Below are 288358 nucleotides of genomic sequence, written 5' to 3'. Positions count from 1 at the left end.
TGTACCTAAACAGTAGAAATCCCCCACAAGTGACACCATTTTGGAAAGTAGACCCCCTAAGGAACTTATCTAGATGTGTGGTGAGCACTTTGACCCACCAAGGGCTTCACAGAAGTTTATAATGCAGAGCCGTAAAAATAAAACAAAAATTTTTTCCCACAAAAATTATTTTTAGCCCCCAGTTTTGTATTTTCCCGAGGGTAACAGGAGAAATTGGACCCCAAAAGTTGTTGTCCAATTTATCCTGAGTACGCTGATACCCCATATGTGGGGGGGAACCACCGTTTGGGCGCATGGGAGGGCTCGGAAGGGAAGGAGCGATATTTGGAATGCAGACTTAGATGGAATGGTCTGCAGGAGTCACACTGCGTTTGCAGAGCCCCTAATGTACCTAAACAGTAGAAACCCCCCACAAGTGACACCATTTTGGAAAGTAAACTCCCTAAGGAACTCATCTAGGTGTGCTGTGAGAGCTTTGAACCCCCAAGTGTTTCACTACAGTTTATAACGCAGAGCCGTGCAAATAAAAAATATTTTTTTTTTCCACAAAAAATATTTTTTAGCCCCCAGTTTTGTATTTTTCCAAGGGTAACAGGAGAAATTGGACCCTAAATGTTGTTGTCCAATTTGTCCTGAGTACGCTGATACGCGATATGTGGGGGGGAACCACCATTTGATCGCATGGCAGAGCTCGGAAGGGAAGGAGTATCATTTGGAATGCAGACTTAGATGGATTGGTCTGCAGGCGTCACATTGCATTTGCAGAGCCCCTAATGTACCTAAACAGTGGAAACCCCCCAATTATAACTGAAACCCTAATCCAAACACACCCCTAACCCTAATCCCAACCCTATTCCCAACCGTAAATGTAATCCAAACCCTAACCCTAACTTTAGCCCCAACCCTAACCCTAACTTTAGCCCCAACCCTAACCCTAACTTTAGCCCCAACCCTAACTGTAGCCTTAACCCTAGCCCCAACCCTAACCCTAGCCCTAACCCTAGCCCTAACCCTAGCCCTAACCCTAACCCTAGCCCTAGCCCTAACCCTAGCCCTAACCCTAACCCTAGCCCTAACCCTAACCCTAATGGGAAAATGGAAATAAATACATTTTTTTTAATAATGTCACAGCCAGACTTGCAGACTGCCCCTGTGCGGCGAGTGCGGCCACCCACCTTGGTAATCCCAGCCCCGCAGTGTGTTATGCATTATGCAGAGTGCGGGGCTGGGATTCATAAGCAGGGCGGCCGCACAGGCTGCAAGCCTGGCTGTGACGTCAGACGGCCAGAGCTCTCTGCGCCTGCACCAAACAGCGATACACAGCGCAGGCGCCGGATTTCATGGGTAAACAGCGCTGAGGGGGCGGTGCCCGGCACCCCTGAACATTTGAGTGACGTCAATGTGGCGTTACAAGCAGGGGGATGAGTGTTGTGAATTTGCTTTTTGGCTCCCTCTAGTGGTTACTAGTGATTTGATTCTGGGTATGTCAGTCATCCCTTGTATGCTCACCTGGGCCGTTAGTTCAGGGGTGTTGCTATATAAGCTCCCTGGACCTTCAGTTCAATGCCTGGCAACGTTGTAATCAGAGCTAATCTGTTGTGCTCTTGTCTACTGATCCTGGTTCCTGCTAGATTAAGCTAAGTCTGCTTTCTTGCTTTTTGCTATTTGTTTTTGTTTGCATTTTTGTCCAGCTTGTACATAATCTGTATCCTAACCTTGCTGGAAGCTCTAGGGAGGCTGGAGTTCTCCCCCCGGGCCGTTAGACGGTTCGGGGGTTCTTGAATTTCCAGTGTGGAATTTTGATAGGGTTTTCGTTGACCATATAAGTTATCTTACTACATTCTGCTATTAGTAAGTGGGCCTCTCTTTGCTAAACCTAGTTCATCTCTGTGTTTGTCATTTCCTCTTACCTCACCGTTATTATTTGTGGGGGCTTGTATCCAACTTTTGGGGTCTATTATCTGGAGGCAAGAGAGGTCTTTGTTTTCCTCTTCTAGGGGTAGTTAGTCCTCCGGCTGGCGCGAGACATCTAGCGACCAACGTAGGCATGTTCCCCGGCTACTTCTAGTGTTGGCGTTAGGAGTAGATATATGGTCAACCCAGTTACCACTGCCCTATGAGCTGGATTTTTGTACTTTGCAGACTTACTTGTTCCTCTGAGACCCTCGCCATTGGGGTCATAACAGTTTGCCAGGCCAGTATTAAATGTTAAATGCATTGCAGAAGCGGGATTATAAGAAAGAAAATTCTGAGTTTTTTTTTTTTCTTTTTCTCATTTTTTTTTTCTTTTCCCCTTTACCTCTGAGTGGCTTGTGTTTGCTGCAGACATGAATGTCCAGACCTTGATTACAGGTGTGGACCAGCTTACTGCTCGTGTGCAGGGCATACAAGATTATGTTATCAGAAATCCTATGTCAGAACCTAAGATACCGATTCCTGAACTGTTTTCCGGAGACCGATTTAAATTTAGAAATTTCAGGAATAATTGTAAATTGTTTTTGTCCCTGAGACCCTGTTCATCTGGAGACTCCGCTCAGCAAGTGAAAATTGTTATTTCTTTTTTACGGGGCGACCCTCAGGATTGGGCCTTCTCGCTGGCGCCAGGAGATCCGGCATTGGCTGATATTGATGCGTTTTTTCTGGCGCTCGGTTTGCTTTATGAGGAACCCAATCTTGAGATTCAGGCAGAAAAAGCCTTGCTGGCTATGTCTCAGGGCCAAGACGAGATTGAAGTGTATTGCCAAAAATTTCTGAAATGGTCCGTGCTGACCCAGTGGAACGAGTGTGCATTGGCTGCAAATTTCAGAAAAGGTCTATCTGAAGCCATTAAGAATGTGATGGTGGGTTTTCCCATTCCCACAGGTCTGAATGATTCCATGGCCCTGGCTATTCAGATCGACCGGCGGTTGCGGGAGCGCAGAACCGCAAATTCCCTCATGGTGTTGTCTGAACAGGCACCTGATTTAATGCAATGTGATAGAATCCTGACTAGAAATGAGCGGAAAATTCATAGACGCCAGAATGGCTTGTGTTACTACTGTGGTGATTCTACACATGTTATCTCAGCATGCTCTAAACGTCTTACTAGGGTTGTTAGTCCTGTCGCCATTGGTAATTTGCAACCTAAATTTATTCTATCTGTAACTTTGATTTGCTCACTGTCATCGTATCCTGTCATGGCGTTTGTAGACTCAGGTGCTGCCCTGAGTCTGATGGATCTGTCATTTGCCAAGCGCTGCGGTTTTGTTCTGGAGCCATTAGAAAATCCTATCCCTCTTAGGGGTATTGATGCTACGCCTTTGGCAAAAAATAAACCGCAGTTTTGGACACAGGTTACCATGTGCATGACTCTCGAACATCGGGAGGTGATACGTTTTCTTGTTCTGCATAAGATGCATGATTTGGTTGTTTTGGGTTTGCCATGGTTACAGACCCATAATCCAGTCTTGGACTGGAAGGCAATGTCGGTGTCAAGTTGGGGCTGCCATGGAATTCATGGAGATTCCCTGCCCTTGTCTATTGCTTCTTCTACGCCTTCGGAAGTTCCGGCGTATTTGTCTGATTATCAGGATGTCTTCAGCGAGTCTAAGTCCAGTGCACTGCCTCCTCATAGGGAATGTGACTGTGCAATAGATTTGATTCCTGGCAGTAAGTTTCCTAAGGGGAGACTGTTTAATTTGTCGGTACCTGAACATGCCGCGATGCGTTCATATATCAAGGAGTCTCTTGAGAAGGGGCATATCCGTCCTTCTTCTTCCCCTCTTGGTGCGGGATTCTTTTTTGTGGCCAAAAAGGACGGATCTTTGAGGCCTTGTATTGACTATCGGCTTTTAAACAAGATCACTGTCAAATTTCAGTATCCTTTGCCGCTGTTGTCAGACTTGTTTGCCCGGATTAAAGGTGCCAAGTGGTTCACCAAGATAGACCTTCGTGGTGTGTACAACCTTGTGCGCATTAAGCAAGGCGATGAATGGAAAACCGCATTCAATACGCCCGAAGGTCATTTTGAGTACTTGGTGATGCCATTTGGGCTCTCTAATGCACCTTCAGTTTTTCAGTCCTTCATGCATGACATTTTCCGGAAGTATCTGGATAAATTTTTGATTGTTTATCTGGATGATATTCTGTTTTTTTCTGATGATTGGGACTCGCATGTGGAGCAGGTCAGGATGGTTTTTAAGATTTTGCGTGAAAATTCTTTATTTGTTAAAGGCTCAAAGTGTCTCTTTGGTGTACAGAGGGTTCCCTTTTTGGGGTTCATTTTTTCCCCTTCTGCTGTGGAGATGGACCCAGTCAAGGTCCGAGCTATTCATGATTGGACTCAACCCTCATCAGTTAAGAGTCTTCAGAAGTTCTTGGGTTTTGCTAACTTCTACCGTCGTTTTATCGCAAATTTTTCTAGCGTTGTTAAACCATTGACGGATATGACCAAGAAAGGCTCTGATGTAGCTAACTGGGCTCCTGCTGCCGTGGAGGCTTTCCAGGAGTTGAAACGCCGGTTTACTTCGGCGCCTGTTTTGTGCCAACCTGACACCTCACTTCCCTTTCAGGTGGAGGTGGATGCTTCGGAGATTGGGGCAGGGGCCGTTTTGTCGCAGAGAGGCCCTGGTTGCTCTACTATGAGACCTTGTGCCTTTTTCTCCAGGAAGTTTTCGCCGGCAGAGCGAAATTATGATGTGGGCAATCGGGAGTTGTTGGCCATGAAGTGGGCATTTGAGGAGTGGCGTCATTGGCTCGAGGGTGCTAAGCATCGTGTGGTGGTCTTGACTGATCACAAAAATCTGATGTATCTCGAGTCTGCTAAACGCCTGAATCCTAGACAGGCCCGCTGGTCATTGTTTTTCTCCCGTTTTGACTTTGTGGTCTCGTATTTACCAGGGTCTAAGAATGTGAAGGCCGATGCTCTGTCTAGGAGCTTTGTGCCTGATGCTCCTGGAGTCACTGAACCTGTGGGTATTCTTAAGGAAGGAGTTATCGTGTCAGCTATTTCTCCTGATCTGCGGCGTGTGTTGCAGAGATTTCAGGCTGGTAGGCCTGACTCTTGTCCATCTGACAGATTGTTTGTGCCTGCTAAATGGACCAGCAGAGTCATTTCCGAGGTTCATTCCTCAGTGTTGGCAGGGCACCCGGGAATTTTTGGCACCAGAGATCTGGTGGCCAGGTCCTTTTGGTGGCCTTCCTTGTCAAAGGATGTGCGGTCATTTGTGCAGTCCTGTGGAACTTGTGCTCGAGCTAAGCCTTGCTGTTCTCGTGCCAGCGGGTTGCTCTTGCCCTTGCCTGTCCCGAAGAGACCTTGGACACACATCTCTATGGATTTCATTTCTGATCTTCCGGTGTCTCAGGGCATGTCTGTCATCTGGGTGATATGTGATCGTTTCTCCAAGATGGTCCATTTGGTTCCTTTACCTAAGCTGCCCTCCTCTTCTGATCTGGTTCCTGTGTTCTTCCAGAACGTGGTTCGTTTGCACGGCATTCCTGAGAATATTGTGTCGGACAGAGGATCCCAGTTTGTTTCCAGGTTCTGGCGATCCTTTTGTGGTAGGATGGGCATTGATTTGTCGTTTTCGTCCGCTTTTCATCCCCAGACTAACGGACAGACGGAGCGAACTAATCAGACTCTGGAGGCTTATTTGAGGTGTTTTGTCTCTTCTGATCAGGATGATTGGGTGACCTTCTTGCCGTTGGCTGAATTTGCCCTTAATAATCGGGCTAGTTCCGCCACCTTGGTTTCGCCATTTTTCTGCAACTTTGGTTTCCATCCTCGTTTTTCCTCGGGACATGTGGAGCCTTCTGACTGTCCTGGGGTGGATTCTGTGGTGGATAGGTTGCAGCGGATCTGGAGTCATGTGGTGGACAACTTGAAGTTGTCACAGGAGAAGGCTCAGCGTTTTGCCAACCGCCGCCGCGGTGTGGGTCCCCGACTTCGCGTTGGGGATTTGGTATGGCTGTCTTCTCGATTTGTTCCTATGAAGGTCTCCTCTCCCAAATTTAAGCCTCGCTTCATTGGTCCTTACAAGATATTGGAAATCCTTAATCCTGTATCCTTTCGCCTGGATCTTCCGGTGTCGTTTACCATTCACAACGTATTTCATAGGTCCTTGTTGCGGCGGTACGTTGTGCCTGTGGTCCCTTCTGCAGAGCCTCCTGCTCCGGTGTTGGTTGAGGGCGAGTTGGAGTACGTGGTGGAGAAGATCTTAGATTCTCGTCTCTCCAGGCGGAGGCTTCAGTACCTGGTCAAGTGGAAGGGCTATGGTCAGGAGGATAATTCCTGGGTGGTCGCCTCTGATGTGCATGTGGCCGATTTGGTTCGTGCCTTTCACGCCGCTCATCCTGATCGCCCTGGTGGTCTTGGTGAGGGTTCGGTGACCCCTCACTAAGGGGGGGGTACTGTTGTGAATTTGCTTTTTGGCTCCCTCTAGTGGTTACTAGTGATTTGACTCTGGGTATGTCAGTCATCCCTTGTATGCTCACCTGGGCCGTTAGTTCAGGGGTGTTGCTATATAAGCTCCCTGGACCTTCAGTTCAATGCCTGGCAACGTTGTAATCAGAGCTAATCTGTTGTGCTCTTGTCTACTGATCCTGGTTCCTGCTAGATTAAGCTAAGTCTGCTTTCTTGCTTTTTGCTATTTGTTTTTGTTTGCATTTTTGTCCAGCTTGTACATAATCTGTATCCTAACCTTGCTGGAAGCTCTAGGGAGGCTGGCGTTCTCCCCCCGGGCCGTTAGACGGTTCGGGGGTTCTTGAATTTCCAGTGTGGAATTTTGATAGGGTTTTCGTTGACCATATAAGTTATCTTACTACATTCTGCTATTAGTAAGTGGGCCTCTCTTTGCTAAACCTAGTTCATCTCTGTGTTTGTCATTTCCTCTTACCTCACCGTTATTATTTGTGGGGGCTTGTATCCAACTTTTGGGGTCTATTATCTGGAGGCAAGAGAGGTCTTTGTTTTCCTCTTCTAGGGGTAGTTAGTCCTCCGGCTGGCGCGAGACATCTAGCGACCAACGTAGGCATGTTCCCCGGCTACTTCTAGTGTTGGCGTTAGGAGTAGATATATGGTCAACCCAGTTACCACTGCCCTATGAGCTGGATTTTTGTACTTTGCAGACTTACTTGTTCCTCTGAGACCCTCGCCATTGGGGTCATAACAGATGAGGACCTGCCTCCCTGGCTAAAGAAAGGTATTTTGGCGAAAAAATAATCCCTTTATTTTGGTAATACATGCATCTAAAACTAAAAGAGCCACCTTGTTAGAATGCAGCATTACTGCTGCACAAGGTGGCTCTTTTAGTTTACTGTATAACGGCTGGAGGGGGTGACAGTGGCCCTTTACGACTGATTTTTGACGAACCAGACTGGGTCGGGTTGGCAGAGGACACTATCATAGGTCTCTTCCAGGGTAAACTCACCAACAAATAGTATTGCTCTGAGTTCAGGCGGTGGGTTACCAAAGTGACCTGGAATGATTCTGCACTTAGATGTCAGTTCAGGAGAGGACTGTCGGATCATCTTAAGGATGCTCTGGCTCTCCATCCGCCACCCAGCTCCTTGGAGGAGGCTATGACTCAGGCCATTTATATGGATTGGAGGTTGCGGGAGAGAGGCGCAATTCAACAAGAGACTCCTTTACATCCAGCTAATTCTGATGTGGCACCATATACTGAACCTATGGAGGTAGGGGCCACCAACCTGAAGGAAAAGGAGAGGAGGCAATGACGAGAGAGGAAATTGTGTTTTTACTGTGGAGATCCTGGACATTGGAAAAAGGACTGCCCCTCTTGCCCGGCGACTAACAAGTTGCTGGGAAACACCTAAGTCTGGGTGATTGCCGAGGAGTTCACCCAGACTCTAAGGTTCCTTTTTCCTCATGTCAAAAAATATTGTTGGAGGTGGAACTTTGTTATGGGGATTGTTTCACACCCATTTCAGCTTTTGTGGACTGTGGGTCATCCATGAACTTCATTGACTCATACTTGGTGTCTAAGTGTCAGATAGGGACAGTTAAGGTACCTTCACACGAAACGACTTTGTAACGATATCGCTAGCGATCCGTGACGTTGCAGCATCCTGGCTAGCGATATCATTTAGTTTGACACGCAGCAGTGATCAGGATCCTGCTGTGATGTCGCTGGTCGCTGAATAAAGTTCAGAACTTTATTTGGTCGTCCGATCGCCGTGTATCGTTGTGTTTGACAGCAAAAGCAACGATACCAGCGATATTTTACACTGGTAACCAGGGTAAACATCGGGTTACTAAGCGCAGGGCCGCACTTAGTAACCCGATGTTTACCCTAGTTACCAGCGTAAAATGTAAAAAAACCAAACAGTACATACTTACATGCGTCCCCCGGCGTCCGCCTCCCACACTGACTGAGCGCCGCAAAGTGAAAGTGAAAGCACAGCGGTGACGTCACCGCTGTGCCCTGCTACTGCCGGCGCTCAGTCAGTGCAGGAAGCGGACGCCGGGGGACGCATGTAAGTATGTACTGTTTGTTTTTTTTACATTTTACGCTGGTAACCAGGGTAAACATCGGGTTACTAAGCGCGGCCCTGCGCTTAGCAACCCGATGTTTACCCTGGTTACCCGGGGACCTCGGCATCGTTGGTCGCTGGAGAGCGGTCTGTGTGACAGCTCTCCAGCGATCAAACAGCGACGCTGCAGCGATCAGCATCATTGTCGCTATCGCTGCAGCGTCGCTTCATGTGAAGGTACCTTTAGGCTTGAAACAACAATTCATATCAATGCTATTGATAAGACTCCGCTGGTTAAGAACATTATTAATTTTGTCTTGGAGGAGTTCCTCCTCAAGGTGGGTTCCTTGCATTAAGAACGAATCTCATGTTATGTTCTGAACAATCTTCCAGCGGGACTGGTGTTGGGATTCCCCTGGTTATGGTTACATAATCCTGTTATTAACTGGGAATCCCAGGATATTGTAAAATGGGGGCCTAATTGTTCTAAAGGTTGTCTTTCTACTGTACTGGTGTTGTCCGTTGATCTGGAGGGTATGCTGGAGTACCTGATGGATTTTAAGGACGTATTTTCCGAAAAAGAGGCTGAGGTTTTACCACCACATCGCTCCTATGATTGCGCTATCAATCTCATTCCAGGTGCTAAATTGCACAAGGCCCATCTGTACAATCTTTCTGACCTTGAACATTCCGCTATGAAGAAGTATGTCTCTGAAAGTTTACATAAAGGACACATCCGTCCCTGTCTCTCCTGTGGCTGCTGGATTTTTTTTTGTTAAGAAAAAAGATGGTGGTTTATGCCCTTGCCTCGATTTTTGTGAACTTAATAAGATTACGGTGAGAAATACTTACCCTCTCCCGCTAATCCCAGATCTTTTCAAACAATTGTCTGGGGCTAAGTGGTTTTCCAAAATAGACCTCTGGGGAGCATATAATCTTATTCATATTCAGAAGGGGGATGAGTGGAAAACAGCTTTTCTCACCTCTGAGAGTTTGTTTGAAAACTTGGTTAGCCCTTTGGTCTCACCAATGTGCCAGCGGTCTTTCAGGATTTCATTAATAATGTTTTTTCCGACTTCATCAGGCGCTTTGTGGTGATATATTTAGATGACATCCTGGTATTTTCATCTCACAAGGAATCTCACTTGGTTCATCTGTGTGCAGTTCTTCAGAGGTTACTTGAGAATTTGTTGTTCGCTAAACCTGAGAAGTGTGTATTTTTTGTCCAAGAGTTGTCTTTTCTTGGGGTCATTCTGTCTGCTGAAGGGCTTCACATGGACCGTGGAAAGGTACAGGCCATTGTTGATTGGGTGCAACCCAAAGATCTGAGAGGTCTTCAGCGCTTTTTGGGGTTTGCTAATTATTATCGAAGATTTATTAAAGGGTTTTCTCAGGTGGTCAAGCCTCTCACTGATCTCACTCGTAAGGGGGTCGATCTTAGAAACCGGTCAGTCTCGGCAGTTACAGCATTTTCTTTATTGAAAAAATGTTTTATGTCTGCTCCTGTGTTGGTCCAGCCAAATCCGTCTGAACCATTCATTGTTGAGGTAGACACATCAGAGGTGGGAGTGGGGGCAGTGTTGTCTCAGGGACCTGCCACTTTGACTAACTTGAGACCTTGTGCATTTTTCTCCAAAAAGTTTTCTCCTGCTGAGAGAAATTATGATGTCAGGAATTGGGAGTTATTAGCCATAAAACTGGCTTTTGAAGAAAGGAAGCACTTTTTGGAGGGGGTTGTTCACTGGATTACAGTGTTTACAGACCACAGGAACCTGTCCTACATTGAGTCGGCTAAATTCTTAACTCCTAGGCAGGTGAGGTTCCATTTTTCCATTACCTTTCAGCTTGGTTCCAAGAAAGTCAAGGCCGATGCCTTGTCTCACAGTTTGGATCCAGTATCACCTCCCGAACATCGTTCCTCCATTCTTCAGAATGTTCATTGCTGGGGTGTCCTTCAAGTTGGAGCTGGAGATTCGTGAGGCTGAGTCTCTTGCTCCTCTGTCATTGCCTGAGAATAAGCTCTTCGTCCCTGTTCAGTTTAGGGTTCTCCGGGAGTTTCATGACTCTGCTTTCAGTGGGCATCCAGGGGTCTCGGCTAACCGGAGAGGTATGGTTAGACTGTTCTGGTGGACCTCCATGTTTTCTGACATCACCAGGTTTGTGTCTGCTTGTGATACAGTATGTGTGCCCCTGCTAAAAGCTCCCATAACCAGCCGGCCAGGGAATTGGTGCCATTGCCATTTCCAGATAGACCTTGGACTCACTTGTCATGGATTTTATCACTGATCTCCCTCCTTCCAATGGTCTGGGTAGTGGTTGACAGATGTAGTAAACAGGTGCATTTTGTACCGTTGGCAGGACTACCTAACCCTGAAACTTTATCCAAGTTATTAATTGAGCATGTTGTGCGGTTGCATGGTGTGCCTCTGAATTTGGTGTCTGATAGAGGGGTACAATTTGTGTCCAAGTTCTGGAGGGCTTTCTGTAAGAGACTGGGTATTGATTTGACCTTCTTCCCAGCCTACCATACTGAAACCAACGGACAGACGGAGAGAACCAACCAGTCACTTGAACAATTTTGCGGTGTCTTGCCACGTCTCAGCAAGATGATTGGTGCTCCTCACTGCCAGTAGCTGAATTCCCATTCAATTATTGGGTTAATCAGTCCACTGGTACTTCTCCGTTTTTCTGTAATTAGTTTTCACCTCTATTTTGGTGAATTTTCCAGGCTGGATTCGGGGTGTCCAGGGGCTGATTTGGCAGTTCACCGGTTGGAGGAGGTGTGGAGGGAGGTTCAGAGGAACATTGGGGTGGCTCAGGGCAAATAAAAACATGTTGCTGATAAGCGACGAACTGTGGGACCTAAGTTGCTGGTGGGAGACAAGGTGTGGTTGTCTACCAGGAACGTACATCTGAAGGTTACTTCCGTTAAGCTGGGTCCTAAGTTTATTGGTACTTACGAAGTAATTGAGGATGTCAACCCAGTTGCCTTCTGTTTACGCTTACCTTTGTCACTTTGGATCCCCAATGTATTCCATAAGTCCCATCTTAAGCCATGTGTACCTTCCTCTGCTGGGTCGTCATCCCCTTCACCTCCTGTCTCGGTGGATAGTCAGACTGAGTATGAAGTTGAATGGATTGTCGATTCTCGGAGGGTTCGCAGTTCACTTCAGTACTTGGTCCATTGGAGGGGTTACAGTCCTGAGGAGTGATCTTGGGTTCCGGCGCGTTCCATCCATGCTGATCATCTGATTCGGGCATTTCATGCACGTTATTCTGGAAAATCTGGAGGTCCGTGGCCCCCCTTGAGAGGAGGGTACTGTCATGATCATCTGGGTTTTGAGTCCTGTCATCCCTTTTCCCGGGCTGATCATGTCAGGGGTTAACTTTGCTCTGCCTCATTCTAGGTTTAGGTTTGCTATTTAGCTCTGCTGCATCTTGCAAGCAGTGTCAGTCATATTTTCTGCCTTCGGTGTGAGTATCTGACTCTGGCAGTACCCTAATTGTTCCTGCTGTGCTTTCTGACCTTGCCCGTGTCTATTCCTCCTCCTCCCCTGCCCATCCTGTCTTAGTGTTTCCTGACTGCTTTTGGATTTCCTGGTGTTTGACTCGGCTTTGACTCTGACTTGACTTTGCCTCTGGTCCCTGGTACTTCTGCTTTTGTCTGGTATTGACCCTTTGGCTCTCCACTCACTCTGTGCTTGTTTTTTCCCTTTGTACTGCGTGACGGTCTAGGTTTTGACTTGACTTGTTTGACTATTCTGCTGCCACCTGATAGCTTCCCTGCAGCACTGCAGGTCTGCCCTTGAAGACTTGATACTTTCCTTCCACTCTATTGCGATCTTGTGGAAGTTGTGGTTACCTGTATAGCAGCAGCGTGACAGTTTTTCTATTACGTTCAGGCCTGGGTATAAGAATCTGAAAGCTGATGCTTTATCTCATAGTCTAGTTTCCATTTCTCCTCCGGAACCCCCATCCTCCATTATTCCTCAGGGTATTGTGGTATCTATGGTAACCTCGGAATTGTAAGAGGAGATTCGTAAAGTCCTGTCATTGGCTCCTTCCACTTCCCCGCAGTCAAAATTATTTGTGCCTGTGTACCTAAGATTGTGGGTGTTACAGGAATTTCATGATTCTGTTTTATGTGGTCATCCTGGGGTTACTGCCATAAAGAAATCCGTTTCTAGACTTTTTTGGTGGCCGTCCATGCATAATGTTATTAAAGATTTTGTATCTGCTTGTGAAGTCTGTACAGGCACCAAAGTCAGTCATAGCCGGCTGGCTGGGGAATTGGTTCCATTGCCTATTCCTGAAAGACCATGGACTCATGTGTCCATGGATTTCTTTACAGATTTGCCTCTGTCTGATGGGAAACTGCTATTTGGGTGGTAGTTGATCGATTCAGCAAACAAGTTCATTTTGTTCCTTTGTCAGGATTAACTAATGCAGAGACACTCTCCAGGTTGTTTATCTCTCATATGGATCCCTCTGAACATTGAGTCTGATAGGGGAGTGCAATTTGTCTCTAAATTTTGGAGAGCTTTTTGCAGTAAACTAGGGATTGACTTGTCATTTTCAGTGGAAGCGCGGGTGTGCGTGAAACAGCTGTCATCCTACATGGACACGTTCTCCCTGATTTTACTGCATATGTTCTAATAAAGATTATTACTGTTCATTGGGTCTGGTGAGTGCAAGCCGTTTTTCTTTTCTTTTTTCATTGACTTGTCATTTTCACCTGCTTATCACCCTGAAACCAACGGTCAGAGAGGACAAATCAATCTTTGGAACAAATTTTAAGGCGCTTTATGGCAGCGCGACAGGAGTACTGGTCTTCGGTTTTACCTTTACCTTCCTATCTGGTACAGGGGCATGCTGAGCTGTCAGTGTGTGCTGATTGACAGCTCGACTAGCCAATCCGTGACTGGGAGGCATCAGCTGTCTCAGGTGCTCACTATCCCGGGTAATTATAATGCCTACTTAGAAGAGAAGCTTCTCCCAGACCACTGCCAGACGTGCATTCCTCTTGTGAGGTTTGTGCTCTGTGCTCTCCTGTGCCTTGTGTTCTGTTTGCTTGATCGGTTGCCTTACTTTGGACTTCGTTCTGACCACCTGCCTGTTTAACCCCTTCAGTGCTGATCCATTAACCTCCCAGTACTCTGACCTCGGAACGTTACCTGACTATGCTTTTGGCTCTTCCTTCTGTTTATGATGTACCCTTCTGGCTTCTGGCCTTGGACTCCTTGACCACTCTGACTCCCGGCTTGGCCGTGTGAAGTGACTAGCTTCACAGTAATCCTATGTTTATATTTATATAATGCCTGGTGACATTTCTAGTTATCCTGTAGGTCTGCCATCCCATGAGGGGCCTGTTTCTATGTAGTCTTATTATACACATTTATGTTTGTTCACATTGTGGGTGATCTTTTGCTGGGTCAATGTACCTGTACTGTATTTACTCTGTGCAGTTACCCACTTTATACCTTTTGTGATACTCTACTACCCCCCATGGAGATTTGTGCTCCACATCCCCTAAACAGCATTTCTGCTTTCTTTTCTTATTACCGTATATACTCAAGTATAGCAAATAGATAATGGCTGCACTCAAGTTTATTGTGCTAAAGCAAGGAAATGTGCAATACATGAAATGTGAACAGCATAATGGCTTGTGAAGTTTATGAAAAAACACATGAGATTTTTAGCACAAATTTTGGCCAAAAGTTGTGAGCCCATTCACCAAACGTCAAGGTAATCTCAGATCGAATGGGTAACTAACCTGTCTGCCTAGTGTGAACACTTACCTATGGCTAATAAAATGGTAAAGCCTGCATTTATAGAGGAGGTTAGAACCAACTGTGTTTGGATGTAATTAAAATCACAGCATGGTGAAGGGCGGGGCGTTCAAGTCAGAAAAAGCAATACATAGTAAATATAGAAAAACTGACTGAACAGCCATCTAGTCTGAACTGGTGCATAACCAAAAAGTCTTACATAGCAAATAGATAATGGCTGCACTCAAGTTTATTGTGCTAAAGCAAGGAAATGTGCAATACATGAAATGTGAACAGCATAATGGCTTGTGAAGTTTATGAAAAAAACACATGAGATTTTTAGCACAACTTTTGGCCAAAATTTGTGCTAAAAATCTCATGTGTTTTTTCATAAACTTCACAAGCCATTATGCTGTTCACATTTCATGTATTGCACATTTCCTTGCTTTAGCACAATAAACTTGAGTGCAGCCATTATCTATTTGCTATGTAAGACTTTTTGGTTATGCACCAGTTCAGACTAGATGGCTGTTCAGTCAGTTTTTCTATATTTACTATATACTCAAGTATAAGCCGACCCGAGTATAAGCCGACCCCCCTAATTTTGCCACAAAAAACTGGGAAAACTTAATGACTCGAGTATAAGCCTAGGGTGGAAAATGCAGCAGCTACTGGTAAATTTCAAAAATAAAAATAGGTATCAATAAAAGTAAAATTAATTGAGACATCAGTAGTTTAAGTGTTTTTGAATATCCATATTGAATCAGGAGCCCCATATAATGCTCCATACAATTCATGATGGGCTCCATAAGATGCTCCATATTAAAATATGCCCCATATATTGCTGCACAAATGTTGATTATGACCCCATAAGATGCTCCATACAGACATTTGCCCCATACAGTGCTGCACAAATGCTGATTATGGCCCCATAAGATGCTCCATAGACACATTTGCCCCGCATAATGCTCCACAAATGTGGATTATGGCCCCTGTTGTGAATTCTGCTTTTGGGCTCCCTCCGGTGGTTGTAGGTGGTAATGCAGTTGCCCCTGAGTTGCAATCCTGGTCAGGTGTATCTGCTGATTGCAGTTCTGACTGGGGTATTTAGGCGTGCAGGATTCATTAGTCCTTGCCAGTTGTCAATTGTTGTTGGGAGGTGTTGGACCTCTGCTTGGTTCCTCCTGCCTTTCTGCCAAATCAGCAAAGATAAGTGTCTGTTTTTTTTTTCCCTGTGGCACACATGCTATGTGCTTCACAATTCAGTGCTATTCTTTGTGTTTTCTTGTCCAGCTTAGATTGTGTCAGTATTTTCTCAGTCTTGTTGGATTCTCTGGAGTGGCAGATATACATTCCATGTCTTTAGTTAGATTGTGGAACTTTTTGTATTATCTGCTGTGGATATTTTTGGAAGGGTTTTAATACTGACCGCCTAGTAATCTGTCCTATCCTTTCCTATTTAGCTAGAGTGGCCTCTTTTGCTAAATCCTGTTTTCTACCTGCGTGTGTCTATTCTTCTCCTACTCACAGTCATTATTCGTGGGGGGCTGCCTATCCTTTGGGGGTCTGCTCTGAGGCAAGGTAGCATTTCTATTTCCATCTATAGGGGTATTTAGTCCTCCGGCTGTGTCGAGGTGTCTAGGGTATGTTAGGCACACCCCACGGCTACTTCTAGTTGCGGGGTTAGTTCAGGATTTGCGGTCAGTACAGGTTCCACCGACTCCAGAGAAAGTTTCATGCAGCTCCAAGGTCACCAGATCATAACAGGTCCCATAAGATGCTCCATAGAGATATTTGCCCCATATAATGCTGCACATGGCCCCATACAGATATTTGCCCCATATAATGCTGCACATGGCCCCATAAGATCCTCCATACAGATATTTGCCCCATATAATGCTGCACATGGCCCCATAAGATGCTCCATACAGATATTTGCCCCATATAATGCTGCACATGGCCCCATACAGGTATTTGTCCCATATAATACTGCACATGGCCCCATAAGATGCTCCAGATATTTGCCCCATATAATGCTGCACATGGCCCCATACAGATATTTGCCCCATATAATGCTGCACATGGCCCCATACAGATATTTGCCCCATATATTGCTGCACATGGCCCCATAAGATGCTCCATACAGATATTTGCCCCATATAATGCTGCACATGGCCCCATAAGATGCTCCATACAGATATTTGCCCCATATAATGCTGCACATGGCCCCATGAGATGCTCCATACAGATATTTCCCCCATATAATGCTGCACATGGCCCCATAAGATGCTCCATACAGATATTTGCCCCAAATGCTGTTGCAGCCATTAAAAAAAAAAAAAAATCACATACTCACCTCTCAGGCCCCGGGACTTGCTATACTCACCTTTCCCTTTCCACCGACGGCCTCTGCTGTGTCTTCCCCGTACTCTGCACTGACTGTTCAGGCAGAGAGCGGCACGCACTCATCGCGCCGTCTGACCAGAGCGTCACTGCAGAGGACGCAGAAGACACAGCGGCGCCGACAGTGGAACGGGGAGCAGGTGAATATCCCTCACTGCGTTCTACTCACCTGCTCCTGGTGCGGTCCCTGCACGTCTGTTCCCGGGCTCCGGCAGCTTCTTCCTGTAGTGAGCGGTCACACGGTACTGCTCATTACAGTAATGAATATGTGGCTCCACCCCTATGGGAGTGGAGTCCATATTCATTACTGTAATGAGCGGTACCATGTGACCGCTCACTACAGGAAGAAGCTGCCGGTGTCCGGGAACCAGGGACATGCAGGGACCACGCCAGGAGCAAGTGAGTATTATTAGACAGCTGCCGGTCCCCCTCCCCTGCCGACCCCTGGGTATCACTCGAGTATAAGCCGAGAGGGGCAATTTCAGCCTAAAAAATGGGCTGAAATTCTCGACTTATACTCGAGTATATACAGTATGTGAGAGGTTTTTAATTATTGTTTAATAAAATTGATGTTTTTATCTCTCTACTTTTTGGGATCTCTTCTTATTCCTTAATTTACTCTTTATTGGAAACCTATTGCTTCATTGTATACAAAGTGCCCTTTCTATGTTAGATTTTTGTTGATCTAAACATCTGTGTGTATTAAGTCCAGAAGCTGTTCTGAGTTTGTAGTACTATTCTTCGGAAAAAAATGTGACATTTCCCCTTTAAGACAACTAGTACATATCATTGTCTGATTACACAGATCAATTGTAATATAATGAGCAAGTTGTTTTTAACTAAATTTCTTATTGCTTCTGGGTCTCTATGTGTAAGATGCCTGTGACATGGATACAATTCTTGTGCTGTTTATGTTAAGCAGGGTATACACTTTCCGTGCTTTTTAGATGGTACAACTCATCTTTGATTTTTCCTTCTGAATTCATATACTAACCATTAGCCAAGACCACTTTCTCTGACTTACTTTGGTCAAGGTTATAGAAGAAGCTTCTGTCATTAGTCATATGACTAGTTGTCTCGGAGTCTATACACCATGCAGGCTTTGATGTACTTGTATTAACAGTAGTGTTGAGCATTCCGATACCGCAAGTATTGGGTATCGGCCGATATTTGCTGTATCGGAATTCCGATACCGAGATCCGATACTTTTGTGGTATCGGGTATCGGTATCGAAACAACATTAATGTGTAAAATAAAGAATTAAAATAAAAAATATTGCTATACTCACCTCTCTGACGCAGCCTGGACCTCACCGAGGGAACCGGCAGCGTTGTTTGCTTAAAATTCGCGCTTTTCCTTCCTTACGTGAAGTCCCGGCTTGTGATTGGTCGCGTGCCGCCCATGTGGCCGCGACGCGACCAATCACAGCAAGCCGTGATGTAATTTCAGGTCCTTCAGGATTTTAAAATTACGTTCCGGCTTTGTGATTGGTCGCGTCGCGGTCACATGGGCGACGCGACCAATCACAAGCCGTGACGTCACGGGAGGCTGGACACGCGCGCATTTTAAAATGCGCGCGTGTCCTGCCTCCCGTGACGTCCCGGCTTGTGATTGGTCGCGTCGCCCATGTGGCCGCGACGCGACCAATCACAGCAAGCCGTGACGTAATTTTAGGTCCTTCAGGATTTTAAAATTACGTTCCGGCTTGTGATTGGTCGCGTCGTGGTCACATGGGCGACGCGACCAATCACAAGCCGTGACGTCACGGGAGGCTGGACACGCGAGCATTTTAAAATGCGCGCGTGTCCTGCCTCCCGTGACGTCCCGGCTTGTGATTGGTCGCGTCGCCCATGTGGCCGCGACGCGACCAATCACAGCAAGCCGTGACGTAATTTTAGGTCCTTCAGGATTTTAAAATTACGTTCCGGCTTGTGATTGGTCGCGTCGCGGTCACATGGGCGACGCGACCAATCAGCAACATGGAAATCCATTAGATTTTCCCAAATGCCCTGCAATGAGTGAAAAGGAAGAAGTGGAGAAAATCCACGCTGCAGGTAGATTGTAATAAATCCAGGTCCACACTAGAATAATGTGCACTTTTTAATTGTCTACTACACGATTAAAGCTCCATACTTCTTCTTGAGGACAAAAAAAAACAACTTTATCAGGTTAGCATACCCTTTAATTATATTATTTATTTTAACCAGATAAGACTCTTTCCTTTTTAGTTTCCCAATGCCCCGCAGGCACTCCACAATTTCTAGAGTATTAGACTGAAACAAATTTCTCACTAAATAGAGTGTATTGCAGAAGTTTATCCTTTTATGCACTTTCTGCATCTGTTCCCACATTTCTTTTGCAGTTTCACATATACATACATTCATTATCTATACTTTTGGAGACAGTGCTTTGTGTTTTTTGAACTGGGAGCGTTTATAGGGATATGTGCAAATCTTTTCCACATGTGATACCCTGTGAAATGGGATACAGGGCTGATATTACGCATGCTATCTACATGTAGTGCATTTGAATTGAGGGAACTTTTTGTTTACTGCCTAGGGGATATGTGCAATATTCTGCCATAGGTGGTAATGGGATATTTATACTATAAATATCAGTGGAATCTTACCACTATTATAGCTAGAAATTTGTATCTCTGGTGTTATATGCTATCTAAAATCCTGTAAACTGTGCCACAAACCTATATATATTGGAGCTGTTTATGAGCAGTAAATTTAAACTGGGATACATTGCTGTTTGTGGAAATATATATAGTCAACAAAAAAGAAGATGGGTATCCGGCTGAGCTGGTCATGGCCCCCCCTCCTCCATACGATTATACTTGATGGGGAGATTTAATGAAAGGATTAATGAAAACATATACTTTTTAGTATGTGAGAGTACCCCCAGTACCACAGGAACCCTGTTAAATATATTGTAGGGGATTTTTTTGAAGTTTGGGGAGACCTGCATATGCTATCCCTATTATTATCTGATGAATAGATATAACCCCCTTCACAAAAGTCTTTATTCCCCTAGAAATTTTGGAATGTGTGTAGAATCTGCCTATATTTTAATCTCCATTGAATTTGAGATGTTTTTTGCTTTATTGGCTAAAAACCCTCTTGATATGCTTCACATACCATATAGTGTATCAGAATTGGAATATCTATTGATCTAATCACATATGGTACCTTACAGATAACTTTTTCACCCTGTGTATCTTACAGGGTTGTCTAGGGAGAGGGAGGGATATCCACCGAGGAGTGGGGGCACCACTGCATAGGACCTAGGGTACCAACCACCACTGGTAGGAAGGGAGACAATAGCTGTGTAGTAAGGATTGCTTCTGCCTCTTCCTTCGTTTCGTAAATGGTTAAACCAGATATCTTTTTTTTTCTTTTTTTTATGTTATTATACAGATTTTATGAATCTATTAAAAGATAAGCTTTATTAAGAGATATAATTTGGTGCTTTCGGTGAATAGACTTTTTCTTGGTATTTAACAATTGATATACGGTGACTTCAGAGTCAAGTATGTCTAGAGATATACAGAGAAAACATGCAATGCAAAGGAAGGAGTATTCGGTGTTAGATTAAGAAGAGGTAACATTTTGGCATTGTGAATGGTGTGGCAAATACAGTAAATGCTGGGGTCTGAGTTTAACATTGAGGTCTATATTCACTTTGTGGGATTACTTTAAATTTGACTTTAATGTTGAGTCAGGTCAGAGTGTGGGCGCAGTTTATTTTAGGAATGTAAAGTCTATCTTAGACTTTCAGCTCAAAACGGCTATCACAGACAGACTTGCTACTAGCTACTCCATCAAGCAGATGGTAGAGGAACTGCAGTCTTCACTCCTTACCCCATACAGGGATCTGTACTACAGCATGGAGTTCTGTAGTAGCTGCTGACCGGAAAAGTGAGCCAGAGGCAAGGATAATCCACTAGCTGAGTTAGTAACAGAGGGGACAGAACCGGAATTCGTATCAGATTGCAGTACTGTAGTCAGTGGAATAGCCACAGTCAGATACCAGGAGGTCAGTCAAAAGCAATATCAAACAAGCTAAGGTCAGATCGGTTGGTGGGACGTAGGGTCAGGGTAAAGACAGAGGCATACATAGTTGGGGCCACGAGTCAGCGTACAGGGAGTAACCAAGTACAACTACCATCAGTATGAGAGAATATGGGGACCGTGTCTAAGGATCTACCCCGGTGTGCGCCACCTTGGGATTCAGCAGCGGTAAGAGCAATTTTGACCATTATTTGTTTTCGTGCCAGTTTGGCTTATGTACCCATGTGCTACTATAGCAGAGGTCTCCCACTTGCATTGGTATGCATGCTGATCCCATAGGTGATGCACACCTGGTGATCCCTATCCACTCTTATCACCATCCTGGTTTTTATCATGTCTTCTCTTTTTGATATGAAGTAACTATTATGTATATGTAACAATAAAGTATTTATTAGCCTTATACTCCTGAGTTTCTCCTATTTTCATGTGGCTTTCATGGAGTTGGTTTTCTATGGTGAGGGGTTGCTTGGCACTATTTAGTGCTATCTTTCCTCCAAGTATCGAGTATGTTGCCTGGTTTTGGTATTACATCAGTATGAGAGAATATATAGGGTGTGGTCCTGCTCCATTGTCCACAGTGAGGAGCTGATTATATCTGCTAAGATGCTGGATATCATACACACTTTATGTCTTGCCAGCACCACAGATCCCAGTCACAGTAATTTCCCTAGCTAGACGGTGTCTGTGCCATCCAATGGTATTAGCTATGAGGGCTCCTGCATCATAGCGCCAGAAGCAAAGATCACTGGAGTAGGACCAGGTTTGGATTTAACAGGGATCAAGTGTGAGGTTAGTATTTATTTTGATGTCTGCTTTGTCCTTTGTATGGAGTTCAGTCTGGGGTATGCATTCTTTGGGGGATCTATTCATAAAGTACATCTCAGTGGCACATGTGTCAGCACAGTATAGCTCTGGAGCACATATACACAGTATATCTCGGCAGCTCATAATATTTGTGAGGAACATATGACTGTACAATATCTCTGGGGTACAATACTGGTGGCACTATAATAACCAGGCAGCTTATACAGTATATCTATAGCACATTATTGGCACTCTAACGCTCATGCATAGTATATAACTGTGGAGCACAAAATTGGTGCCACTACAATGCTCTAGGAGACTATGTATCTCTGGACCACAGTACGCTCAGAATTGTATAGATGGCTCTCTCTGTAGCACAGTATACATTTCTGGAGTGCAGTAATACCATCAGCTTGAAGTATTTGTATGCTATAGAGGATAGGCATCCAATGGAAAAGTGATCAGGTTTTGATTGGCAAGCTTTTCAGAAGAAGACAGTCCTTGACGAACGAAAAATAAAGAATTACAGATTACAATCAGAGAAGATGTTTTCTGAGCTTAAGGGTTTGTGCACACGTAGCAGATTTGGTGCGTTTTTTTGTGTGTTTTTACCATGCAAATTTGCTAGCAAAACCTGAAGCAATCCTGATGCCAGCAAACTGAATGAAAAACCTGAAGTGTCATGCATATTGCTTATTTGTGACTTGCAGATTTGGTGCAGAAAATAATGTGCAGCATGTCAATTCTCTGTTTTTTGCCCTGCGTTTTTCACCATTGACTTCACACAAATCAGTAAAAAAATGCAGGCAAAAACGCACCAAAGATGCGGCAAAAACGTGCCAAAAAGGCACTTTAATTGTAGCTGCATTATTCCTGCCAAGAGATGCAGAAATGGAGGAGAAATTTGTGCATCCATTTACTTGACGTGCGCACATAGCCTAAAGAGCACCTATAACTTGCTATACCGTAAATATATATTTGCTTAACCTGTTTTAAATACCACTGTTCACCTAAATATGAAGTTGTTATTCTTTTCTTTCAAACCTTGTATGTAAATATAGTCTTGCTAGTCAAGAGGCTGTAATCCTAAAAAAAACAATCACTAAGATTTGATAAGAATTGGTTGTTGGATGCACAATAAATGGAACCTTCTTTATTCACGTCAAATTGCTCCTTGAGTGCCAAGTCTTTTGATATGACAGGCTGGATGTCCTACTTGAACACCATAAACTGTTTATTGTTTGATTGCGGTGTTTTCTTGTTTGCTTTTCTTTTTCAAGTTGCCTGTCAGGATTCGAACCCAGCAGCTCCTGTGCACCAGCTCTTCCCTCTGAGCTATTCAGCTGGCTGGACAGTTCTATGTACCTATGTATCTATGTTGTTGCTGATGTCTGCACCCTGAGTTCCTGTTGGTCAGCACCCTGAGTTTCTGATTGGCTTCATCATGATTGAACACCTTATTAAAAACTGGCCTTGCTCTCCTTTCCTTGTGTGATTATTGAGCTACCAGCCTCTAGTCAAGCGTCCTTCCACCTACTGCTTCATCAAATGACATTGCTGCTCCTGGTAACGCCCTCTGGCTTCCTTGACTATGATTCCTGCTTATTCCTTCAAACTACATTGCTGTTCCTGTGTACCGACTCCTTGGCTATCCATGACTATGCTACCTGCTGATGCCGCCCCTTGTGGTTGCAATATCACTACTACCAACCAGGTCAGTCAATAACACTTCCTCAATTGGAAATTAAATTAATAGCAGTTAAAAGGAACAGCGGAAGTCAAGATAAGTTCAGTAAGACCAAGCAAAGATTCAGGGAGAGATGCTCATAAGATTGCTAAAGGCAGATGTGAACCCCCGCATGACTAAAAAAGACCTTCAGAAAGATTTAGCAGACTCTGGAATTGTGGTACATTGTTCTTCTGTTCAAAGACACCTGCACAAATATGGCCTTCATGGAAGAATCATCAGAAGAAAACTTCTCCTGCGTACTCGCCATAAAATTCAATGTCAGAAGTATACAAAAGAACATCTAAACAAGTCTGACGCATTTTGGAAACAAGTCATGCGGTCCGATGAGGTTAAAACAGAACTCTTTGGCTACATTGATCAAAGGTATGTGTGGAGAAAAAAAGACAGAATTTCAGGAAAAGAACATCTCACCAACCATTGAGCATGGGGTAGATCAGTCATGCTTTGGGGTTTTGTTGCAGCCAACAGCAGATGGAACATTTCACGGATAGAGGGAGGAATGGATTCAATTAGGGTTGAGCGACTTTTCATTTTTTGAGATCGAGTCGGGTTTCACAAAACCCGACTTTCTCAAAAGTCGGGGTCAGGGATCGGCCAAAACACGAAACCCAATGCATTTCAATGGGGAAGCATACTTTTTTAATATTTGCTTCAGCGCGATAATGTTGAAAAGCCGGTAATTCAATTGCCGGCTTTTCATTTCTCCTGCCTAAACCCGACATGATATGAGACATGGTTTACATACAGTAAACCATCTCATATCCCCCTTTTTTTTGCATATTCCACACTACTAATGTTAGTAGTGTGTATGTGCAAAATTTCGGTGCTGTAGCTATTAAATTTAAGGGTTAAATCGTGGAAAAAATTGGCGTGGGCTCCCGCGCAATTTTCTCCGCCAGAGCGGTAAAGCCAGTGACTGACGGCAGATATTAATAGCCAGGAGAGGGTCCATGGTTATTGGCCCCCCCTGGCTAAAAACATCTGCCCCCAGCCACCCCAGAAAAGGCACATCTGGAAGATGCGCCTATTCTGGCACTTGGCCACTCTCTTCCCACTCCCGTGTAGCGGTGGGATATGGGGTAATGAAGGGTTAATGCCACCTTGCTATTGTAAGGTGACATTAAGCCAGATTAATAATGGAGAGGCGTCAATTATGACACCTATCCATTATTAATCCAATTGTTTGAAAGGGTTAAAAAACACACACACATGATTAAAAAGTATTTTAATGAAATAAACACACCGGTTGTTTTAATATTTTATTGCTCTCTCAATCCATTTGAAGACCCTCGCTTGGAAAAATAATAAACCCACAATATACATACCCTCTGATGAACTGTCAGGTCCCACGAGGTAATCCATCTGAAAGGGTTAAAATATTTTACAGGCAGGAGCCCTGCTAATGCAGCTGTGCTCGTGCCTGTAAGCCCCGGCGAATGAAGGAAATGTAGGTCAATGACTAATTAATTAAGTTAATGGCTAACTGAAAAGATGGTAACAAATTGCAAGCTTTTGAGACAACACAGGTCTCTTCATCAGGCAAAGACTAAAAGAAATTCTGAAGAATCACATATTTATGCACAACATAGCACAGAAAAAAAAGGAAAAACAAAAAAGGAAAAACCATGGATAAGACAGGTGACATGAAGCAGAATTACCATGAGTGATAAACAGTTATGTCCATAAATATTGGACCAGTGCTTAGATAAGGAATGTTTTATTGTCCTCTGATTGGGGTTGGTTCTGTTGTGATGACCCCTCATAGTCTGAGGGGCAAGTTCCTTAGTTGATGTAAAAAGACATAAATCCATGCGACACATTCATTCCTTCAGTGAGACTGTCAAAGGTCGTCATTAGGGTTGAGCGAAACGGGTCGTTCATTTTCAAAAGTCGCCGACTTTTGGCAAAGTCGGCGTCTCATGAAACCGAGCCGATCCCAGCGTTGCATCGGCCATGCGGTACGCGACTTTCGCGCCAAAGTCGCGTTTCAATGACGCGAAAAGCGCCATTTCTCAGCCAATGAAGGTGAACGCAGAGTGTGGGCAGCGTGATGACATAGATCTCAGTCCCCACCATCTTAGAGAAGGGCATTGCAGTGATTGGCTTGCTTTCTGCGGCGTCACAGGGGCTATAAAGGGGCGTTCCCGCCGACCGCCATCTTACTGCTGCTGATCTGAGCGTAGGGAGAGGTTGCTGCCGCTTCTTCAGAAGCAGGGACAGTGATAGGCAGGGTACATAAAGCTGCAAACCGCTTGTGCTGTAGCGATTTCCACTGTCCAACACCACCTTTTGTTTGCAGGAACAGTGGAAGCTAAATTTTTTTTTCCTCAGCGCTGTCGCTCATTGGGCTGCCCTAGAAGTCTCCCTGACCCTGATAGCTGCGTTGCTGTGCCTGTGTGTGTACGACGCTGTGCAAACCAACTGCTTTTTTCAAAGCACAAATCCTCTTGTTCCTTCCTTTCTGCACAGCTATCTTTTTTGTTTGTCCACACTTTTTATTTAATTTGTGCATCAGTCCACTCCTTATTGCTGCCTGCCATACCTGGCTGAGATTACTGCAGGGAGATAGTAATTGTAGGACAGTCCCTGTTTTTTTTTGTTTTTTTTGTGGGAGATTAAGATTGGCATTTCTGCTAGAGTGCCATCCTTGTGTGTGCCATCTCTCACTCAGTGGGCCATAGAAAGCCTATTTATTTTTATTATTTGGTTTCTAAAGTCTCCCTGAAAAAAAAAAAAATTCAAACAGTGGGAGATTAATATTGCCCTTTCTGCTTGTGTGCCACTCCTGACTCCTGTGTGTGCCATCTCTCACTCAGTGGGCCATAGAAAGCCTATTTATTTTTATTATTTGGTTTCTAAAGTCTCCCTGAAAAAAAAAAAAAAAAATCAAACAGTGGGAGATTAATATTGCCCTTTCTGCTTGTGTGCCACTCCTGACTCCTGTGTGTGCCGTCTCTCACTCAGTGGGCCATAGAAAGCCTATTTATTTTTTTGCTTGATTTGGGTTCTAAAATCTACCTGACAAAAAATCACTACATCAATCAGTGGGAGAAAAATATTGGCCTCAGGGCTTGTGTGCCACTCCTGACTCCTGTGTGTGCCGTCTCTCACTCAGTGGGCCATAGAAAGCCTATTTATTTTTATTATTTGGTTTCTAAAGTCTCCCTGAAAAAAAAAAAATTCAAACAGTGGGAGATTAATATTGTCCTTTCTGCTTGTGTGCCACTCCTGACTCCTGTGTGTGCCGTCTCTCACTCAGTGGGCCATAGAAAGCCTATTTATTTTTATTATTTGGTTTCTAAAGTCTCCCTGAAAAAAAAAAAAAAAATTCAAACAGTGGTAGATTAATATTGCCCTTTCTGCTTGTGTGCCACTCCTGACTCCTGTGTGTGCCGTCTCTCACTCAGTGGGCCATAGAAAGCCTATTTATTTTTTTGCTTGATTTGGGTTCTAAAATCTACCTGACAAAAAATCACTACATCAATCAGTGGGAGAAAAATATTGGCCTCAGGGCTTGTGTGCCACTCCTGACTCCTGTGTGTGCCGTCTCTCACTCAGTGGGCCATAGAAAGCCTATTTATTTTTATTATTTGGTTTCTAAAGTCTCCCTGAAAAAAAAAAAAAAAATTCAAACAGTGGGAGATTAATATTGCCCTTTCTGCTTGTGTGCCACTCCTGACTCCTGTGTGTGCCGTCTCTCACTCAGTGGGCCATAGAAAGCCTATTTATTTTTATTATTTGGTTTCTAAAGTCTCCCTGAAAAAAAAAAAAAAAATTCAAACAGTGGGAGATTAATATTGCCCTTTCTGCTTGTGTGCCACTCCTGACTCCTGTGTGTGCCGTCTCTCACTCAGTGGGCCATAGAAAGCCTATTTATTTTTTTGCTTGATTTTGGTTCTAAAATCTACCTGACAAAAAATCACTACATCAATCAGTGGGAGAAAAATATTGGCCTCAGGGCTTGTGTGCCACTCCTGACTCCTGTGTGTACCGTCTCTCAGTGGGCCATAGAAAGCCTATTTATTTTTATTATTTGGTTTCTAAAGTCTCCCTGAAAAAAAAAAAAATTCAAACAGTGGGAGATTAATATTGCCCTTTCTGCTTGTGTGCCACTCCTGACTCCTGTGTGTGCCGTCTCTCACTCAGTGGGCCATAGAAAGCCTATTTATTTTTATTATTTGGTTTCTAAAGTCTCCCTGAAAAAAAAAAAAAAAATTCAAACAGTGGGAGATTAATATTGCCCTTTCTGCTTGTGTGCCACTCCTGACTCCTGTGTGTGCCGTCTCTCACTCAGTGGGCCATAGAAAGCCTATTTATTTTTTTGCTTGATTTGGGTTCTAAAATCTACCTGACAAAAAATCACTACATCAATCAGTGGGAGAAAAATATTGGCCTCAGGGCTTGTGTGCCACTCCTGACTCCTGTGTGTGCCGTCTCTCACTCAGTGGGCCATAGAAAGCCTATTTATTTTTATTATTTGGTTTCTAAAGTCTCCCTGAAAAAAAAAAAAAAATTCAAACAGTGGGAGATTAATATTGCCCTTTCTGCTTGTGTGCCACTCCTGACTCCTGTGTGTGCCGTCTCTCACTCAGTGGGCCATAGAAAGCCTATTTATTTTTATTATTTGGTTTCTAAAGTCTCCCTGAAAAAAAAAAAAAAATTCAAACAGTGGGAGATTAATATTGCCCTTTCTGCTTGTGTGCCACTCCTGACTCCTGTGTGTGCCGTCTCTCACTCAGTGGGCCATAGAAAGCCTATTTATTTTTATTATTTGGTTTCTAAAGTCTCCCTGAAAAAGAAAAAAAAAAAAAAACAGTGGGAGATTAATATTGCCCTTTCTGCTTGTGTGCCACTCCTGACTCCTGTGTGTGCCGTCTCTCACTCAGTGGGCCATAGAAAGCCTATTTATTTTTATTATTTGGTTTCTAAAGTCTCCCTGAAAAAAAAAAAAAAAATTCAAACAGTGGGAGATTAATATTGCCCTTTCTGCTTGTGTGCCACTCCTGACTCCTGTGTGTGCCGTCTCTCACTCAGTGGGCCATAGAAAGCCTATTTATTTTTTTGCTTGATTTGGGTTCTAAAATCTACCTGACAAAAAATCACTACATCAATCAGTGGGAGAAAAATATTGGCCTCAGGGCTTGTGTGCCACTTCTGACTCCTGTGTGTGCCGTCTCTCACTCCGTGGGCCATAGAAAGCCTATTTATTTTTATTATTTGGTTTCTAAAGTCTCCCTGAAAAAAAAAAAAAATTCAAACAGTGGGAGATTAATATTGCCCTTTCTGCTTGTGTGCCACTCCTGACTCCTGTGTGTGCCGTCTCTCACTCAGTGGGCCATAGAAAGCCTATTTATTTTTTTGTTTGATTTGGGTTCTAAAATCTACCTGACAAAAAATCACTACATCAATCAGTGGGAGAAAAATATTGGCCTCAGGGCTTGTGTGCCACTCCTGACTCCTGTGTGTGCCGTCTCTCACTCAGTGGGCCATAGAAAGCCTATTTATTTTTATTATTTGGTTTCTAAAGTCTCCCTGAAAAAAAAAAAAATTTCAAACAGTGGGAGATTAATATTGCCCTTTCTGCTTGTGTGCCACTCCTGACTCCTGTGTGTGCCGTCTCTCACTCAGTGGGCCATAGAAAGCCTATTTATTTTTATTATTTGGTTTCTAAAGTCTCCCTGAAAAAAAAAAAAAAATTCAAACAGTGGGAGATTAATATTGCCCTTTCTGCTTGTGTGCCACTCCTGACTCCTGTGTGTGCCGTCTCTCACTCAGTGGGCCATAGAAAGCCTATTTATTTTTATTATTTGGTTTCTAAAGTCTCCCTGAAAAAGAAAAAAAAAAAAAAACAGTGGGAGATTAATATTGACATTTGTGCTTGAGTGACAGTCCTGCGTGTGTGGCATCTCTGTGATTTGGTGCCACAGAAAACAGAGTGTGTAACATTGTGCCTGATTTTCCTTGTGGTCTCACCAACCTGTTAAGGGATATTGAAATCATACTGAAGTTATAGCTCACCGTGTAAGTTGTTTGACAGCAACAAATAAAGTTACTTTGGTTAAGTTTGTAAAACAATGAGGAAGTCTGGTGCAAGAGGTCGTCGTGGCCGTGGGCGTTCATTGTCAGCTGGTAATGATGGTAGTGGTAGTGGAGCATCAGGTGGTCGTGGGGATAAAAATATTCCACCTAAGTCTGGAGCTGTGGAGCCAGTTTCGTCGTCTGGCTACACAAGGCCTCGAACGCTCTCTTTTCTGGGAGTAGGAAAACCGCTTTTAAAGGCGGAGCAGCAACAGCAAGTTTTGGCTTACATTGCAGACTCAGCCTCTAGCTCTTTTGCCTCCTCTTCTGAAACTGGTAAATGTAAAAGCAGCGCGTCGCTTGTGGATGTTCACGGTCAGGGACAAGTCGCTTCCTTGTCCTCTTCAGCAAAAACTACAACAAGAGAGAAGGATGCAGCAGGCGACACAACGGGTTACTCCATGGAGCTCTTTACACATACCGTCCCTGGCTTAGAAAGTGAAACACTTAACAGGCCATGCCCATTACAAGTAGATTCTGACATGGAGTGCACTGATGCACAGCCACAGCCAGAGTACTATGCTGCTCCTTTGACTCAGACCACCACATTGCCCTCTCAGGGTACTGATCCACAATCAGACCCTGATGAGACTATGTTGCCCCGCCACGAACGCTATACCACCGACCGACACAGTGACACAGACAAAGTTGCACACGAGCTCGAAGAGGAGGTAATAGATGACCCAGTTGTTGACCCCGATTGGCAGCCATTGGGGGAACAGGGTGCAGGCGGCAGTAGTTCAGAAGCGGAGGTGGAGGAGGGGCCGCAGCAGGCATCAACATCGCAACAGGTTCCATCTGCCGGGCCCGTATCTGGCCCAAAACGCGTGTCAAAGCCAAAACCTGTTGGAGGACAGCGTGGCCATCCGGTTAAAGCTCAGTCTGCAATCCCTGAAAAGGGATCCGATGCTAGGAAGAGTGCAGTCTGGCATTTTTTTAAACAACATCCAATTGATCAGCGCAAAGTCATCTGTCAAAAATGTTCAACTAGCTTAAGCAGAGGTCAGAATCTGAAAAGTCTCAATACTAGTTGCATGCATAGACACTTAACCACCATGCATTTTCAAGCCTGGACTAACTACCAAACGTCCCTTAAGGTTGTAGCACCCTCGGCCAATGAAGCTAGTCAGCAACGCAACATCCCTTCCGTCACTGTAAGGCCACCATTTTCCGCACCACCGGCAGTATCTGTGCAGGTTTCTTTGCCAGCCAAAAGCAGTCAGGGTCAGGGAATCACCAGTTTTGTAGGAGGAAATATTGCATCTAGGTCACCGGCGGAAACAATACCGTCTCCAACCGTCTCTCAGTCTGCCATGTACACCGGCACACCCGAAAGTTCCTTGATCTCCAGCTCTCCAGTCCAGCTCACCCTACATGAGACTCTGGTTAGAAAAAGGAAGTACTTATCCTCGCATCCGCGTACACAGGGTTTTAACGCCCACATAGCTAGACTAATCTCGTTAGAGATGATGCCCTACCGGTTAGTTGAAAGCGAAGCTTTCAAAGCCCTGATGGAGTACGCTGAACCACGATACCAGCTACCCAGTCGACACTTTTTTTACAGAAAAGCCATCCCAGCCCTGCACCAGCACGTTAAACAGCGCATCGTCCATGCACTCAGGCAATCTGTGAGTACAAAGGTGCACCTGACTACAGATGCATGGACCAGTAGGCATGGCCAGGGACGTTATGTGTCCATCACGGCACACTGGGTGAATGTGGTGGATGCAGGGTCCACAGGGGACATAAATTTCGGGACAGTTGTGCCTAGCCCACGGTCTAGGAAACAGTTGGCTGTAGGCGTTCGCACCCCCTCCTCCTCCTCCTCATCCTCCTGCAGAAGCTACAGCTCTTCCACAGACCGCAGTCGGCCAACCACTCCATCGGCAGATGACACTGTTGCACACCAGTTGTCCCATTATGGGCCAGCTACTGGCAAGCGTCAGCAGGCTGTATTGGCTATGAAGTGTTTGGGCGACAACAGACACACCGCGGAAGTTCTGTCCGAGTTCTTGCAACAAGAAACGCAGTCGTGGCTGGGCACAGTAGATCTTGAGGCAGGCAAGGTAGTGAGTGATAACGGAAGGAATTTCATGGCTGCCATCTCCCTTTCCCAACTGAAACACATTCCTTGCCTGGCTCACACCTTAAACCTGGTGGTGCAGTGCTTATTGAAAACTTATCCTGGGTTCTCCGACCTGCTCCTCAAAGTGCGTGGACTTTGCTCACATATCCGACGTTCGCCTGTACACTCCAGCCGTATGCAGACCTATCAGCGGTCTTTGAACCTTTCCCAGCATCGCCTAATCATAGACGTTGCAACAAGGTGGAACTCAACACTGCACATGCTTCAGAGACTGTGCCAACAGAGGCGGGCTGTTATGTTTTTGTGGGAGGATACACATACACGGGCAGGCAGTAGGATGGCAGACATGGAGTTGTGCAGTGGTCGAAGATACAAGACATGTGTCAAGTCCTTCAGTGTTTTGAGGAATGCACACGGCTGGTTAGTGCAGACAACGCCATAATAAGCATGAGCATCCCCCTAATGCGTCTGCTGATGCAAAGTTTGATGCACATAAAGGATCAGGCATCTGCACCAGAGGAAGAGGAAAGCCTTGATGACAGTCAGCCATTGTCTGGTCAGGGCAGTGTACAGGACGAGGTAGCGGGCGAAGAGGAGGTGGAGGACGAGGAGGATGATGGGGATGAGTATATTTTTAATGCGGAAGCTTTCCCGGGGGCACTGGAAATTGGTTGCGTGGCAAGGCCGGGTTCTGGTTTTTTGAGGGACACAAGTGACATAGATTTGCCTGAAACTGCCCCTCAACCAATCACAACCGGAGATTTGACAACTGGAACTTTGGCCCACATGGCGGATTATGCCTTACGTATCCTAAAAAAGGACACACGCATTACGAAAATGATGAACGATGACGATTACTGGTTGGCCTGCCTCCTTGATCCACGCTATAAAGGCAAATTGCAAAATATTATGCCACATGAGAACTTGGAACTAATATTAGCAACCAAACAATCAACTCTTGTTGACCGTTTGCTTCAGGCATTCCCAGCACACAGCGCACGTGATCGTTCTCACACGAGCTCCAGGGGGCAGCAGACTAGGAGTGTTAGGGGTGCTCACATCAGAAGTGGCGTTGGACAGAGGGGTTTTCTGACCAGGTTGTGGAGTGATTTTGCTATGACCGCAGACAGGACAGGTACTGCTGCATCAATTGAAAGTGACAGGAGACAACATTTGTCCAGTATGGTTACTATTTTTCATCCCTTATCGATGTTCTCCCTCAACCGTCATTCCCATTTGATTACTGGGCATCAAAATTAGACAGCTGGCCAGAATTGGCAGAATATGCATTGCAGGAGCTTGCTTGCCCGGCAGCAAGTGTCCTATCAGAAAGAGTATTCAGTGCTGCAGGTTCAATATTAACCGAAAAAAAGGACTCGTCTGGCTACCCAAAATGTTGATGATCTAACATTCATTAAAATGAACCACAACTGGATTTCGAAATCTTTTGCCCCACCTTGCCCGGCCGACACCTAGCTTTCCTATGAAAAGCTCTTGCCTGTGGACTACTGTGAATTACTTTTCTAATGTCTAATTTGCTGCAGCTGATTGTCCAGCATACGACATGTTTACACCTCCCTAAATGGCCAAACTCCCCACACGGGGCCGTGGTATCGCGACTTGGCGCAAGCACCCGTGAGACTTGCTGTTTGTCTGAAGAGGTGGGTGTGCTCGCTTTTGGTCGACGGCATTGCTACTGGGTCCCTCATAGTACAATAAAGTGTCTCTGGCAGTGGTGGTGTGCACCCAACGTCAGACACACTGTTGTAACATGAGGGGCCCTGGGACTGTACCGCCGGCCACAAGAGAGTTCACCCACCCCCAGGTCAAACATTGCTCTACCACTTCCACAGTTATCTCTCACACTTCCACCAATGTTTAGTCTATGCGCTGACATCCTTCCATACCTGCCACTGACAATACCATTGTGTTGACATGTATGATGGTACTTAACATAGTCAGGGGCAGTGTCCTCTATTTACCACAGTAAATACTTTGCGCTAAATTAGTAGGTCTGAAACAACGCAGAGGATCCCACCCCTGAACCTAACGATTGCACCCTTTAGTGTTTTTGTTTTGTTTTAATGCGAGACCTTCACATTTATTTTTTGTTTTTGACTACTAACTGGCAGACACTCATTACAATCGGCCTCCACTGACCTGACCACTGCTGCCCGTGTACCCCTGTAACCAATTATAAAGTGCCTACAGCCAGCCCATTTTATTGTGTTAGGCCTTCGAAGCCTGTCTGCGGTCCCTCCTTCCACTAGGCCTCCACTGACCAGACCACTGCTGCCCGTGTACCCCTGGAACCTATGTTACAGTGCCTACAGCCAGCCCATTTTATTGTGTTAGGCCTTCGAAGCCTGTCTGCGGTCCCTCCTTCCACTAGGCCTCCACTGACCAGACCACTGCTGCCCGTGTACCCCTGGAACCTATGTTACAGTGCCTACAGCCAGCCCATTTTATTGTGTTAGGCCTTCGAAGCCTGTCTGCGGTCCCTCCTTCCACTAGGCCTCCACTGACCTGACCACTGCTGCCCGTGTACCCCTGGAACCAATTATAAAGTGCCTACAGCCAGCCCATTTTATTGTGTTAGGCCTTCGAAGCCTGTCTGCGGTCCCTCCTTCCACTAGGCCTCCACTGACCAGACCACTGCTGCCCGTGTACCCCTGGAACCTATTTTACAGTGCCTACAGCCAGCCCATTTTATTGTGTTAGGCCTTCGAGGCCTGTCTGCGGTCCCTCCTTCCACTAGGCCTCCACTGACCAGACCACTGCTGCCCGTGTACCCCTGGAACCTATGTTACAGTGCCTACAGCCAGCCCATTTTATTGTGTTAGGCCTTCGAAGCCTGTCTGCGGTCCGGTCCCTCCTTCCACTAGGCCTCCACTGACCTGACCACTGCTGCCCGTGTACCCCTGTAACCAATTATAAAGTGCCTACAGCCAGCCCATTTTATTGTGTTAGGCCTTCGAAGCCTGTCTGCGGTCCCTCCTTCCACTAGGCCTCCACTGACCAGACCACTGCTGCCCGTGTACCCCTGGAACCTATTTTACAGTGCCTACAGCCAGCCCATTTTATTGTGTTAGGCCTTCGAAGCCTGTCTGCGGTCCCTCCTTCCACTAGGCCTCCACTGACCAGACCACTGCTGCCCGTGTACCCCTGGAACCTATGTTACAGTGCCTACAGCCAGCCCATTTTATTGTGTTAGGCCTTCGAAGCCTGTCTGCGGTCCCTCCTTCCACTAGGCCTCCACTGACCTGACCACTGCTGCCCGTGTACTCCTGTAACCAATTATAAAGTGCCTACAGCCAGCCCATTTTATTGTGTTAGGCCTTCGAAGCCTGTCTGCGGTCCCTCCTTCCACTAGGCCTCCACTGACCAGACCACTGCTGCCCGTGTACCCCTGTAACCTATTTTACAGTGCATAGAGCCTATTGTTTTATTTTATTTAATATTAATAAAGCCATGATGGACTACGCTGTACCACGCTATGAGCTACCCAGTTGACAATTCTTTTGCGAGAAAAGCCATCCCACCCCTCCACCAGCATGTTAAAGACCACATTGTCCTTTCATTCTGTCAATCTGTGAGTCCAAAGGTACACCTGACAACAGACACATGGAGCGGAAGGCATGGCCACGGAAGGTTACGTGTCCTTTGTGGCGCAATGGGTTAATGTATTGCATGCATGGTCCACACAGGGGACAGCCTGGTAAGTCTGTCTGCAGTCCCTAATTCAAATTGTCCTCAACTGAATAAAGCTGAGCTTCTACCTTCTGGCTCTGATTAACTGCTGTTTTTAAAAAAATTGGTGGTTTCCGGCCTACTAACGGTGTCTGCCCCTGCCTGGTGTTGTCCTCAACTGAATAAAGCTGAGCTTCTACCTTCTGGCTCTGATTAACTGCTGTTTTTAAAAAAATTGGTGGTTTCAGGCCTACTAACGGTGTCTGCCCCTGCCTGGTGTTGTTCTCAACTGAATAAAGCTGAGCTTCTACCTTCTGGCTCTGATTAACTGCTGTTTTTAAAAAAATTGGTGGTTCCGGCCTACTAACGGTGTCTGCCCCTGCCTGGTGTTGTCCTCAACTGAATAAAGCTGAGCTTCTACCTTCTGGCTCTGATTAACTGCTGTTTTTAAAAAAATTGGTGGTTTCCGGCCTACTAACGGTGTCTGCCCCTGCCTGGTGTTGTCCTCAACTGAATAAAGCTGAGCGTCTACCTTCTGGCTCTGATTAACTGCTGTTTTTAAAAAAATTGATGGTTTCCGGCCTACTAACGGTGTCTGCCCCTGCCTGGTGTTGTCCTCAACTGAATAAAGCTGAGCTTCTACCTTCTGGCTCTGATTAACTGCTGTTTTTAAAAAAATTGGTGGTTTCCGCCCTACTAACGGTGTCTGCCCCTGCCTGGTGTTGTCCTCAACTGAATAAAGCTGAGCTTCTACCTTCTGGCTCTGATTAACTGCTGTTTTTAAAAAAATTGGTGGTTCCGGCCTACTAACGGTGTCTGCCCCTGCCTGGTGTTGTCCTCAACTGAATAAAGCTGAGCTTCTACCTTCTGGCTCTGATTAACTGCTGTTTTTAAAAAAATTGGTGGTTTCCGGCCTACTAACGGTGTCTGCCCCTGCCTGGTGTTGTCCTCAACTGAATAAAGCTGAGCTTCTACCTTCTGGCTCTGATTATTTGCTGTTTTTAAAAAATTGGTGGTTCCGGCCTACTACCGGTGTCTGCCCCTGCCTGGTGTTGTCCTCAACTGAATAAAGCTGAGCTTCTACCTTCTGGCTCTGATTAAGTGCTGTGTTTTTAAAAATTGGCGGTTAGGGCCTACTAACGGTGTCTGCCCCTCCCTGGTGTTTGCCCTCAACTGAATAAAGCTGAGCTTCAGTCTTAGGCTTTTGGCCTAAAGTATCAGATATTAAACTGCATTTGGCCTATTAGTGTGTTTGGGCCCTTAAAACAGTGTCTGCAGTGTTTGCTACTCCACTGAACAAAGCAATGCCGCCTGTTTAGTCCTGTTACCAATTTTGAACTGCATTTAGCCTACTTTATTCTATGGCCCTATATCTGTTTCCTCCTCATCCTGCCCATTGCCCAGCCACTGCTAGATGAGTCTGCTGGTACATTGACCTAGACCACTACATTCCCCTTGCACTCTACACAGCCAGAATCTGACCCTGCTGAAAGTAAGGTTCCCCATCCCGCATGTTATACCACCTTACACAGGGACAAAGAGGAAGGTGCAGATGAAAGTGCAGGTTCCTTCATCAGGTGGGGGGGGCATACTCGTTGGCGATGTCACTGGCACAGGGCCCCTCAGAGTACACAAAAGTGTCGCTGCCGGTGGGAGGCGCCCCCATCGTGCAAACACACCGCTGTACTTTGAGGGGCCCTGTGCCAGTGCCAATGCCAACGAGTGGGCCCCCCCTGCTTGCTTAGGATCACAGCACTTGCAAACTTGACATACTTACCTCTCACTGCTCCACCGCCGTGACGTAGTCCACGTTTCCTGTGCCCACTAAAACCTTGAACCAGCCCTACCCCCCACAACTTTTGCCAAATGACCCCAATTTCTAATGCCCAACTATTATTATAAAGTTAATTAAGATTGATAAGCTTCAGAAACAAGAATGGATGTTTTTGCCATTAAAATGGGCACTGTAGGTGTTTTCCTGGCCTCCACTCACTGCCGACTATTCTTCCCCATTGACTTGCATTGGGTTTCGTGTTTCGGTCGATCCCCGACTTTTACCGATAATCGGCCGACTGCACTCGACTCGACTCTGGACAAAGTCTGGTTTCACAAAACCCGACTCGACCGTAAAAAAATGAAAGTCGCTCAACCCTAGTCGTCATCAGTTTATATTCCCATACTCTACTGTCTCTCTTAGACTTGAAGCTACCTTTTAACACAAGTAATTTCATGTCCATAATGTTATGATTTGGGAGACAAAAATGTATTGCCACAGGTAGATCCATTCTTTTTTCTCTTATTGTGTGGCGGTGAGAATTCATTCTTGTTCTAAGCTTTTGCCCTGTCTCCCCCACATACAGACCCCCAGTTGGACATTTAGTACAAATAATTAGGTACACCACATTAGAAGTGTTGCAGCTGAAATTACCTGGTATCTTGTAGTCCTGATGTGAATTGGGGATCTGTATCTTGTCTGTGGTCATTATAAATGGACAGGTTTTACATTTTTTCTGATTGCAAGGAAAGGTACCTGCAGCTGTTGGAGAGGACAGGGAGCTCTTGACAATGATGCTTCTTAGATTTGGGGGCTGCCTAAAACACAGTAGTGGGGGGTCTGGAAAAATAGATTGTAATCGGACATCTTTTTGTTCCATGCAGCTCCCCTTAGCACCTCCAGATTTGGATTGTAGGTAACTACTAGAGGCACCCGGTTATTTTCTTCTTTAGCTTTGTAATGTAGCAGGTGATTCCTTGATATTCTGGTGGCTCTTGTAATCTGGTTTTCAATTGTTCTTGGAAGGTATCCCTGATTCAAAAAGGTCTGAGGCGACCAAGGTGTTCATCCCTGTCCATTGGGTTGGAACATATACGATTGTATCTGATGGCTTGGCTGTAGACAATGGAGTTTTTTATGTGTTTTGGATGGAAACTGTCCCATTTAAGGTATGTTGGATGGTTGATTGGCTTCTGATACAGGGATGTCTCTATTTTATTGTTCTGCAGCTTAATGATGGTGGTCCAAAAAGTTAATTTCAGTACAGGAGTAGTTGAGTGTCAAGTTGGTAATTGGATGAAATTGATTAAACTGTTCATGGAATGTCTTTAGCTGTGGCTCAGACTCCATCCAGATGGTTAAAATGTCATCAATGTAGCGGTAGTAGGCCAGAGGCCTGATGGGACATGAGGACAAAAAGTCGCTTTCAAGCTTGGCCATGAAAAGATTTGCATACTGCGGGGCCATTTTACTTCCCATTGCTGTGCCAATCTCCTGTAAATAGATCTTCTTGTCAAATTCAAAGTAATTGTGGGTGAGGATGAATTTTATAAGTTTCACCACAGAATTAGCTTCAGTCCCTGTGTTTCAGGAAGAATTTGCAGGCATTTAATCCATCCTGGTATGGGATATTGGAGTACAAAGATTCCATATCCATGGTGGCCAGGATGGTTCCTTCTGGTAGAGGACCTATTGCTGATAGTTTATTCAATAGGTCAGTTGTGTCCTGAATGAAGCTGGGTGTATCCTTTACCAGGGGTTTAAGAATACCCTCTACCCATCCAGATACCTGCTCAGTAAGGGTGCCCACACATGAAATAGTTGGTTTTCCTGGATTTCCAGATTTGTGGATTTTGGGAAGCATGTAGAATATCCCTGTTCTTGGACTTTCTGGTATCAGGTCATTGGCTCTTATAGATTCATTGGGCAGACAAGATACCAACGTGTTTAGTTCCCTATAATAGTCCTGTGTAGGATCCGACTCCAAATTTTTTGTAGTATCGTGTGTCCATAAGCTGTCTGTTTGCTTCCTTCATATAGTCTGATGTGTTCATCATGACTATTGCACCACCCTTGTCAGCAGGTTTGATGATGATTTCTTTGTTGGTTTTCAGAGACTGTATGGCCTTTCTCTCCTGGGCACTGATGTTGGATGCTTGTGTCCTGTTAGTATCTATGATGGTGGATTTTATCAAATGTCTGAAGGAGTCTATAAATTTATCCAAATGAGGGTTGCGGCCAGGTGGAGGTGTCCAGTCTGACCTCTTCTTTGTTGTTAGGATCCCTTTTACTTCAGTCCAGGTGGGTTCTGAATCTTCTGTATCATTGAAATATTCCCTCAGGCGCAGTCTCCTGAAAAAATGTTCCATATCACTGCAGAGTTCAGTTTTATCCAGGGCCTTAGTAGGACAAAATGAGAGTCCTCTGGAAAGCACGGCCAGCTCCACTTTGTTGGGTTTATAATTTGAGAGATTAATGACATAGTTAGATGCCTTTGTGCCTGGAATGGAGTGGTTGTCCAAGCTGTCAGGTTTTGGCTTTGCTTTGTATCTGTTTGCATAGAGTCCTGAATTGAGGCGCAATCCGTGCAGTTTCTTTTCCTTGTTATTAATCAGAAGGGCCCGTAGTTTGTTGTAATATTGTTGTAATTTTTGCTCTGTGTCTTCTGTAAGTGTCTTCCTCAAAGTTTCAAATTGCCCTTGGACTTTACTCTTTATGCTGTAGCAGACATGAAAAAGATGATTCCTTAATCTCTCAGAAGTCCTGTGACACAGGTTTTGTGCATAATGGGTATTGTAGGTATGAAGAATTCGGTTTGCAATCCAGAGTCCTTTGGGAATTAGATTCTCCTTTTTGCATTTAGATAGAAAAAAATGTCGCTGTCCATTTGTGCACGTTTCTTCAGAAGTGGTTTTAGTTCCATAAAGATGCGGTACATTCTGGTATCCTCCATTTTGATACATGAAAGATATATATCTTGGCACCGTGTTAGCCAGTAGATAGAAAAATAATTAGAATTGAGAGTCCTCAGTGGTTAAAATGTGTTAAAATAGTTAAAATAGAGACATCCCTGTATCAGAAGCCAATCGACTGTCCAACATACCTTAAATGGGACAGTTTCCATCCAAAACACATAAAAAACTCCATTGTCTACAGCCAAGCCATCAGATACAATCGTATATGTTCCAACCCAATGGACAGGGATGAACACCTTGGTCGCCTCAGACCTTTTTGAATCAGGGCTACCATCCAAGAACAATTGAAAACCAGATTACAAGAGCCACCAGAATATCAAGGAATCACCTGCTACATTACAAAGCTAAAGAAGAAAATAACCGGGTGCCTCTAGTAGTTACCTACAATCCAAATCTGGAGGTGCTAAGGGGAGCTGCACGGAAATTACAACCTTTACTACAAAAAGATGTCCGATTACAATCTATTTTTCCAGACCCCCCACTACTGTGTTTTAGGCAGCCCCCAAATCTAAGAAGCATCATTGTCAAGAGCTCCCTGTCCTCTCCAACAGCTGCAGGTACCTTTCCTTGCAATCAGAAAAAATGTAAAACCTGTCCATTTATAATGACCACAGACAAGATACAGATCCCCAATTCACATCAGGACTACAAGATACCAGGTACTTTCAGCTGCGACACTTCTAATGTGGTGTACCTAATTATTTGTACTAAATGTCCAACTGGGGGTCTGTATGTGGGGGAGACAGGGCAAAAGCTTAGAACAAGAATGAATTCTCACCGCCACACAATAAGAGAAAAAAGAATGGATCTACCTGTGGCAATACATTTTTGTCTCCCAAATCATAACATTATGGACATGAAATTACTTGTGTTAAAAGGTAGCTTCAAGTCTAAGAGAGACAGTAGAGTATGGGAATATAAACTGATGACGACCTTTGACAGTCTCACTGCAGGAATGAATGTGTCGCATGGATTTATGTCTTTTTACATCAACTAAGGAACTTTTCCCTCAGACTATGAGGGGTCATCACAACAGAACCAACCCCAATCAGAGGACAATAAAACATTCCTTATCTAAGCACTGGTCCAATATTTATGGACATAACTGTTTATCACTCATGGTAATTCTGCTTCATGTCAACCTGTCTTATCCATGGTTTTTCCTTTTTTTTTTTTCTTTGCTATGTTGTGCATAAATATGTGATTCTTCAGAATTTCTTTTAGTCTTTGCCCGATGAAGAGACCTGTGTAGTCTCGAAAGCTTGCAATTTGTTACCATTCTTTTCAGTTAGCCATTAAAAGGTATCAACCACTGAGGACTCTCAATCTAATATATAAAGCTGAATGTGTGTGTGTGTGTATGTATGTATGTCCGGGATTGGCATCTGAACCGTAGCAGCTACAGCCACAAAATTTTGCACAGTCACACGTCTGGACCCCGAGAGCGTCATAGGCTATGTTGTGAGGTGAAATTTTAACCCCGCGCTTTCCAATTCACCAAACAATTTTGCCCCTATCTACATAATGGGGAAAAAGTGAAAGGAAAAGTGTTGGAGGCGTCGCAGCTACAGGCACAAAATTTTGCACAGTCACACGTCTGGACCCTGAGAGCGTCAAAGCTATATTGTGAGGTGAAATTTTAACCCCGCGCTTTCCAAGTCACCAAACAATTTTGCCCCTATCTACATAATGGGGAAAAAATGAAAGGAAAAGTGTTGGAGGCAAATTAACAGCTGCCAGATGTGAACAAGGGGGACTTAAAGAATGACAGCGATGGCACCAAAGAGTATATACTGTACAGTTGCTAAGGTGGGGCCCCAACATGGGATAATCACACCACCACGGGGATATGAACACACACACAAAATGCGCCACACACTACCACGTGCTCGAACACATATACCACCCTCAGTGCACATTTCACCACACATACACCAACCTCGCCACATAAAAGTAGAAACACAAAAGTCGCCGCTCAAAACTCGCCACGCGCAAAACTCTCCACATGCAAAACTCGCCACACGTGCAAAACTCGCCACACGCAAAACTTGCACACGCAGAAAAATTGCCACACGCAGAAAAATTGCCACATGCACAAAAGTTGCAACACATGCAAAAGTTGCCTCACACAAAACTTGCACATACTCAAAAGGCACCACACATAAAACTCGCCACGCGCAAAACTCGCCATGCGCAAAACTTGCTGCACACAACTTGCTACACTAACCTGTCACATGCAACTCGACACACAAAAAGTTGCTACACGCATGTCGCCACACAAAACTCATCTCACAAAAGTCCCTACATGCATGTCGCCACACGCAACTCAACACACACAACTTGACACACGAAACTCGCCCTAAAACACACACAAGTCTGGTATCCTTCAAAAATAAAAATCTGATTAATAAGCAGACAAACTACAAGAGCAACAAATGTACCATATAGGAATCCGGCAGCTGTCAGTCACATGACCAGTCTATTATGTGTATGTGTGAGCTAATATATACTGCCAGGGGGTGGGCTTACTGTTGGCTGGGGATTTATCAGGCTGCCATTTTAGCTTACAAATACTGAGGTAAAAATACTGACCAAATAACGTGTGAACGAGGGCTAATACAGGAGGAGATGGCATACAGCTATATACTATATACAGGAGATGACACACAGGTATATACTATTTACAGGGGAGATGACACACAGGTATATACTATATACAGGAGGAGATGACACACAGATATATACTATATACAGGAGAGATGACACACAGGTATATACTATATAGAGGAGGAGATGACATACAGGTACATACTACATACAGGAGGAGATGACATACAGGTATATACTATATACAGGAGGAGATGACACACAGGTATATACTATATACAGGAGCAGATTACCTACAGGTATATAGTATATACAGGAGGAGATGACACAGGTATATGCTATGTATAGGAGGAGATGACATACAGGTATATACTATATACAGGAGATGACACACAGATATATACTATATATAGGTGACATGACACACAGGTATATACTATATACAGGAGATTACATACAGGTATATCTAATATATAAAGCTGAATGTGTGTATGTATGTATGTGTGTATGTCCGGGATTGGCATCTGTACCGTCGCAGCTACAGCCACAAAATTTTGCACAGTCACACGTCTGGACCCCGAGAGCGTCATAGGCTATGTTGTGAGGTGAAATTTTAACCCCGCGCGTTCCAATTCACCAAACAATTTTGCTCCTATCTACATAATGGGGAAAAAGTGAAGGGAAAAGTGTTGGAGGAAAATTGACAGCTGCCAGATGTGAACAATGAGGACTTAAAGAATGAGAGCGATGGCGACAAAGAGTATATACCGTACAGTTGCTAAGGTGGGGCCCCGACATGGGATACTCACCACACACGGGGATATGAACACAAACACAAAATGCGCCACACACTACCACGTGCTTGAACACATATACCACCCTCAGCACACATTTCACCACACACACACACCAACCTCGCCACATAAAAGTCGAAACACAAAAGTCACCACTCAAAACTCGCTACATGCAAAACTCGCCATATGCAAAACTAGGCTCACGCAAAACTCGCCACACGTGCAAAACTCACCTCATGGAAAACTCACCTCATGCAAAACTTGCACACACAGAAAAATTGCCACATGTACAAAAGTTGCACCACATGCAAAAGTTGCCTCACACAAAACTTGCACATACTCAAAATGCACCACACATAAAACTCGCCACGCGCAAAACTCGCCATGCACAAATCTTGCTGCACACAACTTGCTACACTAACCTGTCACATGCAACTCAACACACAAAATGTTGCTACACGCATGTCGCCACACAAAACTCATCTCACAAAAGTCGCTACATGCATGTCGCCACACGCAACTCAACACACACAACTTGACACATAAAACTCGCCCTAAAACACACACAAGTCTGGTATTGTCCTTCAAAAATAAAAATCTGATTAATAAGCAAACTACAAGAGCAACAAATGTACCATATAGGAAATACGGCAGCTGTCAGTCACATGACCTGTCTATTATGTGTATGTGTGAGCTAATATATACTGCCAGGGGGGAGGGCTTCCTGTTGGCTGGGGATTTATCAGGCTGCCAATAGCAACCAATCACAGCTCAGCTTCTATTTTGCTACAGTTAATTAACCTGAGCTCTGATTGGTTAATATAGGCAACAAAGACATTCTCAGTATAACAAAGCTAATATATGTTGTGAAATGCTTCTATTTGCTTAGTTTTTGCCTTTTAATAATTACATTTCTATCTATTTGTTTTGTGGTTTTTGTGTGCAGAATAAATTTTTGTTAACACATTCTATTTTGCTAACAGCAGTCATTAACCCGGGCGAAGCCGGGTAGTACAGCTAGTTCTAAATATTTTTCTATCTACTGGCTAACACGGTATCAAGATATATATCTTTCCTATGACCAGCATCAGAACCACACGATCAAGATCTCAGGGTACCAATGGGGTTAAAGAGGAAACCCCCCACACTCTGTTGACCATCTAGATGCCGTAGTCACTATTGACAACAACATTTAAGGGGTTAAATGACCAAAGTCACTGCCAACACTGATTGTGGCTGATGCAGCAAGTTGTCAGTTACAGTGTACAGCTGATAACCAAAAGGATTGGATTGTCACCCGTCGGGGGACACTAGTAAAAAGACGTATTGGTGGTCACTAAGAGGTTAAGGTGCTCACCAAACCTCTAGATAAGTTTCTTCAGGGGTGTAGTTTCTAAAATGGTGTCACTTGTGGGGGCTTTCCATTGTTTAGGCACATCAGAGGCTCTGCAAACACGACATAGCGTGCTATATCTGTTCCAGTCGATTTTACACTCCAACTGGTGCTCCTTCCCAGCACTGCTGTGTTCCCAAACAGTAGTTTTCTATCACATATGGGGTATTGTTGTACTTAGGTGAAATTGCACAACAAATTGTGTAGTCTAGTTTCTTCTGTTACCCCTTTGAAAATGAACAATTTGTGGCTGAAGTAACATTTTTGCAGCAAGCATACATTTTTCCATTTTTACAGCTCATTGTTAGAAAATTCTGTGACATCCCTGTAGGTTTAAGGTGCTCACCACACCTCTAGATAAGTTACTTGATATGAGCAGTTTATAAAATTACCTAATTTGTGGGGGTTTACGGTCAACTTTCTCCTGTTACCCTTGTGCAAATGCCAAATTTGGGACTAATGCCACATTTTTGTGGGGAAATTTAAAATTTACATTTTTTTCGTCAACATTAGGTTACATGAAGCACTTGAAGGGTTAATAAGCTTCATGAATGTGGTTTTGAGCACCTTGTGGTTTTTAGAATGGTGTCATGTTAGGGTATTTTCTGTGAAATAGGCCCCTCAAAGTCACTTCAGATATGATATGGTGCCTAAAAAGAATGGTTTTGTAAATTTTGTTGGAAAAATGTGAAATTGCTGATAATTTTTAACCCTTCTAATTCCTAACAAAAAACTAATTATATTTCTAAAATAATGCTGATCTAATTTAGACATGTGGGAAATGTTATTTATTAACTATTTTGTGTGACATAACTTTAGTTTAAAGGACATAAAAATTAAAAGTGTGAAAATTGTGAAATTTTCAAACTTTTTGCCAAAATTCCGATATTTTCACAATTAATTGCAAAAAATATTGACCTAAATTTACCACTAACATGAAGTTAAATGCGTCATGAAAAACCAGTCTCAGGATCACTGGGACACGTTGAAGCGTTCCAGAGTTATTACCACATAAAGTGACACTGGTCAGAATTGTAAAATGGGTCCTGGTCAGGAAGATGAAAACAGGCTTGGGGGTGAAGGGGTTGATGTGCCATTTGGGCTCGCTCATGCACCAGGGCATTTGCTACAACAACTCCATCCAGGCTCAGATTGGCCCACAGGGAAACAGGTGGATTCCTGGCTGGGCCCCTGTGCAGGCGTAGGCCCGTTAGCAGTAGTTGGCACAATACACCTGATTCATCATGCTCTTCTCATATGGTCCTAAGAGACCTTTTGTGTCCACACCTGGACTGTAGAGCCTTGGTACAAATACAACTCTTGCCCCACTAGCCCCTGGGCATAGTTCTGTAGTATCCACTAAATCTATCAGAATATTTTTCAGTTGGCTTCATAAGGAAAAAAAACTGCGTGTCCCCTATGGAATTAAAAGTGTAAGGCCCATGACCTTCTGTGGTGTGCCCTCACACCCAGAACTGGTGACCCCTTGCAATGTTTTCTGTCTGCTCAGAGTGCACGCTGCCTGACAGGGTTGTGCTCCCTGACAGGGCTGTGCCACCTGACAGGATTCTGCTGCCTTACAGAGTTGTGCCGCCTGACAGGGTTCTGCTGCCTGAGAGGGTTCTGCTGCCTGACAGGGTTCTGCTGCCTGACATGGTCCTGCTGCCTGACAGGGTTCTGGAGTCTGATAGGGTCGTTCTGCCTGAGAGGGATCTGCTGCCTGACAGGGTTGTGCTACCTTATAGGGATCTGCTGCCTGACAGGGTTCTACTGCCTGATGGGGTCGTTCTGCCTGACAGGGATCTGCTGCCAAACAGGGTTGTGCCACCTGACATGGTTGTGCCCCTGACACGGATCTGCTGCCTGACAGGGTTGTGCCATCTGACAGGGTTGTGCCATCTGACAGGGTTGAGCCACCTGACAGGGATCTGCTGCATGACAAAAATCTGCTGCCTGACAAGGCTCTACTGCCTGACAGGGTCGTGCCCTCTGACAGGGTTGTGCCGCCTGACAGAGTCCTGCTGCCTGACAAGAGTTCTGCAGTCTGATAGGGTTGTTCTGCCTGAGAGGGATCTGCTGCCTAACAGGGTTATGCTGCCAGACAGGGTTGTGTCGCCTGACTGGGTTGTGCCACCTGACAGGGATCTGCTGCCTGACAGGGTTCTGTTGCTTGACAGGGTTCTACTGCCTGATAGGGTCGTTCTGCCTGACAGGCATCTGCTGCCAAACAGGGTTGTGCCATCTGACAGGGTTGAGCCACCTGACAGGGATCTGCTGCATGACAAAGATCTGCTGCCTGACAAGGAATACTGCCTGACAGGGTCATGCCCTCTGACAGGATTGTGCCACCTGACAGGGTCCTGCTGCCTAACAGAGTTCTGCAGTCTGATAGGGTTGTTCTGCCTGAGAGGGATCTGCTGCCTAACAGGGTTATGCTGCCAGACAGGGTTGTGTCGCCTGACTGGGTTGTGCCACCTGACAGGGATCTGCTGCCTGACAGGGTTCTGTTGCTTGACAGGGTTCTACTGCCTGATAGGGTCGTTCTGCCTGACAGGCATCTGCTGCCAAACAGGGTTGTGCCATCTGACAGGGTTGAGCCACCTGACAGGGATCTGCTGCATGACAAAGATCTGCTGCCTGACAAGGAATACTGCCTGACAGTGTCATGCCCTCTGACAGGATTGTGCCACCTGACAGGGTCCTGCTGCCTAACAGAGTTCTGCAGTCTGATAGGGTCGTTCTGCCTGAGAGGGATCTGCTGCCTTACAGGGTTGTGCTGGTGGACTGGGTCCTGCTGCCTGACAGAGTTCTGCAGTCTAATAGTGTTGTTCTGCCTGAGAGGGATCTGCTGCCTAACAGGGTTATGCTGCCTGACAAGGGTTGTGTCGCCTGACCGAGTTGTGCCACCTGACAGGGATCTGCTGCCTGACAGGGTTCTGTTGCTTGACAGGGTTCTACTGCCTGATAGGGTCGTTCTGTCTTACAGGGATCTGCTGCCAAACAGGGTTGTGAAGTCTGACAGGGTTGAGCCACCTGACAGGGTTGAGCCACCTGATAGGGATCTGCTGCATGACAAAGATCTGCTGCCTGACAAGGCTCTGCTACTGGACAGGGTTGTGCCGTCTGACAGGGTTGTGCCATCTGACAGGGTTGAGCCACCTGATAGGGATCTGCTGCATGACAAAGATCTGCTGCCTGACAAGGCTCTACTGCCTGACAGGGTCATGCCCTCTGACAGGGTTGTGCCGCCTGACAGGGTCCTGCTGCCTGACAGAGTTCTGCAGTCTGATAGGGTTGTTCTGCCTGAGAGGGATCTGCTACTTAACAGGGTTATGCTGCCAGACAGGGTTGTGTCACCTGACTGGGTTGTGCCACCTGACAGGGATCTGCTGCCTGACAGGGTTCTGTTGCTTGACAGGGTTCTACTGCCTGATAGGGTCGTTCTGCCTGACAGCGATCTGCTGCCAAACAGGGTTGTGCCATCTGACAGGGTTGAGCCACCTGACAGGGATCTGCTGCATGACAAAGATCTGCTGCCTGACAAGGAATACTGCCTGACAGGGTCGTGCCCTCTGACAGGATTGTGCCACCTGACAGGGTCCTGCTGCCTAACAGAGTTCTGCAGTCTGATAGGGTCGTTCTGCCTGAGAGGGATCTGCTGCCTGACAGGGTTCTGTTGCTTGACAGGGTCCTACTGCCTGATAGGGTCGTTCTGCCTGACAGGGATCTGTTGCCTTACAGGGTTGTGCTGGTTGACAGGGTCCTGCTGCCTGACAGAGTTCTGCAGTCTAATAGGGTTGTTCTGCCTGAGAGGGATCTGCTGCCTGACAGGGTTCTGTTGCTTGACAGGGTCCTACTGCCTGATAGGGTCGTTCTGCCTGACAGGGATCTGCTGCCAAACAGGATTGTGAAGTCTGACAGGGTTGAGCCACCTGACAGGGATCTGCTGCCTGACAAGGTTCTGCTGCTGGACAGGGTCGTGCCCTCTGACAGGGTTCTGTTGCCTGACAGGATCGTGCTGTCTGACAGGGTTCTGCAGTCTGACAGGGTCGTGCCCTCTGACAGGGTTCTGCTGCCTGACAGGGTACTGCGGTCTGACAGGGTCACGCCCTCTGACAGGGTTCTACTGCCTGACAGGATCGTGCTGTCTGACAGGGTTCTGCAGTCTGACAGGGTCGTGCTGTCTGACCGGGTTCTGCGGTCTGACAGGGTCATGCCCTCTGACAGGGTTCTGCGGTCTGACAGGGTCATGCCCTCTGACAGGGTTCTGCAGTCTGACAGGATCGTGCTGTCTGACAGGGTTCTGCAGTCTGACAGGGTCATGCCCTCTGACAGGGTTCTGCGGTCTGACAGGGTCATGCCCTCTAATATAATAAACAGGTGACCGACAGCACTCACTCATTCGGGCGCTTGTTCCATATCCAGGGAACCCTCCTGGGTAAAACATCAATATCTGCACAGAAAAACAGCGCTCCACCGGGTGTAATGGTCCAAAGAATTCTTTATTTAGCCATATAGCATCAGCGACGTTTCGACCATTTGCTGGTCTTTTTCAAGCATACAAACATGGCAGCAAGGCGGTCTTAAATAGTGTGGACACCACGCAGGGAGCCAATCAGTACCGCCCACTCTACATCATAGTACATTATTTTACTAAAAAAATATATATAAATAGACATCAGACATTTGTGTACACATATACATAATAATAATAATAATAATTTTATTTATATAGCGCCAACATATTCCGCAGCGCTTTACAACTTATAGAGGGGACTTATACAGACAATAGACATTACAGCATAACAGAAATCACAGTTCAAAACAGATACCAGTAGGAATGAGGGCCCTGCTCGCAAGCTTACAATCTATGAGGAAAAGGGGAGACACGAGAGGTGGATGGTAACAATTGCTTTAGTTATTTGGACCAGCCATAGTGTAAGGCTCGGGTGTTCATGTAAAGCTGCATGAACCAGTTAACTGCCTAAGTATGTAGCAGTACAGACACAGAGTGCTATTAACTGCATAAAGTGTATGAGAACACGATGCAAGGAACCTGATTATGTGTTTTGTTTTTTTTTTCTATTTTTAATAGGCCACACAGGGATAGTTAGGTTAATGCGTTGAGGCGGTAGGCCAATCTGAACAAATGAGTTTTTAGGGCACGCTTAAAACTGTGGGGATTGGGGATTAATTGTATTAACCTAGGTAGTGCATTCCAAAGAATCGGCGCCGCACGTGTAAAGTCTTGGAGACGGGAGTGGGAGGTTCTGATTATTGAGGATGCTAACCTGAGGTCATTAGCAGAGCGGAGGGCACGGGTAGGTTGGTAGACTGAGACCAGAGAGGAGATGTAGGGTGGTGCTGAGCCATGGAGTGCTTTGTGGATGAGGGTAGTAGTTTTGTACTGGATTCTGGATTGGATGGGTAGCCAGTGTAATGACTGGCACAAGGTAGAGGCATCGGTGTAACGGTTGGCGAGGAATATGATCCTGGCAGCAGCATTCAGGACAGATTGGAGCGGGGAGAGTCTGGTAAAAGGTAGGCCAATTAGTAGAGAGTTACAATAGTCCAGACGAGAATGAATAAGTGAGACAGTAAGAGTTTTTGCAGAGTCGAAAGTAAGAATACATGATATTTAAACATCATCACCACTTCATTAATTATACTAATCTATATAGAAAAACATATAATAGAGCTTTGTTTTCATTTCTCCTCCATAGGTATATTTTCGCGTCCCTGTTGCCATAGTGACCAGCAACCAATGGGGTCTTATCTTTTATAAACTTCCTGTGTAACGGTTTGTCATATGACAAACTGGCGCCAAGAACTTCACACAGCCAATCTGTTTAATCCTTATATCAGGGCTACTGTTGTGAATTCTGTTCTCGAGCTCCCTCCTGTGGTTGTGAATGGTTCTTCGGCGAGTTCTGTTCATGGACTCCCTCTGGTGGCTGTGAGTGGAGCTGCTGGTTCTGAGATTCATTCTCCAGCTGATCTCGTTGAGGCCTTGGCTGGCTGCTCTATTTAACTCCACTCAGATCGTTACTTGATGCCAGCTGTCAATGTCCTAGTACTGGTTCAGTTCTCTTGGATCTTTCAGATGACCTGTCTACTTCAGCAAAAGCTAAGTCTCTGTTAGCTTATTTGTTACCACTGTGTTTTTGTCCAGCTTCCTATTATGAGTTCATCTTGTTAGCTGGAAGCTCTGGGATGCAGAGTGGCACCACCGCGCCGTGTGTCGGTGCGGTGGTTTCTTTTGCACACTCTGCGTGGTTTTTGTTAGTTTTTTATGCTGACCGCAAAGATACCTTTTCTATCCTCAGTCTGTTTAGTTAAGTCTGGCCTCCTATGCTGAAACTTGATTCATTCCTGTGTTTGTGACTTCCATCTTAACTCACAGTCAATATATGTGGGGGCTGCCTATTTCTTTGGGGAATTTCTCTGAGGAAAGGTAGGCTGTATTTTCTATCTTTAGGGGTAGTTAGCTCTTAGGCTGTGAAGAGGCGTCTAGGCAGAGTCAGGAACGCTCCACGGCTATTTCTAGTTGTTGTGATAGGATTAGGGGCTGCGGTCAGCAGAGCTCCCACTTCCCAGAGCTCGTCCTGTAATACTAGTTTGCTCATCTGGTCATTTCTAGTGCTCCTAACCACCAGTTCAATCATAACAGTACAGCTGGCCCGCAAAGTGTTAATTCATCTCAATAGAGGGATAAGAGAAGTTCTGAGACCATTTTTTTTTTCTTCTGTAGTGTGTTTTGTTTCTCTTTTCCCCTAAATCTCTGGGTGGTTCAGGACACAGGTGTAGATATGGACATTCAAGGTCTGTCCTCTTGTGTGGATCAACTCACTGCAAGGGTACAAGGCATTCAATATTATGTAGTTCAGAACCCAATGTTAGAACCCAGAATTCCAATTCCTGATTTGTTTTCTGGGGATAGATCTAAGTTCCTGAATTTCAAAAATAATTGTAGACTATTTTTTGCTTTGAAACCCCGCTCCTCTGGTGACCCCATTCAGCAAGTAAAAATCATTATTTCTTTGCTGCGTGGCGACCCTCAAGACTGGGCATTTTCCCTTGCGCCAGGAGATCCTGCATTGCGTAATGTAGATGCGTTTTTTCTGGCGCTTGGGTTGCTTTATGATGAACCAGATTCAGTGGATCAGGCAGAGAAAATCTTGCTGGCTTTGTGTCAGGGTCAGGATGAAGCGGAGGTATATTGTCAGAAGTTTAGAAAGTGGTCTGTGCTTACTCAGTGGAATGAATGTGCCCTGGCGGCAATTTTCTGAAACGGTCTTTCTGAAGCCCTTAAGGATGTTATGGTGGGATTCCCCACGCCTGCTGGTCTGAATGAGTCTATGTCCTTGGCCATTCAGATCGATCGACGCTTACGTGAGCGCAAAAATGTGCACCATTTGGCGGTGTTTTCTGAGCAGAGGCCTGAGCCTATGCAATGTGACAGGACCTTGACCAGAGCTGAACGGCAAGAATACAGACGTCAGAATGGGCTGTGTTTTTACTGTGGTGACTCCACTCATGCTATCTCTGATTGTCCTAAGCGCACTAAACGGTTCGCTAGGTCTGCCACCATTGGTACTGTACAGCCAAAATTTCTTTTGTCCGTTACTCTGATTTGCTCTTTGTCGTCCTATTCTGTTATGGCATTTGTGGATTCAGGCGCTGCCCTGAATTTGATGGACTTGGAGTTTGCCAGGCGCTGTGGTTTTTTCTTGGAGCCCTTACAGTATCCTATTCCATTGAGAGGAATTGATGCTACACCTTTGGCCAAGAATAAGCCTCAGTACTGGACTCAATTGACCATGTGCATGGCTCCTGCACATCAGGAGGATATTCGCTTTTTGGTGTTGCATAATCTGCATGATGTGGTCGTTTTGGGTTTGCCATGGCTACAGGTCCATAATCCAGTATTGGATTGGAAATCAATGTCTGTATCCAGCTGGGGTTGTCAAGGGGTACATGGGGATGTCCCATTGTTGTCTATTTCGTCTTCCCATCCTTCTGAAGTCCCTGAGTTCTTGTCAGATTACCGGGATGTATTTGATGAGCCCAAATCCAGTGCCCTACCTCCTCATAGGGATTGCGATTGTGCTATTAATTTGATTCCTGGTAGTAAGTTTCCTAAGGGCCGACTGTTCAATTTATCTGTGCCAGAACACGCTGCAATGCGGAGTTATATAAAGGAGTCCTTGGAGAAAGGGCATATTCGCCCGTCGTCATCACCGTTGGGAGCAGGGTTCTTTTTTGTGGCCAAGAAGGATGGTTCTCTGAGACCTTGTATAGATTACCGCCTTCTCAATAAAATCACCATCAAATTTCAGTACCCTTTGCCGCTACTGTCTGATTTGTTTGCTCGGATTAAGGGGGCTAGCTGGTTCACCAAGATAGATCTTCGAGGGGCGTATAATCTTGTGCGTATTAAACGGGGCGACGAATGGAAAACAGCATTTAATACGCCCGAGGGCCATTTTGAGTACTTGGTGATGCCATTCGGGCTTTCTAATGCTCCATCTGTATTTCAGTCCTTTATGCATGACATCTTCCGAAGGTACCTGGATAGATTCATGATTGTATATTTGGATGATATTTTGGTCTTTTCGGACGATTGGGAGTCTCATGTGAAGCAGGTCAGAATGGTGTTCCAGGTCCTTCGTGCTAATTCCTTGTTTGTGAAGGGGTCTAAATGTCTCTTTGGAGTTCAGAAGGTTTCATTTTTGGGTTTCATTTTTTCCCCTTCTACTATCGAGATGGACCCTGTTAAAGTTCAGGCCATTTATGATTGGACTCAGCCTACTTCTGTGAAGAGCCTTCAGAAATTCCTGGGCTTTGCTAATTTTTACCGTCGCTTCATCGCTAATTTTTCTAGTGTTGTTAAACCATTGACTAATTTGACCAAGAAAGGTGTTGATGTGGTCAATTGGTCCTCTGCGGCCGTTGAGGCTTTTCAGGAGCTGAAGCGTCGTTTTTCTTCTGCCCCTGTGTTGTGTCAGCCAGATGTTTCGCTCCCGTTTCAGGTCGAGGTGGATGCTTCTGAGATTGGAGCAGGCGCTGTTTTGTCTCAAAGGGGTTCTGATGGCTCTGTGATGAAACCATGTGCTTTCTTTTCTAGAAAGTTTTCGCCTGCTGAGCGCAATTATGATGTGGGCAATCGAGAGTTGTTGGCTATGAAGTGGGCGTTTGAGGAGTGGCGACATTGGCTTGAAGGAGCCAAGCATCTCGTGGTGGTCTTGACGGATCACAAGAATCTGACTTATCTCGAGTCTGCCAAGCGGTTGAATCCTAGACAGGCTCGATGGTCGCTGTTTTTCTCCCGCTTCAATTTTGTGGTTTCGTACCTTCCGGGTTCTAAGAATGTGAAGGCTGATGCCCTTTCAAGGAGTTTTGTGCCTGATTCTCCGGGAGTTCCTGAGCCGGCTGGTATTCTCAAAGAGGGGGTAATTTTGTCTGCCATCTCCCCTGATTTGCGGCGGGTGCTGCAGGAGTTTCAGGCTGATAGACCTGACCGTTGTCCAGCGGAGAAGCTGTTTGTCCCTGATAGATGGACTAGTAGAGTTATCTCTGAGGTTCATTGTTCGGTGTTGGCTGGTCATCCTGGAATCTTTGGTACCAGAGATTTGGTGGCTAGATCCTTTTGGTGGCCTTTCTTGTCACGAGATGTGCGTTCTTTTGTGCAGTCCTGTGGGACTTGTGCTCGGGCTAAGCCCTGCTGTTCTCGTGCCAGTGGGTTGCTTTTGCCCTTGCCGGTCCCGAAAAGGCCCTGGACGCATATTTCCATAGATTTTATTTCAGATCTCCCTGTCTCTCAGAGGATGTCAGTTATCTGGGTGGTTTGTGATCGCTTCTCTAAGATGGTCCATTTGGTACCTTTGCCTAAATTGCCTTCCTCCTCTGATTTGGTTCCATTGTTTTTCCAGCATGTGGTTCGTTTACTTGGCATTCCGGAGAACATCGTGTCGGACAGAGGTTCCCAGTTTGTTTCAAGATTTTGGCGGTCCTTTTGTGCTAAGATGGGCATTGATTTGTCTTTTTCTTCAGCTTTCCATCCTCAGACAAATGGCCAAACCGAACGAACCAATCAGACTTTGGAAACATATCTGAGATGCTTTGTTTCTGCTGATCAGGATGATTGGGTGTCCTTCTTGCCTTTGGCTGAGTTCGCCCTTAATAATCGGGCCAGCTTGGCCACTTTGGTTTCGCCTTTTTTCTGTAATTCTGGTTTCCACCCTCATTTTTCTTCATGGCAGGTTGAGCCTTCGGACTGTCCTGGTGTGGATTCTGTGGTGGACAGGTTGCAGCGAATTTGGACTCACGTAGTGGACAATTTGACATTGTCCCAGGAGAAGGCTCAACGTTTCGCTAACCGCCGTCGCTGTGTTGGTCCCCGACTTCGTGTTGGGGATTTGGTTTGGTTGTCGTCTCGTTTTGTTCCTATGAAGGTTTCGTCTCCTAAGTTTAAGCCTTGTTTCATTGGTCCTTATAAGATTTCTGAAATTCTTAATCCTGTGTCATTTCGTTTGGACCTTCCAGCTTCTTTCACCATCCATAATGTGTTCCATAGGTCGTTATTGCGGAGATATGTGGTTCCTATGGTTCCCTCCGTTGATCCTCCTGCCCCGGTGTTGGTTGAGGGGGAGTTGGAGTATGTGGTGGAGAAGATTTTGGATTCACGTATTTCGAGATGGAAACTTCAGTACCTAGTCAAGTGGAAAGGTTATGGTCAGGAGGATAATTCCTGGGTGGTTGCCTCTGATGTTCATGCTGCCGATCTTGTTCGTGCCTTTCATTTGGCTCGTCCGGATCGGCCTGGAGGCTCTGGTGAGGGTTCGGTGACCCCTCCTCAAGGGGGGGGTACTGTTGTGAATTCTGTTCTCGAGCTCCCTCCTGTGGTTGTGAATGGTACTTCGGCGAGTTCTGTTCATGGACTCCCTCTGGTGCCTGTGAGTGGAGCTGCTGGTTCTGAGATTCATTCTCCAGCTGATCTCGTTGAGGCCTTGGCTGGCTGCTCTATTTAACTCCACTCAGATCGTTACTTTATGCCAGCTGTCAATGTCCTAGTACTGGTTCAGTTCTCTTGGATCTTTCAGATGACCTGTCTACTTCAGCAAAAGCTAAGTCCCTGTTAGCTTATTTGTTACCACTGTGTTTTTGTCCAGCTTCCTATTATGAGTTCATCTTGTTAGCTGGAAGCTCTGGGATGCAGAGTGGCACCACCGCGCCGTGAGTCGGTGCGGTGGTTTCTTTTGCACACTCTGCGTGGTTTTTGTTAGTTTTTTATGCTGACCGCAAAGATACCTTTTCTATCCTCAGTCTGTTTAGTTAAGTCTGGCCTCCTATGCTGAAACTTGTTTCATTCCTGTGTTTGTGACTTCCATCTTAACTCACAGTCAATATATGTGGGGGCTGCCTATTTCTTTGGGGAATTTCTCTGAGGCAAGGTAGGCTGTATTTTCTATCTTTAGGGGTAGTTAGCTCTTAGGCTGTGAAGAGGCATCTTGGCAGAGTCAGGAACGCTCCACGGCTATTTCTAGTTGTTGTGATAGGATTAGGGGCTGCGGTCAGCAGAGCTCCTACTTCCCAGAGCTCGTCCTGTAATACTAGTTTGCTCATCTGGTCATTTCTAGTGCTCCTAACCACCAGTTCAATCATAACAGGCTACTAAACTTACCCCAATCAAGTTCCCCCTTACATCCTGTGCGCTCCCGCATCATCGTCGGACTCCACCGGCATCCACACTAAACAGCAGGCACAGGGACAGTGGAGCGCAAGTGCACCAGCGCCACCCCGGGATCGCGCCTCGTCACGTGACCCGATTAGAGACACGCCCAGAGGTGACGCGAACTTCCACCGCACAGCAACTCCCCCATGCATCTGTTAAACCAATAGGCTGCCCGGGGAACATGGATAAACAGTGACGCGTCTCCCAACCAACATGAGCGACAGACCGGGCCATGGAGCAAGGGCGTACGCGCAACGCGTCAGGGCCGTGTCTCGTCATAAGTACTCATCAGAGACACGTCCAGACGCGACACAACCCCGCGTCACCCAGCAACCACTTCCAGTATCTGCCAAGCAGGCAGGTCACCCGGGAGACGTATCTAGACAATGGAGCTCTTCCCAGAAGACATCAATAGGCGCACAGCCGCACCTCTCTCAAGAGATACCCCTGATAATAACCCATATATAGTAGGAAACAAGAGAAGACCAACAAAGGAGTATCCCTCGATAGTCCCCTGGATTTCAATATAGCACAGGGTAATGCGCATCATAGGCACGTATTAGTTCCTATATAGCAAATTTATACAAAAATTATACAGCACAATCTACATATAAAAACCCACGTGAAAAAAGCAAACAAATAAAAACCAACAAATACGAGCCGACCACATAGGGGCAGTCGGGAATCTGGTGAAGAATCATATCCAGAGGTAAAAGACTTTCCTTCTACGCAAATGATCCACATTTTAGTATATATTAATATCTTCATCCATATCCATCCACTGACTGTCCCATGTGTGGCTGATCTAAAAAACATACAAAAAAATTAAAAAAAATGTCAAGTTGTCTAGAACAGTAAAAACACATGACGATTGCACATATAGCATCAAGGGGCAGTAGGTTCAGTGGGTACACATCTGAAGATTGAAATCTATATTTAAACCCCCTGGTTGTAATGAACCCAGGGTATAGATCCACTTCATTTCTTTTGTTTTAAGCATCTGTAGTCTATCCCCTCCCCTTCTTAAAACAGGAACATTGTCTATGACCCTAAATCTAAGTTGATTTACTGAATGTTTTCTCTCAATAAAGTGTTTTGGCACCGGCAACTCCATAAGCCCTGTTCTAATTGTGCTTTTGTGTTTAGTGATACGGGCCTTCACCTCCATAGTGGTCTCCCCTATGTAGGCGAGTCCACATGGACAGGTGATCATATAGATGACGAAAGTTGATGTACAGGTATATCGTTCTTTTAAGAAAAACTTCTTCCCTGTATGGGGATGACAAAAAAACTCTCCTTTGAGCATGTTGTTACAGCAAGTGCAACCAAGGCACGGGAAATTCCCGTATCTTGGTGCACTTAATGTTCTTTGTCCCGTTAACTTTGAGGTACCAAAATCGGACTTAACCAATTTATCGCCTAGATTTTTACCCCTCCTATATGACATAATTGGAAATGATTTAAAGCCTGTCACTTGAGGTAACCCTCGTTGTAAGAGGGTCCAGTGTTTTTTTATGACACCACTAATCCGGTTACTTATTGAACTATATGTAAAGACAAAAGGGATGCGATCACATACGTTTCTTGAGGAGGTTTTCTTGCGGACACTTTCTCTTGAAGAATTTAAGGCCTTGATTTTGAAGGCTTCAACTCCTTTTTTAGGGTAACCTCTTGCTACAAATTTGGAGCACATGTCCTCTAGACGTTGGTCCACCAAATTTTCATCGGACATTATTCTCCGTACCCTTAATAACTGACTCCACGGGAGTGAATCAACCATCTTTCTCGGATGGTTACTATCGAAAGACAGAAAACTATTCCTATCCGTTTCTTTAATGAAAATGTCCGTTTTCAGTCTACCTCCATCTTTGTAAACCAAGGTATCTAAAAATTGGATCTGAACTGCCGAATACACTAATGTAAATTGTAATTCTGAATAAATTTAATTAAGACAAGTAAGGAAATTTTCTAACTCTAGCACACTACCCTCCCAGATCACAAAAATATCGTCAATGTAGCGTCACCAAGCTCTGACGTGGCGCCAAAGGATGGAATGGTACACAAACCCGTCCTCAAATACCGCCATATAAATGTTGGCATAAGTGGGGGCCACATTTGACCCCATGGCGGTACCTCTCAACTGAAGGAAATACTCATCCCCAAAGAGGAAATAATTCCTCCTGAGGATGAGCTCCAGCAGTGTGAGGACAAGCTGTGCACACTCCAGGGCCACGTCAGAGCTCGATAGCGCACACTGAACGGCCTCAAGACTTTTATCATGTTCGAATGACGTATACAGCGATGTCACATCGAATGATGCCAAGATAGACGCATCGGATACTGACAATCCTTCGATTTTATCCAAAAAATAACTAGTATCTCTCACAAAAGATCGTGCTGCCACAGCAAAAGGACGTAACACTTTGTCCAGGAAAATAGCGGTTTTGCTGAATAGTGAACCTCTCCCTGAGACTATTGGTTTACCCGGGGGGTTAAGCAAGTCCTTGTGGATCTTTGGTAACACATACAGCACGGCTATAACACTATTGGTCTACCCGGGGGGTTAAGCAAGTCCTTGTGGATCTTTGGTAACACATACAGCACGGGTATAACCCATTCTTGGCACCAGTTTGCCATATGACAAACTGTTACACAGGAAGTTTATAAAAGATAAGATCCCATTGGTTGCTGGTCACTATGGTAACAGGGACGCGAAAATATACCTATGGAGGAGAAATGAAAACAAAGCTCTATTATATGTTTTTCTATATAGATTAGTATAATTAATGAAGTGGTGATGATGTTTAAATATCATGTATATGTGTACACAAATGTCTGATGTCTATTTATATATATTTTTTTAGTAAAATAATGTTCTATGATGTTGAGTGGGCGGTACTGATTGGTGATTGGCTCCCTGCGTGGTGTCCACACTATTTAAGACCGCCTTGCTGCCATGTTTGTATGCTTGAAAAAGACCAGCATATGTGTTATGATTTTCCCAATGGCAGGGAAATCAAAATAACAACGGACTAGCTCTCGGGTGATGGGAACTAAAGTGACCGTGACCTGAACCTGACACGACACTGGAAGTAGCCGGGGAGTGTTTCCTACGATGCCCTAGACACCACGCGCCAGCCGGAGATCTAACTACCCCTATCAGAGGAATATACAGGCCTGCCTTACCTCCAGAGATGAACCCCAAAAGGAGATAGCAGCCCCCCACAGATATTGACGGTGAGTCAAGAGGAAAAGACATACGTAGGATGAACAGCAGATTTAGCACAGTGAGGTCCGCTTACTAGATAGCAGAAGTACAGGAAAGAGTCACTTCACGGTCAACTTCAAAACACTACTCAAAAACACCATCCTGAAATTACTTTAAAACTCCAGTGACAACTCATGCCACTGGAGTGGCAATTCCAGTCCACGAGAGCTTCCAGCTACAGAGAGTCACATTGCAAATAGCTGGACAAAAATAGAATAAACTAGAAACAAAATTCAACTTAGCTGAACAGGATCTTGAGGCAGGAGAATGCAACAGAATGCTACTGATACATTGTTGGCCGGCATCAGACCAGCAGCCAAGCAGCCTTAAATAGGAAACTCCCCTAATGGGTGTCAACAGGTGATCAAGGATAGAAGAAGGCAAATAAGTGGCACTACCATAAAACACCACCGGGGGAGCCCACAAACAGAATTCACAACAGTACCCCCCCCTTAAGGAGGGGGCACCGAACCCTCACCAGAACCACCAGGGCGATCTGGATGAGCACTATGAAATGCACGAACCAAATCAGGAGCATGAACATCAGATGCTGTCACCCAAGAATTATCCTCCTGACCATAGCCTTTCCACTTAACCAGATACTGAAGTTTCCGTCTGGAAACACGGGAGTCCAAGATCTTTTCCACCACATACTCCAACTCACCCTCAACCAGCACAGGAGCAGGAGGATCAGCAGACGGAACAACCGGCACCTCATACCTCCGCAACAATGACCGATGAAAAACATTATGAATAGTAAAAGATGCTGGGAGGTCCAAACGAAAGGACACAGGATTAAGAACCTCCAGGATCCTATAAGGGCCGATAAACCGAGGCTTAAACTTAGGAGACGAGACCTTCATAGGAACAAATCGAGAAGACAACCAAACCAGGTCCCCAACACAAAGACGAGGACCGACACGCCGATGACGATTAGTGAACTGTTGAGTCTTCTCCTGGGACAACTTCAGATTGTCCACAACCTGTCCCCAAATCTGATGCATTCTATCAACCACAGCATCTACTCCAGGACAATCCGAAGACTCCAATTGACCGGACGAAAAGCGAGGGTGAAACCCTGAATTACAAAAAAATGGAGAAACCAAAGTGGCAGAACTGGCCCGATTGTTAAGGGCAAACTCTGCCAATGGCAAAAAATCAAGCCAATCGTCCTGATCAGCGGACACAAAACACCTCAAGTAAGTCTCCAAGGTCTGATTAGTACGCTCAGTCTGGCCATTAGTCTGAGGATGGAATGCAGACGAAAAAGACAAGTCGATGCCCATCCTGGCACAGAACGCCCGCCAAAATCTAGACACAAACTGAGTACCCCTGTCAGACACTATATTCTCAGGAATACCATGCAAACGCACAACATTCTGAAAAAATAGAGGGACCAGCTCAGAGGAGGAGGGCAATTTGGGCAAAGGTACCAAGTGAACCATCTTGGAAAAACGGTCACACACCACCCAGATGACGGACATCCTACGAGAAACAGGAAGGTCAGAAATAAAGTCCATAGAGATGTGCGTCCAAGGCCTCTTAGGAATAGGCAAGGGCAACAACAACCCGCTGGCCCGGGAACAGCAGGGCTTAGCCCGAGCACAAACATCACAAGACTGCACAAAAATACGTACATCTCGAGACAAGGAAGGCCACCAGAAGGACCTAGACACCAGATCCCTGGTGCCAAAAATTCCAGGATGACCTGCCAACGCGGAAGAGTGAACCTCCGAAATAACTCTACTGGTCCAGTCATCAGGGACAAACAATCTACCAGGCGGACAGCGATCAGGCCTATCCACCTGAAACTCCTGCAAAGAGCGCCGCAGGTCTGGGGAGACAGCTGACAATATCACCCCATCCTTCAGGATGCCAGTAGGTTCGGAATCACCAGGCGAGTCAGGCTCAAAACTCCTAGAGAGGGCATCCGCCCTCACATTCTTAGACCCAGGCAGATATGAAACCACAAAGTTAAATCGAGAGAAAAACAACGACCAGCGCGCCTGTCTAGGATTCAGACGCCTGGCTGACTCAAGATAAATTAGATTTTTGTGGTCAGTCAAGACCACCACCTGGTGTCTAGCACCCTCAAGCCAATGACGCCACTCCTCAAATGCCCACTTCATGGCCAAGAGCTCCCGATTTCCAACATCATAATTTCGCTCAGCGGGCGAAAACTTTCGAGAGAAAAACGCATATGGTCTCATCACTGAGCAGTCAGGACCTTTCTGCGACAAAACTGCACCTGCTCCGATCTCGGAAGCATCTACTTCAACCTGGAACGGGAGCGAAACATCAGGCTGGCGCAACACAGGAGCAGAAGAAAAGCGGCGCTTAAGCTCCCGAAAGGCCTCCACAGCCGCAGAGGACCAATTAGCAACATCAGCACCCTTCTTGGTCAAATCAGTCAAAGGTTTAGCAATGGCAGAAAAACCCGCTATGAATCGGCGATAGAAATTAGCAAATCCCAAGAATTTCTGAAGACTCTTTAGAGAAGTAGGTTGTACCCAATCACAAATAGCCTGAACCTTAACAGGGTCCCTCTCCATAGATGAAGGGGAAAAAATATATCCCAAAAAGGAAATTCTCTGAACCCCAAAAATACACTTTGAGCCCTTCACAAATCGAGAATTAGCTCGTAAAACCTGAAAAACTCTCCTGACCTGTTGAACATGAGATTCCCAGTCCTCCGAAAAAATCAAAATATCATCCAAATACACAATCATAAATTTATCCAGATATTCACGGAAAATATCGTGCATAAAGGACTGAAAAACGGAAGGGGCATTCGCGAGACCGAAAGGCATTACCAAATACTCAAAATGGCCTTCAGGCGTATTAAATGCGGTCTTCCACTCATCCCCCTGTATGCGAGCAAAAAGATCAGTCAGTAAAGGTAACGGATACTGGTATTTAACTGTAATCTTATTCAGAAGTCGATAGTCGATACAAGGTCTCAGCCCCCCACAGATATTGACGGTGAGTCAAGAGGAAAAGACATACGTAGGATGAACAGCAGATTTAGCACAGTGAGGTCCGCTTACTAGATAGCAGAAGTACAGGAAAGAGTCACTTCACGGTCAACTTCAAAACACTACTCAAAAACACCATCCTGAAATTACTTTAAAACTCCAGTGACAACTCATGCCACTGGAGTGGCAATTCCAGTCCACGAGAGCTTCCAGCTACAGAGAGTCACATTGCAAATAGCTGGACAAAAATAGAATAAACTAGAAACAAAATTCAACTTAGCTGAACAGGATCTTGAGGCAGGAGAATGCAACAGAATGCTACTGATACATTGTTGGCCGGCATCAGACCAGCAGCCAAGCAGCCTTAAATAGGAAACTCCCCTAATGGGTGTCAACAGGTGATCAAGGATAGAAGAAGGCAAATAAGTGGCACTACCATAAAACACCACCGGGGGAGCCCACAAACAGAATTCACAACACATATGGTCGAAACGTCGCTGATGCTATATGGCTAAATAAAGAATTCTTTGGACCATTACACCCGGTGGAGCGCTGTTCTTCTGTGCAGATATTGAGGGTCATGCCCTCTGACAGGGTTCTGCAGTCTGACAGGGTCATGCCCTCTGACAGGGTTCTGCGGTCTGACAGGGTCGTGCCCTCTGACAGGGTTCTGCTGCCTGACAGGACCGTGCCGTCTGACAGGGTTCTGCGGTCTGACAGGGTCGTGCCCTCTGACAGGGTTCTGCTGCCTGACAGGATCGTGCCGTCTGACAGGGTTCTGCGGTCTGACAGGGTCGTGCCCTCTGACAGGGTTCTGCTGCCTGACAGGATAGTGCTGTCTGACGGGGTTCTGCAGTCTAACAGGGTCGTGCCCTCTGACAGGGTTCTGCTGCCTGACAGGATCGTGCTGTCTGACTGGGTTCTGCAGTCTGACAGGATCGTGCTGTCTGACAGGGTTCTGCGGTCTGACAGGGTCATGCCCTCTGACAGGGTTCTGCAGTCTGACAGGATCGTGCTATCTAGTAAATATAAGAAAACTGACTGAACAACCATGTAGTCTGAACTGGTGCAAAACCAAAAAAGTCATATAGCAAATAGATCAATGGCTGCACTCAAAATTTACTGTGCTAAGGCAAGGAAATGTGTAATACATGAAATGTGAATAGCATAATGGCTTGTGAAATTTATGAAAAAACACATGAGATTCTTAGCACAAGATTTGGCCAAAAGTTGTGAGCCCATCCACCAAACGTCAAGGTAATCTCAAAACGGATGGGTACCTGAGCTGACTGCCTAGTGTGAACACTTACCTATGGCTAATGACATGGTAAAGCCTGCTTTTATAGGAAGCTCAGAACCAACTGTTTGGATGTAATTAAAATCACAGCATGGTGAAGGGCGGGGCGTTCAAGTCAGAAAAAATAGTACATAGTAAATATAAGAAAACTGACTGAACAACCATATAGTCTGAACTGGTGCAAAACCAAAAAAGTCATATAGCAAATAGATCAATGGCTGCACTCAAAATTTACTGTGCTAAGGCAAGGAAATGTGTAATACATGAAATGTGAATAGCATAATGGCTTGCGAAATTTATGAAAAAACACATGAGATTCTTAGCACAAGATTTGGCCTCGTGCTATCTGACAGGGTTCTGCTGCCTGACAGGATCGTGCTGACAGGGTTCTGCAGTCTGACAGGGTCATGCCCTCTGACAGGGTTCTGCGGTCTGACAGGGTCGTGCCCTCTGACAGGGTTCTGCTGCCTGACAGGATCGTGCTGTCTGACAGGGTTCTGCTGTCTGACAGGGTCGTGACCTCTGACAGGGTTCTGCTGCCTGACAGGATCGTGCTGTCTGACGGGGTTCTGCGGTCTGACAGGGTCGTGCCCCCTGACAGGGTTCTGCGGTCTGACAGGGTCATGCCCTCTGACAGGGTTCTGCGGTCTGACAGGATCGTGCTGTCTGACAGGGTTCTGCTGCCTGACAGGATCGTGCTGTCTGACAGGGTTCTGCAGTCTGACAGGGTCATGCCCTCTGACAGGGTTCTGTGGTCTGACAGGGTTGTGCCCTCTGACAGGGTTCTGCAGTCTGACAGGGTCATGCCCTCTGACAGGGTTCTGCAGTCTGACAGGGTCATGCCCTCTGACAGGGTTCTGCGGTCTGACAGGGTCGTACCCTCTGACAGGGTTCTGCGGTCTGACAGGGTCGTGCCCTCTGACAGGATCGTGTTGTGTGACAGGGTCGTGCCCTCTGACAGGGTTCTGCGGTCTGACAGGGTCGTACCCTCTGACAGGTTTCTGCGGTCTGACAGGGTCGTGCCCTCTGACAGGATCGTGTTGTGTGACAGGCCTCTGCTGTACAATGCCACACACGTTAGCAGCCTATGAGAGAGGATGAATACTCAAAAATCCAACAGTCTGGTGCTAATGTTCCCACCTTTACCTGTGCGTGGGAGGAAGGGCAGGACTTTTCAGAAGCCGCTATGCCCACCAGTGCCAAGCTATGTAGACTAGCTGCTGGCACGACGGCTGTGTTCACCGCTGTATGGAAAGCCGCTCCCGTGCACAAGGATGGGATCGGGAGTGGTTAGAAGGAGTGAAGGGGAAAACCTGGGAGAGGCAGGGAAGTGATGCAGACGCCGCCGCTAGTCATGGCAGCTGCGGTAACTGTGGCAGTGTCAGGGGAACATTCCAGAGGAGGGCCGGGCACTGCCATCTGCCCGGTGCATTGCTGCTTGTGAGGACACTTCTGTAACAAGTAAGAAGTTGCTGCTGCACCGGGTGAGTGTCTCCTGCCATGTACCGTGTAGACAGGGGAATGCTAACGTTAGCTGTGACTCTGAGGTACAGAGCAGTCTCATCATCTGCAGGAAGTAGCTGGCAGGGAAGTAGTCCGGAGTGCAGTGCTTAGGGTCGCCCCCACTGATCCCCTGGGTGCCGGACATTGTGCTCTTACCTTCTCCCCACCGCTGTCTTCTTGTCTTCTGACGTCCTGGTTTCCTTCAAGGTTGGGCAAGTGACAGCAGAAGAGAGCGATCTCCCAAGTGTCCCATTTTAGGCTATGTTCCCACCACGAGTATTTGCTGAGCTTTTCATGTTGCAGATTTGCTTTTTTTTCCCATTATTTTTGTGTGTGTTTTGAACTTGCATTTTTGTCTGGTTTTTAATGCTCACACTTTCAGTATTCAGTATTTGTAACCCAAAACCAGGAGTGGGTGACAAATACAGAAGTGGTGACACGTTTCCATTATACTTGTCCTCTTATTGTTCTCCTGATTCTGGCTTATAAATACTGATGTAAAATACTGACCAAATACTGAACGTGTGAACGTGGCCTAATTATGACACCCCTTTGGAGCAAAAGGTGAAACTTTTTTTTTTAGCGCTTTTTTATTTAAATTTGCAATTCATAAAGCAGGCTTATACCAATTAACATAGCTAACAGTGCCCACTTTAGCAGCAACATGTCAAAAGCAATGAGAACAGTGTAAAACAACAAGGTTGCACATTTTGGGGCAAAAACAGCTTGGAACAAAACATGCCATTTTGATGAGCAAAAAGTGGTTGGTGCAAAAGCAATGAAGAGGTTTAAATCATAAAGTCCATTGCTGCAAAAAAAAAAATATTGGGAACAAGATTTTCCTGAGAGGTATAAAAAGCATTTCATGTGTCATACCTAGAAATGCATGAATTAAGCTCTGCACAAAGACAGTCCTGGCTGTGCCTTCAGGTTGCTTAACAGCTCAGGTTGTTGACAGCACATATTGTTATAGCTGACATTTGGAATTTGTTTTAGCTGTTGAAATGTTGTGATTGGCCATGCCGATATACCCTTAGTTCAGTTCAGATAATACCATAATGCATTTACATTTGGCATGCGTATTACATCTATTGTATCTCACAACCCCTCAAACTTGAAATTGGAAAAAAGAGCTAATTGTGTGCTTAAAGTTGTCTTTTTCATCTTTTCCTGGATGAAAATACTTTTAACATTTACATAAGTTAACAGTTGTACTGGGTTGGCTGTTTATGCTCTACTCATAAAACCATCATCGCTTGACTTAGTACTTTTACTTCTGCAGATGGATTTGCAAATGATTGGGAAGTTATATTACATTTAGCGTTGTAAAAGTAAACCATCTTGCCTGTGAAATTATATCTTAGGCTTATATAGGAATATGGCAATTTTTCCAATAACCAGGTATACAGTTGTGTGAAAAAGTGTCTGCCCCCTTCCTGATTTCCTATTCTTTTGCATGTCTGTCACAGATCACCAAACAGATTTAAATATCATACACAGATAACACAGGTAAACATAAAATGCAGTTTTTAAATGAAGGTCTTTATTATTAAGGGAAAAAGAAATCCAAACCTAGAGGGCCCTGTGTGAAAAAATGATTGCCCCCTCCCCCTTAGGCCTGTTTCACACGTCAGTGGCTCCGGTACGTGTGGTGACAGTTTCCTCACGTATCGGAGACACTGACACACGTAGACACATTAAAATCAATGTGTCTCTGCATATGTCAGTGATTTTTCGCGGACCGTGTGTCCGTGTGCAAAACACAGAGACATGTCTACGTTTCTCTGGCAGCACGGTCCGCAAAGCGTCCCGCACACGTGCACACAGAGAACAGTGTGTACTCTCCTCCGTGTGCACGTACCGCCGCAGGAGAAACAGCGCTAGAGTTAAGCGCTGTCCCCTGCTTTTGGTGCTGAAGCCGGCATTCATTCCTTCTCCCCAGCAGCATTCGCTGGAGAGAAGGAATGAAAAATCAAGGTTTTGTTATTTTTTTTATGTTTAAAATAAAGTTTGTGATCACCTCCCGCCTCCCACCCCCTGTGCGCCCGCCCGCTTGCATTAATATACTCACCCAGCTCCCGCGATGCCTCCTCCGCCGGCAGCTTGTCCTGTGTGAGTGGTCACGTGGTACCGCTCATTACAGTGATGAATATGCGGCTCCACCCCTATGGGAGCACACGGACATGGATAACTCCAGTACCGATTTTATCTGGACGTTTGAGACTGGCCTTAAATTAACTGTGGTTTATCACATCTTTGGGAAGCTGAGTTCAAAATCCCAAGCCACACCCAAGCCTATTTACTACCACACATATTCTCAATCATGAAATCACTTAAATAGGACCTGCATTACAAAGTGAAGTAGGCCAAAAGGGATCCAAAAGCTAGACATCATGTCACGATCCAAAATAATTCTGGAACAAATGAGAAACTAAGTAATTGAGATATATCAGTCTGGAAAAGGTTATACAGCCATTTCTAAAGCTTTGGGACTCCAGTGAACCACAGTGAGACCCATTATCCACAAATGGCGAAAACATGGAACAGTAGTGAACCGTCCCAGGATTGGCCGGCCAGCCAAAATTACCTGAAGAGCGTAGCGATGACTCATCCAAGACGTCAAAAGACCCCATAACAACATGTCAATAACTGCAGACCTCACTTGCCTCAGTTAAGATCAGTGTTTGTGTATCTTTACTAATGATGAGCGAATATACTCGTTACTCGAGATTTCTCGAGCATGCTCGGGGGTCCTCCGAGTATTTTTTAGTACTAGGAGATTTAGCTTTTCTTGCCGCAGCTGAATGATTTACATCTCGTAGCCAGCTTGATTACATGTGGGGATTCCCTAGCAACCAGGCAACCCCCACATGTACTTATGCTGGCTAACAGATGTAAATCATTCAGCTGCGGCAAGAAAAACTAAATCTCTGAGTACTAAAAAATACTCGGAGGACCCCCGAGCATGCTCGAGAAATCTCCAGTAACGAGTATATTCGCTCATCGCTAATCTTTACCATAAAGAGACTGGGTAAAAATGGCCTGCATGGCAGAGTTCGAAGACGAAAACCCCTGTTGGACAATAAGAACATAAAGGCTCATCTCAATTTTGCCAGAAAATATTTTGATAATCCCCATGACTTTTGTGAGAATACTCGTGAGACTGACGAGACAAAAGTTGAACTTTATGGAGGGTGTATGTAACCATTACATCTAGTGTAGAAGTAACAGAGCATTTTAGAAAAGGAACATCAAACCAACAGTAAAATATGGCGGTGGTAGTGTGATGAGCTAGGGCTATTTTGCTGCTTCTGGACCTGGAAGACTTGCTGTGGTAAATGGAACCATGAATTCTCCTTTATACCAAAAAATCCTGCAGGAGAATGTCTGGCCTTCTGTTTGTGACCTCAAGCTTAACTCCTTTATGACATCTGACGTCCAGGTGACATGGGTCCGTATGACCATCGAAGGGATAGTACATCATATGCGATCAACCGCTCTCACGGGGGGAGCGCGGCCGGGTGTCAGCTGATTATCACAGCTTACATCCAGCACTATGTGCCAGGAGCGGTCACGGACCGCTCCCAGCACATTAACCCCCGGAACACTGCGATCAAACATGATCGCAGCGTTCCGTTGGCATAGAGAAGCATCGCGCAGGGAGGGGTCTGCGTGCTTCCCTGAGACCCTCAGAACAACGCGATGTGATCGCGCTATTCCAAGCATCTCCTCCCTGCAGGCCCCTGGATCCAAGATGGCTGCCGGGTCCTTCCGGGTCCTGCAGAGAGGTGGCTTGTCAGTGCCTGCTGAGAGCAGGTGCCGACAAGCCTCCTGCACTGCCTGTCAGATCGCTGATATGACACAGTGCTCTGCAAAGTGTCAGATCAGCGATCTGACACTATATAGTGATGTCCCACCCTGGGACAATGTAAAAAAAGTAACAAAAAATAAAATTAACATATGTAAAAATTATGTAAAAAAAAATCCAAAATAAAGGAAAAAAAATATTGTTCCAATAAATACATTTCTCTATGTAAATAAAAAGAAAAAACAATAAGTACACACATTTAGTTTTGCCGCGTCCATAACGACCCAACCTATAAAATGATCCCACTAGTTAACCCCTTCAGTGAACACCGTAAAAAAAAAAAAAGCGAGGCTAAAAACAATGCTTTATCATGATACCGCCTAACAAAAAGTGGTATAAGACGCGATCAAAAAGACGGATATAAATAAAAATGGTACCGCTGAAAACGCCATCTTGTCCTGCAAAAAACAAGCTGCCACACAGCATCATCAGCAAAAAAGTAAAGTTATAGCCCTCAGAATAATGCAATGCAAAAATAATTCTTTGTTATATAAAATAGTTTTTATTGTATAAAAGCACCAAACCATAAAAAGATTATATAAATGAGGTATCGCTGTTAATCGTACTGACCCAAAGAATAAAACTGCCTTCTCAATTTTACCAAACGCAGAACGGTATAAACGCCCCCCCAAAAGAAATTCATCAATTGCTAGTTTTTGTTCATTCTGCCTAACAAAAATCGGAATAAAAAGCGATCAAAAATGTCATGTGCCCGAAAATTGTACCAATAAAAACGTCAACTCATCCCGCAAAAAACAAGACCCCACATGACTCTGTTGACCAAAATATGGAAACATTATAGCTCTCAAAATGTGGTGATGCAAAAACTTTTTTATGCAATAAAAGGCGTCTTTTAGTGTGTGACAGCTGCCAAACATAAAAACCTACTATAAATAATAAATCAACCCCCCCATTATCACCGCCTTAGTTAGGGAGAAATAATAAAATAAAAAAAATGTATTTCCATTTTCCCGTTAGGGTTGGGGCTAGGGTTTGGATTACGTTTACGGTTGGGTTAGGGGTGTGGTTAGGGTTGGGATTAGGGTTAGGGGTGTGTTGGGGTTAGGGGTGTGTTGGGGTTGGGATTAGGGTTAGGGGTGGGTTTAGGGGTGTGATTAGGGTTATGGTTAGGGTTAAGGGTGTGGTTAGGGTTGGGATTAGGGTTTGGGGTGTGTTGGAGTTAGGGTTAGAGTTTCCACTGTTTAGGCATATCAGGGGCTCTGCAAATGCAACGTGACGCCCGCAGACGATTCCATCAAAGTCTGCATTCCAAACGCCACTTCTTCCCTTTCGAGCCCCAACGTGTGCCCAAACAGTGGTTTACCCCAACATATGGGGTATCAGCATACTCAGGACAAATTGGACAACAACTCTTGTGGACCAATTTCTCCTGCTACCCTTGGGAAAATAAAAATTTGGGGGCTGCAAAAATCATTTTTGTGGGAAAGAAATGATTTATTATTTTCACGGCTCTGCGTTATAAACTTTAGTGAAAAACTTGGGAGTTCAAAGTTCTCACAACACATCTAGATAAGTTCCTTTGGGGTCTAGTTTCCAATATGAGGTCACTTGTGGGAGGGTTTCCACTGTTTAGGCACATCAGGGGCTCTCCAAACACGACATGGCGTCTGATCTCAATTCCAGCCAATTCTGCGTTGAAAAAGTCAAACGGTGCTCCTTCCCTTCCGAGCTCTGCCATGCACCCAAACAGTGGTTTACCCCCACATATGGGGTATCAGCATACTCAGGACAAATTGCACAACTTTTGAAGTCCAATTTCTCCTGTTCCCTTGGGAAAATAATAAATTAGGGGTGAAAAGATCATTTTTGTGAAAAAATATGATTTTTTATTTTTACAGCTCTACATTATAAACCTCTGTGAAGCACTTGGGGATTCAAAGTGCTCACCACACATTTGGATAAGTTCCTTAGGGGGTCTACTTTCCAAAATGGTGTCATTTCTGGGGAGTTTCCACTGTTTAGATACATCAGGGGCTCTCCAAATGTGACATGGTGTCCCATCTCAATTCCAGCCAATTTTGCATTGAAAAGTCAAATGACGCTCCTTCCCTTCCAAGCGCCCAAACAGTGTTTTACACCCACATATGGGGTATCGGCGTACTCAGGACAAATTGAACAACTGCTGGGGTCCAATTTCTGCTATTACCCTTGGTGAAATAAAACAAATTGGATCTGAAGTAAGTTTTTTGTGAAAGAAAGTTAAGTGTTGATTTTTTTTTAAACATTCCAAAAATTCATGTGAAGCACCTGAAGGGTTAATAAACTTGTTAAATGTGGTTTTGAGCACCTTAAGGGGTGCAGTTTTTAGAATGGTGTCACTTTTTGGTATTTTCTATCATATAGAACCCTCAAAGTGACTTCAAATGTGATGTGGTCCCTAAAAAAAAAATGATGTTGTAAAAATGAGAAATCGCTGGTCAAATTTTAACCCTTATGACTCCCTAACAAAAAAAAATTTTAGTTCCCAAATCGTGCTGGTGTAAAGTGTTATGGTTTCCAATGGCAAGGAAACATCAGAAGCATAGAATAAACGGACAAGCTCTCGGGTGATGGAAACTAGAGCTGACCACGATGCTAAACCTACACACCACACTAGAAGTAGCCAGGGGGCATTCCTGCGTTGTCTCTAGATGCCGCGCGCCAGCCGGAGAACTAACTACCCCTGGTAGAAGAAAACACAGTCCTGGCTTGCCTCCAGAGAATGTCCCCACAGGAGATAGCAGCCCCCCACATATAATAACGGTGAGAGCAGATGAAAAGACACATGTAGTATGAAAGCAGATTTAGCACAGAGAGGCCCGCTAACTAAATAGCAGAAAGATACAACAGAGGACTTCGTGGTCAGCTGCAAAACCCTTCAAAACACCATCCTGAAATTACCTTAACTCATGTGACAACTCATGCCACTGGAGTGGTAATTTCAGCCCAACAAGAGCTTCCAGCTGCAGAGATTCACATAAGTGCAAACTGGACAAAACATACAAAAATAGACTTAAGGACTAAGTGTCCAACTTAGCTGAGCAGAAAACTGGGAGCAGGAACATGCAACAGAATCACTCTGGATACATTGATGGCCAGCATTAGAATGACTGAGGAGCAAGGTTAAATAGGATACTCCCACATCCTGATAGGAACAGGTGAACTGAAGGCAAAGCTTGCAGGACACCAGTACCACAAGAGACCACCGGGGGAGCCCACGAACCGAATCACAACAGTACCCCCCCCTTAAGGAGGGGGCACCGAACCCTCACAAGAACCACCAGGGCGATCTGGATGAGCCCTATGAAAGGCACGGACCAAATCAGAAGCATGAACATCAGAAGCTGTAACCCAAGAATTATCCTCTTGACCGTAGCCCTTCCATTTCACCAGATATTGAAGTCTCCGTCTGGAAACACGGGAGTCCAAGATTTTCTCCACAACGTACTCCAATTCACCCTCAACCAGCACAGGAGCAGGAGGCTCAACAGAAGGCACAAGTGGTACCTCATACCTCTGCAATAATGACCGATGGAAGACATTATGGATAGCAAAGGATGCTGGGAGGTCCAAACGAAAAGACACAGGGTTAAGAATTTCCAAAATCTTATAAGGACCGATGAACCGAGGCTTAAACTTAGGAGAAGAGACCCTCATAGGGACAAAACGGGAGGACAACCACACCAAGTCCCCAACACGAAGACGAGGACCAACACGACGATGGCGATTATCAAAACGTTGAGTCTTCTCCTGAGACAACTCCAAATTGTCCACCACCTGCCCCCAAATACGATGCAACCTATCCACCATGGTATCCACTCCAGGACAATCCGAAGACTCCACCTGACCAGATGAAAAACGAGGATGGAACCTGTCATGAATCCCAATGGCTAGGGATAGCAAGGGACAAGCAAAGTAATACAAAATATCGGACGAGCTCTAGGGTGATGGAACCTGGGCTGACCGCTGCTTTACGCCTGACAAACGCAACAAGAGATAGCCAGGGAGCGTGCCTACGTTGGTTCTAGACGCCACGCACCAGCCTAAGAGCTAACTAGTACTGCAGAGAAAATAAAGACCTCACTTGCCTCCAGAGGAATGAACCCCAAAAGGTATAGTTGCCCCCCACATGTATTGACGGTGAAATGAGAGGAAGGCACACACATAGAGATGATATATATAGGTTCAGCAAATTGAGGCCCGCTGTAAACTAGAAAGCAGAACGATACAAAAGGGGTCTGAGCGGTCAGCAAAAAACCCTAATAAAAAAAAACATCCTGAGATTACAAGAACCCATGTGCCAACTCATGGCACATGGGGAGAACCTCAGCCCACTAGAGCTACCAGCTAGCATAGAGACATAATAAGCAAGCTGGACAAAAAAACCAACAACTGAAAATCAGCACTTAGCTTATCCTGAAAGATCTGGGAGCAGGTAGGCAGGAACCAAACAGAGCACATCTGAATACATTGATAGCCGGCAAGGGAATGACAGAAAGGCCAGGTAAAATAGGAACCACCCAGCCTCTGATGGACAGGTGGAAACCAAAGGCCGCAACCCACCAAAGTCACCCAGTACCAGCAGTAACCACCAGAGGGAGCCCACAAAGAGAATCCACAACAGTACCCCCCCCTTGAGGAGGGGTCACCGAACCCTCTCGAGAACCCCCAGGGCGATCAGGGTGAGCTCTATGGAAGGCGCGGACCAAATCAGTCGCATGAACATCGGAGGCGACCACCCAGGAATTATCCTCCTGACCATAACCCTTCCACTTAACCAAATACTGGAGTTTGCGTCTGGAAACACGAGAATCCAAGATCTTCTCAACAACATACTCCAATTCTCCCTCCACCAGCACCGGAGCAGGAGGCTCAACCGAAGGAACAACGGGCACCTCATACCTCCGCAACAACGACCGATGGAACACATTATGAATAGCAAACGATGCTGGGAGATCCAAACGAAAAGATACAGGGTTAAGAATCTCCGAGATCCTATAAGGACCGATGAACCGAGGCTTGAACTTAGGAGAAGAGACCTTCATAGGGACAAAACGAGAAGACAACCACACCAAATCCCCAACAAGAAGTCGGGGACCCACGCGGCGACGGCGATTAGCAAACTGCTGAGTCTTCTCCTGAGATAACTTCAAATTGTCCACCACCTGATTCCAAATCTGATGTAGCCTGTCCACCACCACGTCCACTCCAGGACAATCCGAAGACTCCACCTGACCAGAGGAAAAACGAGGATGAAACCCCGAATTACAAAAAAAAGGAGAGACCAACGTGGCAGAACTAGCCCGATTATTAAGAGCAAATTCGGCCAGTGGCAAAAAAGCAACCCAGTCATCTTGATCAGCAGAAACAAAACACCTCAAATAAGTTTCCAAGGTCTGATTAGTTCGCTCCGTCTGGCCATTCGTCTGAGGATGGAATGCAGACGAGAAAGACAAATCAATGCCCATCTTGGCACAAAACGTCCGCCAAAATCTAGACACAAACTGGGATCCCCTGTCAGAAACGATATTCTCCGGAATCCCATGCAAACGAACCACGTTCTGAAAAAATAAAGGGACCAACTCAAAGGAGGAAGGCAACTTAGGCAAGGGCACCAAATGAACCATCTTAGAAAAGCGGTCACACACAACCCAGATAACGGACATTTTCTGTGAAACCGGGAGATCAGAAATAAAATCCATGGAAATGTGCGTCCAAGGCCTCTTCGGGATGGGCAAGGATAACAACAACCCACTGGCCCGAGAACAGCAAGGCTTAGCTCGAGCACACACTTCACAAGACTGCACAAAGGTACGCACATCCCTAGACAAGGAAGGCCACCAAAAAGACCTGGCCACCAAGTCTCTAGTACCAAATATTCCAGGATGACCAGCCAACACAGAAGAATGGACCTCGGAGATGACTCTACTGGTCCAATCATCCGGAACAAACAGTCTTTCTGGCGGACAACGATCCGGTTTATCCACCTGAAACTCCTGCAATGCACGTCGCAAGTCTGGGGATACGGCGGACAATATTACCCCATCCCTAAGGATACCAGTAGGCCCAGAGTCTCCAGGAGAGTCAGGCACAAAACTCCTGGAAAGAGCATCTGCCTTCACATTCTTAGAACCTGGCAGGTATGAAACCACGAAATTGAAACGAGAAAAAAACAACGACCAACGAGCCTGTCTAGGATTCAAACGCCTGGCAGACTCAAGGTAAATGAGATTCTTGTGATCAGTCAAGACCACCACACGATGTTTAGCACCCTCAAGCCAATGACGCCACTCCTCAAATGCCCACTTCATGGCCAAAAGCTCCCGATTACCCACATCATAATTGCGCTCGGCGGGCGAGAATTTTCTAGAGAAGAATGCACATGGCTTCATCACCGAGCCATTAGAACTTCTCTGTGACAAAACCGCCCCCGCTCCAATCTCAGAAGCATCAACCTCAACCTGAAAAGGAAGTGAAACATCTGGTTGACACAACACAGGAGCAGAAGAAAACCGGCGCTTAAGTTCCCGAAAGGCCTCCACGGCCGCAGGAGACCAATCAGCAACATCAGCACCCTTTTTAGTCAAATCAGTCAAAGGTTTAACAATACTGGAAAAATTAGCAATGAACCGACGATAAAAATTAGCAAACCCCAAGAACTTCTGAAGGCTCTTAACAGATGTAGGTTGTGTCCAGTCACAAATCGCCTGAACCTTGACGGGATCCATCTCAATAGTAGAAGGAGAAAAAATGTACCCCAAAAAAGAAATCTTCTGGACTCCGAAGAGACACTTTGAGCCCTTCACAAACAGAGAATTGGCCCGCAGAACCTGAAACACCTTCCTGACCTGTAAAACATGAGACTCCCAGTCATCAGAAAACACCAAAATATCATCCAAATACACAATCATAAACTTATCCAGATATTCACGGAAAATATTGTGCATAAAGGACTGAAAGACTGACGGAGCATTGGAGAGTCCAAAAGGCATTACCAAATACTCAAAATGGCCCTCAGGCGTATTAAATGCGGTTTTCCACTCGTCACCCTGTTTTATCCGCACCAGATTATACGCACCGCGAAGATCTATCTTAGTGAACCACCTAGCCCCCTTAATGCGAGCAAACAAATCAGTCAATAATGGCAGTGGATACTGATATTTGACTGTAATCTTATTCAGAAGGCGATAATCTATACAAGGCCTCAGGGAACCATCTTTTTTGGCCATGAAAAAAAAACCTGCTCCCAGAGGGGACGAAGATGGACGAATATGTCCCTTTTCCAAGGACTCCTTAATATAATTCCACATAGCAGTATGCTCTGGCAGTGACAGATTAAATAAACGACCCTTAGGGAACTTACTGCCAGGAATCAATTCTATAGCACAGTCACACTCTCTATGAGGAGGGAGCGAATTGAGCTTAGGCTCCTCAAAAACATCCCTATAGTCAGACAAAAACGCAGGGATCTCAGAAGGAGTAGATGAAGCGATTGAAATCGGAGGTGCATCATCATGAACCCCCTGACATCCCCAGCTTAACACAGACATTGTTTTCCAGTCCAGGACAGGATTCTGAGTTTGTAACCATGGCAGACCAAGCACTAGTACATCATGTAAATTATACAGTACAAGGAAGCGAATCACCTCCTGATGAACGGGAGTCATGCGCATGGTCACTTGTGTCCAATACTGCGGCTTATTCATAGCCAATGGTGTAGAGTCAATTCCCTTCAGAGGGATAGGAACTTCCAGAGGCTCCAGACTAAAACCGCAGCGTTTAGCAAATGACCAATCCAAAAGACTCAGGGCAGCGCCTGAATCCACATAGGCATCGACGGAAATGGAAGACAGTGAAAAAATCAGAGTCACAGACAAAATGAACTTAGGCTGCAGAGTACCAATGGCAAAAGATTTATCAACCCTTTTTGTGCGTTTAGAGCATGCTGATATAACATGAGCTGAATCACCACAATAAAAACACAATCCATTTTTCCGCCTATAATTTTGCCGTTCACTTCTGGACTGAATTCTTTCACATTGCATAGTCTCAGGTGCCTGTTCAGAAGACACCGCCAAGTGGTGCACGGGTTTGCGCTCCCGTAAACGCCGATCAATCTGAATGGCCATAGCCATCGACTCATTCAGACCTGTAGGCGTAGGGAACCCCACCATAATATCCTTAATGGCCTCGGAAAGACCATTTCTGAAGTTTGCAGCCAGGGCGCACTCATTCCACTGAGTAAGCACCGACCATTTCCGAAATTTTTGACAATATATTTCCGCTTCATCATGCCCCTGAGAGAGGGCTAATAAAGCCTTTTCAGCCTGAATCTCCAGGTTGGGTTCCTCATAGAGCAATCCCAATGCCAGAAAAAACGCATCCACATTGAGCAATGCAGGATCCCCTGGTGCCAATGCAAATGCCCAATTCTGAGGGTCGCCCCGCAGGAAAGATATTACAATCTTAACCTGTTGAGCAGGGTCTCCAGAGGAGCGAGATTTTAAAGAAAGAAACAATTTACAATTGTTCCTGAAATTCAGGAAGGTAGATCTATCTCCAGAAAAGAACTCTGGAATAAGAATTCTAGGTTCAGACATGGAAGTGTGAACAACAAAATCCTGTATGTTTTGAACTTTTGCTGCGAGATTACTCAGGCTGGGAGCCAAACTCTGGACATCCATGTTAAACAGCTAATATCAGAGCCATTCAAGGGTTAAGAGGAGGTAAGAAGCAGCTAGACAGCAATTAAGGGCTAGGCAGCAAAACTCTGAAGGAAAAAAAAAAAATAAAATTTTTCCCTTAAACGCTTCTTTTTCTCCTGCTTCAGCCCAAACAATTAACACTTTGTGGGCCGGCTATACTGTCATGAATCCCAATGGCTAGGGATAGCAAGGGACAAGCAAAGTAATACAAAATATCGGACGAGCTCTAGGGTGATGGAACCTGGGCTGACCGCTGCCCTACGCCTGACAAACGCAACTAGAGATAGCCAGGGAGCGTGCCTACGTTGGTTCTAGACGCCACGCACCAGCCTAAGAGCTAACTAGTACTGCAGAGAAAATAAAGACCTCACTTGCCTCCAGAGGAATGAACCCCAAAAGGTATAGTTGCCCCCCACATGTATTGACGGTGAAATGAGAGGAAGGCACACACATAGAGATGATATATATAGGTTCAGCAAATTGAGGCCCGCTGTAAACTAGAAAGCAGAACGATACAAAAGGGGTCTGAGCGGTCAGCAAAAAACCCTAATCAAAAAAACCATCCTGAGATTACAAGAACCCATGTGCCAACTCATGGCACATGGGGAGAACCTCAGCCCACTAGAGCTACCAGCTAGCATAGAGACATAATAAGCAAGCTGGACAAAAAAAACAACAACTGAAAATCAGCACTTAGCTTATCCTGAAAGATCTGGGAGCAGGTAGGCAGGAACCAAACAGAGCACATCTGAATACATTGATAGCCGGCAAGGGAATGACAGAAAGGCCAGGTAAAATAGGAACCACCCAGCCTCTGATGGACAGGTGGAAACCAAAGGCCGCAACCCACCAAAATCACCCAGTACCAGCAGTAACCACCAGAGGGAGCCCACAAACAGAATCCACAACAGGAACCCTGAATTGCAAAAGAAAGGGGAGACCAAAGTGGCAGAACTGGCCCGATTATTAAGGGCAAACTCAGCCAACGGCAAAAAGGAGACCCAGTCATCCTGATCAGCAGACACGAAACACCTCAAATAAGTCTCCAAGGTCTGATTAGTACGTTCTGTCTGGCCATTTGTCTGGGGATGAAATGCAGACGAAAAAGACAAATCAATGCCCATCCTGGCACAAAACGCCCACCAAAATCTGGACACAAACTGGGATCCCCTGTCGGAAACGATATTCTCCGGAATACCATGCAGCCGAACCACATTCTGAAAAAACAGGGGCACCAACTCAGATGAGGAAGGCAGCTTGGGCAAGGGCACCAAATGAACCATCTTAGAAAAGCGGTCACACACCACCCAAATGACGGACATCTTCTGAGAAACAGGGAGATCAGAAATAAAATCCATAGAGATGTGTGTCCAAGGCCTCTTAGGAACAGGCAAGGGCAACAACAACCCACTAGCCCGAGAACAACAAGGCTTGGCCCGAGCACAAACATCGCAAGACTGCACAAAAGTACGCACGTCCCGAGACAGGGAAGGCCACCAGAAGGACCTAGCCACCAAATCTCTGGTACCAAAAATTCCCGGATGACCTGCCAATGCAGAAGAATGAACCTCCGAGATGACTCTATTGGTCCACTCATCCGGCACAAACAATCTACCAGGCGGACAACGATCAGGCCGATCCGCCTGAAACTCTTGTAAAGCACGTCGCAGGTCTGGGAAGACAGCAGACAATATCACCCCATCCTTAAGTATACCCGTAGGTTTAGAATCACCAGGGGAATCAGGTTCAAAACTCCTAGAAAGGGCATCCGCCTTCACATTCTTAGTACCTGGCAGATACGAAACCACAAAATTAAACCGGGAGAAAAACAACGACCAGCGCGCCTGTCTAGGATTCAGACGTCTGGCCGACTCAAGATAAATCAAATTTTTGTGATCAGTCAAGACCACCACCTGATGTTTAGCACCCTCAAGCCAATGACGCCACTCCTCGAATGCCCACTTCATCGCCAAAAGCTCCCGATTACCGACGTCATAATTTCGCTCGGCGGGCGAAAATTTTCGAGAAAAGAACGCACAAGGTCTCATCACTGAACAATCTGAACTTTTCTGCGACAAAACCGCCCCCGCTCCGATCTCGGAAGCATCAACTTCCACCTGAAAAGGAAGAGAAACATCAGGCTGGCACAAAACCGGAGCAGAAGAAAAACGGCGCTTAAGCTCCCGAAAGGCCTCCACAGCAGCAGGAGACCAATCTGCAACATCAGCACCCTTTTTAGTCAAATCAGTCAAAGGCCTGACAACGCTAGAAAAACCAGTTATGAATCGACGATAAAAGTTAGCAAAGCCCAAAAATTTCTGAAGGCCCTTAAGAGAAGTCGGTTGCGTCCAGTCACAAATAGCCCGAACCTTCACAGGATCCATCTCAATAGAAGAGGGGGAAAAAATGTACCCCAAAAAAGAAATCTTCTGAACCCCAAAAACACACTTTGAACCTTTAACAAACAGAGAATTGGTCCGCAAAACCTGAAAAACCCTCCTAACTTGTTGAACATGAGATTCCCAGTCATCCGAAAAAATCAAGATATCGTCCAAATACACAATCATAAATTTATCCAGATATTCACGGAAAATATTGTGCATAAAAGACTGAAAGACCGAAGGGGCATTTGACAGACCAAAAGGCATCACCAAATACTCAAAATGGCCCTCGGGCGTATTAAATGCGGTTTTCCACTCATCCCCCTGCTTAATTCGCACCAAATTATACGCACCGCGAAGATCAATCTTAGAGAACCACTTCGCCCCCTCAATGCGAGCAAATAAATCTGTCAGCAATGGCAAAGGATATTGATACTTGACTGTGATCTTATTCAAGAGTCTATAATCAATACAAGGTCTCAAAGAACCATCACTTTTAGCTACGAAAAAGAACCCCGCTCCAAGAGGAGACGAAGAAGGACGAATATGTCCCTTTTCCAAGGACTCCCTAATATACTCTCGCATGGCAGCATGTTCAGGTACAGACAGATTGAATAGACGACCCTTAGGAAATTTACTGCCAGGGATCAAATCTATGGCGCAATCGCAATCTCTGTGAGGAGGAAGAGAATTAAGAGTAGATTCCTCAAAAACCTCACGATAATCAGACAAAAACTCAGGAATTTCAGAGGGAATAGATGAAGCAATGGAGACCAAAGGTGTGTCCCCATGATTTCCCTGACATCCCCAGCTTAGTACAGACATTGCTTTCCAGTCAAGGACTGGGTTATGAGTTTGCAACCATGGCAATCCCAGCACCAACACATCATGTAGATTATACAGTACAAGGAAGCGAATCACCTCTTGATGGTCTGGAGTCATACGCATAGTCACTTGTGTCCAGTATTGTGGTTTATTACTAGCCAATGGTGTAGAATCAATACCCTTTAAAGGTATAGGAACTTCCAGAGGCTCTAGATCAAACCCACAGTGCCTGGCAAAGGACCAATCCATAAGACTCAAAGCGGCGCCAGAATCCACATAAGCATCCGCAACAATAGAAGATAACGAACAAATTAGAGTTACAGACAAAATAAACTTGGACTGCAAAGTGCCAATAGCAGAGGATTTATCAACTTTCTTTGTTCGTTTAGAGCATGCTGATATAACATGAGTAGAATTTCCACAATAGAAGCACAAATGATTTTTGCGCCTGTAAATCTGTCGTTCGCTTCTGGACAGAAAGCTATCACATTGCATACTCTGTGGTGCCTCTTCAGAAGACACCGCCAACTGGTGCACAGGTTTGCGTTCCCGTAAACGCCGATCAATCTGAATTGCCATTGTCATGGACTCATTCAGACCAGTAGGCGCAGGAAACCCCACCATGACGTCTTTTACAGCATCAGAGAGACCTTCTCTGAAAATTGCCGCCAGAGCGCACTCATTCCACTGAGTAAGCACAGACCATTTTCGAAATTTTTGGCAATATATTTCGGCTTCATCTTGCCCCTGAGAGAGGGCTATTAGGGCTTTCTCAGCCTGAATCTCCAAATTTGGTTCCTCATAAAGCAACCCCAAAGCCAGAAAAAACGCATCCACATTGAGCAACGCAGGATCCCCTGGTGCCAATGAAAATGCCCAATTTTGGGGGTCACCCCGCAGTAAAGAAATAACAATTTTTACTTGCTGGGCAGGATCTCCAGCAGAATGAGATCTCAGCGAAAGAAACAATTTACAATTGTATTTAAAATTTAGAAAACCAGATCGATCTCCAGAAAAAAACTCCGGTATAGGAATTTTAGGTTCAGACCGAGGAGCATGTAACAAAAAATCTTGTATATTCTGAACTTTAGAGGCAAGATTATTCAAATTGGTAGCCAGACTCTGGGGATCCATATTTCAACAGATAAAGTCTGAGCCATTCAGGGGTTAAGAGGAGAGGAAAACAGGAGACTGCAATTAGAGCTGGAGTGCAACTTCAGAGGAAGGAAAAAAAAAAAAAAAAAAAAAAAAAAGGTTTCACACAGTTCCTTTTCTCTCCTGCTTCAGCCTATAGATTAAACATTTGGGCTGGCCATACTGTTATGGTTTCCAATGGCAAGGAAGCATCAGAAGCATAGAATAAACGGACAAGCTCTCGGGTGATGGAAACTAGAGCTGACCACGATGCTAAACCTACACACCACACTAGAAGTAGCCAGGGGGCATTCCTGCGTTGTCTCTAGATGCCGCGCGCCAGCCGGAGAACTAACTACCCCTGGTAGAAGAAAACACAGTCCTGGCTTGCCTCCAGAGAATGTCCCCACAGGAGATAGCAGCCCCCCACATATAATAACGGTGAGAGCAGATGAAAAGACACACGTAGTATGAAAGCAGATTTAGCACAGAGAGGCCCGCTAACTAAATAGCAGAAAGATACAACAGAGGACTTCGCGGTCAGCTGCAAAACCCTTCAAAACACCATCCTGAAATTACCTTAACTCATGTGACAACTCATGCCACTGGAGTGGTAATTTCAGCCCAACAAGAGCTTCCAGCTGCAGAGATTCACATAAGTGCAAACTGGACAAAACATACAAAAATAGACTTAAGGACTAAGTGTCCAACTTAGCTGAGCAGAAAACTGGGAGCAGGAACATGCAACAGAATCACTCTGGATACATTGATGGCCAGCATTAGAATGACTGAGGAGCAAGGTTAAATAGGATACTCCCACATCCTGATAGGAACAGGTGAACTGAAGGCAAAGCTTGCAGGACACCAGTACCACAAGAGACCACCGGGGGAGCCCACGAACCGAATCACAACAGTAAAGTAGGCATGCGGGAAATGTTAGTTATTAAGTATTTTGTGTAACATATCTCTGTGACTTAAGGGCATGAAAATTCAAAGTTGGAAAATTGCAAAATTTTCGCAAAATTTCCATTTTTTTCACAATTAAGTAATATCAAAGAACTTTTACCACTATCATGAAATACAATATGTCACGAGAAAACAATGTCATCACCAGGATCCATTCAAGCGTTCCAGAGTTATAACCTCATAACAGGACAGTGGTCAGAATTGTAAAAATTGGCCCGGTCATTAACGTGCAAAAAAAAAACACCCTTGGGGGTAAAAGGGTTAACCACACTTCAGTTATGCAGCAGGACAATTATCTAAAACACTCCAGCAAGTCCACCTCTGAATGGCTTAAGAAAAACAAAATTAAGACTTTGGAGTGGCCTAGTGAAAGTCCTGACCTTAATTCGATTGTGATGCTGTCACTTGACCTTAAAAAGGTGGTTCATGCTCGGAAACCCTCCAATGTAGCTGAATTACAACAATTCTGCAAAGATGAGTGGGCCAAAACTTCTCCAGAGTGTTGTAAAAGACTCACTGCCAGTTGTCGCAAACGCTTATTTGCAGTTGTTTATTGTTTAGAGGGTAATCACTTTTTCACACATGGCCCTGTAGGTTTGTATTTCTTTTTCCCTTAATAATAAAGACTTCATTTAAAATTGAAAATTTACATTTTGTATTTACTTGTGATATCTTTGTCTAATATTTAAATTTGGTGTTCTGAAACATTTGAGAGTGACAAACATTCAAAAGAATAGGAAATTAGGAAGTGGGCAAAGACTTTTTCGCACAACTTTATATCCAAATCACTCTTCACATAATATAAATCACGCCACCAGTCAAACCTGAAAAATTAGATTTGAATACAGAGTCCTAATTTCCATTTCTACCTCCATGTCATCTACTGCAATGGTTAGTCTTTTGCAGAAATGTAATGCTCCAGATTGAAAAATCTTTGTTTCCCATTTATATCCATAGAGATATGAAGTAGCTTAGCCTTAAGCCATGATTTAGTCTTTAGTAGAGATGAGTGAACCTGAACGGTAAAGTTCGGGGTCCGCACCGAACACCTAGTGTCCGAGCATGGATCCTGAACATGGACTTCTCCCGGAAGTCCACGTTACTGTTCGGGTTCGGCAACCCCAGCAAAGCTTGTTGAAAGGCTGCAGCCCAGCTAATCAACATGCTTTACTGTGTGGGCACTTCCGGCTAAATCACAGCCATGTTAAAGTATTGACTTAGCTGTTATTGGCCGGTACACTCTGTAAAAAAAAAAAAAAAAAGACATGGGATCTTGTGTAATTTTGATTAACAGCGCCGGCAAAAGCGACAGCTGCAGGCTGCAGACCCTAGCTGTCAGCTTTATCTTGGCTGGTTATTAGTGATAAGCGAGTGTACTCATTGCTGGGTGACCTCCGAGTATTTGTTAGTGTTCAGAGGTTTAGTTTTCATCACAGCAGCTGAATGATTTACAGCTATTAGCCAGGCTGAGTACATGTGGGGGTTGCCTGGTTGCTAGGTAATTCCCACATGTAATCAAGCTGGCTAATAGCTGTAAATCATGCTGCTGAGGCGAAGAAAACGTAATCACCGAGCAGTCATAAATACTTGGAGACCACCCGAGCGTGATCAGAAAACCCGAGCAATGAGTACACTCGCTCATCACTACTGGTTATCAAAAATAGAGAGGTCCCTATATCATTTAAAAAGATTATTTAAGTAAATAATAAAAAAACGGCGTGGGGTCCTCCTCATTTCTGATAATCAGCCAAGCTACAACAGACAGCTGAGAGCTGGTATTCTCAGACAAAATAGCAGCCCCTAAAAATAGATACGCCAATTCTGGCTCTTCCCACTTGCTCTGGTGTGTTGGCAAGTGGAGTAATAGTTATGTTGTTGATGTCAGCTATTTTTAAACAGATAAGTCTATAAGACACCTCAAGTACTAGCCCACAGTCAAATGTAATAAAGACACAAACAGAGTAAAGTCCTTTAATTGAAATAAACAATGTCCTTTATTTGAAACAAAAACTCACTGACCCTCTTTTACCCATGTATTCAATCAAAATAAAAAAGCAGTTATACTCACCTTGCTGCTGATAATCCATTAAGCTCATGTCCCACGACAATCTGGTTGGTTTGGTGAGCAGTGACATCACTGATACAACTGCCCACCATGGCAGCCGGCTGACACTGAGCTGTCTTGTTTAGCCTTTGCTGGTTAGTAAATAACCAGGTCATTTTTTGGTGGGAGGGCAGGCGCTGGGAAATGTCAGAGAGGCCCGGTGCCAGCGCACTGCAGTGCTTTGCTCTGTCCTCAACAGGGCAGATAAAGTACGCTTGCGCAGGAGCCGCGACAGGAAGCAAAGAAGACGACATCGCATGAAGATGGGCATGTGAGGGCTTATTTTTTGTGAAACAAGTTGTACTTTTGAACGACATCATTGGTTTTAGCATGTTGTGTACTAGAAAACGGGAAAAAAATTCCAAGTGCGGTGAAATTGCAAAAAAAGTGCAATCCCACACTTGTTTTTTGTTTGGCTTTTTTGCTAGGTTCACTAAATGCTAAAATTGACCTGCCATTATGATTCTCCAGATCATTACGAGTTCATAGATACCTATCATGACTAGGTTATTTTTTATCTAAGTGGTGAAAAAAAATTCCAAACTTTGCTAAAAAAAAAAAAAAAAATTGCGCTATTTTCCGATACCATTCCGTCTCCATTTTTCGTGATCTGGGGTCGGGTGAGGGCTTATTTTTTGCATGCTGAGCTGACGTTTTTAATGATACCATTTTGGTGCAGATACATTCTTTTGAACGCCAGTTATTGCATTTTAACGCAATATCGCGATGACCAAAAAAACGTAATTCTGATGTTTCAAATTTTTTTATCGCTACGCTGTTTAGCGGTCAGGTTAATGCATTTTTTTACGCGGCAATACCAAATATGTGTAGGTTTGATTTTTTTTATTGATTTATTTTGAATGGGGCGAAAGGGGGGTGATTTAAACTTTTATATATTTTTTTTCACATTTTTTTTAACTTTTTTTTTTACCTTTGCCGTGCTTCAATAGCCTCCATGGGAGGCTATAAGCTGGCACAATGCGATCGGCTCTGCTACATAGCAGCGATCATCAGATCGCTGCTATGCAGCAGATATGCAGGCTTGCTATGAGCGCCGACCACAGGGTGGCGCTCACAGCTATCCGGGATCAGGAACCATAGAGGTCTCAAGGACCTCTATGGTTACTTTGCAGAAACATCATGTGACGGGGGTCAGCGATGCGCTCATTTCCGGTCCCCCAGCTGGAAGCGCCGGTTAAATGCCGCTGTCAGCGTTTGACAGCGGCATTTAACTAGTTAACCCCTTAATGACAGCCAATACGTCTTTTAACTGACCTGAGATATAAGAGAATAGCCTCCCCACACAGGTGACAATCCAGTAGCTGTCGGCTGTACACTATAGCTGACAACTTGCTGCATCAGCCACAATCAGTGTTTGCACCGTAAAAATCTGTTTAACCCCTTAGATGCTGCTGTCAATAAAGACTACATCATTATAAATGGTTAACAGAGTGTGGGGACTTCCTCTGTATCCCAATTGGTGCTCTCGGATCATGATTGTGTAGTCCTGATGCTTGCCATGGCTATTCATGACCAAATAGCGGCCTTAGAGTCTGACGGCTGTTGTAACCTGTTCAGAAGTTAGGCTACTTTCACACTAGCGTTAACTGCAATACGTCGCAATGCGTCATTTTGCTGAAAAAACGCATCCTGCAAAAGTGCTTGCAGGATGCGTTTTTTCTGCATTGACTAACATTAGCGACGCATTTGCGAAGCATTGACACACATCGCAACCGTCGTGCGACGGTTGCGCCGTGTTGTGGCGGACCGTCGGGAGCAAAAAACGTTACATGTAACGTTTTTTGCTCACGACGGTCCGCTTTTTCCGACCGTGCATGCACGGCCGGAACTCCGCCCACACCTCCCCGCACTTCCCCGCACCTCACAATGGGGCAGCGGATACGCTGGAAAAATGCATCCGCTGCCCCCGTTGTGCGGCGGAGACAACGCTAGCGTCGGTGACGTCGGCCCGACGCACCGCGACGGGCCGAGCCCGACGCTAGTGTGAAAGTAGCCTAAGAGATATTTAGGTGGTAAAAATACACATTTTCATTTCTGTTATGTCACTTTGCATTAATTCCTGAAAAGCAACTGAAGGGTTAATAAACAACCTGACAGCAGTTTTCAATATGTCAGTTGGTGCTGTTTTTAAAATGGTATCACTATTGGGGGTTTCCAATATATAGGACCCCTAAAGTCACTTCAAACATGGATAGGTCCCTAAAAAAATTAATTTTGTACATTTCCTTGAAAAAATGGAAAATTACTGCTACATTTTTAAACCTCCTAAAATACTAACAAAATAAAAGAACACTTTACAAATGGTGCAGATGTAGAGCCGACATGTGGGAAATGTTATTTATTAATGTTTTTCTATGGTATGACTATCTGGATTAAAGGGATAATCATTCAAAGATAGAAAATTGCTAATTCTTTAACATTTTTCTCAAATTTCTGATATTTTTTATAAATAAACACAAAACATATTGACCTAAATTTACCATTATCATAAAGTATAATGTGTCATGAAAAAATAATCTCAAAACCACTGGGATATGTTGAATCGTTCCAGAGTTATTACTACATAAAGTGACATTGATCAGATTTCAAAAATTTGGCTCCGTCACTAAGGGGTTAATAGCGGCGGGTGAATTGCGATTTCACCCGCCGCTATTGCGGGCACATGTCAGCTGTTCAAAACAGACATGTCCTGGCTTTGATGCGGGCTCACCGCTGGAGCCCTGCATCAAAGCGGGGGATCTGACCTCGGACGTACTATCCCGTCCGAGGTCAGAAAGGGGTTAAAATTACATGGGATCCGTACCAATATTGTTTCTGACTGGAGCTGCAGTTTATTTCTAAATTTTGGAGGGCATTTTGCATTCGTTTCGGGATCCAACTGTTGTTCTCTTCAGCATTTCACTCGCAGTCTAATGGGCAAAGTAAACGCGTTAACCAGAATCTTGAGACTTATCTTAGGTGTTTTGTGTCAGAGAATCAGCAGGATTGGGTTACTTCTAGCTCAATTCACGGTAAATAATTATTGTCATGAGTCTACTGGTAAGTCCCCGTTTTTCGGGACATAAGGGTTTCATTCTCAATTGAGCTCATTTAATAGGAATCGTTCTTCTGGAATATCTGAAGAATGATTTTCATCATCACTTATGTCTGTGTGGCAAGGGGTTCTCGATCATTTGAGGAAGATGGGTTCCACATATATGAGTGTGGCTGATTGGAGATGTTTGGTGTGTCCGGTCCTGTGTGTTGGTGACTTGGTGTGGTTGTCCTCAAGGAACATAAAGTTTAAGGTTCCCTCTGGGTCCCAGGTTCATCGGTCCTTATTAGATTTTATCCCTCGTCAATCCTGTAGCATTCCACCTCGCCCACTTTTAGGATCCATAATGTGTTTCATAGATCTCCGCTCAAAAAATATGTTGCGTCCTCCGTACCATCACCGCTTCTGCCATTTCCAGTCATTGTGGATGGAAATTTGGAATTTCAAATAGCCAAGATTGTTGATTCTCTCTTAATTCGTCGGTCGCTTCAGTATCTGGAACACTGGAAGGGATATGGTCCTGAAGAAAGGATGGGGGTATCAGCATGTGATGTCTATGCGGCCAGGCTGATCCAGTCTTTTCACGTGGCACACCCTGATAAACCTGATTTTGAGGTCTCGGAGGTCCCTTATAGAAGGGGGGTACTGTCACAGGTTTACTGCGACAGAGAGGAGCCAGAAGACCACATTTCTAATCTCTAATAAGACCTGATTTCTAATACTTAACTTATTAGAAGCACTTCACCTTAATATTAAATGGTGTAAGCTTCTTTTAGCAGTGCAAGGGTTAATATGCTCAATTGAGAGCTCCTCAAAGCTTTCCTGCCTTAAGGCTCTCAGCAGTGCACCTTAGTCACTCCCATTTCCTATATAATCTGAGACCTGGCTAACATTGTCAGAGAAGCTTATGCTGCATGGCTGGAGGTTGTTGGTGGTTGTTATTTGAGAAGTGGATTTATCTGTGACTGTTGCTTGGTTTTCATTGTGTGATAATTACCTTGCTTCTCCTTCTTTGGTTAAACCCCATCATCCACTCCCCACTGTTTACCTCTGTTGTTTATGTGTATATTTATATGATTGGTATTTTCGTTTATCCCTGTTCGTATTACCTTCTTAGTCTGGTTGGTGTATTACGGTACACTACTACACCCCTCAGCCCTGGGTGGGGGAAGGGTACAGACTGAGACTATCTAGCTATCTAGTCTATTTCTGTATATTAGATTGCTTTATTAGTTTGTAAACTAGCTTTAAATTACATAGAGATTACAGTATGTAAAAAAAACCAGATTGTAATGACAGAAAAACGACTGGCACATCCAAACTAGTGTGAATAGGTGCATACCAAGAGCAGCTACCTCCATACACAATATACAAAAAAAGGTTGCACTCTATCATGCCACAGCATGTCGAATATGAAATACATGAAATATGAATAGCAAAATGGCTTTAGAACATTATGAAAAATATTTATGAGACGCTTTGCACAAAATTTGGCCAAATAGTGTGAGCCCATCAACCATTGTCAAGGTGGCCTCATTAATCTGAAGGGTCCCTGACCTCCCTGTCCAAATGTGAACGCTTACCTAAGGCTAATGTCTGTATGCATGGGTGAATGTGGACACCTCTCTCTCAGTAAAGCCTACATATATGGGTTGGCCGGAACCAAATGTGATTAGATGTAATTAAAAACCACATGGTGAAGGGAGGAGTGCTCAGTCAGTAAGCTAACATAGAAATGACAGAAAAACGACTGGCACATCCAAACTAGTGTGAATAGGTGCATACCAGGAGCAGCTACTGGAGCGCCCCGTCAGGGCTGTGGGGTACTTGGTACCGGGTCCTGCGGTTCACAGGGGGATGTCACGGTGGCTGACCCGGTCCGTGGCCCTGGGACGTCCATATAAAAGGGAAAGGTCTTTAAAGGGATAGAGTTTATGTTCGTGACTCCACCTGTGGTATTCGGTCAGGGTGACCGATGCTGCTTTAAGGGGTCCTTTGGGGTGATGTTATGGCAGCTAGATGGTATGCCTTCCCACAGGTGAAGTATATCCCCAGGGCTTCCCAGTATGTGGATGGTGAATGGCGCAGTGAAGAACGAGGACACAAGGTTGCAGTCTCTTTACTTTTACTGAAGACTTCAGCATTCACAGTCCAGGGCACCAGACCACAGGGTAGGCAGAGTCCGGCCGGTTTGGAGGCAAGTCCAGAGTCCCCTTGTCCAGGTGGGAATCAATAGCCTTCCCTTGCGCTGTAGTGGTGTAGTCCCTTACCGCCTATGGCTTCACACAAGGGTCTCACAGATGCAATGTTTCGCTCTCTGTTTCCCCATATAGGATAGGACAAAACCCGTATGACTGGTGACTTGAGCCTGTTTATAGGGTCTCTTAGATAACCCGACTCTGTGGGTGTCACCGTGCCTCCTGGGTGTAGGTGCAGACAGGTAACCTGCAATTAGCTGTCCTGCCGGTCTCTGAAATAAGGCGTAGAGGTCCTTACTCCCTCGGAGTTCCGGCTACCGGGATTCTGTGCCTCAGAAGGAGGCAGCCTGTTTGGGGCTGTCCCCTTGTGGTATCCTCTCCTTTGCTTCGACTTCCTTCACGCTCGCTGCAAAACAATTCTGCCTTTCAATGTCTCTTTCTGGGAGCTGCAGCTCTGAGGGCATGCACAGCTCCGTTGACCCTCTGTCCTCTTCAGACTACTGTCTGGAACTTTCTAACTTTCCCTACAGTCTACCAGTTATATATATGTGGGGAGTGACCTAATAAATAGGAGCAGAAGCTCCCCCTTGTGGCCTGGAGTGTGAATGTGTTGCATGTTTGTGATACCTTGATGCAGTTATCCTTTCTTGCCTCCAAACGTAGCATCACTCTCCCCAAGAGGAAAGCAATACCACTGCGACGACCGGGACCCATATACAATATACAAAAACAGATTGCATACGCATTTCATATGGATGTCATACAGATGCTAGGTGAGGAATAATCCCACACTTGCATAGCACTCACATGACATAAGTCGAAATATATGGATTCCACTTGTGCAACTATTCAAGAGCAAAATCAAAGCTACTTTTTATACGCTAATGTGAGTGAGCCCTTATACAATACTCCATTCTAATTTAAAGTCAGTTGCTTCATTGAGGCATATCTGAATTCTTTTTTTGGAGTGGATCAGACATGTTTTAAACCTAGCCTTATTATTTGTTGCCTCCTAAAATAATGGTTAGTGTTCCCCAATGTTTCTAAAAACACCGAAATGTAATAAACTTTTAGATGCTAAAAATACGAAAATATTTACATCAGTTAATTAAGGAACAATGTTTGCAAAATAATGAAGCATTGTAAACTGTATCAGAGTGGAAACTACATAACCTATGAACCAATATCTGTATTCTCCATGTGCAGTATGTTCCTCCCTAATTTTTTATGTGTTTAGTTATACAAATCAATACATATCTTAAATGAACAACCATTCAGCGTTCATTTGCATGAACATCGAACAGAGCAAGGTGGTGTACTCATTGTGCTGTGTTTGCCTGGATTTTCATAGTATGCAAAAATGCAAAAAGGAAATGGTAAAAATAAATATACGGTAGGTATTTCCCTGATTCTGTATTCAGCCCTTTTCTGTTATTATATTGCTGTCATTTTATAGTTCATGGTACAATATTATTTAAAGAAATTCTGTCTGCACAGAATGACTTCTTAAGTAGGTATATAAATTATAGTTCCTGCTGTGAAAACTTGGTCATTCTGTGCTGTCAGAGTCCCTTTAATTATGTAAATAGCACTAACTTAAAAAAAATGTAAATCCCCAAATATAGATACACAAATAATTTTTACATACTAGTTGTAATATACGTAGATAGAACTACTGCAGTAAAGCAGTTTACTGTGTAAAGACCTGAGCCATGCATATCCTGTTTATCCCCTGAATCTTGTTTGACACAGTCTACTACATCTGAGTGTCCAACACCTGTAGGCGTGAAAAAAGTGCTATGTCTATGGCCCCAACGGTGCATATGTCCAGACCCCGTGTTGCGGGGAATTTCGGACATATACCCCGACGGGGGCACATAGCGCAATGTGAAAGCACCCTTAAATATTCATATCTGCGTATTGAATGCATTCATAAATTAACACATGAATCACTAACACTAGCTAGTGCATACCACTCTCATTCGTGGGTCACATCCTCCTGGGAGATCTGGGGTTATAAAATCACGACGTATTGTGAATCGCAGATCTTCCATATACCCTGTGTGTTTGTGTTTCATATTAAATGGATTTTGTTTTCTTTGGTGCTGAACAGGTTAACAACCCTTTCTATTCTGGTTAGAAACTTGAAACTCCATCTCGCAGCTGTTCCTGACCTGCTCATTTCCTCTCTATGTAAAATCTGGCCAGACCTTCTCTTCCTCGCCAGTGAAAGTCTTACTTCTTAGCTCCTTGGAGTTTCTTTGCTGAGTTGGAGAGCGTTGTTGCTGTTGGAGATTGTTGCATGCCACTTTTGGGTGTATGCTTTCCTCATAGTCCTATTCCCATTTGGTTTGTACAACCCTACCCTTCCCTATATAACTCTCTACCTTTGGTGAGTGTTTTTTATATTAGTTGCTTTTTGTTGTCCTTGTTTGTTTTACGTGTTTATAAACTAGCATTTCTGTCGCAGGCCTTCTGTGGAGGAGGAGGGAATAGCTTAGGGTATAGGAGGAGAACAGTAAGGCTGGTGGCCCACACCTCCTTACCTTTAGAGGTATCTTTGGGAGCAGGGATAGGGACAGTGCAGGGCCCCTTTTTCTATTTACATACAGTCACAGCGTGATAACCGCTTCCATATCATGTTGTCAAAACACAATCAGGAAAGATTTCAATATCTTGGGTTTATGAAATGATATATGCTTCAAAAGACATGTTAATTTTTTTTTAATTGGTAAATGCATATAAAATCTGCAAAGAATAAAATAAGCAGGTGAACCTACAGCTATCAAAGCTATGTTGGGCAATATACATATATTGATATAAATGGCTGAAACAAGTTTGCTAAACCAAGTTCTCAGTTCGGAATCGGGCTAAAGTGCAAGTGTCAGGGTATTCAAAAGATTAATAAGTATATTAGCCATCAGTAACACACGATTGTGAAACCTGTCAAGATTCATAGTACGCATATGTGTGTGTGTGCATTTCTTGCATGTTTACATTTGTATTTGCATGTCTGTGTACTGTATGTGTGCATGTCTGTATGTGTGTGCATGTCTGTATGTGTGTGCATGTCTGCATTCTGCAAGTGTGTACGTCTGAGTATTGTGTGTTGCAGTGCAGCAATGTTCAAACAGTGTGACGGATAGGCAGAGACCCAAGTAAGTTCAACATAAAAGGTCATTATTCCAGAAAACTCACAAAAACAGGTAAGCGATGTTCTCCGGGTCGCAGACATGTCCTCAAAATAGTCTGTGTCCAAATCCATTGCCGTGGCTAACTGTACCGCCATATATATCTTGGATGCGTCAGCAGCTTTGAAGTCCTTGGCTCTGTGTTCAACTTCACACAGGCGTAGGTTGCACAGAGCCCCCTGCTCTGCAGCTGGCAAAACAAAACACTGACAACTAAGACAAAACTGAGAGTTTAAATGGGACTCGTGTACATAGAGCCACTCCCAAAACCCGGAGTGGAGGGATTCCCCCACTGCCAAACCTGCAAATCCCTCCAAAAATAAATGCCAAGCCATGTTGGGTTCTCCTAAAATCTGACTTGGTCAACTACTTTAACTCTATCCACACTCACTTTTACTATGCCTTGTAATCACAGATGTTTTGCTGTAATCCCAATGCACTCTAGCAAGTGTAATATGTCTCTGTATGCATACCGGCCCTAGTATATGATTCCCCTCACTGCCTTACATATCCCCCTCCCCTCTGTTCAAACTTGTGGGGTTGAATACCTTTCACCATAAAGGTGCCTGTGACAGGGTATCCGCATTTCCTTGCTCCTTCCCCGCTCAATATTCCACCATGAAGCTAAAATTTTGCAGTCACAGGAACCATCTGGTGACTCGAGCATTCCTCTCCTTGGTGTTTCTCATCTATGCCAAGGATGAATGGTCTGTCACCAAGTGAAACTGTCACCCCTGCAAATAATAACATAGGACCTACAAGTCCCACTTAATGGCCAAGCACTCCTCCACTACGCTATAATTTTTTTTGGCTAGGGTAAGTTTCCTACTCAAGTAGGTGATGTTCTTCTCCGTTCAACTCCTCTGAAAGAACCACTCCTAGGCCTACCTCAGAGGCATCCGTTTGTACGATGAAGTCTTGCTTGAGGTTGGGGCTAGTGAGAACAGGCTGTCCGCACAATGCAAACTTTATAGATTGGAACACTTCCTCCACCTGAGGGTTCCACCGAACCATGACTGGCTTCTTTCCCTTTAAGAGATTGGTCCTAGGGTGCCAATCTCCTTGCAAAATTAGGTATGAACCATCTGTTATATCCAATGATAATGGGGAACCAGCAAGTAGGACTAAAATGTTACTTTTAAATAATAAACTTAAAAAGGTCTAAAAAGAGACTACACGAGAAAAATCTTGACGCTATAAAAACAGATCAGGAAATTCACTCGTCAGTTAGTCAAAAGGTGAAATATGCAGTAAATCCAGTTATCTCAATGCCAGTCACAGTCCATCAATCAGTTGTCACACTAAGTTCACACTGTGCATTTGCTGCATATTTTTATCCATTTTTTTAATACTAATTTTCAGTTGCATTTGACAGTACCAGCGAAGTCTATGAGATTTCAGAAATCTCATGCTGTCAGTATTTTTTGCTTTGCTTGTTTTTTTGGACATAGAGCATGTCACTTCTTTCAGTGTTTTTTCAGCGTTTTTCACCCATTGAATTAAATGGAAAAAACGCATGAAAAAGAGCGCAACAAAAACTAAGCAAAACCTGCGTTTTTGCCACAGTTTCATTCCTGCCTAACATTTAGGTTTTGCTGCAGAAAAAAAACCCAACTAAAGCGCCCAGTGTGAACTTAGCCTAAGTATTAGGCCATGTGCACATGTTCTGTATTTTTCGCGTTTTTTTCGCTATAAAAACGTGATAAAAACGCGAAAAAAACACTAACATATGCCTCCTATTATTTACAGTGTATTCTGCATTTTTTGTGCAAATGTTGCATTTTCTTCCGCGAAAAAATCGCATCGCGGAAAAAAAAGCAACATGTTCATTAAAAATGCGGAATTGCGGGGATTCCGCACACCTAGGAGTGCATTGATCTGCTTACTTCCCGCACGGGGCTGTGCACACCATGCGGGAAGTAAGCAGATTATGTGCGGTTGGTACCCAGGGTGGAGGAGAGGAGACTCTCCTGCACGGACTGGGCACCATATAATTGGTAAAAAAAAAATAATTAAAATAAAAAATAGTCATATACTCACCTTCGATGGCCTCCGGAGTCTTCCCGCCTCTCCGGTGCATGCTGCCGCTTCGGTTCCTATAGCTGGTGTGCGGAGAAGGACCTGCGATGACGTCGCGGTCTTGTGATTGGTCGCGAGACCGGTCATGTGACCGCTCACATGACCGCGACGTCATGGAAGGTCCTGCACACACACAGCATCTATAGGAACGGACGCAGCTGAGGAGATCCGCTGTCTGCAGGTGAGTATAACCATTTTTTTTATTTTTTTTTATTATTTTTAAACATTCTATCTTTTACTATAGATGCTGCATAGGCAGCATCTATAGTAAAAAGTTGGTCACACTTGTCAAACACTATGTTTGACAAGTGTGACCAACCTGTCAGTTTAGCATTCTGCAAGCTAATTTCGCTTGCAAAATGCTAAAAAAACGCGAAAAAAACGGAAAAAAAAACGCAAAAAAAAAAATGCGGATTTCTTGCAGAAAATTTTCAGTTTTCTTCAGGAAATTTCTGCAAGAAATCCTGACGTGTGCACATACCCTCAGTGCTGTGTACATTTGTACTCATTAACGAGTGATAAGGTGAGACAATAAATGCATCTAATTATCTCAAAAGTCAATCACAGTTCCTTTGTATACAATCTCAAATGGAACTGATACTGTACCTTCCAAAAATACAACCCAATTTATATTCAGTGTATTGGGCATTTATATCCACAGTATAGATGTATTCAATTCACATCATAAAATCAATCCATTTTGTGTATACAATGAAAGAAAAAAGGATTGGTCTCGCCCAAATAGATGGCCGACCACTGCGAAAAATTCATCAGGGTATTAAAATGTGAACCATGGGGGTTAAGTCATAGGCTCTGAGTATTCATCCAACGCATTTCTACCCAATAGGGTTCATCAGAGGATCAGGAATAATTCTTTGAAAAAATAGCCAGTTACTTGAAAAAAGTCCTGCCGCTATCTGTGGTTAACAGGACATAGTGTTGAGCGATACCGTCCGATACTTGAAAGTATCGGTATCGGAAAGTATTGGCCGATACCGGCAAAGTATCAGATCTGATCTGATACCGATACCCGATACCAATACAAGTCAATGGGACTCAAGTATCGGAAGGTATCCCTGATGGTTCCCAGGGTCTGAAGGAGAGGAAACTCTCCTTCAGGCCCTGGGATCCATATTAATGTGTAAAATAAAGAATTAAAATAAAAAATATTGATATACTCACCTCTTCGACGCAGCCTGGACCTTACCGCTGTGAACCGGCAGCCTTCTTTGCTTAAAATGAGCGCGCTCAGCACCTTCCATGACGTCACGGCTTCTGATTGGTCGCGTGCCGCTCATGTGACCGCCACGCGACCAATCAGAAGCCATGACGTCATCCCTCAGGTCCTAAATTCCTAGAAGGGAATTTAGGACCTGAGGGATGACGTCGCGGCTTGTGATTGGTCGCGTGGCGGTCACATGAGCGGCACGCGACCAATCAGAAGCCGTGACATCATGGAAGGTGCTGAACGCGCTCATTTTAAACAAAGAAGGCTGCCGGTTACCAGCGGTGATGTCCAGGGGCCTCCGGACAGGTGAGTATATCAATATTTTTTATTTTAATTCTTTATTTTATACATTCATATTGATCCCAGGGCCTGAAGGAGAGTTTCCTCTCCTTCAGACCCTGGGAACCATACACTGGAAACTTCCGATTCCGATTCCCGATACCACAAAAGTATCGGATCTCGGTATCGGAATTCCGATACCGCAAGTATCGGCCGATACCCGATACTTGCGGTATCGGAATGCTCAACACTAGACATAGTGGATCCAGCAGGACTTTTTTATATTCACAAAATGGATTGATTGATAGTGGCAGGGTTTTATTGTATACACAAAGTGGATTGATTTTATGATGTGAATTGGATACATCTATACTGTTGATCTACAGTAAATACCCAATGCACTGAATATAAATTGGGTTGTATTTGTGGAAGGTACAGTATCAGTTCCATTTGTGATTGTATATAAGGGAACTGTGACTGACCTTTGAGATAACTAGATGCATTTATTGTCTCACCTTATCACTGGTTAATGAGTACAATGTACACAGCCCTATACTTAGTGTGACAACTGATTGATGGACCTTGACTGGCATTGAGATAACTGGATTTACTGTATAGCTCACCTTTTGACTGATTGATGAGTGGAATTAATGATCTGTTTTTATAGCGTCAGGTTTTTTCTCGTTTGGTCTTTCTTTTTAGACCTCTCTAAATGTATTAATGAAAAGCTAAATTTTAGTTCTACTTGCTAGTTCCCATTGTCATTATAGGTGGACTCCTTTTGTTATATAAGGAATATTGGCTGTTTTTTTTTAATATCCAATGATACCGAGGAACACTCTTACCTGTTTAATATTAAAGGGAACCTGTCACCCCCCCCCCCCAGGCTTTCTAAATAAAAGAGCCACCTTGTGCAGCACTAATGCTGCATTCTGTCAAGGTGGCTCTTTTAGCTGGGGTCCCTGCCAACACTGAAATATTCATTTTTATAATTTGCCCCTCATACCTGTAGTTTGTCCGGGGGGCATGTCTTTTCCCCCCGGACACAAACGCCTCCCAGCCATCATTCAGGCCCGCCGCACGCCGGGCGCCACCTCCACTTCCTTCATTAACGTCCCTGGAGCCTGCGCTGTAAGTTTTTTTTTTTTTCAAGCATGCGCAGTCTGCCCTTCGACTCCCATCACATGATGGGAACTTACAGTGCAGGCGCCGGGGACGTTAACCCTTGGTCAAATCGTGCATACTAAAGTAGTGGCCTGCCCCAGTCGCTCAATCAGCTCGTCCACCCAAGGCATTGGATAAAGGTCAAATTTTGACACTTCATTCAATTTTAGGAACTCATTACAAAATTGTAACAATCCTCCCGACTTTGGAATCAGTACAATTGGTCAGGCCCACTCACTCCTGAATTCCTCAATAACTCCTAGCTGAAGCATTTGTTTTACCTCACCCGTGATGGCTTGCCTCCGGGCTTCTGACACACAGTACGGTTTCATTCGTACCTGTACCTGAGGCTTGGTGACAATATCATGTTGGATCACAGAAGTACAGTGGGCAGTTTCAAGAATACATCTGTATTCTGTTGCACTAATTTCCAAGCCTCCCGTTGTTGCTGTTTAGAGAGAGCATCACTAATCTTGACCTTTCTCTTGACCTCCTTCCTAGCTGGTGTTGGAGGGTCCCCAGATGATGAGACCGGAGTCACATCTGAAATCATAGATTCCCAGTCCTTCCACGCTTTTAGCAGATTTATAAGATATAGTTGTTCTGGTTTTCTCTTCCTGGGCTGGCATACTAATTACTTCACCTCCCCAACCTTTTCCTGGACTTCATACAGCCCTTGCCTCTTAGATATAAGCTTACTTTCTGTGGTGGGCACTAAGACCAATACCCAATCCCTTTCTTTAAAGGGTCTCACCATGGCCTTTCTGTTAAATGCTCAGCTCTGCACTGCCTTAGCATCCACTAGATGTTCTTTCACTATAGGCATGACCTCCACAATCTGGCCCTGCATACTTGCCACGTGCTCTATTACACTCTTATGCAGAGTAGGCTGCTGTTCCCACATCTGATTGGCTAAGTCCAGCAGACCCCTAGGATGCCTGTCAGACAATAGCTCAAAGGGTAAGAACCACATTGAAGTCTGTGATACCTCACAGATGGCAAGCATTAAATAGGGCAGTAAAAAGTACCATATTTTTCGGACTATAGGACGCACTGGAGTATAAGGCGCACCCAGGTTTTAGAGGTGGAAAATAGGGAAAAAAATATTTGAAGCAAAAAAAATGTGGTAAAATATTTAATAACATAAATAACATACGATTATATGTGGTGTTATTATATATAATAGTATGTTATTATGTTGGAAGCTGCCGGACCAGTGTGGTGTCTGTACAGTATTATATGAAGATGCTAGAGGGTGAGTATAAGAATGGGGGCACAGGGCTGATATTGAAAGCACCACTCCAGCACTGCAAAATAACACTGGAGTGCTGCTTTAAAATCCCATGGGAGAACTATAACTCCCAGCATGTCCTGCAGATCCTATGACATGCTGGGAGTTATAGTTCACCAAAGGAGTGGCAGAGTGCTTTATTGTGTTTTGTAAAGACTAACCTCTTAATTGTGGGAGCCAGCCTGTGGTGAGGTAAAAGCATCCCATGACTGCACACACAGAGCACTCCCTCTTGTTGCCTTTCCACAGAGCACGCGCAGGACATAAGAGGAAGCTGCAGATTCTAGGTGGGAGTCTGAAGGACCTATGATGATGTCAGAAGAGGGATGGCTCTGTGCTGCCATGTGATGCTCCAGCCCACCCACTTCTGACATCATCACAGGTCCTCCTGCACAGCACTCGTCCAGCACAGGCAGGTGTGCAGCGATCTCCTGGCCCCTGCTGCTGCTGCCTCCTCCCCTGGACACACAGATTCTCCCCAGAATCAGCGCTGGGGAAACTGTGTGTCGCTGCTTAAGTGCAGTATTCATTTGCTGCTCACCGCTCAGCTGATCGGTGGGCGGGGAGCCGCTAATGAATATTCACTGCACTTAATCAGCGGGGCCATGTGGTTTCCCCAGCAGCTGATTCCGGTAGCGGGGACATCCTGAAGTGGGATATCATTGCGATCCCACTCGCTGCTGCCCCCCTCCCCACATGCTATATCCGTACTATAAGACGCACCCACACTTTCCTCCCAAATTTGGAGGAAAAAAAGTGCGTCTTATAGTCGGAAAAATACGGTACCAATCGCTTCAATCCTTGGGAACCACTCTTTTTAAAATTGATTAAGAGTTTTCTTTAACCGTTCAACTAATCCGTTGCTCTGTGGGTGGTACACCAACATGCGCAATTGTTTCATTTATCGAACCTTGCATAGTTCCTTTGTCACCTTGGACATAAAAGGAGTCCCCTAATCCATGAGGATCTCCTTAGGTAGCCCAAGGCGACAGAACATGGCAAACAGCTCCCGGGCAATAAGTTTAGCCAAGGTGTGATGAAGCGGAATTGCCTCCAGATAATGGGTGGCAAAATCTACTACCACTAAAATGTGTTGGTGGCCACGGGCAGATTTTACTATTGGCCCTACCAGATCCATAGCAATCAGCTCAAAAGGTACCGCTATAATGGGTAAAGGTACCAATGCACCCTGTAAGTTTGCGGTGGGTGTAGTAATTTGACAATCTGGACAAGTCTCACAAAACCTCTGTACCTCAGCGTAGATCCCAGGTCAAAAGACCCATTGTAAAATACATTTTGCGTCTTTTTTTTTTTAAATACTTCTATATTTAACAGTGTAATTGGACAATTGAGATAAAGGAAGAATACATATATCAGTGGGCTTCCATTTTTGTAAAATACAGTGTAACTTCCTGAAGAAAGAAACATAACAGAGCAAAACATAATAAACAACAGGAGGAGGCGAAATAAGAAAATATTAGGACATCTGAAACTCTTTAATTTAAAGACTCAGTGCTTCATTGAAAAATTTGGAAAGTAGTCTTAGACTCAACATTGGATCTAGTATCGCAAATTTGTGATGTGAGGTGGTCACGATGGCTTCAGAAGAACACCAAAGAAGGTATCAAATGGTCCAGAGAAAAAAGACAGATTAGAGACTTCCTACTAGCCTAACCTCTTCCATATTTACTTATCCATGGGGCCCATGTCTTTAGGAAAGTAAGATGGGAATGCATTTCCCAAATGGATAGTTCCTCTAGTCTATAGATCAAGTGAACTTTATCCATCTATTCGTCAATAGTTGGCAGAATGGATTGTTCCAGTGAATTACTATCGAGTGTTTAGCTGCTCCAACTAACAAAGGAAGTAGGCCATGTTTACGTGTTTTGTAGTTAGAGGAGGAACATGACAGAATCACCTCCTGGGCTGTCAGTTCCACAGCCAGGATGCCTAGTGATTTCAGCATTTTATTTATATCTTTCCAAAATTTATTCAGATTGGGACAGAACCAAAAAACATGAGCCACGTTTCCTACATGAGTCTTACATCTCCAACATACAGTGGGGAAAAAAAGTATTTAGGCTAGTTTCACATTAGCGTTTAAATCTGCAGCGTTTAAAACGCATCCGCAAGTGCTGGAAAAAACGCATATAAACGCGTACAAACGCAGCGTTTTTTTAGACGCATGCGTTGTCGCATGCGGTTAAAAAAACGCCACGTTTGTACGCGTTTATATGCGTTTTTTCCTGCGTTTGTGTTTTTGGTGCGCATGATGAGAAATTTCACAAGAGAAAAATCAAGATAACCAGACACAGCCAATGGGACTACAGAGGGCGTGTACTATGGGATCTCTATATATAGACCCTAGGGCTACTGAAATTTTAACAGTTTGCTACTGTATCCTGTGTCATGATGGATCTTCGCATGGAGAGCTTTTATTTCAACCTGGATTTCAGCTTCAAAATGTTTCTTGCCTGTGCTTTTGCTTGGGAGCAAGACAGAAATCGCGAAAGAGGGAGAAGGAGACAACGTAGGCGTTTTTGGAGGCACCCCATTATCGAACTACGTGAGAGCCGTGGAGCCTATCACACGCTCTATGCCGAGCTTAATGCCAACCCGGAGAAATTCCAGGAATACACCAGGATGTCGCAAGACTCGTTCCGGGATTTGCTTTCTCGTGTCCAAGGAGCCATACAGCGACAGGACACCCAGCTCCGTAGAGCGATTCCTCCGGAGGAACGTCTGCTGGTTACATTAAGGTACGTTCAAAATCTAAACCAATGACAGTCCAAATTTAGTGTTTTCTGACATGTATTTATTGGCTATTTTCCTTTCTTTCTTTAGCGTAACCACTAACCACACCATAAAAAGAATAGATTGTAATGTTTTTTGTTTGTTTTTCTTCCAGATTTCTGGCAACCGGAGAGAGTTGATCATCCCTCCACTTCCAATACCGGCTTGGAATATCCACACTGTCTGGAATAGTTGTGGACACCTGCCGGACTTTGTGGAATGTACTCCGGGATGAGTTTATACCCCTACCCACCTTGGACATGTGGCTTGAAATTGCGGAAAAATTCTGGAGTGTGTGTGATTTCCCCAACTGTTTAGGAGCGGTGGATGGAAAGCACATTCGCATTATCAAACCAGCCAGAACAGGATCAGAGTAATTCAATTACAAAAAATATTTTTCTGTTGTGCTCATGGCAATAGCCAATGCGAACTGTCGCTTCATCGCCGTGGACATTGGAGCTTTTGGCCGTGGCAACGATTCCCAGACTTTCAAGAACTCGGATATGGGACGCCATGTGTATGGCAAAAATTTCAATTTTCCCCCGCCACAACCTCTCTCCAACACTCAAGGTCCACCGATGCCATTTGTTATGGTTGGGGATGAGGCCTTTCAGATGTGTGAAAACCTACTGAAGCCCTATTCCAGTCGGGACTTGAACCACACTAGAAGGATCTTTAACTACAGACTGACCAGGGCCCGAAGAACAGTAGAGTGTACCTTTGGCATTCTGGTCGCTAAATGGCGCATTCTTGCATAAGCCATTAATCTAAAAGTGGAAACAGTCGACGAGGTGGTCAAAGCCTGTGTGGTTCTGCACAATTATATAATGGTTAAGGAGCAACCCAACATTGAACTGGATAAACCAGTTGCACACCCACTGCCGGATTTCCAGCATCACCCGCTGCGGTCAACTGCAGCCGTTGGTCACATGCGGGACCAATTTGCTGCCTTTTTTGATTCAGATATTGGACGTGTGTCATGGCAGGACAATGTTGTGTAAATGTCCTGTTGTAATTACATCTGTACCAGTAATTTTCTACAATGATAATAATATTTCTCATTAATAAACTTTAGTTTTGGTTGTGTTGACCGTGTCTCCTATCTTTTTCCTTTCCAAACCAAGGCTGTCCTAAAACTGGCAGTATTTGATCTGTATTTAATATCAGTTTTTGTAATCCAAAACCAGGAGTGGGTGATAAAAGTAGAGGTGCTAGTTATTATGTTAATATCATAATTTACCTCTAATTGTTCCACTCCTTGTTTTGGCTTACAAATACTGATATAAAACACTGGCCACATACTGCTAGTAATGGCAGCCATGTTGCTTTATTGGTAAGCTTTTTGACGTCATTGCGTCATGATTCTCTTCTCCTGTATCCATTGGACACAAACTGAAGAGACAATCACTGTCACACTATCTATACTCATCAAGTCAGGTGTCAGAAATAATGAATTCATGATAAATATATACAGGCTCATGAATTCACTATTTCTGACACCTGTGCAGGTGAGCATAGATATGCAGTGTGTGACCACCATTGTCCCTCAATTTGTGTGTAATAGATTATGTATAAAGAAGAGAAAATGGTGGTTATACAAGGCAGTTCTCTACTCACCAGGTCAGGTGTCATAACTAATGAGTTTTTTGACACCTGATCTGTTCAGTAGAGGTCTGCACTGTATTTCCACCATTTTCTCTTCAGACTGCCACACTAGGCACAGACAAAAAGAGATTATGGAGATACATGTAATATTTTTTGGCCCACCTCATATCTGTATACTAAAGACACACAAAGCTACAGTCTTTTTATTTGTAACTACTGGAGATATGATGTGGCCCAAAAAGTAAGTGTGTGACGAGGTTTCTTGGCGCATGGTGTGTGTTGCCGGCGGCGGAAGACACAATAAACCAAACATAATTGTGGCAAATCCACATGTAGCATTCCACCTTGCCTTGCCGCCCACTTTTAGGATCCATAATGTGTTTCATCGATCTCCGCTCAAAAAATATGTTGCGTCCTCTGTACCATCACCGCTTCTGCCATTTCCAGTCATTGTGGATGGAAATTTGGAATTTCAAATAGCCAAGATTGTTGATTCTCTCTTAATTCGTCGGTCGCTTCAGTATCTGGAACACTGGAAGGGATATGGTCCTGAAGAAAGGATGTGGGTATCAGCATGTGATGTCTATGCGGCCAGGCTGATCCAGTCTTTTCACGTGGCACACCCTGATAAACCTGATTTTGAGGTCTCGGAGGTCCCTTATAGAAGGGGGGGTACTGTCACAGGTTTACTGCGACAGAGAGGAGCCAGAAGACCACATTTCTAATCTCTAATAAGACCTGATTTCTGATACTTATTAGAAGCACTTCACCTTAATATTAAATGGTGTAAGCTTCTTTTAGCAGTGCAAGGGTTAATATGCTCAATTGAGAGCTCCTCAAAGCTTTCCTGCCTTAAGGCTCTCAGCAGTGCACCTTAGTCACTCCCATTTCCTATATAATCTGAGACCTGGCTAACATTGTCAGAGAAGCTTATGCTGCATGGCTGGAGGTTGTTGGTGGTTGTTATTTGAGAAGTGGATTTATCTGTGACTGTTGCTTGGTTTTCATTGTGTGATAATTACCTTGCTTCTCCTTCTTTGGTTAAACCCCATCATCCACTCCCCACTGTTTACCTCTGTTGTTTATGTGTATATTTGTATGATTGGTATTTTTGTTTATCCCTGTTCGTATTACCTTCTTAGTCTGGTTGGTGTATTACGGTACACTACTACACCCCTCAGCCCTGGGTGGGGGAAGGGTACAGACTGAGACTATCTAGCTATCTAGTCTATTTCTGTATATTAGATTGCTTTATTAGTTTGTAAACTAGCTTTAAATTACATAGAGATTACAGTATGTAAAAAAAACAGATTGCAATGACAGAAAAACGACTGGCACCTCCAAACTAGTGTGAATAGGTGCATACCAAGAGCAGCTACCTCCATACACAATATACAAAAAAAGGTTGCCCTCTATCATGCCAAAGCATGTCGAATATGAAATACATGAAATATGAATAGCAAAATGGCTTTAGAACATTATGAAAAATATTTATGAGACGCTTTGCACAAAATTTGGCCAAATAGTGTGAGCCCATCAACCATTGTCAAGGTGGCCTCATTAATCTGAAGGGTCCCTGACCTCCCTGTCCAAATGTGAACACTTACCTAAGGCTAATGTCTGTATGCATGGGTGAATGTGGACACCTCTCTCTCAGTAAAGCCTACATATATGGGTTGGCCGGAACCAAATGTGATTAGATGTAATTAAAAACCACATGGTGAAGGGAGGAGTGCTCAGTCAGTAAGCTAACATAGAAATGACAGAAAAACGACTGGCACATCCAAACTAGTGTGAATAGGTGCATACCAGGAGCAGCTACTGGAGCGCCCCGTCAGGGCTGTGGGGTACTTGGTACCGGGTCCTGCGGTTCACAGGGGGATGTCATGGTGGCTGACCCGGTCCGTGGCCCTGGGACATCCGTATAAAAGGGAAAGGTCTTTAAAGGGATAGAGTTTATGTTCGTGACTCCACCTGTGGTATTCGGTCAGGGTGACCGATGCTTTAAGGGGTCCTTTGGGGTGATGTTATGGCAGCTAGATGGTATGCCTTCCCACAGGTGAAGTATATCCCCAGGGCTTCCCAGTATGTAGATGGTGAATGGCGCAGTGAAGAACGAGGACACAAGGTTGCAGTCTCTTTACCTTTACTGAAGACTTCAGCATTCACAGTCCAGGGCACCAGACCACAGGGTAGGCAGAGTCCGGCCGGTTTGGAGGCAAGTCCAGAGTCCCCTTGTCCAGGTGGGAATCAATAGCCTTCCCTTGCGCTGCAGTGGTGTAGTCCCTTACCGCCTATGGCTTCACGCAAGGGTCTCACAGATGCAATGTTTCGCTCTCTGTTTCCCCATATAGGATAGGACAAAACCCGTATGACTGGTGACTTGAGCCTGTTTATAGGGTCTCTTAGATAACCCGACTCTGTGGGTGTCACCGTGCCTCCTGGGTGTAGGTGCAGACAGGTAACCTGCAATTAGCTGTCCTGCCGGTCTCTGAAATAAGGCGTATAGGTCCTTACTCCCTCGGAGTTCCGGCTACCGGGATTCTGTGCCTCAGAAGGAGGCAGCCTGTTTGGGGCTGTCCCCTTGTGGTATCCTCTCCTTTGCTTCGACTTCCTTCACACTCGCTGCAATACAATTCTGCCTTTCAATGTCTCTTTCTGGGAGCTGCAGCTCTGAGGGCATGCACAGCTCCGTTGACCCTCTGTCCTCTTCAGACTACTGTCTGGAACTTTCTAACTTTCCCTACAGACTACCAGTTATATATATGTGGGGAGTGACCTAATAAATAGGAGCAGAAGCTCCCCCTTGTGGCCTGGAGTGTGAATGTGTTGCATGTTTGTGATACCTTGATGCAGTTATCCTTTCTTGCCTCCAAACGTAGCATCACTCTCCCCAAGAGGAAAGCAATACCACTGTGACGACCGGGACCCATATACAATATACAAAAACAGATTGCATACGCATTTCATATGGATGTCATACAGATGCTAGGTGAGGAAAAATCCCACACTTGCATAGCACTCACATGACATAAGTCGAAATATATGGATTCCACTTGTGCAACTTTTTAAGAGCAAAATCAAAGCTACTTTTTATACGGTAATGTGAGTGAGCCCTTATACAATACTCCATTCTAATTTAAAGTCAGTTGCTTCATTGAGGCATATCTGAATTCTTTTTTTGGAGTGAATCAGACATGTTTTAAACCTAGCCTTATTATTTGTTGCCTCCTAAAATAATGGTTAGTGTTCCCCAATGTTTCTAAAAACACCGAAATGTAATAAACTTTTAGATGCTAAAAATACGAAAATATTTACATCAGTTAATTAAGGAACAATGTTTGCAAAATAATGAAGCATTGTAAACTGTATCAGAGTGGAAACTACATAACCTATGAACCAATATCTGTATTCTCCATGTGCAGTATGTTCCTCCCTAATTTTTTATGTGTTTAGTTATACAAATCAATACATATCTTAAATGAACAACCATTCAGCGTTCATTTGCATGAACATCGAACAGAGCAAGGTGGTGTACTCATTGTGCTGTGTTTGCCTGGATTTTCATAGTATGCAAAAATGCAAAAAGGAAATGGTAAAAATAAATATACGGTAGGTATTTCCCTGATTCTGTATTCAGCCCTTTTCTGTTATTATATTGCTGTCATTTTATAGTTCATGGTACAATATTATTTAAAGAAATTCTGTCTGCACAGAATGACTTCTTAAGTAGGTATATAAATTATAGTTCCTGCTGTGAAAACTTGGTCATTCTGTGCTGTCAGAGTCCCTTTAATTATGTAAATAGCACTAACTTAAAAAAAAATGTAAATCCCCAAATATAGATACACAAATAATTTTTACATACTAGTTGTAATATACGTAGATAGAACTACTGCAGTAAAGCAGTTTACTGTGTAAAGACCTGAGCCATGCATATCCTGTTTAACCCCTGAATCTTGTTTGACACAGTCTACTACGTCTGAATGTCCAACACCTGTAGGCGTGAAAAAAGTGCTATGTCTATGGCCCCAACGGTGCATATGTCCAGACCCCGTGTTGCAGGGAATTTCGGACGTATACCACGACGGGGGCACATAGCGCAATGTGAAAGCACCCTTAAATATTCATATCTGCGTATTGAATGCATTCATAAATTAACACATGAATCACTAACACTAGCTAGTGCATACCACTCTCATTCTTGGGTCACGTCCTCCTGGGAGATCTGGGGTTATAAAATCACGACGTATTGTGAATCGCAGATCTTCCATATACCCTGTGTGTTTGTGTTTCATATTAAATGGATTTTGTCTTCTTTGGTGCTGAACAGGTTAACAACCCTTTCTATTCTGGTTAGAAACTTGAAACTCCATCTCACAGCTGTTCCTGACCTGCTCATTTCCTCTCTATGTAAAATCTGGCCAGACCTTCTCTTCCTCGCCAGTGAAAGTCTTACTTCTTAGCTCCTTGGAGTTTCTTTGCTGAGTTGGAGAGCGTTGTTGCTGTTGGAGATTGTTGCATGCCACTTTTGGGTGTATGCTTTCTTCATAGTCCTATTCCCATTTGGTTTGTACAACCCTACCCTTCCCTATATAACTCTCTACCTTTGGTGAGTGTTTTTTATATTAGTTGCTTTTTGTTGTCCTTTTACGTGTTTATAAACTAGCATTTCTGTCCCAGGCCTTCTGTGGAGGAGGAGGGAATAGCTTAGGGTATAGGAGGAGAACAGTAAGGCTGGTGGCCCACACCTCCTTACCTTTAGAGGTATCTTTGGGAGCAGGGATAGGGACAGTGCAGGACCCCTTTTCCTATTTACATACAGTCACAGCGTGATAACCGCTTCCATATCATGTTGTCAAAACACAATCAGGAAAGATTTCAATATCTTGGGTTTATGAAATGATATATGCTTCAAAAGAAATGTTAAATTTTTTTTAATTGGTAAATGCATATAAAATCTGCAAAGAATAAAATAAGCAGGTGAACCTACAGCTATCAAAGCTATGTTGGGCAATATACATATCTAATATATAATTGCCTCGAATACTACTTCCTGCAATTTGTGCCAACTTCCGTGGCTTTGTCTGGAGCTAATGTCCGGAGCTAATGTTCGGAGCTAATGTTCGGAGCTAATGTTCGGAGCTAATGTCCGGAGCTAATGTCCGGAGCTAATGTCCGGAGCTAATGTCCGGAGCTAATGTCCGGAGATTAATTGCCTAGAATGCTACTTCCTGCAATTTGTGCCAACTTCCGTGGCTTTGTCCGGAGCTAATGTCCGGAGCTAATGTCCGGAGATAATGTCCGGAGATAAGTGACGTCACCAGTGTCCTACACCCAGGCAGAGCACAGTGGCCCCAGGCAGAGCACAGGGGCCCCAGGCAGCATATGGGGCCCCAGGCAGAGCACAGGGGCCCCAGGCAGCATATGGGGCCCCAGGCAGAGCACAGTGGCCCCAGGCAGAGCACAGGGGCCCCAGGCAGCATATGGGGCCCCAGGCAGAGCACAGTGGTCCCAGGCAGAGCACAGGGGCCCCAGGCAGCCTATGGGGCCCCAGGCAGAGCACAGTGGCCCCAGGCAGAACATGGGGCCCCAGGCAGAGCACAGGGGCCCCAGGCAGCATATGGGGCCCCAGGCAGAGCACAGGGGCCCCAGGCAGCATATGGGGCCCCAGGCAGAGCACAGGGGCCCCAGGCAGAACATGGGGCCCCAGGCAGAGCACAGGGTCCCCAGGCAGAGCACAGGGGCCCCAGGCAGCATATGTGGCCCCAGGCAGAGCACAGGGGCCCCAGGCAGCATATGGGGCCCCAGGCAGAGCACAGGGGCCCCAGGCAGCATATGGGGCCCCAGGCAGAGCACAGTGGCCCCAGGCAGAGCACAGGGGCCCCAGGCAGCATATGGGGCCCCAGGCAGAGCACAGTGGTCCCAGGCAGAGCACAGGGGCCCCAGGCAGCATATGGGGCCCCAGGCAGAGCACAGGGGCCCCAGGCAGCATATGGGGCCCCAGGCAGAGCACAGGGGCCCCAGGCAGCATATGGGGCCCCAGGCAGAGCACAGGGGACCCAGGCAGAGCACAGGGGCCCCAGGCAGCATATGGGGCCCCAGGCAGAGCACAGTGGTCCCAGGCAGAGCACAGGGGCCCCAGGCAGCCTATGGGGCCCCAGGCAGAGCACAGGGGCCCCAGGCAGCATATGGGGCCCCAGGCAGAGCACAGGGGCCCCAGGCAGCATATGAGGCCCCAGGCAGAGCAGTGGCCCCAGGCAGAGCACAGTGGCCCCAGGCAGAACATGGGGCCCCAGGCAGAGCACAGGGGCCCCAGGCAGAGCACAGGGGCCCCAGGCAGCATATGGGGCCCCAGGCAGAGCACAGTGGCCCCAGGCAGAGCACAGGGGCCCCAGGCAGCATATGGGGCCCCAGGCAGAGCACAGGGGCCCCAGGCAGCATATGGGGCCCCAGGCAGAGCACAGTGGCCCCAGGCAGAGCACAGGGCCCCAGGCAGCATATGGGGCCCCAGGCAGAGCACAGTGGTCCCAGGCAGAGCACAGGGGCCCCAGGCAGCATATGGGGCCCTAGGCAGAGCACAGTGGCCCCAGGCAGAGCACAGGGGCCCCAGGCAGCATATGGGGCCCCAGGCAGAGCACAGTGGTCCCAGGCAGAGCACAGGGGCCCCAGGCAGCTTATGGGGCCCCAGGCAGAGCACAGGGGCCCCAGGCAGCATTTGGGGCCCCAGGCAGAGCACAGGGGCCCCAGGCAGCATATGGGGCCCCAGGCAGAGCACAGGGGCCCCAGGCAGAGCACAGGGGCCCCTGGCAGAGCACAGGGGCCCCAGGCAGCATATGGGGCCCCAGGCAGAGCACAGTGGTCCCAGGCAGAGCACAGGGGCCCCAGGCAGCCTATGGGGCCCCAGGCAGAGCACAGTGGCCCCAGGCTGAACATGGGGCCCCAGGCAGAGCACAGGGGCCCCAGGCAGAGCACAGGGGCCCCAGGCAGCATATGGGGCCCCAGGCAGAGCACAGTGGTCCCAGGCAGAGCACAGGGGCCCCAGGCAGCATATGGGGCCCCAGGCAGAGCACAGGGGCCCCAGGCAGAACATGGGGCCCCAGGCAGAGCACAGGGGCCCCAGGCAGCATATGGGGCCCCAGGCAGAGCACAGGGGCCCCAGGCAGCATATGGGGCCCCAGGCAGAGCACAGCGATATTTTGGACCACTGTGCGGTGTTTCAGACCCCCTGTGTGATGTCTGGGGCCCTGTTCTTAAGTATATTAAAGATTAAAGTAACGTATATTAAAGTATATTATAGATCAAATTTGACACGTTTATGAGCACCATTGAGTGATATACTCAAGAATGACATAATTTTTCAACATTTTATGGTTTCAAACTGTAAACACAGTTTTTTTTACTTCAACCAGAAAACCTTAACGGTTCATAAAAAACTTGACTGTTCAGGATATGATAAAAGTCATAGTATTCTGAATCTTTAACTTATAAAGATACCTTTACATGGGGTGATTATTGGTTCCAGAGAGGCTTTCGGCCGATAATCGTACACATGGCTGGTGACAGGACAATACAATATAAACGTTCAAAGGTAAACACTGATAACATTAAAATCTAATATATAATTGCCTAGAATACTACTTCCGGCAATTTGTGCCAACTTCCGTGGCTTTGTCCGGAGATAATGTCCGGAGATAAGTGACGTCACCAGCGTCCTACACCCGCTCAGGGTGGACAAAGATATATGCCTTCGTGGTGCGCGGCACTTCTCTGATTGGTTGCCGCCTGCGGCGAGCGACCAATCAGAAATGTGCCGTACTGTGACACACTCCGCCCGCCTTTTTGGTGTGATTTTTGAATTTTTACCTCACAGCAAGTTTCTACTGCGTGGAGGCGGTCCCAGTGACGTCGCTCTTCAAGCTCCTGCCGAATTTCGTCAAAAAAATGATAATACCATTTACCAAAACTATATATATTTAGTTGTGAAGTGGTTCAGTGACATTTTCACACCAATTTTGAACTTTTGTTTGGTGTTTTCTCCATATACTGCCTATTATTCACTGACTGTTATACTGAGAGACTGCCGTTTATTAACCTCTTCTTTGCCACACTGGGTATATTGCTCTATTATTTGCCACATAAGGACATTGTCCATTATTGCCCAGCAATTTCTCTGCAATATAAACTGCCTATTTATTAATATCTGTATTCCTGCAAAGAACTATTGCCTATTATTAACTGGCTATTTTCCTACTACCTGACACTGCCTCTTATTAACCTGTTGTTTGCCACCACCACGCTTAAAGCTGTTTAGCTTAGCCAACATGAGCTCTAAGGCTGGGGTCACACTTGGCGTAAGACAATACGCCACGTATTATACGTCCGTACTACGGCCGTAATACGGAGAAATGTTCCCAAAATATTGATCCGTAGTCAGGGTGTGTCAGCGTATTTTGCGCATGGCATCCTCCGTATGTAATCCGTATAGCATCCGTACTGCGAGATTTTTGCGCAGGCTTGCAAAACCGACATCTAATGGATTTATGTGCTCAAATGTTCATTAAAACATATATACAGTGTATATATATATATATATATATATATATATATATATATATATATATATATATATGTGTCATTGAGACACATATATATATATATATTCTGTATTTAGATTTCATTCAGCGCGATATCTGTGAACAGCCGGTAATTCAATTGCCGGCTTTTCATTTCTCCTGCACAAACCCGACAGGATATGAGACATGGTTTACATACAGTAAACCATCTCATATCCCCATTTTTTTTGCATATTCCACACTACTAATGTTAGTAGTGTGTATGTGCAAAATTTCAGCGCTGTAGCTGCTAAAATAAAGGGTTAAATGGTGGAAAAAATTGGCGTGGGCTCCCGCGCAATTTTCTCCGCCAGAGTGGTAAAGCCAGTGACTGAGGGCAGATATTAATAGCCTAGAGAGGGTCCATGGTTATTGGCCCCCCCGTGGCTAAAAACATCTGCCCCCAGCCACCCCAGAAAAGGCACATCTGGAAGATGCGCCTATTCTGGCACTTGGCCACTCTCTTCCCACTCCCTGTAGCGGTGGGATATGGGGTAATGAAGGGTTAATGTCACCTTGCTATTGGAAGGTGACATTAAGCCAGATTAATAATGGAGAGGCGTCAATTATGACACCTATCCATTATTAATCCAATTGTAGGAAAGGGTTAAAAAACACACACACACATGATTTTAAAGTATTTTAATGAAATAAACACAGCGGTTGTTGTAATAATTTATTGTACTCTCAGTCCATCAGGAACACCCTCGCTTGGAAAAATAATAAACGCACAAGATACATACCTTCTGCTGTCAGATCAGGTCCCACGATGTAATCCATCTGAAAGGGTTAACTAATATTACAGACAGGAGCCCTGCTATAATGCAGCTGTGCTCCGTGCTTGTAATCCCCGGCGAATGAATGAAATGTAGGTCATTGACCTACATTTCCTTCAGTCGCGGTGAATTTAACCCTTTATTTAACCCTTTATTTTAGCAGCTACAGCGCTGAAATTTTGCACATACACACTACTAACATTAGTAATGTGGAATATGCAAAAAAAAAGGGGATATGAGATGGTTTACTGTATGTAAACCATGTCTCATATCCTGTCGGGTTTGTGCAGGAGAAATGAAAAGCCGGCAATTGAATTACCGACTTTTCACTAACACCGCTGCGTATTTCTCGCAAGTCACACTGCTGGTCCGTGTGGAATCCGTATTTTTCACGCCCCCATAGACTTTCATTGGCGATTTTTTTGCGCAGTACGCTGACAAACGCAGCATGCTGCGATTTTGTACGGCCGTAGAAAGCCGTATAATACTGAACCGTAATATACGGCTAATAGGAGCAGCCCCATTGAGAAGCATTGTGCCCTATGTTATGCGAGTTTTACGTACGTAGTTTTTGCGCTCTTACGTACGTAAAACACGCATGTGTGACCCCAGCCTAATAGTAAGGATACTAATGACACAGAGCCCAAAGCTGCTGATGGCGCACGTAAGATCAGGTCTGATATAAAGTATGGTAATGATGCAGAGCGAAAAGCCGCCGATGCCGCACGTAAGCGTAAACAGCGTGTTAACAAGAGTACAGAGGATAGATGGAAGCGCCTGGATACTGTTAAGTATACTAATGACACAGAGTGTAAAGCTGCTGATGGCGCACGTAAGATCAGGTCTGATATAAAGTATGGTAATGATGCAGAGCGAAAAGCCGCCGATGCCACACGTAAGCGCAAACAGCGTGTTAACAAGAGTACAGAGGATAGATGCAAGCTCCTGGATACTGTTAAGTATACTAATGACACAGAGTCCAAAGCTGCTGATGGCGCACGTAAGATCAGGTGTGATATAAAGTATGGTAATGATGCAGAGCGAAAAGCCGCCAATGCTGCACGTAAGCGCAAACAGCGTGCTAACAAGAGTACAGAGGAGAGATGCAAGCGCCTGGACACTGTTAAGTATACTAATGACACAGAGCCCAAAGCTGCTGATGGCGCACGTAACATCAGGTCTGATAATAAGTATACCAATGACGCACAGCGAAAAGACACCGATGCTGCACGTAAGCGCAAACAGCGTGCTAACAAGAGTACAGAGGATAGATGCAAGCGCCTGGACACTGTTAAGTATACTAATGACACAGAGCCCAAAGCTGCTGATGGCGCACGTAACATCAGGTCTGATAATAAGTATACCAATGACGCACAGCGAAAAGACACCGATGCTGCACGTAAGCGCAAACAGCGTGCTAACAAGAGTACAGAGGATAGATGCAAGCGCCTGGACACTGTTAAGTATACTAATGACACAGAGCCCAAAGCTGCTGATGGTGCACGTAACATCAGGTCTGATAATAAGTATACCAATGACGCAGAGCGAAAAGCCGCCGATGCCGCACGTAAGCGCAAACAGCGTGCTAACGAGACTACAGAGGACAGACAGAAGCGCCTGGACACTGTTAATGCTGCTTGCAATAAACGCATTACTAATGAGTCTTTTGAGGACAAAACTAATCGATTAAGTAATAAAGCTGCTGCTGCACGCTCTCAACGTTGCAAACATAATATTTCCACGTCCTCAGTCATAGATTCTGCCCACAATACAGCTTCTTTGTCTCCATTCATAGAATGTGTGCAGCCTGAAGCTCCTTTAACCGTTGGTAAATCTGCACGTAAGCGCAAACACTGTCCTACTTACACTCCAAATGATAAACGCCGTCCCCTGTACACCGTTAAGTCTGCTTATAAGACATGCTTCACACCTGACTCTTCTAAGGCAACAAACAAACCATTACCAAATGCAGCTGGTGCACGCCGTGAACGGCGCAAAAAAACCGCTTGCACCTCCATATTAATAAACCCTGACCACGATACACCTTCCAACTCCTCAGTGATTGAATCTGTGGACAGTGAAGATCCTCTACCAGGTCCACGCTTTATATATCTAAACCAAAAATGCCCTCTTAGCCACTAGAGGGCCTACCTCTGAGCCACGACATGTAAACCTACAAAAAACCTGCTAAGTTGCAAGATCAGGAACCAAGTATAGATAAAAGTTCACAACCAAGCAGAAGAGGTAACCAAAACACGTAATTTTATTGAGATAACCTATACATAATAATGTAATACTACATACGGACAAAATTGGTGAAAGTGAGGACGTGCAACTAGTGCCGCCAGCAAAAACCAGGTGTTGATGAATGGCTGGAGGCAGACACAACACATACAGGCAACCAAGCTCCACACCTACGCTGGGGAGTGCCCAAGATTGAGACCCATGGCACACAGTGATGTAGCTAAATAACTGGGACCTCCAAGTAGAAAAAGTAAAAGTTAAAATAACTCATAAAGCCATGGAGTAGACCCCTTAACCATAGTGTGAGATCACACATGTAGTATGAGATGACAAAATCACTACGCCAGGTCAAAAGCAGGGCATAAAGGTGTAACTGGAACCGGTACCTCCACGTCTAAGGGAAAATGTATGCATGCTAAGGATGGTAAGAGACATTACCTTGAGACATGGTAGTAACCGGGCACCAGCGTGGTGTGGGCAGGAAGGAACCTCGACGTACGTTTCGCCTTACAAGGCTTCGTCAGGAGGCCTCCTGACGAAGCCTTGTAAGGCGAAACGTACGTCGAGGTTCCTTCCTGCCCACACCACGCTGGTGCCCGGTTACTACCATGTCTCAAGGTAATGTCTCTTACCATCCTTAGCATGCATACATTTTCCCTTAGACGTGGAGGTACCGGTTCCAGTTACACCTTTATGCCCTGCTTTTGACCTGGCGTAGTGATTTTGTCATCTCATACTACATGTGTGATCTCACACTATGGTTAAGGGGTCTACTCCATGGCTTTATGAGTTATTTTAACTTTTACTTTTTCTACTTGGAGGTCCCAGTTATTTAGCTACATCACTGTGTGCCATGGGTCTCAATCTTGGGCACTCCCCAGCGTAGGTGTGGAGCTTGGTTGCCTGTATGTGTTGTGTCTGCCTCCAGCCATTCATCAACACCTGGTTTTTGCTGGCGGCACTAGTTGCACGTCCTCACTTTCACCAATTTTGTCCGTATGTAGTATTACATTATTATGTATAGGTTATCTCAATAAAATTACGTGTTTTGGTTACCTCTTCTGCTTGGTTGTGAACTTTTATCTATACTTGGTTCCTGATCTTGCAACTTAGCAGGTTTTTTGTAGGTTTACACCACGCTTTATATATGTTGGCTTAAAGAAACATTCCAATGCTCCGTTACCACAACCTGTACCTCAACATCCTACAGGTTTTACTAATGATGACAGTACCATAGTAGAACACTCCTGTGGTCCTATGAACTATTTATGTGAACATTGTCAAGCATTACATTTTAATGCTGAGATACCAGCAGATAAAAATTTTACTCTGTGTTGTCACAAGAGTAAAGTGCATATACCTATACCCCAATATCCCGAAGTCTTTAAACGATTGCTGACAGGGGAGAGTGAGTTCAGTAAGAATCTCATGGAAAATATTCGTAGTATTAACAGCTCATTTGCTTTCGCCTCCATGGGTGCCAATATATCCCCTCCACCTGGACATGGCCCTTACTGTTTCCGTATACATGGACAAATATATCATCGTACTGGAACCCTACATCCCAGTGATGATCAAGTTCCAGCTTATGCCCAACTGTATATTTTGGATACCGCTACCGCGAATGAACAACGTTTAAACTGTGAACAAAATCAAAAATGTCATCCCACTTTGATGAGTATAATTGCTCTTCAGTTAGACAATGTGAATCCCTTTGTTGCTGCCTACAAAATGTTACGAGATGTGGAACATGAAGAACATCTTAAAGCTGAAGCTAATGGCACTCTCATGCCAAATATCATCATGGCCCTTAAACAAGATCGGAATCAAGACCCTCGCCGATATAATAATCCAACTGTCAATGAAGTTGCTGTCGTATTTGAAAATGACAATGGAGAGCCACCATTTAATCGTGATATTTTAATACATTTACAACCGGACCCCAAAAATCCTTTGGCGCCAAGAACACAACAGGTCAGCATTCTACACAGTAGTTTAGATGCTTTACTCTATCCTTTATTTTTCCCTTACGGAGACCAGGGCTGGCATGATGGCCTCAAGCAACAAGGGCAAAGTCCACGCAGAGTTACACAACTGCAATATTACTGCTATGTGCTGTCTGTCCGTAATCAGTTTAATCCACTCCTGAATGGTGGCAAACTCACTCAGCAGTACTTAGTGGATGCTTATGTGAAAATCGAGGCAAATCGCCTAAATTATATCCGTCAACACCAAAAGGATTTGAAAGTAGAGGATTATTGTGTACTCCAGGAACATCTCCAGAAAAAATCCATTGAGAAGGGCATCCCCATTGGAAAAACGGTCATTTTACCATCTTCGTTTGAAGGCAGTCCCAGGAATATGCAGCAGCGGTACCAGGATGCCATGGCTATTGTGACTAAATATGGTCGTCCTGATCTATTCATCACCATGACCTGTAATCCGAAATGGAATGAGATTACTGAGAATTTGGAACCTTGGCAGCGTGTGGAACATAGACCTGATTTGGTGGCACGTGTTTTCAAAATAAAACTGGAAGCACTCTTAAAAGACATTAACAACGGATTATTTGGGAAAGTTTGCGCTATGGTTCATGTAATTGAATTTCAAAAACGTGGCCTTCCACACGCTCACATTTTGATTATTCTGGACAGCAACTCCAAATTAAGGACTGAGGAGGACATAGACAATACAGTGTGGGCTGAAATTCCCAATCCTACCCACTACCCTCAGCTCCATAAAATTGTTCTCCAACATATGATTCATGGTCCGTGTGGAGAACACAACCCAAATTCTCCCTGTATGGATCTGGGGAAGTGTACAAAAGGTTTCCCTAAAGATTTGCAACCAAGAACCATCATAGCTAAGGACGCCTATCCTACTTATCGCAGACACTTTGGCCCATCTTTTCAACACCATTCTAACATGATTGACAATTCGTGGGTGGTTCCATATAATCCGTTCCTGCTATTAAAATACAAGTGCCATATAAATGTCGAAGTTTGTGGTTCCATTCAGGCTGTGAAATATTTATTTAAATACGTCTACAAAGGACATGATAAAGCCAATCTTGAAATCTGCCAGACTAACATCCAACATGATGAAACACACCAATTCATGGATTCAAGATATGTCAGTGCACCAGAGGCAGCTTGGCGAATATTCTCATATCCAATGCATAAACAATCTCATAGCATCATTCGCCTTGCTGTACATCTACCGCATTCTCAGCCACTCTATTTTCATGAGGATGACTCTATTGGAAACATCAAACAAAAGCTCCATCAAAATTCTACACTTATGGCCTACTTCAAGCTTAATCAGAACGACCATCATGCTCATATTTATTTATACCGTGAAATTCCCGAAAACTATGTTTGGAAAGAAGGTTCTTGGGAAGTTAGAAAGGTGGTTCTGTGATTGGACGAATGTATACTGTCAGTGTGAAAGACCAAGAACGCTACTATTTAAGATTGTTATTGTTACATGTCAAAGGTGCAACCAGTTTTGACAGCATAAAAACTGTACACGGAGTCACACATGAAACCTTCAAAGATGCGGCATTAGCTCTTGGCTTACTATTTGATGATAGTCTGTGGAGAAATACATTACTTGATGCCAGTATTCTCAACATGCCAGCACAGCTACGTGACATGTTTGCCTACATTTGTATTTTTGGTCCTCCAGCTAAACCTCGGGACTTATGGGATGAATTTAAGGAACACTTTGTAGAAGACTACTGCTATGCATACCACTCCGACACTCTGGAGTGTGTCAATTGTAAAGGCTATGCTATGACAGATGTCCAACATGTTCTTAAAGCTCATGGCAAAACTTATACTGATTTTAATTTGCCACGTCCAGTCAAGAAACAACACCTCCTCCCACAGTATGATAAAGATTATGAGTTATCAGCAGCTGCTGAAATGAAAGCTACTCTAAATGAGGACCAACTTTTTGCTTTTGATGCTATCACTCAAGCTTTAGAAGACACTAATTCTACAGCAAAGTGTTTTTTCCTTGATGGTCCTGGTGGCAGCGGAAAAACGTACCTATATCATCTACTCCTACATCAGCTAAGAGGACAAGGAGACATTGTGTCACCTGCTGCCACTACTGGAATTGCCGCCAACTTGCTACAAGGTGGACGAACCATTCATTCTCTTTATGGGATTCCAATTCCTGTGAATGAAACATCTGTTGCCAGGATTAAGAATGATACCGATGCAGCAAAAGATTTGCACAGCACTAAACTTTTTATTATTGATGAGTGCACAATGCTATCCAAATATGCATTGCATGTCATTGATAGAGTTTTACGTGATGTCATGACAACAAATGTAGCTCACAAAGAAAAAACACCGTTTGGAGGTAAAATGATTGTTTTTGGAGGCGACTTTAGACAATGTCTTCCTGTCATCCCTCATGGGACAAGAACTGATGTTGTAGAGAGCTGTATAAAATATTCACAACACTGGCAACATTTTACTCGCCTGCCACTTATTAACAACATGCGCTCCATTGATCCTCACTACAGCAGTTGGTTGCTTCAACTGGGAAATGGTGAACTATCTAATAAACATAACCTTGGAGATGATGTAATTGAAATTCCTCCAGACATGGTATGCACTGGCTCTTTAATAATTGAAATTTTTGGAGATAATCTTTGTATTGATGTGAATGACACCGAAAGCATAAATACAGCTGCATCTCATGCAATTTTATGTCCAAAAAATGAGGACGTTGAGAAAGTCAATTCCCAAGTCATGGATTTATTGATAGGTGACTATACTGAATATATCAGTGATGATTCCATTGATCCTGATGAAGCTGATGACCTCGATCAATACCCACTTGAGTTTTTGAATTCACTAACACCAACTGGAATGCCTTCACATCGGCTGAAACTTAAAATTGGCACCATTGTCATGTTATTACGTAATCTGAACACGAACAAAGGTCTCTGCAATGGTACGCGGCTCATTGTCACTGCCTTACATGTCAATATCATACTGGCTAAAGTAATTAGTGGGTCAGCAGCAGGAAATGTGGTATTCATTCCACGAATTGATTTGTGTCCATCAGAGACTGGATTACCTTTTAAATTAAGACGGAAACAATTTCCCATCAAGCCCGCATTTGCGATGACCATAAATAAATCTCAAGGCCAGACCCTCCATCGAGTTGGCATTTATCTACCAGAACCTGCTTTTGCCCATGGTCAATTGTATGTTGCTTTTTCCAGGGTGAAGCAATGTTGCAATGTGAGGGTTAAAGTGGTTAATACACCACTTCAAGGACAATTATTGGCTGATAGTACTAAAGTCTTCACACGTAATATTATCTACAAAAATATTTTAGTTTAAAGTTACTTTTCTTTTTTTTCATTATTCAGTTTTTCTAATAACATAGACAGCAATAGGCAAATTCTATGTATAGAGATAAGGAAAAAAAACAAAAACAAAAAAAAATTAGTGTAGCCATAGACATATAGATTTTAAGTACTTATGTAGAAAACTAGACTGTGGCCCGATTCTAATGCATCGGGTATTCTAGAATATGCATGTCCCCGTAGTATATGGACAATGATGATTCCAGAATTCACGGCAGACTGTGCCCGTCGCTGATTGGTCGAGGCAACCTTTATGACATCATCGTCGCCATGGCAACCATTATGACATCTACGTCGATACTGTGCCCGTCGCTGATTGGTCGAGGCGAATTCACGGCAGACTGTGCCCGTCACTGATTGGTCGAGGCAACCTTTATGACATCATCGTCGCCATGCTGTGCCCGTCTCTGATTGGTCGAGGCCTGGCGGCCTCGACCAATCAGAGACGCGGAATTTCCAGGACAGACAGACAGAAAGACAGACAGACAGACAGACGGAAAAACCCTTAGACAATTATATATATAGATACGTATATAACATACGTACTCATTAGCATATAGGGTTAATAACTCTATATCATATCTACATAAATTTAGAAATATGATATATCAATACATATTTTTATAGGTAAGTAGAACACACATTAAGTACAAGATGTAAGATGTGTATCATCCAAATGCCTGTATTTGGTGATAGGAACCTGTATTTGAAGCTCCAGCAGTATAGCTGCTGAGAGATTTCATTTTGTTTTTAAAAAGGGTGAGGTTTTTGTGAACAGGTAAGAGACGGGTGGGATGGCTGTTCACACACATCTCTATCTCCAGGTGTGTTCTGTACATAGAAATAGATATATAGATAGGTACATATTTAGATAGATAGGGAAAGAATAGAGATTTTGCTTTCACATCAACATTTTTCTGCTATTTGGAGAATTTATGGTGGAAAAAAGGCTATTTCTGCACTTCCTGCCTAAGGGCTGACCCACGCCACTCTTGCTGTAAGTTGCATGCAATGTATACGGAATTTGTACTTCACTTGCGGCAGGTGCGGCACATGTGGTTTCTGCAGTTTTCGCCACAAAATCTCCACTTACCAGTGTTTTTGTTGTGGCTGCATTTAATGCAATTGTCGAAGCCGCGTTTGCCGCATTTACTGCAAGTTAACTCCAAGCTTCATCTACATTGCATGGCACTTGCTGAAAGTGTGTTGTAGGTCAGTTCTTTGGTGCCAAGTGTGGAAGTTGTATTGTTTTTAACATTACTTCTGCAAATATCAGAAACATGCAGATGTGAAAGAGGTTTGAGTATTAAGAAATAGGAATCAGTTAGTTAGGACCCATCAGTTCAAAGGCTACCGTGACGTGGTTGATGGGCATGCTTATATTAGCCCATCGGTGTACTATGAACGTTGATTTCTTAAATTTTACACTTCTGTAAAAATAAACACAAAAAATTTGGATACACAAAAAGGCTTTTATTTCTGTTGTACTTATTAGAATTATTTAAAATGAAGGCTTAGCTAAGCCCAAGAGATGATTAAAAACGTTTCATACCAACCCATCAGATGTAAAATTACTGTGAAAATACCTGATGGGCACACAAGTATGCGCCAGTATGGGTACTAAGAGCTTTTCCACATAATAATGAAATATTTTAAAATGTCATAGAACATACCAATATACATAGTTATTGATACATATTATTTATTATTTACATTATTGTTCTTAAGCAAAGAACCGTTGTTGTGGCATTTGCCACAACACGCAAAGTTGTTGTCTGATGTCTTTCATCACTCCCCTCATAAGCATGTTCATGGATCCTGTGTAACTGTACCTTAAATAACAAGAATTGTCAAGAGCTGGTGAGTGCAGCCATTTTTTGTTCTTTCTTACTATTATTTATTAATTGTATTATTCTTACATTTGAATAAATAAAGTATATATGGATTCTAGACTCCCGATTCTTTAGAATCGGGCTGCCATCTAGTATTGATATAAATGGCTGAAACAAGTTTGCTAAACCAAGTTCTCAGTTCGGAATCGGGCTAAAGTGCAAGTGTCAGGGTATTCAAAAGATTAATAAGTATATTAGCCATCACTAACACACGATTGTGAAACCTGTCAAGATTCATAGTACGCATATGTGTGTGTGTGCATTTCTTGCATGTCTACATTTGTATATGCATGTCTGCGTACTGTATGTGTGCATGTCTGTATGTGTGTGCATGTCTGTATGTGTGTGCATGTCTGCATTCTGCAAGTGTGTACGTCTGAGTATTGTGTGTTGCAGTGCAGCATTGTTCACACAGTGTGACAGATAGGCAGAGACCCAAGTAAGTTCAACATAAAAGGTCTTTATTCCAGAAAACTCACAAAAACAGGTAAGCGATGTTCTCCGGGTCGCAGACATGTCCTCAAAATAGTCTGTGTCCAAATCCATTGCCGTGGCTAACTGTATATATATCTTGGATGCGTCAGCAGCTTTGAAGTCCTTGGCTCTGTGTTCAACTTCACACAGGCGTAGGTTGCACAGAGCCCCCTGCTCTGCAGCTGGCAAAACAAAACACTGGCAACTAAGACAAAACTGAGAGTTTAAATGGGACTCGTGTACATAGAGCCACTCCCAAAACCCGGAGTGGAGGGATTCCCCCACTGCAAAACCTGCAAATCCCTCCAAAAATAAATGCCAAGCCATGTTGGGTTCTCCTAAAATCTGACTTGGTCAACTACTTTAACTCTATCCACACTCACTTTTACTATGCCTTGTAATCACAGATGTTTTGCTGTAATCCCAATGCACTCTAGCAAGTGTAATATGTCTCTGTATGCATACCGGCCCTAGTATATGATTCCCCTCACTGCCTTACATATCCCCCTCCCCTCTGTTCAAACTTGTGGGGTTGAATACCTGTCACCATAAAGGTGCCTGTGACAGGGTATCCGCATTTCCTTGCTCCTTCCCCGCTCAATATTCCACCATGAAGCTAAAATTTTGCAGTCACAGGAACCATCTGGTGACTCGAGCATTCCTCTCCTTGGTGTTTCTCATCTATGCCAAGGATGAATGGTCTATCACCAAGTGAAACTGTCACCCCTGCAAATAATAACATAGGACCTACAAGTCCCACTTAATGGCCAAGCACTCCTCCACTACGCTATAATTTTTTTTGGCTAGGGTAAGTTTCCTACTCAAGTAGGTGATGTTCAACTCCTCTGAAAGAACCACTCCTAGGCCTACCTCAGAGGCATCCGTTTGTACGATGAAGTCTTGCTTGAGGTTGGGGCTAGTGAGGACAGGCTGTCCGCACAATGCAAACTTTATAGATTGGAACACTTCCTCCACCTGAGGGTTCCACCGAACCATGACTGGCTTCTTTCCCTTTAAGAGATTGGTCCTAGGGTGCCAATCTCCTTGCAAAATTAGGTATGAACCATCTGTTATATCCAATGATAATGGGGAACCAGCAAGTAGGACTAAGATGTTACTTTTAAATAATAAACTTAAAAAGGTCTAAAAAGAGACCACACGAGAAAAATCTTGACGCTATAAAAACAGATCAGAAATTTCACTCGTCAGTCAGTCAAAAGGCGAAATATGCAGTAAATCCAGTTATCTCAATGCCAGTCACAGTCCATCAATCAGTTGTCACACTAAGTTCACACTGTGCATTTGCTGCATATTTTTATCCATTTTTTTAATACTAATTTTCAGTTGCATTTGACAGTACCAGCGAAGTCTATGAGATTTCAGAAATCTCATGCTGTCAGTATTTTTTGCTTTGCTTGTTTTTTTGGACATAGAGCATGTCACTTCTTTCAGTGTTTTTTCAGCGTTTTTCACCCATTGAATTAAATGGAAAAAACGCATGAAAAAGAGCGCAACAAAAACTAAGGAAAACCTGCGTTTTTGCCACAGTTTCATTCCTGCCTAACATTTAGGTTTTGCTGCAGAAAAAAAACCCAACTAAAGCGCCCAGTGTGAACTTAGCCTAAGTATTAAACCATGTGCACGCGTTCAGTATTTTTCGCTTTTTTTTCTCGTTTTCTTCGCTATAAAAACGTGATAATAACGCGAAAAAAACACTAACATATGCCTCCTATTATTTACAGTGTATTCCGCATTTTTTTTTGTGCAAATGTTGCATTTTTTTCCGCGAAAAAATCACATCGCGGAAAAAAAAGCAACATGTTCATTAAAAATGCGGAATTGCGGGGATTCCGCACACCTAGGAGTGCATTGATCTGCTTACTTCCCGCACGGGGCTGTGCAAACAATGCGGGAAGTAAGCAGATTATGTGCGGTTGGTACCCAGGGTGGAGGAGAGGAGACTCTCCTCCACTGACTGGGCACCATATAATTGGTAAAAAAAAAATAATTAAAATAAAAAATAGTCATATACTCACCTTCGATGGCCTCCGGAGTCTTCCCGCCTCTCCGGTGCATGCTGCCGCTTCGGTTCCTATAGCTGGTGTGCGGTGAAGGACCTGTGATGACGTCGCGGTCTTGTGATTGGTTGCGAGACCGGTCATGTGACCGCTCACGTGACCGCGACGTCATGGAAGGTCCTGCACACACACAGCATCTATAGGAACGGACGCCGCTGAGGAGATCCGCTGTTTGCAGGTGAGTATAACCCTTTTTTTTATTTTTTTTATTATTTTTAAACATTCTATCTTTTACTATAGATGCTGCATAGGCAGCATCTATAGTAAAAAGTTGGTCACACTTGTCAAACACTATGTTTGACAAGTGTGACCAACCTGTCAGTTTTCCAAGCGATGCTACAGATCGCTTGGAAAACTTTAGCATTCTGCAAGCTAATTTCGCTTGCAAAATGCTAAAAAAACGCGAAAAAAACGGGAAAAAAAACGCAAAAAAAAAAATGCGGATTTCTTGCAGAAAATTTTCGGTTTTCTTCAGGAAATTTCTGCAAGAAATCCTGACGTGTGCACATACCCTCAGTGCTGTGTACATTGTACTCATTAACGAGTGATAAGGCGAGACAATAAATGCATCTAATTATCTCAAAAGTCAATCACAGTTCCTTTGTATACAATCTCAAATGGAACTGATACTGTACCTTCCAAAAATACAACCCAATTTATATTCAGTGTATTGGGCATTTATATCCACAGTATAGATGTATTCAATTCACATCATAAAATCAATCCATTTTGTGTATACAATGAAAGAAAAAAGGATTGGTCTCGCCCAAATAGATGGCCGACCACTGCGAAAAATTCATCAGGGTATTAAAATGTGAACCATGAGGGTTAAGTCATAGGCTCTGAGTATTCATCCAACGCATTTCTACCCAATAGGGTTCATCAGAGGATCAGGAATAATTCTTTGAAAAAATAGCCAGTTACTTGAAAAAAGTCCTGCCGCTGTCTGCGGTTAACAGGACATAGTGTTGAGCGATACCGTCCGATACTTGAAAGTATCGGTATCGGAAAGTATCGGCCGATACCGGCAAAGTATCGGATCTGATCCGATACCCGATACCAATACAAATCAATGGGACTCAAGTATCGGAAGGTATCCCTGATGGTTCCCAGGGTCTGAAGGAGAGGAAACTCTCCTTCAGGCCCTGGGATCCATATTAATGTGTAAAATAAAGAATTAAAATAAAAAATATTGATATACTCACCTCTCCGACGCAGCCTGGACCTTACCTGTTATGGTTCCCAATGGCAGGGGAACATCAGAAACATAGAAAAACGGACAAGCTCTCGGGTGATGGAAACTAGAGCTGACCGCGATGCTAAACCTATACACACAACTAACAGTAGCCAGGGAACGTGCCTACGTTTTCGCTAGACGTCTCGCACCAGCCGGAGGACTAACTACCCCTAATAGATGAAACACAGTCCTGGCTTGCCTCCAGAGGAAAATTCCCCACAGGAGATAGTAGCCCCCCACATATAATAACGGTGAGTTAAGGTGAAAAGACAAACGTAGTATGAAAACAGATTTAGCACAGCGAGGCCCACTAACTAGATAGCAGAAGGATACAATAGTGGACTTCGCAGTCAGCTACAAAACCCTATCAAAAACCATCCTGAAATTACCTTAAACTCATGTGCCAACTCATGGCACCGGAGTGGCAATTTCAGCCCACAAGAGCTTCCAGCTGCAGAGAATCACATAACTGCAAACTGGACAAAACATACAAAAATAGACTAAGGACAGAAATGTCCAACTTAGCTGGTCAGCAGACTGGGAGCAGGAACATGCAACAGAAAGACTCTGGTTACATTGATGGCCGGCATTGGAATGACTGAGGAACAAGGCTAAATAGGAAACTCCCACATCCTGATAGAAACAGGAGAAAAGCTCACAAGACACCAGTACCACAAGCGATCACTGGGGGAGCCAAATAACCAAATCACAACAGTACCCCCCCCTTAAGGAGGGGGCACCGAACCCTCACAAGAACCACCAGGGCGATCTGGATGAGCCCTATGAAAGGCACGGACCAAATCAGAGGCATGAACATCTGAAGCTGAAACCCAAGAATTATCCTCCTGACCGTAGCCCTTCCACTTAACCAGATATTGAAGTCTCCGTCTGGAAACACGGGAGTCCAAGATGTTCTCCACCACGTACTCCAATTCACCCTCAACCAGCACAGGAGCAGGAGGCTCAACAGAAGGCACAACTGGCACCTCATACCTCCGCAATAACGACCGATGGAAAACATTATGGATAGCAAAGGATGCTGGGAGGTCCAAACGAAAAGACACAGGGTTAAGAATTTCCAAAATCCTATAAGGACCGATGAACCGAGGCTTAAACTTAGGAGAAGAGACCCTCATAGGGACAAAACGGGAAGACAACTGTTGTGAATTTGGATTCTGGGCTCCCCCGGTGGCCGCTTGTGGAATTGGACTTGTCATCCTCTTTCCTGTTTCACCTGATTCCATCAGTAGTGGGTGTCGCTATTTAAGCTCATTTCTCTGGTGGTTTCTTGCCGGTCAACAATGTTATCTGATGCCTCTCAGTGCTTGTTCCTGCTTCTAGACTACTACTAGATAAGTTGGACTTTTGTCCATGTTTTGTTTTGCCTATTTGTTCCAGTTCACAGCTGAAGTTTTGTTACTGTGTCTGGAAAGCTCTCGTTGATCAGGGATTGCTACTCTGACGTTATGAGTTAATGCCAGAGTTTAAGGTAATCTCTGGATGGTGTTTTGTTAGTGTTTTTCTGCTGACCATGAAAGTATACTATCTGTCTTCTGGTATCTAGTAAGCGGACCTCAAATTTGCTAAGTCTATTTTCCTGCTGCGTTTGTTGTTTCATCTGAACTCACCGTCATTATATGTGGGGGGCTACTGTCTTCTTTGGAATATTTCTCTAGAGGTGAGCCAGGTCTTATATTTCCCTCTGCTAGCTATTTAGGTCTTAGGCCAGAGCTGGGCATCTAGCGATAAATAGGAAATGCTACCTGGCTATTTCTAGTTGCGCGGCAGGCTTAGTTCATGGTCAGTATAGTTCCATCTTCCGAGAGCTTGTCCCTCTATAGGCTTGCTATGATCTCTGCCTGCAGAGATCATGACAGTTTGACCGGCCATAAAGTGTTAAAGACCCAGGTTGAGAAAGGAGAGTTATAAGAAGTCTGCTGAAATTTTTTTTTTTTTTTTTTTTCCTCCAGTCTGCCTTGCTGCAGTCTTTTCTCTCTCTCTCCTCCTAATCTCTGTATGCTCTGTGTGCACCTGACAATAATGGATCTCCAGAGTGTAACTGCGGGTTTGAATAATCTCATCACGAAAGTACAAAATTTACAAGATTTTGTGGTACATGCTCCGGTATCTGAGCCGAGAATTCCTTTGCCGGAGTTCTTCACAGGGAATAGAGCTAGCTTCCAGAATTTCCGAAATAATTGTAAGCTTTATTTGTCCCTGAAGTCTCGTTCAGCTGGAGACCCTGCTCAGCAGGTTAGGATTGTGATTTCCTTGCTCAGGGGTGACCCTCAAGATTGGGCCTTCTCATTGCCAGCAGGGGATCCTGCGTTACGCGATGTGGATGCGTTTTTTCTGGCCTTGGGCTTGCTTTATGAGGAACCTCATTTGGAACTTCAGGCAGAAAAAACTTTGATGGCACTATCTCAGGGGCAAGACGAAGCTGAAGTTTTCTGCCAAAAATTCCGTAAATGGTCTGTGCTTACTCAGTGGAATGAGTGCGCCTTGGCGGCAACTTTCAGAGAAGGTCTCTCTGATGCCGTTAAGGATGTTATGGTGGGGTTCCCTTTGCCTGCAGGTCTGAATGAGTCCATGACAATGGCTATTCAGATTGATAGGCGTCTGCGGGAGCGCAAACCGGTGCACCATCTGGCGGTGTCTATGGAAAAGACGCCAGAAAGTATGCAGTGTGATAGAATTCTGTCCAGGAGCGAGCGACAGAATTTTAGACGGAAGAATGGATTGTGTTTCTATTGTGGGGATTCTACTCATGTTATATCAGCATGCTCTAGGCGTACAAAGAAGCTTGATAAGTCTGTTTCCATTAGCACCATTCAGTCTAAGTTTATTTTGTCTGTAACCCTGATTTGCTCTTTGTCATCCATTGCCACGGACGCCTATGTTGACTCTGGCGCCGCTCTGAGTCTTATGGATTGGTCCTTTGCCAATCGTTGTGGTTTTGATTTAGAGCCTTTGGAGACTCTTATTCCTCTGAAGGGGATTGACTCCACCCCATTGGCTAATAATAAACCACAATACTGGACACAAGTAACCATGCGTATCAATCCGGATCACCAGGAGATTATTCGTTTCCTGGTGCTGTATAATTTACATGACGATTTGGTACTGGGATTGCCATGGTTGCAGTCTCACAACCCAGTCTTGGACTGGAGAGCAATGTCTGTGTTGAGCTGGGGATGTAAGGGTATTCATGGGGACGTACCTTTGGTTTCTATTTCGTCGTCCATTCCCTCTGAAGTCCCTGAGTTCCTCTCTGATTATCAAGACGTCTTTGACGAACCCAAGCTTGGGTCGTTACCTCCGCACCGTGAGTGCGATTGTGCCATAGATTTGATACCGGGTTGTAAATATCCAAAGGGTCGTTTGTTTAATTTGTCTGTGCCGGAACATGCTGCTATGCGGGAATATATAAAGGAGTCTTTGGAAAAGGGACATATTCGTCCATCTTCTTCTCCCTTGGGAGCTGGGTTTTTCTTTGTCTCAAAAAAAGACGGCTCTTTGAGACCATGTATTGATTATCGGCTTCTGAATAAGATCACTGTTAAGTATCAATACCCATTGCCATTGCTTACTGATTTGTTTGCTCGTATAGAGGGTGCTAAGTGGTTCTCTAAAATTGATCTTCGTGGGGCGTATAATTTGGTGCGGATCAGGCAGGGGGATGAGTGGAAGACCGCATTTAATACGCCCGAGGGCCACTTTGAGTATTTGGTCATGCCTTTTGGTCTTTCTAATGCCCCTTCAGTTTTCCAGTCTTTTATGCATGATATTTTCCGCGATTTTCTGGATAAATTTATGATAATATATCTGGATGATATTCTGATTTTTTCTGATGACTGGGACTCTCATGTCCAGCAGGTCAGGAGAGTTTTTCAGGTTCTGCGGTCTAATTCTTTATGTGTGAAGGGGTCTAAGTGCGTTTTTGGGGTCCAGAAAATTTCCTTTTTGGGGTATATTTTTTCTCCCTCTTCCATTGAGATGGATCCCGTCAAGGTGCAAGCTATTTGTGACTGGACTCAGCCCTCCTCTCTTAAGGGTCTTCAGAGATTTTTGGGCTTTGCCAACTTTTACCGCCGATTTATTGCTGGTTTTTCGGATGTCGTTAAACCACTGACTGATTTGACCAGACAAGGCGCTGATGTTGCTAATTGGTCCCCTCATGCTGTAGAGGCCTTTCAGGAGCTTAAGCGCCGTTTTGCCTCTGCCCCTGTGTTGCGTCAGCCTGATGTGAATCTGCCTTTTCAGGTTGAGGTTGACGCTTCGGAGATCGGAGCTGGGGCAGTGTTGTCGCAGAAAGGTTCCGACTGCTCCGTCATTAGGCCTTGTGCCTTCTTTTCTCGCAAATTTTCGCCCGCAGAGCGGAATTATGATGTTGGGAATCGGGAGCTTTTGGCCATGAAGTGGGCGTTTGAGGAGTGGCGCCATTGGCTCGAGGGGGCTAGACATCAGGTGGTGGTATTGACTGACCACAAAAATTTGATTTATCTTGAGACTGCCAGACGCCTGAATCCTAGACAGGCGCGCTGGTCTTTATTTTTTTCTCGCTTTAATTTTGTGGTGTCATACCTACCGGGTTCTAAGAATGTTAAGGCAGATGCCCTTTCTAGGAGTTTTGACCCGGACTCTCCTGGTAATTCTGAACCCACAGGTATCCTTAGGGAGGGAGTAATTTTGTCGGCCGTTTCTCCTGATCTGCGGCGGTCCTTGCAAGAGTTTCAGGCGGATAGACCGGATCGTTGTCCGCCTGATAGACTGTTTGTTCCGGATGATTGGACCAGCAGAGTCATCTCTGAGGTACATTCTTCTGCATTGGCAGGTCATCCCGGAATTTTTGGTACCAGGGATTTGGTGGCAAGATCCTTCTGGTGGCCTTCTCTGTCACGAGATGTGCGAGTCTTTGTGCAGTCATGTGACGTTTGTGCTCGGGCCAAGTCTTGTAGTTCTCGGGCTAGCGGACTGCTGTTGCCCTTGCCTATTCCTAAGAGGCCTTGGACACACATCTCGATGGATTTTATTTCAGATCTGCCTGTTTCCCAGAAGATGTCTGTCATCTGGGTGGTCTGTGACCGTTTCTCTAAAATGGTCCATTTGGTTCCTCTGCCCAAGTTGCCTTCTTCTTCTGAGTTGGTTCCTCTGTTTTTTCAGAATGTTGTCCGATTGCACGGTATTCCTGAGAATATTGTTTCTGACAGAGGTACCCAATTTGTGTCTAGATTTTGGCGGGCATTCTGTGCTAGGATGGGCATAGATTTGTCTTTTTCGTCTGCTTTTCACCCTCAGACTAATGGCCAGACCGAGCGGACTAATCAGACCCTTGAGACATATCTGAGGTGTTTTGTCTCTGCTGACCAGGATGATTGGGTTGCTTTTTTGCCATTGGCAGAGTTCGCCCTCAATAATCGGGCCAGTTCTTCCACCTTGGTGTCCCCGTTTTTCTGTAATTCGGGGTTTCACCCTCGATTTTCCTCCGGTCAGGTGGAATCCTCGGATTGTCCTGGAGTGGATGCGGTGGTAGAGAGATTGCATCACATTTGGGGGCAGGTTGTGGACAATTTGAAGTTGTCCCAGGAGAAGACTCAGCGTTTTGCCAACCGTCATCGTCGTGTTGGTTCTCGGCTTTGTGTTGGAGATTTAGTGTGGTTGTCTTCTCGTTTTGTCCCTATGAGGGTCTCTTCTCCTAAGTTTAAGCCTCGGTTCATCGGCCCTTATAGAATATTGGAGATTCTTAATCCTGTTTCTTTCCGTTTGGACCTCCCTGCGTCCTTTTCCATTCATAACGTTTTTCATCGGTCGTTATTGCGCAGGTATGAGGTACCTGTTGTACCTTCAGTTGAGCCTCCTGCTCCGGTGTTGGTTGAGGGTGAGTTGGAGTACGTTGTGGAGAAAATTTTGGACTCTCGTGTTTCCAGACGGAAACTCCAGTATCTGGTCAACTGGAAGGGTTACGGCCAGGAGGATAATTCTTGGGTCAATGCATCTGATGTTCATGCTTCTGATCTTGTTCGTGCCTTCCATAGGGCTCATCCTGGTCGCCCTGGTGGATCTGGTGAGGGTTCGGTGCCCCCTCCTTGAGGGGGGGGTACTGTTGTGAATTTGGATTCTGGGCTCCCCCGGTGGCCGCTTGTGGAATTGGACTTGTCATCCTCTTTCCTGTTTCACCTGATTCCATCAGTAGTGGGTGTCGCTATTTAAGCTCATTTCTCTGGTGGTTTCTTGCCGGTCAACAATGTTATCTGATGCCTCTCAGTGCTTGTTCCTGCTTCTAGACTACTACTAGATAAGTTGGACTTTTGTCCATGTTTTGTTTTGCCTATTTGTTCCAGTTCACAGCTGAAGTTTTGTTACTGTGTCTGGAAAGCTCTCGTTGATCAGGGATTGCTACTCTGACGTTATGAGTTAATGCCAGAGTTTAAGGTAATCTCTGGATGGTGTTTTGTTAGTGTTTTTCTGCTGACCATGAAAGTATACTATCTGTCTTCTGGTATCTAGTAAGCGGACCTCAAATTTGCTAAGTCTATTTTCCTGCTGCGTTTGTTGTTTCATCTGAACTCACCGTCATTATATGTGGGGGGCTACTGTCTTCTTTGGAATATTTCTCTAGAGGTGAGCCAGGTCTTATATTTCCCTCTGCTAGCTATTTAGGTCTTAGGCCAGAGCTGGGCATCTAGCGATAAATAGGAAATGCTACCTGGCTATTTCTAGTTGCGCGGCAGGCTTAGTTCATGGTCAGTATAGTTCCATCTTCCGAGAGCTTGTCCCTCTATAGGCTTGCTATGATCTCTGCCTGCAGAGATCATGACAGACAACCACACCAAGTCCCCAACACGAAGACGAGGACCAACACGATGATGGCAATTAGCAAAATGCTGAGTCCTCTCCTGGGACAACTTTAAATTGTCCACCACCTGACCCCAAATACGATGCAACCTGTCCACCATAGTATCCACTCCAGGACAATCTGAAGATTCCACCTGACCAGATGAAAAACGAGGATGGAACCCCGAATTGCAAAAGAAAGGGGAAACCAAAGTGGCAGAACTGGCCCGATTATTAAGGGCAAACTTTGCCAACGGCAAAAAGGTGACCCAGTCATCCTGATCAGCAGACACAAAACACCTCAAATAAGTCTCCAAGGTCTGATTAGTACGCTCCGTCTGGCCATTCGTCTGAGGATGAAATGCAGACGAAAAAGACAAATCAATGCCCATCCTGGCACAAAACGCCCGCCAAAATCTGGACACAAACTGAGATCCCCTGTCAGAAACTATATTCTCCGGGATACCATGCAACCGAACCACATTCTGAAAAAACAGAGGCACCAACTCAGATGAGGAAGGCAACTTGGGCAAAGGTACCAAATGAACCATCTTAGAAAAACGGTCACACACCACCCAGATGACAGACATTTTCTGAGAAACAGGGAGATCAGAAATAAAATCCATAGAGATATGTGTCCAAGGCCTCTTAGGAATAGGCAAGGACAACAACAATCCACTAGCCCGAGAACAACAAGGCTTGGCCCGAGCACAAACATCACAAGACTGCACAAAAGTACGCATGTCCCGAGACAGGGAAGGCCACCAGAAGGACCTAGCCACCAAATCCCTGGTACCAAAAATTCCCGGATGACCTGCCAACGCAGAAGAATGAACCTCCGAGATGACTCTACTGGTCCACTCATCCGGCACAATCTACCAGGCGGACAACGATCAGGCCGATCCGCCTGAAACTCTTGTAAAGCACGTCGCAGGTCAGGGGAGACAGCAGACAATATCACCCCATCCTTAAGGATACCTGTAGGTTTGGAATCACCAGGGAAATCAGGTTCAAAACTCCTAGAAAGGGCATCAGCCTTCACATTTTTAGAACCTGGCAGATACGAGACCACAAAATTAAACCGAGAGAAAAACAACGACCAGCGCGCCTGTCTAGGATTCAGACGTCTGGCCGACTCAAGATAAATCAAATTCTTGTGATCAGTCAAGTCCACCACCTGATGTCTAGCACCCTCAAGCCAATGACGCCACTCCTCGAATGCCCATTTCATCGCCAAAAGCTCCCGATTACCAACATCATAGTTTCGCTCGGCGGGCGAAAATTTTCGAGAAAAGAACGCACAAGGTCTCATCACTGAACCATCTGAACTTTTCTGTGACAAAACCGCCCCCGCTCCAATCTCGGAAGCATCAACTTCCACCTGAAAAGGAAGTGAAACATCAGGCTGGCGCAACACAGGGGCAGAAGAAAAGCGGCGCTTAAGCTCTCGAAAGGCCTCCAGAGCAGCAGGAGACCAATCGGCAACATCAGCACCTTTTTTAGTCAAATCAGTCAAAGGCTTGACCACGCTAGAAAAACCAGTTATGAATCGATGATAAAAATTAGCAAAGCCCAAAAATTTCTGAAGGCTCTTAAGAGAAGTCGGCTGCGTCCAGTCACAAATTGCCCGAACCTTAACAGGATCCATCTCAATAGAAGAAGGGGAAAAAATGTACCCCAGAAAAGAAATCTTCTGAACCCCAAAAACACACTTTGCACCCTTTACAAACAGAGAATTGGTCCGCAAAACCTGAAAAACCTTCCTAACCTGTTGAACATGAGACTCCCAGTCATCTGAAAAAATCAAAACATCATCCAGATACACAACCATGAATTTATCCAGATATTCACGGAAAATATTGTGCATAAAAGACTGAAAGACCGAAGGGGCATTTGACAAACCAAAAGGCATTACCAAATACTCAAAATGGCCCTCGGGCATATTAAATGCGGTTTTCCACTCATCCCCCTGCTTAATTCGCACCAAATTATACGCACCGCGAAGATCAATTTTAGAGAACCTCTTAGCTCCCTTAATGCGAGCAAATAAATCTGTCAGCAATGGCAAAGGATACTGATATTTGACTGTGATCTTATTTAAGAGTCTATAATCAATACAAGGTCTCAAAGAACCATCTCTTTTGGCTACAAAAAAGAACCCTGCTCCTAAAGGAGACGAAGAAGGACGAATATGTCCCTTTTCCAAGGACTCCCTAATATACTCTCGCATAGCAGCATGTTCAGGTACAGACAGATTGAATAAACGACCCTTAGGAAATTTACTGCCAGGAATCAAATCTATGGCGCAATCACAATCTCTGTGAGGGGGAAGAGAATTAAGAGTAGACTCCTCAAAAACATCACAATAATCAGACAAAAAAGCCGGGATCTCAGAGGGAATAGATGAAGCAATGGAAACCAAAGGTGCGCCCCCATGATTTCCCTGACATCCCCAGCTTAGTACAGACATTGTTTTCCAGTCAAGGACTGGGTTATGGGTTTGCAACCATGGCAATCCCAGCACTAATACATCATGTAGATTAAAAAACACAAGGAAGCGAATCACCTCCTGATGGTCTGGAGTCATACGCATAGTCACTTGTGTCCAGTATTGTGGTTTATTACTAGCCAATGGTGTAGAATCAATACCCTTTAAAGGTATAGGGACTTCCAGAGGCTCTAGATCAAACCCACAGCGCCTGGCAAAGGACAAATCCATAAGACTCAAAGCGGCACCAGAATCCACATAAGCATCCGCGACAATAGAAGATAACGAACAAATTAAAGTCACAGACAAAATAAACTTGGACTGCAAAGTGCCAATAGCAGAGGATTTAGCAACTTTGTTTGTTCGTTTTGAGCATGCTGATATAACATGAGTTGAATTCCCACAATAGAAGCACAACTTATTTTTGCGCCTATAATTCTGTCGTTCGCTTCTGGACAGAAAACTATCACATTGCATACTCTCTGGTACCCTCTCAGAAGACACCGCCAAATGGTGCACAGGTTTGCGTTCCCGTAAACGCCGATCAATCTGAATAGCCATTGTCATGGACTCATTCAGACCCGTAGGCGTAGGAAACCCCACCATGACGTCTTTTACGGCATCAGAGAGACCCTCTCTGAAATTTGCCGCCAGAGCGCACTCATTCCACTGAGTAAGCACAGACCATTTTCGAAATTTTTGGCAATATATTTCGGCTTCATCTTGCCCCTGAGAGAGGGCTATCAAGGCCTTTTCAGCCTGTATCTCTAAATTAGGTTCCTCATAAAGCAACCCTAAGGCCAGAAAAAACGCATCCACATTGAGCAACGCAGGATCCCCTGGCGCCAATGAAAATGCCCAATTTTGAGGGTCACCCCGCAATAATGAAATCACTATTTTAACCTGCTGTGCAGGATCTCCAGCAGAGTGAGATCTCAGAGAAAGAAACAATTTACAATTGTATTTAAAATTCAGAAAACAAGATCGATCTCCGGAGAAAAACTCTGGTAAAGGAATTTTAGGTTCAGACCGAGGAGCATGTATAACAAAATCTTGTATATTCTGAACTTTAGCAGCAAGATTATTCAAATTTGTAGCCAGACTCTGGAGATCCATATTTCAACAGATAAAATCTGAGCCATTCAGGGGTTAAGAGGAGAGGAAAGCAGGAGACTGCAATTAGAGCTGGAGTGCAACTTCAGAGGAAAAAAAAAAAAAAAATTCCACACAGTTCCTTTTTCTCTCCTGCTTCAGCCCATAGATTAAACATGTAGGCCGGCCATACTGTTATGGTTCCCAATGGCAGGGGAACATCAGAAACATAGAAAAACGGACAAGCTCTCGGGTGATGGAAACTAGAGCTGACCGCGATGCTAAACCTATACACACAACTAACAGTAGCCAGGGAACGTGCCTACGTTTTCGCTAGACGTCTCGCACCAGCCGGAGGACTAACTACCCCTAATAGATGAAACACAGTCCTGGCTTGCCTCCAGAGGAAAATTCCCCACAGGAGATAGTAGCCCCCCACATATAATAACGGTGAGTTAAGGTGAAAAGACAAACGTAGTATGAAAACAGATTTAGCACAGCGAGGCCCACTAACTAGATAGCAGAAGGATACAATAGTGGACTTCGCAGTCAGCTACAAAACCCTATCAAAAACCATCCTGAAATTACCTTAAACTCATGTGCCAACTCATGGCACCGGAGTGGCAATTTCAGCCCACAAGAGCTTCCAGCTGCAGAGAATCACATAACTGCAAACTGGACAAAACATACAAAAATAGACTAAGGACAGAAATGTCCAACTTAGCTGGTCAGCAGACTGGGAGCAGGTACATGCAACAGAAAGACTCTGGTTACATTGATGGCCGGCATTGGAATGACTGAGGAACAAGGCTAAATAGGAAACTCCCACATCCTGATAGAAACAGGTGAAAAGCTCACAAGACACCAGTACCACAAGCGACCACTGGGGGAGCCAAATAACCGAATCACAACACTTACCGCTGTGAACCGGCAGCCTTCTTTGCTTAAAATGTGCACGTTCAGCACCTTCCATGACATCACGGCTTCTGATTGTTCGCGTGCCGCTCATGTGACCGCCACGCGACCAATCAGAAGCCGTGACGTCATCTCTCAGGTCCTAAATTCCTAGAAGGGAATTTAGGACCTGAGGGATGACGTCGCGGCTTGTGATTGGTCGCGTGGCGGTCACATGAGCGGCACGCGACCAATCAGAAGCCGTGATGTCATGGAAGGTGCTGAACGCGCTCATTTTAAACAAAGAAGGCTGCCGGTTACCAGTGGTGATGTCCAGGGGCCTCCGGACAGGTGAGTATATCAATATTTTTTATTTTAATTCTTTATTTTACTCATTCATATGGATCCCAGGGCCTGAAGGAGAGTTTCCTCTCCTTCAGACCCTGGGAACCATACACTGGAAACTTCCGATTCCCGATACCACAAAAGTATCGGATCTCGGTATCGGAATTCCGATACCGCAAGTATCGGCCGATACCCGATACTTGCGGTATCGGAATGCTCAACACTAGACATAGTGGATCCAGCAGGACTTTTTTATATTCACAAAATGGATTGATTGATAGTGGCAGGGTTTTATTGTATACACAAAGTGGATTGATTTTATGATGTGAATTGGATACATCTATACTGTTGATCTACAGTAAATACCCAATGCACTGAATATAAATTGGGTTGTATTTGTGGAAGGTACTGTATCAGTTCCATTTGTGATTGTATATAAGGGAACTGTGACTGACTTTTGAGATAACTAGATGCATTTATTGTCTCACCTTATCACTGGTTAATGAGTACAATGTACACAGCACTATACTTAAGGCCCCGTCACACATAGCGATTTACCAACGATCACGACCAGCGATACGACCTGGCCGTGATCGTTGGTAAGTCGTTGTGTGGTCGCTGGGGAGCTGTCACACAGACAGCTCTCTCCAGCGACCAACGATCAGGGGAACGACTTCGGCATCGTTGAAACTGTCTTCAACGATGCCGAAGTCCCCCTGCAGCACCCGGGTAACCAGGGTAAACATCGGGTTACTAAGCGCAGGGCCGCGCTTAGTAACCCGATGTTTACCCTGGTTACAAAAAAAAACAAACAGTACATACTCACCATCTGATGTCCGTCAGGTCCCTTGCCGTCTGCTTCCCGCTCTGACTGACTGCCGGCCGGAAAGTGAGAGCAGATCACAGCGGTGACGTCACCGCTGCACTCTGCTCTCACTGTACGGCGGCACTCAGTCAGAGCAGGAAGCAGACGGCAAGGGACCTGACGGACATCAGATGGTGAGTATGTATTGTTTGTTTGTTTTTTTACATTTACGCTGGTAACCAGGTTAAACATCGGGTTACTAAGCGCGGCCCTGCGCTTAGTAACCCGATGTTTACCCTGGTTACCAGTGAAGACATCGCTGGATCGGTGTCACACACACCGATTCAGTGATGTCAACGGGACCTCAACGACCAAAAAAAGGTCCAGGCCATTCCGACACGACCAGCGATCTCGCAGCAGGGGCCGGGTCGCTGGTACGTGTCACACATAGCGAGATCGCTACTGAGGTCGCTGTTGCGTCACAAAACTTGTGACTCAGCAGCGATCTCGCTAGCAATCTCGCTATGTGTGACGGGGCCTTTAGTGTGACAACTGATTGATGGACCTTGACTGGCATTGAGATAACTGGATTTACTGTATAGCTCACCTTTTGACTGATTGATGAGTGGAATTAATGATCTGTTTTTATAGCGTCAGGTTTTTTCTCGTTTGGTCTTTCGTTAGACCTCTCTAAATGTATTAATGAAAAGATAAATTTTAGTTCTACTTGCTAGTTCCCATTGTCATTATAGGTGGACTCCTTTTGTTATATAAGGAATATTGGCTGTTTTTTTTTTAATATCCAATGATACCGAGGAACACTCTTACCTGTTTAATATTAAAGGGAACCTGTCACCCCCCCCCAGGCTTTCTAAATAAAAGAGCCACTTGTGCAGCACTAATGCTGCATTCTGTCAAGGTGGCTCTTTTAGCTGGGGTCCCTGCCAACACTGAAATATTCATTTTTATAATTTGCCCCTCATACCTGTAGTTTGTCCGGGGGGCATGTCTTTTCCCCCCGGACACAAACGCCTCCCAGCCATCATTCAGGCCCGCCGCACGCAGGGCGCCACCTCCACTTCCTTCATCAACGTCCCTGGCGCCTGCGCTGTAAGTTGTTTTTTTTTCAAGCATGCGCAGTCTGCCCTTCGACTCCCATCACATGATGGGAACTTACAGTGCAGGCGCCGGGGACGTTAACCCTTGGTCAAATCGTGCATACTAAAGTACTGGCCTGCCCCAGTCGCTCAATCAGCTCGTCCACCCAAGGCATTGGATAAAGGTCAAATTTTGACACTTCATTCAATTTTAGGAACTCATTACAAAATTGTAACGATCCTCCCGACTTTGGAATCAGTACAATTGGTCAGGCCCACTCACTCCTGAATTCCTCAATAACTCCTAGCTGAAGCATTTGTTTTACCTCACCCGTGATGGCTTGCCTCCGGGCTTCTGACACACAGTACGGTTTCATTCGTACCTGTACCTGAGGCTTGGTGACAATATCATGTTGGATCACAGAAGTACAGCTGGGCAGTTTCAAGAATACATCTGTATTCTGTTGCACTAATTTCCAAGCCTCCCGTTGTTGCTGTTTAGAGAGAGCATCACTAATCTTGACCTTTCTCTTGACCTCCTTCCTAGCTGGTGTTGGAGGGTCCCCAGATGATGAGACCGGAGTCACATCTGAAATCATAGATTCCCAGTCCTTCCACGCTTTTAGCAGATTTATAAGATATAGTTGTTCTGGTTTTCTCTTCCTGGGCTGGCATACTAATTAATTCACCTCCCCAACCTTTTCCTGGACTTCATACAGCCCTTGCCTCTTAGATATAAGCTTACTTTCTGTGGTGGGCACTAAGACCAATACCCAATCCCTTTCTTTAAAGGGTCTCACCATGGCCTTTCTGTTAAATGCTCAGCTCTGCACTGCCTTAGCATCCACTAGATGTTCTTTCACTATAGGCATGACCTCCACAATCCAGTCCTGCATACTTGCCACGTGCTCTATTACACTCTTATGCAGAGTAGGCTGCTGTTCCCACATCTGATTGGCTAAGTCCAGCAGACCCCTAGGATGCCTGTCAGACAATAGCTCAAAGGGTAAGAACCACATTGAAGTCTGTGATACCTCACAGATGGCAAGCATTAAATAGGGCAGTAAAAAGTACCAATCGCTTCAATCCTTGGGAACCACTTTTTTTAAAATTGATTAAGAGTTTTCTTTAACCGTTCAACTAATCCGTTGCTCTGTGGGTGGTACACCAACGTGCGCAATTGTTTCATTTATAGAACCTTGCATAGTTGCTTTGTCACCTTGGACATAAAAGGAGTCCCCTAATCCATGAGGATCTCCTTAGGTAGCCCAAGGCGACAGAACATGGCAAACAGCTCCCGGGCAATAAGTTTAGCCAAGGTGTGATGAAGCGGAATTGCCTCCGGATAATGGGTGGCAAAATCTACTACCACTAAAATGTGTTGGTGGCCACGGGCAGATTTTACTATTGGCCCTACCAGATCCATAGCAATCAGCTCAAAAGGTACCGCTATAATGGGTAAAGGTACCAATGCACCCTGTAAGTTTGCGGTGGGTGTAGTAATTTGACAATCTGGACAAGTCTCACAAAACCTCTGTACCTCAGCGTAGATCCCAGGTCAAAAGACCCATTGTAAAATACATTTTGCGTCTTTTTTTTTTAAATACTTCTATATTTAACAGTGTAATTGGACAATTGAGATAAAGGAAGAATACATATATCAGTGGGCTTCCATTTTTGTAAAATACAGTGTAACTTCCTGAAGAAAGAAACATAACAGAGCAAAACATAATAAACAACAGGAGGAGGCGAAATAAGAAAATATTAGGACATCTGAAACTCTTTAATTTAAAGACTCAGTGCTTCATTGAAAAATTTGGAAAGTAGTCTTAGACTCAACAATGGATCTAGTATCGCAAATTTGTGATGTGAGGTGGTCACGATGGCTTCAGAAGAACACCAAAGAAGGTATCAAATGGTCCAGAGAAAAAAGACAGATTAGAGACTTCCTACTAGCCTAACCTCTTCCATATTTACTTATCCATGGGGCCCATGTCTTTAGGAAAGTAAGATGGGAATGCATTTCCCAAATGGATAGTTCCTCTAGTCTATAGATCAAGTGAACTTTATCCATCTATTCGTCAATAGTTGGCAGAATGGATTGTTCCAGTGAATTACTATCGAGTGTTTAGCTGCTCCAACTAACAAAGGAAGTAGGCCATGTTTACGTGTTTTGTAGTTAGAGGAGGAACATGACAGAATCACCTCCTGGGCTGTCAGTTCCACAGCCAGGATGCCTAGTGATTTCAGCATTTTATTTATATCTTTCCAAAATTTATTCAGATTGGGACAGAACCAAAAAACATGAGCCACGTTTCCTATATGAGTCTTTCATCTCCAACATACAGTGGGGAAAAAAAGTATTTAGGCTAGTTTCACATTAGCGTTTAAATCTGCAGCGTTTAAAACGCATCCGCAAGTGCTGAAAAAACGCATATAAACGCGTACAAACGCGGCGTTTTTTAGACGCATGCGTTGTCGCATGCGGTTAAAAAAACGCCGTGTTTGTACACGTTTATATGCGTTTTTTCCTGCGTTTGTGTTTTTGGTGTGCATGATGAGAAATTTCACAAGAGAAAAATCAAGATAACCAGACACAGCCAATGGGACTACAGAGGGCGTGTACTATGGGATCTCTATATATAGACCCTAGGGCTACTGAAATTTTAACAGTTTGCTACTGTATCCTGTGTCATGATGGATCTTCGCATGGAGAGCTTTTATTTCAACCTGGATTTCAGCTTCAAAATGTTTCTTGCCTGTGCTTTTGCTTGGGAGCAAGACAGAAATCGCGAAAGAGGGAGAAGGAGACAACGTAGGCGTTTTTGGAGGCACCCCATTATCGAACTACGTGAGAGCCGTGGAGCCTATCACACGCTCTATGCCGAGCTTAATGCCAACCCGGAGAAATTCCAGGAATACACCAGGATGTCGCCAGACTCGTTCCGGGATTTGCTTTCTCGTGTCCAAGGAGCCATACGGCGACAGGACACCCAGCTCCGTAGAGCGATTCCTCCGGAGGAACGTCTGCTGGTTACATTAAGGTACATTCAAAATCTAAACCAATGACAGTCCAAATTTAGTGTTTTCTGACATGTATTTATTGGCTATTTTCCTTTCTTTCTTTAGCGTAACCACTAACCACACCATAAAAAGAATAGATTGTAATGTTTTTTGTGTTTGTTTTTCTTCCAGATTTCTGGCAACCGGAGAGAGTTTATCATCCCTCCACTTCCAATACCGGCTTGGAATATCCACCTTGTCTGGAATAGTTGTGGACACCTGCCGGACTTTGTGGAATGTACTAAGGAATGAGTTTATACCCCTACCCACCTTGGACATGTGGCTTGAAATTGCGGAAAAATTCTGGAGTGTGTGTGATTTCCCCAACTGTTTAGGAGCGGTGGATGGAAAGCACATTCGCTTTATCAAACCAGCCAGAACAGGATCAGAGTAATTCAATTACAAAAAATATTTTTCTGTTGTGCTCATGGCAATAGCCAATGCAAACTGTCGCTTCATCGCCGTGGACATTGGAGCTTTTGGCCGTGGCAACGATTCCCAGACTTTCAAGAACTCGGATATGGGACGCCATGTGTATGGCAAAAATTTCAATTTTCCCCCGCCACAACCTCTCCCCAACACTCAAGGTCCACCGATGCCATTTGTTATGGTTGGGGATGAGGCCTTTCAGATGTGTGAAAACCTACTGAAGCCCTATTCCAGTCGGGACTTGAACCACACTAGAAGGATCTTTAACTACAGACTGACCAGGGCCCGAAGAACAGTAGAGTGTACCTTTGGCATTCTGGTCGCTAAATGGCGCATTCTTGCATAAGCCATTAATCTAAAAGTGGAAACAGTCGACGAGGTGGTCAACGCCTGTGTGGTTCTGCACAATTATATAATGGTTAAGGAGCAACCCAACATTGAACTGGATGAACCAGTTGCACACCCACTGCCGGATTTCCAGCATCACCCGCTGCGGACAACTGCAGCCGTTGGTCACATGCGGGACCAATTTGCTGCCTTTTTTTATTCAGATATTGGACGTGTGTCATGGCAGGACAATGTTGTGTAAATGTCCTGTTGTAATTACATCTGTACCAGTAATTTTCTACAATGATAATAATATTTCTCATTAATAAACTTTAGTTTTGGTTGTGTTGACCGTGTCTCCTATCTTTTTCCTCTCCAAACCAAGGCTGTCCTAAAACTGGCAGTATTTGATCTGTATTTAATATCAGTTTTTGTAATCCAAAACCAGGAGTGGGTGATAAAAGTAGAGGTGCTAGTTATTATGTTAATATCATAATTTACCTCTAATTTTTCCACTCCTTGTTTTGGCTTACAAATACTGATATAAAACACTGGCCACATACTGCTAGTAATGGTAGCCATGTTGCTTTATTGGTAAGCTTTTTGACGTCATTGCGTCATGATTCTCTTCTCCTGTATCCATTGGACACAAACTGAAGAGACAATCACTGTCACACTATCTATACTCATCAAGTCAGGTGTCAGAAATAATGAATTCATGATAAACATATACAGGCTCATGAATTCACTATTTCTGACACCTGTGCAGGTGAGCATAGATATGCAGTGTGTGACCACCATTGTCCCTCAATTTGTGTGTAATAGATTATGTATAAAGAAGAGAAAATGGTGGTTATACAAGGCAGTTCTCTACTCAACAGGTCAGGTGTCATAACTAATGAGTTTTTTGACACCTGACTAGTGTTGAGCATTCCGATACCGCAAGTATCGGAATTCCGATACCGAGATCCGATACTTTTGTGGTATCGGGTATCGATATCGAAACAACATTAATGTGTAAAATAAAGAATTAAAATAAAAAATATTGCTATACTCACCTCTCCGACGCAGCCTGCACCTTACCGAGGGAACCGGCAGCGTTGTTTGCTTAAAATTCGCGCTTTAACTTCCTTATGCGAAGTCCCGGCTTGTGATTGGTCGCGCGCCGCCCATGTGACCGCGACGCAACCAATCACAGCAAGCCGTGACGTAATTTCAGGTCCTTCAGGATTTTAAAATTACGTTCCGGCGTTGTGATTGGTCGCGTCGCAGTCACATGGGCGACGCGACCAATCACAAGCCGTGACGTCACGGGAGGCAGGAGACGCGCGCATTTTAAAATGCGCGCGTCTCCAGCCTCCCGTGACGTCACGGCTTGTGATTGGTCGCGTCGCCCATGTGACTGCGACGCGACCAATCACAACGCTGGAACGTAATTTTAAAATCCTGAATGACCTGAAATTACGTCACGGCTTGCTGTGATTGGTTGCGTCGCGGTCACATGGGCGGCGCGCGACCAATCACAAGCCGGGACTTCGCGTAAGGAAGTTAAAGCGCGAATTTTAAGCAAACAACGCTGCCGGTTCCCTCGGTAAGGTGCAGGCTGCGTCGGAGAGGTGAGTATAGCAATATTTTTTATTTTAATTCTTTATTTTACACATTAATATGGTTCCCAGGGCCTGAAGGAGAGTTTCCTCTCCTTCAGACCCTGGGAACCATCAGGAATACCGTCCGATACATGAGTCCCATTGACTTGTATTGGTATCGGTATCGGATTAGATCCGATACTTTGCCGGTATCGGCCGATACTTTCCGATACCGATACTTTCAAGTATCGGACGGTATCGCTCAACACTACACCTGACCTGTTCAGTAGAGGTCTGCACTGTATTTCCACCATTTTCTCTTCAGACTGCCACACTAGGCACAGACAAAAAGAGATTATGGAGATACATGTAATATTTTTTGGCCCACCTCATATCTGTATACTAAAGACACACAAAGCTACAGTCTTTTTATTTGTAACTACTGGAGATATGATGTGGCCCAAAAAGTAAGTGTGTGGCGAAGTTTCTTGGCGCACGGTGTGTGTTGCCGGCGGCGGAAGACACAATAAACCAAACATAATTGTGGCAAATCAAACTTTTTTTTATTTTGTAAACAACTAAAAAATTTATTTACTGCGCCGGCTTGGGGTAGAGTGATGTAAACGGGGGTGTGAAGAACTGAGGCCTGGCTAACCATGGAAGACGCAGAGGTGGAAGGAGAAGAAGCAATGAAACTAGAAGGGTCTGGAAGTTCAGGGATGGGGCTTGACACATGAGAGGCTTGAGACGCACTGGAAGGGTGAGACAAACCTGACATTACAGACACATTGGGAGGTGAAGGGGGAGGAATGCTAAGAGTCCTCTGTTTTTTTTTTCTGTGTTTTTTTTTGTTTGCCTGGTTGTGGGAGGTCTTGGTGGGCTCATATGGCATGGCGTGGTGGTGTGTGACCTGTCAGGGTCCGGCTGCACTGTGTCAGAGTCCATAGTGCTCGTAGATCGTACAGCCATTCCAGAGTCCATAGTGCTCGTAGAGCATGCAGCCATGCCAGAGTCCATAGCACTCGTAGAGCGTGCAGCCATGCCAGAGTCCATAGCGCTTGTAGAGCGGAAGGCCATGCCAGGGTCCTGCTGCATCGTGGTGGTGGCAGTACGGAAGGCCATGCCAGGGTCCTGCTGCATCGTGGAGGTGGCGGTATGGAAGGCCATGCCAGGATCCTGCTGCATCGTGGAGGTGGCGGTACGGAAGGCCATGCTAGGGTCCTGCTGCATCGTGCTGGTGGTGGTACGGAAGGCCATGCCAGGGTCCTGCTGCATCGTGGAGGTGGCGGTACGGAAGGCCATGCCAGGGTCCTGCTGCATTGTGGAGGTGGTGGTACGGAAGGCCATGCCAGGGTCCTGCTGCATCGTGGTGTCAGTGGAGGAGGTCCAAGCAGGAGCAGCGGATGTCATGGTGGTGGCGGTGGGATGTCCAACTGCATTCGGCATGGTGGTGGTGCTGTAGTGGTGTCTGGCTGTGGAAGGAATTGATGTGGCTGTGCAGTGGGATGCAGCAGAGGTTGGCATTGAGGACAATCGTGACAGTGAAGGCACAGGTGGATATGCCCCCACTGTCTGCTGGAAATACCGACTCTGCTGCATAGCCTGCACGTAAGCAGCATTGCAGGCCTGCATGACACTCAGCTGGAAATCAGGAGTAAGGTGTTCCAACATGCCCTGCTCAATTTGATTAAAAAAATGATGTGCTGGCCTCTGGAGGTCGGCTTTCACTTGATCAAGGCTTTTGCTGACCTTCTGGATACGTGCATTCAAGAGGTTATGTGAAACATCCATTCGGTCACCCAAAGCCTTGATTGCATCGTGTAAAACCGAGCTCAAGTGCAAAAACCCGGGCATGAGTGACCTGTCCGAAGCCCTCTGCCGCTGCTGGGAGGAGCCCAAAAAATGGGGGGCAGTGGAAGAGGACTGTGAAAGGGTAAGACCTGATGGACCAGCTCCCTGGTCTCCAGTTAGGGTGGAAGGCCCACTTGCTGCTGCGCTGCTTGATGGCTGGGACGGGTCCGTGGCTGTCGGATGAAGGACTGCTCCAGAACCTGGGCCAACAGTAGTGCTGTATGTGCTGTGAAAAAAGGAAAAAGAAAATTACTATCAAAAATTTACCAGACGCAAAATCCTGTGGAATGTAAAAATACAGATTATGGCAATACAATACAACCTAATGCACGTGATAAATACTTACGTTCTCTGGGCAAGGACCGGTCTTAGAAATGACAGTACTCGATGGTATTTGTAGCATCTGATCCTTGCTCCTGAACCACTGGGAACACGGCTCTCTTGACGCAGGTCCTTGTCGAAGCGGTCCTTCATCGAACGCCAACGTGTTTTGACTTTGGATACTGTTAAAAAAAAATTGTCGTCAGAAAAAGTACTTTTGGCCGTGCTCACACAACTGTGTGTGATGAGAGAAACTCTAGAGAGTTTCTTTCATCACACACAGTCGAGTGAGCACAGCCAAGGTCTCTGCTACTTCACACTGCAGTGCAATACTTACCAAATGCCGTTTGGACCCGTGTTGGGGCGTTGTCCCAGCCATCCCACATCGCTTGGGCCATCTCATTCCATAACCGCTGGATCGTGATGTTGTTCGAGTGCATTGGATCCCGGGTGTCCCACAACGGGACTCGCTCCTGAACCAGGGTGATAAGGAGGTAATTCTCTATCACATTATCCTCCCGTTGTGAAACCTAAAAATTAAAGAAAGTCATTAAAGTTTGCTCAATTAACATAAGGAAAAGAAAGAAAAAAGATGCTGAGAAATGGCATGAATAGGAAAGTCAACATACAAAAGGATTCCAGAAGAAAAAAGTAAAGAAATACGAGTGGAAAGAAAGGAAGATTCAAGAATATTACACTGAGGACAGTCAGCCTTGTATACGTACCCGCTGCCGTCTTGCCACCGGACCTTGACTCCGCTGCTCCTGCCCTGTCTCTGCCGCAGTAGAAGAGCTCTAAATAAAGGAAAAAATCAAATTGTCACGTGTCGATGTGACAGTGAATACTTACCAATCTGACGAGGCAAATACTCACCTCACTGACATGCTCCACTTCCGACTGTCCTGGCCGAAACTCCTCACCATATGAAGAATCCGAAGAAGACATTCTGATGCATGTAGAAAGAAAGAAATGGCAGAAATTAGGACATGTAGAGACAGAAAATAGAAAATTAAGGCATTGGCTAGGATATACTCACATTGTTCAGGGTCTTGTTTTCCTCCAAGATGTAGCCTGTCTGTGTCTCGTCTGCTTCAGAGTCTGGTGAGAAGTGACCTGCAACTGTCCACACCCTCCCTTTATCACCTTGATGGTGGGGGGTGGCTTATCAGTGTCTAGACATGTTTTTCTCAATTGAAACGCATGCATTCAAAAACGCATCAAAACGCATGTGCTTAAAAACGCATGCGTTTACATTGACAGCAATGCGTTTTTTTGTCGCAATCGAACGCATGCGTTTCCTGGCGGCAAATAAACGCCTCTAGAAATTACTACATGTTGCATTTCCGCGCCAAGCCGCAAATGAGACGACGCATGCGTCGTCAAATGCGGCAAAACGCGAACAAAAAAAAAGCATGCAATTTTTAATGTTAAATATAGGAAAACACGACGCTTGCGTTTATATGCGGTACAAACGCTGCGGCCACAAACGCAAATGTGAAACCAGCCTTAGTCAGTTACCAATCGTGCAAGTTCTCCCACTTAAAAAGATGAGAGAGGCCTGTAATTGACATCATAGGTAGACCACAACTATGAGAGTCAAAAAAGAAAACAAATCCAGAAAATCACCTTGTCTGATTTGGCAAGATTTATTTTGCAAATTGTGGTGGAAAATAAGCATTTGGTCATTAACAAAAGTTCATCTCAATATTTTGTTCTATATCCTTTTTTGGCAATAACAGAGGTCAAATATTTTCTGTAAGTCTTCCCAAGTTTGGCACACACTTTTGGTGGTATGTTGGCCCTTTCCTCCATACAGATCTCCTCTAGAGCAGTGATGTTTTGGACCGCTGAGCAACACAGACTTTCAACTCCCTCCCAAGGTGTTCTATGGGATTGAGATCTGGAGACTGGCTAGGCCACTCCAGGACCTTCATATGGTTCTTACGAAGCCACTCCTTCATTGCCCTGTTGGTGTTCTTGGGATCATTGTCATGCTGAAAGATCCATCCATGTTTCATCTTTGATGCCCTTGCTGATGAAAGAATAAATCGTGAGATTTTGAGTGCAAACCTCCTTCCATGTACATGGATCAGTTGTCAGTGGTCCCTTTGCAGAGAAACAGACCCAAACCATTATGTTGCTGCCCCCCATGCTTCACAGTAGGTATGGTATGCTTTGAATGCAACTCAGCATTCTGTCTCCTCCAAACACATTTGGCAGTGTGGTATTTCCATGACAGGCCTCATATATCTGCGTGCTCCAAGTTTGGGCATTGTAGGCCGTTTTGCCACTGTTTTTGCTGTCTGTTAATCTACTTATATACAGCACTATTTTGCATAAATTAAATTCACAAAAAAGCCCAAAAAATAGAATAAAGTCTGTTATGTCAGGCTGAGGCCTGCTTGGTGTTTGTGTTTGAAAAATCATAGATTTGCAGGCATACTGATCAGATATTATTTCGCTCCTAATTAGTGTTGAGCGATACCGTCCGATACTTGAAAGTATCGGTATCGGAAAGTATCGGCCGATACCGGCAAAGTATCGGATCCAATCCGATACCGATACCCGATACCAATACAAGTCAATGGGACACCAAGTATCGGATGGTATTCCTGATGGTTCCCAGGGTCTGAAGGAGAGGAAACTCTCCTTCAGGCCCTGGGAACCATATTAATGTGTAAAAGAAAGAATTAAAATAAAAAATATTGCTATACTCACCTCTCCGACGCAGCCTGCACCTTACCGAGGGAAGCGGCAGCGTTCTTTGTTTAAAATTTGCGCGTTTACTTGGTTACGTGAAGTCCCGGCTTGTGATTGGTCGCGGCGGCCATGTTGCCGGGACGCGGACCAATCACAGCAAGCCGTGACGTAATTTCAGGTCCTGCAGGATTTTAAAATTACGTCCCGGCGTTGTGATTGGTTGCGCCGCAGTCACATGGGCGACGCAACCAATCACAAGCCGTGACGTCACGGGAGGCTGGACACGCGCGTATTTTAAAATGCGCGCTTGTCCAGCCTCCCGTGACGTCACGGCTTGTGATTGGTTGCATCGCGGTCAACCAATCACAAGCCGGGAGGCTGGACGCGCGCCGCATTTTAAAATACGCGCTTGTCCAGCCTCCCGTGACGTCCCGGCTTGTGATTGGTTGCATCGCGGTCAACCAATCACAAGCCGGGAGGCTGGACGCGCGCATTTTAAAATGCGCGCTTGTCCAGCCTCCCGTGACGTCCCGGCTTGTGATTGGTTGCATCGCGGTCAACCAATCACAAGCCGGGAGGCTGGACGCGCGCATTTTAAAATGTGCGCGTGTCCAGCCTCCCGTGACGTCACGGCTTGTGATTGGTCGCGGCGGCCATGTTGCCGGGACGCGGACCAATCACAGCAAGCCGTGACGTAATTTCAGGTCCTGCAGGATTTTAAAATTACGTTCCGGCGTTGTGATTGGTCCGTGTCCCGGCAACATGGCCGCCGCGACCAATCACAAGCCGGGACGTCACGGGAGGCTGGACACGCGCGCATTTTAAAATGTGCGCGTGTCCAGCCTCCCGTGACGTCCCGGCTTGTGATTGGTTACGTCGCCCATGTGACCACGACGCGCCCAATCACAACGCCGGAACGTAATTTTAAAATCCTGCAAGGACCTGAAATTACGTCACGGCTTGCTGTGATTGGTCCGCGTCCCGGCAACATGGCCACCGCGACCAATCACAAGCCGGGACTTCACGTAACCAAGTAAACGCGCGAATTTTAAACAAACAACGCTGCCGGTTCCCTCGCTGAGGTCCGGGCTGCGTCGGAGAGGTGAGTATAGCAATATTTTTTATTTTAATTCTCTCTTTTACACATTATTACATTAATGTTGTTTCGATACCCGATACCCGATACCACAAAAGTATCGGATCTCGGTATCGGAATTCCGATACAGCAAGTATCGGCCGATACCCGATACTTGCAGTATCGGAATGCTCAACACTACTCCTAATAAATACATTTGTGTTGAGCTTTTGAAATAGTGCAGTCATCCATTTAAAATGAGCAAGGCAAGAGGCAAGGGATGGGGAAGTGAACTTGATGCTGATGGTGCATGCAGAGGACGAGGCCTTGGCCAAGGTGAAAGTGGGCCACAACAAAGACCCACGTCTTCTCGCTCGATCTTCCTGTCCCGGTTTCTAGGGGACCGAAGCACACCACTATTGAAGCCAGAGCAGTGTGAAACGGTTGTTGGTTGGATAGCTAATAATGCTTCCAGTCACTTAGCCACCACCACCACTACCATGTCTTCCACACTGTCTAGTCTGAGCAGCCGTGACTGTGGCCCAGATATTCCTCACCCTGATCCTCCTTTTTCCCACCATGCCGAGTGCCCTGAGACAACTGATCCCACACTTGGACACTCTGAAGAGCTGTTCAGTTTTCAATTTCAAGATTCCGGACTCTTGGCTGGTCAACTAGAAGTGATAGCTGAGATCGCATGTAGAGATGTCCAAAGCTTTGACCAGCCCCGGTCACACGAAGGTAATGGTGGGAAAGTGTCAGAAGAGGTGGATGATGATGAGGCACAATTGCCAGAAAGTCAGGAGGAGGAGCAGGGTGCACATGTGGAAGATGAGGTGGTATGTGACTGAACCAACCTGGCAGGAGGACATGCAGAGCGAGGGCAGCAGCACACAAGGGGAAGGAGGCATATCACCCCAACAGGCAGAAAGAAGTAGTGTGGTGGCCACAGACAGAAGGTGTGCATCCATTCCCCGTAACACCAACATGAGTGAAGTTGCCATTCCAACTGTTAGATCTTCCCGAGTCTGGTTATTTTTTAAAGACTGAGGATAACCCCAAACAGGCCATTTGCAGCACCTGCCATGCCCGCATCAACAGGGGTAGCAAAACAACCAGCCTGACCACCAGCATGATCAGGCACATGGCAGCAAAGCACCCGACTTTGTGGGCCGAACCCCAGGCTCCAGGACCACTGTCTGCAGGTCACACCACTGCTTCTCCCACGGATTTGCGTAGAAGCCAATCCCCAGCACACCGTGCATGTGAAGATGCCTCTAACCCTGCAACTGTTGTGGCCCACAGTCAAGCAGCACAATCATCAAGCCCGTCCACATCCTTGTCCCAGCACAGCCTTCAGTTATCTATACCCCAGTCATTGGAACGCAAGTGTAAATACCCAGCCAACGCCCCACAGGCCACAGTCCTAAATTCTAACATTTCTCTTCTGCTTGGGCTCGAAATGTTGCCTTTTAGGCTCATTGAGACGGAAGCTTTCCGCAACCTGATGGTGGCGGCTGTCCAAAGGTACTCGGTCCCCAGTCGCCACTATTTCTCCCGGTGTGCCGTACCGGCATTACACCAGCATGTGTCCCACAACATTACCCGTGCCCTCAACAATGCTGTTACAGGGAAAGTCCACCTAACCACGGACATGTGGACAAGTGCTTGTAGGCAGGAACGGTTCATCTCACTGACGGCACACTGGGTTAACATAGTGGAAGCCGGGACCCAGTCGGACCTTGGGATGGAACACATCCTCCCCATGCTGGGGATTGCTGGCCCTATGTCAATCAGGGTTGCCCCCACAGTCTACAGCTCCTGCACCTCCACCTCCTCTTCTTCATCCTCCATCTCTGAAATCAACACATCAGTCAGAAGCTGGAAGCACTACAGCACTGCCTCTGCCAAGTGGCAACAGGCTGTGCTGAAGCTAATCTGTATAGGTGACAAACTTCACAATGCAGAAGAGTTGTGGAAAGCACTGAAAGAGCAGTCAGATATTTGGATTACACCGCTGAACCTACAGCCTGGCATGGTCGTGTGTGACAATGGCCGTAACCTGGTGGCGGCTCTGAGGCAAGGTGAGCTCACACATGTACCTTGCTTGGCCCATGTGCTTAACCTCGTGGTTCAACGTTTTCTGAAAAGATACCCGGAGCTGCCGGATCTGCTAGTGAAAGTACGCCATCTGTCTGCCCTTTTTAGAAAGTCAGTTACAGCTTCAGCCACCCTTGTCGTGCTTCAGCAGAGTTTGCAGCTTCTAGCTGACCGACTGGTGTGTGATGTTCCCACGCACTGGAACTCTACGCTGCATATGTTGGAAAGATTTTGTGAGCAGAAGAGGGCAGTTGTTGACTACCAACATCAACAAAGCCATCGATATTCAGTTCAGACTCCACACATAAGACCTCAGGAGTGGACATAGATGTCAGACATATGTACCATCCTCCAAAACTTTGAGGACTGCACCAAGATGGTGAGCGGCGATGATGCCATAATTAGCATCACCTTCCCGCTTCGCAGCATTCTGAAAACCTCTCTGCTCACAATTAAAGAGGATGCATTGCAGGCAGAGCACAAGGACATGGAGCAAGGAACCGCACAGGGGGATTACACTCAGCCCAGCCTCATGTCTTCTCAACGTGGATTGGTAGGCAATGGGGAGGAGGAGGAGGAGGAGGAAGAACAGGAGCTACTTTCATGCTCTATAGATGGTACTACAAGCACAGCTGTCATACCATCTGTTCAGCGTGGATGGCCTGAGGACAGGGAGGAGGATCAGGATGAGGAGGACAGCATGGTCAGCTGTCCAGTTGGTGAGGACACGGAAGTCTTGCTTGTTAGCAGTCTGGCACGCATGGCTGACTTTATGTTGCGCTGCGTTTCACGTGACCCTTGCATTATAAACACTTTGGGTGACACTCATTACTGGATGGTGACACTTCTAGACCAACGCTACAAGGAGAACTTTCAATCTCTTCTGCCAGAGGTAGAGAGGTGTACTAAAATGTTGCATTACCAGAGGGCCCTTGTAGTGGAATTACTTAGAAAATTCCCATGTGAAAACGCTGGCAGCAGACGTCAGAGTTTGTTGTACAACCAAGGAGTCCAAGCAAAAGAGACAGAAGTACAATCCAGCTCAGGCAGGAGAACAATGGCAAAGATCTGGGAAACTTTTCTCAGACCCTCCCATCGTGACGGCACAGAGGCGAGGGGGACTGTCACAAGAAGTGAAATGTTTGGGAAGATAGTGAGGGAGTACCTTGCAGATCGTACAAACGTCCTCCGTGATTCCTCTGTGCCTTTTAATTATTGGGTATCCAAGCTGGACATGTGGCATGAACTGGCTCTTTATGCCTTGGAGTTCCTGGCTTGCCCTGCTGCTAGCGTTCTGTCAGAGCAGGTTTTTAGTGCTGCTGGTGGAATTATAACAGATAAGCGTATCCGCCTGTCAACTGAAAATGCTGACAGGCTGACTCTTATAAAAATGAACAAGGGCTGGATTGGGAAAGACTTCTGTACACCACCAAGTGAAAACAGCGAAACATAACCTCATATACATTCTCTGTTTTGGGGAGGTGTATTCTCATGCACCTCTTCACAACTAGTGTTGAGCGATACTTTCCGATATCGGAAAGTATCGGTATCGGAAAGTATCGGCCGATACCGTCAAAATATCGGATCCAATCCGATACCGATACCCGATCCCAATGCAAGTCAATGGGACGAAAATATCGGAATTAAAATAAACCCTTTATAAACTTGTAGGTTCATTCTACATGAAGGAAAACAACTAAGAATAATGTAGGATGTATTGGGGGACGTGGCGGAGATATTAAAGGGACAGAGGTTTAGCCCAATGTAATAGAATAGCAGGATTTTTAATTTTTTTTTATGAAGTTCGGCGTTAGAAAGAATTTGACTATGTTATTTTTTTTTTTTTTTATGTCAGATATTGATGTTTCACTACTTCCACGCCCTTCACCTTCTTTTTTACTTCTCCCACGCTTTCTTCTTAATTATCCTCATCATCAGCTTCTTTGACATCAACTTCTTCACCTTATTCATCTTCTTCTTCATCTTCTACCTATTATTTTTTGGGTTACATTGTTCATATTCTTTTTATTTTACTATTATCTTCATCATATTCAACTTCTTCATCATATTCTTATTTGTGACAGGCATTCCCGTAGTTGTTATCTATAAAAGTTTGAAGATTACACCTTCCGTTCTGCCTGTCACAAACCAGTTACATTTGTCCGCGTTCAGTTTGGCCTGCAGCATCAGGCTTTATCCAGGGGCACCACGAGGAGGAACGGACTCACCCCCATACACTGCTTAGTCTTCTTCTGCTTATAATTTACATAATATTTTTTTGCTCTGATATTTTGTGTTATGCTTAATGTCCTTCTGCTCTTTGTTCTGCAGCCTCTTGTTCTTCTGCTTCTCGGTCTTCCAGGTCGTCGTCGTCTCCAGGGTCGTCGTCTCCGGGGTCGTCGTCATCGGGGTGGTCTCCGGGGTCGTCGTCATCGGGGTGGTCTTCAGGGTCATCGTCTCCAGGGTCGTCGTCATCACGGTGGTTGTCGTCTCTGGTGTCGTCGTCATCTTAGGGGTGTTCTTCCGGGTCATCGTGTTTAGTCTCTTGAACTTGGAAATGTAGCAGAAGGTACAAGAAGGCTGAGAAAATGCCGAGAACCAGCTGATGGAACTGGAACTCGGATGGCTACCCGAAGGTCCAAGAGCCAATGGAACTACCGAGGACCAGCTGACGTTACTGGAACCCGGTTACTAAGCAGGAGGTACCCGTGCCTGAAAGCACTACCAAGGACCACCTGACGTTGGTGGAACTCGGATACCCAGAGGGAGGCACCTAAGCCAAAGGCTCTGCCCGGAACCAGCTGACGGTACTGGAACCAGGATGGGGAGCAGAAGGTACAAGAGCAAAAGACACTGCCGAGAACCAGCTGACGGTGCTGGAACCCGGATGGGTAGCCGAAGGTCCAAGAGCCAATGGAACTACCGAGGACCAGCTGACGTTACTGGAACCCGGTTACTAAGCAGGAGGTACCCGTGCCTGAAAGCACTACCAAGGACCACCTGACGTTGGTGGAACTCGGATACCCAGAGGGAGGCACCTAAGCCAAAGGCTCTGCCCGGAACCAGCTGACGGTACTGGAACCAGGATGTGGAGCAGAAGGTACAAGAGCAAGTGTCTGCGTGGCTTTTGCAGGACACGTTGCCGGCTGCACAGCAGGGGAACAGCTGGCGGTGCTGGACCCCACTGACACATTGGCGAGGTGTTTGGCTCTGTGCAGCCAGCACTTCCGGACAGCAACGAGCGGTGTTGTAGCCCGGGCTCTGCAGGGGGAGCAGAGTGTAGGCCGAAGCCTACTTGAACCAATTTCAAAGGTAACCTTTAACCCCCCCTCAGGGGTTAGAAAGTAGAAGAGCCACAGCTTATGCAGCAGTAGTGCTGCACAAGTCAAAGGTTGCTCTTTTAATTTCGCTCCTTGCACACGCTGAATGAAACACGTATAACATTTAGCCCTTTATACAGTCAAACTGTGTTGGAGGCGCGAGTTCCCTTTGTAATGAGACGCAGCACAGATGTCAAGAATCCCACCTTGGTGCTGGGTGCAGCCTCCTGAGCGTTGTTATTTGCTGTACAGGAGTCTGCGCTGTCGTGTTATCCCCTGGCCTAGCGCTGTTAGCGCTGCCCATCTTCTGACCTCATTTAATGTTGGCCGGTGCGGTTCGCGATGCCCATGAATCACAGCCCCGCAGTGTATTGACATAGTTTAAACACTGCGGGGCTGGGATTCATGGCCTGGCGCAGTACATATGTTCGCCTCTCGCTTGGGTTCTTACACCTGCTTCAGACTATGCGGCGTCATCTGATCCCTTATCGCATGCCACGGCCATGAAGCCGCACAGTCCGAAGAAGGCGGAAGGAGAGGAGGGACAGGCGAACTGATGCACTGATCCTGCCCATCAATCACACCCTCGCAGTCCCAATAAATAAGACACCGAGGGGCGTTGTGTGGGTCAGGGCGGCCGCAGAGGCGCAGGCAGCCAAACAATGATGCCAGAAGACGGGCAGCGCTACCAAGGGGGTTGCAGCGTGTCATTACAAAGGAAAGTCACACCACCGGGACGGTTAAATGGTCACACAGAGGACACATTGCAGACGTGTTTTCAGTTCCACATGTGCGAGGAGAATACGTTTCTGAGCCACCTTGCACACATGCAGCATTACCGCTGTACAAGGTGGCTGGATAACGTAAAAACGCCTGGGGGAGGGGGGACAGGTTCCCTTCAATTTCAGTTCTTGTGTCTGCGTGGCTTTTGCAGGACACGTTGCCGGCTGCACAGCAGGGGAACAGCTGGCGGTGCTGGACCCCACTGACACATTGGCTGGTGTTTTTCTCTGTGCAGCTAGCACATCTGGGCAAAAACTGGCGGTGTGTTAGAGCCCAGGGACAGCAGGAGGAGGAGCAGGAGGAGGAGGAGCAGGGGGAGGGGAGTGTAGGCCGAAGCCTGCACAGGCGGCAGCTTTGGGTGTGTTGTGTCTGCGTGGCTTTTGCAGGACACGTTGCCGGCTACACAGCAGGGGAACAGCTGGCGGTGCTGGACCCCACTGACACATTGGCGAGGTGTTTGGCTCTGTGCAGCCAGCACTTCCGGACAGCAACTAGCGTTGTTGGAGCCCGGGCTCTGCAGGTGGAGCAGAGTGTAGGCCGAAGCCTAATTGAACCGATTTCAAAAGTCACCTTTAACCCCCCCTCAGGGGTTACAAAGTAGAAGAGCCACAGCTTATGCAGCAGCAGTGCTGCGCAAGTCAAAGGTTGCTCTTGTAATTTTTCTCCTTGCACACGCTGAATGGAACACGTATAACATTTAGCCCTTTATACAGTCAAACTGTGTAATGGAGGCGAGAGTTCCCTTTGTAATGAGACGCAGCACAGGTGTCAAGAATCCCACCTTGGTGCTGGGTGCAGCCTCCCGAGCGTTGTTATTTGCTGTACAGGAGTCTGCGCTGTCGTGTTATCCCCTGGCCTAGCGCCGTTAGCGCTGCCCATCTTCTGGCATCATGTAATGTCGGCCGGTGCGGTTCGCGATGACCATGAATCCCAGCCCCGCAGTGTCTTAACATTGTTAAAACACTGCGGGGCTGGGATTCAGGGCCTGGCGCAGCACATATGTTGGCCTCTCACACTCGGGTCCTTACACCCGCTTCAGACTGTGCGGCGTCATCTGATCCCTTATCGCATGCCACGGCCATGAAGCCGCACAGTCCGAAGAAGGCGGAAGGAGAGGAGGGACAGGCGAACTGATGCACTGATCCTGCCCATCAATCACACCCTCGCAGTCCCAATAAATAAGACACCGAGGGGCGTTGTGTGGGTCAGGGCGGCCGCAGAGGCGCAGGCAGCCAAACAATGATGCCAGAAGACGGGCAGCGCTACCAAGGGGGTTGCAGCGTGTCATTACAAAGGAAAGTCACACCACCGGGACGGTTAAATGGTCACACAGAGGACACATTGCAGACGTGTTTTCAGTTCCACATGTGCGAGGAGAATACGTTTCTGAGCCACCTTGCACACATGCAGCATTACCGCTGTACAAGGTGGCTGGATAACGTAAAAACGCCTGGGGGAGGGGGGACAGGTTCCCTTCAATTTCAGTTCTTGTGTCTGCGTGGCTTTTGCAGGACACGTTGCCGGCTGCACAGCAGGGGAACAGCTGGCGGTGCTGGACCCCACTGACACATTGGCTGGTGTTTTTCTCTGTGCAGCTAGCACATCTGGGCAAAAACTGGCGGTGTGTTAGAGCCCAGGGACAGCAGGAGGAGGAGCAGGAGGAGGAGGAGCAGGGGGAGGGGAGTGTAGGCCGAAGCCTGCACAGGCGGCAGCTTTGGGTGTGTTGTGTCTGCGTGGCTTTTGCAGGACACGTTGCCGGCTACACAGCAGGGGAACAGCTGGCGGTGCTGGACCCCACTGACACATTGGCGAGGTGTTTGGCTCTGTGCAGCCAGCACTTCCGGACAGCAACTAGCGTTGTTGGAGCCCGGGCTCTGCAGGTGGAGCAGAGTGTAGGCCGAAGCCTAATTGAACCGATTTCAAAAGTCACCTTTAACCCCCCCTCAGGGGTTACAAAGTAGAAGAGCCACAGCTTATGCAGCAGCAGTGCTGCGCAAGTCAAAGGTTGCTCTTGTAATTTTTCTCCTTGCACACGCTGAATGGAACACGTATAACATTTAGCCCTTTATACAGTCAAACTGTGTAATGGAGGCGAGAGTTCCCTTTGTAATGAGACGCAGCACAGGTGTCAAGAATCCCACCTTGGTGCTGGGTGCAGCCTCCCGAGCGTTGTTATTTGCTGTACAGGAGTCTGCGCTGTCGTGTTATCCCCTGGCCTAGCGCCGTTAGCGCTGCCCATCTTCTGGCATCATGTAATGTCGGCCGGTGCGGTTCGCGATGACCATGAATCCCAGCCCCGCAGTGTCTTAACATTGTTAAAACACTGCGGGGCTGGGATTCAGGGCCTGGCGCAGCACATATGTTGGCCTCTCACACTCGGGTCCTTACACCCGCTTCAGACTGTGCGGCGTCATCTGATCCCTTATCGCATGCCACGGCCATGAAGCCGCACAGTCCGAAGAAGGCGGAAGGAGAGGAGGGACAGGCGAACTGATGCACTGATCCTGCCCATCAATCACACCCTCGCAGTCCCAATAAATAAGACACCGAGGGGCGTTGTGTGGGTCAGGGCGGCCGCAGAGGCGCAGGCAGCCAAACAATGATGCCAGAAGACGGGCAGCGCTACCAAGGGGGTTGCAGCGTGTCATTACAAAGGAAAGTCACACCACCGGGACGGTTAAATGGTCACACAGAGGACACATTGCAGACGTGTTTTCAGTTCCACATGTGCGAGGAGAATACGTTTCTGAGCCACCTTGCACACATGCAGCATTACCGCTGTACAAGGTGGCTGGATAACGTAAAAACGCCTGGGGGAGGGGGGACAGGTTCCCTTCAATTTCAGTTCTTGTGTCTGCGTGGCTTTTGCAGGACACGTTGCCGGCTGCACAGCAGGGGAACAGCTGGCGGTGCTGGACCCCACTGACACATTGGCTGGTGTTTTTCTCTGTGCAGCTAGCACATCTGGGCAAAAACTGGCGGTGTGTTAGAGCCCAGGGACAGCAGGAGGAGGAGCAGGAGGAGGAGGAGCAGGGGGAGGGGAGTGTAGGCCGAAGCCTGCACAGGCGGCAGCTTTGGGTGTGTTGTGTCTGCGTGGCTTTTGCAGGACACGTTGCCGGCTACACAGCAGGGGAACAGCTGGCGGTGCTGGACCCCACTGACACATTGGCGAGGTGTTTGGCTCTGTGCAGCCAGCACTTCCGGACAGCAACTAGCGTTGTTGGAGCCCGGGCTCTGCAGGTGGAGCAGAGTGTAGGCCGAAGCCTAATTGAACCGATTTCAAAAGTCACCTTTAACCCCCCCTCAGGGGTTACAAAGTAGAAGAGCCACAGCTTATGCAGCAGCAGTGCTGCGCAAGTCAAAGGTTGCTCTTGTAATTTTTCTCCTTGCACACGCTGAATGGAACACGTATAACATTTAGCCCTTTATACAGTCAAACTGTGTAATGGAGGCGAGAGTTCCCTTTGTAATGAGACGCAGCACAGGTGTCAAGAATCCCACCTTGGTGCTGGGTGCAGCCTCCCGAGCGTTGTTATTTGCTGTACAGGAGTCTGCGCTGTCGTGTTATCCCCTGGCCTAGCGCCGTTAGCGCTGCCCATCTTCTGGCATCATGTAATGTCGGCCGGTGCGGTTCGCGATGACCATGAATCCCAGCCCCGCAGTGTCTTAACATTGTTAAAACACTGCGGGGCTGGGATTCAGGGCCTGGCGCAGCACATATGTTGGCCTCTCACACTCGGGTCCTTACACCCGCTTCAGACTGTGCGGCGTCATCTGATCCCTTATCGCATGCCACGGCCATGAAGCCGCACAGTCCGAAGAAGGCGGAAGGAGAGGAGGGACAGGCGAACTGATGCACTGATCCTGCCCATCAATCACACCCTCGCAGTCCCAATAAATAAGACACCGAGGGGCGTTGTGTGGGTCAGGGCGGCCGCAGAGGCGCAGGCAGCCAAACAATGATGCCAGAAGACGGGCAGCGCTACCAAGGGGGTTGCAGCGTGTCATTACAAAGGAAAGTCACACCACCGGGACGGTTAAATGGTCACACAGAGGACACATTGCAGACGTGTTTTCAGTTCCACATGTGCGAGGAGAATACGTTTCTGAGCCACCTTGCACACATGCAGCATTACCGCTGTACAAGGTGGCTGGATAACGTAAAAACGCCTGGGGGAGGGGGGACAGGTTCCCTTCAATTTCAGTTCTTGTGTCTGCGTGGCTTTTGCAGGACACGTTGCCGGCTGCACAGCAGGGGAACAGCTGGCGGTGCTGGACCCCACTGACACATTGGCTGGTGTTTTTCTCTGTGCAGCTAGCACATCTGGGCAAAAACTGGCGGTGTGTTAGAGCCCAGGGACAGCAGGAGGAGGAGCAGGAGGAGGAGGAGCAGGGGGAGGGGAGTGTAGGCCGAAGCCTGCACAGGCGGCAGCTTTGGGTGTGTTGTGTCTGCGTGGCTTTTGCAGGACACGTTGCCGGCTACACAGCAGGGGAACAGCTGGCGGTGCTGGACCCCACTGACACATTGGCGAGGTGTTTGGCTCTGTGCAGCCAGCACTTCCGGACAGCAACTAGCGTTGTTGGAGCCCGGGCTCTGCAGGTGGAGCAGAGTGTAGGCCGAAGCCTAATTGAACCGATTTCAAAAGTCACCTTTAACCCCCCCTCAGGGGTTACAAAGTAGAAGAGCCACAGCTTATGCAGCAGCAGTGCTGCGCAAGTCAAAGGTTGCTCTTGTAATTTTTCTCCTTGCACACGCTGAATGGAACACGTATAACATTTAGCCCTTTATACAGTCAAACTGTGTAATGGAGGCGAGAGTTCCCTTTGTAATGAGACGCAGCACAGGTGTCAAGAATCCCACCTTGGTGCTGGGTGCAGCCTCCCGAGCGTTGTTATTTGCTGTACAGGAGTCTGCGCTGTCGTGTTATCCCCTGGCCTAGCGCCGTTAGCGCTGCCCATCTTCTGGCATCATGTAATGTCGGCCGGTGCGGTTCGCGATGACCATGAATCCCAGCCCCGCAGTGTCTTAACATTGTTAAAACACTGCGGGGCTGGGATTCAGGGCCTGGCGCAGCACATATGTTGGCCTCTCACACTCGGGTCCTTACACCCGCTTCAGACTGTGCGGCGTCATCTGATCCCTTATCGCATGCCACGGCCATGAAGCCGCACAGTCCGAAGAAGGCGGAAGGAGAGGAGGGACAGGCGAACTGATGCACTGATCCTGCCCATCAATCACACCCTCGCAGTCCCATTAAATAAGACAACGAGGGCTGTTGTGTGGGTCAGGGCGGCCGCAGAAGCGCAGCCAGCCAAACAATGATGCCAGAAGACGGGCAGCGTTATCAAGGAGCTTGTTGCGTGTGTCAATACAAAGTCAAATCACACCTGAGGGACGTTTTAATGGTCACAGAGGACACATTTTAGACGTGTTCACTTCAACATGGGCAAGGAGAATAAGTTTCTGAGCCACCTTGAACACATGCAGCATTACTGCTGTTCAAGGTAGCTGTAAAACATAGAAACACCTGGGGGAGGGGGGACAGGTTCCCTTCAATTTCAGTTCTTGTGTCTGCGTGGCGGTCGCAGGACACGTTGCCGGCTACACAGCAGGGGAACAGCTGGCGGTGCTGGACCCCACTGACACATTGGCTGGTGTTTTTCTCTGTGCAGCTAGCACATCTGGGCAAAAACTGGCGGTGTTAGAGCCCAGGGTCAGCAGGAGGAGCAGGGGGAGCGGAGTGTAGGCCGAAGCCTGCACTCGAGCAAGTTGAAAGGAAACCTTTAACCCCCCCCCCCCCAGGCGTTTGTAGCTGAAAGAGCCATTGTGTACAGCACTAATGCTGGAAAAGGTAAACTTAGCTCTTTTAATTATGGTCCTTGTACATGCGGAACCTAACATTTATGAAATGTGTCCCCACACAGCGTTAAACCGTCCGGTAGGTGGAACTTTCCTTTGTCGTGTGACGCAGCACAGCCATCATTTTTACCCCCTTGTCGCCGTTCGCCCCCTCCTCAGCGTTGTTTGAATCTGTCCCGGAGCCTGCGCTGTTAGGTTAGCCCATGGCTATGCACACATGTTGCGCTGCCCGTCTTCTGACCTCATTTGGTGTCAGGCTGGCTGCGCCTGTGCGGGTGCGCTGGCCGAGATCCCGCCTCGCAGTGTCGTCTCATGTAATCCCACCGCGGGCCTGTGATCCGTGCCCGTGCGCAGTGCATATCCTCTCCTCTCACTCCCCTCCCTACGGCTTTTTCAGACTGTGCGGTGTCACGGCCGTGGCATGCTATTAGGGACCAGCTGACATCGCACAGTCTGAAGAAGCCGTAGGGAGGGGAGTGAGAGGAGAGGATATGCACTGCGCACGGGCACGGATCACAGGCCCGCGGTGGGATTACATTAGACGACACTGCGAGGCGGGATCTCGGCCAGCGCACCCGCACAGGCGCAGCCAGCCTGACACCAAATGAGGTCAGAAGACGGGCAGCGCAACATGTGTGCATGGCCAAGGGCTAACCTAACAGCGCAGGCTCCGGGACAGATTCAAACAACGCTGAGGAGGGGGCGCACGGCGCCAAGGGGGTAAAAATGATGGCTGTGCTGCGTCACACGACAAAGGAAAGTTCCACCTACCGGACGGTGTAACGCTGTGTGGGGACACATTTCATAAGTGTTTGGTTCAGCATGTGCAAGGAGCATCACGAAAAGAGGCACTTTTTCCCTTTGCATCATCATTACTGCTGCACAAGGTGGCTCCTTCAGTAACAAACGCCTGGGGGGGGGGGGGGTCAGGTTCCCTTACATTTAACTTGTTGTGTCTGCGTGGCGGTCGCAGTACACGTTGCCGTATACACAGCAGGGGAACAGCTGGTGGTGCTGAACCCCACTAACACATTGGCGAGGTGTTTGGCTCTGTGCGTACAGCACTTCTGGACGGCAACTAGCGGTGTTGGAGCCCAGGGACACGTGGAGGAGGAGGAGGTTGGAGGAGGTAGGAGGAGGTAGGAGGGATTGCCACACACACAGCAGGGGAACAGCTGACGTTACTGAACCCCAATAACAGAGGAGGGACTGTTGACTGTGCGTACAGCACTTCTGGACGGCAACTGGCGGTGTTGGAGCCCAGGGACAGGTGGAGGAGGAGGAGGTTGGAGGAGGTAGGAGGGATTGCCACACACACAGCAGGGGAACAGCTGACGTTACTGAACCCCAATAACAGAGGAGGGACTGTTGACTGTGCGTACAGCACTTCTGGACGGCAACTGGCGGTGTTGGAGCCCAGGGACAGGTGGAGGAGGAGGAGGTAGGAGGAGGTAGGAGGGATTGCCACACACACAGCAGGGGAACAGCTGACGTTACTGAACCCCAATAACAGAGGAGGGACTGTTGACTGTGCGTACAGCACTTCTGGACGGCAACTGGCGGTGTTGGAGCCCAGGGACAGGTGGAGGAGGAGGAGGTTGGAGGAGGTAGGAGGAGGTAGGAGGGATTGCCACACACACAGCAGGGGAACAGCTGACGTTACTGAACCCCAATAACAGAGGAGGGACTGTTGACTGTGCGTACAGCACTTCTGGACGGCAACTGGCGGTGTTGGAGCCCAGGGACAGGTGGAGGAGGAGGAGGTAGGAGGAGGTAGGAGGGATTGCCACACACACAGCAGGGGAACAGCTGACGTTACTGAACCCCAATAACAGAGGAGGGACTGTTGACTGTGCGTACAGCACTTCTGGACGGCAACTGGCGGTGTTGGAGCCCAGGGACAGGTGGAGGAGGAGGAGGTTGGAGGAGGTAGGAGGGATTGCCACACACACAGCAGGGGAACAGCTGACGTTACTGAACCCCAATAACAGAGGAGGGACTGTTGACTGTGCGTACAGCACTTCTGGACGGCAACTGGCGGTGTTGGAGCCCAGGGACAGGTGGAGGAGGAGGAGGTAGGAGGAGGTAGGAGGGATTGCCACACACACAGCAGGGGAACAGCTGACGTTACTGAACCCCAATAACAGAGGAGGGACTGTTGACTGTGCGTACAGCACTTCTGGACGGCAACTGGCGGTGTTGGAGCCCAGGGACAGGTGGAGGAGGAGGAGGTTGGAGGAGGTAGGAGGGATTGCCACACACACAGCAGGGGAACAGCTGACGTTACTGAACCCCAATAACAGAGGAGGGACTGTTGACTGTGCGTACAGCACTTCTGGACGGCAACTGGCGGTGTTGGAGCCCAGGGACAGGTGGAGGAGGAGGAGGTAGGAGGAGGTAGGAGGGATTGCCACACACACAGCAGGGGAACAGCTGACGTTACTGAACCCCAATAACAGAGGAGGGACTGTTGACTGTGCGTACAGCACTTCTGGACGGCAACTGGCGGTGTTGGAGCCCAGGGACAGGTGGAGGAGGAGGAGGTTGGAGGAGGTAGGAGGGATTGCCACACACACAGCAGGGGAACAGCTGACGTTACTGAACCCCAATAACAGAGGAGGGACTGTTGACTGTGCGTACAGCACTTCTGGACGGCAACTGGCGGTGTTGGAGCCCAGGGACAGGTGGAGGAGGAGGAGGTAGGAGGAGGTAGGAGGGATTGCCACACACACAGCAGGGGAACAGCTGACGTTACTGAACCCCAATAACAGAGGAGGGACTGTTGACTGTGCGTACAGCACTTCTGGACGGCAACTGGCGGTGTTGGAGCCCAGGGACAGGTGGAGGAGGAGGAGGTTGGAGGAGGTAGGAGGGATTGCCACACACACAGCAGGGGAACAGCTGACGTTACTGAACCCCAATAACAGAGGAGGGACTGTTGACTGTGCGTACAGCACTTCTGGACGGCAACTGGCGGTGTTGGAGCCCAGGGACAGGTGGAGGAGGAGGAGGTAGGAGGAGGTAGGAGGGATTGCCACACACACAGCAGGGGAACAGCTGACGTTACTGAACCCCAATAACAGAGGAGGGACTGTTGACTGTGCGTACAGCACTTCTGGACGGCAACTGGCGGTGTTGGAGCCCAGGGACAGGTGGAGGAGGAGGAGGTTGGAGGAGGTAGGAGGGATTGCCACACACACAGCAGGGGAACAGCTGACGTTACTGAACCCCAATAACAGAGGAGGGACTGTTGACTGTGCGTACAGCACTTCTGGACGGCAACTGGCGGTGTTGGAGCCCAGGGACAGGTGGAGGAGGAGGAGGTTGGAGGAGGTAGGAGGGATTGCCACACACACAGCAGGGGAACAGCTGACGTTACTGAACCCCAATAACAGAGGAGGGACTGTTGACTGTGCGTACAGCACTTCTGGACGGCAACTGGCGGTGTTGGAGCCCAGGGACAGGTGGAGGAGGAGGAGGTTGGAGGAGGTAGGAGGGATTGCCACACACACAGCAGGGGAACAGCTGACGTTACTGAACCCCAATAACAGAGGAGGGACTGTTGACTGTGCGTACAGCACTTCTGGACGGCAACTGGCGGTGTTGGAGCCCAGGGACAGGTGGAGGAGGAGGAGGTTGGAGGAGGTAGGAGGGATTGCCACACACACAGCAGGGGAACAGCTGACGTTACTGAACCCCAATAACAGAGGAGCGACTGTTGGGACTGTGCGTACAGCACTACCAGGCAACAACTAGCGGTGTTGGAGCCCAGGGACAGGTGGAAAAGCAGAGGAACACAATGTAGGCCGAAGCCTGAGAAAGTCGAAAGGGAACCTTTAACCCCCCCCCCAAGGCGTTTGTAGCTGAAAGAGCCAGCTTGTGCAGCACAAAAGATGCAAAAGGAAAAGGTGGCTCTTTTCATCATGCTCCTTGCAAACACAGAACTAAACACTTATAAAATGTGTCCCCTGCAACCGTAAAACCGTCCCGGAGGTGGGACTTTCCTTCGTAATGTGACGCAGCCCAGCCGTCATTCCTACCCCCCCGGCGCCGCGCACCGGCTCCTCAGCGTTGTTTTATTCCGTCCAGGAGCCTGCGCTGTTATGTTATCCCGTGGCCAGGCACACTTAGCGCTGCCCGTCTTCTGGCATCATTTGGTGTCTGGATGGCTGCGCCTGTGCGGCCGCGCTGGCAGAGAGCCCGCCTCGCAGTGTCTTCTGATTTAATCCCACTGGGGGCCTGGGATCCATGGACATGCGCAGTGCATATCTGAACCTCCACCTCTCACTCATCTCCCTATGGCTTCTTCAGACTGTGCGGTGTCACGGCCGTGGCATGCTGTTAGGGACCAGCTGACACCGAACAGTCTGAAGAAGCCATAGGGAAATGAGTGAGAGGTGGAGGTTCAGATATGCACTGCGCATGTCCATGGATCCCAGGCCCCCAGTGGGATTAAATCAGAAGACACTGCGAGGCGGGCTCTCTGCCAGCGCGGCCGCACAGGCGCAGCCATCCAGACACCAAATGATGCCAGAAGACGGGCAGCGCTAAGTGTGCCTGGCCACGGGATAACATAACAGCGCAGGCTCCTGGACGGAATAAAACAACGCTGAGGAGCCGGTGCGCGGCGCCGGGGGGGTAGGAATGACGGCTGGGCTGCGTCACATTACGAAGGAAAGTCCCACCTCCGGGACGGTTTTACGGTATCAGTGGACACATTTTATAAGTGTTAAGTTCTGCGTGTGCAAGGAGCTAAACAAAAATAGCTACCTTTTCCTTGGGCAGCATTACTGCTGCACAAGGTGGCTCTTTCAGTAACAAACGCCTTGGGGGGGGGGGGACAGATTCCCTTACATTTCAGTTGTTGTGTCAGCGTGGCGGTCGCATGACACATTGCCGGCTACACAGCTGGGGATCAGCTGACGTTACTGAAACCCAATAACACTGGGTCGTATGTTTTGACTGTGCAGACGGCACGTCTGAGCCTCAACTGGCGGTGTTGGAGCCCAGGAATTTAAGTTCAGGTGGTAGAAAGATGAACACAACAGGAGACCTGGATAACGTATACAGTGACCTAATTATTCAATCAGGAGGAGGAGTGGCAAATTCCGGCGAGATCCAGGCCTTGTTCATTTTCAGGAAAGTAAGCCGGTCAACGTTATCGGAGGATAGTCGCATGCGACGGTCAGTTAGTACACCACCTGCAGCACTAAAGACACGTTCCGATAATACACTGGCCGCAGGGCAAGACAGCACCTCCAATGCATACTGGCTTAGCTCTGGCCATGTATCCAGCTTTGAGACCCAAAACTTGAAAGGGGAAGAGCCGTCTGGGAGTACAGCAAGAGGGCAAGACATGTAGTCTGTCACCATCTGACGGAACCGTTGCCTCCTGCTGACTGGAGCCGTCTGTGATGGTGTAGACTTTTGTGGCGGGCACAGAAAACTGTGCCACAGTTCGGCCATACTGGTCTTGCCTTGGGCAGAGGCACTGCTTCTGCTCCCTCTTTGTGCAGAGCCTCCACCACGGCCTGGACGCACTGAGCTGCTTTGGAATGCACTAGCAGCACTTCTCTCAGTTGGAATGGAGAAGATGATGGAATTGACCAGTGTGTCTTGGTACTCCCGCATTTTTCGCTCCCGGTTCAACGGTGTGATGAGGCTTTCTACGTTGTCCCGGTAGCGAGGATCGAGGAGGGTGAACACCCAATAATCAGACATGTTGAGAATGTGGGCGATGCGGCGGTCGTTTCTCAGGCACTGCAGCATGTAATCCACCATGTGCTGCAGACTGCCAACTGCCCAAGAAACGCTGTCCCCTGCTGGAGGCGTGATCTCTGCCCGCTCGTCATCACCCCACCCTCGCTGTACACACTGAGTACTGGACAATTGTGTAACTCCCTCCTCTGGACGGATGTCTTCCTCCTCCATTGACTCCTCCTCATCCTCCTCACAAACGGTCCCCTGCCTACGCGTTTGTGAGGAACCACGTGGCGCTGACTGTCCAGAAGATGATGGAAATGGTGAATCCTCATCCTCCACCTCTTCCACAACATCATCCCTTAGCGCTTGCAGTGATTTTTCAAGCAGGCAGATAAGGGGGACAGTCATGCTGACTAGTGCATCATCTGCACTCGCCATCCGCGTGGAATAATCAAAGGGACGCAAAACCTGGCAGACGTCATTCATAGTGGCCCACTCTGTGGTTGTGAAGTCTGTACGGCGCTGACTGCGACTTTTTTGCGCCTGAAGCAGCTGGTACTCCATTACAGCTTGCTGCTGCTCACACAACCGCTCCAACATATGTAACGTGGAATTCCACCTGGTAGGTAGGTCACATATGATGCGATGTTCCGGCAGGCGGTGTCGGCGCTGCAGAGCCGCAATGCGCGCTTTTGCCGTGCTGGAACGCCGCAAGTGAGCACACTCTAGGCGGACCTTGTGCAGCAGTGCATCAAGATCCGGATAGTCCCTCAAAAAGCTCTGCACGACCAAATTGAGCACATGTGCCAGACATGGGATGTGAGTGAGGTTGCCGAGGCCCAGAGCTGCCACCAGATTTCGGCCATTATCACACACTACCATGCCTGGCTGGAGATTCGCTGGCACAAACCACACATCGCTCTCCTGCTTGATGGCATTCCAGAGCTCCTGCGCTGTGTGGCTACGATTCCCCAAGAAAATTAATTTCAAGACGGCCTGTTGACGTTTGGCCACGGCTGTGCTCATGTCGGTCGTAACAGGTACACGTTCATCACGGGTCCATGTGGAGGTGGACTGTGACGGCTCCTGCAGCGATGATTCTGAGGAACTGGTGTAAGAGGAGGAGTCAATGCGTACAGAATGGATTCCTGCAATCCTTGGAGTGGGCAGGACACGTCCTGCGCCACTCGCACGGTCTGTACCCGGCTCAACGACATTAACCCAATGGGCAGTGAGGGAAAGGTATCGCCCCTGTCCATGTTGACTGGTCCACGCATCGGTGGTGAGGTGGACCTTGCTACTGACGGCGTTCAGTAGCGCGTGTTTTATGTGTCCCTCCACATGCTTCTGCAGGGCAGGGACGGCTTGCCTGCTGAAGTAAAAGCGGCTGGGCACATTGTACTGTGGGACTGCCAATGACATCAAGTCACGGAAGCTGTCAGTCTCCACCAGCCTGAATGACAGCATTTCCAGTGACAGAAGTTTGGCAATGCCTGCAGTCAGAGCCTGTGCTCGTGGGTGGTTTGACGAGAAAGGCCGCCTTTTCTCCCATGCCTGTACTACCGATGGCTGTAGACTGGGCTGGGAGTGTGTGGATGACTGGGAAAGTGGCGCTGCGGGTGGAATTACAGCGGGTCTCTGGACAACAGGGGCAGAGGTTCTTCCACGGCGATCCTGGGAGGACGCCGAACCAGCTGCGTGTGAGGTAGAGGAAGAGGCAACACGAGCTGAAGAGGTGGTAGCTGCCGCTGTTGGTTGGCCTACCTCTTCAGTGTGTTTTTCTAACTCCGCCGGGTGCCTGTTGCGCACATGTTTCCACATGTTGGAGGTATTGAGGTTGCTGACATTTTTCCCTCTTTTGACTTTTTGATGACACACGTTGCATCTGACATAGCAAATGTCATCTGCAACTGTGTCAAAAAAGGACCAGGCACTGCAAGTCTTGGGAGCGCCCTTTTTGGCTTTTGGAAGAGACATGCTCCTAACGGGTGCCAAAGCGGAGGCTGCAGGATCCGCAGTCTTCCCCCTCCCTCTCCCTCTTTGGGCCGTACGGGGAATCTCTTCCTCAGAGCTGCTCCCACCACCTTCCTGTCCCTCACGCCAAGATGGGTCGAGGACCTCATCATCTACACTACCCTCTGCCCCCAACTGCTCCTCCTGGGTAGTCTCAGCAGCAGAGCACGCACCAGTAAGTGGCACCTGAGTGTCATCATCAGCTGATGCGGCCTGCGATGTGGTGACCGGAGCCACTGGCCCACCCGCCTCTTCAGAGGAAGACAGAAAAAGCTGTTGGGCATCACTGCACCCTGCCTCTTCTTCCATTTCTCCAATGCTGCTTGGCTGGCCCCCTGTTTCCAAGCCAAGAGATTCAGAGAACAGAAGTAGAGACGGCTCCTGTCCTGGGCTCTCTGTCTGCCTGGGCAATTTGGCAGGTGGTGAAGAGACAGATGGCTGCTCTCCAGTGCTCTGTGTCTGAGAGGATGTGGCACTAATGGAAGTTGATGCATTAGCTGCCATCCATCCGACAACAGCTTCAATTTGTTCTTCACGCAGCAGCGGTGTACGGCGCTCGGACACAAAGCTTCGCATGAACGACTGTTGCCTGGTGAAAGTGGGTGCTGATGAGTCACCGGTGCCCGCAGCAGGCACAGAATCCCCACGTCCCCTCCCTGCTCCGCGACGGCTCCCACGCCCCCGTGCCTTACTCACTGCCTTCTTCATCTTGGTTGACTGATAAAGATAAGCAGAAAAGTACTAACGGATTTGTGTGCTTATTCCTGAGCAACTCCTCCTAACAGGTATAAGAAGCACTAATTATCTAAAGTGTGGACTAGACTTTAATATGAGCTAATGTGGCCTACAGAAATGTAAAGTGGTGTAACTGGTGTGTTTGGTGAACTTTATTATTTATTTATTTTTTGGGGGCTGAACTGACAACAGATAGAGCTGCAGTCACACGGAGACCGTGCAGACAGACGTAAACGGCGCTACAAGGCCCAAAAACCCTCCTCTACTTTATCCTATGTAGTGTTTTTCCACAAATTAGCTGGAGACGGGTGGAAAGACACTAATAGGATTTTTTTGAATAAATTAGCAGCAGACTACACTATTTGGAAAAAAAAGAAAATTGATTTGGCAGTATGACGCAGTGAAAAACCCTGAGCTGGAGACAACCAGGCTATAGCTGCTCACAGATTACAGGGCGAGCTGCAGTCACACGGAGACCGTGCAGACAGCCGTAAACGGCGCTGCAAGGCCCAAAAACCCTCCTCTACTTTATCCTATGTAGTGTTTTTCCACAAATTAGCTGGAGACGGGTGGAAAGACACTAATAGGATTTTTTTAAATTAATTAGCAGCAGACTACACTACTTTGAAAAAAAAGAAAATTGATTTGGCAGTATGACGCAGTGAAAAACCCTGAGCTGGAGACAACCAGGCTATAGCTGCTCACAGATTACAGGGCGAGCTGCAGTCACACGGAGACCGTGCAGACAGCCGTAAACGGCGCTGCAAGGCCCAAAAACCCTCCTCTACTTTATCCTATGTAGTGTTTTTCCACAAATTAGCTGGAGACGGGTGGAAAGACACTAATAGGATTTTTTTAAATTAATTAGCAGCAGACTACACTACTTTGAAAAAAAAGAAAATTGATTTGGCGGTATGACGCAGTGAAAAACCCTGAGCTGGAGACAACCAGGCTACAGCTGCTCACAGATTACAGGGCGAGCTGCAGTCACACGGAGACCGTGCAGACAGCCGTAAACGGCGCTGCAAGGCCCAAAAACCCTCCTCTACTTTATCCTATGTAGTGTTTTTCCACAAATTAGCTGGAGACGGGTGGAAAGACACTAATAGGATTTTTTAAAATTAATTAGCAGCAGACTACACTACTTTGAAAAAAAAGAAAATTGATTTGGCGGTATGACGCAGTGAAAAACCCTGAGCTGGAGACAACCAGGCTACAGCTGCTCACAGATTACAGGGCGAGCTGCAGTCACACGGAGACCGTGCAGACAGCCGTAAACGGCGCTGCAAGGCCCAAAAACCCTCCTCTACTTTATCCTATGTAGTGTTTTTCCACAAATTAGCTGGAGACGGGTGGAAAGACACTAATAGGATTTTTTTGAATAAATTAGCAGCAGACTACACTACTTGGGAAAAAAAAAAAAAAAAGGAACAGTATGAGGCAATGAACCACCCTCCCTGAACTGAATACAACCAACTATGGATGGCCTATGTGGCTGCACTCAGACTGGAGACTGGGCTGCACTCACACACACACACACACAGACCCTGCAGATCGCTGTGAAAACAGCGCTACAAGGCAAAAGCAAGGTGAATAGTAGGTGAACACAGCGGTTGCTAAATTAGCCTTTGGAAAGCACAAAGAAGCAAATCGCTATCTCTAAACTGTCCCTCAGTCAGCAAACAGCGTCCTGTCACTAACTGAATTCACAGCAGAGTGATCGCAAAATGGCGCCAGCGACTTTTAAACTGCATCATGACATCATTACACCAGCCAATCACAGCCTTGCCAGTAGTTTCATGCCCTCCATGCTAAACAGGATGTGCCCACACTTGGAATCAATCTCATTGGCTGAATTTCTGCTTTTTGAATCTTAGAACTTCCGATTCCGGTATCCGATACGCGGCAAGTATCGGAATCCCGGTATCGGAATTCCGATACCGCAAGTATCGGCCGATACCCGATACTTGCGGTATCGGAATGCTCAACACTATTCACAACCACACATGGGTATACACTTCTAGATGTGGTCTATTTGTTCTTATCCTCCTCCTTATCTTCATCCTCCTCATCCAGAACCACTAGATGACCAGGGTGAACGTGCTATGTACTTTTATAGGCCAGTGCATTTTGGGCAAGGGGGCTGTGATGGCACTTTTTTATTTAGTAAAAAAAGGACCCCACATTGGGGAATTTGGCATTACATTACATTGGGCCTACTTTTTAACTCTGTCTCCTGCAATGTGTCCTTTAACTGCCACTAGATGACCAGGGTGAACGTGCTCTGGACAGTGAATTTTGGGGAAGGGGGCCGTGATGGCACTATTTTATTGAGTAAAAAAAGGACCCCACATTGTGGAATTGGGCATTACATTACATTGGGCCTACTTCTTAACTCTGTCTCCTGCAATGTCTCTTCCTTATCTCTGATGACATGACCTGGGTGAATGTGTTCTGTACTTTTATAGGCCCCAGAATTTTGAGCAAGGGGAGCTGTGATGGCAATAGTATATTTTTAAAAAAGGTACCCCCCATTGGTGAAACCACATCCTTGTTGGCAAAGACTTCATAACATTTGTGTACCTTAAAGAGCTCACTTGAAAAGCTCCTTTTTGTGTTGCCTGGTTGCTAACATTGGACACAATACGCTTCATATAAATTTGATAAAGCAATGCTGTTAGTTTGGCTCAGTAGTTCATTACAAATATTTATTTGTCGACCATATTAGTTTCTCTTCTTGAGAGCCATAATTTTGGCTGCCTCAAATGTTCAAATGGCGAATATACAAATGATGATTTGGAATCCAAATTAAAACACTGTATACCGAATGCATTCAGACAATCACATAGCTGCATTTCTTGTAAAACATTTACAGATGCGACAGACAATGCTCATAGTGACACAATCTTGAGAAATGTTTGTTTATTCACTTCACAAACAGTTCTAAGCCTATATATGTTTGCTGTTTGTCATTGTAAAACATTAAGGTTTACTGAAACTCTACATGTGGTGGTTTGATCTAAATCCTTGTGGTTTTTATTTTATAGGGGTTATGGCCCCTCGTCTGATGACTCTATGATATCTCAGTTTCATACAACCTTGAAAGCTGGCCACTTGAAGGGCTGGGTGAAACTAGAGTTACTACATAGTGTAAATCACTATATAAGACCAGAGAAACATGACTAAGACAGATGCCAAAACTGGGGTACCTGTACATGTACAGTGTGCTGATACCTGCATAATTGGGGACGCCCATGCAGTGTAGGTAATCTCCCAGGGGTTCTCTGTCTTGGTCTTGCTTCTCTGATATTCCAGATGGATGATGTTTAAAAGCCTCTTGTGGATGATGTAAGTATACTGTATGTAGTTAATCTTTATATATACCGTACGTAAGCACTATATGTATTTAATCCTTATATGTACTTATTAACCTTTGTATGTTAACATATACAAAAGTGTATGCACTCACACTATTCAATCATACTATTCCTTGAATTTTGTAGTTTGCAATAAAATTGCATTGTATTGCAAGTATTACCCTTATTTAAAGCCATATATGAACCTTAGTGTTAAAAACATGACAAATAAAATTGCCAAATTCTCCTGTAAATAATTCTGCAAAGAGGGAACCATCATACCATTAAAAAATACAAGTGGATTTTCATGGGCCCATCCAGTATGTGGGTTCCAAGGCGTAATAGGGTGCATATGACTATGCAGCAGGGCTGGCCTTGCTGCCCATGTGTAAAACAAAGGAGTATGGGAGTACCAAATGCATATTGTGAAGTGGATTTGCATGGGCCCATCCAGTATCTGGATTCAAAGGCTTATTGAGGTGCATATGAATTGGTAGCAGGGCAGGCCTTGCATTCAATGCAACATTTTTTCAGGAGGCCCTCCTGGACATCTTATGAAAGAGGTATTGTGGTACGTCGTAATTCTTGGCAGCCCATCCACTCACAGCGTAGGCTACAACAGTTTAGGAGACTCACTGTTTAATAACGGCTTTTTAAGAAGATTAATGCTGCCTGATGCACTAGTAGAAATAGGCTTTGTGACTTTAAGAATCCCTCCTTCATAAATAAAACAAGATGGGTCTGCTTATGCTTCAAAAACGCTGTGTCTGAACTAAGCCTAAGTGGGGGAGGAAATTTTCGGTCTGGGGTTACATATTTGGCCTTACAGGCAAGTCATTAACCTGCAAACGATGTACCTTAACATATTTCCCAGCAAAATCTGTTTTGGTTTCATTTAGTGTGTTTTTTGTTGTACTGGGAACAATGGCATGAATCTCGGAAAAAAAAGTTTACAGCTGTGAACTAGGAGTCAGGGATGCTTCCAGGGGCGATCCCCATGATGTCCTTGTGTCATTTGAGCAGTGTTTCCATCATTTTCAGATATTTTTAAACCTTAAAAGGACCCCTGGTGGGGATTGCGGTAAAAATACTTGGGTCTCCCATAGACTTTCATGGGGCTCTTTGTTCTGGCCGAGTACACGAGTATACTCGCCCCGAGCAACAAGCACCCGATGATCTTAGTGCTCGCTTATCACTAGTCTTCACCATATTGGAGTTTGGAGTATGACTGTTTGCAGGGGCGGATTATAAGAGGGTCAATATGGGCGGTAGCCCAGGGCCCAGTGGTGTGGGGGGGCCCTGGGCTACCGCACAGATTGACCGCCCGAGTACTGCGAATACCCGCCGCCGGCGGCATTTATGTGCCCCCAGACCCGGTGGGTAGAGAGAGGGGGCCGGCATCGGGCCCCTTCTCATCTGCTCACCGGGCCCCTTCCGGCGTTGCGGCGCTTTCCTATTGAGGTGCGGGCGCTCGCCCGCACCTCAATAGTTAACAACAGCCGCCAGCCAGCCAATTGGAGGCTGGCAGCTGAAGTCGGCCGCAGCGCACACGTCGCCGGCGTCTGACGTCATTGTCAGTCGCCGGCGAGTGTGCGCTGCTGGAGGGAGCTGCTCGCCGCTGGAGCGCTGGTAAGGTGAGGAGAACTCTTTCTTTCAATTCTGGAGGCACTGGGGGCAATGCTGGAGGCACTGGGGCAGATTGCTGGACACTGGGGGCAATGCTGGAGACACTGGGGCAGATTGCTGGACACTGGGGGCAATGCTGGAGACACTGGGGCAGATTGCTGGACACTGGGGGTAATGCTGGAGACACTGGGGCAGCTTGCTGGACACTGGGGTTAATGCTGGAGACACTGGGGCAGATTGCTGGAGACACTGGGGGCAATGCTGGAGACACTGGGGCAGATTGCTGGACACTGGGGGCAATGCTGGAGACACTGGGGCAGATTGCTGGAGACACTGGGGCAGATTGCTGGACACTGGGGGTAATGCTGGAGACACTGGGGCAGATTGCTGGACACTGGGGGTAATGCTGGAGACACTGGGGCAGATTGCTGGAGACACTGGGGCAATGCTGGAGACACTGGGGGCAATGCTGGAGACACTGGGGGCAATGCTGGAGACACTGGGGCAGATTGCTGGAGACACTGGGGCAGATTGCTGGAGACACTGGGGCAGATTGCTGGACACTGGGGGTAATGCTGGAGACACTGGGGCAGATTGCTGGACACTGGGGGTAATGCTGGAGACACTGGGGCAGATTGCTGGAGACACTGGGGCAATGCTGGAGACACTTAGGGCAATGCTGGAGACACTGGGGGCAATGCTGGAGACACTGGGGCAGATTGCTGTAGACACTGGGGCAGATTGCTGGAGACACTGGGGCAGATTGCTGGAGACACTGGGGCAGATTGCTGGAGACACTGGGGCAATCCTGGAGACACTGGGGCAGATTGCTGGAGACACTGGGGCAGATTGCTGGACACTGGGGGTAATGCTGGAGACACTGGGGCAGATTGCTGGACACACTGGGGCAATGCTGGAGACACTGGGGCAGATTGCTGCAGACACTGGGGCAATGCTGGAGACACTGGGGCAATGCTGGAGACACTGGGGCAATGCTGGAGACACTGGGGGCAGATTGCTGGAGACACTGGGGCAGATTGCTGGACGCACTGGGGGCAATGCTGGAGACACTGGGGGCAGATTGCTGGAGACACTGGGGGCAGATTGCTGGAGACACTGGGGCAATGCTGGAGACACTGGGGCAATATGCTGGACATACTGGGGCATATTGTTGAACACACTGTCTGGGGGCAATGCTGGAGACACTGGGGCAATGTGTGGAGACACTGGGGCAATGCTGGACACACTGTGGGCAATGCTGGACAATTGGACACACTGGGGCAGATTGCTGGACACACTGGTGGTAATATACTGGACACACTGGGGGCAATGCTGGACACACTGGGGGCAATGCTGGACACACTGGGGGCAATGCTGGACACACTGGGGCAGATTGCTGGACACACTGGGGGTAATATGCTGGACACACTGGGGCAGATTGCTGGACACACTGGGGGCAGGACTGGAGGCATGGGCAGAATGTAGACACACGGCATGATTGGAGACACGGGGCAGGATTGGATCATGGGGCAGGATGGATACGATGGAGACAGATGGGGCAGGATGGGGAGATCATATGGTGTAGAATGGATACTCATGAGGGCAGGATGGGAGAACATATGGCTGGAGCCAGGAATGAGACACACGGGGCCAGGGTGGGGAAAATTATTACCATAGGGGCTAATTAAGGGATATTATTACTGCAGTGATGTATTTATTTTATTTATTGAGTATACTGTTTTAAATGGGAGGGGGGGGCGGTCCTGTTACTGTGCAGAGTGACACTATATCGCCTTTTTTTCTCCATGTGGTGTAATGTAGAAGTTGTGAAAAATTAAGTAATGTGTTCTGCGAGCAGAGCTCTAGATAACTATGTTATTTCCTGCAGAAATGAGTCCTGGCTGGAAGAAATGATGGCGGTCTGTGCTGGATGAAAGATGGAGGACTTCACCCAGAGACGTCACTGGTGAGTCAGTGTTACCTATACACTGACACTATACACTGTATACTATATACAGAGGTCCTGTGTACAATGTCACCAGTGTTCACTGTATTACCTGTACACAGACACTGCATACTAAGTACAGATCTCCTGCGAATACTGGCACTTGTGATAGTATTGTGTTTTTTTTTTTTTTAATTACTAATCAGTATTGTAGTATTCAGTCACTATGTGGTGGTAATATGTGGTCTGGAAATGGTGTGGTATTTGTCCCTTGAATGTGCTATTTGGTCACCAAGTGGTGGTAATATGTGGTCTTGACCTGGTGCGGTGGTATTTGTTCCATGTATGTGATATTATTGGTCAAAATATACCTAAATTGTATTGCAGATTTCAACAAATATTTAATAGGTTACAGTAGAGTAGGGCCATTTTTCCGGAATAATCTGGTTCGGGTATCACATGACCCCCGTCACATGACCCCCGTCACATGACCCCCGTCACATGACCGGGGGGGGCCCACAGTGTCTGAACAGCCCGGGGCCCTGGCTACCCTTAATCCACCCCTGACTGTTTGAGGTTGTGGACAGGTGTCTTTTATACTGATAACAAGTTCAAACCGGTGCCATTAGTACAGGCAATGAGTGGAGGACAGATGAGCCTCTTAAAGAAGAAGTTACAGGTCTGTGAGAGCCAGAAATCTTGCATGTTTTTAGGTGACCAAATACTTATTTTCCACCATAATTTTCAAAATAAATCTTATCAAATCAGACAAGGTGATTTTCTGGATTTATTTTCTCATTTTGACTCTCATAGTTATTATTATTATTATTATTATTATTTATTGTTATATTTATTCCATGGCGCTTTACATGTAAGGAGGGGTATACATAATAAAAACAAGTACAATAATCTTAAACAATACAAGTCATGACTGGTACAGGAGGAGAGAGGACCCTGCCCGCGAAGGCTCACAATCTACAAGATAGTTGTTGTCTACCTATGATGCCTCTCTCATCTTTTTAAGTGTGAGAACTTGCATAATTTGTGGCTGGCTAAATACTTTTTTCCCCACTGTAAACTAGACTCTGGTAATCCTAGATGGTACAGGTTTTCTGGAGTTCTGTACCAAGGGGACGTTATTTTATAGGCATTTTCTTTCAACTATATGCATCTGGAGAAACCATGTGAATTTTTAAGGACATTTTGAATATCTTTACTAGACAAACTCAATGTTAAGTTCTCTTTCCCAGGAGATTAAAAATAAACATTTACATTTAGTAGTTGGAGAGGAAATGTTATTATTGTATATAGTATAGAAATAATTTTGGAATAGGGAATTGGAGTTTTGATAAGAAATCTATCCATATCCAATATCTTGGAGTTTTTACTTTTATGTGGAATTGGTCTAAAATATACAAATATACTTTATATGTTGGTATTGCAGAAAATTTGTTGGATGTTTTTTTGCATCTCTTGGCCAGAGATTTATACATGGTATTTTGTTGTCTTTTAAGAGAGAAATAGGCAGGTTTGGGAGAGAAAACCAAAGGTCATATACGTCTATGTAGCTGGTGTTTAATAGATAAGGTATTGAACTTATGGGAGCCATCTCAGGAAAACAACAAGGCTGTGATAATTTTTGCACTATTTCTCTTCTAATTTTTAGGGTAGTAAGTATAGTGTCGTCTAAGTTGGAAGGGTCAGATGGTACATTGTATGACCATAAATATCTACTACTATCCTTACCTATTAAAACTAAGTCCAATGTATTATGTTCACCAATTCTATAAAGGTGTATTAAATTCAGCCATCTAGCCATATGTATCGCTTTGTAGTAGCTTGTAAGGTCTGAAAGTCCAGGCCACCCATTTTTGGGGGAGGGAGAGTATTTTGTGAGCTAGTCTAGCTTTTTTATATTTCCAAAATCTGCACGGAGGAAAGAAAGAAAGAGCTTGGAAGGTTTATTGGAATCATGCTCATTACGTAAATACGTTTTGGTAGAATATGTGATTTGACTATATGTACTCTGCCCAGCCACGAGATACTTGGCATGTCATAGTTTTTTAATAAGTTTTTGATAGTCCCAACAAGTGGAGGAAAATTTTAAAGAAATAAAGTATTAGGGTTATCAGTGATGTACACTCCTAGATATTTAATTTGTCCACTAGGCCATTTAAAAGGTGTCATTTCTTTAAGCTTGGAAATCTCCCTTAGGGATGCAGAGATGTTTAATGCTTTGGCTTTGTCTAGGTTTATCCTAAAGTTGGATAAGACACCAAATTGTGTAAAAATTTCCATTACTCTGGGAAAAGCTTGTAAAGGGTTAGATACCAGAAGTAGGAGATCGTCAGCGAATGCGGCCGTCTTAATCTCTAGATTTTTACTCTTAGTCATTGGATGAATTGGTCCTGTATGATATTTTGGATAAGCATTTCCATGACTAAAATGAAAAGAAAAGGGGAGAGAGAGCACAGCCTTGTGTAGTGCCGTTATGTATTTCTAAAGTGTTTGAATAAGTCCCGTTCACCCTGACTTTGGCTGTAGGAAAGGAGTAAAGAGTCATTATAACATCTATTAGGACAGCAGGAAAATCAAACTTCGATAAAGTAGCAGACATAAAATGCCAACTTATTCTATCGAACGCTTTTTCAGCATCTGTCAAAAAAAAGGTGAGCTTAGTATTAGTTTTCAAAGCATATGATATACAGTACAGACCAAACGTTTGGACACACCTTCTCACTTAAACATTTTTCTGTATTTTCATGACTATGAAAATTGTAAATTCACACTGAAGGCATCAAAACTATGAATTAACACATGTGGATTTATATACTTAACAAAAAAGTGTGAAACAACGGAAAATATGTCTTATATTCTAGGTTCTTCAAAGTAACCACCTTTTGCTTTGATGACTGCTTTTGCACACTGTTGGCATTCTCTTGATGAGCTTCAAGAGGTAGTCACCGAAAATGATTTTCACTTCACAGGTGTGCCCTGTCAGGTTTAATAAGTGAGATTTCTTGCCTTATAAATGGGGTTGGGACCATCAGTTGTGTTGAGCAGAAGTCTGGTGGATACACAGCTGATAGTCCTACTGAATAGATTGTTAGAATTTGTATTATGGCAAGAAATAAGCAGCTAAGTAAAGAAAAACGAGTGGCCATCGGTCAGTCCGAAAAATTGGGAAAACTTTGAAAGTGTCTCCAAGTGCAATTGCAAAAACCATCAAGCGCTACAAAGAAACTGGCTCACATGAGGACCGCCCAGGAAAGGAAGACCAAGAGTCACCTCTGCTTTTGAGGATAAGTTTATCCGAGTCACCAGCCTCAGAAATCGCAGGTTAACAGCAGCTCAGATTAGAGACCAGGTCAATGCCACACAGAGTTCTAGCAGTCGACACTTCTCTACAACAACTGTTAAGAGGAGACTTTGTGCAGCAGGCCTTCATGGTAAAATAGCTGCTAGGAAACCACTGCTAAGGACAGGTAACAAGCAGAAGAGACTTGTTTGGGCTAAAGAACACAAGTAATGGACATTAGACCAGTGGAAATCTGTGCTTTGGTCTGATGAGTCCAAATTTGAGATCTTTGGTTACAACCACCATGTCTTTGTGCGACGCAGAAAAGGTGAATGGGTGGACTCTTCATGCCTGGTTCCCACCGTGAAGCATGGAGGAGGAGGTGTGATGGTGTGAGAGTGCTTTTCTGGTGACACTGTTGGGGATTTATTCAAAATTGAAGGCACACTGAACCAGCATGGCTACCACAGCATCTTGCAGCGGCATGCTATTCCATCAGGTTTGCGTTTAGTTGGACCATCATTTATTTTTCAACAGGACAATGACCCCAAACACACCTCCAGGCTGTGTAAGGGCTATTTGACCAAGAAGGAGAGTGATGGGGTGCTACGCCAGATGACCTGGCCTCCAGTCACCAGACCTGAACCCAATCGAGATGGTTTGGGGTAAGCTGGACCGCAGAAAGAAGGCAAAAGGGCCAACAAGTGCTAAGCATCTCTGGGAACTCCTTCAAGATTGCTGAAAGACCCTTTCCGGTGACTACCTCTTGAAGCTCATCAAGAGAATGCCAAGAGTATGCAAAGCAGTCATCAAAGCAAAAGGTGGCTACTTTGAAGAACCTAGAATATAAGACATATTTTCAGTTGTTTCACACTTTTTTGTTAAGTATATAATTCCACATGTGTTAATTTATAGTTTTGATGCCTTCTGTGTGAATTTACAATTTTTATAGTCATAAAAATAGAGAAAATTTTTTAAATGAAAAGGTGTGCCCAAAGTTTTGGTCTGTACCGTAGTGTTGTGAACTCTGTTTTCAGGCTCCCTCTTGTGGTCACTGGTGGTATGGTGTGACTTTTGCTTTGGGCTCCCCCTGGTGGCTTTGTTTGTTATCCTGCTGGTCTCTGGCTATCAGCTGGTTCGTTATCCTCTGGGAGGTTCCTATATAGCTCTGTTTTACTTCCACTTGTTGCCGGCTGTCGCTGTAATCAGTGCTACTCAGATTCCTTCTGACTACCTTGCTCCCAGTCCATCCAGGACAAGCTAAGTTTTGTTTGCTCTTTTTTTGATCAGCAGTGTTTATCATGTTTTCTTGTCCAGCTTGCTAAAATGTGATTCCCTCGCTTGCTGGATGCTCTAGTGGACTGAGTTTCTCCCCACACACCATTAGTTGGTGCGTGGGTTCTTGAAATCTCAGGATGGATATTTTGTAAGGGTTTTTTATTGATCGCATAGACCCCTGCTCTATTTTCTGCTTTCTAGTACTAGTGGGCCTCTTTTGCTGAATCTGATTTCATCCCTACGTATGTGCCTTCTTCTTACTTCACCGTTAATATTTGTTGGGGGCTTCTATATCTTTGGGGATTATTTCTCTGGAGGCAAGCGAGGTCTTTCTTTCTCTTTAGGGGTAGCTAGTTCCTCAGGCTGGCTCGAGACGTCTAGGAATTTTTTAGGCACGTTCACTGGCTACCTCTAGTTGTGTTGGATAGGTTCAGATTTGCGATCAGTCCAGTTACCATCTCCCTAGAGCTTGTACTTAGTTTATTCACTTGCTGGTCTATTCGTGATCCTCAGCCACTAAGAATCATAACACCGTAGATTGTATAATTTTTGCAGTATTGTCCTTACCCTCCTGTCCCTTTATGAAACCAGACTGGTCAGGGTGAACTAGACTCGGAAGAACAGGACTTATGCTTCTGGCGAGAAGTTTTGCCCACAGTTTCATATCTGTGTTCAGTAAGGAAATAGGGCGATAATTGCTACATTGTCTGACATCTTTACCCTCCTTTGGGATCACTGTGATAAAAGCTTCTAAGGCCTGTTTCGGTGGTGGCTGGCCAGCGAGAACATCATTGAATAGGTCCGTTAACTGTGGAAGTAAGATTTTAGCAAATTTTTTAATATGCAAATTGCCTCTTCAGAGAAAAAGAGGACTTAAACTCTATAGCGCCACCTGTTGGAAGTAGCGATCCTACAAGTCACAATCAACCCTTTAACGAGTCGTGCAATATGACTTAGAATAAAAACCAAATCAGTATCTCAATTCGCAGACACGGTGTTTCAGGCTGTTGGCCCTCGTCAGTGCGAAGCATGAGAACTAATTTGGCTAGGTGAGCAAATTTTTTATAATACATTGTTGGTAGACCATCAGGGCCAGGGGTTTTCCTATTTGGTATTGTCTTCAAGGTTTCCAAAATTTCTTGAGTAGTAACTTTCCATGTTAGTTTAATATAGTCATTGGGGTTAAGTTTTGGTAACGTCAAAGAGTTAAGGAAATTATTTATTTTATCTGAAGCTTCTCTTACATCATTCATTGAAGATAGGATTTCTAGGTCATAAAGCTTGTGGTAATATTGTCTAAAAGCCTCTGCTATCTCTTCCGTTTTGGATACCAATTTTGAATTACCTATTTGTTTTTGTTTTATGTAATGTTTGTCTACATGTTTATTTAAAAGTGAGGAGGTGAGTTTACTACCCTTTTTATTGTGCATATAGAACTTCTTTTTACAACGTTGGTAAAGTCTAGCGGAGTTCAGATCTAAAATATCTTTCAGTTTGCTTTTCAAAACTGAGTGTTCCAATTGAACTTTCTGGGCTAATGATTTTTTATGAACATGCTCCACCACATTAATTTGATGTAAAATGGACGAAATCTCCTTTTCCCATTCTTTCTTTATGTGGGCTCCTAGAGTAATAAATTCCCCTCTTATAACCGCTTTATGGATTTCCCATATTATTGGTGTTAGTTTACCTGAATTTATGTTTTCTTGAAGGAGAAGATCTAATTTATCTGTCAGTTTATCTACATGTCTCTCTTTATCGAAAATAGATTCTTTTAGTCTCCAAGTTAGGATTGGACGAGGCAGTGTATCTATAAGTATTTCCATGAGTATGGAAGCATGGTCAGAAATAGTAATTGAACCAATGTGAGTCAATTGTATTAATTTAAGAATCTGATGTTGTATGAACAAATAATCTAGTCTATGATAAGACTTGTTAACTGGGGTAAAAAAAAAATAGTCCTTCGTAGAAGGGTTCATAAGACGCCAAGAGTCAGTTTTGTAGTGATCTATGTAAACTACCCAAAGTTTTTTGAGAGTGGACAGAGTGACCTGAGGACGTATCGAAAATAGGCTTCAGAGGAATATTCAAATCTCCTCCTAAAATTAGAAGACCTTCTTTGAAAAGCGTCAGTTTCCACTGTTTTAGAAATCCACCTTGTCTGACCCTGATTGGGGGTGTAAAAATTACCTGGTGTTACTAAAGTGTTGGCAATATAACCTTTTATAAAAATGTACTTGCCTTCTGGATCAGAGAGGCTGTCTTTGAGCGTAAACGGAAGTCTTTTCATTATTGTTATGCTTAATCCTTTGGAAGCAGATGAGGTGACACTATTAAACCATATGGGGTAAAATGAACGGGAGAGGTCAGGGACATGCCCTTTTTATAATGTGTCTCTTGTAGAAAAATTAACTGATTTTTTTTTTTCAGTATTGTCAAAATTTGATTATGTTTGTTAGGTGAATTTATACCTTTAACATTAAATGAAGCCACTGCGACCAGGCCCGGATGAGTCTTGTCAGCCATAAAAGAAGTATTTCAGTTTTTTCACAAGTCTCTGATGTCGCCTGTGAAAAAGAACAACTAAATCCAACAACCAACTATTAACAAGTAAAATCCCATCTACTGCAGGAGGGGGACAGCACATCCCAGTTATGCAGATGAGACAGTTTGATTGGTAAGCTTAGGGTACTGTCACACAGTGGCACTTTGGTCGCTACGACGGCACGATCCGTGACGTTCCAGCGATATCCATACGATATCGCAGTGTCTGACACGTAGCAGCGATCAGGGACCCTGCTGAGAATCGTACATCGTAGCAGATCGTTTGGAACTTTCTTTCGTCGCTGGATCTCCCGCTGTCATCGCTGGATCGGTGTGTGTGACACCGATCCAGCGATGCGTTCGCTTGTAACCAGGGTAAACATCGGGTTACTAAGCGCAGGGCCGCGCTTAGTAACCCGATGTTTACCGTGGTTACCAGCGTAAAAGTAAAAAAAAAAAAACTGTACATACTCACATTCCGGTGTCCATCAGGTCCCTTGCCGTCTGCTTCCCGCTCTGACTGACTGCTGGCCGGAGCAGAGCACAGCGTTGACGTCACCGCTGTGATCTGCTTTCACTTTACGGCGGCACTCAGTCAGAGCGGGAAGCAGACTGCAAGGGACCTGAAGGACACCGGAATGTGAGTATGTACGGTTTTTTTTTTTTTAACTTTTACGCTGGTAACCAGGGTAAACATCGGGTTACTAAGCGCGGCCCTGCGCTTAGTAACCCGATGTTTACCCTGGTTACCCGGGACCTCGGCATAGTTGGTCGCTGGAGAGCGGTCTGTGTGACAGCTCTCCAGCGACCACACAACGACTTTCCAACGATCACGGCCAGGTCGTATCGCTGGTCGTGATCGTTGGAAAGTTGCAGAGTGTGACAGTACCCTTACTATGTAATCAGATAAACAACACAAACAAGTCTTATTCAAATTATTCAAGAAGAAACGCAATCTCCGTTCCAGCTCTCAAAAATAAAGAGGTCTTTAACCCCTTAAGCCCCAAGGGTGGTTTGCACGTTAATGACCGGGCCAATTTTTACAATTCTGACCATTGTCCCTTTATGAGGTTATAACTCTGGAACGCTTCAACGGATCTTGGCGATTCTGACTATGTTTTCTCATGACATATTGTACTTCATGATGGTGGTAAAATTTCTTCGATATAATTTGTGTTTATTTGTGAAAAAAAGGGAAATTTGGCAAAAATTTTGAAAATTTTGCAATTTTCCAACTTTGAATTTTTATGCCCTTAAATCACAGAGATATGTCACACAAAATAATTAATAAGCAACATTTCCCACATGTCTACTTTACATCAGCACAATTTTGGAACCAAAATTTTTTTTGTTAGGGAGTTATAAGGGTTAAAAATTGACCAGCAATTTATCATTTTCACAACACCAATATTTTTTAGGGACCACATCACATTTTAAGTCATTTTGAGGGGTCTATATGATAGAAAATACCCAAGTGTCACACCATTCTAAAAACTGCACCCCTCAAGGTGCTCAAAACCACATTCAAGAAGTTTATTAACCCTTCAGGTGTTTTACAGGAATTTTTGGAATGTTTAAAAAAAATGAACATTTAACTTTTTTTGACAAAAAATTTCCTTCAGCTCCAATTTGTTTTATTTTACCAAGGGTAACAGGAGAAAATGGACCCCAAAAGTTGTGCCATTTGTCCTGAGTACGCCGATACCCCATATGTGGGGGTAAACCACTGTATGGGCGCATGGCAGAGCTCGGAAGGGAAGGAGCGCCATTTGACTTTTCAATGCAAAATTTACTGAAATTGAGATGGGACACCATGTCACGTTTGGAGAGCCCCTGATGTGCCTAAACATTGAAACCCCCCACAAGTGACACCATTTTGGAAAGTAGACCCCTAAGGAACTTATCTAGATGTGTTTTGACAGCTTTGAACCCCCAATTGTTTCACTACAGTTTATAATGCAGAGCCGTGAAAATAAAAAATCATTTTTTTTCCACAAAAATTATTTTTTAGCCCCTGTTTTGTATTTTTCCAAGGGTAACAGGAGAAATTGGACCCCAACAGTTGTTGTCCAATTTGTCCTGAGTACGTTGATACCCCATATGGGGGGGGGAACCACCGTTTGGGTGCATGGCAGAGCTCGGAAGGGAAAGAGCGCCATTTGGAATGCAGACTTAGATGGATTGGTCTGCAGGCGTCACGTTGCATTTGCAGAGCCCCTGATGCACCTAAACAGTAGGAATCCCCCACAAGTGAGACCATTTTGGAAACTAGACCCCCCAAGGAACTTATCTAGATGTATTGTGAGAACTTTGAACCCCTAAGTGTTTCACTACAGTTTATAACGCAGTCGTGAAAATAAAAAATAATTTTTTTCCCACAAAAAATATTTTTTTAGCCCCCCAAATTTTTATTTTCCCAAGGGTAATAAGAGAAATTGGACCCCAATAGTTGTTGTCCAATTTATCCTGAGTATGCTGATACCCCATATGTTGGGTTAAACCCCTGTTTCGGCGCACAGGAGAGCTCGGAAGAGAAGGAGCACTGTTTTACTTTTTCAATGCAGAATTGGCTGGAATTGAGATCGGATGCCATGTCGCATTTGGAGAGCCCTGATGTGCCTAAACAGTGGAAACCCCCAATTCTAACTGAAACCCTATCCCAAACACACCCTTAACTCTAATCCCAACCATAACCCTAACAACGCCCCTAACCCTGACACACCCCTAACCCTAATCCCAACTGTAAATGTAATCCAAACCCTAACCCTAACTTTAGTCCCAACCCTAACCCTAACTTTAGCCCCAACCCTAACTTTAGCCCCAGCCCTAACTGTAGCCCCAACCCTAACCCTAGCCCCACCACTAACCCCACCCCTAGATCCAACCCTAGCCCTAACCCTAGCCCTAACCCTTACCCTAGCCCTAACCCTAGCCCTAAACCTAACCCTAGCCCTAACCCTAACACTCTCCCTAGCCCTAACCCTAGCCCTAACACTAAACCTAGCCCTAATAGGAAAATGGAAATAAATACATTTTTTTAATTTTTTTATTTTTCCCTACCTAAGGGGGTGATGAAGGGGGTTTGATTTACTTTTATAGCGGGTTTTATAGCAGGTTTTTTAGCAGATTTTTATGATTGACAGCTGTCACACACTAAAAGACGCTTTTTATTGCAAAAAATATTTTAGCGTTACCACATTTTGAGAGCTGTAATTTTTCCATATTTTGGTCCACAGAGTAATGTTAGGTCTTGTTTTTTGCGGGACGAGTTGACGTTTTTATTGGTACCATTTTTGGGCATGTGACATTTTTTGATCGCTTTTTATTCCGATTTTTGTGAGGCAGAATTACCAAAAACCAGCTATTAATGAATTTCTTTTTTGGGGGAAGGGGCGTTTATACCGTTCCACGTTTGGTAAAATGGATAAAGCAGTTTTATTCTTTGGGTCAGTACGATTACAACGATACCTCATTTACATAATTTTTTTATGTTTTGGCGCTTTTATATGATAAAAACTATTTTATAGAAAAAATAATTATTTTTGCATCGCTTTATTCTGAGGACTATAACTTTATATTTTTTTGCTGATGATGCTGTGTGGCAGCTCGTTTCTTGCGGGACAAGATGACGTTTTCAGCGGTACCATGGTTATTTATATCCGTCTTTTTGATCGCGTGTTATTCCACTTTTTGTTCAGCGGTATGATAATAAAGCGTTGTTTTTTGCCTCGTTTGTTTTTTTGTTTTTTTACGGTGTTCTCTGAAGGGGTTAACTAGTCAGACAGGTTTATAGGTCGGGTCGTTACGGACGTGGCGATACTAAAAATGTGTACTTTTACTGTTTTTTTTATTTTTTAGATAAAAGAAATGTATTTATGGGAACAATATTTTTTTTTTCTTTATTTAGGAATTTTTTTTTTTTACACATTTTAGAATATTTTTTTTTACTTTGTCCCAGGGGGGACATCACTGTATAGTGACAGATCACTGATCTGACACTTTGTAGAGCACTGTGTCAGATCAGCGATCTGACGTGCCCTGCTCCTGGCTTACCAGCGCCTGCTCTGAGCAGCTGACACCCGGCCGCAATCGGCCGCGCTCCCCCCATATGCGCAGCCAATCGCATATGATGTACTATCCCGTCACTGGGAATTAAGTCCTAGGTCACCTTGACGGGATAGTACGTCATATGGGATTAAGGGGTTAATCAAGAAAACTCGACCTCAAGCCAGAGAATAGTGAAAAAAATTGAGTACTCCCTTCAGAACGATTCAGCAATTAAGGGAGTTAGTGTCTCGAACCATGTTTTCTGGACTTCGTGGAAATTGCCTTCTTCGGGGTATACCATTCCTCTTGTCTTTGTAGCTGTGGAATATCCCATCTCGTCTCCATCGGCATCCAAGAAGGTACCACCACCCGTGGCAAATCCAGAATATCCCACGCTTTCTCAAGGTCTTCAGGGGTTTTATAGAAATTTGTTTTCCATCTTTGAATATTTCCAGTCCGAAGGTGAAAAAGCCACCTGTAATTAAGTTTATTGGATCTTTCAAATGTCCTGGAGCGGTTTCATCTTTTTCCTTTTAGCTAGAGTACCTGGGGAAATGTCCTGGAATAGAAGAATGGGAGAACCCTCATAGTTGAGATCTTTTTTTTTCTCTGGCTCCAGAAAAGATTGCTACTTTATCAACAAAGCTGTCAAGACCAGAAATGACATCTCTGGAAGGGTCTGCTGGTTTCGGTCTGGGTCTGAGGGCTCTGTGAACTCTCTCAATGATGATAATGTCAGCTCTTTCTTGACCAAGTATTGAGGCAAAAATTTATTTAACGACTTTCCCCAGGGACTCAGGGGCAAATGACTCTGGAATTCCCTTCAAGTGAATATTCCTTCTTCGGCTTCTGTTCTCTTGTTCCCCCAGTGCCAATAAAGCAGTATTAATCTGGTAGTGGTGTTGGATTGTTTGTTCCCTCAAGGTGTGAGAGACTTACAGTAGTTTTGCATCTGAGGTTTCCAAAGTTTCTACTCTATGACCCACTTGTTTTAGATCAGTGCGTAGGCCCGAAATTTGCTGGAGTAGATGTTTCATGGCCTGGGCAAGAGTCTTCTTCAGAAAGGCCCTAGAAATTGGGGCTGAATCTATGTTCATTGAGTCACAATCTGTCTTCTTGGCTGGAATCTGAGTCCTCCATCTGAGTAGAGGAAAGAGAGCGACCCGACAGGGTTTTGGAGGGAGTTTGGTGCGTTATATGTTTCTTCTTGAGAAATGTATATAATTCTCCTTGTTTTTGGGAGACTTGAAGTTCTGAAGAATTTTTTGTGCGCTCTTTGTTTTCACTATTTTTGTTTAACTAAAAGTGAGCGCTTACAGCTCACCACTCGTACATAAATGAGAATTTACATAGTCACTCAATCTGGTTATTTAGAAAACTTTCTGAAAAGAGTATCAAAGTAAAATGATTTGTAATGTACTTTAAAATTCTGCAGAGGGCAGTGGAGTCACTCTTTGTGGTTGTATAGTGAACTTTCTGCAATGAGATATAGAGGAAAGCCAGAAAGAGCTAAAAAAGTTGGCATTTATATGCCCTTATTTTGGAATAAAACTGCGTCTGTTAAAAGACTGGTTCGAGCTGTGGTTGCTCATTAAATGGTTAAAGTATTTATACCAGATGATTATAATTATTAATGAGGAAGGAGAATCATCGGAATGTTCCAAATGGAGTATTGTCTGAATAGGAAGATGGGGGGAGTACAAAAAAGAAATGGGCTCAGTATAACAGTAAATTGTGACCAATGATCCCAGGGACCACGTTCAAGGGTCTCCACTACATCTCCTACAGACATCCCAGCCACCAGGTCAGTAAACAGGTACAGAGACCAATGGCAACCGTCACCTGTGCGATCTACAGCATGCAAGCAGGTTTCCAGGTTTCCGCCAGTTCTAGTCTCTTCCACACTCCCCAAGATGGTCGCCAGGGCAGTCTTCTTCCAGGTGGAAGCCCCCTGCAATTTCGCCACACCGATCTGTCCCAGAGGCTCCCAGAGACACTGCAGCTGCACACTCTCTTCAGATGTTCCTGGTCCATGGGATCACCAACCCGGGACACAAGGTAAGCAAAGCAGCCTCCCAAACCAGAGGAGGAGGGAGGGAGGGGAGGAAGAGAGAGCTCAGGACACTGCAGCCACATAGCTCCAGTTATGACCACCGGAGAAATTACTCACTGCGTACCTCACCTCCGACTTCCCCTCCGACTATCCCCCCAGATCAAGTAGGTCTCTCCATCGTCTGTGGGATAAACTGCATGCACAGCCTCGCCAGGGAATCTTAGCCCCGCACAGTGTAAGCCAGAGGTCCTCGGCATCCCGGTTCACAGAGTACTCTGAATCTCAGTCCAAGGTCCCGGGAAAACTGCGGTATCCCACAAGGTTATCTCGGCTGCATGGGTATATTGTAAAGTCTTTTAAACCCCTTCCAAGTGGCAAAAAATCAATCTTGGAGCAGAAGCTGTAACACAGCACGTTTGTACTACTGGATGCCTAGGCCACGCACTCGTTTTGTGTCTTTTTACATGCCCACCCAGCATGTGTGTGAACCATTTCGAGCACCAATTGGGGCACTACCAACTGTTCCACTACTTCATCCTGGATTTTGTCAACCCTATAAAGTAACTCCTGGTTGACTGCCATGCTCAGAAAAACCACCGCCACACCCGGTTGCGGAGCTACCCCATCTTGATCACCTTTGCCCCTGCCCAGGTCAGAGTGGGATCCTGGAGCAGAGCTGTCCCAAAAATCCCCCAGGGCACTTCCAGCTCTGGAATTGTCGCAGTCTCCTCAGTCTCTCCTGCCAACACCTCTAGGCAAAACCTGTCGAGTTCACACTCTTTCCCTATGTGAGTGGCCCCTACAGCCGGAATCCCTGTCTCTGGATCTTCGGGCTCTGCACCCAGAGAACCAGAACAGGGGCAAGAATTCTCCCAGAACAGCCCCACAAGGAAGGGTCTTCACCACTCCCACCACATATTTAACCTCTCCGCACAGAGTAAAAATTGTAACCTCCACTGTTGGATACTCGCGGAGTTCGCCTTGAATGCATATGACACCAACACTAACTCAGAGATCAATGACCCATGCACAAGTGTCACTAGTCTCCCTGAGTCCAGGAGAGCCTTGGCCTGGTGTTCGTTGATGTGCACCTTGCACAGATTTGGTGAAGGCATCTGTGGTGATGATGACCCGGACATACATTGATACATGGTGAGTAAACCCGCAGTCCATAGGTTCAGTCATCAGGGGGCAGTTGGTAGCCACATGTCATGGCTCTTGGCACCGCCAACACCTAATAGCTGCAGCACCACTAGTCCATGAGATCGGATTAGGGGAAACTGGTCTCCTGCCACCCTCACTCTGGGTTACCCCTTCAGTACATGCTTCGTCCTGACTGACCCCAGCAGAGGGTCATGTCCCTTTCCCAGACTACTGGGCTGGTGGGGGTCAGCGTGATAACCGTAGTGGGGCAGAGTCCCATATGAAGTCCTGAGTGGCCGTATACCTCTCGATCAGGCTAACCACCTGGTCTAGGGTGCTCGGATTCCCTTGCCCCACCCAATGCTGTGTAGCTGCTGGTAAAGTTCTCACAAACCTGTTGACTACCACCCTCTCTACTATCTGTGAAGGAGAATAAATACAAAAATCCACAGACACAACATTATAGCTTAAAAATATTTAGCCACACAAAATGCCAATACATATTACTTTATGGACAAAATAACGGATTCTGTACATATCTATATATATAATTGTCTAAGGGGTATTTCCGTCTTTCTGTCGGCAACTTCCGTCACGGAAATCCCGCATCACTGATTGGTCTCGCCCGCTGCCTGTCATGGCTGCCGCGACCAATCAGCAATGGCCACAGTCCGATTAGTCCCTCCCTACTCCCCTGCAGTCAGTGCCCGGCACCCGCATACTCCCCTCCAGTCGCCGCAAACACGGGGTTAATGCCAGCGGTAATGGACCGCGTTATGCCGCGGGTAACGCACTCCGTTATCGCTGCTATTAACCCTGTGTGTCCCCAACTTTTTACTATTGATGCTGCCTATGTAGCATCAATAGTAAAAAGATGTAATGTTAAAAATAATAAAAAAACAAAAAACCTGCTATTCTCACCTTCCGTCGAGGCGCACGCGGCTGCCGCCAGCTTCCGTTCCCAGAGATGCATTGCGAAATTACCCAGAAGACTTAGCGGTCTTGTGAGAACGCTAAGTCATCTGGGTAATTTTGCAATGCATCCTGGAAACAGAAGATGGCGGCAGCCGCGCGTGCATCGCCAAAGCTTCGCTGGATCCCGGCGGGTGAGTATATAACTATTTTTTATTTTAATTATTTTTTTAACAGGAATATGGCCTCCACACTGCTGTATACTATGTAGGCTGTGTTATATACTGCGTGGCTGCTATATACTACCTGGCCAGTGTTAGATACTATGTGGGCAGTGTTATATACTGCGTGGGCTGTGCTATATACTGCGTGGGCTGTGCTTTATACTGCCTGGCTGCTATATACTACGTGGCCAGTGTTAGATACTATGTGGGCTGTACTATATATTATGTGTGCAGTGTTATATACTGCGTGGGCTGTGCTTTATACTGCGTGGCCTGTGTTATATACTACGTGGCCAGTGTTATATACTGCGTGGCTGCTTTATACTGCGTGGGCTGTGTTATATAGTACGTGGGCTGTGTTATATACTGTTTGGGCTGTGTTATATACTGCGTGGCCACTGTTATATATTGCGTGGCCTGTATTAACGCATCGGGTATTCTACAATATGTATGTATGTATGTATGTATGTATATAGCAGCCACATAGTATATAGCACAGGCCACGTACTGTTTGTTTGCTATATACTGCATGGCTCCTATATACTACGTGGCCTGTGCTATATACTATGTGGCTGCTATATACATACATATTCTAGAATACCCGATGCATTAGAATCGGGCCACCATCTAGTCTACTATATAATTGTCTAAGGGTCACTTCCGTCTTTCTGTCTGTCCTTCTGTCTGTCACGGATATTCATTGGTCGCAGCCTCTGTCTGTCATGGAAATCCAAGTCGCTGATTGGTTGTGGCAAAACGCCCACGACCATTGCCACGACCAATCAGCGACAGGCACAGTCCGGTGGCAAAATGGCCGATCCTTCCTCCCTGCAGTCAGTGCCCGCTCCATAATCCCCTCCGGTCAGCCCTCACACAGGGTTAATGGCAGCGTTAATGGACCACGTTATGCCACGGTGTAACGTACTCCGTTAACGCAGCTATTAACCCTGTGTGACCAACTTCTTAGTATTGATGCTGCCTATGCAGAATCAATAGTAAAAAGATCTAATGTTACAAATAATAATAAAAAAAGGTTATCCTCACCTTCCGACGTCGCGGCTGTCCTCGGCAGTGCAAGCGGCAGGTTCTGGTGCCAAGGATGCTATGCAAGAAGGACCTGCCATGACGTCACGGTCATGTCCTGTGCTCATACCAACCCTGGGACCGGAAGATGCCGTGTGCACTGCACACAGGTGCCAGGACTTCAAGGGGACTTCTGAAGGTGAGTATATGTTTATTTTTATTTTAAGTCTTTTTTTAACCACGTATATAGTGCCCACATTGCTATATACTACATGGGCTGTGTTACATACTGCGTGGGCTCTGTTATATACTACATCTCTGTGCTATATACTATGTAGCTGGGCAATATACAACGTGACTGTGCAATATACAATGTGACTGTCCAATATACTACGTGGATGTGCAATATACTATGTGCTCTGTGTTATATACTACGTAGCTGTGCAATATACTATGTGGCTGTGTTGGTTCTGTTATATACTACGTCGACTGTGCAATATACTACGTGGCTCTGTTATATACTACGTGGCTGTGCAATATACTACGTAGCTATGCAATATACTACGTGCCTCTATAATATACTACATGGCTATGTTATATACTTTGTGGCTGTGCTATATACTACGTCGCTGACCATTATACTACATAGCTGTGCAATATACTACATAGCTGTGCAATACACTACGTGACTGCGTTATATACTACGTGGCTGTGCAATATACTATGTGCCTGTGCAATATACTATGTGGCTCTACAATATACTACGTGGCTATGTTATATACTACGTAGCTCTGCTATATACTACGTGGCTGACCAATATACTACATACCTGTGCAATACACTATGTGGCTATGTTATATACTACGTGGTTGTGTTATATACTATGTAGCTCTGCTATATACTATGTACGCTGTGTTGCATACTACGTAGCTCTGTTATATACTACGTAGCTATGTTATATACTACGTCGGTTGTGTTATATACTACGTCATTGTGCAATATAGTACGTAGCCTGTGCTATATACTACCTACATATTCTAGAATACCCGATACGTTAGAATCGGGCCACCATCTAGTTGAAGCATAATCATATAGAGAAAAAAATGTACACAAGAACCAATGGAAATAATAATAATAATAATAATCTTATACAGAAATGTAACTTTTATTATTGTATCAAAAAATACAACACTGAAATACATATAGCTAGAAATGTTAAAAAGTGGGAAATCACAGGGTGGCACCACAGTACCAAAAACACAGAGCCAAAGAGACAAGCAATGCATGCTGAATAGATTGAAAGTGGGGTACAAAATAGGACTAGGAAAGGTAACTAAGACCTAAGGGGCTAAATACCTAAGCAATAGCAATTTCACAGAGAAGAATCCCTGTGAGGTTCCAAAAGAACCCCTATAAAATTCTACTCAGCGTGCTCTAAGAGTAAAGTATAACCAAAGGATTACATTACATTGGGACATGGCGCACACCAAACAGCCCGAAACACCAAACGCAGGGCATTTTACCTGCAGATTTTTAGGAATCTGCATGGAAAAATCCACAGCAGATTCCGCAACGTGTGCACATAGCCTCATTGTTCCACTGCTGTTTCTGCATTACAAATACTGATGTGAAATACTGAACCCTTAGGGGTGGAGCTGCATATTCATCACTGTAATGAGCGGTACCACGTGACCACTCACACAGGACAAGCTGCCGGCGAGTGTTTCTCTGCAAGCGGGCGGGCACACGGGGGGTGGGAGGCGGGAGGTGACCCCAAAACTTTAATTTTAACAAAAAAAATAGATTTTTCATCTCTTCTCTCCTGTGAGCGCTGCAGGGGACAAGAGATGAATGCCGCCTTCAGCACCACACGCTGGGGACAGCGCTTAACTGTAGCGCTGTTTCTCCTGCGGCGGTACGTGCACACGGAGGAGAGTGCACACTGTTCTCCGTGTGCACGTGTGCGGGACGCTTTGTGGACCATGCTGCCGGAGAAAAACGGACATATCTCCGTGTTTTGCACACGGACACACGGTCTATGAAAACACGCAGGCATGTGCATAGACCCATTCATTTGAATGGGTCTACGTGTGTCAGTGTCTCCGGTACGTGAGAAAACTGTCACTACACGTACCGGAGCCACTGACATGTGAAACCAGCCTAAGGGTGTGTGCCCACAATCAGTAAACGCTGCGGGTCGGCTGCTGTGTACTTGTACAGTGTCCAACCCGCAGCGGCCAGATGTTACAGTATAGTGGATGGGTTTTCAAGAAATTCCATCTCTACTATGCGTGCACTGACACCCGCACCTCACCTGTGGAGACGGACATGCGGCGCGTCTCTCCAGACCCCAGCATGCCAATTTATCTGGCGTAGACGTGAGTCTCCACAAGAGAAATCTCACCCGTGCAATGTATAGGACGCGGTGATTCCACACGGTTCAATGAACACATGCGGAATCATCTGTGTTCAAAACATGGCAGCACTTTGGACGCCGCACATGTCCACTGCATCCAAAGGGCTGCCATTTCCGGATCCTCTGCACATACTCTAAAAAATGGGTGTTGTGAAAGCAGTGTATTACTGCCAAGAGAGCAGGTTTTGGCTGCAATAAAAATGCACCAAAAACGCTGATTCCTATACACACCGGTACTATATATGTGTATGGTTTACCCTTATTATTTCATGTGGGAATTCATTTATTTCTATATAATAAATGCTCTGATTCAGCAGACAATATTTCTGTCTTGTGTCATCCAGAGAGTAGTGACAGGAGGTTGCCCTGTCAGATTACAAGCAGTGATTTAGTGACTGTGGTCAGAGCCATTGCTGATCCCTGCTGTATGTGACTGTGAAACCTGATCCTACAGCAATCAGCACAGAGCTCCTGGACCACAGTGAGTAAATCACTGCACTGAGGGTGTCTCAAAGGGGGTTTGGGAGAGACGCTCTGGGACTACAGAGTAATGCACAGCATTATTCACTGCTGAACACCTTCTGGGCACTTCATACAGGGGCTGCAGATGCAGCCGGCCCCCTTTGTAGGTGGGGGCCCCAGGCATCTGCCTGGTCTGCCTGTGCCAAACGCCGGCCCTGGTTATTCCACAAAATATTGATTTCTGAACTCTTCCTGCATTAAAACATTAGTGTTGTTGTTTCTAAATGATTATGAACTTTTTTTTGCATTATTTGAGGTCTTGCAAGCAATGTATTTTTTGTTATTTTGACCATTTCTCATTTTCAGAAAATAAATACAAAATTTATTGCTTGGAAATTCGGAGACATGCTGTCAGTAGTTTATAGAATAAAAGAACAATTTACATTTTACTCAAAAATATACCTGTAAAGAGAAAAATCAGACAAACTGAAAATTTTGCAGTGGTCTCTTAATTTTTGCCAGAGCTGTATATAAAGCTTTCCAGAGACAGCCACCGAGGAGCAGAGGCGCAAATTGTGTGGTAATTGATGTAGGGTGCCAACCTCCGCTGGCAGGCAGGTTCTAAGATGAGGACATTTATCACAGGGTTAGCCTAGAGTGCACTTTTTAGTGTGGTGTCTGTGTTGGTTGGCTGTTGTTAGTCTTTTTTTATATTACTCTTATTAAAAGTTATATTTTATTACTATTTTGGGGGTTCCTTTCATGTTTGCATTCTTTATTCTGAACCTCCTAATTTCTAATTAAGGAAAAAATACAAAAAATGAGCTTGGTTTAAGTTGGTATACATGCAGCACATAGACACATGTTTACATTGGTCATAAAGCATACAAAGCCTATAAGAGAAAAATTGAGCAAAAACCCTGTTGTAACTAAATAAGTAAAAAACAAATTTTATAATTTCCAATTAAGGCTGTTTTTTGGACAACTATAGAGGGGGTGGGAGGTTGTCCACCTCTTATCTTCACCTCAGGGTGTGGTCTGGGGCTTAAATAGTCGGCCTCCAGAGTCTAGTGTTCAGTAGGGCTGGAGAGAGGAACTCCAGGGTTTTGGGTCCTGAGGAGGAAAACTGAACCTGTGGATGCTAAGTGCTCGGAGTGGGCATATCCCCGCAATTTAGAGACTGTACACCATTTTGTTTTTCCTGTGTTCTTTGAAGGGCTGTGTTTATTTTTGCTTCCTGCTGGTTTATGCTACCTGTATAATAAACCAACGTAAGATTTAAAGAGAGTGTTCCTGTTTCTATTTCTGTGTACCTCTGAGTGAGCTGATCTACCACACCCTGTTAAAGGCTTGTTCACACCACTTGAGCTGACAGCACACTGACCAATGTAAATCAATAGAGTTGCTTAGAGGACGGTTATTTCACACAGATCGGATGTATGCAAAGAAATGGGATCCCATATGGAACATCTGTATTGCATCCAATTTTTATGGCTACATTTCCATTATTGACCTAGGAAACTGTATTTAATCATATACATTTTAATATATAAATACAATGCCACATAGATGTTAAATACTGTGATGCAGTGACCCATTCTGCAGCTTGGGGGCACTGTATGTGCTCTTTGGGATACGCATGGAGGCGTAACTGTAATGGTGATAATGAGATAGTAACTGGCATTATTGCAAATGGCCAGTATGTGTTGCAGAGGGAGTCTGCACTGTAAGCCAGTAATGTTGTTGTTCTGGCACCTGTAGTTCCACAAGTATTTGTATAGTTGTAAAGGGAGGCTTGCAGGGTTAGTTCGAGAGCTGGGCAGATCTAACTACACACACCTCCCACTTATGGGAGTGGTTACAAGTACATAATGTGACTAGGGTTTGGATCACATGGTCTTGTGGTAGCGAGTGTGTAGGTCCTGGAAGGCTTGTGTGTTGGGAGATCCAGGGAGTAGAATCGGATCCCTAAATAGCACACTGAGAGGCCGTGGACCTGAAGGTCTATGTGTTGGGAGGTCCTGTGCGTGGATTAGATCCCTGAATAGCACACTGTGAGGCCGTGGACCTGGGTGGCCTTTATGTTGGACGGTCCTGGAAGTTGGACCGGAGTCCTGAAGAGCACAGGGTGAGGCCATGGTCCTGCAGAGTCAGTGACGGCTACTGTATTGGGGAAGCTACCGTCCTTCTGTGGGTCTGAGACTGTCAGGTGGCCTGGTGAGCAAGGCATCATCCGGATCCCAGTTAGGCAGCTTCCCTGGGAACAAGAACTGACAAGGAGTCGGCGTGTAGAGCAGCAGCTCCAGGAAGTTAACCCAGAGTTGGGGGAACGGTGTGCACTGGCAGGGGGTCATTTAATGAACTGTGCTCCATGGACATTAACAAACTGTTCGGCATGCAGTCAGCCACGGTAACTGGACAAAGAAGTCCAGCGTGTTTACTGATTGCGTTTCAAAGCCGTATATGAAGTATCTAAGTTAAAGCTGCAACTTAACATCATCTGTTGGTGCCTGTTGTGTTCCATGAAGTATATAATGAACTGTGCATGACCCGGTTTATGACTGCATAATAAACCGCATGGACTGTTTAATAGAGAAAATCGTGCCTGTGTGACTGAATCCCGTTGCTAAGCGAGTGTCCCCCAACACCGGCTAGGTTCACATTTGCGGTTGAGTCCTCAGTGTCTTGTCCGCAACAGCAAACGCATGGAAAAACGCATGCAAACATATGATAATGCTGCGTTTTTTATCCGCATCAACTTACGTATGACGGATAAAAAACGCAATGTTTGCATGCGTTTGCATGCATTCGTGTTTTTTATCCACATGCGTTTGATAGGAAAAACATTTTCAAGGAGAATTTCCTTGAAACTAGCCACGCCAAATGGACGTGGCTCATGGGATTTCTGTATATAAACCCTTGTACAGATGAAATCCTCACATTTTTCTCCTGTATCCTGTGTCAAGATGGATCTTCGCATGGAGAGTTTCTATCAGAATCTGGATTTGGATGTCAACTTGTTTCTTTCCTTTGCATTTGCTTGTGAGCAAGAATGGAAAAGAGAAAAACAGAGAAGACGACGTCGGCGCTTTTGGCAGCACCCGATTCTTGAACTCCAACAGAGCCATGGAGCCTACCACTCCATATTCAGTGAGCTCCGTGAAAACCCAGAGAAATATTTCGAGTACACGAGGTTGTGTAAAGACAGCTTTATGGAATTGCTGGACCGTGTGCAATGAGCCATCAGCAGGCAGGACACCCAGCTCCGTAGAGCGATTCCTGCTGAGGACACTAAGGTACGTAAAATTTAAACCTCAACGCCTGTCATAATTCTTATTGTTCGGCAATGTACTTAATATTTTTCCCTTTTTTGTTTTGCTAAAAAACTGTCCTAAATATTATTGTTATAAAAGCCATATTCTTTCTTTTTTTCCTTTCTCTGTTTTGCAAAACCCCAGTCAAATATTATTGTTCTGAATTTTTTTTTCTGTCTCTGTTCTGCAGATTCCAGGCTACCGGAGAGAGCCTGTCATCGCTCTATTTCCAGTTCCGGATAGGAATTTCTACACTCTCTGGGATTATCGCAGACGCCTGCTGGGCTTTGTGGGATGTTCTCCGTGACCGTAAGGAATTTATCTCCCTACCCACCACGGAAATCTGGCAGAAAAATGCAGAGAAATATTGGCAAATTTGCAATTTCCCCAACTGTTTGGGAGCAGTGGATGGAAAACATTAGAATTACCAAACCGGCTGGAACCGGATCTGAGTACTTTAATTATAAAAAATATTTTTCCATAGTGCTCATGGCAGTTGCAGCTGCTGACTGTAGTTTTGTCACCATGGACATTGGATTATTTGGCCGTGGTAATGACTCCTAGACATTTAAAAACTCAGACATGGGCCAACCGTTGTATGGCAATCATTTCAATTTCCCCCTGCTACACCCTCTTCTCAACACTCAAGGCCCGGCAATGCCATTTGTTGCGGTTGAGGATGAGGCCTTTCAGATGTGTGGAAACCTCCTGAAACCATACTCCAGGTGGGACTTAACACACACAAAAAGGATTTTTAATTACAGACTGACCAGGGCACGAAGAACAGTTGAGTGTGCCTTTGGTATCCTTGTCTCAAAATGGTGCATTTTAGGGACAGCCATTAATCTCAAAATTGAGACAGTCAATGAGGTTGTCAAGGCATGTGTGGTTCTGCACAACTACATAATGGCTAAAGAACGACCCTTTTTTGAACTTGATGAACCTGTTTCTAACCCATTGCCAGATTACCATTATCACCCTCTCAGGACAACAGTTGAAGTTGCCCAAATGAGGGATACATTTGCATCCTACTTTGTTTCTGAGAGTGGACGTCTGTCCTGGCAAGATGAAATGGTTTAGTGTTCTTGTAATGTTGTGTAGTGTTATGTACCTGTAACTATTAAAATGTACCTTTAATGTTTGCTGACAATAAAACACTGCTAGTTAAACACCTGTTCCAAGTGCCCTCTATATTTGAATAATTTTTATTAAAGTTTAATAAGGTGATCACCGGTTCACAACTACAGTTTGTATAAAATCCACTCGCTGTATCATGCAGATTGCATGAGACAGGAATTGGATTATAACCAAATTGGTTTATGTAACCCATGCTTTACACTAAACCTCTTCTCTCTGAGGTCAGTGCTATGGTAGGTGACATTGGATTAGCTCCATCATCTCCTCAGTCTGTATTTCTATAGTTCTATATATTAATTCAGACTGAAGAGATGGTGGAGCTAATTCACCTCATATCTTTACTCACCTGCCCATGTGTCAGAACTAGTGCATTCAGGATGCAGAAAACGCAGCATCCTGAGTGCACTAGTGCTGATACCTGAGCAGATGAGCACTGTTGACCCCTGACGTTTTTTGCAGTATTAATACCGTATATACTCGAGTATAAGCCGAGATTTTCAGCCCAAATTTTTGGGCTGAAAGTGCCCCTCTCTGCTTATACTCGAGTCACGGTCTGTGGCAGGGTCGGCGGGTGAGGGGGAGAGAGCGCTGAGGCATACTTACCTAGTCCCGGCGATCCTGACGCTCCCCCTGCCCGTCACACTGTCTTCGGGTGCCGCAGCTCTTCCCCTGTACAGCGGTCACGTGGGACCGCTCATTAGAGAAATGAATATTCATTTCTCTAATCAGCGGTGCCGGTGACAGCTGATAGAGGAAGAGGCTGCGGCACCCGGAGACCAGCTGTCCGGGGGAAGGAGCGGGACGCCGGGAGCAGGTAAGTATCGCATATTTACCTGTCCGCGTTCCACACGCCGGGCGCCGCTTTGTCTTCCCGGCATCTCTCCGCTCTGACTGTTCAGGTCAGAGGGCGCGATGACGCATATAGTGTGCGCGGCGCCCTCTGCCTGATCAGTCAGTGCGGAGAGACGCCGGGACGGGACGCTGGGGAGCTGCAAGCAAGAGAGGTGAGTATGTGTTTTTTTTTTTTTTATTGCAGCAGCAGCAGCAGCGTTATATATTGCACAGATTTATGTGGAGCATCTATGGGGCCAAACTGAACGGTGCAGAGCATATAGGGCACAGCTATATAAGGAGCATCTATGGGGCCAAACTGAACGGTGCAGAGCATATAGGGCACAGCTATATAATGAGCATCTATGGGGCCAAACTGAACGGTGCAGAGCATATATGGCACAGCTATATAAGGAGCATCTATGGGGCCAAACTGAACGGTGCAGAGCATATAGGGCACAGATTTATAAGGAGCATCTATGGGGCAATGAACGGTGCAGAGCATATATGGCACAGCTATATAAGGAGCATCTATGGGGCCAAACTGAACGGTGCAGAGCATATATGGCACAGCTTTATACGGAGCATCTATAGGCCCATAATGAACGGTGCAGAGCATTGTATATGGGGCACAGCTTTATAAGGAGCATCTATGGGGCCATACTGAACGGTGCAGAGCATTATATATGGCACAGCTTTATATGGAGCATCTATGGGGCCATAATGAACGGTGCAGAGCATTATATGTGGCACAGCTTTATATGGAGCATCTATGGGGCCATAATGAACGGTGCAGAGCATATAGGGCACAGCTATATAAGGAGCATCTATGGGGCCATAATGAACGGTGCAGAGCATATATGGCACAGCTTTATATGGAGCATCTATGGGGCCATAATGAACGGTGCAGAGCATTGTATATGGCACAGCTATATAAGGAGCATCTATGGGGCCATAATGAACGGTGCAGAGCATATAGGGCACAGCTTTATAATGAGCATCTATGGGGCCAAACTGAACAGTGCAGAGCATATAGGAAACAGATTTATAATGAGCATCTATGGGGCCAAACTGAACAGTGCAGAGCATATAGGGCACAGCTTTATATGGAGCATCTATAGGGCCATAACGAACGGTGCAGAGCATTGTATATGGGGCACAGCTTTATATGGAGCATCTATGGGGCCATAATGAACGGTGCAGAGCATTCTATATGGCACAGCTAAATATGGATAATATATGGGGCAATAATCAATAATATGGAGCATTATATATGGCACAGCTTTATATGGAGCATCTATGGGGCAATAATGAATGGTATGGAGCATCTATTTTTATTTTTGAAATTCACCGGCAGCTGCTGCATTTTCCACCCTAGGCTTATACTCGAGTCAATAAGTTTTCCCAGTTTTTTGTGGCAAAATTAGGGGGGTCGGCTTATACTCGGGTCGGCTTATACTCGAGTATATACGGTATATATTTTTGGAGGATTTTCAGTCCTCTTTGTGTTTTTGCCACCTCGTAGCTCCATGACAGACACAAGAAGCAAAGCTGCAGTGTAAAAGCAAATAAAAAAGAGGGGCAGAAAATTGTGTCAGGGAGCTATGAGGTGGCAAAAGCACAGTTTGTGTACACGACGACATGTGTTTTGACAGCGCACGGTGTATGTTACCGGTGACAAAAGAGACAAAGATCAAGCAGTGATTGGGGAAAAACATCACAAATTTATTTACAAAAAAAATTAATGTTATGGACCTTGGGGTGTGGAGCTGGGAGGATTGGCTACGGGTGGATGATGAAGGGGTTCCAGGGGAAGGGCTAACTAAACTTGTGGGGTCTGAGAAGTCAAGGACGGAAGTAGACACATTAGGAGTGGAGGCATGGGACAAGAGAGACACATTGGAAGGGAGAGAAAAACTGGACAACACAGACACATTGGGAAGTGAGGATTGAGGTAGTACAACACTTCTGCCTTTAGTCCTTTTGGCTTTCTGTCCCATTTTATGCAGCAGCTTCCTTTTTTTGTGTTTCCTTGGGAGGGTGGGAGTGGTGGAGTCAAAAGGTCTTTCACAATGTGGACCCGGCCTGGTGGTGGCAGTGGACAGCCGTGCAGGATCTTCAGGTGGCCTAGTGGTGGTGGCAGTGGGCAGGCGTGCAGGATCTGTAGGCGGCCTAGTGCTGGTGGCAGTGGTCAGCCGTGCAGGAGCAGGACTCGGCGTGGTGGTGGTGGAGTGGTGTGCGTCAGGACTGGGCATGGTGGTGGCCATACAGTGGTATGCAGCAGAACTCAGTATTGATGTTAAGTGTGTAATTTGTGGCACAGGTGGAAATACCACCTGTGGCTGGTGGAATTACTGAGTCTGCCGCATAGCCTGAACGTAAGCAGCATTGCCAGCCTGCATCACGTTGAGCTGGAGTTCAGGCGTAAGGTGTTCCGACATGCCCTGCTCTATCTTATTAAAAAAAAAAAAATGGTGTGCTGGTCTCTGGAGGTCGGCTTCCAGATGGTTAAGGTGTTGGTTGACATCCTGAAAAAGTCTGTTAATATGGGTCAGACCACTTTCCAGTCTATCTCCCTGCACCTTCAAGCCATTCTGGAAGATCAAGCTCAAGTGAATAAACACGTGCATGAGTGACCTGTCTGAGGCCTTCTGCTGCTGGCGGGAGGAGCCCCCCAAAAAGAGGCAGAGGACTGGAACAGGGGAACACCTGAAGGACCAGCTGCCTGTTCTCCAGCCTGTGACGCCGGCCCACTTGCTACTTCGCTGGTGGATGGCTGGAACTGGTCATTGCCCCCGGAACTTGGGCCTGAGCCTGCTGCTCCTGCTCATCTGCACTGGAATGGTTCTGTAAAAAGAAAAAATTATATTTTGCCACATGTGTAATAGTGACAGTGAATACAGACAGAAATGATTACAGACAGCAGGGAGAAAAACAGACAGGCAGACATATAGCTTGTATACTCACATTAGTCAGAGTCTTTCTATGCTTCCCAAAAAGATGCTGCAATCCTAGTAGAGTCTTGAGAGTAATGGACTTCCACTGCCCACACCTTCTTTTATAAGGTTTGTTGGGGGGTGGCTTAAAACAAGTTCCTAGACATGTTTACTCATAAGAACGCATGCAAACGCAATCGTACGCCTGCGTTCCCATAGACTGTAATACGTTTATTTGACGCAGTCCTTCTGCAAGCGTCTGCATGCGTATGGCGGCGGAAATTTGCCGCTTCAAAAATTCCAGCATGGTGCATTAGCCGTGCCCAGCTGCACACTGTGAAAATACGGATGCATAAACAAACGTGGGCGAACACATGCAAACGCATGCACCTGCGTCTACAATGTTAAATATATGAAATCAAGACGCATGCGGATGTATGCGTCCGAAACGCTGCGGACACAACTGCAAATGTGAAACCAGCCTATAGCAATGTCTTACGATACATATTCACAGATGATAATACTTATTAAAATCGTCCAAGTTTTCTGGATGAAAATCGGGTGATTTTTCACACGCTCATCTAACCTCGTCCTAGCCTTAGATAGCAATTAGACATAAAAAGGTTCTTTAGTTTAAGCATCTGTGCACACGTTGCGGATTTGGCTGCGGATCCGCAGCGGATTTGATGCTGCGAATTCGCAGCAGTTTTCCATGTGGTGTACAGTATTATGTAAACCTATGGAAAACCAAATCCGCAGTGCACATGCTGCGGAAACGCTGCGGTTTATTTTCCGCAGCATGTCAAATGTTTGTGTGGATTCCACAGCGTTTTACACCTGTTCCATATTTGGAATCCGCAGGTGTAAAACCGCAGATGAAATCCGCACAAAATTAACGGTAAATCTGCAGGTAATCCGCAGGTAATACACAGGGTGTTTTACCTGTGGATTTTTCAGAATCTGCGTGGAAAAATACGCACATGAGTCCGCAACGTGTGCACATAACCTAAGAGGGAATGTTTCTCCTTATGCAGAGTGGCAGGACAGTCTAAGCAGACTGATAGGGCATGCAATGCTGCTTTTGAAAAATGTAAATATGCAAATAGTTTCTATAGAAGGAAAAATACTTGATCTCTCGCACAACCTTTAGGATGTAACAATTCTATAAACCAGCATTGACCCTTCAGCGAGCTTTGTCACATGGCTTAAGCTAAGAAGCCAAAGCAGACACTACAATTCCATGCACAAGGTGTTGCCCCTCAGTGCAAAGCAGAGATCTGATTTTGTTAGGTGAAAGGCCTCTGACTGGAGGTCTAAGGGCTTATACTCATCTACGTTTAAAATGGACAAGTGCAATCCGATAGAAAATCGGATTGTACTCTGAGTATTTTTAGTCAATGATTGTGTTCATCTGCGTTTTTTTTTTCACTGTATGCAATTTAATGGGTGTGAGAAAAAAATCGCAAGACACAAGGACCATGCATGGGGTCCCCTCCATAATTAATATCCAGCAATGCCTTGGCAGACAGATGCAGGCTGATATTAATAGCTTAGGAAGGGGACATGGATATTGCCCCCCTCTTATACTAAGAACATCAGCCGCCCCAGAAATGGTGCATCCATTAAATGCGCCAATTCTGTCCCTTAGCCACCACTCTTCCTACTTGACCTGGTGCGGTTGCAAGTGGAGTAATAGTATTGAGGTTGATGTTAGCTTTGTTACTTCAGCTGACATCAAACCCAGGGGTTTGTAATGGAGAGATGTCTTTAATACATCCTCATTACTAACCCCATAGTCAAATTTAATAAAGAACACAGACCGAGTAAAGTCCTTTGAAATAAAAACACCAAGTCCTTTATTTGAAATAAAAACTCCCCTACCCTCTTTTACCCATTTACACGTCTTTTGTTTTAGAAGTCACCCCTTGTTAATAACCAGTAAAGGCTTAGCAGACAGCTGTGAGCTGATATTAATAGCCTGGGAAGCTCCTTGTTTATTACACCCTTTCCCAGAATATAAACATTAGCCCCCAGCTCTTGGCTCTCCCTTCGCTGGTTAACAAAAATAAGGGGGACCCCATTCCATTTTTTCTTTTATTTAATTATGAGCTAAATACATGAACAGTAAGCTACACTCCACTGATTATTAGTGTTGAGCGATACTTTCCGATATCGGAAAGTATCGGTATCGGAAAGTATCGGCCGATACCGTCAAAATATCGGATCTAATCCGATACCGATACCCGATCCCAATGCAAGTCAATGGGACGAAAATATCGGAATTAAAATAAACCCTTTATAAACTTGTAGGTTCATTCTACATGAAGGAAAACAACTAAGAATAATGTAGGATGTATTGGGGGACGTGGCGGAGACATTAAAGGCACAGAGGTTTAGCCCAATGTAATAGAATAGCAGGATTTAGTTTTTTTTTATGACGTTCGGCGGTAGAAAGATTTTGACTATGTTAATTTTTTTTTTATTTTGTCAGATATTGATGTTTCACTACTTCCACGCCCTTCACCTTCTTTTTTACTTCTCCCACACTTTCTTCTTCATTATCCTCATCATCAGCTTCTTTGACATCAACTTCTTCACCTTATTCATCTTCTTCTTCATCTTCTACCTATTATTTTTTTGGTTACATTGTTCATATTCTTTTTATTTTACTATTATCTTCATCATATTCTACTTCTTCATCATATTCTTATTTGTGACAGGCATTCCCGTAGTTGTTATCTATAAAAGTTTGAAGATTACACCTTCCGTTCTGCCTGTCACAAAACAGTTACATTTGTCCGCGTTCAGTTTGGCCTGCAGCATCAGGCTTTATCCAGGGGCACCACGAGGAGGAACGGACTCACCCCCATACACTGCTTAGTCTTCTTCTGCTTATAATTTAGATAATATTTTGCTCTGATATTTAGTGTTATGCTTAATGTTCTTCTGCTCTTTGTTCTGCAGCCTCTTGTTCTTCTGCTTCTCGGTCTTCCAGGTCGTCGTCGTCTCCAGGGTCGTCGTCTCCGGGGTCGTCGTCATCGGGGTGGTCTTCAGGGTCATCGTCTCCAGGGTCGTCGTCATCACGGTGGTTGTCGTCTCTGGTGTCGTCGTCATCTTAGGGGTGGTCTTCCGGGTCATCGTGTTTAGTCTCTTGAACTTGGAAATGTAGCAGAAGGTACAAGAAGGCTGAGAAAATGCCGAGAACCAGCTGATGGAACTGGAACTCGGATGGCTACCCGAAGGTCCAAGAGCCAATGGAACTACCGAGGACCAGCTGACGTTACTGGAACCCGGTTACTAAGCAGGAGGTACCCGTGCCTGAAAGCACTACCAAGGACCACCTGACGTTGGTGGAACTCGGATACCCAGAGGGAGGCACCTAAGCCAAAGGCTCTGCCCGGAACCAGCTGACGGTACTGGAACCAGGATGGGGAGCAGAAGGTACAAGAGCAAAAGACACTGCCGAGAACCAGCTGACGGTGCTGGAACCCGGATGGGTAGCCGAAGGTCCAAGAGCCAATGGAACTACCGAAGACCAGCTGACATTACTGGAACCCGGTTACTAAGCAGGAGGTACCCGTGCCTGAAAGCACTACCAAGGACCACCTGACGTTGGTGGAACTCGGATACCCAGAGGGAGGCACCTAAGCCAAAGGCTCTGCCCTGAACCAGCTGACGGTACTGGAACCAGGATGGGGAGCAGAAGGTACAAGAGCAAGTGTCTGCGTGGCTTTTGCAGGACACGATGCCGGCTGCACAGCAGGGGAACAGCTGGCGGTGCTGAACCCCACTGACACATTGGCTGGTGTTTTTCTCTGTGCAGCTAGCAGTACCGGGCCCCAACTGGCGGTGTTAGAGCCCGGGGTCAGCAGGAGGAGGAGATGGAGCAGAGTGTAGGCCGAAGCCTGCACTGGCAGCAGCTTTGGGTCTGTTGTGCCTGCGTGGCAGTTGCAGGACACGTTGCCGGCTGCACAGCAGGGGAACAGCTGGCGGTGCTGAACCCCACTGACACATTGGCTGGTGTTTGGCTCTGTGCAGCTAGCAGTACCGGGCCCCAACTGGCGGTGTTGGAGCCCGGGCTCTGCAGGGGGAGCAGAGTGTAGGCCAAAGCCTACTTGAACCAATTTCAAAGGTAACCTTTAACCCCCCCTCAGGGGTTACAAAGTAGAAGAGCCACAGCTTATGCAGCAGTAGTGCTGCACAAGTCAAAGGTTGCTCTTTTAATTTTGCTCCTTGCACACGCTGAATGAAACACGTATAACATTTAGCCCTTTATACAGTCAAACTGTGTTGGAGGCGCGAGTTCCCTTTGTAATGAGACGCAGCACAGATGTCAAGAATCCCACCTTGGTGCTGGGTGCAGCCTCCTGAGCGTTGTTATTTGCTGTACAGGAGTCTGCGCTGTCGTGTTATCCCCTGGCCTAGCGCTGTTAGCGCTGCCCGTCTTCTGACATCATTTAATGTCGGCCGGTGTGGTTCGCGATGACCATGAATCCCAGCCCCGCAGTGTCTTAACATTGTTAAAACACTGCGGGGCTGGGATTCATGGCCTGGCGCAGCACATATGTTCGCCTCTCACACTCGGGTCTTTACACCCGCTTCAGACTGTGCGGCGTCAGCTGATCCCTTATCGCATGCCACGGCCATGAAGCCGCACAGTCTGGAGAAGGCGGAAGGAGATGAGGGACAGGCGAACTGATGCACCGCTCATGCCCATCAATCACACCCTCGCAGTCCCAAGAAATAAGACACCGAGGGGCGTTGTGTGGGTCAGGGCGGCCGCAGAGGCGCAGGCAGCCAAACAATGATGCCAGAAGACGGGCAGCGCTACCAAGGGGGTTGCAGCGTGTCATTACAAAGGAAAGTCACACCCCCGGGACGGTTAAATGGTCACACAGAGGACACATTTCAGACGTGTTTTCAGTTCCACATGTGCGAGGAGAATACGTTTATGAGCCACCTTGCACACATGCAGCATTACCGCTGTACAAGGTGGCCTTAAAAACGTACAAACGCCTGGGGGAGGGGGGACAGGTTCCCTTCAATTTCAGTTCTTGTGTCTGCGTGGCTTTTGCAGGACACGATGCCGGCTGCACAGCAGGGGAACAGCTGGCGGTGCTGAACCCCACTGACACATTGGCTGGTGTTTTTCTCTGTGCAGCTAGCAGTACCGGGCCCCAACTGGAGGTGTTAGAGCCCGGGGTCAGCAGGAGGAGGAGATGGAGCAGAGTGTAGGCCGAAGCCTGCACTGGCGGCAGCTTTGGGTCTGTTGTGCCTGCGTGGCAGTTGCAGGACACGTTGCCGGCTGCACAGCAGGGGAACAGCTGGCGGTGCTGAACCCCACTGACACATTGGCTGGTGTTTGGCTCTGTGCAGCTAGCAGTACCGGGCCCCAACTGGCGGTGTTGGAGCCCGGGCTCTGCAGGGGGAGCAGAGTGTAGGCCGAAGCCTACTTGAACCAATTTCAAAGGTAACCTTTAACCCCCCCTCAGGGGTTACAAAGTAGAAGAGCCACAGCTTATGCAGCAGTAGTGCTGCACAAGTCAAAGGTTGCTCTTTTAATTTTGCTCCTTGCACACGCTGAATGAAACACGTATAACATTTAGCCCTTTATACAGTCAAACTGTGTTGGAGGCGCGAGTTCCCTTTGTAATGAGACGCAGCACAGATGTCAAGAATCCCACCTTGGTGCTGGGTGCAGCCTCCTGAGCGTTGTTATTTGCTGTACAAGAGTCTGCGCTGTCGTGTTATCCCCTGGCCTAGCGCTGTTAGCGCTGCCCATCTTCTGACATCATTTAATGTCGGCCGGTGCGGTTCGCGATGACCATGAATCCCAGCCCCGCAGTGTCTTAACATTGTTAAAACACTGCGGGGCTGGGATTCATGGCCTGGCGCAGCACATATGTTCGCCTCTCACACTCGGGTCCTTACACCCGCTTCAGACTGTGCGGCGTCAGCTGATCCCTTATCGCATGCCACGGCCATGAAGCCGCACAGTCTGGAGAAGGCGGAAGGAGATGAGGGACAGGCGAACTGATGCACCGCTCATGCCCATCAATCACACCCTTGCAGTCCCAAGAAATAAGACACCGAGGGGCGTTGTGTGGGTCAGGTCGGCCGCAGAGGCGCAGGCAGCCAAACAATGATGCCAGAAGACGGGCAGCGCTACCAAGGGGGTTGCAGCGTGTCATTACAAAGGAAAGTCACACCCCCGGGACGGTTAAATGGTCACACAGAGGACACATTTCAGACGTGTTTTCAGTTCCACATGTGCGAGGAGAATACGTTTATGAGCCACCTTGCACACATGCAGCATTACCGCTGTACAAGGTGGCCTTAAAAACGTACAAACGCCTGGGGGAGGGGGGACAGGTTCCCTTCAATTTCAGTTCTTGTGTCTGCGTGGCTTTTGCAGGACACGATGCCGGCTGCACAGCAGGGGAACAGCTGGCGGTGCTGAACCCCACTGACACATTGGCTGGTGTTTTTCTCTGTGCAGCTAGCAGTACCGGGCCCCGACTGGCGGTGTTAGAGCCCGGGGTCAGCAGGAGGAGGAGATGGAGCAGAGTGTAGGCCGAAGCCTGCACTGGCGGCAGCTTTGGGTCTGTTGTGCCTGCGTGGCAGTTGCAGGACACGTTGCCGGCTGCACAGCAGGGGAACAGCTGGCGGTGCTGAACCCCACTGACACATTGGCTGGTGTTTGGCTCTGTGCAGCTAGCAGTACCGGGCCCCAACTGGCGGTGTTGGAGCCCGGGCTCTGCAGGGGGAGCAGAGTGTAGGCCGAAGCCTACTTGAACCAATTTCAAAGGTAACCTTTAACCCCCCCTCAGGGGTTACAAAGTAGAAGAGCCACAGCTTATGCAGCAGTAGTGCTGCACAAGTCAAAGGTTGCTCTTTTAATTTTGCTCCTTGCACACGCTGAATGAAACACGTATAACATTTAGCCCTTTATACAGTCAAACTGTGTTGGAGGCGCGAGTTCCCTTTGTAATGAGACGCAGCACAGATGTCAAGAATCCCACCTTGGTGCTGGGTGCAGCCTCCTGAGCGTTGTTATTTGCTGTACAGGAGTCTGCGCTGTCGTGTTATCCCCTGGCCTAGCGCTGCTAGCGCTGCCCATCTTCTGACATCATTTAATGTCGGCCGGTGCGGTTCGCGATGACCATGAATCCCAGCCCCGCAGTGTCTTAACATTGTTAAAACACTGCGGGGCTGGGATTCATGGCCTGGCGCAGCACATATGTTCGCCTCTCACACTCGGGTCCTTACACCTGCTTCAGACTGGGCGGCGTCAGCTGATCCCTTATCGCATGCCACGGCCATGAAGCCGCACAGTCTGGAGAAGGCGGAAGGAGATGAGGGACAGGCGAACTGATGCACCGCTCATGCCCATCAATCACACCCTCGCAGTCCCAAGAAATAAGACACCGAGGGGCGTTGTGTGGGTCAGGGCGGCCGCAGAGGCGCAGGCAGCCAAACAATGATGCCAGAAGATGGGCAGCGCTACCAAGGGGGTTGCAGCGTGTCATTACAAAGGAAAGTCACACCCCCGGGACGGTTAAATGGTCACACAGAGGACACATTTCAGACGTGTTTTCAGTTCCACATGTGCGAGGAGAATACGTTTATGAGCCACCTTGCACACATGCAGCATTACCGCTGTACAAGGTGGCCTTAAAAACGTACAAACGCCTGGGGGAGGGGGGACAGGTTCCCTTCAATTTCAGTTCTTGTGTCTGCGTGGCTTTTGCAGGACACGATGCCGGCTGCACAGCAGGGGAACAGCTGGCGGTGCTGAACCCCACTGACACATTGGCTGGTGTTTTTCTCTGTGCAGCTAGCAGTACCGGGCCCCAACTGGCGGTGTTAGAGCCCGGGGTCAGCAGGAGGAGGAGATGGAGCAGAGTGTAGGCCGAAGCCTGCACTGGCGGCAGCTTTGGGTCTGTTGTGCCTGCGTGGCAGTTGCAGGACACGTTGCCGGCTGCACAGCAGGGGAACAGCTGGCGGTGCTGAACCCCACTGACACATTGGCTGGTGTTTTTCTCTGTGCAGCTAGCAGTACCGGGCCCCAACTGGCGGTGTTGGAGCCCGGGCTCTGCAGGGGGAGCAGAGTGTAGGCCGAAGCCTAATTGAACCAATTTCAAAGGTAACCTTTAACCCCCCCTCAGGGGTTACAAAGTAGAAGAGCCACAGCTTATGCAGCAGTAGTGCTGCACAAGTCAAAGGTTGCTCTTTTAATTTTGCTCCTTGCACACGCTGAAAGGAACACGTATAACATTTAGGCCCTTACACAGTCAAACTGATTTTGAGGCGTGAGTTCCCTTCATAAAGAGACGCAGTACAGCTGGCAAAAATGCCACCTTGGTGGTTTGCGCGGCCTCCTGAGCATCGTTATTTGTTGCACAGGAGTCTGCGGTTTTGTGTTATCCCTTGGCCTTGGGCTGTTAGCGCTGACCATCCTCTGACATCATGTTATGTCGGCTGTTGCGGTTTGCGATGACCATGCATCCCAGCCCCCCAGTGTGTTAACATTGTTAAAACACTGCGGGGCTGGGATTCATGGCCTGGCGCAGTACATATGTTCGCCTCTCACACTCGGGTCCTTACACCCGCTTCAGACTGTGCGGCGTCAGCTGATCCCTTATCGCATGCCGCGGCCATGAAGCCGCACAGTCTGAGGAAGGCGGAAGGAGATGAGGGACAGGCGAAGAAATGCACCGTTCATGCCCATCAATCACACCCTCGCAGTCAAAATAAATAAGACACCGAGGGGCGTTGTGTGGGGTTAAGGCGGCCGCAGAGGCGCAGGCAGCCAAACAATGATATCAGAAGACGGGCAGCGCTACCAAGGAGCTTGTTGCGTGTCAATACAAAGGAAAATCACACCTGAGGGACGTTTTAATGGTCGCAGAGGACTCATTTTTAGACGTGTTCACTTCAACATGGGCAAGGAGATTAAGTTTCTGAGCCACCTTGCACACATGCAGCATTACTGTCGTACAAGGTGGCTGTAAAACGTAAAAACGCCTGGGGGAGGGGGGACAGGTTTCCTTCAATTTCAGTTCTTGTGTCTGCGTGGCTGTTGCAGGACATGTTGCCGGCTACACAGCAGGGGAACAGCTGGCGGTGCTGAACCCCACTGACACATTGGCTGGTGTTTGTGTTGTGAATTTACCTTTTGGCTCCCTCTAGTGGCTACTAGTGTTTTTACTCTGGGTATGTCTATCATCCCTTGTATGCTCACCTGGGTCGTTAGGTCAGGGGTGTTGCTTTATTAGCTCCCTGGACCTTCAGTTCAATGCCTGGCAACGTTGATATCAGAGTTAATCTGTAGTGCTCTTGTCTACTGATCCTGGTTCCTGCTTGATTTAGCTAAGTCTGCTTTCTTGCTTTTTGCTATTGTTTTTGTTTGCATTTTTGTCCAGCTTGTACATAATCGGTATCCTATCCTTGCTGGAAGCTCTAGGGAGGCTGGAGTTCTCCCCCCGGGCCGTTAGACGGTTCGGGGGTTCTTGAATCTCCAGTGTGGATTTTTGTAGGGTTTTTGTTGACCATATAAGTTATCTTACTACATTCTGCTATTAGTGAGTGGGCCTCTCTTTGCTAAACCTAGTTCATCTCTGTGTTTGTCATTTCCTCTTACCTCACCGTTATTATTTGTGGGGGGCTTGTATCCAACTTTTGGGGTCTATTCTCTGGAGGCAAGAGAGGTCTTTGTTTTCCTCTTCTAGGGGTAGTTAGTCCTCCGGCTGGCGCGAGACATCTAGCGACCAACGTAGGCATGTTCCCCGGCTACTTCTAGTGTTGGCGTTAGGAGTAGATATATGGACAACCCAGTTACCACTGCCCTATGAGCTGGATTTTTGTACTTCGCAGACTTGCTGATATCTCTGAGACCCTCGCCATTGGGGTCATAACAGTTTGCCAGGCCAGTATTAAATGTTAAATGCATTACAGAAGCGGGATTATAAGAAAGAAAGTTCTGAGGTTTTTTTTCTCTCTCTCATTTTTTTTTCTTTTCCCCTTTACCTCTGAGTGGCTTGTGATTGCTGCAGACATGAATGTCCAGACCTTGATTACAAGTGTGGACCAGCTTGCTGCTCGTGTGCAGGGCATACAAGATTATGTTACCAGAAATCCTATGTCAGAACCTAAGATACCGATTCCTGAACTGTTTTCCGGAGACCGATTTAAGTTTAGAAATTTCAGGAATAATTGTAAATTGTTTTTGTCCCTGAGACCCTGTTCCTCTGGAGACTCCGCTCAGCAAGTGAAGATTGTTATTTCTTTTTTACGGGGCGACCCTCAGGATTGGGCTTTCTCGCTGGCGCCAGGAGATCCGGCATTGGCTGATATTGATGCGTTTTTTCTGGCGCTCGGTTTGCTTTATGAGGAACCCAATCTTGAGATTCAGGCAGAAAAAGCCTTGCTGGCTATGTCTCAGGGCCAGGACGAGGCTGAAGTGTATTGCCAAAAATTTCGGAAATGGTCCGTGCTGACCCAGTGGAACGAGTGTGCATTGGCTGCAAATTTTAGAAATGGTCTTTCTGAAGCCATTAAGAATGTGATGGTGGGTTTTCCCATTCCCACAGGTCTGAATGATTCTATGGCCCTGGCTATTCAAATCGACCGGCGGTTGCGGGAGCGCAAAACCGCAAATTCCCTCATGGTGTTGTCTGAACAGGCACCTGAATTAATGCAATGTGATAGAATCCTGACTAGAAATGAGCGGAAAATTCATAGACGCCAGAATGGCTTGTGTTACTACTGTGGTGATTCTACACATGTTATCTCAGCATGCTCTAAACGTCTTACTAAGGTTGTTAGTCCGGTCGTCATTGGTAATTTGCAACCTAAATTTATTCTATCTGTAACTTTGATTTGCTCACTGTCTTCGTATCCTGTCATGGCGTTTGTGGACTCAGGTGCGGCCCTGAGCCTTATGGATCTGTCATTTGCCAAGCGCTGCGGATTTGTTCTTGAGCCATTGGAAAATCCTATCCCTCTTAGGGGTATTGAATCTACGCCATTGGCAAAAAATAAACCGCAGTTTTGGACACAGGTTACCATGTGCATGACTCCCGAACATCGGGAGGTAATACGTTTTCTTGTTCTGCATAAAATGCATGATTTGGTTGTTTTGGGTTTGCCATGGTTACAGACCCATAATCCAGTCTTGGACTGGAAGGCTATGTCAGTGTCAAGTTGGGGCTGCCATGGAATTCATGGAGATTCCCTGCCCTTGTCTATTGCTTCTTCTACGCCTTCGGAAGTTCCGGCGTATTTGTCTGATTATCAGGATGTCTTCAGCGAGTCTAAGTCCAGTGCACTGCCTCCTCATAGGGAATGTGACTGTGCAATAGATTTGATCCCTGGCAGTAAGTTTCCTAAGGGGAGACTGTTTAATCTGTCGGTACCTGAACATACCGTGATGCGTTCATATATCAAGGAGTCTCTTGAGAAGGGGCATATCCGTCCTTCTTCTTCCCCTCTTGGTGCGGGATTCTTTTTTGTGGCCAAAAAGGACGGATCTTTGAGGCCTTGTATTGACTATCGGCTTTTAAATAAGATCACTGTCAAATTTCAGTATCCTTTGCCGTTGTTGTCAGATTTGTTTGCCCGGATTAAAGGTGCCAAGTGGTTCACCAAGATAGACCTTCGTGGTGCGTACAACCTTGTGCGCATTAGGCAGGGCGATGAATGGAAAACCGCATTCAATACGCCCGAAGGTCATTTTGAGTACTTGGTAATGCCATTTGGGCTCTCTAATGCACCTTCAGTTTTTCAGTCCTTCATGCATGACATTTTCCGGAAGTATCTGGATAAATTTTTGATTGTTTATCTGGATGATATTCTGGTTTTTTCTGATGATTGGGACTCGCATGTGGAGCAGGTCAGGATGGTTTTTGAGATTTTGCGTGAAAATTCTTTGTTTGTAAAAGGCTCAAAGTGTCTCTTTGGTGTACAGAAGGTTCCCTTTTTGGGGTTCATTTTTTCCCCTTCTGCTGTGGAGATGGATCCAGTCAAGGTCCGAGCTATTCATGATTGGACTCAACCCTCGTCAGTTAAGAGTCTTCAGAAGTTCTTGGGTTTTGCTAACTTCTACCGTCGTTTTATCGCAGATTTCTCTAGCGTTGTTAAGCCGCTGACGGATATGACCAAGAAAGGCTCTGATGTAGCTAACTGGGCTCCTGCTGCCATGGAGGCTTTCCGGGAGTTGAAACGCTGGTTTACTTCGGCGCCTGTTTTGTGCCAGCCTGATGTCTCACTTCCCTTTCAGGTTGAGGTGGATGCTTCGGAGATTGGGGCAGGGGCCGTTTTGTCGCAGAGAGGCCCTGGTTGCTCTACTATGAGACCTTGTGCCTTTTTCTCTAGGAAGTTTTCGCCGGCAGAGCGAAATTATGATGTGGGCAATCGGGAGTTATTGGCTATGAAGTGGGCATTTGAGGAGTGGCGTCATTGGCTCGAGGGTGCTAAGCATCGGGTGGTGGTCTTGACTGATCACAAAAATTTGATGTATCTCGAGTCTGCTAAACGCCTGAATCCTAGACAGGCCCGCTGGTCGTTGTTTTTCTCCCGTTTTGACTTTGTGGTCTCGTACTTACCAGGTTCTAAGAATGTGAAGGCCGATGCTCTGTCTAGGAGCTTTGTGCCTGATGCTCCTGGAGTCGCTGAACCTGAGGGTATTCTTAAGGAAGGAGTTATCTTGTCAGCGATTTCTCCAGATCTGCGACGTGTGTTGCAGAGATTTCAGGCTGATAGGCCTGACTCTTGTCCACCTGACAGATTGTTTGTGCCTGCTAAATGGACCAGCAGAGTCATTTCCGAGGTTCATTCCTCAGTGTTGGCAGGGCACCCGGGAATTTTTGGCACCAGAGATCTGGTGGCCAGGTCCTTTTGGTGGCCTTCCTTGTCAAGGGATGTGCGGTCATTTGTGCAGTCCTGCTGTACTTGTGCTCGAGCTAAGCCTTGCTGTTCTCGTGCCAGCGGGTTGCTCTTGCCCTTGCCTGTCCCGAAGAGACCTTGGACACACATCTCTATGGATTTCATTTCGGATCTCCCGGTGTCTAAAGGCATGTCTGTCATCTGGGTGATATGTGATCGTTTCTCCAAGATGGTCCATCTGGTTCCTTTGCCTAAGTTGCCTTCCTCTGCTGATCTGGTTCCTGTGTTCTTCCAGAACGTGGTTCGTTTGCACGGCATTCCTGAGAATATTGTGTCGGACAGAGGATCCCAGTTTGTTTCCAGGTTCTGGCGATCCTTTTGTGGTAGGATGGGCATTGATTTGTCGTTTTCGTCCGCTTTTCATCCACAGACTAACGGACAAACGGAACAAACTAATCAGACTCTGGAGGCGTATTTGAGGTGTTTTGTCTCTTCTGATCAGGATGATTGGGTGACCTTCTTGCCGTTGGCTGAATTTGCCCTTAATAATCGGGCTAGTTCTGCCACCTTGGTTTCGCCATTTTTCTGCAACTCCGGTTTCCATCCTCGTTTTTCCTCGGGACATGTGGAGCCTTCTGACTGTCCTGGAGTGGATTCTGTGGTGGATAGGTTGCAGCGGATCTGGAATCATGTGGTGGACAACTTGAAGTTGTCACAGGAGAAGGCTCAGCGTTTTGCCAATCGCCGCCGCGGTGTGGGTCCCCGACTTCGTGTTGGGGATTTGGTGTGGCTGTCTTCTCGATTTGTTCCTATGAAGGTCTCCTCTCCCAAATTTAAGCCTCGATTCATTGGTCCTTACAGGATATTGGAGATCCTTAATCCTGTATCCTTTCGCCTGGATCTTCCGGTGTCGTTTGCCATTCACAACGTATTTCATAGGTCCTTGTTGCGGCGGTACGTTGTGCCTGTGGTTCCTTCTGCTGAGCCTCCTGCTCCGGTGTTGGTTGAGGGCGAGTTGGAGTACGTGGTGGAGAAGATCTTAGATTCTCGTCTCTCCAGGCGGAGGCTTCAGTACTTGGTCAAGTGGAAGGGCTATGGTCAGGAGGATAATTCCTGGGTGGTCGCCTCTGATGTACATGCGGCCGATTTAGTTCGCGCCTTTCACGCCGCTCATCCTGATCGCCCTGGTGGTCTTGGTGAGGGTTCGGTGACCCCTCACTAAGGGGGGGGTACTGTTGTGAATTTACCTTTTGGCTCCCTCTAGTGGCTACTAGTGTTTTTACTCTGGGTATGTCTATCATCCCTTGTATGCTCACCTGGGTCGTTAGGTCAGGGGTGTTGCTTTATTAGCTCCCTGGACCTTCAGTTCAATTACTGGCAACGTTGATATCAGAGCTAATCTGTAGTGCTCTTGTCTACTGATCCTGGTTCCTGCTTGATTTAGCTAAGTCTGCTTTCTTGCTTTTTGCTATTGTTTTTGTTTGCATTTTTGTCCAGCTTGTACATAATCGGTATCCTATCCTTGCTGGAAGCTCTAGGGAGGCTGGAGTTCTCCCCCCGGGCCGTTAGACGGTTCGGGGGTTCTTGAATCTCCAGTGTGGATTTTTGTAGGGTTTTTGTTGACCATATAAGTTATCTTACTACATTCTGCTATTAGTGAGTGGGCCTCTCTTTGCTAAACCTAGTTCATCTCTGTGTTTGTCATTTCCTCTTACCTCACCGTTATTATTTGTGGGGGGCTTGTATCCAACTTTTGGGGTCTATTCTCTGGAGGCAAGAGAGGTCTTTGTTTTCCTCTTCTAGGGGTAGTTAGTCCTCCGGCTGGCGCGAGACATCTAGCGACCAACGTAGGCATGTTCCCCGGCTACTTCTAGTGTTGGCGTTAGGAGTAGATATATGGTCAACCCAGTTACCACTGCCCTATGAGCTGGATTTTTGTACTTCGCAGACTTGCTGATATCTCTGAGACCCTCGCCATTGGGGTCATAACATGTTTGGCTCTGTGCAGCTAGCACATCTGGGCCCCAACTGGCGGTGTTAGAGCCCAGGGTCAGCAGGAGGAGGAGAGGGAGCAGAGTGTAGGCCGAAGCCTGCACTGGAGCAAGTTGAAAGGGAAACTTTAACCCCCCCCCAGGCATTTGTAGCTGAAAGAGTCATTGTGTACAGCACTAATGCTGGAAAAGGTAAACTTAGCTCTTTTAATTATGGTCCTTGCACATGCTGAACCTAACACTTATAAAAAGTGTCCCCTCCTACCGTGATACCGTCCGGTAGGTGGAACTTTCCTTTGTGATGTGACGCAGCACAGCCGTCATTCTTACCCCCTTGGCGCCGTGCGCCGCCTCCTCAGCGTTGTTTGAATCAGTCCCGGAGCCTGCGCTCTTAGGTTAGCCCTTGGCCATGCACACATTTTGCGCTGCCCGTCTTCTGACATCATTTGGTGTCAGGCTGGCTGCACCTGTGCGGCCGCGCTGGCCGAGAGCCCGCCTCGTACTGTCTTCTGATTTAATCCCACTGGGGGCCTGAGATCCATGGACATGCGCAGTGCATATCTGAACCTCCACCTCTCACTCATCTCCCTACGGCTTTTTCTGACTGTGCGGTGTCACGGCCGTGGCATGCTATTAGGGACCAGCTGACACCGCACAGTTTGAAGAAGCCGTAGGGAGATGAGTGAGAGGTGGAGGTTCAGATATGCACTGCGCATGTCCATGGATCTCAGGCCCCCAGTGGGATTAAATCAGAAGACAGTACGAGGCGGGCTCTCGGCCAGCGTGGCCGCACAGGCGCAGCCAGCCTGACACCAAATGATGTCAGAAGACGGGCAGCGCTAAATGTGTGCATGGCCAAGGGCTAACCTAACAGCGCAGGCTCCGGGACTGATTCAAACAACGCTGAGGAGGCGGCGCACGGCGCCAAGGGGGTAAGAATGACGGCTGTGCTGCGTCACATCACAAAGGAAAGTTCCACCAACCGGACGGTATCACGGTAGGAGGGGACACTTTTCATAAGTGTTAGGATCAGCATGTGCAAGGACCATAATTAAAAGAGGCACTTTTTCCCTTTGCATCATTACTGCTGCACAAGGTGGCTCCTTCAGTAACAAACGCCTGGGGGGGGGGGACAGGTTCCCTTAAATTTAACTTGTTGTGCCTGCGTGGCGGTCGCAGTACACGTTGCCGGCTGCACAGCAGGGGAACAGCTGGCGGTGCTGAACCCCACTAACACATTGGCGAGGTGTTTGGCTCTGTGCGGACAGCACTTCTGGACGGCAACTAGCGGTGTTGGAGCCCAGGGACAGGTGGAGTAGGAGGAGGTAGGAGGAGGTAGGAGGGATTGCCACACACACAGCTGGGGAACAGCTGACGTTACTGAACCCCAATAGCAGAGGAGGGACTGTTGGGACTGTGCGTACAGCACTACCAGGCAACAACTAGCGGTGTTGGAGCCCAGGGACAGGTGGAGGAGGAGGAGGTGGAGGAGGTAGGAGGGATTGCCACACACACAGCTGGGGAACAGCTGACGTTACTGAACCCCAATAACAGAGGAGGGACTGTTGGGACTGTGCGTACAGCACTACCAGGCAACAACTAGCGGTGTTGGAGCCCAGGGACAGGTGGAGGAGGAGGAGGTGGAGGAGGTAGGAGGGATTGCCACACACACAGCTGGGGAACAGCTGACGTTACTGAACCCCAATAACAGAGGAGGGACTGTTGGGACTGTGCGTACAGCACTACCAGGCAACAACTAGCGGTGTTGGAGCCCAGGGACAGGTGGAGGAGGAGGAGGTGGAGGAGGTAGGAGGGATTGCCACACACACAGCTGGGGAACAGCTGACGTTACTGAACCCCAATAACAGAGGAGGGACTGTTGGGACTGTGCGTACAGCACTACCAGGCAACAACTAGCGGTGTTGGAGCCCAGGGACAGGTGGAGGAGGAGGAGGTAGGAGGAGGTAGGAGGGATTGCCACACACACAGCTGGGGAACAGCTGACGTTACTGAACCCCAATAACAGAGGAGGGACTGTTGGGACTGTGCGTACAGCACTACCAGGCAACAACTAGCGGTGTTGGAGCCCAGGGACAGGTGGAGGAGGAGGAGGTAGGAGGAGGTAGGAGGGATTGCCACACACACAGCTGGGGAACAGCTGACGTTACTGAACCCCAATAACAGAGGAGGGACTGTTGGGACTGTGCGTACAGCACTACCAGGCAACAACTAGCGGTGTTGGAGCCCAGGGACAGGTGGAGGAGGAGGAGGTAGGAGGAGGTAGGAGGGATTGCCACACACACAGCTGGGGAACAGCTGACGTTACTGAACCCCAATAACAGAGGAGGGACTGTTGGGACTGTGCGTACAGCACTACCAGGCAACAACTAGCGGTGTTGGAGCCCAGGGACAGGTGGAGGAGGAGGAGGTGGAGGAGGTAGGAGGGATTGCCACACACACAGCTGGGGAACAGCTGACGTTACTGAACCCCAATAACAGAGGAGGGACTGTTGGGACTGTGCGTACAGCACTACCAGGCAACAACTAGCGGTGTTGGAGCCCAGGGACAGGTGGAGGAGGAGGAGGTGGAGGAGGTAGGAGGGATTGCCACACACACAGCTGGGGAACAGCTGACGTTACTGAACCCCAATAACAGAGGAGGGACTGTTGGGACTGTGCGTACAGCACTACCAGGCAACAACTAGCGGTGTTGGAGCCCAGGGACAGGTGGAGGAGGAGGAGGTGGAGGAGGTAGGAGGGATTGCCACACACACAGCTGGGGAACAGCTGACGTTACTGAACCCCAATAACAGAGGAGGGACTGTTGGGACTGTGCGTACAGCACTACCAGGCAACAACTAGCGGTGTTTGAGCCCAGGGACAGGTGGAGGAGGAGGAGGTAGGAGGCATTGCCACACACACAGCTGGGGAACAGCTGACGTTACTGAACCCCAATAACAGAGGAGGGACTGTTGGGACTGTGCATACAGCACTACCAGGCAACAACTAGCGGTGTTGGAGCCCAGGGACAGGTGGAGGAGGAGGAGGTGGAGGAGGTAGGAGGGATTGCCACACACACAGCTGGGGAACAGCTGACGTTACTGAACCCCAATAACAGAGGAGGGACTGTTGGGACTGTGCGTACAGCACTACCAGGCAACAACTAGCGGTGTTGGAGCCCAGGGACAGGTGGAGGAGGAGGAGGTGGAGGAGGTAGGAGGGATTGCCACACACACAGCTGGGGAACAGCTGACGTTACTGAACCCCAATAACAGAGGAGGGACTGTTGGGACTGTGCGTACAGCACTACCAGGCAACAACTAGCGGTGTTGGAGCCCAGGGACAGGTGGAGGAGGAGGAGGTAGGAGGAGGTAGGAGGGATTGCCACACACACAGCTGGGGAACAGCTGACGTTACTGAACCCCAATAACAGAGGAGGGACTGTTGGGACTGTGCATACAGCACTACCAGGCAACAACTAGCGGTGTTGGAGCCCAGGGACAGGTGGAGGAGGAGGAGGTAGGAGGAGGTAGGAGGGATTGCCACACACACAGCTGGGGAACAGCTGACGTTACTGAACCCCAATAACAGAGGAGGGACTGTTGGGACTGTGCGTACAGCACTACCAGGCAACAACTAGCGGTGTTGGAGCCCAGGGACAGGTGGAGGAGGAGGAGGTAGGAGGAGGTAGGAGGGATTGCCACACACACAGCTGGGGAACAGCTGACGGTACTGAACCCCAATAACAGAGGAGCGACTGTTGGGACTGTGCGGACAGCACTTCTGGACGGCAACTAGCGGTGTTGGAGCCCAGGGACAGGTGGAGGAGGAGGAGGTAGGAGGAGGTAGGAGGGATTGCCACACACACAGCTGGGGAACAGCTGACGTTACTGAACCCCAATAACAGAGGAGCGACTGTTGGGACTGTGCGGACAGCACTTCTGGACGGCAACTAGCGGTGTTGGAGCCCAGGGACAGGTGGAAAAGCAGAGGAACACAATGTAGGCCGAAGCCTGAGAAAGTCGAAAGGGAACCTTTAACCCCCCCCAAGGCGTTTGTAGCTGAAAGAGCCAGCTTGTGCAGCACAAAAGATGCAAAAGGAAAAGGTGGCTCTTTTCATCATGCTCCTTGCAAACACAGAACTAAACACTTATAAAATGTGTCCCCTGAAACCGTGAAACCGTCCCGGAGGTGGGACTTTCCTTCGTAATATGACGCAGCACAGCCGTCATTCCTACCCCACCGGCGCCGCGCCCCGGCTCCTCAGCGTAGTTTGATTCCGTCCCGGAGCCTGCGCTGTTATGTTATCCCTTGGCCAGGCACACTTAGCGCTGCCCATCTTCTGACATCATTTGGTGTCAGGCTGGCTGCGCCTGTGCGGCCGCGCTGGCCGAGAGCCCGCCTCGCAGTGTCTTCTGATTTTATCCCACTGGGGGCCTGGGATCCATGGCCATGCGCAGTGCATATCCTCGCCTCTCACTCCCCTCCCTACGGCTTCTTAAGACTGTGCGGTGTCACGGCCGTGGCATGCTATTAGGGACCAGCTGACACCGAACAGTCTGAAGAAGCCATAGGGAGATGAGTGAGAGGTGGAGGTTCAGATATGCACTGCGCATGTCCATGGATCCCAGGCCCCCAGTGGGATTAAATCAGAAGACACTGCGAGGCGGGCTCTCGGCCAGCGCGGCCGCACAGGCGCAGCCATCCTGACACCAAATTATGCCAGAAGACGGGCAGCGCTAAGTGTGCCTGGCCACGGGATAACATAACAGCGCAGGCTCCGGGACGGAATCAAACAACGCTGAGGAGCCGTTAAGCTCTGCGTGTGCAAGGAGCTAAACCAAAATAGCTACCTTTTCCTTGTGCAGCATTACTGCTGCACAAGGTGGCTCTTTCAGTAACAAACGCCTTGGGGGGGGGGGGACAGATTCCCTTACATTTCAGTTGTTGTGTCAGCGTGGCGGTCGCATGACACATTGCCGGCTACACAGCTGGGGATCAGCTGACGTTACTGAAACCCAATAACACTGGGTCGTATGTTTTGACTGTGCAGACGGCACTTCTGAGCCTCAACTGGCGGTGTTGGAGCCCAGGAATTTAAGTTCAGGTGGTAGAAAGATGAACACAACAGGAGACCTGGATAACGTATACAGTGACCTAATTATTTAATCAGAAAGAGGAGTGGCAAATTCCTGCGAGATCCAGGCCTTGTTCATTTTCAGGAAAGTAAGCCGGTCAACGTTATCGGAGGATAGTCGCATGCGACGGTCAGTTAGTACACCACCTGCAGCACTAAAGACACGTTCCGATAATACACTGGTTGCAGGGCAAGACAGCACCTCCAATGCATACTGGCTTAGCTCTGGCCATGTATCCAGCTTTGAGACCCAAAACTTGAAAGGGGAAGAGCCGTCTGGGAGTACAGCAAGAGGGCAAGACATGTAGTCTGTCACCATCTGACGGAACCGTTGCCTCCTGCTGACTGGAGCCGTCTGTGATGGTGTAGACTTTTGTGGGGGGCACAGAAAACTGTGCCACAGTTGGGCCATACTGGTCTTGCCTTGGGCAGAGGCACTGCTTCTGCTCCCTCTTTGTGCAGAGCCTCCACCACTGCCTGGACGCACTGAGCTGCTTTGGAATGCACTAGCAGCACTTCTCTCAGTTGGAATGGAGAAGATGATGGAATTGACCAGTGTGTCTTGGTACTCCCGCATTTTTCGCTCCCGGTTCAACGGTGTGATGAGGCTTTCTACGTTGTCCCGGTAGCGAGGATCGAGGAGGGTGAACACACAATAATCAGACATGTTGAGAATGTGGGCGATGCGGCGGTCGTTTCTCAGGCACTGCAGCATGTAATCCACCATGTGCTGCAGACTGCCAACTGCCCAAGAAATGCTGTCCCCTGCTGGAGGCGTGATCTCTGCCCGATCGTCATCACCCCACCCTTGCTGTACACACTGAGTACTGGACAATTCGGTAACTCCCTCCTCTGGACGGATGTCTTCCTCCTTCATTGACTCCTCCTCATCCTCCTCACAAACTGTCCCCTGCCTACGCGTTTGTGAGGAACCACGTGGCGCTGACTGTCCAGAAGATGATGGAAATGGTGAATCCTCATCCTCCACCTCTTCCACAACATCATCCCTTAGCGCTTGCAGTGATTTTTCAAGCAGGCAGATAAGGGGGACAGTCATGCTGACTAGTGCATCATCTGCACTCGCCATCCGCGTGGAATAATCAAAGGGACGCAAAACCTGGCAGACGTCATTCATAGTGGCCCACTCTGTGGTTGTGAAGTCTGTACGGCGCTGACTGCGACTTCTTTGCGCCTGAAGCAGCTGGTACTCCATTACAGCTTGCTGCTGCTCACACAACCGCTCCAACATATGTAACGTGGAATTCCACCTGGTAGGTAGGTCACATATGATGCGATGTTCCGGCAGGCGGTGTCGGCGCTGCAGAGCCGCAATGCGCGCTTTTGCCGTGCTGGAACGCCGCAAGTGAGCACACTCTAGGCAGACCTTGTGCAGCAGTGCATCAAGATCCGGATAGTCCCTCAAAAAGCTCTGCACGACCAAATTGAGCACATGTGCCAGACATGGGATGTGAGTGAGGTTGCCGAGGCCCAGAGCTGCCACCAGATTTCGGCCATTATCACACACTACCATGCCTGGCTGGAGATTCGCTGGCACAAACCACACATCGCTCTCCTGCTTGATGGCATTCCAGAGCTCCTGCGCTGTGTGGCTACGATTCCCCAAAAAAATTAATTTCAAGACGGCCTGTTGACGTTTGGCCACGGCTGTGCTCATGTCGGTCGTAACAGGTACACGTTCATCACGGGTCCATGTGGAGGTGGACTGTGACGGCTCCTGCAGCGATGATTCTGAGGAACTGGTGTAAGAGGAGGAGTCAATGCGTACAGAATGGATTCCTGCAATCCTTGGAGTGGGCAGGACACGTCCTGCGCCACTCGCACGGTCTGTACCCGGCTCAACGACATTAACCCAATGGGCAGTGAGGGAAAGGTATCGCCCCTGTCCATGTTGACTGGTCCACGCATCGGTGGTGAGGTGGACCTTGCTACTGACGGCGTTCAGTAGCGCGTGTTTTATGTGTCCCTCCACATGCTTGTGCGGGGCAGGGACGGCTTGCCTGCTGAAGTAAAAGCGGCTGGGCACATTGTACTGTGGGACTGCCAATGACATCAAGTCACGGAAGCTGTCAGTCTCCACCAGCCTGAATGACAGCATTTCCAGTGACAGAAGTTTGGCAATGCCTGCAGTCAGAGCCTGTGCTCGTGGGTGGTTTGACGAGAAAGGCCGCCTTTTCTCCCATGCCTGTACTACCGATGGCTGTAGACTGGGCTGGGAGTGTGTGGATGACTGGGAAAGTGGTGCTGCGGGTGGAATTACAGCGGGTCTCTGGACAACAGGGCCAGAGGTTCTTCCACGGCGATCCTGGGAGGAAGCCGAACCAGCTGCGTGTGAGCTAGAGGAAGAGGCAACACGAGCTGAAGAGGTGGTAGCTGCCGCTGTTGGTTGGCCTAGCTCTTCAGTGTGTTTTTCTAACTCCGCCGGGTGCCTGTTGCGCACATGTTTCCACATGTTGGAGGTATTGAGGTTGCTGACATTTCGACCTCTTTTGACTTTTTGATGACACACCTTGCATCTGACATAGCAAATGTCATCTGCAACTGTGTCAAAAAAGGACCAGGCACTGCAAGTCTTGGGAGCACCCTTTTTGGCTTTTGGAAGAGACATGCTCCTAACGGGTGCCAAAGCGGAGGCTGCAGGATCCGCAGTCTTCCCCCTCCCTCTCCCTCTTTGGGCCGTACGGGGAATCTCTTCCTCAGAGCTGCTCCCACCACCTTCCTGTCCCTCACGCCAAGATGGGTCAAGGACCTCATCATCTACACTACCCTCTGCCCCCAACTGCTCCTCCTGGGTAGTCTCAGCAGCAGAGCACGCACCAGTAAGTGGCACCTGAGTGTCATCATCAGCTGATGCGGCCTGCGATGTGGTGACCGGAGCCACTGGCCCACCCGCCTCTTCAGAGGAAGAGAGAAAAAGCTGTTGGGCATCACTGCACCCTGCCTCTTCTTCCATTTCTCCAATGCTGCTTGGCTGGCCCCCTGTTTCCAAGCCAAGAGCTTCAGAGAACAGAAGTAGAGACGGCTCCTGTCCTGGGCTCTCTGTCTGCCTGGGCAATTTGGCAGGTGGTGAAGAGACAGATGGCTGCTCTCCAGTGCTCTGTGTCTGAGAGGATGTGGCACTAATTGAAGTTGATGCATTAGCTGCCATCCATCCGACAACGGCTTCAATTTTTTCTTCACGCAGCAGCGGTGTACGGCGCTCTGACACAAAGCTGCGCATGAATGACTGTTGCCTGGTGAAAGTGGGTGCTGATGAGTCACCGGTGCCCGCAGCAGGCACAGAATCCCCACGTCCCCTCCCTGCTCCGCGCCCACGCCCACGCCCACGTGCCTTACTCACTGCCTTCTTCATCTTGGTTGACTGATAAAGATAAGCAGAAAAGTACTAACGGCTTTGTGTGCTTATTCCTGAGCAACTCCTCCTAACAGGTATAAGAAACACTAATTTTCTAAATTGTGGACTAGACTTTAATATGAGCTAATGTGGCCTACACAAATGTAAAGTGGTGTAACTGGTGTGTTTGGTGAACTTTATTATTTATTTATTTTTTTTGGGCTGAACTGACAACGGATAGAGCTGCAGTCACACGGAGACCGTGCAGACAGACGTAAACGGCGCTGCAAGGCCCAAAAACCCTCCTCTACGTTATCATATGTAGTGTTTTTCCACAAGTTAGCTGGAGACGGGTGGAAAGACACTAATAGGATTTTTTTGAAAAAATGTGCAGCAGCCTGCACTACTTAAAACAAAATGAAAATTGATTTGGCGGTATGACGCAGTGAAGAACCCTGAGCTGGAGACAACCAGGCTATGGCTGCTCACAGACTACAGGGCGAGCTGCAGTCACACAGAGACTGTGCAGACAGCCGTAAACGGCGCTGCAAGGCCCAAAAACCCTCCTCTACGTTATCCTATGTAGTGTTTTTCCACAAATTAGCTGGAGATGGGTGGAAAGACACTAATAGGAATTTTTTGAAAAAATGTGCAGCAGCCTGCACTACTTAAAACAAAATGAAAATTGATTTGGCGGTATGACGCAGTGAACAACCCTGAGCTGGAGACAACCAGGCTATGGCTGCTCACAGACTACAGGGCGAGCTGCAGTCACACAGAGACCGTGCAGACAGCCGTAAACGGCGCTGCAAGGCCCAAAAACCCTCCTCTACATTATCCTATGTAGTGTTTTTCCACAAATTAGCTGGAGACGGGTGGAAAGACACTAATAGGAATTTTTTGAAAAAATGTGCAGCAGCCTGCACTACTTAAAACAAAATGAAAATTGATTTGGCGGTATGACGCAGTGAACATCCCTGAGCTGGAGACAACCAGGCTATGGCTGCTCACAGACTACAGGGCGAGCTGCAATCACACGGAGACTGTGCAGACAGCCGTAAACGGCGCTGCAAGGCCCAAAAACCCTCCTCTACGTTATCCTATGTAGTGTTTTTCCACAAATTAGCTGGAGACAGGTGGAAAGACACTAATAGGATTTTTTTGAATAAATTAGCAGCAGACTACACTACTTGAAAAAAAAAAAAAAAAAAGAACAGTATGAGGCAATGAACCACCCTCCCTGAACTGAATACAACCAACTATGGATGGCCTATGTGGCTGCACTCAGACTAGAGAGTGGGCTGCACTCACACACACACACACACACAGACCTTGCAGATCGCTGTGAAAACAGCGCTACAAGGCAAAAGCAAGGTGAATAGTAGGTGAACACAGCGGTTGCTAAATTAGCCTTTGGAAAGCACAAAGAAGCAAATCGCTATCTCTAAACTGTCCCTCAGTCAGCAAACAGCGTCCTGTCACTAACTGAATTCACAGCAGAGTGATCGCAAAATGGCGCCAGCGACTTTTAAACTGCATCATGACATCATTTCAGCAGCCAATCACAGCCTTGCCAGTAGTTTCATGCCCTCCATGCTAAACAGGATGTGCCCACACTTGGAATCATTCTCATTGGCTGAATTTCTGCATTTTGAATCTTGGAACTTCCGATTCCGGTATCCGATACGCGGCAAGTATCGGAATCCCGGTATCGGAATTCCGATACCGCAAGTATCGGCCGATACCCGATACTTGCGGTATCGGAATGCTCAACACTACTGATTATATATCTCAATGACATCTATTTGTCTATCTAGCTATCTATCCATCTTTATCTGTGTATACGATTGTTTTATTAGTAAACTAGCTTTAAATGACAGAGAATTACTGTTTGTAAAGGCCGATGTTAAAAATACATTGCGTACGGATTGTATACGCATGTCATGTGGATGTCATACTGATGTTAGGTGGGAAAAATTGCATTCTACTTGCATGACACTTGCATGACACTCGTCCTACTTTTCAGGAACAACATCAAACTGATTTTATTTACGCTGATGAGCAGAGTGCTAGGCAGCTGCTTAGAATCATGGCTGCTGTTTTTTGGCACAAGGTTAGAGGAGGATGGGTTTTTTAAAGCTGGGAAATTTGCATCACCTGGACTTTCCTAACAATGATAGTTAACAAGACATAGCCCTAATAGGTTTCTTAAGGCAAAGTTCACACTAGGCGTTTTTGCGGCTTTTTTAAGCAAATTTTCATCTGCGTTTTACATTGCAAAGTCTATGAGATTTCAGATATCTCATGCAAACAGCTTGTTTTTTTTGTCAGAATTTTGTGCTTTGCATCGTTTTTTGTACAATGAAGCATGTCACTTCTTTTAGTGTTTTTTCAGCGTTTTTCACCCATTGAAATGAATGGGTGGTGAAACAACACTTGAAAAATGCACCAGCAATGCAGGTATCAGATTTTGCTTAGTTTTTATGTGCCTAAACCTGATTCTATAGAATACGACTTTTTCAACACTAAACTTTATCAGCATGCACAAGAGACAAATCTAGCATGTCAAAACTGCAGCAAGAAAAAAACAGGAAAACATGCTTTTTTTGCTGCAGAAAAAAAAATGCAGAAAAAATGCCTAGTGTGAACTTACTCTAAGTTATGAAACCTTGATCAAAGTTATCTGAGCACACAAATCTCCAAAAGTACCCAGACTTTTGCATCTGCCCATTTTCCTTTTTGTAATTGTTAAATTGTTAAAATGTTCAATTTGCTTAACTTTTTGCAATAACAGCAATTTTGACCAGGGGTGCCCAAACTTTTGCATTCCATTGTATGAGGTATGCATCACATGTATAATGCCATATGACTAATTATGCCTTTCATTTCATTCATAAATTACAATTTTGAAAAACTATTTTGTCTGTGTATTTATTTAACTTCTGTGAACTATAATAGGCCTACTAAAATCAACTATGGTAGAAATTTTGAAGTAAAAAAGTATTTTATGCAAATTTGATTAAACAATGTACATTTAAAAACATAATATATATATAAAGTTTTTGATTGCAAGCGAAATAATTTTTACTGTAATACAGGCATATTGTTAAACTAAAAGATAAGCAACCTCCTATTTTACAGCTTTAATAAATATTAACATTTAGAAAGTTTGATATTACAAATATTGTGATTGAAGAACCACACTACCATTTGATTCATAGATGGTCTGGCAAAACTGGTAAGAGAAAGAAGCGAGGTGAGCCTGTATTAGTTTTTTTTTTCTCATATGTGTGTTCAATGTTTGCATGTATATAGGAGACTAGGAGTGGGCTCATACTGTATTTAGAAGGCAATGTGAGGGTTCATACTATATTTAGGAGGCTATATGGGGGCTCATATTGTTTAGATAGAGGTTATGTGGGGGCTAATACTGAATATAGGGGCTAAATGGGCATCATACTCTGTATAGGGGGCTGTATGGGGGCTCACTGTATACAGAGGGGCTCATACTGTATTGAGGGGCTAATACTGTATTTAGAGGGCTATGTGGTATTCATGCTGTGCATAGGTGGCTATGTAAGGGCTCATTTTGTATATAGAGAGGCTATCTGGGGATCATACTGTTTAAAAGGGACTATGTCTGGCTCACACTGTATATAGGGGCTATAGCAAATACTGTAAGATCCTGAAGGAGATAAAATGTGGTGCTATCTAAACCTAGTAAATATGGATCATATGAAAAGTGAGTTGTAAAGAAGACTTACTCACCGGATAAAGTTGTGCAATCCAAGGCACAACTCCCGCAATGACATTAATTATTTACAATGGACTGCAACCAACCAGGCGGAGTAGGAAAACTGTTGTGGATTCTGTTTGTGGGCTCCCTCTGGTGGTTACTGCTGGTACTGGGTGACTTTGGTGGGTTGCGGCCTTTGGTTTCCACCTGTCCATCAGAGGCTGGGTGTTTCCTATTTTACCTGGCCTTTCTGTCATTCCCTTGCCGGCTATCAATGTATTCAGATGTGCTCTGTTTGGTTCCTGCCTACCTGCTCCCAGATCTTTCAGGATAAGCTAAGTGCTGATTTTCAGTTGTTGGTTTTTTTGTCCAGCTTGCTTATTATGTCTCTATGCTAGCTGGTAGCTCTAGTGGACTGAGGTTCTCCCCATGTGCCATGAGTTGGCACATGGGTTCTTGTAATCTCAGGATGGTTTTTTGATTAGGGTTTTTTGCTGACCGCTCAGACCCCTTTTGTATCGTTCTGCTTTCTAGTTTACAACGGGCCTCAATTTGCTGAACCTATATATATCATCTCTATGTGTGTGCCTTCCTCTCATTTCACCGTCAATACATGTGGGGGGCAACTATACCTTTTGGGGTTCATTCCTCTGGAGGCAAGTGAGGTCTTTATTTTCTCTGCAGTACTAGTTAGCTCTTAGGCTGGTGCGTGGCGTCTAGAACCAACGTAGGCACGCTCCCTGGCTATCTCTAGTTGCGTTTGTCAGGCGTAGGGCAGCGGTCAGCCCAGGTTCCATCACCTTAGAGCTCGTCCGATATTTTGTATTACTTTGCTTGTCCCTTGCTATCCCTAGCCATTGGGATTCATGACAGAAAACAACGCTTCCAAGAATCTCCCATGGTAAGCAGATGCGTTTCAGCTGACACCAGCCTTCTTCAGGTATATAATAAATGTGAAATTTACTTTTCTTATATCTATCTCCCTCCCCCATTTTCTGTTCCCTTCTCCCTCCCCTGGAGGAAGGTCAGGAAGATATAAGAAAGGCAAAGTTCACGTTTATTAGAAACCTGAAGAAGGCTGTTGTCACCTGAAATGGTTTGTGTAATAGCTTTTTACTAATTCAGTAAAGTCCTACTAGAGGCAATCTGAGAAATCTCTCTTTATTATACTCGGTGGCAAACAGCGCCAATTCCTGGTTTTCACTCTGTCTATATAGGGGCTATGTGCGAGCTCATATTATATATAGAGAGGCTATGTGGGGGCTCACACTGTATATAGAGGCTGTGTGGGGGCTCATACTTTATATAGAGAGGTATGTGGGGGCTCATACCGTTGGTATTTTGGTCAGTCTTCGCACATAACAGCTGAACAGTGGGCATGGATGTCTGGCAGTTGTGAGGTTCTTCAAGACTTTGTGAACTCCACAGGCATATAAAAGGAAGGCTGACAGCACTCATTAACTATGGATGCCCGCTCTGTCTCCAGGGAACCCACATGTAAAATCAGCAACTTCAGAACAGAATGAGAACAGTGTCTGATCCAGGTGATGAGTTTCCAAAAACATTTATTCCGCCATAAACATACAATGCTTCAACCTGTAGCATGTCTTTATCAAGTATACATGCAGTCCAAAAGGGCTGGCTTAAATAGTGTGGAGACCAGGTGTGCATCAATCACCATCAAAGTCAAGCCCACAAGTATAAAATACAAGATATATATATACATTTTCAAATAGAATATACATATACTGTTTATAAACATCACAAATTAAACCATATACACTGGATAGTAAAAATAAAACAGCCAACTGCACAGCTTATTACATACATTGTTTACATAAAACTGCAAAAGGTGATCAACCAATCGGAATATGGCATCACCAATGTCATGGATACCAGAATCCAATCACCAATAGGCATATCATGCATATGTATAGGGCACTGCAAAGGTCCAATGGTACAGGAATGTCCAATTTTTTTGGCCAATTAATGATTAGTGGAAAGTGATGTCACTGTGTATGAGACCCCTCCGAGATGTATTGAATATTTGTTCCTCTTTTTATTCCAGCATCTTTCTTTGTAATTGTGTGTCTCTGTGACAAAAATACATTTTTTATTATTATTAAATAAAATATTTATGCTTTATCTTTTATTCATGTACTTTGTTTTCTTACATTGGTTATATCCTCATGGTAATCTTTGTGTGAAGTGTGTATTCCTTTGAAGTACTACACCCAGTTTTTGTTATGGGTACTTTATTTGTGGATGTTTTCTGAGTTATAAAATTATATACAAATCATTATACAGGAAAGAATGCTTCTTAGCATTTTTTTCCTGTAAACTCAAATTTCTCTTCGATTTTGAATGTTTTATTGTCAGTCCTTAACCCCTTCACCCCGAAGCCTGTTTTCACCTAAGTGACAGGGCCAATTTTTAGAATTCTGACCACTGTCACTTTATGAGGTCATAACTCTAAAACGCTTCAACGGATCCTGGCGATTCTGACATTGTTTTCTCGTGACATATTGTAATTCATGATAGTGGTAAAACTTCTTCGATATGACTTTAATTTATTTGTGAAAAAAACAAAAATTTGTCAAAAATTATGAAAATTTAGCAATTTTCAAACTTTTAGTTTTTATGCCCTTAAATTAGAGAGTTATATCTCATAATATAGTTAATAAACAACGTTTCCCACATGTCTGCTTTACATCAGCACAATTTTGGAAACATAATTTTTTTTTGTCAGGGAGTTATAAGGGTTAAAAGTTGACCAGCGATTTCTCATTTTTGCAACAAAATTTGCAAAACCATTTTTTTTACGGACCACCTCACACTTGAAGTGACTTTGAGGGGTCTATATGACAGAAAATGCCCAAAAGTGACACCATTCTAAAAACTGCACCCCTCAAGGTACTCAAAACCACATTCAAAAAGTTTATCAACCCTTCAGGTGCTTCACAGGAATTTTTGGAATGTTTAAAAAAATTGAACATTTAACTTTTTTTTCACAAAATTTTTACTTCAGATCCAATTTGTTTTATTTTACCAAGGGTAACAGGAGAAATTGGACCAAAAAAGTCGTTGTACAATTTGTCCTGAGTATGCCGATACCCCATATGTTGGGGTAAACCATTGATTGGGCACATGGCAGAGCTCGGAAGGGAAGGAGCGCCATTTGACTTTTCAATGCAAGATTTGCTGGAATTGAGATTGGAACCCATGTCGCGATTGGAGAGCCCCTGACGTGCCTAAACAGTGGAAACCCCCACAAGTGACACCATTTTGGAAAGTAGACCCTCTAAGGAACTAATCTAGATCTGTGGTGAGCACTTTGAACCTCCAAGTGCTTCACAGAAGTTTATAATGTAGAGCTGTAAAAAAAAATTCATATTAATTTTCACAAAAAATGATCTTTTTGCCCCAAATTTTTTATTTTCCCAAGGGTAACAGGATAAATTGGACCCCAAAAGTTGTTGTGCAATTTGTCCTGAGTACGCTGATACTTCATATATGGGGATAAACCACTGTTTGGGCGCATGGCAGAGCTCGGAAGGGAAGGAGCGCCATTTGACTTTTCAATGCAAAATTGGCTGGAATTGAGATCGGAACCCATGTCGTGTTTGGAGAGCCCCTGACGTGCCTAAACAGTGGAAACCCCCACAAGTGACACCATTTTGGAAAGAAGACCCCCTAAGGAACTTATCTAGATGTGTGGTGAGCACTTTTAACCCCCAATTGTTTCACTAAAGTTTAGAATGTAGCGCTGTGAAAATTAAAAAATCATTTTTTCTTTCCACAAAATGATGTTTTAGCCCGCAATTTTTTTTTTCCCAAGGGTAACAGGAGAAATTGGACCACAAAAGTTATTGTCCAATTTGTCCTGAGTACGCTGATACCCCATACATTAGGGGGAACCACTGTTTGGGCGCACGGCAGAGCTCGGAAGGGAAGGAGCGCCGTTTGAAATGCAGACTTAGATGGATTGGTCTGCAGGTGTCATGTTGCATTTGCAGAGCCCCTGATGTACCTAAACAGTAGAAACCCCCCACAAGTGACCCCATATTGGAAACTAGACCCCCCACGGAACTTATCTAGATGTGTTGTGAGAACGTTGAACCAACAAGTGTTTCACTACAGTTTATAACGCAGAGCCGCGAAAATAAAAAATATATTTTTTTCCACGAAAATGATATTTTAGCCCCCACGTTTTTATTTTCCCAAGGGTAACAGGAGAAATTGGACCACAAAAGTTATTGTCCAATTTGTCCTGAGTACGTTGATACCCCATATATGGGGGGAACCACTGTTTGGGCGCACGGCAGAGCTCGGAAGGGAAGGAGCGCCGTTTGAATTGCAGACTTAGATGGATTGGTCTGCAGGTGTCATGTTGCATTTGCAGAGCCCCTGATGTACCTAATCAGTAGAAACCCCCCACAAGTGACCCCATATTGGAAACTAGACCCCCAAGGGAACTTACCTAGATGTGTTGTGAGAACTTTGAACCAACAAGTGTTTCACTACAGTTTAGCACGCAGAGCCGTGAAAATAAAAAATATTTTTTTTTCCACGAAACTGATATTTTAGCCCCCACGTTTTTATTTTCCCAAGGGTAACAGGACAAATTGGACCCCAAAAGTTGTTGTCCAACTTGTCCTGAGAATGCTGATACCCCATATGTTGGGGGGAACCACTGTTTGGGCGCACAGGAGAACTCGGAAGGGAAGGAGCACTGTTTTAGTTTTTCAAAGCAGAATTGGCTGGAATTGAGATCGGATGCCATGTCGCGTTTGGAGAGCCCCTGATGTGCCTAAACAGTGAAAACTCCCCAATTCTAACTGAAACCCTAACCCCTAACCCCAGCCCTAACCCTAGCCCTAACCCCAACCCTAACCCTAGCCCTAACCCTAGTCCTAACCCTAGCGCTACTTTCACACTAGCGTTTTTTTGCATACGTCGCAATGCGTCGTTTTGGCGAAAAAACGCATCCTGCAAAGTCATCTGCAGGATGCGTTTTTTCCCCATAGACTAACATTAGCGACGCATTGTGACGTATTGACACACGTCGCAACCGTCGTGCGACGGTTGCGTCGTGTTGTGGCGGACCGCCGGCAGCAAAAAACGTTACATGTAACTTTTTTTGTGCCGAACGTCCACCATTTCCGACCGCGCTTGCACGGCTGGAACTCCGCCCCCACCTCCCCGCACCTCACAATGGGGCAGCGGATGCGTGGAAAAACAGCATCCGCTGCTCCCGTTGTGCGGCGCTTGCACAGTATGCGTCGGTACGTCGGGCCGACGCAGCGCGACGGCCCCGTACCGACGCTAGTGTGAAAGTAGCCTAACGGGAAAATGGAAATAAATATATTTTTTTAAATTTTATTATTTTTCCCTAACTAAGGGGGTGATGAAGGGGGGGTTTGATTTACTTTTATAGCGTTTTTTGGGCGGATTTTTATGGTTGGCAGCCATCACACACTAAAAGACGCTTTTTATTGCAAAAAATAGTTTTTGCATCACCACATTTTGAGAGCTATAATTTATCCATATTTTGGCCCACAGAGTCATGTGAGATCTTGTTTTTTGCGGGACGAGTTGACGTTTTTATTGGTACCATTTTCCGGCACATGACATTTTTTGATTGCTTTTTATTCCGATTTTTGGGAGGCGGAATGAACAAAAACCAGCAATTCCTGAAATTCTTTTAGGGGGGAGTTTATACCATTCCACGTGTGGTAAAATTGATAAAGCAGTTTTATTCTTCAGGTCAGTACAATTACAGCGATACCTCATTTATGTAATTTTTTTATGTTTTGGCGCTTTTACACAATAAAAACTATTTTATATAAAAAAATAATTGTTTTTGCATCGCTTTATTCTGAGAGCTATAACTTTTTTATTTTTCTGCTGATGATGCTGTGTGGTGGCTTTTTTTTTGCGGGACAAGATGACGTTTTCAGCGGTACCATGTTTATTTATATCCGTCTTTTTGATCGCGTGTTATTCCACTTTTTGTTTGGCGGTATGAGAATAAAGCGTTGTTTTTTGCCTCGTTTTTTTTTTTTTTTTTTTTTACGGTGTTCACTGAAGGGGTTAACTAGTGTTATAGTTTTATAGGTGGAGTTGTTACGGACGCGGCGATACTAAATATGTGTACTTTTATTGTGTGATTTTTTTTAAATTTAGATAAAGATATGTATTTATGGGAATATCTATATATTTTTTTCTTTATTAAGGAATTTTTTTTTCTTTTTTTTTACACATGTGGACATTTTTTTTTTTTACTTTTTTACTTTGTCCCAGGGGGGGACATCACAGATCGGTGATCTGACAGTGTGCACAGCACTCTGTCAGATCACCGATCTCACACACAAGAGCAGAGGCTTGCCGGCGCCTGCTCTCAGCAGCTCTTGCAGGCGCCGGCAAGCCAGGTCAGTAAATGACCCGGAAGGAGTCCCGCGGCCATCTTGGATCCGGGGACTCCTTCCAGGTCACCGGAGCAGCGCGATCTCATCGCGTTGCTTCGGTGGGAGAGCGCAGGGAGCCCCCGTCCCTGCGCGATCCCCCTCTATGAGAGGGGTTAAATGCCCGCGATTGGCGATAGCGCCGATCGTGGGCATTGCTGCGGGGTGTCAGCTGTCATAAACAGCTGACACCCGCACCCGATTACCGCGGCGCTCAGCGCGAGACCGCGGTGATCGATGCGCCGTACTAGTACTGCGGCTGGCACTAATGCAGTGCCGGCAGCGCCGTACTAGTACGGCGCATGGCACGAAGGGGTTAAAGTGGCGTAAAAGTGTCTCACCATTGTTCTCAGCAGCAGTCTTGGAGTTAGCGATGCTTCCAGTGGTCTTCTCCATGCTGTTCTTCTTCCAGTCAGCACTTTTTCCACCCATTGCAACATTTTCATGGCCTCCAGACCTCCTTGCAGGGTCTGCTGGAAAAAAAAAGCTTGGATTTCCCATTGACTCCCATTATACTCATTACTTGAAATTTGCATCTAAACATTAGGAATTGCTCGGATCAAGTAGCAAGCATCTGAGCACTTTAGTGCTCACTCATCTCTACTCGAGACCTGTCAGTCACTGTCAGCATGCAGGGAGAAGCCGCAGGGGACTTGCCTGTACGACTAATCAATAGCACAACTATTAATAATATGTTTTTCTCTGAAACGCCGCAGCGTTTGGGCAGCATGTATCAACTGATTCCCTTTAAATGCAGTTCACTTGCTGGTTATGACTATAACTGCATGTAAATAGCATTTGGGGATTTGATAATATCCCTTTAAGGCCTCTTTCACACGTCTGGGTCTCCAATAGAGACACCGAAGACACTTACACATGTAGACCTATTCAAGTGAATGGGTCTGTGCACATCAATTTTTTACAGTCAGCATGGGCTGCAAAACGTCCCATACACGTGCTCACGGATGACACACATGGATGACATGGATACAGTAAGCGCTGTTCCCTGGCGCCAGGTGCTGAAGGCGTCTCTCATCATTCTCCTCTGCTCTGCCGGCGATCAGCGTGAGCAGGGGAGAATGATGAGAGTTATGTTCAAGTGATAACAATGTCAACAGGCTGCAGTTGATGGGACTATTACTCCCAACAGCCTACACCTTCTGCCACTAATAACAGTGGCACCCGTCTGTTTGGTAAAGATGCGGCACACGCAGAGGCGTAGCTAGGGGTTCAGCTCAGGGGGGGCGAAAAATCTGAGTGGGCCCCTAACCAATAGCCCTGATTGCAACTGAGGTGGCGCACTCTATTCGTGGGTATAGGAACCTCAGCACATTACAGTGCTGTAACTGAAAAAAATCTCTACACAAAAAACAATACTGATAATAATACTGTCATATGATGATCTCATAATTGTAGATACCAGTGTTGCAGAATATACAAGAGTTTACAATACAGTTACAGACAATAACTTACAGGTGACGTTCTTTTTGATAATCGTTCACTTTTAGACCTTACTCGGACCGACATGACAACTTCTTCCAGCCAGGATTCCTCTGCAGAGATTACAACAAAGACACATTTGACTTCTCACACATTTCCAGCCCAGTACCCATCTATCTCCAACCTGCACAAACTACTCAACCCAATACTGAGCCACTGCTGTCACATGTGTCCCTAGTATTGCACCTGCTGTGTGATACAAAAGCAATGCTCCTCATACTGCCTCACATAGTAATGCCACCATTGGGACCTTTACATAGTAGAATGTCTCTTTTGTGCCCCCACAGTAACTCCCACACTATATGTAAACCCCAGTTTATGACAGACCCCACAGTAACTCCCACAATGTATATAGGCTCCCATACTGTATGATGGCCTCCACAGTAGCTTTTAAACTGTACTGTATAATGGCCTCCGCATTAGCTCCCATGCTGTACAATGGCCTCCGAATTAGCTCTAACACTGTATAATGGTCCCCGCTGTAGCTCCCATGCCTTTGATTCTGGTCTCTGTCGGTCCCTGTTTGTAGACTACATCTTGCACAGTGCTGATATATTTAACAAAGGGCTAAATAGAAGAAAACAGAAACAGCCAGTGGGTGTATATAGAGGCCAGCGTATGTGAATAGCTCCCTTAATGTACCCAGGTAACCCTAAAAGAAATACTATTGTCTGGGCAAGACCCCAAAGAGGGGACCGGAAAGAAAGAGGGAATTAGAAGAGAGGGAGGTAAAATATTACTCATGTAAGGAAAGTGCACCCCTTGGTAGGTCTTCTCTTTTATTCCTTTTTCTGCCTTTGGGGGGTCTAGTTGGCCAGACTGAGTATACGTTCAGGCGTCTATATGTGATCATCTATACGCACCTACTGGCTGTTTGTATTTTCTTCTATTTGGCTGTTTATCATATATATTCATCCTCAACTTTGTGGTGATTATTTTTGTTAATAAAAAGTTATATATTTGGGTTTTCATGCTTGCCACCCTGGATTTACAATATGATATGATAGCACCCCGGCTATAGGACCAAGTCACAGAGTGTGTATCTGGAGAGAGAGGGAGATTTGAAAGCAGCACTAGCAAACAGTGTGTAATACACAGCTGCCAAACCCAAACATTCCAGGCATGTACCGATCTTCAATGTAGCAGCAAAAATAAATGAAAAAACAGAATTTTGATTCTCCTAGATAAAGGTTCTCAGTAGAACCGACATGTGGCTGAGCCTCAGTGGGCTACTAAAACACTATTTTTTAATTTTGTCAGTGCCTTATTTTTTTTTCTACTATATATTCATATATATATATATATATATATATATATATATATATATATATATAGTGTATATATACAGGGAAAGTCACATTCTTGTTTGTGCTGTCCTGCAGCTGGGGTGACTTCTGTCAGGGCAGTGCATGATAGTTACTATTTATGTCAGTGGCTCTATCTGAGGCATAATGAGATTTATGGCAGCTGATTTGCATTGGCAGAGACACCTTCTGATCTGTTTAAAAGTTCAAGTAGACTAGCCGCCATAAATGTATGGTGCCTCAGATACAAGACCACAAATACAAGAAAATAAACAATCCAGGACTTGTAAGGAGGGGAGCAGCGTCCTGCCCCCTCCTCACTGCACAGACACAACCCTCCTGCACGAAGCAGCCCAAGTTGTAAATACTCACAGCACCACCTTGTCTTGCTCCTCTCCGGCGGGAAGAAGCCTCAAGCAAGTGCTGCGTGGTGACGTCTCTCGTGCAGTGTCTCCTGCAGACACACAGGGTGCAATGGGGGCGTGTGCTATAGAACAGACAGCTGTAGTGCAGGGAGATTATATCTCCCCACACTACAGTGGAGAGAACTACATCGGCGTGCTGCGTACACCTGCATAGTTAACAGTGGCAGTAACTCTGAATGGGCCCCCTCGGAGCAAGGGGCCCGGGGCGACCGCACCCTCTGCCCCCCTGGTAGCTACGCTACTAGGCACACGGTTGCCACACGTGTGCCGCAAGTATTACACACATAGACACGCAGACACTGACATCTCCAGTACTGTTTTTTCCAATAACGGAAATATCAGGATGTGTGAAACTAGCCTAAGAAGTAGTGGGCCAAGATTCATTCATTTGTACAAGAATTTCAGTATTTGTCCATGTCCCCACAGTGGAAAATAAATTAATAGGTGGGTACCTTGTTATTTGCCAAATGTATCTTTTGAATTGAAGGTATGTAGTAATGTAATGTGATAAATCCTATGAAAGACTAGCAAATATTTTCTGTGGAACATTTCCAACTATTGTGTCAATAATGTTACTAATGCCAGAGGTTAAGATAGCCTAACCTGTTATATCAGTTTAATAAACAAAAGAAAAAGGCAAAACAATTGGACATTCGTAACAGTAAAATATTTCTTCAGAAACCAAGGCAGACAACTCTCATAAAACACAACATAATAACGTTTCACTGGGGTAAAAATATATGTACTGTAAAACCATATAGAATTCCCAGAGCCAGACAGAATGCAGGGTCAAAGGAAGTTAAAGATAAGTTGGAAGTAAGAGGACTTGATCTCTGGTGCCAGATATTAGATCTAACAATCCTAAAAGTCAATGCCTCTTGCTTTGCACTGAGGAGGGGCAACACCCCAAAACATATATCTACAAATGCAGTTTTATGTTTGGCTTCTTAAGTTATTCAGCAAGGCTCATTAAAGGGTCAATATTGACTTTAAGAATTGCTACTAAGTGGAGTCAGAGATCCAGTCCTCTTCCTTTGCATATGTAAATTCCTATAAGTCTCAAGAGACAATATTTAAAGAGGGCTTCACCTAATACTTGGGATCAGCCTGTAGCATGTGATGAATTAACCATGAAACAAAACCAAAAAGAAACATGCTATGAATACAGGAATCACCATAAAATAGAAAAAAAATGTAATTTAAACATACATCAAACAAATTAAAAAACATTTAACAAGTCAAACATGAAAAACCACATTGAGCCTGAAATAAGGCTGAAAAACCCATGTCTATCAAACAACCAACCATCAATAAGGCCGGGGTCACAGTTCAGCTGCATGTATTTCTATGCAGCCACACACTCCGGTCCCGAGTGCCGGCAGCAGTGCTGGGTATTGATGCGAGAGACTACGCAAGTTTCTCGCATTGCACTCGCAAGTGTGACCCTGACTTAAAGCCAACACATAAGTGTGAGTGCATGTTTTTGCGCATTTTTTCGGCGGTATTCCGTGGCCAAAAACGCATAAAAAACACATACATTGTGCATACCATCATTTCCAATGCATTCTGCAATTTTTGTGCACATGTTGCAAACGCATGTGGAAAAATACGCAGCATGTTCATTAATTTTGCGGTTTTTTTGGTGGATTTCCCACTATGTTATTGAATTGGGAAGCTCCGGAAAAAAATGCGAAAAATCCACACAAAATCCGCTCAAAAAATGTGACAAAACTGCAAGTAAAACGTGAGAAAAATGCGTGCGGATTTTATGCGGAAAATCTCCGGTTTTGCTCAGGAAATTTCCGCATAAAATCCTGACGTGTGCACATACCCTCAAAGATGTAAATGTCTACTCTGTCTACTGCTATCAATATACTATACTGACAAATATACCAGCATTTTTTATTAGCTTGCCTAAATGTTCATCATACCAAATCGCAAAAACAGAGAAGTTATTGCACAAACGTGCACCATTTCCACTCAGATCAGCAATGTGGTAATATCATGCATCATATACGCAGAATAATTGCTACATAAAAAATTAGATTGGTGGACATAACTGCGAGAAAAATAATGGTGTCACCACCAGAAATAAAAACCTCTAGGTGCCATCCCCCTTAGATCCACAGTCAGAGGTCTCTCACTTACCCATATAAGATCTTCTGCTTTGCACACTTGTCTGCAAATTTTTGAGTTTTTGGTTTAGCTTCTTAGGTAGGGTTGAGCGACTTTCATTTTTTTTAAGATCGAGTCAGGTTTTGCGAAACCCGACTTTGTCCAGAGTCGAGTCGAGTGCAGTCGGCCGATTATCGCTAAAAGTCGGGGATCGACCGAAACACGAAACCCAATGCAAGTCAATGGGGAAGCATAGTCGGCAGTGAGTGGAGGCCAGGAAAACACCTACAGTGCCCATTTTAATGCCAAAAACATCCATTCTTGTTTCTGAAGCTTGTCAATCTTAATTAACTTTATAATAATAGTTGGGCATTGGAAATTGGGGGTCATTTGGCAAAAGTTTTGGGGGGTAGGGCTGGTTCAAGGTTTTAGTGGGCCCAGGAAACGTGGACTAAGTCACGGCGGTGGAGCAGTGAGAGGTAAGTATGTCAAGCTTGCAAGTGCTGTGATCCTAAGCAAGCAGGGGGGGCCCATTTGTCTGCATTGGCACTGGCACAGGGCCCCTCAAAGTACAGCGGTGTGTTTGCACAGCGGGGGCGACTCCCACCAGCAGCGACACTTTTGCGTACTCTGAGGGGCCCTGTGCCAGTGACGTCGCCAACGAGTATGCCCCCCCACCTGATGAAGGAACCTGCACTTTCATCTGCACTTTCCTCTTTGTCCCTGTGTAAGGTGGTATAACATGCGGGAAGGGGAACCTTACTTTCAGCAGGGTCAGATTCTGGCTGTGTAGAGTGCAAGGGGAATGTAGTGGTCTAGGTCAATGTACCAGCAGACTCATCTAGCATTGGCTGGGCAATGGGCAGGATGAGGAGGAAACACAGATATAGGGCCAAAGAATAAAGTAGGCTAAATGCAGTTCAAAATTGGTAACAGGACTAAACAGGCGGCATTGCTTTGTTCAGTGGAGTAGCAAACCCAGGAGCAGCAGACACTGTTTTAAGGGCCCAACCACACTAGTAGGCCAAATGCAGTTTAATATCTGCTACTATAGGCCAAAAGCCTAAAGACTGAAGCTCAGCTTTATACAGTGGAGGACAACACCAGGGAGCGGCAGACACCGTTAGTAGGCCGTAACCACCAATTTTTGTTTAAAAAAGCATTTAATGACAGCCAGAAGGTTGAAGCTCAGCTTTATACAGTGGAGGACAACACCAGGGAGCGGCAGACACCATTAGTAGGCCGTAACCAAAGTTGAAGGCCAAATGCAGTTTAATATCTGATACTTTAGGCCGAAAGCCTAAAGACTGAAGCTCAGCTTTATACAGTGGAGGACAACACCAGGGAGCGGCAAACAGAGTTATTAGGCCCCAACCACCAATTTTTTTAAAAAAAGCACTTAATGAGAGCCAGAAGGTTGAAGCTCAGATTTATTCACTTGAGGACAACACCAGGGAGCGGCAGACACCGTTAGTAGGCCGTAACCACCAAGTTTTTTAAAAAACAGCACTTAATGAGAGCCAGAAGGTTGAAGCTCAGATTTAGACAGTGGAGGACAATTTGAATTAGGGACTGCAGACAGACTTACTAGGCTGTCCCCTGTGGACCATGCATCCACCACATTAACCCATTGCGTCGTAATGGACACGTAACCTTCCGTGGCCATGCCTACAGGTCCATGCGTCTGTTGTCAGGTGCACCTTTGTACTCACAGATTGCCAGAGTGCATGGACAATGCGGTCTTTTACATGCTGGTGGAGGGTTGGGATGGCTTTTCTCGCAAAAGAAGTGTCGACTGGTTAGCTTGTAGCGTGGTACAGCGTAGTCCATCATGGCTTTATTAATATTAAATAAAATATATAAATAGGCTCAATGCAGTTTTAAATAGGTTACATGGATACACAGGCAGCATTGTGGTCAGTGGAGGAGGATTGCAAGGAGGGACTGCAGACAGGCTAACGAAGGCCTAAAATGACAAAAAATAGGCTCAAGGCAGTTTTAAATCGGTTACATGGATACACAGGCAGCATTGTGGTCAGTGGATGAGGATTGCAAGGAGGGACCGCAGACAGGCTAACAAAGGCCTAAAATAACTAAAAAATAGGCTCAAGGCAGTTTTAAATCGTTTATATGGATACACAGGCAGCATTGTGGTCAGTGGATGAGGATTGCAAGGAGGGACCGCAGACAGGCTAACGAAGGCCTAAAATAACTAAAAAATAGGCTCAAGGCAGTTTTAAATTGGTTACATGGATACACAGGCAGCATTGTGGTCAGTGGAGGAGGATTGCAAGGAGGGACCGCAGACAGGCTAACGAAGGCCTAAAATAACTAAAAAATAGGCTCAAGGCAGTTTTAAATCGGTTATATGGATACACAGGCAGCATTGTGGTCAGTGGATGAGGATTGCAAGGAGGGACCGCAGACAGGCTAACGAAGGCCTAAAATAACAAAAAATAGGCTCAAGGCAGTTTTAAATCAGTTACATGGACACACAGGCAGCATTGTGGTCAGTGGATGAGGATTGCAAGGAGGGACCGCAGACAGGCTAACAAAGGCCTAAAATAACAAAAAATAGGCTCAAGGCAGTTTTAAATCGGTTACATGGATACACAGGCAGCATTGTGGTCAGTGGATGAGGATTGCAAGGAGGGACCGCAGACAGGCTAACGAAGGCCTAAAATAACTAAAAAATAGGCTCAAGGCAGTTTTAAATCGGTTACATGGATACACAGGCAGCATTGTGGTCAGTGGAGGAGGATTGCAAGGAGGGACCGCAGACAGGCTAACGAAGGCCTAAAATAACTAAAAAATAGGCTCAAGGCAGTTTTAAATCGGTTATATGGATACACAGGCAGCATTGTGGTCAGTGGATGAGGATTGCAAGGAGGGACCGCAGACAGGCTAACGAAGGCCTAAAATAACAAAAAATAGGCTCAAGGCAGTTTTAAATCAGTTACATGGATACACAGGCAGCATTGTGGTCAGTGGATGAGGATTGCAAGGAGGGACCGCAGACAGGCTAACAAAGGCCTAAAATAACAAAAAATAGGCTCAAGGCAGTTTTAAATCGGTTACATGGATACACAGGCAGCATTGTGGTCAGTGGATGAGGATTGCAAGGAGGGACCGCAGACAGGCTAACAAAGGCCTAAAATAACAAAAAATAGGCTCAAGGCAGTTTTAAATCAGTTACATGGATACACAGGCAGCATTGTGGTCAGTGGATGAGGATTGCAAGGAGGGACCGCAGACAGGCTAACGAAGGCCTAAAATAACAAAAAATAGGCTCAAGGCAGTTTTAAATCGGTTACATGGATACCCAGGCAGCATTGTGGTCAGTGGATGAGGATTGCAAGGAGGGACCGCAGACAGGCTAACGAAGGCCTAAAATAACAAAAAATAGGCTCAAGGCAGTTTTAAATCGGTTACATGGATACACAGGCAGCATTGTGGTCAGTGGATGAGGATTGCAAGGAGGGACTGCAGACAGGCTAACGAAGGCCTAAAATAACAAAAAATAGGCTCAAGGCAGTTTTAAATCGGTTACATGGATACACAGGCAGCATTGTGGTCAGTGGATGAGGATTGCAAGGAGGGACCGCAGCCAGGCTAACGAAGGCCTTAAATAACTAAAAAATAGGCTCAAGGCAGTTTTAAATCGGTTATATGGATACACAGGCAGCATTGTGGTCAGTGGATGAGGATTGCAAGGAGGGACCGCAGACAGGCTAACGAAGGCCTAAAATAACAAAAAATAGGCTCAAGGTAGTTTTAAATCAGTTACATGGATACACAGGCAGCATTGTGGTCAGTGGATGAGGATTGCAAGGAGGGACCGCAGACAGGCAGACAGGCTAATGAAGGCCTAAAATAACAAAAAATAGGCTCAAGGCAGTTTTAAATCAGTTACATGGATACACAGGCAGCATTGTGGTCAGTGGAGAAGGATTGCAAGGAGGGACCGCAGACAGGCTAACGAAGGCCTAAAAAAAAAAAAAATAGGCTCAAGGCAGTTTTAAATCGGTTACATGGATACGCAGGCAGCATTGTGGTCAGCGGAGGAGGAGGATTGCAAGGAGTGTCTGACACAGTACTCACAAAAAATAAATAGATGTTAATAGATGTCACAAAACAACAACAACAAAAAAAGTGTGGCATACTTAGGTACAGGGGTGGGCTCATCTGCTGAGTTTCTGACAAAGTAATTTGGCAGTAAGTATTTACTGGTGTCAATATAGGACACTGACCCAGACTACTTTAACTAGCATCATAGATGTCAACAAATTAGTATTGTCAGTGCTAGGCATTGAATGATGTCAGCGCATAGACTAAACATTGGTGGAGCTGTGCGAGATAATTTTGAACGTGGTAGAGCACAGTTTGAGCTGGGGGGGGGCTCTCTTATGGCCGGCGGTACCGTCCCAGGGCCCCTCATGTTACAACGGTGTGTCTGACGTTGGGTGCGCGCCACCACCGCCAGAGACACTTTATTGTACTATGAGGGACCCAGTGGCAGTGCCGTCGACCAAAAGCGGACACACCCACCTCTTCAGACAAACAGCACTCTAACGGGTGCTTGCGCCAAGTGGCGAGACCACGGCCCCGTGGGGGGAGTTTTCCCATTGAGGGAGGTGTAAACATGTCGTATGCTGGACAAACAGCTGCTGCAAATTAAGAGATTGGAACACTCAGTAAGACCAGTCCACAAGCAAGACCTTTTTATAGGAAAGCTAGGTGTCAGCCGGGAAGGGTGGGGCAAAATAATTTGAAATCCAGGAGTGGTTCATTTTAATGAAGGTGAGATCATCCACATTTTGGGTAGCCAGACGAGTCCTTTTTTCGGTTAATATTGAACCAGCAGCACTGAATACTCTTTCTGATAGCACACTAGCTGCTGGGCAAGCAAGCTCCTGCAATGCATATTCTGCCAATTCAGGCCAGGTGTCTAATTTGGATGCCCAGTAATCAAATGGGAATGACGGTTGAGGGAGAACATCGATAAGGGATGAAAAATAGTTAGTAACCATACTGGACATATGTTGTCTCCTGTCACTTTGAATAGATGCTGCAGTACCTGTCCTGTCTGCGGTCATTGCGAAATCACTCCACAACCTGGTCAGAAAACCCCTCTGTCCAACGCCACTTCTGATCTGTGCACCTCTAACACCTCTGCCCTGTAGCCCCCTGCAGCTCATGTGAGAACCATCACCGGCGCTGTGTGCTGGGAATGCCTGAATCAAACGGTCTCCAAGAGTAGCTTGTTTGGTTGCTAATATTTGTTCGAGGTTCTCATGTGGCATAATATTTTGCAATTTGCCTTTATAGCGAGGGTCAAGGATGCAGGCCAACCAGTAATCGTCATCGCTCATCATTTTAATAATGCGTGGGTCCCTTTTGAGGATACGTAAGGCATAATCCGCCATGTGGGCCAAAGTTCCAGTTGTCAAATCTGCGGTTGTGCTGGTTTGAGGGGCAGTTACAGGCAAATCTACGTCACTTGTCTCCCTTAAAAAAACAGAACCCGGCCTTGCAACGCCACTAATTTCTGTTGGCCCAGGAGAATCTTCCTCATTAAAAAAGTACTCATCCCCATCATCCTCCTCGTCCTCCTCCTCCTCTTCGCCCGCTACCGCGTCCTCTACACGGCCCTGACCAGACAATGGCTGACTGTCATCAAGGCTTTCCTCTTCCTCGGCTGCAGACGCCTGCTCCTTTATGTGCGTCAAACTTTGCATCAGCAGACGCATTAGGGGGATGCTCATGCTTATTATGGTGTTGTCTGCACTAACCAGCCATGTGCATTCCTCAAAACACTGAAGGACTTGACACAGGTCTTGTAGCTTCGACCACTGCACACCTGACAACTCCATGTCTGCCATCCAACTGCCTGCCCGTGTATCCTCCCACAAATACATAACAGCACGCCTCTGTTCGCACAGTCTCTGAAGCATGTGCAGTGTGGAGTTCCACCTTGTTGCAACGTCGATGATTAGGCGATGCTGGGGAAGGTTCAAAGACCGCTGATAGTTCTGCATACGGCTGGAGTGTACGGGCGAACGGCGGATATGCGAGCAAAGTCTGCGCACTTTGAGGAGCAGGTCGGGTAACCCCGGATAACTTTTCAGGAAGCACTGCACCACCAGGTTTAAGGTGTGAGCCAGGCAAGGAATGTGTTTCAGTTGGGAAAGGGCTATGGCAGCCATGAAATTCCTTCCGTTATCACTCACTACCTTGCCTGCCTCAAGATGTACAGTGCCCAGCCATGACTGAGTTTCTTTCTGCAAGAACTCGGACAGAACTTCCGCGGTGTGTCTGTTGTAGCCCAAACACTTCATTGCCAATACAGCCTGCTGACGCTTGCCACTAGCTGTCCCATAATGGCACACCTGGTGTGCAACAGTGGCAGCTGCGGATGGAGTGGATGTGTGACTGCGGTCTGTGGATGTCCTCCTGCAGAAGCGAGAGCTCGAGGAAGAGGAGGAGGGGGGGCGAACGCCTACAGCCAACTCTTTCCTTGACCGTGGGCTAGGCAGAACTGTCCCAATATTGCTGTCCCCTGTGGACCCTGCATCCACCACATTCACCCAGTGTGCCGTGATGGACACGTAACTTCCCTGGCCATGCCTTCTGGTCCATGCATCTGTTGTCAGGTGCACCTTTGTAGTCACAGACTGCCTGAGTGCATGGACGATGCGGTCTTTAACATGCTGTTGGAGGGCTGGGATGGCTTTTCTAGAAAAGAAGTGTCGACTGGGTAGCTCGTAGCGTGGTACAGCGTAGTCCATCAGCGCTTTGAAAGCTTCGCTTTCAACTAACCGGTAGGGCATCATCTCTAATGAGATTAGTCTAGCAATGTGGGCGTTCAAACCCTGTGTACGCGGATGCGAGGATGAGTACTTCCTTTTCCTAACAAGAGTCTCATGTAGGGTGAGCTGGACTAGAGAGCTGGAGATCGTGGAACTAGCGGTGGTGCCGGTGGACATGGGTGAGTGAGAGAGGGTTGGAGATGGTATTCTTGCCAGTGCCCTACATGCAGTGTTTCCTACTGCAAACCTGGTGATTCCCTGACTGCTTTGGCCTGGCGACGAAAGCTGCACAGATACTGCAGGTGGTGCGGGAAATGGTGGGTTTACAGTGAGGGAAGGGATGTAGCATTGCTGACTAGCTTCATTGGCCGAGGGTGCTGCAACCTTTAGGGACGTTTGGTAGTTAGTCCAGGCTTGCAAATGCATGGTGGATAAATGTCTATGCATGCAACTTGTATTTAGACTTTTAAGTTTCTGACCTCTGCTTAAGGTAGTTGAACATTTTTGACAGATGACTTTGCGCTGATCATTTGGATGTTGTTTAAAAAAATGCCAGACTGCACTCTTTCTACTATCGGATACCTTTTCAGGCATTGCAGACTGAGCTTCTTTAACCGGATGGCCATGCTGTCATCCAACTGGTTTTGGTTTTGCCATGCGTTTTTGGCCAGATACGGGCCCGGCAGATGGAACCTGTTGTGATGTTGATGCCTGCTGTGGCTCCTCCTCCTCCACTTCAGAACTACTGCCGCCTGCACCCTGTTCCCCCAATGGCTGCCAATCGGGGTCCACAACTGGGTCATCTATGACCTCCTCTTCTATGTTGTGTGCAACTTCGTCTGTGTCACCGTGTAAGCCGGTGGTATAGCGTTCGTGACAGGGCACCATAGCCTCCGCTGGGTTTGATTCTGCCTCAGTACACTGCGAGGGCAATGTTCTGGTCTGAGTCAAAGGAACAGCATAGTAATCTGGCTGTGGCTGTGCATCTGTGCACTCCATGTCCAATTCAACTTCTAATGGGCATGGCCTGTTAACTGTTTCACTGTCTAACCCAGGAACGGTATGTGTAAAGAGCTCCATGGAGTAACCTGTTGTGTCGACTGACGCATCCTTCACTGTTGTTCTGGGTGAAGGACACAAGGAAGCGACTTGTTCCTGACTGGTAGCATCCACTAATGATGCACTGCTCTGACATTTGGCACGAGGAGGATGCGAAAGAGCTAGAGGCAGAGTCAGCAATGAAAGCCAATACTTGTTCCTCCTGCTCTGGCTTCAAAAGTGGTTTTCCTACTCCCAGAAATGGGAGCGTTTGAAGCCTTGTGTAGCCAGACGACGAACCTGGCTCAACAACTCGAGACTTAGGTGCTGTACTGCTTTTACCATGACCACCTGATGCTCCACCACCACCATTACCAGCTGACAATGACCGCCCACGGCCACGACCTCTTCCACTAGACTTCCTCATTGTTTACAAAACGTAACCAAAGTAACGGTATTTGTTACTGTAAAACAACTTATAAGGTGAACTCAAACTTCTGTTGGATTTATATATACCTTTATAGGTGCCTGACACTGAAAGGAAAATCAGGCCCAATGTTATCACTAGGTTTTCTGTGCCCCAATTATTTGAGACAGATGGCACACACAGGACCAGCACTCAAGCAGAAATGCCAATCTTAATCTCCCACTATTTTTTTTTTTTTTCTGGGAGAATAAAAAAAAAACCAAAAACAAAAACAACAATATTACACACTAGGTTTTCTGTGGCACACAATGAGAGACAGATGCCACACACAGGACTGGCACAGAGGCAGACTTGCCAATCTTTATCTCCCAGACTCCCACTATTAATTTTTTTTTTTACAGGGAGAATTTACCCCCCCCCAAAAAAATGGCCCAGTATTACACAGTGGTTTTCGGTGGCACACATTGAGAGACAGATGCCACACACAGGACTGGCACAGAGGCAGACTTGCCAATCTTTATCTCCCAGACTCCCACTATTAATTTTTTTTTTACAGGGAGAATTTACCCCCCCCCAAAAAAAATGGCCCAGTATTACACAGTGGTTTTCAGTGGCACACAATGAGAGACAGATGCCACACACAGGACTGGCACAGAGGCAGACTTGCCAATCTTTATCTCCCAGACTCCCACTATTAATTTTTTTTTTTACAGGGAGAATTTACCCCCCCAAAAAAAAAATGGCCCAGTATTACACAGTGGTTTTCGGTGGCACACATTGAGAGACAGATGCCACACACAGGACTGGCACAGAGGCAGACTTGCCAATCTTTATCTCCCAGACTCCCACTATTATTTTTTTTTTTTACAGGGAGAATTTACCCCCCCAAAAAAAGAATGGCCCAGTATTACACAGTGGTATTCGGTGGCACACAATGAGACAGATGCCACACACAGCAATGGCACAGAGGCAGACTTGCCAATCTTTATCTCCCAGACTCCCACTATTATTTTTTTTTTTTACAGGGAGAATTTACCCCCCCCCAAAAAAATGGCCCAGTATTACACAGTGGTTTTCGGTGGCACACAATGAGACAGATGCAACACACAGCAATGGCACAGAGGCAGACTTGCCAATCTTTATCTCCCAGACTCCCACTATTAATTTTTTTTTTACAGGGAGAATTTACCCCTCCTCAAAAAAATGGCCCAGTATTACACAGTGGTTTTCGGTGGCACACAATGAGAGACAGATGCCACACACAGGACTGGCACACAGGCAGACTTGCCAATCTTTATCTCCCAGACTCCCACTATTATTTTTTTTTTTACAGGGAGAATTTACCCCCCAAAAAAAGAATGGCCCAGTATTACACAGTGGTTTTTGGTGGCACACAATGAGAGACAGATGCCACACACAGGACTGACACAGAGGCAGACTTGCCAATCTTTATCTCCCTGACTCCCACTATTATTTTTTTTTTACAGGGAGAATTTACCCCCCCAAAAAAAGAATGGCCCAGTATTACACAGTGGTTTTCGGTGGCACACAACGAGAGACAGATGCCACACACAGGACTGGCACAGAGGCAGACTTGCCAATCTTTATCTCCCAGACTCCCACTATTATTTTTTTTTTACAGGGAGAATTTACCCCCCAAAAAAAGAATGGCCCAGTATTACACAGTGGTTTTTGGTGGCACACAATGAGACAGATGCCACACACAGCAATGGCACAGAGGCAGACTTGCCAATCTTTATCTCCCAGACTCCCACTATTAATTTTTTTTTACAGGGAGAATTTACCCCCAAAAAAAGAATGGCCCAGTATTACACAGTGGTTTACGGTGGCACACAATGAGAGACAGATGCCACACACAGCAATGCAGCAATGGCACAGAGGCAGACTTGCCAATCTTTATCTCCCACTAATTATTATTTTTTTTACAGGGAGAATTAAAAAAAAAAAAATGGCCCAGTATTACACACTGGTTTTCGGTGGCACACAATGAGACAGATGCCACACACAGCAATGGCACAGAGGCAGACTTGCCAATCTTTATCTCCCTGCAGTAATCTCAGAAAAGTATGGCAGGCAGCTATAAAAAGGACTGCTGCACACAAAAGTGTGGACAAACACACAAGATAGCTGTGCAGAAAGGAAGGAACAACAGGGTTTGTGCTTTGAAAAAAGCAGTTGGTTTGCACAGCGGCGTACACACACAGCAACGCAGCTATCAGGGTCAGGGAGCCTTCTAGGGCAGCCCAATGAGCTACAGCGCTGAGGAAAAAAAATGTAGCTTCCACTGTCCCTGCAAACAAAAGGTGGTGTTGGACAGTGGAAATCGCTACAGCACAACCGGTTTGTGGCTTTATGTACCCTGCCTGACACTATCCCTGCTTCTGACGAAGCGGCACCTCTCCCTACGCTCAGATCAGCAGCAGTAAGTCGGCGGGAACGCCCCTTTATAGCCCCTGTGACGCGGCAGAAAGCAAGCCAATCACTGCAATTCCCTTCTCTAAGATGGTGGGGACTGAGATCTATGTCATCACGCTGCCCACACTATGCGTCCACCTTCATTGGCTGAGAAATGGCGCTTTTAGCGTCATTGAAACGCGACTTTGGCGCGAAAGTCGCGTACCGCATGGCCGACCCCACACAGGGATCGGGTCGGGTTTCATGAGACGCCGACTTTTAAAAAGACGGCGACTTATGAAAATGAACGATCCGTTTCGCTCAACCCTATTCTTAGGTAACGTGGCAAGACTCGTTAAATGGTCATTATTGACTTTTAGGTTTGTTACATCTGTTAAGTGATGCCAGAGATCAAATCCAGTACCAAAATGTGACACACCTAGGAAAAAAGTGGAACAAGGGACCAGAGATATTTTTCATGTACTCTCATTTAAAATTGCACTTGGATTGCTTTGCACTATGTTTGCCAAAGTGATAAATGACGCAGAACATTATCAGCTTTGATGAAGGTTTTTTTTTACCTGAAACACATAAGAAAACTGGATTATTTTTAACTCTGTGCATATTGTGTATATTTTATTATATCCTATGCTATGGAAAGCTAAAATTTAATCCCAACTCTTTTTTTTCTCGGTGCTGTAGAACATCCTGATTGGTCTTTTTGTAGCTATTTTACCTGGTAGCCAGATCAGTGCATACTCTGTGCACCATACCCAGACCGGCACCTGTATAAATACTGGTCACTACTGATTTATTGCTATGCCTGACAATGGACCGAGACGGCGCTTGAGTGAATACAAGGTTTGGTTCTTTGATGTTCTGCCGCATACTCCATGTATCTTTTAGGATATGTTCACATGGAATTTTTCAACGTGGTTTTTGGCATAGTTTCCACACCTAAATCCACATTAAAAACGCTTTACTGTAAATCTGCATATAACAAGTTGCCTATGGAGCACATGCCACATGTTTTTTATTTTAATGTGTTTTTTCAAGTTGTTTTAATCAGCTACCCTGCAAAAAAACACATCCTATTTCTTGAGCTCATATTGTAATTAAAAATGCATAAAAAACATACTGAAAACTGAAAACAATGCTCGGAAACACATTAAAACAGCATGATAATCAATGCACCAAAAAAACTGTGTTTTTTAGCTGTGGATTTTTTTAGCCAGTAAAATCCACGTCAAAGAACTCTGTGTGAACACAGTACATAAGTGCATAAGTACAGTGCATGGCTGATGTAATGCTTCAAGTGGATCTGTCACTAGAAAAGCGATGGCTGTCTAAGGTCTCAAGTAGACATAATTGAATTGATCTGCTGAGAATCTACTTCGAGTTGGATTCCATGAAATCTGCAAGTCCCTGTGGGTTTGAACAATTTTCAATTTAAAGGGGTTGTCCACTACATTCAATTCAGTTTTCGCCTGTGAGCAGCGCTATGGCGGCAGCTGAGTCCAGGTCACGTGACCCCCCAAGCTGCAGCAGCCGCTAATTTCCGCCGACGTCACGTCAATTTCCAGACTCTGGAAATTGACATGACGTCAGCAACAAGCGTGACCCAGCCTCCACAGACAGTAGTCACTCAAGAGTGACTGGGCTGTGAGCGGGGCTGGGGGCTGCCTGCGGGGCTGTGCTGGGGGCAGGCAGGGCTGTGCTAGGATCTGCTGGCCGGCCGCGCTCATGTGCTGAGATGTGCGGCCGGTGCAGAGGCGGCGGCAGATGTGGCGGCAGTGGCTGGTGCGGTGGCAGCGGTTGCTGCGGTGGCGTCGGCGGCCACTGCGGTGGCGTCGGCGGCCGGTGCGGTGGTCGGTGCGGAGGCGGGGGTCTGCGTGGCGAATCTGTGGGGCTGTGAGGTGGTGGTGGTGGCGGCGGCGTCTCTGTGCAGGCATCGTCCGATGGGACTACAAGTCCCATTGGACGATGCCTGCTACAGTGACAGTAAGTGATACATTAGCCAATGATGGGACAGTAGTAGTCCCATCATCCGGCTAATGTGTTGAATGTAAAAAAAAAACATTCACACATATACAGTACTTACAGACATACAACATACACCATGTGACATGCAATATACGACATGCAACATGCGATGACATGCGACATGTGACAACATGCGACATCCGACGACATGCAACATGCGATGACATGCAGCATGCAACATGCGATGACATGCAATGACATGCGACATGCGATGACATGCAACATGCAACATGCTATGACATGCAACATGCGATGACATGCACCATGCGACATGCACCATGCGACAACTTGCAACATGCGATGGCATGCGACATGCAGCATGAGACATGCGACGACATGCAACATGCGATGACATGCAGCATGCGATGACATGCACCATGCGACATGCAACATGCGACGACATGCGACATGCGACGACATGCAGCATGCGACAACATGCAGCATGCAACATGTGACGACATGCGTCGACATGCAACATGCAGCTTATGACATGCGACATGCACCATGCAACAACATGCGACAAGCAGCATGCGACAAGCAGCATGCGACATGCGATGACATGCAACATGCGACTACATGCAACATGCAATGACATGCAGCATCAACATGTGACAACATGCGAATGCTATGACATGCAACATGCAATGACATGCAACATGCACCATGTGACATGCACCATGTGACATGTGACAACATGCAACATGTGATGACATGCAGCATGCAACATGTTATGACATGTGACGGCATGCAACATGCAACATGTGATGACATGCAACATACAATGACATGCGAAATGCACCATGCGACATGCACCATGTGACAACATGTGACATGCAACATGTGACATGCGATGACATGCGACATGCAGCATGCGACATGCAATGACATGCAACATGTGACGACATGCGACATGCGATGACATGCAGCATGCAACATGTGACGACATGCAACATGCGGCATGCGACATGCGATGACATGCAACATGCAATGACATGCACCATGCGACATGCAGTACATACATACAGTACATACATACAACATACATATAGACATACAGTACATATAACATAGATTACATACTCACCATCACTTGTCTCTTTGTTCCCCGAAGCCAGTGTCATCTGTAAAAAATATTAAAATAATAAACAGTATACTCCCTGATCCGCAGATATCCAATTAAAACGAGTGTCCCTCGACGATCTACCGTGGAGAACAGTCGCATCAGCTGATGCGACTGCTCTCCAGGGGCTCCAGGAATACAATGATGGAAGGTATCCTTCCACAATGTATTCCTCACAATGTATTTCTACGCCCCTGTGAGAAAATAGTCCTTAGTCTCACTTTTGGCATTGCTGTGTGAGAAATTTTCCCACGCAGCAATTGCCATAAAGTGAGACCAGTGAACTCTAGTAACCTCTCAGTGATGCACTGCAGGAGCTTGTCTCCTGTCAGTGTGTCACTGAAGGTCCTATACAGCAGTGACATCACCCGACGTCACTGTTCTATAGGGGAGATCGTCGTGGGACCCTCGTTATTAATTGGACTACGGTGGACAGGAAGTATACGGTTTATTATTTTACGTTTTTTGCAGGCGCTGAAGTATGGTAAGTATGGTTAAATGAAGAATATTAAAATACTTTTTTCTGGCTGTGTCTTTTTTAAAATTTTTAACTCTTTCACTACTATAGGATTAACAATGGATACGTGTCTTATTGACGCCTCTCCATTATTAACCCGGCTTAATGTCACCTTACAATAGCAAGGTGACATTAACCCCTTATTACCCCATATCCCACCGCTACACAGGAGCGGGAAGAGAGAGGCTAAGTGCCAGAATTGGCGCATCTTACGGATGTGATGGATCCGTTGTGTTTTGGCGGACGCGACGCGCAAAAAAGTGCAATGTAACTTTTTGTGCTACGTGTCCGCCATTTCTGACCACGCATGCGTGGCCGGAACTCCGCCCCCTTCTCCCCGCTCATCACAATTGGCAGCGGATGCGCATCCGCTAACCCACGTTGTGTTAAATTTAGCACAACGTCCGTCGGTACGTCGGGCCGACGGTTTGCGACGGCCCTGTACCGACGGAAGTGTGAAAGTAGCCTTAAATCCGAATTAGCTGCAGATTGGATGCTGCATATTTGTAGTCCCATCGGATGCCTGCACACACACCCCAAAAGACCCCCCGCACACACCCGAACAGCCCGCAGACCCCGCCAACACAAATACACGCACACAGTCACCGCCCACATACTTCCCTCCTCCCAAACTGCAGCATTTCTCGGACCCACATCCGCAGCAAAACTGCAAATCTTTTTTACATCTGTGATTTTGCTGTGGATGTGCCCGACTCAAGGAAAGTCTAAGGCCGGAGTCACACTACAGCGCGATACGGCCGAGTCTCGCAGGTTAAAACCAAGCTCTGGCACCGGCACTCCGGAGCAGAGCATGCAGCTCCATGTATTGCTCCGTTCTGGAGTGCCGGTGACAGAGCTTGGTGTTAACCTGTGAGACTCGGCCGTATATTGCTGTGTGTGATCCCGGCCTAAGGGTGCAGAAACGCTGCAGTTCGGCACAAAAGAAGTGACATGCTGCGAAAAAAAAAGCTGCGTTTCGGTGCGGCTTTTTTCGCAGCATGTGCACAAGTCTGCGGCTCCCATAGACTTACATTGGTTGTGCACTACACTGTGGATTTGATGCAATTCTGTGCAGCAAAAAACCCTGCGGATCTGCAATCGAATCCGCAACGTGTGCACACAGCCTTAGCATTTCGTGAACCTAGCAAAAAAGCCAAGCAAAAAACAAGTGTGGGATTTGCACTTTTTTTGCAATTTCATTGCACTTTGAATTTTTTTCACATTTTCTGTTACATGACATGGTAAAACCAATGGTGTCGTTCTAAAGTAGAACTTGTCCCCCAATGATAAGCCATCACATGGCCATATTGACGGAAAAATTATGGCTCTGGAAAGAAGGGGAGCGATAAACAAAAAAAGCTCCAGGGGTTTAGAAACATGGGTATGGACATATCTATGGAAATAGATATATAGATATATCTGTATGTATCTATCTATCCCATATCTATCTATCTATCTATCTATCTGTGTGTAATGGAGTGTGGGTTGGACAAATGTAAAAGAGGAGGTTGGACAGAAATGACATCACAAATCTTTTTGAAGATAGAGGAGGGAGGGGTTGGGGTGTGTTTTGGAGTGGGTGTGCTAGGTGCGTGCTTAGCGCCCAGTTCAAAGCATCATGGAACTTGTAGTATTAGAGCACAATAACTCAGGAGAAAGGAAGTTGTCGATTACCCCCATGAGAGCTGGATCCAGCACTGAAGATGTGCTGCTCCAGCATGATAAAAGGTAATATTGCTAAAATAAACACAGTGGATGTTTTCTGTGGCACATAATAGCAAGATTTATAAAAAAAAATTTGTAGTGGACAACTTCTTTAATTTGCGTAGACAACAAAAAAGTACAGCACCATTTCACATATTGTCGAAGATTGCATCATATGAGTGGCCTCATTTGAGGTCAGGCGTAGCCTCCCCATCATGTGATGCTGGTATCACATCACATGAGCTAATGCAGCTAAGGCATAGGGAGCATCAATAGTAAAAAGTTGGTCACACTTGTCAAGCACTATGCTTGACAAGTGTGACCAACCTGTCAATCACTTTTCAAAGCGATGCTTCAAATCGCTTGGAAAACGCTAGCATTCTGCAAGCTAAAAACATTTGCAAAACCCTTGTGTTTCGTGGGAAAATGCATGCGTTTTACCAGCAGGAGGGAGTTGTGGAAATGCTGTGGACATTTCCGCAGCATTTCTGCAATGTGGGCACATAGCCTAAGAATGAAAGGCTTCTTACCCTACTGAAGCTGGAAGTTTCACTTTTTCAGGAATCTCATGTACATCTCAGGACCAGATATTGCGGCTGCATAGAAATACATGGTGCATAGAAATACATGCAGCTGCATGCTCCGGTCCCGAGTCCCGGGTATTGATGGGTATTCCAGAATGCTGTAGATAAGCCCCTGATGCCGATGGCCTTAACTCACCTTCGATTTTGGGGGAGACAGATTCCCTTTAATCTCGATGCAAATTTGAAGAAAAATCTGCCTTTGTTACAGGTGTATTTTGCAGTTAATCATATGCGGTGGTCACCACACACATCACCCTTACCTCTCTGAAAGTGCTGAAACCTGCTGTAAAACTGTGCAATACATCTGTAAACGAATAATCTGGGCGTGGATAGGAAAATATACGCACCCTGTAGATGAGATTTCTAAAACCTCACCTATTGTAATTTGCACTGCTAATTGTTTTCATATATAAATTTTAATTTAGCAGACAGTTTTCTCAGGAATGCCTATAAGTACAGGCCTATTGTGCATACAGTTAAATTAGGTTCTTACTGTATCTTTTCTTAAACAAGTTTTCGTCCATCTTTCTTGAAAAACAGATATAATAAACAGGACTTATTTTTACTGGACATTCCTTATAAGGATAATAACCTTTTTAATTTAAAATTTTAGTTCATTTCAGGGTCTCACATCTCGGAGCTCATAGTACAAGAATGTATTTTTCTTTTAACATTGAGAGATGAGGCTGCAACATACAAACATATTTCTTCAAATGCCTTTATAACTAATAATGTATAATATTGTTTATGTAAGAAAAGTTATAATTGCTTAGAAATCTCTCATATGGTGCAGGAAAGAAATATATCTTGGTACCGTGTTAGCCAGTAGATAGAAAAATATTTAGAATTGAGAGTCCTCAGTGGTTGATACCTTTTAATGGCTAACTGAAAAGATGGTAACAAAACGCAAGCTTTCGAGACTACATACGTCTCTTCATCAGGCAAAGACTAAAACAAATTCTGAAGAATCACATATTTATGCACAACATAGTATAGAGAAAAAAAAAAAAAGGAGGAGAAAAAACCCATAAATAAGCCAGGTGAAATGAAGCAGAATTACCATGGGTGATAAACAGTTACGTCCATAAATATTGGGCCAATTCTTAGATAAGGATTGTTTTATTGTCCTGTGATTAGGGTCTCTGTTGTGATGACCCCACATGGTCTGATGGGCAAGTTCCTTAATTGATGTAAAAAGACATAAATCCATGTGACACATTCATTCCTGCAGTTAGTGTCAAAGGTCGTCATCAGTTTATATTCCCAGACTCTTCTGTCTTTCTGCGATTTTAAGTTACCTTTCAATACAAGTAATTTCATGTCCATAATGCTATGATTTGGGATACAGAAATGTATTGCCACAGGTATATCCATTCTTTTTTCTCTTATTGTATGGCGGTGAGAATTCATCCTTGTTCTCAGTTTTTGCCCTGTCTCCCCCACATACAGACCCCCAGTTGGACATTTAGTACAGATAATTAGGTACACCACATTAGATGTGATGCAGCTGAAAGTACCTGGTATCTTGTAGTCCTGATGTGAATTGGGGATCTTTATCTTGTCCGTGGTCATTATGAATGGACAGGTTTTACATTTTTTCTGGTTGCAAGGAAAGGTACCTGCAGCTGTTGGGGAGGACAGGGAGCTCTTGACAATGATGCTTCTTAGATTTGGGGGCTGCCTAAAACACAGTAGTGGGGGGTCTGGAAAAATGGATTGTAATCGGGCATCTTTTCACAGTAAAGGTTGTAATTTCCGTGTAATTTTTCTACTATGTTGTGCATAAATATGTGATTCTTCAGAATTTGTTTTAGTCTTTGCCTGATGAAGAGACGTATGTAGTCTCGAAAGCTTGCATTTTGTTACCATCTTTTCAGTTAGCCATTAAAAGATATCAACCGCTGAGGACTCTCAATTCTAAATAATTTTCATATGGTGCAGACATTCAACCTCTGATCGTCCACACAGAATCTTAATGTCCCATCCTTCTTCCGGATGAGTTACAATGGGTGCAGCCCTTAGGCTGTAGCTTTCCCGTATCACTCTGTTGCATAGCATATGTGACAGCAAGTCTTTCACTTTCTTGTACATTTGGGGTGGTATCTCACAGTACCTTTCTCAGATATGGGACAGATATGGGACATACCTCCCTGAAGGATCTCATGCTGATTGGCCTTAGTGCACCCGAATTTTTTTTACATTGAGGGACACTGACAGGGTCCACAGGTGTCAGTTCTATGGCGTTGTACTGTGTGAGATCTTCTGCATCACATACACTCAAGTCACTTCCTTTCTAGGGGTTAGCTGGAGGTTTGTCCCACTCAAGTAAATGTACTGCATGTAAATGGGAGAGGTGAGTATCACAAGTGCCGAAGCCCAGAGCAGACGGGGAGCCCATTCGTGGGTTCCAGCACTGGCACAGGCATCAGATCCCCATAGCGTGCCGGAGTCCCTGATGGTGAGTGGACCCTCACCTGCTCAGGGCCCCGGCACTTGCCCAGGTGCTGGCACCGGCCATGCTGCCAACCTCTGCTACATGCATCGCATTAACCACATACCTCATTCTAACCGACCTACAGCCTAATTGACTTCACTCAGGCCTGGCAAACTGTGCTGCTTACTGCATACCTGATTCTGCCTCCCGTGTTATTTGACTCTTGGGAAATACCTTGTCCCCCTACCTTTTGTCCGACTCTTGAGATTATGAATGCTACATCCACATGCATTTTTGTTAAGCCAGCACATTTGTAAGGGGTTCACAAGGACTGGTGCACACCTCTACCCCTTTAAGTACATCCCGGTTACTGCACTATGCAAATGTAATTTCATTCAGCCATGTATATAGTGTCTTCTAACCGTTTGCTGCTATATGAATGTTATGTATTGTGTATAATTTTCCCTAGTTGTCTAGGGACAGTGTAGTACCTCAGTTGAGCCCCTAGATAGGTACATTACACCTTAGTCTTATAAATAGTTAATCACAGGAGGAGTTAACTGGGGTAAGGCAGGAACAGTTTTCTGGTTAGAGTCAGAGGGGCTAGGAAGCCCGAACAGCTTGGGTGGGCCTTAGAGCCTGAGCTACCCAGTAGCTCTGTAACATTGAAAGAGAGAAGCCCACCCATCCAGGGCCCAGTGGGCCTGTAGTACAGCTTGAGTAGCAGTGTGACAACAGTGGTGGAGAGGAGGCTACAGAAGAGGTCACAACAGTACAGGGATGCAGGTGGCTCTATAATGTGGCAGCTCACTGCATGGGCAGATGCCCTCATATCCATCGCAAAACAGATGAGGGAACCCCTGAGCGTTGTGAACCTGAACAGGGAGTACCCTGCATTACCGCAAGAGACAGTAGAACCCAGGCACGTACTGAAGACCGTAGGAAGAGGTGCAGGGAAAGTGGAGAATGAGGACTGTATGCAACCCTATGCTGTTGTTGTATCAAACAAGGATGTGCTGCGAAGAGAAACAAGTAAAGTTTTACATGTTAAGTGACAACTGGACTGTGTCTCTTTGTGCACATACGTATGGAGAAGACCTCCAGCTACCTGGAGGAGAACCTGTAGAGGTGGAGAACAGAGAGGCAAGTACCCTGACTAAGGACAGTCATTTTATGTGAAGGGAGTCCAGAGTGCGCAAGATCTGATATGCTCAGTCACGACTACGGCTTTGGAGCTCCCTCACACATTAACTATACAATCAGTAAACTGCAGACTATTGATCTGCATGACTGATCAGTTGGTGCAGTTATAGCTATAAAAGCTCACAAGGCTGAAATATTTTGCATTAAAGGGAACCTGTCACCCCCAAAATCGAAGGTGAGCTAAGCCCACCGGCATCAGGGGCTTATCTACAGCATTCTGTAATGCTGTGGATAAGCCCCCGATGTGTCCTGAAAGATGAGAAAAAGAGGTTAGATTATACTCACCCAGGGGCAATCCCGGTTCTGTTCTGGTCCGATGGGCGTTGCGGTCCTGTCCGGGGCCTCACATCTTCATAGGATGATGTTGTCTTCTTGTCTTCACGCTGCGGCTCCGGCGCAGGCGTACTTTTTCTCCCCTGTTTAGGGCAGAGCAAAGTACTGCAGTGCGCAGGCGCTGGGCCTCTCTGACCTTTCCCGGCGCCTGCGCACTGCAGTACTTTGCTCTGCCCTCAACAGGGCAAAGTACGCCTGCACCGGAGCCGCAGCGTGAAGACAAGAAGATGATGTCATTGTAAGAAGATGGGAGGCCCCGGACCGCGACGCACATCAGACCGTACCGCAGCGGGACCGCCCCTGGGTGAGTATAATCTAACCACTTTTTCTCATCTTGCAGGATACATCGGGGGCTTATCTACAGCATTACAGAATGCTGTAGATAAGCCCCTGATGCCGGTGGCCTTAGCTCACCTTCGATTTTGGGGGAGACAGATTCCCTTTAATCTCGATGCAAATTTGAAGAAAAATCTGCCTTTGTTACAGGTGTATTTTGCAGTTAATAGTATGCGGTGGTCACCACACACATCACCCTTACCTCTCTGAAAGTGCTGAAACCTGTAAAACTATGCAATACATCTGTAAATGAATAATCTGGGCGTGGATAGGAAAATATATGCACCCTGTAGATGAGATTTCTAAAACCTCATCTATTGTAATTTACACTGCTAATTGTTTTCATATATACAGGTCCTTCTCAAAAAATTAGCATATAGTGTTAAATTTCATTATTTACCATAATGTAATGATTACAATTAAACTTTCATATATTATAGATTCATTATCCACCAACTGAAATTTGTCAGGTCTTTTATTGTTTTAATACTGATGATTTTGGCATACAACTCCTGATAACCCAAAAAACCTGTCTCAATAAATTAGCATATTTCACCCGTCCAATCAAATAAAAGTGTTTTTTAATAACAAACAAAAAAACCATCAAATAATAATGTTCAGTTATGCACTCAATACTTGGTCGGGAATCCTTTGGCAGAAATGACTGCTTCAATGCGGCGTGGCATGGAGGCAATCAGCCTGTGACACTGCTGAGATGTTATGGAGGCCCAGGATGCTTCAATAGCGGCCTTAAGCTCATCCAGAGTGTTGGGTCTTGCGTCTCTCAACTTTCTCTTCACAATATCCCACAGATTCTCTATGGGGTTCAGGTCAGGAGAGTTGGCAGGCCAATTGAGCACAGTAATACCATGGTCAGTAAACCATTTACCAGTGGTTTTGGCACTGTGAGCAGGTGCCAGGTCATGCTGAAAAATGAAATCTTCATCTCCATAAAGCATTTCAGCCGATGGAAGCATGAAGTGCTCCAAAATCTCCTGATAGCTAGCTGCATTGACCCTGCCCTTGATGAAACACAGTGGACCAACACCAGCAGCTGACATGGCACCCCACACCATCACTGACTGTGGGTACTTGACACTGGACTTCAGGCATTTTGGCATTTCCTTCTCCCCAGTCTTCCTCCAGACTCTGGCACCTTGATTTCCGAATGACATGCAAAATTTGCTTTCATCAGAAAAAAGTACTTGGGACCACTTAGCAACAGTCCAGTGCTGCTTCTCTGTAGCCCAGGTCAGGCGCTTCTGCCGCTGTTTATGGTTCAAAAGTGGCTTTACCTGGGGAATGCGGCACCTGTAGCCCATTTCCTGCACACGCCTGTGCACCGTGGCTCTGGATGTTTCCACACCAGACTCAGTCCACTGCTTCCTCAGGTTCCCCAAGGTCTGGAATCGGTCCTTCTCCACAATCTTCCTCAGGGTCCGGTCACCTCTTCTCGTTGTACAGCGTTTTCTGCCACATTGTTTCCTTCCAACAGACTTACCATTGAGGTGCCTTGATACAGCACTCTGGGAACAGCCTATTTGTTGAGAAATTTCTTTCTGGGTCTTACCCTCTTGCTTGAGGGTGTCAATGATGGCCTTCTTGACATCTGTCAGGTCGCTAGTCTTAGGGTACCGTCACACATTGAAATTTTCATCGCTGCGACGGCACGATTCGTGACGTCGCAGCGTCGTATTATTATCGCTCCAGCGTCGTAGACTGCGGTCACACGTTGCAATCACGGCGCTGGAGCGATGCCGAAGTCCCCGAGTAACCAGGGTAAACATCGGGTTACTAAGCGCAGGGCCGCGCTTAGTAACCCGATGTTTACCCTGGTTACCAGCGTAAACGTAAAAAAACAAACAGTACATACTCACCCGTCGGTGTCCTTCAGGTCCCTTGCCGTCTGCTTCCTGCTCTGAGTGCAGCCGTACAGTGAGAGCAGAGCGCAGCACCGCTGTGATCTGCTCTCACTTTCCGGCCGGCACTCAGAGCAGGAAGCAGACGGCAAGGGACCTGAAGGACACCGACGGGTGAGTATGTACGGTTTGTTTTTTTACGTTTACGCTTGTAACCAGGGTAAACATCGGGTTACTAAGCGCGGCCCTGCGCTTAGTTACCTGATGTTTACCCTGGTTACAAGCGAACACATCGCTGGATCGCTGTCACACACAACGATCCAGCGATGTCAGCGGGAGATCCAGCGACGAAAGAAAGTTCCAAACGATCTGCTACGACGTACGATTCTCAGCAGGGTGTCTGATCGCAGTAGCGTGTCAGACACAGCGATATCGTAATGATATCGCTAGAACGTCACGAATCGTAACGTCGTAGCGATGGAAATTTCAATGTGTGACGGTACCCTTACCCATGATGGGGGTTTTGAGTAATGAACCAGGCAGGGAGTTTTTAAAAGCCTCAGGTATCTTTTGCATGTGTTTAGAGTTAATTAGTTGATTCATAAGATTAGGGTAATAGGTCGTTTAGAGAACCTTTTCTTGATATGCTAATTTATTGAGACAGGTTTTTTGGGTTATCAGGAGTTGTATGCCAAAATCATCAGTATTAAAACAATAAAAGACCTGACAAATTTCAGTTGGTGGATAATGAATCTATAATATATGAAAGTTTAATTGTAATCATTACATTATGGTAAATAATGAAATTTAACACTATATGCTAATTTTTTGAGAAGGACCAGTACATTTTAATTTAGCAGACAGTTTTCTCAGGAATGCCTATAAGTACAGGCCTATTGTGCATACAGTTAAATTAGGTTTTTACTGTATCTTTTCTTAAACAAGTTTTCGTCCATCTTTCTCGAAAAACAGATATAACAAACACGACTTATTTTTACTGGACATTCCTTATAAAGATAATAACCTTTTTAATTTAAAATTTTAGTTCATTTCAGGGTCTCACATCTCGGAGCTCATAGTACAAGAATGTATTTTTCTTTTAACGTTGAGAGATGAGGCTGCAACATACAAACATATTTCTTCAAATGCCTTTATAACTAATAATGTATAATATTGTTTATGTAAGAAAAGTTATAATTGCTTAGAAATCTCTCATATAGTGCAGACATTCAACCACTGATCGTCCACACAGAATCTTAATGTCCCATCCTTCTTCCGGACGAGTTACAATGGGTGTAGCCCTTAGGCTGTAGCTTTCCCGTATCACTCTGTTACATTGCATATGTGACAGCAAGTCTTTCACTTTCTTTTACATTTGGGGTGGTATCTCACAGTACCATTCTCAGATACGGGACATACAGTACCACCCTGAAGGATCTCATGCTGATTGGCCTTAGTGCACCCGAAATCGTCATCAGGTCTGCTTTCATCTGCTCCAAGATATTGCAGCTCGCTATTTTTTTTACATTGAGGAACACTGACAGGGTCCACAGGTGTCAGTTCCATGGCGTCGTACCGTGTGAGATCTTCTGCATCACATACACTCAAAGTCACTTTCTGGGGGTTAGCTGGAGGTTTTTCCCACTCAAGTAAATGTACTGCACTACTACTCATCTTTGGCATTGGTGGTTGAAGTGTAGGTGACCAGCAGTTATCAGAGTTTGATATTTGGTGCTTGACCTGCGGTGTTGGACATCGGGTCTTCACCCATGTAGTCTGGACTCGGGTCTTGACCCACGATGTCCTGCTGGTCTCAGTCTCCAGTCACTCTTCAGTCGCTCTGCTTCTTCGTTCCACTGTTCTTACTCTCTCACTAGTTGATGCCAACTTCTTTCCCTCCTGTCATGATTCAGTAGTCTGCAGTCACATGGAGTGACTGCATACTTCTGTCAGAAGCAAACTTTTTTAACACTATTTGCGAAGATGTCCTGCTGAAATCTTGTTCTAATGCTACATCTACATCACTATTCTGTGTGCTGCACAATACAGCTGGCAGCCCATATGCCATCCATGTTGTGGGGAAATACTGAGAAAGTAAGGGAATCTGTCACCAGGTTATTACTGCCCCATCTGAGAGCACCATAATGTAGGACCAGAGACAGTGATTCCAGAAAGGTGTCACTTACTGGGCTGCTTGCTGCCATTTTTATAAAATCAAAGTTATATCTGCTGCAGATCTACTAGCTCTCTGAATGTTGAGCTCTGTATAACCCCGTCCACACCACTGATTGTCAGCTTTCTGTGTTCTTTGGTCAGGTGGGGTTATACAGAACCCATGAATATGGAGGCCTAGGTTTGCTAGTCCTCTTGTGATAAACTCCAGAAAGCAGCCCAGTAAGTGTTACATCGCTGGAATCAGGGTCTCTGTCTGTACATTATGCTCCTGTTAGACTAATTGCCAAAAACCTGATGACAGATTCCCTTTCAAACAACTCTTATTTTCCATCCCACTGACATGATGTCAGAGAGAGAAAATTCAGACTCAGCTTACGTACACTAGACTAGATATAATAACTCATATAGAGACATCTCATGGTTACATATAATTAATCAGGTATCAATACCATTAGTACCAGGGACTATATGACCTATCATCATATGTTAAATAGCAACACCAGAAAAAGATGACACAAGGTCATGGTTATAACTTTAGAAAAAACTTTATTAAGGATAACAAGCAAGTGTACGGAGGGAAATATGGCTACACAAAAGGGTGTTATAAAGATGACAGGGGGGCACGTACCTAGGATGGCAGTACTTCGTAGTTACACCGTAATATTACCCATAAAAAATAATCAAAAATAAAGAAAGTAACCTTAAAAAAGAAACAAACATAAAGGAAAAGTAGGCAGAATAATGCTATACGGTATTTAACTGCAATATTCCATATACAAACTGCAGTGGGACACAATAATGGTCATGATGGTATATGAAGTCATAATACTCGTCCTAACTAGCAGAGAATGGCAGTACTTCATAATTACACCGTAGCGTTACTCATAAAAAATAATCAAAAGTGTATAAAGTAACCTTAAAAAAGAAACAAACATAAAGAAAGATGGGTAGAATAGTACCATGCGGTATTTACATGCGGTATTCCATATGCAAAATACAATAGGGCACAATAATAGCCATAGTGGTATATGAGATCACAATAGTAGTCAAGGCTAACAGCAAAGAAATAGTATAATAAATACACCACTTTAACAAAGTACCTTACCGCAAAAAAAGACTGACAATCCAAGGGACGTGCCTCCCGCCCCAACGCGCGTTTCGGTGCTCACACCTTCGTCAAGGGGCATTAATGGAGTGTGCACACAGGGTTTAAAAAAGTTTGTATATGGAATATTGCAGTTAAATACCGTATAGCATTATTCTGCCTACTTTTCCTTTATGTTTGTTTCTTTTTTAAGGTTACTTTCTTTATTTTTGATTATTTTTTATGGGTAATATTACGGTGTAACTACGAAGTACTGCCATCCTAGGTACGTGCCCCCCTGTCATCTTTATAACACCCTTTTGTGTAGCCATATTTCCCTCCGTACACTTGCTTGTTATCCTTAATAAAGTTTTTTCTAAAGTTATAACCATGACCTTGTGTCATCTTTTTCTGGTGTTGCTACTAGACTAGATATGCCTCATCTACATTGTGTCTCTCAGATTGATTAAGACTTCTGAGAAAATGTACATAGTATGCCTCATTTTCAGCTTCACATCATTTAGTAAAAAAGACATAGAGCCAAAAGGCACTGGGAAGTCATTTGACCAAAAGTAGAGCATCCTGTATACTTTGCATATATAGGTATAGGGTAGGTGCACACGGTCAGTAATTGGTAGCACTTTGGACACGTGTTCATTGAGCCATGCGGAATCACTGCGTCCAATACATTGTGCGGGTGATTTGACTCGTATCTCCGCAAGATAAATAGACATGCTGCGGTCTGGAGAGACGCGCCACATGTCCGTCTCCGTAGGTGTCTGTGCACGAATAGTGGACATAGGCTTTCTTGAAATCCCATCCACTATGTTGTAACCTCTGGATGCTGCTGGTTAGACGCTGCGGAAGTACACAGCATCCAACCCACAGCATTTACTGACCGTGTGCAAATAAATGTGGAAGATCAGCACCCACGGTCTTACAAAAGGTGTTATTTTTTAGACCTAGCCAGGAATGCTGCGATTACCTTGCATCAACAAATTTTACCGCATTTCAAGCTGTTGTTACACTGGAATTCTGGTGGCAACTGCTGGTGAATCAGCTCTATTGTCTTTGTTTTAGAGATGCCCATTCTGCTGCGCATTTAACCTATAGAAATATACAGTGGGGCAAAAAAGTATTTAGTCATTCAGCAATAGTGCAAGTTCCACCACTTAAAAAGATGAGAGGTGTCTGTAATTTACATCATAGGTAGACCTCAACTATGGGAGACAAACTGAGAAAAAAAAATCCAGAAAATCACATTGTCTGTTTTTTTATCATTTTATTTGCATATTATGGTGGAAAATAAGTATTTGGTCAGAAACAAAATTTCATCTCAATACTTTGTAATATATCCTTTGTTGGCAATGACAGAGGTCAAACGTTTTCTGTAAGTCTTCACAAGGTTGCCACACACTGTTGTTGGTATGTTGGCCCATTCCTCCATGCAGATCTCCTCTAGAGCAGTGATGTTTTTGGCTTTTCGCTTGGCAACCGGACTTTCAACTCCCTCCAAAGGTTTTCTATAGGGTTGAGATCTGGAGACTGGCTAGGCCACTCCAGGACCTTGAAATGCTTCTTACGAAGCCACTCCTTCGTTGCCCTGGCGGTGTGCTTTGGATCATTGTCATGTTGAAAGACCCAGCCACGTTTCATCTTCAATGCCCTTGCTGATGGAAGGAGGTTTGCACTCAAAATCTCACGATACATGGCCCCATTCATTCTTTCATGTACCCGGATCAGTCGTCCTGGCCCCTTTGCAGAGAAACAGCCCCAAAGCATGATGTTTCCACCACCATGCTTTACAGTAGGTATGGTGTTTGATGGATGCAACTCAGTATTCTTTTTCCTCCAAACACGACAAGTTGTGTTTCTACCAAACAGTTCCAGTTTGGTAGCATGCTCTCTAGCAAACTTCAGACGGGCCCGGACATGTACTGGCTTAAGCAGTGGGACACGTCTGGCACTGCAGGATCTGAGTCCATGGTGGCGTAGTGTGTTACTTATGGTAGGCCTTGTTACATTGTTCCCAGCTCTCTGCAGTTCATTCACTAGGTCCCCCCGCGTGGTTCTGGGATTTTTGCTCATTGTTCTTGTGATCATTCTGACCCCACGAGGTGGGATTTTGCGTGGAGCCCCAGATCGAGGGAGATTATCAGTGGTCTTGAATGTCTTCCATTTTCTAATTATTGCTCCCGCTGTTGATTTCTTCTCTCCAAGCTGGTTGGCTATTGCAGATTCAGTCTTCCCAGCCTGGTGCAGGGCTACAATTTTGTTTCTGGTGTCCTTTGACAGCTCTTTGGTCTTCACCATAGTGGAGTTTGGAGTCAGACTGTTTGAGGGTGTGCACAGGTGTCTTTTTATACTGATAACAAGTTTAAACAGGTGCCATTACTACAGGTAATGAGTGGAGGAAAGAGGAGACTCTTAAAGAAGAAGTTACAGGTCTGTGAGAGCCAGAAATCTTGATTGTTTGTTTCTGACCAAATACTTATTTTCTACCATAATATGCAAATAAAATGATAAAAAAACAGACAATGTGATTTTCTGGATTTTTATTTCTCAGTTTGTCTCCCATAGTTGAGGTCTACCTATGATGTAAATTACAGACGCCTCTCATCTTTTAAAGTGGTGGAACTTGCACTATTGCTGAATGACTAAATACTTTTTTGCCCCACTGTACCTGCAGTGGGTGAGCAATAAAATGCTTATTTATTAGGTATAGTTATAAGAAGGGAGCATGTAAATGGTACACAGAATCTGTAAAACAAAGGTTCAGACACTTCATGCACACTATACGAGTGTATGGTACCTTTGTATGGCACTAACCACTTCCCTAGAAGCAAGACTTTTACTTTAGTAATGTAGCATGCAATGGCACATATAGCATTAAATTGGAGGCATACAGAGACATACTATGAGTTACTAATATTGTGATGTTATAATGTACTATATACCGTATATTTTCTTTGCTCGCTTATATAGTATATAATTGATTCCACCGAGCTTTACAGCTAACATCTTCACTGGAATAGTGTTGATGATGAGGGACACAATTTAAATTAATTTGGGCTCGCAATCTAAATTCTCTATCAGTATGTGTTTGAAATGCGAGAGGAAACCCACACAAACTCTTTGCAAATGTTGTCTTTGCTGGGATTTGAACTCAGGGCCACAGTGCTGCAAGGCCACCATGCTGTCTGTGTGCATACACACATATTATCACTGTTCCACCCCTCAGTATATTTGGGATACAGTTATTGACAGCTCAGCTGTCCAATTTGGTACAGGGGCGTGCTGAGCTGTCAGAGTGTTTATTGATAGCTCGACTATCCAATCTGAAGCTGGGAGTCGGGGGCTGTCTCCAAGTCTTCATTATCCCAGGTGTTTGCCGTGCTATTTAACTGAGCTCTTTCTCCTAGAACTCTGCCAGATGAACATTCAGCTAAGTATGGTTTGTTTCCTCTGTGCCTTGAGTTCTGTATATTGATCTTTCATTGCCTGACCTTGGACCTCATTCTGACTGTCTGTTTAACCCCTTCTGCTCTGATCCGCTATCCTTCTGGTATTCTGACATCGGAAGGTTACCTGACTATGCTTTTGTCTCTTCCTTATGTTTATGACGTACACTCCTGGCTTCTGACCTTGGACTCCTTGACAAGCTTATCTCACGGCTCGGCCGTGAAAAGTGACTTAAGTCAAACATATATATATATAGATAGATATAGAGATATGTGCATATATATGTGGTATTTATATATATTTGTGTGTGAATAGTATGTTATTTCTTTTATACATATATATTTATAAAAAATACAGACCAGAGAAATTAAAAATATACTGTCATTGTTTCTTGCAGGTGTCATTGCATGTGCAGCTAATGTATCTGGTTTTAGAAATAAACTTATAGAATTTGATACTTATTTTTGAATGTGTTTAAAAAACCATGAAGAATATATTTATGTTCAATACTCAACTTTTCTTTTTGATTTTCAGCATTGGCTTTCAGACATAAAGACATATAGGCTCTGCTGTGATACTGCAAAGGAATACTTGACATTTCCAACATGTTTTTAAGAAAACGACTCTGCTGCTCCTCTTTGCTGAAGCTGAACCCCACACGCTCAGCGGTCCATGGCATCATGTCGGGATTTGTGACCGCGGCATTCCTATTCTTCATATTATTGGCTTTATACAATTATAACTGGTTTCCGAAGAGATATGCTAACACAGATATCCTTCCAGCCGGCCGTCTGATTGACCTTAATTTCTTGAAAAGTCTAAGAAATTTTTCTGGTTTGGAAGAGAACCCTGAAATGTCATCAAGTTTAAAACAAACTGGAGAACCAGGCAATATGGATCCTGACATATACCACTTCAAGTACATTATTAATGAACCCAACAAATGCCTGGAGAACAGACCTTTTATTATTCTGCTTATTGCAGTGCAAGCATGGCAGAGAGAAGCACGTGAAGCAATCAGGCAGACATGGGGAAAGGAAGACATTGTTCCTGGTGTATTAACATTGAGGCTATTCTTATTAGGGAAAGAAACTGTGCCCACTAATGATGCAGAGCAAGCTCTTGTGAACGAAAGTCAAACTTATCATGACATCATACAGCAGGATTATATGGACACCTACAACAACTTAACTCTAAAGACGTTGATGGGGTTGAAATGGGTAGCAACATATTGTCCACAAATTCCTTATGTCATGAAGACAGACAGCGACATGTTTGTTAATACAGAATATTTAATTAATAAACTGCTACGACCGGACCAACTACCTCGAAAAAGTTACTTCACTGGATATTTAATGAGAGACTTTACACCCAATCGTAATACAGAGAGTAAATGGTACATATCCCCGGAATTGTACCCAGGTGAACACTATCCTGTGTTTTGCTCAGGAACTGGCTATGTGTTCTCAGGAGACCTGGCAGAAAAGATTTTGAAGGCATCTGCAAGTATCAAACTGCTTCACTTAGAAGATGTATTTGTTGGAGTCTGCCTACACAAACTGGGGATTTTGCCTGTACCACCACCTAAAGATTCTGATTTTAACCACTGGAAAGTTTCATATTCTCCCTGTTTGTACAACCAAATAGTCACTTCTCACCAACTTGAGCCCAGTGAACTGATCACATACTGGGAGAATTTACAGAAAACTAAACATACCTGTGTCTAAATAACAAGGCAAATAACATTTATGTGCTGATTTGCACCAGATTTAGGCTATGTGCCCATGTTGCAGAAATTCTGCGGAAATGTCCGCAGCATTTCTGCATCTCCCTGCTGCGGGTAAAACACATGCGGAATTCGCATGCGTTTTCCCGCAAAGCACAAGCATTTTGCAAGAGTTTTTAGGTTGCAGAATGATTGCGCTTTTCCAAGCGATTTGAAGCATCACTTGGAAAAGCGATTGACACGTTGGTCACACTTGTCAAGCATAAGTGTGACCAACTTTTTACTCTTGATGCTGCCTATACAGCATCAATAGTAAAAGATAGAATGTTAAAAATAATTTAAAAAAAATAAAAAAATATGGTTATTCTCACCTTCGATGGCCCCCGTTCCCCTCAGCGGCGCTCCCGGTACATTCCGTTCCCAGGGATGCTTTGCGCGAAAGACCTTTGTGACGTCATAGTCGCGTGACCGCGACATAATTTCAGGTGATTTGCAAAATGCATCCCTGGAAATGGAAGCCGGCGCGTGCACTGCTGAGAGGCGGGAGGACATCAGAAGGTAAGTATATCCCTATTTTTTATTTTAATTATTTTTTTTACAGGAATATGGTACCCAGGGCCTGTAGGAGAGTCTCCTCTCCTCCAGACCCTGGGTACCATCCGCACATGAAGCGCTCACTTTTCGCATGGTGGACATAGCCACATGCATAAAGTGAGCGTTTCAATGCAACCCTATGGTGGCGGAATCGCCACGATTCCGCAGAAATAATGAACATGCTGCAGATTTTACCTCTATGCAATTTCGCAGTGGGAAAATCCGCAGCATGGGCACGGCAACTGAGTAAACCCACAGGATTGCATGGGAATGCGTTTTTTAAGCGTTTAGGCTGCGGCAAAAATGCTACGAAAACGCATTAAAAAGCGCAACGTGGGCACATAGCCTTACTGTTGTGTTTGTGTTTTTTGTGTATAGTGAGGTTTACAATAGTACAAATACAAGTACTTGTATATTTTGTGTGTCATAATGTTTACAAGGATATAAATACAGGTACAGTACGTTTTAAATATAATGCCCTTCAAATGACTATGATTAATATACAAGCTAATGGGATTGATGGAGCTATTGCTTCCTCTTCCTGCTAGTACTATCACTAAATCAAATCATTGGTTAAATTAAAATGACAATATAATTGGTGTATGTTTTATTGTGATCAAGTTTGCCCATGTTGCTAGAATTATCGATTGATCTTAGACTTACTGTAACCAAAGACATCATCTGAAGCCTATTATAGTCATAAAATATGTGTATTGAAAATGTACTACAAATTTAAATAGTTGTCTTTAAAAAAAAATACTCACAGGCTCTTTTATCTTTAAAAAAATAAACTGAGCTTTACTTACTTCATCTGGCACATGATGACACAAACTGCTCAGACACAGCATTGGAGACACAGTGCTGGACCCTGGGAAAATAAGTAAGGCTGTTTTTATTTTTTTAAGAGAAGTGAGCCTGTATGCAAATGGTTTTTGAAATATGACAAACTTTAAAGGGAGTTTGTCAGCCTAAAATGACTACTGAAAGCAAGCAGAATTGGCCAAACACTTCATTATACCGTCCTACCTATCTACTTGTTCTCCATGTACTGTATGCCTGCCCTTCTCTGGCTTCTTGTAAAGCCTGAGCTATCAATCAAGGAAAAGAGCTTGGTTTCAACAGTCACTTGGTGCTAACAGACTCCCTTTAATATCCAGAAAAGTTAAACTTACCTGGTCATAATTGATAGCAAGATTTCCCCATTTATTTTTGTAGCGCAAGTTAGCATAACCCAAAAACATTGTCTCATTATTAATTTTACAAAAGTTACGCCAAACTGAAAAAAATAGGTAATCCCTTACTGCTTCCATATGAACTAAAAGGATAAGTAGCAGTCAGGTGCTGCTAATCATATGCCCTTGATTAATTGTTGCTGGGGACAAACATAAAGGGCAAATAGTTTTTTTCCAGCCTATGCAGAGTAGGTAGAATATGGTATGCTCACCTGGTGGCGTTGTGTATTACACAACAACTAATAGCGTGAGTACAACAGATGCTGCAGCACCCACGAGAATTCAACATATTATATTCTAGAAGTGGATTTGATCTGCGCTGCTGAAATGTCAAAGACAAGATCTGAGGACCAAGGATAGATAAAAGTGGTTTATTGTCAGCGCTTTTCAAAGTCAAACCGACTCATTCTTTAGGACAACCACATGTAAAACAAGGATATTATGTGATTAACTAGTTGGTAGCCCGATTCTAACGCATCGGGTATTCTAGAATATGTATGTAGTTTATTTATGAAGATTTTAGAATAATACATTGAATACACACGATTCGGCCGGCCGCGACCAATTAGCGAAGCGTGGTTCAAATCCCGCGCCAATTCGCCAATTACTTCTTCAGCCTCTATCTTCCACCATCATTTTTTTAAAATTATGTGACAATTTGTTTCACTTTCCCGAGCACTATATATAGATATATATTTATATTCATTTTGTTAGTCTTTTTTAAGTTCTGGTAGGCATTGTTGTAATTCAATACAAACCTGATCAGTTCTAAGGCTTACCCTCCAGCTGGATGATTCTTTTTTATAAATAAAGTATTAGTTTGCACCAACTGATGTCATTGTTTGAGCACAAAGACTCGACATCCATAGTTGCCTTCTGGCAGTGGACACAGGGCTGAGAATTTGCAGTAAATACCAAGGAGACAGAGAAATACCTAGATAGTTGTCGGCGCTTCTGTCACAAGATTCTCATGGTAATGAAATAGAATTAAACATAAAAAAAAATTTAATATCACTGTTATTCTGATAGAATCCATCCCTGAAAATGTACTGAATCGCAATCAAGTGCTGAATAGGAAAGAATCCTTTTGGATTTACCAACTCCAGACTTTATTTCCCAATGGTCTGAATGATGTGGTTGAAAAAGTTTGATCAATAATGCCGACTGAATCATGCATTGTTGTTGAATTTTAGAAGAGAAAAGGGAAAAGAATAAAATGAAGAGAAAAAAAAAAAGGATTTTAATTTTTGGGGATTTTTTTATTTATTTATTTATTTTTTATATGAAGGACCAGCCTCCTTTTCATCTGGTTGGGTGTGGCTATAGAGCTCCCTCAACATTCTGCTCCTTTAGTTTCTTGTGAAGCAAGGTATATATAAAGCGAATGTGGTATACCTTTTTTATATATGATATACATATTTTTTATGTAATCTGAAGAAGACTCCTGGATAGTGTTGAGCATTCCGATACCGCAAGTATCGGGTATCGGCCGATATTTGCTGTATCGGAATTCCGATACCGAGATCCGATACTTTTGTGGTATCGGGTATCGGTATCGAAACAACATTAATGTGTAAAATAAAGAATTAAAATAAAAAATATTGCTATACTCACCTCTCCGACGCAGCCTGCACCTTACCGAGGGAACCGGCAGCGTTGTTTGCTTAAAATTCGCGCTTTAACTTCCTTACTTGAAGTCCCGGCTTGTGATTGGTCGCGCGCCGCCCATGTGACCGCGACGCAACCAATCACAACGCCGGAACGTAATTTTAAAATCCTGAAGGACCTAAAATTACGTCACGGCTTGCTGTGATTGGTCGCGTCGCGGTCACATGGGCGGCGCGCGACCAATCACAAGCCGGGACTTCAAGTAAGGAAGTTAAAGCGCGAATTTTAAGCAAACAACGCTGCCGGTTCCCTCGCTGAAGTCCAGGCTGCGTCGGAGAGGTGAGTATAGCAATATTTTTTATTTTAATTCTTTATTTTACACATTAATATGGTTCCCAGGGCCTGAAGGAGAGTTTCCTCTCCTTCAGACCCTGGGAACCATCAGGAATACCGTCCGATACATGAGTCCCATTGACTTGTATTGGTATCGGGTATCGGTATCGGATTAGATCCGATACTTTGCCGGTATCGGACGATACTTTCCGATACCGATACTTTCAAGTATCGGACGGTATCGCTCAACACTACTCCTGGATATTTGGAGTCGAAACACGTTGCTTTATCCTGAAACTCCTAAATAAATGATTATATTTCATTACCACGAGAATCTTGTGACGGAAGCACTGACAACTATCTGGGTATTTCTCTGTCTATTGATTGCTTTCACCACGGTTGTCTGAAGCCTCCCGTGAGCCCAGCTGGTCGAGCTGCAGTCCGCCTCCTCGGGATTCCTGTCGGTTTCTGGTGAGTGCAACTATTATAGCGTCCGATTTAGCAACAGTTTTTACTACACTTAGATCGTGTGCGGTGTTTGTTCCCCTTTTTTCTCTCCCTATCTCTTAGGGTCAGTTTGATTCAGTAAATATCCAAAGCATCCTAGACTTAAAAGGAACCTTTCATGTAAAGAAAAGTAATTAAGCTGCATATATGGGGTTAATCTGCAGGTTAATAGCATTCTGAAGCTGCCTGGTGCCCCTTCAAATATGAGACTCCTGAAGAGTTTGCAAAAGAAGAGTGGTCCAAAATTCCAGTTGAGAGGTGTAAGATGCTTGTTGATGGTTATAGGAAGCGATTGATTACAGTTATTTATTCCAAATGGTGTGCAACCAATTATTAAGTTGAGAGTGCCAACAATTTTGTCTGAGCCATTTTAGGGATTTTGTGTGAAATTATGTCCAATTCGCCTTTCTTCTGTTTTTCACATATGTATAATAGTTAATAGATAGATAGATTTATAATTTCACAAACCCCCTACAGATTTTAAAATTGCACCCTTAAGTGCCTTTCATGTGGAGTTTATATTCTACAGCTTTTTATGCTTATTTAACCTAAAAAATAAATTAATTAAAAAAAAGACTTTGGGTTCTCCCTATGAAAACAACAAAAGAAGACAGGTGTGAGCAGATATTATGAGGCTGGGAAAGTCCATGGTTATTAGGCCCTTCCCAGCCTAAAATAAACATCTCTCAGACGCCGCAGAAGTGGAGCATCACATGAGATGTTTCATGTTTGGCACTTCGCCTTTGCTCTTTCAGTTTGCCCTGGTGTGTTGGTAATCGGGATAATGGGGCTTGGATTTCTGTCATCTGTGAATTGTTGAAAAACACATCTGACATCAAGCCCTGGTGTTTTTATTGGAGAGCTGTCTAGCAGACACTCTGATTACTAACCCAGTGCTTAAAAGTAAAAAGCACACACACAAAAATAGATTAATTTAAAAACACTCCATAACTTTTTCCCTGGTTCACCAATTTATTTTTAACAAAAAACCCAAGCAGGTCCGACATAGTCAAGGGAATCCGACGTAGTCCAGATAATCTGATGCAGTACACAAAAGGAAACCTGAAAAACATAGAGAGAAATTAAAACAAGGCACTATCCTTCTTTCACCAGATTATTATGAAAAAAGGTCCCACGCAGGTCTGACGTAGTCCAGCGTTTCCCCCATGTTCCCCATTTCTGTGATTCAAAGTCTATGAAGCTTTGTTCTGAGGCTCCATAGACTTTAGCAGGAGCCACTCTTGACTCACGCTGCGCTCCATGGGACCCATCAGCTGTGAAAGGCAGTAACATTTTTGCTTTATTTATTTATTAGATTAGACAAGCATTAAAAGTAGTAGAATAAACTCCACATGAAAGGCACTAAAGGGGGCAATTTTAAAATATGTAGGGGGTTGTTAAATTATATAAATGCAGGATATCTATCTATCTATTATATATCTATTATCTTTCTATCATCTACTATACTACCATGCCTATTTTCCTTAAAAAAGGAATGGGCAACACTTCACATAATATATAAGCATACTGATCCCGTAGCAAATATACCACGTGCAGATCAAGAAGTGTTATATAGATTAAAGAATATTAAAAAAATATATTTTATTTCAATGACACTAAAACATACAAACATTAATTAAAATAGAGTGCCTCAAACCATAGAACACACATACACAAGGAGGTTAGCTGGAGCAGTATGCACTAATACACAAGAACATATGTACAGTGCCTTGCGAAAGTATTCGGCCCCCTGGAACTTTTCAACCTTCTTCCACATATCATGGTTCAAACATAGAGATACCAAATGTAAATTTTTGGTGAAGAATCAACAACAAGTGGAACACACAGATCACGCAGTTATATGAGGGCTGTCATGGAAATACCACACTGGCAAATATGTGGCCTTTTTATATTTTTTATGCTAAACATTGCTGTATATAATTAGAGTAACAGACAGCAAAAACAGTGGCAAAACGGCCTACAATGCCCAAACTTGGAGCTCGCAGATATATGAGGGCTGTCACGGAAATACCACGCTGGCAAATATGTGGCCTTTTTATATTTTTTATGCTAAACAATTGCTGTATATAATTTGAGTAACAGACAGCAAAAAAAGTGGCACACCGGCTTACAATGCCCAAACTTGGAGCACGCAAATATATGAGGGCTGTCACGGAAATATGTTAAATATTTATTATTAATTGAATTACTCTTATTCCCAATTCTGTACTGAGCACATTGCCTCTCGCTGACATTATAAAAAGCTATTTCTGTATATGTAGCTCAGAGTATAAGTCAACACCATATAGAGAGAACATGTGGTCTGTGGGACACATTTATAATCACAGCTCTTAGGAGGAGGAGGGGGCTGTCACATGAGGGTCACTTCCTGCCTGCTTCTCCATCATTCTCCCCGGACTTCAGACAACTCACAGAAGGAATGAACAACTGGTAGCCATGATGACTTCTATTCCATGAGAGAAAGACAGACACTTTTTACCATCTCAGGAATGATGAGGAACAAATGGACAATCTGTTCATAACTATTTTACCTATTTTATGTTTTGCTGCAATGAGGTTTTTTTTCTGTGGAGAATTCAATAAACCACTACATTTTTTATGAAAATATCATGACATTTTTTCTTTAAGAGTAACGCATCTGGTAAAGAGTCCTGATTAAATAAATGTGAAAAATAAGCATATTTAACATTGGCCAAGCCAGCCTGATTTGATTTTTTGTGCTATTTTTGTGTGGATTTCCTTCTCCTTGCACACGGGGGAAGAAAAGAGCTTCACTAAATATCAATTTTGCAAGTTTTCAGGAATTCCACTACAGCACTTCAAGTCACAAGAATCACACAGAAAACCTATGAGTGAGGACTAACTGTCAGGACTCTGAACATTTTTTACCTTTTGTGCATTACTGCCCTTTCTCAAGATGGTGTCTTTGGTCTCATGTGCACTGTGTCTCCTGCTATAAAACTCCACCCCAGCCTTCAGTCTGTGCTAGAGTATTCTACCTTGCATCCAGCTCCTGACCTCTGATTACTCCCTGGCTATACACCTGCTCCATTGAACCTGTGTGGTGATCCTGCTACTCTGCTCTGAGTTCCTGCTGCATACACAAGTTTCCAGTAATCCTCCTTCATCTGCTGTTTGTGTTTACTTCCATCTGCATTTGCTGGTCATGTAAGCTGTTGCTGCTTTGCAATAACCTGAGACTATTAACCAGGCCTCCCTGGTTGAGCTAAGATATGATTTGAACTGCCTAATAAGCATATCTATCTGTGCCTGGACTAAGACAAGGATTTATTCGTGTCAAGTATCCTCAAGAATAACTGTGCTTCATAGACTTTCTGCTTGATTGCATTTTCCTCTGAAGTTTCCTATAGACTGCTAAGCTGCGTTTATTATTTGCACCAAGTGTTGTGGACTTGAGTTTCTCTCTGCACCTGTTTGAATCACCGTGTGATAATATAGACTTTACCACTTTACATAAAACTGTGTCCTGTAGTTGTCTTGTTCCACGCAAAGAGTCTCCTGAGTTATCCCCTATAATTATTACACTAACAGGTGCCAGATGGATTGACAAGCACTAGCATTACAAGTGCCAGAAGACATTCTGATGACCAGAGCCCAGCGTTGTTCAACAAAGGAACTACAAGCTGAGATATTTCAAGGTAAGAAAAATGGATTTAATTAATACGTATGCTAAGTCAAGTCAGCTGGAACATTTAAGTTTGTACAAGTCTAACTTAGAAATATTTTGGCTTTCCTTATATGCAGAATGCAAGATAGCAAATCTAAAGATCGATTCTAAGCTAATATCCAGAGAAAAAGAGAAACTGAAAAATATTTTACATTTGGTTGACGTATTTCACAAGTTTGTTTCAGAGAAATCCCAAAAAGACTGTGTAGAAAGAGTATCTAAGGAAATGAGTGATGTTCCCAAGATTGACTGTAATGTGGAGAGTGAACAAGATGTGAGGCACGTGTCTGTAATGGTCACTCAAGGTGAACTTGTGTCTCATGATGTAAAACAAGATGGAGGAAATGTAGGAGACATGAGGACTGAAGAAGTTGATTTACAAGGAACAGATGTACAAGGGCCACTAAAAATAGACTCAGCTTCAGCCCAACTCCAAACTAAAGTTAGGGAAAACTTGTTAAAGTTATGCAAAATCATTCCTGCATATGATGACAAAATCCATGTGTGCAGAAATTCAGAGATATTTGAGAGTTTTGCAGATAAGTTTGATTTGACTAATGAGGAGAAAAATCAGTTGTTTAAAATGTGGCTTCCAGTAACTTTTTCCAGACAGTTCTGATTAAAAATGCAGTGATGAGTGCCATGAAGAAATAACCGATATAGTATATATATATATATATATATATATATATATATATATATATGTATGTATATATATATATATATATATATATATATATATATACACTCACTGGCCACTTTATTAGGTACACCTGTCCAACTTCTTGTTAACACTTAATTTCTAATCAGCCAATCACATGGCGGCAACTCAGTGCATTTAGGCATGTAGACATGGTCAAGACAATCTCCTGCAGTTCAAACCGAGCATCAGTATGGGGAAGAAAGGTGATTTGAGTGCCTTTGAATGTGGTATGGTTGTTGGTGCCAGAAGGGCTGGTCTGAGTATTTCAGAAACTGCTGATCTACTGGGATTTTCACACACAACCATCTCTAGGGTTTACAGAGAATGGTCCGAAAAAGAAAAAAAATCCAGTGAGCGGCAGTTCTGTGGGCGGAAATGCCTTGTTGATGCCAGAGGTCAGAGGAGAATGGGCAGACTGGTTCGAGCTGATAGAAAGGCAACAGTGACTCAAATCGCCACCCGTTACAACCAAGGTAGGCCTAAGAGCATCTCTGAACACACAGAGCGTCGAACTTTGAGGCAGATGGGCTACAGCAGCAGAAGACCACACCGGGTACCACTCCTTTCAGCTAAGAACAGGAAACTGAGGCTACAATTTGTACAAGCTCATCGAAATTGGACAGTAGAAGATTGGAAAAACGTTGCTTGGTCTGATGAGTCTCGATTTCTGCTGCGACATTCGGATGGTAGGGTCAGAATTTGGCGTAAACAACATGAAAGCATGGATCCATCCTGCCTTGTATGTAGCATCTTTGGGATGTGCAGCCGACAAATCTGCGGCAACTGTGTGATGCCATCATGTCAATATGGACCAAAATCTCTGAGGAATGCTTCCAGCACCTTGTTGAATCTATGCCACGAAGAATTGAGGCAGTTCTGAAGGCAAAAGGGGGTCCAACCCGTTACTAGCATGGTGTACCTAATAAAGTGGCCGGTGAGTGTATATATGTATATGTATATATCTCCTTGGCTAAATCTATGCAAGTTAACATCTGCCATATTAAGATTATATATTGTTTCTTTCTATTCCTTAGCTTACTTTACAAGTTATAAGGTATATTATATTTAATTGTACTCAATTGTGTTGTGATACTCTATACACCTTATTTTGGCTAAACTCATTTTGGAAGTATTCTAAACCAAAATGGAGTTGTCGGGGAGAAGAGCAAGTGTTAAACATTACAACAATACTCAGTCAAGTTCAAGTGGGGATATGTCAAATCAACATAGTCCTGAAAAATCTAGATCTCCCCACAGGAAGAGGGAACAAAATTTCATGTCTGGAAGACCTTCCCACATCCCTTCATATAGCAATGCTGTTAAAAGGAGGGGTAACCAGAAATCTTTACCTTCCAATTCTTAATCTAACATTCCCCCCCAAAAAGGGAATAATAAAGGGGCGTTCAAACCACCAATATTGAATGCTCCAAAAACAGAGGAAATGGATATGTCAAGTTCCTTTAAAAGAAAGGGTTTGGTCTGTCAGGAAAGCAAATTAGACCCTTCCCTCGAGGACTCGATAATTCCTCTGGATGACCACTCACCCAACGGCAGCCCTGATAGACAGAGGTTTAAGAAAGATCATACAGAACCTCCTTTACTAATAAAAATTTCGCCTCCAGCTATTAATTTAGATGATTACATTAATTCCAACAGACAAGCTACTGAGGGTTTTCTTGCCACTCTTTTTAAGTCTTTTAGTGAATCCATGAGGATAGGATTTGAGATACAAAACAAAACCCTCCAAGAAACTTGTACCAACTTTAATCTAAGATTCGAAAAAAACGAAAAACAAATTACCCTTATAGAAAAAGACACCTCTTCTCTTTCTAAACAGAATGCTTCTCTCCAAACCAAAATTTTATCCCTCAAGAATAAACTAACTGATCTTGAGGATTGGAATAGAAGAAATAATTTGAAATTGAGAGGTGTACCTGAAAGTGTTCTCCAGAAAGATCTTTTGGGGTACTCTAAAAATTTGTTTAAACAACTGATCCCAAACCTTACTGATTTAGAGTTGAGCATAGATCGCATACATCGTCTCCCTCGTCCCCAGGAGATTCCCAAGGATAAACCTAGAGATGTCATCCTCAGGATACATTTTTTTAGAGACAAAAGAAAAGATTCTTAAAATCATCAGAGAAAGAGGGTCCTTCCCAGAGCCATTTATTAACATTAAATTATTTTCGGATTTCTCAAAGGCCACAATGGACCTAAGAAGAAGTTATAGAAAAACAACATCTAAACTGAAAGAATTACACATTCCATATAGGTGGGGGTTTCCTACTAAATTAATAGTTTGGTATAATAGTAAAAACTATCAAATTAGCTCTCCCCAGGAGGGTTCTAGATTTATTAACTTCCTCCTTGAGGAGATGGCCCTCAAGGACAAAGACTAAAAAGGGTCCTTTTTTCCAAATCTAAATATAAAATTTGCCTTTTAATATTAAAAATAATTATTGTCCTCAAAACCAGAGATGTCTTTTGAGGATCTCTGCCACTAATTTTGT

General features: G+C 45.6%; 1 protein-coding gene across 3 annotated transcripts; it reads left to right on the top strand.

The window, feature by feature from the left end:
- Positions 1 to 65285: 65285 nt before the first annotated feature.
- LOC143788873 (beta-1,3-galactosyltransferase 2-like) lies at positions 65286 to 279817 on the top strand. 3 transcript variants are annotated; one of them, XM_077278791.1, is made up of 2 exons: positions 65286 to 65425; positions 275971 to 279817. In XM_077278791.1, exon 2 carries the CDS (start codon positions 276042 to 276044, stop codon positions 277161 to 277163), a length of 1122 nt encoding a protein of 373 aa, XP_077134906.1. In that variant the 5' UTR covers positions 65286 to 65425; positions 275971 to 276041; the 3' UTR covers positions 277164 to 279817. The 3 variants fall into 3 exon arrangements, with proteins under 3 accessions (XP_077134906.1, XP_077134907.1, XP_077134904.1); XM_077278792.1 differs by lacking the exon at positions 65286 to 65425 and adding an exon at positions 92222 to 93072; XM_077278789.1 differs by lacking the exon at positions 65286 to 65425 and adding an exon at positions 108653 to 108922.
- Positions 279818 to 288358: the final 8541 nt, after the last annotated feature.

The sequence above is a fragment of the Ranitomeya variabilis genome, chromosome 8 (genome assembly GCF_051348905.1).
Source record: "Ranitomeya variabilis isolate aRanVar5 chromosome 8, aRanVar5.hap1, whole genome shotgun sequence".
NCBI classification, from domain to species: Eukaryota; Metazoa; Chordata; class Amphibia; order Anura; family Dendrobatidae; genus Ranitomeya; species Ranitomeya variabilis.
This window is presented reverse-complemented; position numbering and strand designations above follow the sequence as displayed.

Coding starts and splice junctions, on each gene's coding strand:
- LOC143788873 (XM_077278791.1), top strand. CDS start 276,042: ATGTTTTTAAGAAAACGACTCTGCTGCTCCTCTTTGCTGAAGCTGAAC.